The sequence below is a fragment of the Macaca mulatta genome, chromosome 20 (assembly GCF_049350105.2).
Source record: "Macaca mulatta isolate MMU2019108-1 chromosome 20, T2T-MMU8v2.0, whole genome shotgun sequence".
Lineage (NCBI taxonomy): Eukaryota > Metazoa > Chordata > Mammalia > Primates > Cercopithecidae > Macaca > Macaca mulatta.
In genome coordinates, this window is record NC_133425.1 from 18,744,220 (window position 1) to 19,015,497 (window position 271,278).

Below are 271,278 nucleotides of genomic sequence, written 5' to 3' on the forward strand. Positions count from 1 at the left end.
GAGTTTCTAAGTCTAATTCCTTGTACATTTATTAGTTGACATTCTTTAGTAAATAAGTTCATTCCCTTCTCTCTCCCTTGTCTTTTTATTTAATATCAGTATAAATTCAGGGATTCCATGTGTTATTTTCCATTTCTGTCATTATTAAATATTAATTTCCATGCTTAGATTATCCCAGATTTGGAAAGCCCAATCTGAATATTTTGACCCTGATTTTGAAGTTGGACTCCCTTCAAGCTGGTTCCTATAACATCGTGACATGCCCTGTCATTTTTTCTTTGCACTCCATACATTCTGATTAAAAAAAAAAAAAAAAAAAAGGTATACTTTGTACTTTTCCTGCCCCAGCCCTGGAATCAGCCATTTCTCCAATGGCTAACTTTTAATGAACAATGGTATTTAAGAACCAAGATTTGTCACACCTGTAATCCCAGCACTTTGGGAGGCTGAGGCAGGCAGATCATGAGGTCAAGAGATCGAGACCATCCTGGCCAACATGGTGAAACCCTGTCTCTACTAAAAATATAAAAATTAGCTGGGCATGGTGGCGGGCACCTGTAGTCCCAGCTACTTGGGAGGCTGAGGCAAGAGAATCACTTGAACCCAGAAGACAGAGGTTGCAGTGAGCTGAGCTCATGCCACTGCACTCCAACCTGGCAACAGAGTGAAACTCCATCTCAAAAAAAAAAAAAAAAAAAAAAAAAAAAAAAAAAAAAAACCAAGATCTGAGCATTAGGAGTGCCCATTCCTACTGGTATGTCATGCATCAAGAAAACAAATGCACTAGTAACAAACAGGGCATGGGAAGTTGGGTCCAGGCAACTGTGACATCAACAGAATTCAATATTAAAATTAAGTCTTATTCTCCACGTGGAGAAGACATTTATTGGTTTTAGTTGCCCATCATTGAATCATTCTTCTGGTAACAGCACCCCTTTTTTCCTTTTGGGGAATTACCTCTCCCCTCTGTGAAGAGACATAGGGAACTGTAAATTAAGGTATCCTGAACCTCTTCCCATTTCCAAAACAGAGGCACTATCTTTCTAAATCAGACAGGTGCCTGATTTAGGGATGGAGTGGGACAGGTAGGAGAATAAGGGGGTTTGACCACACATTCAGAGTTGACAAAGGCAAGTGCCCTTCAAGGTGAAACTGAACACCCCTTTGCAAGGTCTGCTGGCTTCTCATTTGGCTCAAGGCTTTATCTCACACAGCTAAAACTTCCCTGTCTTTGTAGAAAAATTCTAACACAGTAGAGCCCATCTTGAATTTCTTTCCCTAGGATTGGTTGTTCCGTTCATCCTTTCCACTTCATAGAATTCAGTTGTTTTGACAAATGTCTAGATAGCTAGCAATATATTTTCATCTCCTTCAAAATCCTCACAACAGATATGCTGCTTGTAAATCTGCAAGGGTTTTTTTTCCTGAGGAAAATCTTCTAAAACTTTTTTCATCTTGTGTCAATCCCTGCAGGGTTTCTTTATTTGCCTGATTGCTTGTTTAGTAGGGAGAAAAAAAAAAGCCTGAAATCCTAATTTTCACACCTTCAAAATGCATAAGCTCTGTCTACCTTTCATTTTTCTTTCTTCGAATGTTTTCCCCTTTAAGTCCTTGTTTTCTTTCTTCTCCAGCACATGGGTGTTAGGTAAAATGGCAGATATAGGTGAAAAGATGGAAGAGACGGAAGAGAAGGGAAGGGAAGATGAGGGAAGGGGAAAGGAAAAGACAGGAAGGGAAGGAAGGGGAAGGGAAGGAAGGGAAAGATGGAGGAAAGGAGAAAGGAAGGAGGGCAGGAGAAAGGGAGGGAGGAAGGGACGGAAGGAGACAAAAATCAAAGAAAAATTCTCACACTCCCCAATGCTTCATAATGTAAGAACACAATAAAGTATTTTGCATTTTTCAATGCCTGGGTTTTCTGAGTCACCCAATACTCTGCCATTGGACTTGTTTATATCAAAGGGAGTTAATCGTCATGTAATGCCATTGTTCTGGGGGAGAGGAAGACACAGAAAGGTAAAAATGATGAATGCCACTTGTCTCTCTAAACGAGTAACAGGGGATTTGAACTCAATATGAGCTTTGGGAATAAACGTGATAAACGTGGTTATTTCAGGGTTACAGGAGATACCAACAAGCAAAGTCTAAGGGTTTCTTTGCCTGCCCTGCCCTTATAAATCAGAACTTACAGGACAAAATGTGTGGAAGTTGAGTCTCAGGTGATGAGTTCAGCTATGTACGGAAAGAAATAAAACAGCATGAGGAGGAGAGGTTCTATAAAAGTTATCATTGGTTTTTCTGAAGTTTGGCGCTATAGATGTCCAATCAAGGGCCTTGCTTAATTTCCTACTCACTAAAGGCACTTTTAGCTCATCAAACATTTACTGAGGGTCAGGGCTATCTGGGAAGGCAAAAATAATGCAGCTCTCAAGGTTTTGCTCATAAAAAAGCAAGGGAAATGGCCACCTGTCCCCTCACCAATGTAATAGTTTACGTTTGTGTTGTGCAATGTTTATAACCAATGGTATGCTACAAACTCTTATAGGTGCACTGCCAAGTTTGGGTCCTTGTGCAAATGTTATTGTTTGGATTTTTTTTTTTTCTCTACAGCTGCAGGTACTTATTGCTAGTGATTGTTGTATGGCTTCCGTTGAGTCGCATGGGTCACGTGAGACTGCAGGAGGTGGAGTCTAGCTGAGACAAGTAAATACAAGTGTAGCAAAACATCAAGAGAGCCGCCAGAAAAGACACCATGTTTCCTATATTCTTGCTACTAATATGATACTACATCTGCAGCATGGGTATGACCTGGGAGTTTGAGGAAAGTGCAGAATCAATCTCCAGTCCTGCCTCAGACCCAGTGAATCAGAATCTTCACTTTAGCAAGGTCCTTGGTGATTTGTATGCAGTAAAAAGAGACGCGGTGGCTTCCAGGATAGAAGCCCTTTCTCAGATGGATGTATAAGAGATCTTCGTCAGGACATTAAACAGCCCAATTGACATCCAAGCCTCAGCCGAATGATTTGTAGATAAAATGTAATATTTGTATTACATTAATATATAATAATATAATTTACATTTATAGTGTATTTTGTGTAACATTAATATACAATAATATAAAAAATAATATATATAAAATATAACCTCTTCTAGTGCCATGCTACGGTTTCTAACATGGGGGAGAACAGGCACACATTCAGATAGCTGACAGTTACAGTTTACCCAACACTCCCCTTTGAGACTTGCCACAGCCCTATGAGGTAAGTGGTACAGGCTCTAGTGCCACATCCATTTTACAGGTGGAGAAACTGAGGTTCTCAGAGGTGAAGAACTGGCCCAAAGTCACATGACTCTAATGAGATCCCACTGGGACTTGAAGACTGATTGCCTGGCCCAGGAAAAGAGAATTACTTTACAGCTAACTCTGAACCAGTATAATAAAGACCAGGCTGGTTGTTTGACTGAAAAGAAATGGGGTTGGGAGGATGAGGTGGGAGGATCGCTTGAGGCCAGGAGTTCAAGACTGATCTAGGCAATATGACGAGACCCCATCTCTACAAAAAAATTAAAATACAAAAATTAGCCAGGCATGGTGGCTCATGCCTGGAGTTCCAGCTACGTGCAAGTTTGAGGTAGGAGGAATGCTTGAACCCAGGAGTTAGAGGGTGCAGTGAGGTAGGATTGTGCCACTGTGCTCTGGCCTGGGCAACAGGGCAAGACCATTATCTCTAAAGGGGAAAAATAAAAGGAAAAGAAATGTTCTTAGCAACACAGTGACCCATGCTGGTAAGAAAGCAGGATTTCTCTAATGAGGAGCTGGACAAAGCAGATAAGCTGATATAATTCAGGAAGCTTCAGATACTAGATCCTGAGTGTGGAGCTCCACGAAGAATCCACCTCCACAGTCATCACCTTCCTAGGTACCCAGGGGTGAGAAGCAGCCATCAGACCATCTCACTGAGGGCTAGAAACCGTCCAAGATAACGTGCCTCCCTCAAATCTAGGACAGGTGCCTTCTTTTCACAGTAATGGCCTTTTTTCTCCTCAGTAGGGTGACTGAACTGTTTCTTTGTCTCCAGGAAGGACAGAAAAAAAAAAGATTTAGGGGCTTCTTGCTGATATGAACCAACTTGACGGAAAACCCATTGTTCAGCCTTGTTTACTCAGCCACCTGCTAACCTGATTGTGGTCACTTAGGGAGAAGTTCCCCACAGAGAAACTGAAGAGCTTTGCTTAAAGTAATCAACAGAGACCTTGGGGGCTCCTGCAGACCTCAGGAGCACAGTTTTAGCAACTGTGCCTGGGAACCTTTTTCCTCTGGTGCTAATCACTCCTCCTGACACTGTCTATAAAACTGTGGAGCCTGATGGGCTGCAGTAAAAGGGTCCATGTGGATTCTGTCATCTGGGGCAAGACAGGGGGACTTAAGGCACTGTGTAGGTAGGTCACCATTTTGTGGTGACTTGAACACTGACTGCAAGTGTAATGTAGCTTCACCCTTTTCTTGCCTTCCTCCTGGGGCCACTAACTTCATGGGGAAGGCCAGGGTAGGAGAGCAAGAAGCAGAATTCATTCCTGGGTTGGTGCTCAATTAACTCAATATGTCACTAGCTTATTTCAGCCTATCCTCAGGGCAAATTTGAAAGCAAAAGTCCCAAGGGACGTCTTGGTGTCGATTACCTGACATCCAAGCGTTGACAAGCTATATTCAATGCATTATGGTACAAATAATAACAATAACAATAATAGGCCAGGCACAGTGGCTCACACCTATAATCCCAGCACTTTGGGAGGCCAAGGCGGGTGGATCACCTGAGGTCAAGGGTTCGAAACCAGCCTGGCCAACATGGTGAAACCCCGTCTCCACTAAAAATACAAAATTAGCCAGGCGTGGTGGCACATGCCTGTAATCCCAGCTACTCAGGAGGTTGAGACAGGAGAATCACTTGAACCTGGGAGGTAGAGTTTGCAGTGAACCAAAATTGAGCCATTGCACTCCGGCCTGGTCAACAAGAGTGAAACTCTGTCTCAAAAATAATAATAATAATAAATATATAATTTAAGAGCCCTCCTGGGCTTGCAGAATTAAGGTTGGCCAGTGTCTTTCGCATACACAGAAGAAGACAATTTGGCATCATTCTGTTCCTCCCACTCATCCCAAGATCGATTATGTCCTATGCTCATGTTTCAGAAACCAGTAGTATCAGCAAAGCAGAAACCACTCTAGATATTTCAAACAAAGGAGTGAATTATAAGGTTTGGAGATGGATGGAAGAGCAATTGGAAAAGTGGGTGGGTCTGAGGAGCAAAAAGAAGAGGTGATAACCAGAGATCAAAAACTGCTAACGGGCTGGGTGCTGTGGCTCATGCCTATAATCCCAGCACTTTGGGGGTCCAAGGCAGGATCTCTTGAGCCCAGGAGTTCAAGACCAGCCTGGGCAACATGGGGCAACCCCGTTTCTGTAAAAATAATAATAACAAATTTTTTAAAAATAAAAATAATGAATTTTTTAAAGCTGCTAATGCTCCTCGGCTGGAACCCATGAGCCTCCATCTAACATTGTGCCATTGAAGACGCTGCTGATAAATCAGCTCTGAATTTATCAGAGGGGCCACCTCCACCGGGGCTAGTTCTGCTAGGTGCGGCCTCTGCCTGGAATACTGGAATCTGGAATCACCCCATTGTTCCTGCTATAACTACAGAAATTTCCCTCAAATATCCAGAAAGAATCACGGCTGGGATTCAAGCCTGGTATTGTGATTCTACAATTCACATTCCTAATCACTACAATAGGACAAACAAACAAAAGATTTTAATGTAAGTATAACTGATAGCTTCAAAGAGCTAAGAGCAGATAATGTATTCTATAAATAAGACCAATCTGACATGGAAAAGAACCACACCTAGTTGCAACAGGGTGCAATTTCAAAGTGAGAACAGAGTATTCTAAAAAGTTCCCAAGAGAAAAAAAAAACCTCACTAAGGGATGAAATATCAGATCGGTATCATATTTCTCATTGGTAACACTGGATGCTAGAAAGCCACACAGGTGTTTTCAACTCAGAGTCTTTCTGAAAGAGCGTACTTTGTTGTTGTTGTTGGTTTGGTTTTGGTTTTGGTTTTGGTTTTGATTTTGAGATGGAGTCTCGCTCTGTCATCCAGGCTGGAGTGCAGTAGCGTGATCTCAGCTCACTGCAGCCTCCGCCTCCCAGGTTCAAGCGATTTTCCTGCCTCGGCCTCCTGAATAGCTGGGAGTACAGGCGTGCACCACCACGCCCAGCTATTTTTTGTATTTTTAGTAGAGATGGGATTTTGCCATATTGGCCAGGCTGGTCTCAAACTCCTGACCTCAGCTGATCTGCCAACCTCAGCCTCCCCAAGTGCTGGGATTACAGACATGAGTCACCACGCCTGGCCAGAAAGAGTATACTTTGGAAAAACAGACAAAATTTAACATTTTTTTCAATAATATTCTGAGAGGGGAGTAGGGAAGGTGGGAAAGGGTTGAAAAACTACCTGTTGTATACTATGTTCATTGTTTGGGTGATGGGTTCAATGGAAGCTGAAACCCCAGCATCACGTAATATGCCCACATAACAAACCTGCACATGTACCCCCTGAATCTACAATAAAAATAAATCAATACACAAATAACATTCTGAAACTAAAGTTCCAGATCATTTCAACCTAGGAAATAGCAGCAGATGGCCAAGGTAGAGAAGTGAAAACATGCTGCTGCTTCTCTTGCTCCGGATGAAAATCCTAATTAACTCTATACTTTGAAAGAATAATATGTTTCATAATGTGTTTAAAATGTCAAAGATAATTGCCAAAGAGACAGAACTAGCTTGCATTACTTCCAAACCACTGAAGAAAAAGAATGCAGCAAGAAAAACATAACCAATGTAACCAGGGGGGAAAAAAACAGGAAAGAAAAAGAACAAATTTATAAACAGGGTAAATGAACATTTCTCAAAAGAAAACATACAAATGGACAACAGGGATATGAAAAAAATTCAGTGTCACTAATCACAAGGGAAATGCAAAGCAAAACCATTATGAGATATTTCACCCCAGTTAAAATGGCTATTATCAATGAGACAAAAAATAACATGCTGGTGAGAATATGGAGAAAGGGGAACACTAGTGCATTGCTGGTGGGAATGTCAGTTAGTACAACCATTATGGAAAACAGTACAGAGATTTCTCAGAAAACGAAAAATAAATCTACCATATAATCCAGCAATCCCACTGCTGGGTATATATCCAAAAAAAGGAAATCAGTATGTAGAAGAGATACCTGCACACCCATATTTACTGTAACACTAATCATAATAGCCAGCATATGGAATCAAACTAAGTGTTCATCAACGGATGAAGAAAGAAAATGTATTATATGCCGGGCATGGTGGCTCATGCCTGTAATCCCAGCACTTTGGGAGGCCGAGATGGGAGGATCCTGAGGTCAGGAGTTCGAGATCAGCCTGACCAACATGGAGAAACCCCATCTGTACTAAAAATACAAAATTAGCCAGGGATGGTGGCGCATGCCTGTAATCCCAGCTACTCAGGAGGCTGGGGCAAGAGAATCACTTTAACCTGGGAGGTGGAGGTTGCAGTAAGCCAAGATCACGCCATTGCACTCCAGCCTGGGCAACAAGAGCAAAACTCTGTCTCAAAACAAAAAAAAAGAAAAGAAAATATAATATAATATATATACACAATGGAATATCAGTTAGCCATAAAAAGGAATGAAATTTTGTCATTTGCAGTTAACACCAATGAAACTGGAGGACGTTAAGTGAAATAAGCCAGACATAGAAAGATAAATATTGCATGTTCTCACTCATATGTAGGACCTTAAAAAGTTGATCTCATAAAAGTAGAGTAGAAGTATGGTTTCCAGAGAGTGGGGGAGGTGGGTGAGGGGTGAAGAGAGATTGGTTAATGGGTACAAAAATACAGTTAGATAGAAGGAAAAGTTCTAGAGTTCAACAGCACAGTAGGGTGACTATAGTTAACAACAATTTATTGTATATACCCAAATAGCCAGAAGAGAATATTTGAAATGCTCCCAATGCAAAGAAATGATAAATGTTTGAGGTGATGAATATCTTAATTGCCCTGATTTGATAAGTACACATTGTATGTACATATCAAAATATCACATGTACCTCATAAATATGTACAATTATTATGCATCAATTTTTAAAACATGGTAAATTGGAATTTGAAATATCAGGAGTAAATTCAAACTTATCAATAAGCACAATAAACATAAATGGGCTAAATTTCCCTAACAAAAGACAATGCCTTTCAGTTTGGAGTGCTTCTTTTAAAAAAATCCCGTGAAATACTGTAGACAAGACTATGCAATATAATAAACAATAAATAAAACAAGACAACATAGAAACATTGAAAACAAAAATGTATACCACAAAAATTCTAACAAAAAGAAAGTAGCAGATGCAAAAGAAAAGTAAAAGCAAATTTCCCTATAATCATTATCTGGTTGTCACTCCAGAGAAGTAGGCATAAAATTGGTGTGTGGGAGTTGGCAAGATAAGTCAGTTAAGCATTTAAGAGACTCATTTTTAAATTTGATATGGTGGTGGCGGTGAGTCTGTGGGTGGTGGAACACGTCCATGACCAGATCCAGACAGTAGCAACAGCCATCAATGTCTGCCACTAATCTGCTGTGGATTTTAGATCTAACGTAAAGATTGCATATGGCTCATTCTGCAGGGATGACCATAAGTGACAAGTTAAAGGTCCTCACCCTGAAAGTGGATGCATCTCTGTCTTCTGAGAAACTTAGATCACAGGACTTGAGCCATAAATAGGCATAAAACCTTCAGTCCTTTGCTTACACTGTTTTCTCTGCTTAGATGACCTCCCACTGCACTCATTTCCACCTGTCAAAATCCTCCTTATCCTTTAAGACCACCTTGTTCATGAAGCTGAACTTTACCCCTACCACCAGAGAGGTTTCCCACAGTACTCAATTTGTATCTCTCTCCAGACATTCACTGCACTCTATATTATAGATTGCTTTATATTTCTGTTTATCTCTTTATGCAAGCTCTTTAAAGATGCATTAGTCAGCTATTGCTGCATAACAAACAACTAATATTTCAGTTGTTTACAATGACAAACACTTCTGTAAACCCTTACAGATCAGTAGGATGACTGCGATTTAACTGATCTAGGCAGGGATCAGATGGGCAGATCTACTTCATGCCATGGGAAACCTGCACGTAGCTTTCAGCTGTGTGTTAAATTCAGGTCTGCCTCACGTATCTTTGCTGTGACTCTCAGACTGAAGGAGCAACCGGTATGTGGAGTGTGTTCTTCTCCTAGTGGATCAGGAGAACACAAGAACACGAACCACAGCCCAAAAAGCACATGTGAGGCATCTGTTTGCATCATATTTGATTCATGTTCCTTGGCCACAAGTCACATGGACAAACCCAACACCATGGAGTGGTGATAGAGTTTGGATATTGGTCCCCACCCAAATCTCATATTGAATTGCAATCCCTGGTGCTGAAGGTGGGGCCTGGTGGAGTTAGTTTGGGTCAGGGGGACAGATCCCTCATGATTTGGTGCTGTCTTCCTGATAGTGAGTGAGTTTTCACGAAATCTGGTCATTTAAAAGTGTGTGGCCTCTTACCCACACTCTCTCTCTTGTTCCTGCTTTCACCATGTGATGTGCCTGCTCCCCCTTCACCTTCTGCCATGAGTAAAAGCTCCCTGCGGCTTCCCCAGAAATCAAGCAGATGCCAGCTCCATGCTTGTACAGCCTGTAGAACTGTGAGCCAATTAAACTTCTTTTTTTAATAAATTATCCAGTCTCTGGATATTTTTTTATAGCAATGCAAGAACAGCCTAATATGGGTGGGAAAACATACTCGTCTATCCGGTACACTGAAAGGTCATATGGTAGAAAAATTGTGATCACTAACCAATCTAACCAGGCAATGTGGCTCAAGCCTGTAACCCCAGCACTTTGGTAGCCCAAGGCAGGAAGATTGCTTGAGCCCAGCAGTTTGAGACCAGTCTCTGCAACACAATGAGACCCTGTCTCTACAAAGAAAAAAAAAAAATGTAAGTTAGCCAGGCATGGTGGCACATGCCGTGATCCCAGCTACTCAGGAGGCTGAGATAGGAGGATCACTTGAGCCCAGAATGTTGAGGCTGCCGTGAGCCATGATTGCACCACTGCACTCCAGCCTGGGCAACAGAGTGAGACTGTCTCAAAAATAATAATAATAATAATAATAACAACCCAATCTACCATAAAAGGCAGAACAAGCCATATCACTTTCATCTCCCTATTCCTACCATTTAGTACCAGGACCAGCATAAACATCAAGCAATAATTGTTAAAATGAATTGATTAGTCATGGCATGGAGTAACATGAGAAATACACATAATGCAGTGCTTAAGAACTTGGACGTCAGAGTCACAAGGACCTGAGTTCAATGTAAAATGACAAAGCCCCTTTGAAAAGTTTGGCAGTTTCTTACAAAGTTTAACATTAGCTTACCATAAAACCCAGCAATTCCACTCCTAGGAAACTACCCAAATGAAATGAAAACATCTGACCATACAGAAACCTGCGCATGAATGTACATAGCAGAATTATTTATAGCAGCCAAGAAATAGAAATAATCCAAATGCTCATCAACTGGTAAAATGAATAAATAAAATGGGGTATACCCATACATTGGAATAGTATTCAGGAATATAAAGGAATGAACTATGTTGTTGCTGTTGTTGTTGTTGTTGTTGTTGTTGTTGTTGTTGTTGTTTTTATTGAGACGGAGTCTTACTCTGCCACCCAGGCTGGAGTTCAGTGGCATAATCTTGGCTCACTGTAACCTCTGCCTCCTGGGCTCAAGTGATTCTCCTGCCTCAGCCCCCTGAGTAGCTGGGATTACAGGTGTGTTCCCCATGCCTGGCTACTTTTTGAATTTTTAGGAGAGACAGGGTTTTCCCATGATGTCCAGGTTGGTCTTGAACTCCTGACCTCAAGTGATCCACCCACCTCAGCCTCCCAAAGTGCTGGGATTACAGGCGTGAACCACCACACCCAGGCAGGAATGAACTGTTAATATACACAGCAACATAGTTATCTCACCATAAGTAAAAGAAGCCAAATGAAAAGACTACATATTGTGTGATTATATTTATATGAAATGTCCAGAATAGGTAAATTTATAGAGACACACAGGGCCAGGCACAGTTGTCACCCGAAGCTACAGAATGGAATGAGGATTGACTGCAAATCAGCACCAGGGGTCATTTTGGACACCATGGAAAAGTTCTAAGACTGTACTGTCATGATAATTACACAAATTTTAAAATTTACTAAAAATCTTAGCTGGGCATGGTAGCCCATGTCTGTAGTCTTACCCACTCAGGAGGCTGAGGTAGGAGGATCGCCTAAGCCCAGGAGTTCAAGACTACAGTGCACTATGATTATGCCACTGTCCTCCAGCCTGGCCAACAGAGCAAGACCCTGTCTCTTTACAAAATAAAATAACTGGGCCAGGCGCGGTGGCTCACGCCTGTAATCCCAGCACTTTGGGAAGCCGAGGCTGGTGGATCACCTGAGGTTGGGAGTTCAAGACCAGCCTGACCAACGTGGAGAAACCCCATCCCTACTAAAAACACAAAAATTAGCCAGGCGTGGTGGTGCGTGCCTGTAATCCCAGCTACTTGGGAGGTTGAGGCAGGAGAATCACTTGAACCTGGGAGGCGGAGGTTGCAGTGTGCTAAGATCATGCCATTGCACTCCAGCCTGGGCAACAAGAGTGAAACTCCATCTCAAAAAAATAAAATAAAATAAGTGACTCACGCCTATTATCCCAGCACTTTGGGGGGCCAAGGGGGGTGGCTTACCTGAGGTCAGGAGTCTGAGACCAGCCTAGCCAACATGGTAAAACCCCATCTCTACTAAAAATACAAACATTAGCCAGACAAGGTGGCATGTGCCTATAGTCCCAGCTACTTGGGAGGCTGAAGCATGAGAATCGCCTGAACCCAGGAGGCGGAGGTTGCAGGGAGCCAAGATTGCACCACTTTTGTCCAGCCTGGGCGACAGAGCAAAACTCCATCTCAAATAAATAAATAAATTAAATTAAATGAAACTAAATAAATTTACTAAAAATCATTGACATGTACATCCAAATGGGTGCATTTTAATAAATTAAAGAAGAATCTGTGTTCAGAATTTGGCTCTACCACTTAGTATCCATGTGATCTGAGCAATTTATATCATGACATAACCTCTGTGAACCTCAATTTCTCCATCTGCAAAATGGAGATGAACCAGGGGCCTGTTGAAGAGTGGGTGACATAATGCAGGTTGTGTACCCAGCGCAGGGCTTGACAGGTGTCTGAGGAGTTCTTAGGGACTCTCCAGCACCCCATGCTTTTAGGGAAATCATTTCCATCCAAGTCCCTCCCATGTCCAAGGTCCAACCCTTGTTTCTATTTAAGTTGCTGGTTCCCATATTCCCTTAGGAATATGTTGTTCTCTGCCTTGTCCCCACATCCCTAGTGCAAGAATTTTTTTCTTTTTTTGAGATTAAGTCTTGCTCTTTCACCCAGGCTGGAGTGCAGTGGCATGATCTCGGCTCACTGCAACCTCTACCTCCCAGGTTCAAGCGATTCTCTTGCCTCAGCCTCCCAAGCAGCCGGCATTACAGGCATCTGCCACCACACGTAGTTAATATTTTGTATTTTTAGCAGAGATGGGGTTTCACTATGTTGGCCAGGCTGGTCTTGAGCTCCTGACCTCAGGTGATCCGCCTGCCTCAGCCTCCCAAAGTGCTGGATTACAGGCGTGAGCCAACATGCCTGGCCTCCCTGATGCAAGAATTACTCAGACTTTTTCTAGGCCAGAATAAGAGTAGGTCAACTTCGTCCAATCCACAGCTCCAGAAATTGAGGCATTTCCAGAATACTGTACAGAGATGAGAGGCCCTGACCAAACAAACACATTACCTTTCCACTTTGTCTTTCACTTTTCTTTCTTAACAACAAAAACAAAAACAAAAACAAAACCTTGACTAGACAGTTCTAAGCTAGGGCCGACAGATTCTATAAGCAAGTCCCAGAAAACATCTCAGCCTTTGCAATGAACCTTCAGGGAACATGTGGCCAGTGAGAAGGTGATTCACTTTGATGATAGCTTCCTGATGAGGGCTGGAACCAGCCGGAGGGTTGGTCAATTTATGACTTCATAGGAAACTCAATAAAAGCCATAAATAAAAGGGCATGTGGGTGTGAGCGCGCTTCACAGTGCTGAGGTCCCGTACGACAGAACACAAGACCAATAATTCTGATTTGGCTCAAGGTTTATCACCTACGCAGTGAAAGGTGCAGAACCCATATGTCCAGGCTGCTTGTCTCCCAGTGGAAACAGATTGAGCCTATGGACTAGGGGAGCCATTTCTCAGATTCCTCAGGCCTTGGATCTGTGGGTAGTGTGGGGTGAGGAATGGCTGCCTTCTCTAATAAAACAAATCTTGGTGCCTCCGAGGTTGACCCTGGATCAGGACACTTCTGGGAGTACACAAGGGATGCCTCCCCTTCCAAACTGCCTGCCCCTCCACCGTTCAATCCCAGAGCTGAGCGCTTAAAGTCTTCTAATCACTTTAGAATCGGTCTCATGTTGTGCTTTCATTCATTCATTTAATAACACTACTATTATTACCAATATTAATAAAGCTGATTCTGAGTTCACTTCCTCTCCTGAAATAATACAAACTTCAAGGCATTCTGTGATCGTGAGAGTTAAATGAGACAGAGTTGGAAAAAAAAAAAAAAAAACTTAGCACCTGCTGGGCACATAGTTTTGCTCCATAAATAGTAGGTATCGAATTTCTGAGTATCAAAACCTTTTATTGGTCATGCATCGTAGCTCACACCTATAATCCCAGGACTTTGAGAGGCCGAGGCAGGAGGATTGCTTGAAGCCAGGAGTTTGAGTCCAGCCTAGGCAATATAGTAAGACCACAGTTCTACAAAAAAAAAAAAAAAAGCAGGGTCGGGGCTGGGTGGCTCATGCCTATAATCCCAACACTTTGGCAGGCCAAGGTGGGGTGGATCATGAGGTCAGGAGTTTGAGACCAGCCTGACCAACATGGTGAAACCCCATCTCTACTAAAAATGCAAAAATCAGCCAGGTGTGGTGGCACATGCCTATAATCCCAGCTACTCAGGAGGCTGAGACAGAGGAATTGTTTAAATCCGGGAGGCGGAGGTTGCAGTGAACCAAGATCACGCCATTGCACTCTAGCCTGGGTGACAGAGAGAGACTTTGTCTCAAAAAAAAAAAAAAATTATTATTGCTTTTTTTCTGGCAGGGGTGGGGGGTGCAAAGTCTTGTTCTGTTACCCAGGCTGGAGTGCAATGGTGTGATCTCGGCTCACTGCAACCTTTGACTCCCTGGTTCAAACAATCCTCCCACCTCAGCCTCCCAAGTAGCTGAGATTACAGGCTCACGCTACCACACCCAGCTAATTTTTGTGTTTTTAGTAGAGATGGGTTTTCAACATATTGGCCAGGCTGGTCTCAAATTCCTGACCTCAGGTGATCCACCTGCCTCAGCCTCCCAAAGTGCTGGGATTACAGGTGTGAGCCACCTTGCCCAGCCTTAAAAAAACCTTTTCTCATGAAAGGATTTAAAACTCACACAGCACTGTCTATAATAACAAAATGAATAGTAACAATTATTACCATTATTTACCTATTTTGTGCCATACACTAAGTGCTCTGGGGCCTTTCAGAGAATGTAAAAATGCTAAATATATATATGTGTGTATACACACACACACACACACATACACATACAGAGAATCTATGGTCAATGCTAAGTGTCTATGTATGGCAAGATACATTAAGAAGACAGAGGTGATGGGAGGTGTTATTTTTGATAGGATGATCTGGAATGTCTCCCCAGATAAAGCAACATTTGCAGAGAGTCCTGAATGGAGTGAACAAGAGGGCCATGCACATATCTTGGAGGAAAGACATTCCAGGGCAAGGAAACAGCAAGTGCAAAGGCCACAAGGTGGGACTGAGTGTGGTGTGTTTGAAAGCCGAACTGTCACCGGTGTGCATGAGCAGAGTGCATTGAGTGTAGTGTGTTTGAAAGCTGAACTGTCACCAGTGTGCATGAGCAGAGTGCATTGAGTGTAGTGTGTTTGAAAGCTGAACTGTCACCAGTGTGCATGAGCAGAGTGAGCAAAGCAGAGCAGGGAAGTGATACCAGGCAAAGGTAAATTTCAGGAGAAATTTACAGTAAGGAGTTTGGATTTTATGCTAAATGTGTTGGAAAAACCAATGAAGAGTTTTCAGCCAAGTAACACGATCCGATTTACTCCCTTTAAAGATTGGTCAGGCACAGTGGCACATACCTGTGATCCCAGTACTTTAGGAGGCCAAGGCAGGAGAATTGTTTGAGCTCAGGAGTTCAAGATCAGCCTGACCAACATGGCAAAACCCTGTCTCCACAATAATCATAATAATAATAATAAAGTAAAAAATATATATATATATACAAAAATTAGCTGTGGTCCCAGCTACTCAGGAAGCTGAGGTGGGAGAATCATCTGAGCCCAGAAAAGTTGAGGCTACAGTGAGCCGTGATTCTGCCACTGCACTCCAGCCTGGATGACAGTGAGATCCTGTCTCAAAAAAATAAAAATAAAAAAATAAGGATCACGCAGGCTACTATGTGAAGAGTAGATTATAAAGAGGTGAAGGAGGAAGCAGGGAGAGCAGTTAAGAGACTATTGGAGTTGTGTAGGCCGGTGGGGGCAGCTGGCTTGGGGTGATGGGGCTGGGAGAAGAGTGGATGTATCCAGGCCATGCTTTAAAGCCAGTATCAGTAGAGGCAGCGAAACCGTTAGATGCAGGGTGAGTGTACAGCAGGAAGGAGGAAAAGAGTTTCAATGTGCCAATGGTGACTCCCAGCCCTTGGGGGGCGTCCTGAGAGGATGATGGCCCACTAACTGAATGTCGAAGGCAACAAGAAGTAGTTGAGGAAAGAGGTTTAGTAGTTGAGGAAAAAATAGTAAAATAAAATATTAAGAGTCAGGGCCAGTCATGGTGGCTCACGCCTGTAATCCCAGTATTTTGGGAGGCTGAGTCAGGTGAATCAGTTGAGTTGAGGAGTTCAAGACCAGCCTGGCCAACATGGCGAAAACCCGTCTCTACTAAAATTACAAAAATTAGCCGAGCATGGTGGCACACGCCTGTAATCCCAGCTACTTGGGAGGCTGAGGCAGGAGAATTGCTTGAACATGGGAGGTAGAGGTTGCAATGAGCCGAGATCACACCACTGCCTGGGTGACAAAGTGAGACTCCATCTCAAATCCCAGCACTTTGGGAGGCTGAGGCAGCTGGATCACAATGTCAGAAGATCAAGACCATCCTGGCTAACACGGTGAAACCCCGTCTCTACTAAAAATACAAAAAATTAGCTGGGCATGGTGGCGGGTGCCTGTAGTCCCAGCTACTCGGGAGGCTGAGGCAGGAGAATGGCGTGAACCCGGGAGGCAGAGCTTGCAGTGAGCTGAAAATGTGCCACTGCACTCCAGCCTGGGCAACAGAATGAGACTCCATCTCAAAAAAAAAAGAAGAAAAATTAGGAGTCAGGTAGTGAATCAAGCAGATGATAGAAAAAAAGAGAGTCAGGGTCATACCATAAGGCCAGGTGCGGTGGCTCACACCTGTAATCCCAGCACTTTGGGAGGCCGAGGTGGGCAGATCACGAGGTCAGGAGATCGAGACCATCCTGGCTAACACGGTGAAACCCCGTCTCTACTAAAAATATAAAAACTTAGCCGGGCGTGGTGGTGGGCGCCTGTAGTCCCAGCTACTCAGGAGGCTGAGGCAGGAGAGTGGCGTGAAGCCGGGAGGCAGAGCTTGAAGTGAGCCGAGATAGCGCCACTGCACTCTAGCCTGGGCGACAGAGTGAGACTCCATCTCAAAAAAAAAAAAAAAGAAAAAGAAAAGGAAAAAAGAGAGTCAGGGTCATACCATAAACCTTATCAGTCATCTATATCTCTATATGAATAATAACATCTATTAATCATGGCTTTTCAATTCACAAGAAACTTTCATCTCTACTATATTATATTGGTACATTATATAGCATATAATATAAGATATAGTCTAGAGGAAAGTTGCTTGTATATATAGCATATATTACATAGTATACTATATTATATATAGTGTATATAGTATATATATTATACACTATAGTGTATATAGTATATATAGTATATTAGTGTATATATATATCATATATATATAGTGTATATAGTATATATATATTGAGTGTAGTGTGTTTGAAAGCTGAACTGTCACCAGTGTGCATGAGCAGAGTGCATTGAGTGTAGTGTTTGTTATATGATATGTTATATGTTTGTTATATATGTTATATGTTTGTTATATGTTTGTTATATGATATGTATATCTCATATACTATAGAATACTATGTGATATATAGTATATGTTATGTACACTATAAAATACAAACACGTATAATATGTATATGTGCCATTATGCTACATAGTACATACGTTAGAGCATATATCATTGTACTATATAATGTTTATATGCTATAGTACGCATTATATTTATTATAAAATATTTAATACTTAGTATACTATACTATATTAGATAGATACGATATCATATATATATAAAATATATTGCATTAGTCTGTTTTCATGCTGCTGATAAAGACATACCTGAGATTGGGCAATTTACAAAAGAAAGAGGTTTATTACTCCCCAGTCACGTGGAACCATGGCTGGGGAGGCCTCACAAGCATGGCAGAAGATGAAAGGCATGTCTCACATGGCAGCGGACAGGAGAAGAGAGCTTGTACAGGGAAATTCCCCATTATATAACCGTCAGATCTCGTAAGACGTATTCACTATCACGAGAACAGCACAGGAAAGACCAACCCCAGGATTCAATTACCTCCCACTAGGTTCCTCCCACAACATGTGGGAATTGTGGGAGTTACAATCCAAGATAAGATTTGGGTGGGGACAAAGCCAAACCATATCATATATTATATAGTATATGTCATATATACCATATAGTGTGTATATATAATATGATATGCTATGTGATGTTCATATAGATGAGTTTCGTATATACCATTATGTGTTATATATTAACATATATAAACATATATATGATACAAATATGATGCTAAGAATTTCTAAATTATATCTAATTTAATTCTCCCCACCAAAACCACCCCACAGTGCATATTTTTTCATGGTCATCTTTCCACAGATAGGAAAATTGAGGCTCTGATAGGTCAGGGACTTTGCCCAAGGTCACAAGGCTGATGAGGAACAAAACCTGAGCTCTTCATCCACCACAAAGTAGCACCTGGATGGAGACATTCGAATGCTAGTTACACCAGTTCAGCTACTGGAATCCAGGTGTTGCTTCTGTTAAGTCTATGGAAAGAAATGCCCAATTTTGCTATGACTTTTCACTTCTGAACTATCTTGTCTGTAGTGAAAGAGATTTCCAATTTGGGTTTCTGTGCATTGATTATGTTGCAGAGTTAAACCCTCTTCCTGGGAGAAAAGAAGAAAAAAAGGAAATTATTAAAACTGAGCCTGAAAAAGAAATAACTAGCACACAGACAGCAAAGATGGAGTTGAAACCTTCAAAGATGGAAATTACATAAATAGCAGCATACATTCCTAAAATGTAGATTTCTCCTATCCAGGTTCTTCAAAAGCTCAAGATGCTTGAAGGAAAATACCTCTAAGTAGACATTGGCTCCTGATTTTCTCTCATTACCTATGCAAACTCACCCTCCTAAGCTGCACATTTCTCTTATCTTCTTCTATTCTCCATCACACAAGCTGCCTAGAGCCGATATTTCTTCATTGTTCTTCTCTCTAAATTGCACACTGTTTCCTAAAGCATTGCCCAGCACCTTTGGTTTGTCAAGATGTTGTATATTCTGTGATACTGACTAGAATAGGGAGATGGGGAGAGGGTGAGGAAGCAAATGAAAACAAGGGCCTAAGTCTTATCCCCAGAGACCAGGAAAATGAGCATTTGCTCAGATGAGCTAATAGAGGGTGGCTGCACAAATGTTAAAGGCACAAATGTTAAAGATGGTGCAATGCCTTTTACTAGGAGAATATCATAGTCTCTTGGAATTGGTTTCATTCTCTCCCACCTATGCAAATAGAGAGTTACCAGCTCCTAGAGTGAAGGAAATCAGGAGTCAACACTTATTGAGCACCTACTGTATACCAAGCACAACACTTACTGAGCACCTACTATATACCTAGTATGATACTTATTGAGCATCTACTGGGTATCAAGCACACATTTCCCTAACCCTCACAGCTACTCTCAAAGAGGGATAGTATCACTTCCTCCTATAGATGAGAGTAATAGGAGATTGTGGCCAGGCGCAATGGCTCATGCCTGTAATCTCAGCACTTTGGGAGGCTGAGGTGAGAGAATTGCTTGAGACCAGGAGTTCCACACCAGCCTGGGCAACACAGCAAGACCTCATCTGTACAAAAAAATAAATAAATAATTAGCCGGGTATGATTGCACACACTTGTTGTCCCAGATACTTGGGAGGTTGAGGTGGAGAATGCTTGAGCCTGGGAGGTCAAGACTGCAGTGAGCTATGATCAAGCCACTGCACTCCAACCTGGGTGATAGCAAGACCCCATCTTTTTGGGGAAAAAAAAACAAAAAAACAAAAAAAAAATCAGTAATAGGAGATGACTCACACTGCTATAAAGAAATATTCAAGTGATCCACTTGCCTCAAGCCTCCCAAAGTGCTGGGATTACAGGAGTATGGCACCAGACTGGCCAACATAGCAAAAACCCCTCTTTACTAAAAATACAGAAAAATTAGCCAGGCCTGGTGGCACATGCCTGTAATACCAGCTATTTGGGAGGCTGAGGCAGGAGAATTGCTTGAACCTGGAAGGCAGAGGTTGCACTGAGCTGAGACCATGCCACTGCACTCCAATATGGGCAACAGAGCAAGACTCTGTCTCACAAAAAAAAAAAAAAAGGAAAGAAAGCCTCAAGACTGGGTAATTTATAAAGGAAAGAGGTTTAATTGACTCACAGTTCTGCATGGCTGGGGATGCCTCAGGAAACTTACAGTCATGGGGGAAGGGGAAATAGGCACATCTTACATGGTGGCAGGCCAGAGAGAGTGAGCAGGAGCAGGGAAACTGCCCTATAAAATCATCATATTTCACGAGCACTCAATCAGTATCACGAGAACAGCATGGGGGAAACTGCCCCCATGATTCAATGACCTCCACTTGGTCCCTCCCTCCATACATAGGGATTATGGGGATTCCAATTTAAGATAAGATTCGGGTGGGGACACAGGGCCAACACATATTGTCATGCTACCAGGGATTTTGTCAATCTCATTTGCGCATGTCAGCCGCAAAGGGCCTAGCACCTAGGAGGTGCTCAGAAAACATTTGGTGAACTAATGAATAAGGAAGCTAAGAATCACATATGAATGGTGTATAGTATCAGTAAAGAACAAGACACTGGAATTGGGGTGACCTGGGCTGCAGCCCCAGCTTTGCTATTTACCTGTTGTGTAATCTCTAAACTTCATCCACACAATGGATATAACAATGGTACCTATCTCCTGGAGTCTGAGGGAGGATAAAGTGAGATAATACTGACAAAAGCATTTGGTAACCAAGCCCTCGATAAATGCCAGTTATCTTTATTATAGTTTCAACACATGGCCAAGACCACATTTGAATTTAATTCATAGAAGAAGAAGAAGGAGGAGGAGGAGCAGAAGAGGAAGAAGAAGAAGAGGAGGAAGAGGAAGAAGAAGAAGAAGGAGGAGGAGGAGAAGGAGGAGAAGGAGAGGTGGGGAAGATGGGGAGGGGGAGGGGGAGGTGGGGAAGGGGAGGGGGAGGGGAGGTAGGGGGGAGGGGAGGAGGTAAAGGAAGAAGAGGAGATTAGGGTGCTCTCAGGAGTAAGTATGAATGGAAAAAAAAGATCCTGGCTTGAAAGCATGTAGAAGACTTGTGAGTAGATGGAAAAAACTCAGTCAGGGCCAGACACAATGGCTCACACCTGTAGTCCCAGCACTTTGGGAGGCCAAGGCAGGTGAATTGCTTGACGCCAAGAGTTTGAGACCAGCCTGGCCAACATGACAAAACCCCGTCTATACTAAAAATACAAAAAATTTAAATTTAAATTAACTAGGTGTGGTGGCACACACCAGTAGTCTCAGCTACTCGGAAGGCTGAGGCGCGAGAATCACCTGAACCCGGTAGGAAGAGGTTGCAATGAGCTGAGATTGCACTACTGCATTCCAGCCTGAGTGACAGAGAGAGAGAGACTCTGTTCAAAAACAAAGGAATGGAAGGGAAGGGGGGAGGGGAAGGGGAGGGAAGGGGAGGGGAAGGGGAGGGAAGGGGAGGGGAGGGGAGAAGGATGGAAAGGAAGGAAGGGAAGGGAAGGGAAAAAGAAAGAAAAGAAAAGAAGGAAGGAAGTAACCCAGTTGGTGCCCAATATATTCTTACTGAATTATATCAGTCTCCATAAATGCCGCCAACTGTCTTAAATATTCCAGACTTCTCCTTTTCCTACTCCAGCTAAGTGGAGTTAGATGTGATATTCTTCCTTCCACTCTCCACTTTGGGAGTGGCTTTTCAAGTTTTGCATTCAGTCTCTTTAAGGGCACTCCACATTGATCATATCTAAAATGTCTGAATTGAATGTTCCTCAGATCCAGTGGTTCTCAAAGTGTAGTTCTCAGACCAGCAGCACCAGCATCAGCATCACCCAGGAACTTATTAGACATGCAAATCTTATTTTGGATATGGTGGCTCACACCTGTAATGCCAACACTTTGAGAGGCCAAGGCAGGTGGATTGCTTGAGCCCGGGAGTTCAAGACCAGCCTGGGCAACATAGAAAGACTCATCTCTACAGAAAATACAAAAATCAGCTAGGCATGGTGGCACATGCCTATAGTCCCAGCTACTAGGGAGGCTGAGGCAGGAGAATGGCGTGGAACTGGGAGGCAGAGCCGAGATCGCACCACTGCTCTCCAGCCTGGGCGACAGAGTAACATGCCGTCTCAAAAAAAAAAAAAAGAAAGAAAAGAAATTCTGGGGGAATGGATCCCAGTGACCTGCATTTTAACAAGCCCTCCACGTGGTTCTGAGGCATCAGAAAGTTTTCAGAACTGTAGTTCTAACAAAAAGGCAAACAGGGCAATCAAAAGCTGTTTTCTCTGCTTAGTTCCTGAGTGGTTTCCTGGTTTGTTTGTTTGTTTGTTTATTTGTTTGAGATGGAGTCTTGCTCTGTCACCCAGGCTGCAGTGCAGTGGCACGATCTCGGCTCACAGCAACCTCTGCCTCCCAGGTTCAAGTGAGTCTCCTGTCTCTGCCTCGTGAGTAGCTAGAATTACAGGCGCGTGCCACCACACCTGGCTAATTTTTTTGTAGTTTTAGTAGAGATGGGGCTTCACCATGTTGGTCAGGCTGGTCTTGAACTCCTGACCTCATGATCCACCTGCCTTGGCCTCCCAAAGTGCTGAGATTACAGGAGTGAGCCACTGCGCCTGGCCTGGTTTCCTGGTTTTGAATTGGGAAGAGTGAGATGAAAACAGGACTCCCTGGAGAACAAGCGGCTTCTCCAACAAACCGTAATGGATTTTTACATGAGAGGAGCCAGAAAACTGCTGCTCAATTAGTCAGTCAAAAAATATGGAGTACCTACTATATTTCAGGTGCTGTGCAAAGTGCTGGGGGAACCATGGTGAACAAGACATATGCATCCAGCTCTGCAGGACTGAACACCGGGTGCCAGCGGACTGCATTTCACACACATCAAACTGGCAAAGATAAAAAGTCTGACAAAACCAAATGTTGGAGAAATTGAAATTCTCACGTACTGCAGGCAAGAGTGTAAATTGGTACAACTGTTCTGCAGAGCAATTTGGTGAAATTGAGTAAAGTCGAAGATGGATAACCCCCACAGCCCAGCAATTCCACTCCTAGGTACATACGCTAGACCAGAAGAAGCTCTATCAGCTTGCACAAGGAGAAACGTACAGGAACATATATACATATTTGAGACGGAGTTTTGCTCTTGTTGCCCAGGCTGGAGTGCAGTGGTGTGATCTTAGCTTACCGCAACCTCCGCCTCCCAGGTTCAAGCGATTCTCCTGCCTCAGTCTCCCAAGTAGCTGGGATTACAGACATGTGCCACCAAACCCAGCTAATTTTGTATTTTTAGTAGAGATGGGGTTTCTCCATGTTGGTCAGGCTGGTCTCAAACTACTAACCTCAGGTGATCTACCCACCTCGGCCTCCCAAAGTGCTGGGATTACAGGCGTGAGCTACTGCGCCCGGCCTGTACAGGAGTATTTACTACAGCACTGTTTGTAATAAAAAAATAGAAACAGGTCAGGTGCGGTGGCTCAGGCCTGTAATCCCAGCAGTTTGGGAGGCCAGGGTGGGTGGATTGCTTGAGCTCAGGAGTTGGAGCCCAGCCTGAACAATATGGTGAAACCCCATCTCTACAAAAAACACAAATATTAGCCAGGCATCGTGGTGCAAGCCTTTTATAATCCCAGCTACTCAGGAAGGCTGGGGTGGGAAGATCACTTGAGCCTGGGGGATCGAGGCTGCAGTGAGCCATGATCAAACCACTGCACTCCAGCTTGGGTGACAAAGTAAGACGCTGTCTCCAAAAAAAGAAGAAAGAAGAAAAAAAAGAAAAAGAGAGAGAGAAAGAGAGAAAGAGAAAGAAAGGGACAGAGGGAGGGAGGGAGGGAGGGAGGGAAGGAAGGAAGGAAGGAAGGAAGGAAGGAAGGAAGGAAGGAAGGAAGGAAGGAAGGAAGGAAGGAAGGAAGGACGGACAGGAGGGTGAGATGGAAGGGAGAGGAGGAAAGGGGAGGGAAGGGAAGGGAAGGGGAGAAAAGAAAAGAAAAGAAAAAGAAAAGAAGAAAGAAAAGGAAGGGAAGGAAAGGAAAGGAAAGGAAAGGAAAGAAAAGAGAAGAAAAGAAAGACGACCAGCCTCAGTGGCTCATGCCTGTAATCTCAGCACTTTGGGAGGCCAAGGCGGGTGGATTACCAGAGGTCAGGAATTCAAGACCACCCTGGCCAGCATGGCAAAACCCCGTCTCTACTAAATATACGAAACTCAAGTGTGGTGGTGGCCACTGTAGTCACAGCTATTCGGGAGGCTGAGGCACAAGAATCATTTGAACCCAGGAGGTGGAGTTTGCAGTGAGCCAAGATGGCACCATTGCACTCCAGTCAGGCAAAAGAGCGAGACTCCACCTCAAGAGAAAGAAAGAAAGAGAGAAAGAGAGAAAGAGAGAAGAGAAAGAGAGAGAGAAAGAAAGGAAAGGAAAAGAAAAGAAAAGAACCTAAATGTCCATCTGCTGGAGAATAGATAGATTAATTATGATTGAGTTCTACGGTAGAATGCTAATATTAACAGATTAACACTAACAGTAGTAGAAAATAAATGAAATACAACCTGTATTAACACTAATAATTTGCAAAATCGGCCAGGCCCGGTGGCTCACACCTGTAATCCCAGCACTTTGGGAGGCCAGACCAGGGCAGATCACCTGAGGTCGGGAGTTCGAGACCAGCCTAATCAATATGGAGAAACCCCATCTCTATCAAAAATACAAAATTAGCTAGGTGTGGTGGAACATGCCTATAATCCCAACTACTCAGGAGGCTGAGGCAGGAAAATCACTTGAACCCGGGAGGCAAAGGTTGCAGTGAGCCAAGATCGCGCCATTGCACTCCAGCCTGGGCAATAAGAGTAAAACTGTCTCAAAAAATAAATAAATAAATAAAAATAAAAATAAATTGCAAAATCATAACAATTAACCAAAAAGCAAATCATGAGAACAATACATACAGTGGTAGTCTCTTTAAAGTGTTAAAATATGCAACATAATGTTACGTGTTGATAATGGATAACATATATTCAATAAGAATACAAAATAGGCATGAAATATAAGACACAACTGCAGGATAAAGGTCCCACTGGGAAGGGAGGGAGAAAGAAAGGAGCATGAGATTAAGAGGGGTCCACAGAAGGACTTGATTGTCTTTGTTATATTTTTTTTTTTAACTGAGTGATGGGTAAATGGTTATTCACTGTACTGGTCTTTATAGTTTTTTATGTGCCTGAAATAGTTCAAAATAAAATTATTTTAGGTCACTGTTCTTTTCTCTGTTTTTTTTTTCTTCTTTCTTTTAAGGAAAGCAACACTAGAGAATAAAATTATTTTAAATAAGCCACTTCAAGTAATTAATGTAAAATTACAAATGTGCAAAGCACTGCAAAGAGGGACTACAGGGTATCATAAGAGGAGATCTGATGAATTATTCTTCCTCTATCTCAACCCTGCCCTTAATCTAACTTCTTAAAAGTCTTACTATTAACCCCAGCCAATTATAAAAGTTATTTTAAGGCGGGTGTGGTAGCTCACATCTGTAATCCCAGTACTTTGGGAGGCCGAGGCAGGCAGATTGCTTGAGACCAGGAGTTCAAGCCCAGCCTGGACAACATGGAGAAACCCCGTCTCTACTAAAAATACAGAAATTAACTGGGCGTGGTTGCATGCACTTGTAATCCCAGCTACTCTGGAGACTGAGGCATGAAAATCGCTTGAACCCAGGAGGTGGAGGTTGCAATGAGCCAAGATCATGCTGCTGTACCCCAGCCTGGGTGATAGAGTGACTCTGTCTCCAAAAAAAAAAAAAATTTATTTAAAAAAAGTTATTTTTATTGTTGTTTGTCTATATTCTTTATTTCTTCTACCCAGAAGATATGCCACTTACACTTCAAAATATCTAAATGATATTTTTAAACAAGGCAATCAAAATCAGCTTACAAAAGTTTGCATAGGATATCTCAATGTTCTATATATCTAGTATATGCCTATATAATTATAGCTAAATAAGCGGAGGGGAATTCTGGGAGGATTTACATTAAGAAGTCAACAGTCATTATTTCTAGATGGTACAAGTATTGGAAACTTGTTATTTGCCTTTTTTTTTTTTTTTCCTTTTTTTGAGACGGAGTGTCACTCTGTCCCCCAGGCTGGAGTGCAGTGGCGCGATCTCGGCTCACTGCAAGCTCCGCCTCCCAAGTTCACGCCATTCTCCTGCCTCAGCCCCCCAAGTAGCTGGGATTACAGGCACCTGGTACCACGCCTGGCTAATTTTTTGTATTTTTGGTAGAGACGGGGTTCACCGTGTTAGTCAGGATGGTCTGGATCTCCTGACCTCGTGATCCACTCACCTCGGCCTCCCAAAGTGTTGGGATTACAGACGTAAGCCACCGTGCCCGGCCTTTTTTTTTTTTTTTTTTTTAGATGAAGTTTTGTTCTTGTTGCCCGGGCTGGAGGGCAATGGCCCCATCTTGGCTCACAGCAACGTCTGCCTCCCAGGTTCAAGTGATTCTCCTCCTGCCTCAGCCTCCCGAGTAGCTGGGACATGCCACCACACCCAGCTAATTATATATATACACACACACACATGTGTATATATACACATATATACAACTGTATATATATAAACACACATATATACAGTTGTTGTTGTTGCTGTTGTTGTTGTTTTAGTAGAGACAGGGTTTCTTCATGTTGGTCAGGCTGGTCTTGAACTCCCGACCTCAGGTGATCCACCCACCTCAGCCTCCCAAAGTGCTGGGATTACAGTTGTTATTTGCTTCTTATATAGCAACTTCCGTTGTTTTCATCAATTTATTTCCTTCTCCTCTTTCTTTTGGAACAGAATCACCACTTCCTGGGGGGGACCTATTTTAAATGGACCATTCCTTGATTTCATCTCCCGGGGCCATTGGCTCACTAATCTGGCCAATCAGAGCACCTCATCCCCAACCACAGGGATTGGTTCAAGGATGCACATGTGGTACACCTTCAGCCAATCAAGTCCCTCCCTGAGATTTTCCTTTCTGAACACTGGGAAGAGACTCTTCCTTTCTAGTAGGGTTGTTCAGTTGATGGAGATTAATCTGGAATTGATAGTGTCTACCTTTTCCACCATCTGGATAAGATCTATTGATGAAATAGAGACAGAGAGCAAGCAAGATGGCATTCCGCTAATAGTGTTTGAGCCCTGGATACAGCCATGCCTGATCAACCTCTGTGACATCCTTGTTCTGTGGACCAGTATATTCTCTTGAATCCTCTAAACCAGTTTGCAATTGATTTCTGACACTTTCAGCTGAATGAGTTCTGACTTCATATTTTTTTCTTTTTCTTTTTTTTTTTTTTTTTTTTTTTTGAGATGGAGTCTCGTTCTGTCCCCCAGGCTGGAGTGCAGTGGCGCGATCTCCGGCTCACTGCAAGCTCCGCCTCCTGGGTTCACGCCATTCTCCTGCCTCAGCCTCCCGAGTAGCTGGGACTACAGGCGCCCGGCTAATTTTTTGTATTTTTAGTAGAGACGGGGTTTCACCGTGGTCTCGATCTCCTGACCTCGTGATTCGCCCGCCTCGGCCTCCCAAAGTGCTGGGATTACAGGCGTGAGCCACCGCGCCCGGCTTATATTTTTTTCTTTTAGCTTGACTATTCATCGCTCATGAGTTCTGACTTTTACACTTTCATTTTGTTCCCATCTATTTTCTACGTTTTCCACAATGAGCTTGTATCACATGTAGAACATGTCTCAGACTATCTTTTTATAAGCAATAAAAGAAATGGCAGATTAGCATTTGTCTACAGAGGGCTGGCTCACAGACGCTTTTCACCTAAGGCGTAGGTTGGGCCTGCCTACTCTGGGGGACACCATGGGTTGCCTCTGGCTCCATGATTTCTCTGGTTTCTCTGAGGTCCCCAGGCCTGACTCACTGCTTCCAAACTAAAGACTTTAATCTCCCAAATCAAGAGCACTGCCAAAGACACTTTTGCTGGTTCCCTACTCCACCCCCCACCCCCACCCCCACCTCTTGGTCCCTGCTTTAAAGTGGTAATTAGCATAGAGCTGGGTGTCTTTTTCCCTGTGGAGAGAAACATTCCTGAACAGTGTGAAGTGGAGCAGAGTGTGGGTGGCCTTAACAAGGAGCTAAGGAAGCTTATGTAAGTGGCATTATTATATATGATTATATCACCGGGATAAGAGAAACTCATTCCTGTCTGGGTGTTATACCGATCATATTGTTTTAGGCTTAAGTGGAATAAAATGATGAAGAAAAGCCATGAGAGCCTCCAGCCACCCAAGGTTGTTCTTGCTCCTTCTCTCAACCCCAGAATAACATCAACACTTACTCAGCCTTACTATGTTCCAGACACTATCCTAAATTCCTTCTGTATATTAAATCCTCATTGAAATTTCATGAAGGGAGGATCATTATTATCCCCATTTTACAGATGGAAGAACTGAGTTACCACGAGATTTCATAATTTGCTCAAGATCTCATGGCTGGCAAGTGGGAGAGCCAAGGTCCCAACCCATGCCATCCAATCCCGATGTCCACATTCAAAACCTCTCACAAAAGACAACACTGAAGCTGTGCACAAAACCAAAAATCAACAAGCCAGGTCTCTCCATTTGGTCAAATACACAACAAATTTATTAATGGGTTTGGGGGGTGAAAATCAACCTAACTGGGGTTTTTGGGGTGGTTTTGGTTTTTTGGGGTTTTTTTATTTTTTTTATTTTTTGAGATGGACTCCAAAATCTGATTTTTTTTTTTTTTTTTTTTTTTTTTTTTTTGAGCTCACACCCAAGCTGGAGTACAGTGGTACAGGTTCAACTCACTGCAACCTCAACCTCCTGGGTTCAAGTGATTCTCCTGCCTCAGCATGCTAAATAGCTGAGACTACAGGCATACGCCACCATGCCCAGCTAATGTTCGTATTTTTAATAGAGATGGGGTTTCATCACATTAGACAGGCTTGTCTTAAACTCCTGACCTCAAGTGATCTGCCCACCTCGGCCTCCCAAAGTGCTGGGATTACAGGTGTGAGCCATTGCACCCAGCCTTATTTTATTTTTTATTTTCTTTTTTTGGGGGGTTGGGGCAGGGTCTTGCTTTGTCACCCAGGCTGGAGTGCAGTGGCACAATCATAGCTTATTGCTGTCTCGAACTCCTGGGCTCAAGAGATACTCCTGCCTCAGCCTCTCGAATAGCTGGGACTACAAGCATGAACCACCACACCTGGCTAATTTTGTTTGTTTGTTTGTTTGTTTGTTTGTTTGTTTGTTTGTTTTTGAGACAGAGTTTTACTCTTATTGCCCAGGCTGGACTGCAATGGTGCAATCTCGACTCACTGCAAACTCCACCTCCCGGGTTCAAGCAATTCTCCTGCCTCAGCCTCCCAAGTAGCTGAAATTACAGGCACGTGCCACCATGCCCGGCTGATTTTTGTATTTTTAGTAGAGACAGGGTTTCTCCAAGTTGGTCAGGCTGGTCTCAGACTCCTGACCTCAGGTGATCCGCCCACCTCGGCCTCCCAAAGAGATGGGGTCTTGCTGTGTTACCCAGGCTGGTCTCAAACTCTTGGCCTCAAACAATCTTCTCACCTCAGTGTTTTCTTTCTAATTAAATTGGCTTTTTGGCTCCCTTAAATCCTGAATATCAGAAATTACTCTAAACAACACTGTGCTTATAAAGGAAGAGGTTTTAAACTGGAGAGTCATAGACCAAATTCAACCCACAGATGTGTTTGCTTTGGTTGGATCCAGTGTTTATTTTCCAAACCATTTTAGATGGTGCATGCGCTCTCTAGTTTACCATAGTCCCCACCACTCTCTAATGTCCTACACTTGGCCCACATGACTCATTTACAGGGAATCTGACTGAATTAGCAGCCTCTGATACAGGGAATGGTTGATAACAAAAGGAGAAGAAAACTTTCTCCTTGGCTTCAAAAGAATAATTGGATAATCATAATAGTTAAAATATGTTGAGTATGTATGCCAGATCTTATACCAAGTGCTTTACACGCCTTGTCTCATTTGATTGTAGTAACAATTCTGTGAGAGGTTAAGTGATGCATTGCCACGAGAATGCGCCTGCCACCCACCTCCAGCTATGGGGAACATAAAAGAGCAAGGGCCCAGCTAGATTTAAAATCCATCTCACCCATCAATAATGTACAGCAGCAGAGAAACTAAGGCAGCTCATTCCTAGAAAACACAGAGGCTCTCTGACAACTGACTTTGGAAACCCCAATTTTCTTTAGACTGCACAGCATGGACACTTCCACCAACTTTCTCTCTTCTCTTCCCTTGGAGTCAGGCTTCATCACTGTCTAACTCCTTTCATGCAAGGGTTTCCCCTAACAAAATCCTTGCATGTTAGGCCGGGTGCAGTGGCTCACACCTGTAATCCCAGCACTTTGTGGGGCTGAGGCGGGTGAATCACGAGGTCAGGAGATCAAGACCATTCTGGGTAACACAATGAAACCCCATCTCTACTAAAAATACAAAAAAATTAGCCAGGCGTGGTGGCGGGCATCTGTAGTCCCAGCTACTCAGGAGGCTGAGGCAGGAGAATGGCGGGAACCCAGGAGGCGGAGCTTGCAGTGAGCTGAGATCATACCACTGCACTCCAGCCTGGGCGACAGAGCAAGACTCCATCTCAAAAAAAAATCCTTGCATATTAAGTCTCAAAGCAAGGTCTGCTTCTCAGAGGACACAGACTGACACAAGGAGATTTCCTAAGGCCTCACACCAAGCAAGGATAGAACCAGGATTGGAACTGAGGCCACAAGCCAGAACTCTGAACCACTACCTCAGACCTTTCTGGTCCATGGCTTCTTACTTTCTCAAACTTCTTGGTCCAGAACACCACAACAGCTGGAGATTTCCATCTGGATCCAAGAGTGAACCAAAGGCAAAAGGGAGAGCTTTTTGTTTTTGTTGTTTTGGCTTTATAACTGTTTTTTTTTTTAGACACAGAGTGAGTCACTGAGTGCAGTGGTGCAATCTTGGCTTGCTGCAACCTCCACCTCCCTGATTCAAGTGATCCTCCTGCCTCAGGCTCCTGAATAGCTGGGATTACAGGCATGTGCCACCACACCCGGCTAATTTTTGTATTTTTAGTAGAGGTGGGGTTTCACCATGTTAGCCAGGCTGGTCTCCAACTCCTGACCTCAGGTGATCCGCCCACCTCGGCCTCCCAAAGTGCTGGGATTACAAATGTGAGCCACCGCGCCCAGCCTGATAGCCTTATAACCTTCTATGCCAAACACTGACACCTCAAAATATCTAACAAAGACAAGCATAAAACTCAGACAAAAATGTATGTTGACAATTCTGAAGACATTTCTATTTGTATTGTACTAAAAATTTTAAAGCCAGATAGTTTTGTAAAGATTTAATTAAGTCACGTGAACTTGAAAATTGCTTAGACTTATTAACGTATGAGCACTTTCACTTATAAGCCAATTTGGTAGACACAACATATAACAGTAAGTCTACATATAAATAAACATATCTAGACATGTATACACGCACACAAACGAAGATCCAATCACTTTTACCTTGGAACTCTAGCCATGAGATAGCAATACAAGCTCGCGGGTTTTACGTGGTTACACTTTGTTTGCCCCAACAGGGAATTCAATGAAGGCTGTGAACCAAAATTTTGGGGTAAAACGGTTTCCATGCCAGTTTGATTTTTAAGTTCCAAAGAACACCGGGGTCAAACAGCACCAAAAGAGAGCATCACATGCTAACCAGGCCTGACCCTGCTTAGAACAGCAGCACAAAAGCCTGGATACATACAACACCATCCCACTTTCCCATTCAACAACAAACTCCAGATTCCAAGCAATACTGGGGACAAACTATTGCAAAAGAATATCAAGCATTTCCTCCTCAGATTATCGGGGTCAAATTGATACCAGAGGTTGAGGATGCAGCCAAGCAGGGGATCAGGTGGCATAGATGGACTCTTTCCCATTACTGTCTCCTGGCTGGCATGCCAAAATATGTTACCAGCAGAGGGTGTCCAGGTTCTTGGCAGTTTGAACAAAGACTCAGACAAAACATACAAAGCAATGAAAGAGTGAAGCAATGAAAGCACAGATTTGCCGGGTACAGTGGCTCACGCCTGTAATCCCAGCACTTTGGAAAGCCGAGGCAGGCAGATCACGAGGTCAGGAGATCAAGACCATCCTGGCTAACACAGTGAAACCCCATCACTACTAAAAATACAAAAAAAAAAAAAAAAAATTAGCCAGGCATGGTGGTGGCCACCTGTAGTCCCAGCTACTTGGGAGGCTGAGGCAGGAGAATGGCATGATGAACCCTGGAGGCGGAGCTTGCAGTGAGCCAAGATCACGCCACTGCACTCCAGCCTGGGTGACAGAGTGAGACTCCATCTCAAAAAACAAAAAAAACAAAAACAAAAACAAAAAGCAAAACATCAACAAAAAAAAGAAAGCACAGATTTATTGAAACAAAAGTACACTCCACAGAGTGGGAGTGGGCTCAAGCAAGCAGCTCAAGAGCCATGAAGGCGAGTTTTCAACCCCCAAAGCCAGGCACAATGTTCATTCCTAGATCCTAGTAGTCTCCATGGCAATCAGGAAAGTGCATCATCTGGCCAGAGCACAAGAAGGAAACACAGGTAACTGACAACCGGACATATGTCTATGATGCTCCTTCCTTATAGTCCTGCAGAAAAGTCAGCCCCTCCCCCAGGACTGGGGGAGCAACACAAGGCCATAAACAATAAAAGAGAGCACTTGACTAGGAGTCTGGGGATGCACCCAGCCTGCCCCACATAGATGAAGCTGCTAGCAGGGTGAATAGCTTTGTAGCTCATGCCCACTATCATACTATTGGATTCTTTTTTTTTTTTTTTTTTTTTTTTTTGAGGTGGAGTCTTGCTCTGTCACGCAGGCTGGAATGCAGTGGTGTGATCTCGGCTCACTGAAACCTCTCCCTCCCGGGTTCAAGCAATTCTCCTGCCTCAGCCTCCCTAGTAGCTGGGATTACAGGCATGTGCCACCACACTCAACAAATTTTTGTCTTTTTAGTAGACGCGGGGTTTCTCCATATTGGCCAAGCTGGTCTTGAACTGCTGACTTCAAGTGATCCACCTGTCTCGGCCTCCCAAAGTGCTGGGATTACAGGCATGAGCCACTGCACCTAGCCCGCTCTACGCTTTGAGGCCTGCTTTCTGTTAGCTAAAATAAAGAAAAGTCTTAGAGACATACTAGTATCGAACTGAGCTATTCTCCTTGGTGTAAGCAGATTAAAAGGGAACTGAAATGAGATTGATAGTTTCACTTTAAAATGCATCCCAGACAAGAGCTGTTCTTAACCTTGGCAGGGATACCACGTTACTGCAAGTCCCCATTATCTCTCTCCTAGCTTTTGGCTACTCAAAGTGTGGTCCAGGACCAGCAGCACTGGCATCACCTGGGAGCTAGTCAGAGACGCAGACTCCAGACGCAGACTCCAGACGCAGACTTCAGGGGCAGGAGGCTGGGTTTAACAACCCCTGCGTGAAATTCTCATGCATGGTTAAAATTGAGAACCACTGCCCTAGATTACAACAGCCTCCTAAGGGGTCCACGTGATTCTATGCTGCCCCCTAGCCTGCATCCACCAATCTACCTCCTGCATGTCTTTGAGGTAGGAGGTGGGACTCAACTCCAGAGGTGGGGCTCAGACACCAGACCAAATTGAAGACTAGCTATAAAACAGGGCCAGGGTGGGCCAGGCGCAGTGGCTCGTGCCTGTAATCCCAGCACTTTGGGAGTCCGAGGCAGGCGGATCACGAGGTCAAGAGATCGAAACCATCCTAAGACGGTGAAACCCCGTCTCCACTAAAAATACAAAAAATTAGCCAGGCACGGAGGCGGGCGCCTGTGGTCCCAGCTACTTGGGAGGCTGAGGCAGAAGACTGGCGTGAACCTGGGAGGCGGAGCTTGCAGTGAGGATGACAGAGCAAGACTCCTCTCAAAAATAAATAAATAAATAAATAATACAGAGGGCCAGCATGGAAGCAGCTTTCCAACAGTCCCACCAGTGTGGCGTGTCAGTTTACCATCACCATGGCAACACCCAGAAGTTACTGCCCCTTTCCATGGCAATGACCCGACGACCCGGAAGTTACCACCTTTTTCCTAAAAATGTCTGCATAAATCGCCTCTTTATTTGCATATCATTAAAAGTGGGTATAAATGTGACTGCAGAACTGCCTCTGAGCTGCTACTCTGGGCATACTGCCTATGGGGTAGCCCTGCTCCCCAAGGAGGAGTCCCTCTGCTGCTGCTGTGCACTGCCACTTCAATAAAAGTGTCTAGGCTGGGTGTGGTGGTGCACACCTGTAATCCCAGCACTTTGGGAGGCCGAGGCAGGTGGATCACCTGAGGTCAGGAGTTCAAGACCAACGTGATCAACATGGTGAAACCCTGTCTCTACTAAAAATAAAAATAAAAAAAATTAGCCCGGCATGGTGGTGGGTGCCTGTAATCCCAGCTACTCTGGAGGCTGAAGCGGGAGAATCGCTTGAGCCCAGGAGGCAGAGGTTGGAGTGGGCCAAGATTGCGCCATTGCACTCCAGCCCAGACGACAAGAGCAAAAACTCTGTCCCAAAAAAATAAAAGTGTTTAACATCACCACTCACCCTGGAATTATTTCCTGGGTGAAGCCAAGAACCCTCCCAGGCTAAGCCCCAACTCTGGAGCTTACCTGTCCTGCATCACCGTCTCCACACAGCAGCCAGAGTGGTCTTTCTAAAACCATAAATTTTAGCACGCTGCTTCCCTGCTTAACCTCCACAGGCTTTCACTGGATTTAAAACAAAATCCAACCTTCTTCCTTTCCCTGCAAGGATCAAGAGTTTCCCTCTCTGAAATCTACATCTTACCACCATCTTCCTTCATGCTGTGCCCCAGACACTCCAGCCTTCTATAAGTCCCTCACATTGCCCCAGGAACACTCCTGCCTCCGGGCCTTTGCAGGTATTGTTCTGTCTGCCTGGAAACCTACTCGGCCAGCATTCCCATCGTTCACTCCCTCATTGCATTGAGTCCCTACCCAAATCCTACCTCCTCAGAGGGCCACATCCCGACCACTCCCATCACAAAGATGCCCCTCTTCGTGTGACCAGCTCATCCCAGTTTGTCCAGGGCTGCCCCAGCCTTAAAACTGAATGTCCCCAGCAAACTCAGGTGGTTGTCCACCCTGCAGTCCCCTCCACTCTCCATGACATTGCCCTGCTTTGTCCCCCATCATGTAGCATCTTCATATCTGTGCTTATTCGCTCTCCTGCTCCCTCACAAGAATTGGAACTCCTCGAAGGGCAAGGAGTTCAAGATGTTCTGTTCACTGCTGTATTCCTGGCACCTAGAACAGTGCCTGGCACATAACTGGCACCTAATTCATATTATTGACAAAAATATCAAAAGAATGAGTATTGTGGCCCATTTAACCTATTGCTCATTTAACCTATTGTTCACAGTTTAGTTGTTTCTCCTGCCTGGCAGCAATGCATAAGGTTCTCTCCAGATTTAAAATTATTTCCTTGGGCTAGATTGCCAAAAACTGATTTATTGGACCAATGGGGATGCCCGTGTTTCAGGTTTTGCTACCCAGTGTCAAACTGTTTCCCAAAAGAATCAGATTTCCAATTCCCACTGCCAGGGTTCCTGCACCTATTTCATTCCGCCAAGGCCAAAGCCAGGATTCTCATTTTCAGAATCTTTATGAGGTGAAAATATAACTGTTGGTTGTTTTAATTTGCATTTCTTTGATTACTAGTTAAGCTGGCTTTTCCCATGTGCTTAGCTAATTGCATTTTCTCTTTAGTGAGTTGACTGTTCACACCCCTTTGCTTGTTTTTCTACCCAGATTTAGGGACTTGTCTTAGTGATTTGTTTGAATTCTTTGAAACATAATTATATTAGCCCTCTCCCTTCACACATTGAAGACCATTCTATGCATTTTCTGGTCTCTTGTCAACTGTGTCCCTTCCATATTTCCTTATACCTTTTTACATGTTTACACCTCATTTTGCACTTCTCCTTTCACTTATCTCTTTTAGTTATTTTGTTTGTTTGTTTGTTTGTTTGTTTTAGAAACACAAGGTCTTGTTCTGTCACCCAGGCTGGCATGGCACCATCATAGCTCACTGCAGCCTCAAACTGCTGGGCACAAGCAATCCTCCCACCTCAGCCTCCCAATAGCTGGGACTACAGGTGTGTGCCACCACATCAGGCTAATTTTTTGTTTTTATTTTTTGCAGAGACAGGGTCTCCCTGTGTTGCCCAGGGTGGTCTCAAACTCCTGGCCTCAAGTGATCCACCTGCCTCAGCCTCAAAAAGTGCTGGGATTACAGGCGTGAGCCACTGCGACTGGCCCAGATTTTTTTTCAGAGTCAGTTATTGAACAGGTGCTTAGAGAAACCCTCATGGTTGTCCATCTCATTCAGAGGAAGACATTTTCCTCAAAATTATCTATAAGGCCTTTCATGACCTCTCCCATACCCCTACCCACAGGACCTCTTTGACCTCAGTTCCTATCTTTCTGTCCCTGGATCTCCCTGCTGTGACCTTTCTGACCTCCCTGCTGGTCCTCAAACACACACACTCATTGCACTCTTTCCTCAGAGCCTTTGCACTAACGTTTCCTCTGCCTAGAAAGCTCTCTCCCCAGGTGTCTACATGGTCTCCTCCATCACTTCCTTCAGGTCCCTACTCAAAAACCACATCAATAAGTTATTCTGGGCAAGTGTGGTGGCTTGTGCCTATAATCCCAACACTTTGGGAGGCTGAGGCAGGAGGATCACTTGGGCTTAGGAGATTGAGATCAGCCTGAGCAACTTAGCAAGACCCTGTCTCTACAAAAAAAGAAAATAGCCGGGGGTGATGGCACATACCTGTAGTCCCAGCTACTCAGGAGGTTGAGGTGGGAAGTTCACTCAAGCCCACAGTTCAAGGATGCAGTGAGCTATGATTGCACCACTGCACTCCAGCCTGGGTGACAGAGTGAGACCCTGTCTCTAAAAATAAATAAATAAATAAGTTATTTCCTGGCCACCTTGTCTAAAATCTCTGTCCCTGTGGTAGACAGAATAATTCACAACTACCCCTTCCCCAAAAATGTCCACATGCTAATACCCAGAACCTGTGAATGTTACTTTACATGGTAAAAAGGAGGTTGCAGATGTGATTAAAGTAAGGATTTTGAGATGAGGAGATTATTCTAGATTATCTATATGACTCAATCTAATCACAAAGGCTCTTACAAAAGGGAGGCATGAGGGGTATTACAAAATACCCTAACCCTAACCCTAACCCTAACCCTAACCCTAACCCTAACCCCTAACCCTAACCCTAACCCTAACCCTAACCCTAACCCTAACCCTAACCCTAACCCTAATGATGTGGATCAGAATGACGCAGGGCCATGAACCAAGGAAAGCAGGAAGCCTCTAGAAACCAGAAAAGGCAAGGAAATGGTTTCTCCCCTAGAGCCTCCTGAAGAAATACAGCCCTGCTGATCCATTTTAGAGTTCTGACCTCCAGAACTATAAGATAACACATATGGGTTGTTTAAAGCCCCTAGATTCAAGCTGTAATTTGTCATAGCAGAAGAAAACTAGGAAACTAATATCCCCAACATCCCCTGATTCTCCTTCTCTGCTTTCTTTGTTTCTCCTCAGCTTTCATGGCTCTCTACGTTCCTATATTATCTATTTCTTTTTTACTTTTTCCTCCCCCAATAGAATCTCAGCTCCACGAGGGCAGGGGCTTTTGTCTGTTTTGTTTGGTGTTCTATCTCCAGTACCTTGGACAGTGCTTAGCACACATAGGTGCTCACTGTGCATGTGTTGAGTGAATGGATAAGGGAAGGAGAATGAAGGAACCTTTTGCTTCCGTTTTGTTCCAAGATGGAGTCTTGCTCATTCACCCAGGCTGGAGTGCAGTGGCGTGATCTCGGCTCATTGCAACCTCCACCTCCTGGGTTCAAGCGATCCTCCTGCCTCAGCCTCTGGAGTACCTGGGATTTCAGGCACCTGCCACCATGCTCTGCTAATTTGTTAATTAGTGGGGTGTGGTGGTACGTGCCTGTAGTCCTAGCTACTCAGGAAGCTGAGGCAGGAGGTTCACTTGAGCCCAGGAGGCAGAGGCTGTGGTGAACTATGATTGTGCCACCGTACTCCAGCCTGGGCAAGACAGTAAGACCCTGTCTTTAAAAAAGGTGATAACTAGCTGGGCGCGGTGGCTTATGCCTGTTATCCCAGAACTTTGGAAGGATGAAGTGGGAGGATCACCTGAGGTCAGGAGTTCGAGACTAGCCTGGCCAACATGCTAGTCTCTACTAAAAATACAAAAATTAGCTGGGCATGGTGGCAGGCGCCCGTAATCCCAGCTACTTGGGAGGCTGAAGCAGGAGAATCCCCTGAACCTGGGAGGCGAAGGTTGCAGTGAGCCGAGATCAGGCCATTGCACCCCAGCCTGGGCAACAAGAGTGAGAATCCCCATCTCAAAAAATAAATAAATAAAAATAAAAAATAAAAAAGGAGAGAACTGAACTAACATTTATTGAATACCTATTGTGTGCCAACCCTATGCTTCAGATATTCAATCTCACTGTAACTTTGCAACTAGTCTGCAAGGTGGGCATTATCACCACCCCCTGCTCCACTGCCCTGAACTGCCCTTCCCTGATAAGGGAAGCCAGTTTCCCTACTGGGAGTGGGGAATGGCAAACAGAAACCCTTTGGGAAAACCCCACTATGCATTTCAGTTACCTTCAAAGACATCCACCTGGGAGGCTGTCTGCTGGCTCTTCCTGCTCATTTTTCTTCTCCCTTACCTCCTTCTTTCCCTCCCACTCTCTCCTCCTTTCCTTTGTCCTCTCCTTCCCCCATCTCATCTTTTTCCAGAAAATCCTGGAGTCGCTTCTCCAGTCTGTTCAGATCCTGCCAAAGCCTTGTCTCAGAGATTTTTTAACACAGAAAAATCTGTGTTTTTCCCCCACAGGAATGGGTGATGGCAGATGGCTGCACAGATCCACTCTGAAAAAGGGAGGGCCACCTCCCACAGGCCCCACCACGTCTAGACTCCAGCTTCCTGAGACATGAATAATCAGAGGAACTCAGCAATGGAACTCCCAGAAAAATCTATCTGATAACTTCAGCATTCAAAATGTTCTTGCAGAAGATGGGGACAGAGCTCTTGACTTACCCAAATACTATGGTAGAAAGTCTAAAAGATTGGGTTCACAGGGCTAGGCATGGTGATCCACAACTGCAATCCCAACATTTTGGGACACAGAGGTGGGAGGATCACTTTACCACAGGAGTTTGAGGCCAGCTAGGCAATATAGTGAGACCCTCATCTCTACAATAAAAATCAAAAAATTAGCCAGGCATGGTTGTGTGCACCTGTAGTCCCAGCTCCTCAGGAGGCTGAGGCAGGAGAATCGCTTGAGCCTAGGATGTTGAGGCTGCAGTGAGCTATAATCACACTACTTAATCCCAGCCTGGGTGACAGAGAAAGACCCTGAGGTAGGTAGTTACGTAGGTAGGTAGGTAGATAGATAGATAGATAGATAGATAGATAGATAGATAGATAGATAGATAGATAGATAGATATACAGACAGACAGATAGATAGATAGATTAGAGAGAGAGAGAGACAGACAGACAGACAGACAGACAGACAGAGAGACTGGGTTCGCATCCTGACCCCAGCTCATAACTTCATGACTTCTGGCAAGTTGTTTAATTGCTCTGAGTCCAATTTCTTCGTCTGTAAAATGAATGTAATGATTCTTTCTTGAAAGGTCACCATAAGGATTAATAAAAACATCACTAGTGCCATGTCTTGCACACAGTAAATGCTCAATAAGTGGTAACAATAATCAGTGATCTGTCAACTCCTTGAGGTCAAGGACCATGGTTGAGAATGTCTCATTCCCAGCCTGTATTAGTCAGGGTTCTCTAGAGGGACAGAACTAATAGGATGTATGTGTATATGAAAGGGAGTGTATTAAGGAGAACTGACTCACACAATCACAAGGTCAAGTCCCACGATAGGCTGTCTGCAAGTTGGGGAGCAAGGAAGCCAATAGTGGATCAGTCCAAGTCCCAAAACCTCAAAAGTGGGGAAGCAGACAGTGCAGCCTTCAGTCTGTGGCCAAAGGTCCTAGAGCCCCTGGCAAACCACTGGTGTAAGTCCAAGAGTCCAAAAACTGAAGACTTTGAGTCTGATGTTGTGCAGGAAGCATCCAGCATGGGAGAAAGATGGAGGCCGGAAGACTCAGCAAGTCAAGTCCTTCCATGTTCGTCTGCCTGCTTTTATTCTGGCCATACTGGCAGCTGATTAGATGGTGTCCACCCAGATTGAGGGTGGGTCTGTCTCTCCCAGTCCATTGACTCAAATGTTAATCTCCTTTGGTAATACCTCACAGACACACCCAGGAACAATACTTTGCATCCTTTGATCCGATCAAGTTGACACTCAATGTTAACCATCACACAGCCCCATCCCCAGTGCTCAGAGCTTTGTGGATTCTGAATAAGTATTGGTAATATATACACATCCATCTTTTTCTTCAAATACATATAATGATGCTGAGCTCCCTCCAGACCAGTGAGAACTATGTGTTGCTTCCTAGGTGCCAGGACCGGGATGAGGGAGAGGCAAGTGAGACGTTCTCCTTGGGAGCAAAATTTAAGGGGGCACCACAAACCCAGTCATCAAGATAAATAACACTTGGATGCAGTATGTTTAAAAACAAAAAATGAATGAAAAAATTAATGCAAAATCAATGCAGAAATACCCAAGATAACCAAATATCAAAGTCTCCAAGAAGTGGTTGGTATTACTAACTTTTCCTTTGGCCCCTGGCACCAGAGTGCCAGGCATCATTGAAGTGCTTTTAAAATACAAACTCATTGTTTTTTCTTCTTCTTCTTTTAAGACAGGGTTTCACTATGTCACCCAGGTTGGCATACAGTGGCTCACTGCAGCCTCAAACTCCTGGGCTAAGTTATCCTCCCACCTCGGCCTCCTAAGGAGCTGGGACTACAGGTGCATTCCACCATGCCCACTTAAGTGTCTTTTTTTTTGGTTTTTTTTGTTGTTGTTGTTGTTGTTTTTGAGATGGAGCCTCTCACTCTGTCACCCAGGCTAGAGTGCAATGGCGTGGTCTTGGCTCACTGCCTCCTGGGTTCAAGTGATTCTCCTCCCTCAGCCTCCTGAGTAGCTGGGACTACAGGCACGTGCCACCACACCTGGCTAATTTTTGTATTTTTGGTAGAGACGGGGTTTCACTATGTTGGCCAGGCTGATCTCGAACTCCTGACCTAGTGATCCACCCTCCTCGGCCTCTCAAAGTGCTGGGATTACAGGCATGAGCCACCATGACTGGCAATTTTTTCATTTTTTTGTAGAGACGGGATCTCACTATGTTGCCCAGGCTGATCTCAAACTCCTGGCCTCAAGTGATCCTCCTACCTTAGCCTCCCAAAGTGCTGGAATCACAGGTATAAGCCACTGCACCCACCCATTCAATCCTTATAACAAGGCTGTGACACAGCCATTTTTTCAGATGAGGAAAGGGAGGCGCAGGGAAGTGAGATAATTTGTCCAAGGTCATTCGACTTACAAGTGGCAGAGCTGGACTTGAACCTAGGTAGTCTTCATTCAGAGTCCAGGTACCTAACCACTATCCTGTGGCTGTGAGTGATATATCTCTGCCCAAAGGGTCTTGTGTCATTACATCCTAGGCTCTGACCAAAGCTTTGGTGTTTGAGCAGTACCCTCATCCTTTCACTCAAATTGCAGACATGCAGGGGCCCCTGCCATGCTCCAGCCCCTAGGCTGGACTCTGCAGACAGCGAAATAGCTACAAAATAGTACCGGTTCATAGATGCACCAGTGTCTCACATGACAAGTGTAGGGCTCCTGTTGACTGCTCTCAGAGACCTGGACAAGTGGTCTGTGAGGCTAGAGGAGGACATGACTAATTCTGCTTTAGCCAGGAGGTCACTTGAAATTCAGAGGAGCTTTCAGGCTTCCCCATTCTGTGACAACTGACGCACCTTTGAGAGATGAGTAAGAGGTTGTCAGCCAGAGAAGACGAAACAGTGCTGTCCCCATTTGACAAAGACAGAAACTCAGCTCCAAGGCACACCACTTAAGTGTGCCTCGAGTGACACCGTGACGACCTCTCCGTGTTTACTTCCAGTTCATTGTGGGTGGCCAAATGGCCCTCAACTCTTCGATCAAGACCCTGAATGAACGGCATGAAATGATGCTTAAGAGCATTAAGTCGGAGAGCTCTGAACCCAATCCACACTCAGCACTTTTTAAACTGAGTGACCTGAAGCAAGCCACGTAGTCTCTCTGAACCTGTTTCTTCATCAGTAAAATAGGGATAGGGATGCTGACCCCACAGTCGTTGGGGGGATTAAATCAAATAAAGTACTTAGCACAGTTCCAGAGAAATAGAAAGCACTCAGTATGTGGTAAATACACATTTACCACAAATACACAAAAACCCATTAGTTTCCAAAATGGGTTGCAAGCCAGGCATGGTGGCTATAGTCACAGCTCTTCAGGAGGCTGAAGAGGGAGTTTGAGCCCAGAAGTTTGAGTCCAGCCTAGGCAACATAGCAAGACATCATCTCAAACAAAATTTTTTTTAAAAAGGAAAGAAAAAAAAATGGGTTGCAATGTAACCTAGGCTTCTAAAACAGTCCAGCAACTCTGACTCTTGATGAGAAAGTGAGCTTACCTGTTGGATGTAAAGAGCAGTAAGCTCATTGAGAAATTCAAGCGCAAAGATGGCATTCACATGAAAAGCTAGGGCAGCTGAGACTGCACATTAGAATCACTTGTGCGCACTCCCAGGCAGTCTGTTTTCACTGGATTGGGGGAGGCTCAACTGCATTATTTTGTAAAGTTTTCCCAGGTGATTCCATAGGCAGTCAAGGTGAGAGCACCCCAGAGAATGGAAGGGAAGCAATTACTTTGGGGCAGAGGTTCTGACAGAGGGCAGGAGCCGGTAATGACCTGGTAACAGATTTATGGATGTCCACTTGAACTAATGCTCATTCACAACACCTTCCTGCTTCATGCATTTTTTTTTCTTTTCTTTTCTTTTTTTTTTCTTTTTATTTGAGACAGAATCTTACTCTGTCGCCCAGGATGGAGTGCAGTGGCATGATCTCAGCTCCCTATAACCTCTGCCTTCCAGGTTCAAGCAATTCTTCCTGCCTCAGCCTTCCGAGTAGCTGGGATTACAGGTGCCCGCCACCACGCCCAGCTAACTTTTGTATTTTTAATAGAGACGGGGTTTCGCCATGTTGGCCAGGCTAGTCTCAAACTCCTGACCTTAGGTGATCTGCCCACCTCGTCCTCCCAAAGTGCTCGGATTACAGGCGTAAGCCACCATGCCTGGCCTGTTTTATGCATTTTCTATGTGAACATTCTATATTATCATCTTAGGCTTTTATTGTGGAGAATTTAAAACATATACTAAATAAACATATGAGTATACTGTGTCTGAGTCGTGACACAGTTGCTCAAACCATCAACTCACAGTTATTCGTGCTGTGTCCACACACGCAGACTTTGTCCAGCTCCACCAATATTCTGAAACAAACGCCAGCATGAAATCATTTTATCTCTAAGTATTTTCACGTGTGACTCTAAAAGAAAAGGAGTTTTTTGTTTTTTTTTCTTTGAGACGGAGTTTCACTCTTGTTGCCCAGACTGGAGTGCAGTGGCGAGATCTCGGCTCACTGCAACCTCTGCCTCCCAGGTTCAAGCAATTCTCCTGCCTCAGCCTCTTGAGTAGCTGGGATTACAAGCACCTACCACCATGCCTGGCTAATTTTATATTTTTAGTAGAGATGGGATTTCACCATGTTGGCCAGGCTGGTCTCGATCTCCTGACCTCAGGTGATCCACCCACCTCAGCCTCCCAAAGTGCTGGGATTACAGGCGTGAGCCACCGCGCCTGGCCAAAAGGGCTGTTTTTTTTTTAAATAAAACATCCCTACCACCTAGGAAATGAATCATTCCTTAATATCTGCAAATGTTCAAATTTCAAATTATCTCATAGATAACTTTTTAACTCTCTCAGGATTTAAATAAGGTCTGCACATTGGCATTTGGCTTCTTTGGCTTCTAAGTCTCATATGTATGTTCAATTTCAGTGCTTCTCACATGTTAATGTGCATATGAATTCCTGATGATCTGGTTAAAATGCAGATTCTAACTGAGTAGGTCTGGGACGGGGCTGGAGTTCTGTATGTCTGACACATTCCCAGCAGATGATGCTGTGATGCTGTTGCATGGACCATGCCCTAAATAGCATAACTCTACTTCACAATAATCGGAAATCTTTTTCTTTTTTTTTTTCTTTTTTTGAGATGGAGTCTTATTCTGTTGCCCAGGCTAGAGTGCAATGGTGCGATCTCAACTCACTGCAACCTCCGCCTCCCGGATTCAAATGATGATCATGCCTCAGCCTTCTGAGTAGCGGGGATTACAGGCACGCGCCACCATGCCAAGCTAATTGTGTATTTTTAGTAGAGACAGGGGTTTCTCCATGTTGACCAGGCTAGTCTGGAACGCCTGACCTCAAGTGATCTGCCTGCCTCAGCCTCCCAAAGTGCTGGGATTATAGGAGCAAGCCGCCATGCCTGGCCCACAGGAAAAGAAAATCTTTTATTTAAAAAACGAATGTTGACATCTTGTGGTGGTAGGGGGACAGCTTAGTATAAAATCCTGGAAGGCAACCTGCTGCTGGCTGGGAAGGGGCCTCACCTTCCCCTGAATTGCAGTTGCTAATCACACCTGCTATGGGTATTTAAATGTAAAAGGCAACACCTGACCCTCCAGAATTGGCACCTGACACCCTGGCCACCCGAGAGTTTATCCCTGCAGGCTCTGGCCGTCCCAAAACCAGAGGCCCCCTTGTCAAGATCCTCAGAACCTCTGGAAGTGCATTGATTTGTTCAGTTTCTGGCAGGCAGACAGAAACACACGCTGCAGAAATAAAGCAGTTACCTTTTCTCGCAGTTATAGGTTTAATTAAAAAGCCCCATGCTGCCAGATTCCAAACACCCTCCACTGATCTGCGAGACCTATTGATTGCCCAGCTCTCCCTACAAGACACAGCAGAGAGAAGACTTTATCTTCCTTTAATCAGACCTGTTTCCTTCCAATCTGGCTCCGACAGGGCTGCTGAGTTCTTGTATAGCACGCTTCGATGGCCCCACCTTCATCCAGCCCCAAATACAGTGGGTAGAGCCAGCATCAGCCACAGCGAGCTGGGATCTATGCTCGCAGCGTAGCAGGAGAGATGGCGTCGTCCTCATCATCACCGTGGCCAGCACAAATGGAACATACACCACGTGCCAGGCGCTGAGCTGATATTTCAAATACATTCTCTCGTCTTATGCATCAATATCATTCATTTGTGTCTGTATTATTACCTAATTGCCCTATTTAATGTCACCTGCACCAAGCATTTGTTGCCTTTCATATCACCTGTACTATTTTCTCCATTGCCCTTAGTATCATCTGAAACTGTTATTTACTTATCTGCCTCATTATTCATTGTCTCTGCCCCTGAACTGTAAACTCCAGAGGGGCAAGGATTTTGCCCTTCTCATTCGGTCCAGCATCCTGGCACTGAAAACGGCCCTGAGCACATCAAAAGTTCTCCATAAATGTGTGTTGAATTTGATTTGTCACATTTACTCTTGCCAGCACCCTAGGAGCTCACTGTCTTACATCGATTTTACAGTTAAGGAAACTGAGACTCAGGAAAGAAAAGGAATTTACCCAAATGCACCCACATAGGAAGCTATAGAGCAAAGACTGAAACCCATGTCTAGTCCAGGATGGTGGCTTATGCCTGTAATCCCAGCACTTTGGGAGTCTGAGGCAGAAGGATCACTTGAGCTCAGGAGTTCAAGACCAGCCTGGACAACACAGTGAGACTTCGTCTCTACAAAATAAATTTTTAAAACCCACAAAAAAAGCAGGGCACAATGGCTCACACCTGTAATCCTAGCACTTTGGGAGGCCAAGGTAGGCATATCACCTGAGGTCAGGAGTTCGAGACCAGCCTGACTAACATGGTAAAACTCCATCTCTACTAAAAATGCACAAATTAGCTGAGCGTAGTAGCACCTGCTGTAATCCCAGCTACTCAGGAGGCTGAGGCAGGAGAATTGCTTGAACCCAGGAGGTGGAGGTTGCAGTGAGCCGAGATCACTCCACTGCACTCCAGCCTGCACAACAGAGCAAGACTTTGAAAAACAAAAAAAAAAAAGGCCGGGCGCGGTGGCTCACGCCTGTAATCCCAGCACTTTGGGAGGCCGAGACGGGTGGATCACAAGGTCAGGAGATTGAGACCATCCTGGCTAACACAGTGAAACCCCATTTCTACTAAAAAAAAAAATACAAACAATTAGCCGAGCATGGTGGCGGGCGCCTGTGGTCCCAGCTACTTGGGAGGCTGAGGCAGGAGAATGGCGTGAACCCGTGAGGCGGAGCTTGAAGTAAGCCGAGATCGTGCCACTGCACTCCAGCCTGGGCCAGAGTGAGACTCCATCTCAAAAAAAAAAAAAAAAGTCACAAAAAAGAAAGAAATTCAAGTCTATATAACTCTAGCAAGGGCCAGTAACCTGGGGTCAATGAACGGGAAGAAAAAGTAGACCTCTTAATTTTACTAACATCAAACTGGAATGTAGCAATTCTTTCCATTATGAGTGTAGGCAGCAAATGGCAGTTGTGTCAACAGAACCTATAACTTTGTCACCAACAGGAATCACAGGTATTTTCAGGTCCTGTTACATTTGTTGCGAAGATGTTGGAATATCATTTACACTCATCACTGCTTTAAATTACAATCACAATAATGTTGCCAACCCACCACCAGATCCCCCTTATTTGGTGTGTTAATAAAGAAGCATGGGTATTGCTGTATCACAGTTTGGCTCTGTAATATTTTTGTAATAATTTTGTAATATTTATAACAGCTGTATTTCCATATAATCAGTTGCCTTCACAAGCCTTTGGATTTCATATTTAGAAACATTGCTCAGAGGCTGGGAGCAGTGGCTCACACCTGTAATCCCAGTGCTCTGGGAGGCCAAGGCAGGCAGATCACTTGAGGCCAGGAGTTCAAGACCAGCCTGGCCAACATGGTGAAACCCCATCTCTACTGAAAATATAAAAATTAGCTGGGTGTGGTGGTGCATGCCTACAGTCCCAGCTACTTGGGAGACTGAGGCAGGAGAAGCATCTGAACCTGGGAGGCAGAGGTTTCAGTGAGCCGATATGAAGTCACTGCACTCTAGCCTGGGTGACAGAGGGACACTCTGTCTCAAAAAAAAAAAAAAAAATGGCCAGGTGAGGTGGCTCACGCTTGTAATTCCAGCACTTTGGGAAGCCAAGGCGGGTGGACCACCTGAGGTCAGGAGTCTGAGACCTGGCCAACATGGTGAAACCCCATCTCTACTAAAAATACAAAAATTAGCTGGGCATGGTGGCAGGTGCCTGTAATCCCAGCTACTCAGGAGACTGAGGCAGGAGAATCACTTGAACCCAGGATATGGAGGTTGCAGTGAGCCAAGATCATGCCACTGCACTCCAGCCTGGGTGACAGAGTGAGACCCCATCTCAAAAAATGAAAGAAAAGAAAACAAAAGATAAAGAAAAAAGAAGAAAAAGAAACATTGCTCTGAGATTGGTAATAGGCTTCCTCAGACACCAACGGGGCCCACAGTGCAGAAAATATTTAGGACTGGGCTCTAAAGTCCATGCTCAGACCACAGGCTGCAAATAACATGTGGTTCAGACAGAAGAGAAACATGAAAATGACCACAGGCGAGTTTCCAGCTCTCCTCCCTCCAAGGGCGGGGATGCTGAGGCTCAGTATGGCGATGTGACCTGGGAGGACACACGGCAAGGTAGAACCTGGGTCTGAACTGGACGCTGAATTGTCCCATTAGCAGCCTGGCACCTTTTCAGTGGCACCATGCTGCCACCTAAGGACACAAAGCATTCCAAGCTCAGAAGTGTGTGGGCTGTAGCCCATGGTGATGGGCCACTTGGAGGCAGTTTGTGCAGTGGAGAAGGCTCTGGTTCACCAACCTGCAGTGACTCATAGTCACTTGTTCACACAAAACAGTCATTATTCGCTCACACACTGCCAGCAGGATGTAAATCAGTTCAGTCACCTTGAAAGGCAGTTGGGCAGAGCCTGGTAAAACACTGGTTTGGGTTCCTCTTTTGGCCCAGTCATTGCAACCCCAACATCCCCAATGTACACCCCAGAGCAGCGGGTCTCAACCCTGAATGCACATTTAGAAGCACCCTGGAGCTTCTAAAACTGCCCATGCTTACCCTGAACCATTCAATTAAGAATCTGGGCCGGGCGCGGTGGCTCACGCCTGTAATCCAAGCACTCTGGGAGGCCGAGGCGGGTGGATCACGAGGTCAGGAGATCGAGACCATCCTGGCTAACACGGTGAAACCCCGTCTCTACTAAAAATACAAAAAACTAGCCGGGCGTGGTGGCGGGCGCCTGTAGTCCCAGCTACCCGGGAGGCTGAGGCAGGAGAATGGCGTGAACCTGGGAGGCGGAGCTTGCAGTGAGCGGAGATCGTGCCACTGCACTCCAGCCTGGGCGACACAGCGAGACTCCGTCTCAAAAAAAAAAAAAAAAAAAATCTGGGGGAAGGCGGAGCATTGGTGTGATTGTAAAAAAAAAACCTTGCAGGTGATTCTGTCTGCAGTCCAGCTGAGAACGAGTGGCCTCGGGAAATACTTCACGATAGTACACAGAGGCCTACGCAGTGCACGCACTGAAGTGCTATTTACAATAGCAAGGCAGTAGACACAACACAAGTGCCCATCAACACAGGAATAGCTAGAGAAAACAAAAGGCCATTCATAACATAGTGAGATGCTATGCAGAAGACAGGAGGAATTAACTAGCTCTCTATGTACCAGCGACGATTGGTCTCAGAAACACGGTGTTGAGTGAAAAAAATTCAAGTTGCTATATCTTGATGTTTTCAGAACAAAACTAAAGATGCATACAAATGGATGCAGAAGTATTTGAAGGTCCTTAAGGATACTACCATGTTCATAAAAACAGCAAGGACTGGTCGAGTGTGATGGCTCACGCCTGTAATCCCGGCACTTTGGGAGGCCAAGGCAGAAGGATCACTTGAGGTCAGGAGTTCGAGACCAGCCTGGCCAACATGGTGAAACCCTCTCTCTACTAAAAATACTAAAAATTAGCCAGGCATGGTGGCACGTGCTTGTAATCCCAGCTACTCAGGAGGCTGAGGCAGGAAAATCGCTTGAACCCGGGAGGCGGAGGTTGCAGTAAGTTGGTATCATGCCACTGCACTCTAGCCTGGGAGACAGAACAAGACTCTGTCTCAAAAAAATAAAATAAAATAAAAAATAAAAGCAACAAGGGGCAGGAACTTGGCGCGATCACTAAAAGGACTTGAGTTTTCCTTTTTTTTTTTTTTTTTTTGAGATAGGATTTCACTCTGTTGCCCAGGTTGGAGTGCAGTACTGCAGTCATGGCTCACTGCAGCCTCGAACTCCTGGGCTCCAGCCATCCTTTCACCTCAGCCTCTCAAGTAGCTGGGGCTAGAGGCACACACCACTAAACCTAGACCAGTTTCGTATTTTTAAAAAAAAAGGAAAATATGTATATTTTTAATAGAAGGAATTAAAATTGATTCTAAACATTAGTATATTTAAAAATATCCCAGTGCTTTCTATGTATTATTGTACTAGGCTCAGGAGAAATGAACTGGAATGGAAGACTTCAAGAAAGATACAGTCCAGAGGAGGATAAAGACAATGCTACCAGAAGGCAGCATTTTCAGCTGGTGATGAGAAAGACCTGTGAAAGACCTAAGAAGCAGCTCCTAGGCCGGGTGCGGTGGCTCACGCCTGTAATCCCAGCACTTTGGGAGGCCAAGATGGGCAGATCACTTGAGCCCAGGAGTTTGAGACCAGCCTGTGCAACATGGCAAAACCTCCATCTCTGCAAAAAATACAAAAAATTACCTGGGCACTGTGACATGTGCCTGTAGTGCCAGCTCCTCAAGAGGCTAGGGTGGGAGGAAAACTTGAGCCCAGGAGGTTGAGGCTGCAGTGAACCATGATCATGAGGAGCAGGTAGCGGGGGAGAGAGGGAGGGAGGGAGAGGAGAAAGAAAGAGAGAGGAAGGAAGGAAGGAAGGAAGGGAGGGAGGGAGGGAGCAAGCAAGCATCTCATGCACAGGAAATAATAAGGTCAAAATCCTAGAGTGAAAAATGAGGGCAGCAGCCCTATGGCATCCTTAGGTCACTGGTCATTCCTTTTGGCTGGAGGAAATGGTGAACAGTGAGGCTGAGAAGTAGGCAGGGGCCAGGGGCCAGAGGGTTGCGGGATCTCTTGAGTCATGGTAAGGATTTTGGTCTTGATCCTCAAGGCAAGGGGACCACTGAAGTGTGTTATGCAGGGAACTGTCACCATTACATGTATCCTACTGGGTGGAGGCAAAGGGAAGGGAATAAGAGAGAGAGTAGAAGCTAAGGAGCTTCTGCGGTCACCAGGTGAAAGCAGGGGGTGGCAGTGGGAGTGGAAAGAAGTGGACAGAGCTGAGAGATGCTTTGGAGGCAAAACTGATGCAATTGGTGACAGGTTCAAAGTGAGGAGTAAGTAAGGAGTCCAAAAAGATACCCCTTCAACTAGGCACTTCTGGCCCCCAGGGGTCCAGCCAGAACTCTGGGGGTCCAAGCCCAGGTCTGCATCCCTCTAGATTGTCTCTGGTCCAGAACAAAACTCTGGCTAAAGAATGAACCTTCCACATGCCTGTAATCCAGCATGTTGGGAGGCCAAGGTGGGAGGACTGCTTGAGCTCAGTAGTGAGAGACTGGCCTGGGCAACATAGTGAGAGCCCCGTCTCTACAAAATTAAAACAAAATAGCCAGGCATGATGGCACATGCCTATAGTCTCACCTACCTGGGAGGATAAGATAGAAGGATAGCTTGAGCCTGAGAGGTCAAGGCTAGAGTGAGCCGTGATCATGCCACTGCACTCCAAGTCTGGGTGACAGAGTGAGACCCTGTCTCAGCAAAAAAAAAGAATGAGCTTTTCAGTCGGGTGCAGTGGCTCACACCTGTATTCTCCACTACTTGGGAGACTGAAGTGGAAGGATCGTTTAAGCCCAGGAGTTTGAGACCAGCCTCTGCAACACAGTGCTGAAAAACATCATCTGTTTAAAAAAAAAAAAAATTTAAAGGGATGGAGCCTTTCAGTAAGGAGGGTCATCTGAGTTTCAGCACATCTCAAAACAAAAATCAAAATGATACCCTTGGCTCACCACATCCAAGTCTCTTGTGCTCCAAAAGTCATTATCCTGTTATGGCGCCCAGTGACAATTCGTGGGAAATTGTATGGACAGCTCGCGATTGCATGTGACACCCTTGACATGGAGCATCGTGAATCAATGACTCTGAGTAACTCAAGTCTAACACTTTGACACTCCACCCCCCAGGAAAGTGCCTCCTTCTTTCCACATACACTTCTTTCTTCCCAACGAATAAATTGAGAGCTGTTTGTTTACAGGGACAAGGTTATTTTCATTCCTGATTGAAGCAGCCGCTCTGCACACCCTGTTAGTGGTGAGTCACAGTTGATTGCCTCAAGGATGGGATTGAGTGGGGGTGAAGGGCCCCGAACTCCCCAGGTATTGGTCCCAGTCACTGCCCAAGGAGTGGACTGTGTCACCCTGGGTCCTGGGGACCCACGAAGCCAGAGCTCCTCAGAACAGGACTCCCAACATAGCTCCAGAGAGTGAACCCCGATCCTTCGTTCAAGAGCCAATACTGAACGCCTGCTCCATACCAGGCACTGTTCCGGAAACCCCCGTCCTCATGCAGGAGGGAGATACACAAGAAACAGAGATATGTAGTGAGAAGATGAGGAGAAGTTCTGCAGGGCAAAAAAAGTAAAGACATGAACAGACATTCCTGGGAGGGGGTGGGAGAAGGGAGCATTGCAAATGTAAATGGTATCATCGCCAGGCGCGGTGGCTCAAGCCTGTAATCCCAGCACTTTGGGAGGCCGAGACGGGTGGATCACTAGGTCAGGAGATCGAGACCATCCTGGCTAACACGGTGAAACCCTGTCTCTACTAAAAAATACAAAAAAAAACTAGCCAGGCGAGGTGGCGGGCGCCTGTAGTCCCAGCTACTCGGGAGGCTGAGGCAGGAGAATGGCATGAACCTGGGAGGTGGAATTTGCAGTGAGCCGAGATCCAACCACTGCACTCCAGCCTGGGCAACAGAGCAAGACTCTGTCTCAAAAAAAAAGAAAATGGCGTCATCAGGGACGTCTTTTGCTGAGAAGGTCACATTTGAGAAAAGCCTCAGCCGGGTGCAGTGGTGCATGCCTGTAATCGCAGCACTTTGGGAGACTGAGGCAGGCAGATCACTTGAGGCCAGGAGTTTGAAACTAGCCTGGCCAACATGGCAAAACCCCGTCTCTACTAAAAATACAAAAATTAGCCGGGCATGGTGGCACGTGCCTGTAACTCCCGCTACTCAGGAGGCTGAGGCAGGAGGATCACTTGAACCCAAGAGGTGGAGGTTGCAGTGAGGCAGGATCACACCACTGCACTCCAGCCTGGGCAACAGAGTGAGACTCCATCTCCAAAAAAAGAAAAGAGAGAGAGAGAGAGAGAGAGAAGCCTGAAGGCAGTAAGGGAGGAAGTCGTGGGGGTGTCTGGGAAGGGCACGGAACAGAGCAAAGGCAAGTGTCCTGGGGTAGGAATGGCCAGCATTTTGGAGCCGCAGCCAGGGGACCAGTACGGCTGGGGAAGAATGAGGGAGGCGGGAGCAACAGGAGGTGAAGTCAGAGAGGCCACAGGGTAGGGCAGCAGGGGAGGGAGCGCAGAGGGCCTGGGGCCTTTTAGAACATTGAAAAAACTTTGGCTTTGACTCTGAAAGAATTTAAAAGATCAGCCTGGCAATGTGGCTCCTGCCTGTAATCCCAGCATTTTGGGAGGCCGAGGTAGGAGGATTGCTTGAGGCCAGGAGTTCAAGACCAGCCTAGGTGAGACCTCATGTCTACACATTTTTATTTTTAACTTAGCCTGGCATAGTGGCTTGTGCCTGCAGTCCCAGCTACTCAAGAGGCTGAGGCAGGAAGACACTTGAGCCTGGGAGGTCGAGGCTGCAGTGAGCTATGATCACACCACTGCACTCCAGCCTGGGTGATAGAGCAAGACCCTGTCTCAAAAAAAGAAAAGAAATCACTCCAGCTGCTATTGCTGCTGATGATAATTGTGATGACAGTGTGATGGGCTTTGCTGCTGTCATGCTGGAGTTTTGGTCTGCTTTTCCTTTTTTATGCCAGTCCAGCATCTCATCTCTTCCTCTTTTACCCTGGTGGCTCCTCTGGGAGTTCCCTATTATGAACACCGCAATAAGGGGATGGTGGCCTCCCCTTCCAGTAGGAAACCCTAAGTGGGCCGGGCGAGGTGGCTCATGCCTATAATCTCAACACTTTGGGAGGCCAAGACGGGTGGATCACTTGAGGTCAGGAGTTCAAGACCAGCCTGGCCATCATGGTGAAACCCAGTCTCTACTAAAAATTAAAAAATTAGCCAAGCATGGTGGCACGTGCCTGTAATCCCAGCTACTCAGGAGGCTGAGGCAGGAGAATCACTTGAATCCGGGAGATGGAGTGAGCTGAAATCACACCACTGCACTCCAGCCTGGGCAACAGAGACTCCGTCTTAAAAATAAAAAAATAAAATAAAATGCAAACCCTAAGTGGCCAGGTGTCCCTCCCTGCACCCCAGCCTGCAGGTCATGTGGCTTGGTTGGACCAATGAGCTGCTCTCCTCAGACTCTGCATCATGAGGGGTGATCCCAGCAGAGGGCCGCAGAAGGTCCTATCCACGCAGTGGCCATGGGGGCCTTAGGACCAGACTGCTCCTGCCAGGGGCCTTTTCTGTGACTGCTGCAGCTCAGATCTTCAGAGCCTCCTTGGCCCCCACCCATTTCCCCAGCCTGGATCCCCCAGCTTCCTGGCGGGTTTGTGGATCCCTGAAGTTTTCCAATAATTTCCCTTTTTGCTCAAGAGCAACCAAGTTTTTTGTTTGTTTGTTTTTTGTTTTTTGATTTTTGTTTTTTGTTTTTTGTTTTTTTGTGTGTGTGTGTGTTTGTTTGTTTGTTTGTTTGTGATGGAGTTTTGCTCTGTCACCTAGGCTGGAGTACAATGGTGTGATCTCGGCTTACGCAACCTCTGCCTCCCAGGTTCGAGCAATTCTCCTGCCTTAGCCTCCCGAGTAGCTAGGATTACAGGCACACCTGGCTAATTTTTGTAGTTTTAGTAGAGACGGGGTTTCACCACGTTGGCCAGGCTGGTCTCAAACTCCTGACCTAAGGTGATCCACCTGCCTTGGCCTCCCAAAGTGCTGAGATTACAGGTGTGAGCCACCATGCCTGGCCTGCAGCCAAGTTTTCTGTTGCTTGCAACCAAGAGCCACTATTGATGCAATAATGAAGTCACCCAGGCAGGTGCTAACAACAGCTCCCAAAGCTTAGATTTCTCACGCTCAGTGTGTCTGCCATACTCCTGATACTCCCTTCTCAATCGATGGCAACCCCATTCTTTAAGATGCTGAAGCCAAAAACCACAGGTCACCCATGATTTCTCTTCTCTCTCTCACCCCATCTGCACTCCTTTCAAAATACATTCAGAATTTAATAACCTTGTCACACCTCTTGCCACCACTTTAGTCCAAGCCACCGCCACACTTACCTGGATGACTATATGGTAGCCACCAAATTCACCTTCCTGCCTCTGACTCCCCAACCCTACCCCTACCTTCATCCTATTCTCAACACCACAGCCAGAGAGAGCCTGAAGAAAGCTACATCCAGTGAAGTCACTTGGGATGGTCAATTTGATGTGTCAATTTGACTGGCCCAGAATTGTGTTTGTTTGTTTGTTTGTTTGTTTGTTTGAGACAAGGTCTTGCTCTGTCGCTCAGGCTGGAGTACAGTGGCACAGTCAGTCATGGCTCACTGCAGCCTCAACCTCCCTGGGCTCAGACAATCCTTCCACCTTAGCCTCCTGAGTAGCTGGTACCACATGTGTCACCATACCAGCTAGTTATTGTATTTTTTTTTTATAGATGCAAGGTTTTGCCATGTTGCCTAGGCTGGTCTCAAACTCCTGGGCTCAAGTGATCCACCCATGTCGGCTTCCCAACGTGCTGGGATTACAAGGGTGAGCCACCATGCCTGGCCCCCAGATATTTTTGTTCAAACATGATTGTGAGTGTGTGTCTGTGAGGGTGTTCCTGAGCGAGATTCACATTTGAACTGTAGACTGAATAGAGCAAGTCGCCCTCCCTAATGTGGGTGGGCCCCATCCAATCAGCTGAAGGCCCAAATACAATAAAAAGGCAGAGTAAAAGGGAGTTTGTGCTGCCTGCCTGCTTGGGCTGGGACACTGTGTTTCCAGCCTTGAGACTTGAACTGAAACATTGGCCTTTCTTGGGTCTCAAGTCTGCTCGCATTAGCACCAGAACTTACGTCATTGGCTCTCCTGGGAACTCACAGGGTCTTTGGGCCTCACACTGGAGCTAAATCATCAGTTCTCCTGGGTCTCCTGTTTGCCAGCTGCCAATCTTGGGACTTCTCGGCCCCGATTTGCAAGCCAATTCATTATAATAAATCTCTTTAAAGAAATTAATGTAGGCCGGGCGCAGTGGTTTATGCCTGTAATCCCAGCGCTTTGGAAGGCTGAGGTGGGCGGAACACCTGAGGTCGGGAGTTCGAGACCAGCCTGGCCAACATGGTGAAACCCCCTCTCAAATACAAAAACTAGCCAGGTGTAGTGGCGGGCACCTGTAATCCCAGCTACTTGGGAGGCTGAAGCACGAGAATCGCTTGAACCCGGCAGGCAGAGGTTGCAGTAGGCCGAGATCCTGCCACTGCACTACAGCCTGGGCGAAAGAGCAAAACTCAGTGTCAAAATTAATTAATTAATTAATTAATATAGACACGTGTATATCCTGTTGGTTCCCTTTCTCTGGAGAACCCTAAGATGCCACTCCTCTGCTCAAACTCCTGCACTGGCTCCCCTCTGACCCAGAAAAAAAGCCAAAAATCCTTCTCACAACCTCCAAAGGCCCTGTGAACTCTACCCCACCCATCATTACCTCTCTGCCTTCATCCCCCAACAGTCTTCTCCCTTCTGTACTGGGCTTCAGGCACACTGGCACTCACTCTGTTTCTTGAACAGCCTATGCATGCTCTGGCCTGAGGGCCTTTGCACTGACTGTCCCCTCTGCCTGCAATTCCCCTCTCCCAGAGATCTACACGGCTGGTTGCATAATTCCTGCCAATCTTTATTCAACAGTCAGCTTCTCAATGAGCCCTTCCCAGGCCACCTTTTCTGAAATATTAATCTCCCCACTCCAACACTGAGTAGTTTAGCACGCTTTGTATTGATCTTACCTGTCTCACTTACTTCCTATCTTTTTTTTTTTTTTTTTTGAGACGGAGTTTCACTCTGTCGCCCAAGCTGGAGTGTGGTAGCTCGATCTCGGCTCACTGCAACCTCTGCCTCTCGGGTTCAAGTGATTTCCCTGCCTCAGCCTCCCAAGTAGCTAGGATTACAGGTGCCCACCACCACGCTTGGCTAATTTTTGTATTTTCAGTAGAGATGAGGTTTCACCATGTTGGCCAGGCTGATCTCAAACTCCTGACCTCAGGTGATCCACCTGCCTCAACCTCCCAAAGTGCTGGGATTACAGGTGTGAGCCACCGCGCCCAGCCAACAATAATAAATTTTAAAAAGAAAGAATATGATATGCTGCAGGTCAGAAATATCTTACTAGGAGCCAGAGCTCTAGAGGCAGAAAAGTCAGGAGTTGGCAGAAATCCCAGGGAAGACTTGAGACAGCCTCAGGAATGGGGTAGAGGAGAAGTAGAAGACAGGACATTGGGGGAAATCTTATTGAAATCAGAAGGGGCATAAAGTGCCCCAGATGACATCTGCTTTACATTCAGAAGTAAAGGAGTGAAGAATAATATTGGGAATGGGAAGCTAGTAATGGGTACTACAGACAGGTCCAGAAATCTGTAGTACTGGCTGGAGAGATAAAAGCAACCTTGACACTCAACAAAAGGCAGTACCGGTTATTCTCTGTGTGTGTGTATGCATGTGTGTGATATATATCAGCGTGTATGTATGTGTGTGCATAGATATGTGTGTATGTATGTGCATATTAGCACAGGTGCTCAAAAATATTTATTGGATGGATGGGTGGATTGGTGGATGGATGGATGAATGAACGCATGGACAGATGGGTGGGTGGATGGAAAGATGGGTGGTTGGATGAATGCGTGGATGGATGGATGGGTAGATGGATGGGTGCGTGGAGGGATGGGTGGATGGGTGAGTGGGTGGGTGAATGGAGGGTAGGTGGATGGGTAGGTGGATGGATGGAGGGTAGTTGGGTAGGTAGGTGGGTAGGTGGATGGAGAGAGGGACAGATGAGGTACACCAACTATTCCTGTCCTCCAGCCCTCAAATCAACTCTCTTTTGCCTCAAGACTGGCAACATTCCTACTTTCCTTCCTCCTCCTCCCTCCGGCGTCCTCCTCTTCCCCGTGGCAAGTAAATACTGCACCCCCAGCTCCAGTCTGGGCTTGTGCTCAGGGACCAATTTTCCAGGACATTTGCAGTCCTACCCTGCCACCTACAGGGAGGCCTATGGTACTGCAGAGAGGAGCCCTTATTTGACTTCGATTCAGGGCAGCGCCACACATCTCACCTTATTCAGAAAGAGAAAGGGCAGCGCTCAGAGTGCGTGGCAAGGAGTCGGCAAAGCCCACGGGGAACTGGGGACTGGTTTCGGCTTAGAATCTTCTTTCAAAGGATGAAAACACTGGGCTAACTCAGGTACGCCGAGCCCAGAGCTGTTAGGTAGGGAATGCAGGCACATCAGGGAGAGCGGGGGAGGGAAGGCGGAGGGAGCGACCAGGAGGCGCAAGAGACCACCCGCCTGGAAGTCGCGTCCCCACTCCCCTTCCACCCCTGACCGCCTGTGCGACCTGGAACCTCTCACTTCTCCCCTCTCTAGACCTCACTTTGTTCAAATGAAACACAGACCAGAAGATTCCTTTTATTATTTTTGGAGACGGAGTTTCACTCTTGTCCCCCAGGCTGGAATGCAGTGGCGCGATCTCAGCTCACTGCAACCTCCGCCTCCTGGGTTCAAGCGATTCTCCTGCCTCAGCCTCCCGAGGAGCTGGGACTACAGGCGCCCGCCACTACGCCCGGCTAATTTTTGTATTTTTAGTAGAGATGGGGTTTCACCATGTTGACCAGGCTGGTCTCAAACTCCTGACCTCAGGTGATCCACCCCCCTCGGCCTCCCAAAGTGCTGGGATGACAGGCATGAGCCACAGCACCAGGCCAGAAGATTCCTTTAAATCATTCACCAAGACTTTCCACTTATGTGCTGGCTTATGTCACTTCACAACAGACCTGTGAGGTGTGAGTCTAGTTAGGGTTACTATTAACAAGATAAAAATATCTGTAGGAAGGCTACAGTTGGCCTTCTGCCTCTGTGGGTTCCACATCTATGAATTCAACCAACCGAAGATTTAAAAAAAAAAAAAAAAAAAAAAATTCAGGGAGGCTGGGCACAGTGGCTCATGCCTGTAATCTCAGCACTTTAGCAGGCTGAGGCAGGAGGATCGCTTGAGGCCAGAAGTTCAAGACCAGCCTGAGCTATATAGCATGGCCCCATCTCTACAAAAAAAAAAAAATCTAAAATATATATAAATATATGTATATAAAATATATATAATATATACATATATGTATATAAATATATATATATTTTTTTTTTTTGGAGACAGAGTCTTCTCTGTCACCCAGGCTGGAGTGCAGTGGCGTGATCTGGGCTCACTGCAAGCTCCGCCTCCCGGGTTCACGCCATTCTGTTGTCTCAGCCTCCCCAGCAACTGGGACTACAGGTGCACACCGCCACGCCCGGCTAATTTTTTGTATTTTTAGTGGAGACAGGGTTTCACCGTGTTAGCCAGGATGGTCTCGATCTCCTGACCTCGTGATCCGCCCACCTACGGCCTCCCAAAGTGCCGGGATAACAGGCGTGAGCCACGGGGCCTGGCCAATATATATATATTTTTAATCGACAACGAAAACCATCTGTATTAAACACATACAGATGCCCTTTCTTATCATTATTCCCTAAACAATACAGTATAGGAACTATTTACACGGCATTGACATTGTGTTAATTTTTTTTTTTTTTTTTTTGAGACGGAGTCTCGCTCTGTCGCCCAGGCTGGAGTGCAGTGGCGCGATCTCAGCTCACTGCAAGCTCCGCCTCCCGGGTTCACGCCATTCTCCTGCCTCAGCCTCCCGAGTAGCTGGGACTACAGGCGCCCACAACCGCGCCCGGCTAATTTTTTGTATTTTTAGTAGAGACGGGGTTTCACCGTGGTCTCGATCTCCTGACCTTGTGATCCGCCCGCCTCGGCCTCCCAAAGCGATGGGATTACAGGCGTGAGCCACCGCTTTTTGAGACGGAGTCTTGCTCTGTAGCCCGGGCTGGAGTGCAGTGGCCGGATCTCAGCTCACTGCAAGCTCCGCCTCCCGGGTTTACGCCATTCTCCTGCCTCAGCCTCCTGTGTAGCTGGGACTACAGGCGCCCGCCACCTCGCCCGGCTAGTTTTTTGTATTTTTAGTAGAGACGGGGTTTCACGGTGTTAGCCAGGATGGTCTCGATCTCCTGACCTCGTGATCCGCCCGTCTCGGCCTCCCAAAGTGCTGGGATTACAGGCTTGAGCCACCGCGCCCGGCCCGTGTTAATTTTTATAAGTAATCTAGAGATAATCTAATGTATACAGGAGGGCCAGGCATGGTGGCTCACGCCTGTAATCCCAGCACTTTGGGAGGTCGATGCGGGCGGATCACTTGAGGTCAGGAGTTCAAGACCAGCCTGACCAACATGGTGAAACCCCGTCTCTACTAAAAATACAAAAAGTAGCCAGGCGTGGTGGCACACGCCTGTAGTTCCAGCTACTCAAGAGGCTGAGGCATGAGAATCGCTTGAACCTAGCCAAGGCTGAAGTTGCAGTGAGCTAAGATTGCACTACTGCACTCCAGTCTGGGTGAGAGAGTGAGACTCTGTCTCAAAAATAATAATAAACATAAATAAAGTATACAGCAGGATGTGCATAGTTAAATGAAAAGACTACATCATTTTATATCAGGACTTGAGTGTCTGTGGGGTTTGGTATCCATGGAAAGTCCTGAAACCAATCCTCCATGGATACCAAGGGACGACTCTATTTGGAAACTCTCAGAAAGAAAAAAGAATTGAATAAACTGGCCTTAGAAAACACAGGAGCCGGCAGGCATGGTGGCTCATGCTTGTAATCCTAGCACTTTGGGAGGCTGAGGTGGTCAGATCACCTGAGGTCAGGAGTTCAAGACCAGCCTAGCCAAAATGGCAAAACCCCATCTCTATTAAAAATACAAAAATGAGCTGGGCATAGTGGCACATGCCTGGAATCCCAGCTACTCAGGAGGCTGAGGCAAGAGAATCTCTTGAACCCAGGAGGTGGAGGTTGCAGTAAGCCAAGATTGTGCCCCTGCACTCCAGCCTGGGTGACAGAGCTAGACTCCGTCTCTAAAAAACAAAGAAAACACAGGAGCCTGGACAGCTGAGAATATCCCAGGCAGAAGAACCCAGGAACTCTCAGGGTTTCCATCTCCTGACCTAAACACAATTTCTACAATAAGGCTCTGACGGGCCCGGCCTGGATTATGTGGCCACCTTAGAGGTGGAATCCTGTTACAGGCAGATGTCAAATAAAGGCTGGTATCCCCAAAAAAGGGATGCTAAGCAGCCCAAAATAAGTATACAAAGTAACATATATGTTAATTAGCTTGATTTAGCCATTTCATGCTGTATACATATATCAAAATATCATATACACCATAAATATATTTAATTTTTATTTGTAATAAAAAAGTAAAATGAGTCTCTTGTAGACAGTATAATTGGATCTTGTTTTCTCAACCCATTCAACTTGTATATTTAGCTGTCCCCATTTCACAGGCAAGAAAACTGAGTCTCAGAGTTACATTATGAAATATTCTCAGGTTACATTATGAAAGCAGGAAGGCCAAAGTCTCACCACCCAATCAGGGCTGCCAGAGGCTGGAACATCTTCAGGTTACACTCATCACTGACAGCAGCTCTGTAATTCAAGGAACCATCCTAGCTCCGCCCTCTAGGCTCCACCACGATGGTGACTCAGCATCTCTGGGTCTTGGCCTATTCCTCTGCTATCTCCATGCTACTCTCTATCTCATAGTTTCTGCTGACTTGTGGCTCTTGCCACAACTCAAGTTTCTGCTGACTCATAATTCTTGTCAAATCATGGCTCCTATTCACCCATAGCTTCTGCTGACTCAAAGCTTCCTCTTGTAACTTTCCTTCTGTGTGTCTTTCTGTTTCTGCCCCCAATACTGACTTCTAATCCTTTCTGTGTGTCTCATATTCAGATTCTTCAAAAGAAAGCAACTGAATTTTTCAGTTGGTCCCCAATAGCCCTATTTGTTGGATTTTTCACCTTAGGTTCAGCGTCCGCTCCTGTCCAGTTAGCTGAATCCTGGAGTTTTAAGTGGCAAAATGGGGTTGATCAGTGTAAATAACCTCTCAGAAGGGGCAGCAATGCAGATGCAATGGGATCCTTCAAACCAAGTAGGACCAAGATTTTGAGTCAAGGTTCTCTGGTTGCAAGTGTTTCCTACCTGAGTATCCAGGTTGCCCTATCCCACAGGATCAAAATATAATCACTAACACTAACTGTCAAGCACCACTCTAACTTTACACAGGCTGTCTCAACTAATCCTGACCCCAGTCCCAGGAGGTGGCCTCTTTATTTGTGTCCATTTCACAGAAATGAAAGCTCATTTAGAAAAGGTAAATAACAGGCTCAAAGTTATACTCCTACTAAGTAAACTATCTATCAATAATTACTTTAAGTATAAATGAATCAAATTCCCCAGTTAGAAGACATAGAGTAGGTGAATAAGTTGAGAAAACAAGATCCAACTATACTCTGTCTACAAAAGACTCACTTTACTTTTTGTTACAAATAAAAATTATGAGCCAGGTGTGGTGGCTCACGCCTATAATCCCAGCACTTTGGGAGGCCGAGGCGGGTGGACCACCTGAGGTCAGGAGTTCGAGACCAGCCTGACCAACATGGATAAACCCCGTCTCTACTAAAAATACAAAATTAGCCAGGCATGGTGGTGCATGCCTGTAATCCCAGCTACTAGGGAGGCTGAGGCAGGAGAATCGCTTGAACCCGGCAGGCGGAGGTTGTAGTGAGCTGAGATCGTGCCATTGCACTCCAGCCTGGACAACAAGAGTGAAACTCTGTCTCAAAAAAACAATTATATTTATGGTGTACATGATTTTTTGATATATGTATATAGTGTGGAATGGCTAAACAAAGCTAATTAACATATATGTCACCTTGTATATGAATCATTTTTGTGGTTAGAACACTTTTATTAACTAGTCACAATAGATCTCTTGAACTTTTTCCTCCTGGCTAATTGAAATTTTGTATGTTTTGACCAATGTCTCCCTAGCCCTCTTACACACACCCTCACTATGCTTCTGGCAACCACCATTCTATTTCAATGAGTTCCACTTTTTTAGATTCCACATATAAGTGAGATCATGTGGTATTTGTCTTTCTGTGCCTGATTTATTTCACTTAACATACTGCCTTCCAGGTTCATCCATGTTGTCACCAATAACAGGATTTCCTTCTTTGTTTCCTTAATTTTATGGCAATGGGTTAAGGCTGAAGAGTATATATGCCACATTTGTGTATGTGTATCACATTTTCTTTACTCATCCACTGATGGACACTTAGGTTGATTCTATACCTTGTCTATTGTGAATAATATTGCAGTGAACATGGGAGTGCAGATACTTCTTCAACACACTGACTCCATTTCATTTATTTATTTATTTATACTTTTTTTTTTTTTTTTTGAGACAGAGTCTTGCTCTGTTGTCCAGGCTGAAATGCAGTGACACAATCTCGGCTCACGGCAACTTTCATCTTCCAGGTTCAAGTGATTCTCCTGCCTCAGCCTCCTGAGTAGCTGGGATTACAGGCGCACATCACCACACCCAGCTACGTTTTGTATTTTTAGTAGAGCTGGGGTTTTGCCATGTTGGCCAGGCTGGTCTCGAACTCTAGACCTCAGGTCATCTGCACAGCTTGGCCTCCCAAAGTGCTGAGATTATAGGTGTCAGCCACCGTGACTGGCCCTTCATTTCCTTTAAATACATAATAATAGGATGGCTGGATCATAGAGTTCTATTTTTAGTTTTTTGAGGAATCTCCGTACTGTTTTTCATAATCATTATACTAATTTACATTCCTACCAATAGCGTACAAGGGTTCCCTTTTCTTCATATCCTTGCCAACACTTGTTATCTTTTGTCTTTTTGATAATAGCCATTCTAACAGGTCTGAAGAAAACAATGAAATTGTCTCTTCATGGCCGGGTGCAGTGGCTCATGCCTGTAATCACAGCACTTTGGGAGGCTGACAGGGGTGGATCATGAGATCAAGAGATCAAGACCATCCTGGTCAACATGGTGAAACCCTGTCTCTACTAAAAATACAAAAGTTAGCTGGGCATGGTGGCACACACCTGTAGTCCCAGCTACTCTGGAGGCTGAGACAGGAGAATTGCCTGAACCCGGGAGGCGGAGGTTGCTGTGAGCCAAGATCGTGCTACTGCACTCCAGCCTGGCGACAGAGCAAGACTCCGTCTCAAAAAAAAAAAAAAAAAAAAAAAGAAAAGATATTGTCTCTTCACTCTATTGATTGTTTCCTGTGCTGTGCAAAAGCTATTTAGTTTGTTGTAATCCCATTTGTCTATTTTCACTTTTGTTGCTGTGCTTTTGTGGTCATATCCAAAGAAACCATTGCCTAGATCAATGTCTTAGAGCTTTTCCCTGTTTTAATCTAGTAGTTTTACAGTTTCTGGTCATATGTTTAAGTCTTTAACACATATTAAACTAGTTTTTGTGTATGGTGTGAGGTCTAACTTCATTCTTCTATATGTAGATATCCAGTTTTCCCAACATCATTTATTGAAGACTGTCCTTTCCCTTTTGTATGTTCTTGGCATCTTTGTCAAAAATCAATAGACTATAGATGTATGGATTTATTTCTGGACTCCCTATTCTGTCTCATTGGTCTACCTGTTTTTAATGCCATTACCATACTGTTTTGACTACTACAGCTTTGTAGTATATTTTGAAGTTAGCTAGTGTAATTCCTCCAACTTTGTTCTTTTTGCTCAAGATGCCTTCGGCTATTCAGGGTCTTTTGTGGTTCCATCCAATTTTAGGATTATTTTTTCAATTTCTGTGAAAAATGCTGTTGGACTTTTTATAGAGAATGCATTAAGTCCATAGATCACTTTGGGAAGTATAAACATTTAACACTATGAACTCCTTTTTTGTTTTGTTTTGTTTTGTTTTGTTTTGTTTTGTTTTGAGATGGAGTCTCGCTCTGCTGCCCAGGCTGGAGTGCAGTGGCATGATCTTGGCTCACTGCAAGCTCCATCTCACAAGTTCATGCCATTCTCCTGCCTCAGCCTCCAGAGTAGCTGGGACTACAGGTGCCCACCACCACCCCCAGCTAATTTTTTTGCATTTTTAGTAGAGATGGGGTTTCACCATGTTAGCCAGGATGGTCTCGATCTCCTGACCTTGTGATCTGCCTGCCTCGGCCTCCCAAAGTGCTGGGATTACAGGTGTGAGCCACTATGCCCAGCTAACGCTATTAACTCAGTACATGAACATGGAACACTTTCCCATGTGTTTGTGTGTTCTTAAATTTCTTTCATCAGTGTTTCATTGCTTTCAGTGTACAGATCTTTCACCTCCTTGGTTAAATTTATTCCTGAGTGTTTTTTTTTTTTTCAGTGACTGTAAATAGGATTGTTTTCTTGATTTCTTTTTTGGATAGTTGCAACAATAGCAAAAACAAACCACAAAGAATTGTTTTCTTGATTTCTTTTTCAGATAGTTGCAACAAAAGCAAAAACAGACCACAAAGAAACAATCAACAGAGCAAAACTCAGCCTACAGAATGGGATAAAATATTTGCAAATTGTATATCTAATATGGGATTAATATCCAAAATACATAAGTAACTCAAACAACTCAATAGCAAGAAAACAAATAACCCAATTTAAAAATGGGCAAAAGGCCTGAATAGACATTTCTCCAAAGAAGACATACAAATAGCCAATAGGTATATGAAAAGATACTCAGCATCATTAATCATCAGTAAAATGCAAATCAAAACCACAGTGAGATTATCATCTCACACCTGTTAAAATGGCTGTTGTCAGAAGGATGAATAATAACAAGTGTTGGTGAGGATGTGGAGAAAGGGGGGCCTGATATGGTTTGGATATATGTCCCTACCTAAATCTCATGTTCAATTGCAATCCCCAATGTTGGAGGTAGGGCCTGGTGGGAGGTGTTTGGATCATGGGGGCAAGTTCTCATGAATGGTTTAGCACCATCTCCCGCTTTGTACTGTAAAGTGACTGAGTTCTCACAAGACCTGGTTGTTTAAAAGGAAGAAAGCACCTCCCCTATCTCTCTCTCTCTTCCTCCTGCTCCCAGCCATGTGAAGTTCTGGCTCCCCCCTTCACCTTCCACCATGATTATAAGTGTTCTGAGGTCAAGCTGAGAACACCATTATTCCTGTACAGGCTGCAAAATCACGAGCCAATTGAACTTCTTTTTTTTATGAATTACCCCATTTCAGGAATTTCTTTATAGCAGTGCAAGAATGGACTAATGCAGAGCCCTCGTACACTGTTTGTGGGAATGTAAAGTAGTACAACCGTTATGGAAAGCAAACAACAGAATGTTTGGATGGCTCTTTTTTTTTTTTTTCTGAGACAGAGTCTCACTTTGTCACCCAGACTGTAGTGCAATGGCACAATCTCAGCTCACTGCAACCTCCATCTCCTGGGTTCAAGCTATTCTTGTTCCTCAGCCTCCTGAGTAGGTGGGATTATGGGTGTGTGCCACCACGCCCAGCTAATTTTTGTATTTTTAGTAGAGAAGAGGTTTCACCGTGTTGGCCAGGCTGCTCTCAAACTCCTAACCTCAGGTGATTCACCCGCCTCGGCCTCCCAAAGTGCTGGGATTACAGGCGTGAGCCACCACATCTGGCCCAGGATGGCTATTTTCAAAGAAGCAAAAGATAACAAATGCTGGCCAAGACATAGAGATCTTTCACTGTAGTTCTGACCAAAAAAAAGGTTATTTGTGTTTTTGTTGTTTTTGTTGTTGTTGTTGTTTTGTTTTGTTTTTTCCCTGAGCAGCCGAGGCAGAGCACACTGGGCCCCGTGCACTGTCCTGTTACCTTCACATTTTGTCTCCACTGACCCCAGGCCCAACCCCTACTAGAGCTGCAGCTGTGCCTGTGCCCAACGTCAACAGACTGAAGAGCAGAAAGAGGGAGTGGACTCTTACCCCATGGCTGGCAGACATTAAGATTTATCTCTAGGCCAGACGCGGTGGCTCACCTCTGTAATCCCAGCACTTTGGGAGACCAAGGCAGGCAGATCACCTGAGGTCAGGAATTCGAGACCAGCCTGGCCAACATGGTGAAACCCCACGTTTACTAAAAGTATTTTTTAAATTAGCCGGGTATGGTGGTGCGTGCCTGTAGTCCCAACTTTTTGGGAGGCTGAGGCAGGAGAATCGCTTGAACCTGGGAGGCGGAGGTTGTAGTGAATGGAGATCGCACTACTGTACTCCAGCCTGGGCGACAGAGCAAGACTCTGTCTCGGGTAAAAAAAAAAAAAAGATTAATCTGTAGCTTGCAAAGCCAAAGTCTCCCAACTGCCACTGAGAAGCCCCTAATTCATGAACGAGGGTCTTTAGCTTCCTTCATAGCCAGACAAGGACAGAGGAAACAGAAGACAGGAGACAGATCAACTACCCCAGAGAAGCCAGAAAACGCTCTGCCAGGGAAAATCCCACTTGTAAAAATAAGAGGATTATTTGGCTGTGAAATTTGCTTAATAATTGAATAGAAAACTTACTTTGATTCCCCCGGAAAAACCCAGACATTAAGTAATGTAAATTCCTGTTCAGCCAGGAGCCAAATAAGCAGAAAATATGAATTACTAGAATCCTCCCCAGTGCCAGACCCACATTCTATTTCTCAGGAAAGAAACAAAGGAAAACATTCTCTGACATGGGGATTTTTCTCTAACCAGCGAACAGTCAGAATAGGATGGGGAACTGCCCGCATTTTCCCATCCTCCTTCCTCTCTCTCTCTCTCTCTATACCACGGCCCCTCAGAATCACTCACAGAAGACTAATCATATCCCTTGTGTCCTTTTGTGAATCACTCGGATCCTCCAAGGGCGAGCGGAGGAGTGGCTCATGACCCGGCAGTGTCATGAATAAGTGATCAATGCCCCAGGAGGGGGAAGCCATCAAGAAGCAGAGAATGGACTGGGCAAGGTGGCTCATGCCTGTAATCCCAGCACTTTGGGAGGCTGAGGCGAGTGGATCACCTGAGGTCAAGAGTTCAAAACCAGCCTGGCCAACATGGTGAAACCCTGTCTCTACCAAAAATATAAAAATTAGCTGGACGTAGTGGCAGGCACCCGTAATCCCAGCTACTCAGGAGGCTGACGCAGGAGAATCGCTTGAATCCAGGAGGCAGAGGTTGTAGGGAGCCAAGATGGCGCCATTGGACTCCAGCCTGGGCGACAAGAGTACAACTCCATCTCAAAAAAATAAAATAAAGTAACAAAAAAAAAAAAGAGAATGGGGTCAGTTCACCCAGCTGCATGTGGAAGCAGGCCAGGGCAGGATGAGGGACAGCTTGAGCAAATTTTACCTTTCACATGGTACAAAAGTGTTTTTATTTGTTCCAAGTAAATATCCAAAAGTTCAACAAATAGTTGCAAAACATGATGTTCCCCACTCTCCTTTAAAAGTGACTGATTAAGGCCAGGCGCGGTGGCTCACACCTGTAATCCCAGCACTTTGGGAGGCTGAGGCGGGCGGATCATGAGGTCAAGAGATCGAGACCATCCTAGCCAACATGGTGAAACCCTATCTCTACTAAAAATACAAAAATTAGCTGGGCATGATGGTGTGCACCTGTAGTCCCAGCTACTTGGGAGACTGAGGCAGGAGGATCGCTTGAACCCAGGAGGCAAAAGTTGCAGTGAGCTGAGATCATGCCACTGCATTCCAAGCTGGGTGACAGAGCAAGACTCCATCTCAAAATAAAAATAAAAATAAAAATAAATAAAATAAAATAAAATAAGTGACTGATTAGCCAGGTGCAGTGACTCATGCCTATAATCTCAGCCTTTTGGGAGGCTGAGGCAGGAGGATTACTTGAGTCCAGGAATTTGAGAACAGCTTGGGCAAGATAGTGAGACCTCATCTCTACCAAAAATAAAAATAAATAAATAAAATTAGCTGGGCATGGTGGCACACGCTGTGGTTCCAGCTACACAAGAGGCTGAAGCGGGAGGATCGCTCGAGCCCAGGAGGTGGAGGCTACAGTGAGCTGTGTTCTCACCACTGCCTTCCTGCCTGGGTGACAAAGCAAGAACCTGTCTCAAAAAAAATTTTTTAATTAAAAAAACAGTGGCTGGTTATACAAGTACATGTGATTAAAGTTAGAGTTGGAGAGAGTTCCACCTGTTTGTTTGGGTTCTGATACTGATGGCAAGCTGTTAAGATTTTCTGAACATTGATTCTGTGCCAGACACTGAACTAAACACTTAGCGTGTTCACGCGTTTAATCCTTATGATAAGCCCGTGAAGCCAATGTAGTGACTAAGACAGAAGCTAGGGTTTGAATCTGCCTCCTCCACACACTAGCTGTATGATCAAGTGACTTGACTTCTCTATGCCTCAGTTTCCTCTTCTATAAAATAGGTATACAAATAGTAACCATCTTGACTGGGTGCGGTGGCTCACGCTTGTAATCCCAGCACTTTGGGAGGCTGAGGTGGGTGGATCACGAGGTCAAGAGATCGAGACCATCCTGGCTAACATGGTGAAACCCTGTCTCTACTGAAAATACAAAAATTAGCTGGTATGCGCCTGTAGTCCCAGCTACTCGGGAGGCTGAGGCAGGAGAATTGTTTGAACCTGGGAGGTAGAGGTTGCAGTGAACCCAGATTGCGCCACTGCACTCCAGCCTGGCAACAGAGTGAGACTCCACCTCAAAAAAAAAAAAAAAAAAAAAAAAAAAGTACCCATCCTGTAAAACTGCTATGAAAATTAGATGAGTTATAGGAACAATATCTGGAACACAGTATGTGCCACAGAAGTATGGCATCATCTTTATCATTATCATCATCATCATCATCACAGGCGAGATAATTGAAGCTCAAAGGAAAGAAGGCTACGCTATTTCCCCACAGTCCAGTTGACCCTCAGGATCATCCTCAAGCCCCTTCCTCCCTCACATTCTTACTCACACGGTTGCTAGGCTGCATTCTTCAAGTCCCCTCCTTTGGATGCCTTGGGAAGTGGGAACATCACCATTTCGCTCTGCTTTGGAAGCCATCGTGCTAGAAGGATAGCAGATGTGGACCTCCTCTCCCTAGGCACCTACCCACCACCCACCATACAACCTCTTCGCCTGGCACGAGGCACTCCTGGGAGCTCTCTCCTGTTTCCACTTGCCATATTGTGTGCTTTTCGAAGAGGATGCAGACAGGCAACCCCATCCCACAGCAGCCCACAACTTTAACAACAAAAGAGAACTCATCAGGCAGTGGCTTCTCAGTGTCTTTCACCACATCTGGGCACACTAATTCAGAACATATGCCACTCAGTCCCAAAGACATGACTCTTTTTTTTTTTTTCCTTTTTTTTTTTTTAACTGTGTGCCTATGCTTACCCAAAGACACTACTGTTATTATTATTATTTTTTTTTTTTTTGGAGACAGAGTCTCGCTATGTCGACCAGGCTGGACTGCAGTGGCGTGATCTCGGCTCACTGCAAGCTCCAGCTCCACCTCCTGGGTTCACGCCATTCTCCCGGCTCAGCCTCCCAAGTAGCTGGGACTACAGGCGCCTGCCACCACGCCCCGCTAATTTTTGGTATTTTTAGTAGATAGGGGTTTCACCGTGGTCTCCATCTCCTGACCTCGTGATCCTCCCACCTCGGGCTCCCAAAGTGCTGGGATTACAGGCGTGAGCCACCACGCCCGGTCTTTTTTTTTTTTTTTTTTTTTTGTCTTAAAAAAAAAAAAAAAAGACAAAGTCTCGTTCTGTCCCCCAGGCTGGAGTGCAGTGGTGCCATCTTGGCTCGCTGCCGCCTCTTTATCCCTGGGCTGAAGCGATTCTCCTGCCTCAGCCTCTTGAGTAGCTGAGATTACAGGCATGCACCACCACACCTGGCTAATTTTTGTCTTTTGGGGTTTTTAATTTTATTTATTTATTTATTTATTTATTTTTTCTTGAGACAGGGTCTCGCTCTGTCCCCCAGGCCAGAGTGCAATGGCATGATCTCAGCTCACTGCAACCTCTGCCTCCCAGGTTCAAGCGATTCTCCTGCCTCAGCCTCCCAAGTAGCTGGGATTACAGGCATGCACCACCATGCCCGGCTTTTTTTTTTTTTTTTTTTTTTTTTTTTTTTTTTTTTTTTGAGACGGAGTCTCGCTCTGCCGCCCAGGCTGGAGTGCAGTGGCCGGATCTCAGCTCACTGCAAGCTCCGCCCCCCGGGTTCCCGCCATTCTCCTGCCTCAGCCTCCCCAGTAGCTGGGACTACAGGCGCCCGCCACCTCGCCCGGCTAGTTTTTTTTTGTATTTTTTAGTAGAGACGGGGTTTCACCATGTTAGCCAGGATGGTCTCGATCTCCCGACCTCGTGATCCGCCCGTCTCGGCCTCCCAAAGTGCTGGGATTACAGGCTTGAGCCACCGCGCCCGGCCCGGCTTTTTTTTTTTTTTTTTCCGCATTTTTAGTAGAGACAGGGTTTCACTATGTTGACCAGGCTAGTCTTGAACTCCTGACCTCAGGTGATCCACCAGCCTCGGCCTCCGAAAAGGCTGGGATTACAGGCGCAAGCCACAGCACCCCACCTAATTTTTGTATTTTTAGTAGAGACACGGTTTCACCATGTTGGCCAGGCTGGTCTCAAACTCCTGACCTCAGGTGATCCACTCGCCTTGGCTTCCCAAAGTGCTGGGATTACAGGTGTGAGCCACCATGCCCAGCAAAGACTGTTCTTAGTGAAGAAAGGAGATAGGAGAAATATATCTGCTAACTGAAGATGATTTTGGTTTGCTCTATACCATTTTTCCCACTCCCACAAACCCCATTACAAGGAGGAAAAAAAAAAAAAGAAATAAAATTTTGACAGCTAGAAAGACCTTACCCAACATAAAAGCATCGTGGATGCATCTGTTTACTCTAAAACTTTCTTGAAGACCTAGTGTGTGCCAGACACTGTGCCGAGTTCAGGACTACACCTCTGCTGATAGAGCCCTTGTGATACAACAATGACTTCTTGTTCTCTGATGGTTTGCTATTCATGTGATTTGAATTAATAATAGTAATAACTCAACATTTCACTGTCCCACTGCCCCGCTGGCTCTCAAGGTTCTACGACTTCTGCAAAGTGCCCTCTCTTTAGGACTTTGTCCATGGTTTCCTTCAGCTCTTTATTTAAGACAGTCGATTTAAACTCATTGTTGGCTGGGCATGGTGGCTCAAGCCTGCAATCCAAGCACTTTGGGAGGCTGAGGCAGGCAGATCACTTGAGGTCAGGAGTTCAAGACCAACCTGGCCAATATGGTGAAACCCTGTCTCCACTAGAAATACAAAAATTAGCTGGGCATGGTGGTGGGCGTCTGTAATCCCAGTTACTTGGGAGGCTGAGGCACGAGAATCACCTGAACCTGGGAGACAGAGGTTGCAGTGAGCCGAGATTACAGCACTGCACACCAGCCTGGGTGATAGACTCCATCTCAAAAAAAAAAAAAAAAGAAGTAATTGTCTAGCCTGGCATTGTGGTGCATACTTGTAGTTCCAGCTACTCAGGAGGCTGAAGCAGGAGACTCACTTGAGCCCAGGAGGTAGAGGCTGCAGTGAGCTATGGAGCTATGGCTGCATCACTGCACTCCAGCCTGAGTGACAGAGGGAGACCCTATCTCTCTAAAAAAAAATTAAATAACTAAAGTGTTTAAAAAGTCATTGCTGGGCTGGGCACAGTGGCTCACGCCTCTAATCCCAGTACTTTGGGAGGCTAAGGCGGGTGGATCACGACGTCAGGAGTTTGAGACCAGCCTGACCAACATGATGATACCCGTCTCTACTAAAAATACAAAAATTAGCTGGGTGTGGTGGCACACGCCTGTAATCCCAGCTACTCAGGAGGCTGAGGCAGGAGAATCGCTTCAACCCCAGAGGCGGAGCTTGCAGTGAGCCAAGATCATGCCACTGCACTCCAGCCTGGACGACAGAGCGGGACTCCATCTCAAAAAAAAAAAAAAAAAAAAAAAAAAAAGGTCATTGCTAGTAAGACCAATACTTGGGCTACCACAAGGACAGTCTTTTTGCCACAAATGAGTGGAACTTTATTATTTCTTTGCATGCCGTGAGGGGTTTTGTTGACATTTTCAATTTATGGCAACACTGAAAATCAGATTCTCCTCCTTCCCCAGGGTCTGCTGTTGCTGTCTATCGTGGGTTGCTGTGGTTTGCTTGTTTGGTAAATTTTCCAAATTATTTTTGTAAAGTCTGTATTCTTTGCCAGTAAAGTTTCTGTTCTTTTTGCTTGTCAGTCAGTTGGTCTTTTGAGAGCTACCTAAAATGGCTGAAGCCAACACATGGGAAAAGAAGGGAAGGGAAGGGGAGGGGAGGGGAGAAGGCAGGCAAGAAGGCAGGCAGAAAACACTATCCTTATCTTTGCAAATTGGATCTGTTTGGGGCACTCTCTCAACGCTTAACCAGGCCATTTATACTCTGCCTTAGCCTTCACTTCCTGCTTGCACAGAGACCGAAGGCCAGCAAGAGATGAAAGCCTAGGGTCTTCTTAGGCCTTTTGTTTGTTTTTGTTTTATTTTGTTTTGTTTTGAGACAGAGTGTCTCACTCTGTCGCCCAGGCTGGAGTGCAGTGGCACAATCTCAGCTCACTGTAACCTCTGCCTCCCAGGTAAAGTGATTCTTCTGTCTCAGCCTCCCAAGTAGCTGGGATTACAGGTGTGTGCCACCACGCCCAGCTAACTTTTTTGTATTTTTAGTAAGGGCAGGATTTCACCATGTTGGTCAGGTTGATCTCGAACTCCTGACCTCAGGTGATCCAACTCCCTTGGCCTCACAAAGTTTCTTAGGCCTTTTCTGAGCATGCAACTGACTACGGGCCTGCACACAGCTTTCTTGATTTCCTCGTTTATGTGGAAGCTTCTAAAAGCCTCTACAGACACACATCTCTTTTTCCAAACTTTTCCTTCCCAGGCTGCCTGGTCTGTCTATTGCTTGTCCCAAGTGTTGTCCCCTGCCCCAGGGTATTTAGGCCAGTACCTATGTCTTTCAATGCTTTTGTCTAAAGCCACCCGGGAAGCCACCCCAGCCCTGAAAATGTCCTGGGTAAAAAGCTCAGAAGCCTTTCTGCTAGTCCTTGGGGAAGTCATCAGACAGACAGGTGAAGACCTACAACCACAATCCTTTTTTTTTTTTTTTTTTTTTTTTTTTGAGACGGAGTCACTCTGTCACCCGGGCTGGAGTTCAGTGGTGCAATCCTGGCTCACTGCAACCTCCGCCTCCCGGGTTCAAGCGATTCTCCTGCTTCAGTCTCCCGAGTAGCTGTGATTACAGGCACCCACCACCATGCCCAGCTAATTTTTTGTATTTTTAGTAGAGATGGGGTTTCACCATGTTGGCCAGGCTGGTCTCAAACTCCTGACCTCGTGATTTGCCCGCCTTGGCCTCTCAAAGTGCTGGGATTACAGGTGTGAGCCACTGCACCCAGCCTACAACCACAATTCTTTGACAGTAAATTCTGTGTACTCCCCCATGCTAGCAACCAGCTCCAAAAGTGCAGGCTGATATCCTCATGGTCCCTGCTGATCTGGAGTTGGGGGGATGTTATGTGGACAAGCAAAAATGCCATCAATCACACTCTCTTACTGCAAAGCAGAGTTTTCTTTTTTGAGATGGACTTTCGCTTTCGCCCAGGTTGGAGTGAAGTGGCGCTATCTTGGCTCACTGCAACCTCTGCCTCCCGGGTTCAAGGGATTCTCCTGCCTCAGCCTCCTGAGTAGCTGGGATTACAGGCACATGTGCCATCATGCCCGGCTAATTTTTGTATTTTTAGTAGAGTCGGGGTTTCACCATGTTGGCCAGGCTGGTCTTGAACTCCTGACCTCAGGTGATTCACCCGCCTTGGCCTCCTAAAGTGCTGGGATTACAGGCATGAGCCACCGCGCCCAGCCTCAGAGCTTTCTTTCTCCAAATCTTCCCTTGGGAGTTAAGTTTGTTTCCCTTTTAAAAAACGAGAAGGGCCGGGCGCGGTGGCTCAAGCCTGTAATCCCAGCACTTTGGGAGGCCGAGACGGGCGGATCACGAGGTCAGGAGATCGAGACCATCCTGGCTAACACGGTAAAACCCCGTCTCTACTAAAACATACAAACAAATCTAGCCAGGCGCGGTGGTGGGCGCCTGTAGTCCCAGCTACTCGGGAGGCTGAGGCAGGAGAATGGCGTGAAGCCAGGAGGCGGAGCTTGCAGTGAGCTGAGATCCGGCCACTGCACTCCAGCCTGGGCTACAGAGCAAGACTCTGTCTCAAAAAAATAAATGAATAAAAATAAAAAACGAGAAGGCTGGGTGCTGTGGCTCAAGTCTGTAATCCCAGCACTTTGGGAGGGAGGCTGAGGCTGGTGAATTGCTCTAGCTCAGGAGTTCAAGACCAGCCTGGGCAACATAGTAAAACCCTGTCTCTACAAGAAATCCAAAAATTAGCCTGGCGTGGTGGCTTGCGCCCACGATCCCACCTACTCTGAGGCTGACGTGGGAGGTCAAGGCTGCAGTGAGCTGAGATTGCACCATGGCACTCCAGTCTGAGGGATAGAGTGAGACCCCATCTCAAAACAAATGAAATATAACAAAAAGGGTCTAGACCCCAGAGTACTTCAGACCTTGATTCTGACAGTTTTTGCCACCTCATTAGTTGTGTTGGGAGCCTTGTAATTCCCTGCTCCACCATTTTGGGCCGCACAGTACCCTTAAAGTACTCCTGTCTCTGGGAAAATTCCTACATTGTGAGTCTATAGATTCCCTAGGTGGAGGTCAGGACTTGTTTTCCCCATCTCCCTTGCAGCTAGTAACCCCCTCAGTTCCTAGGAAGATTGGCTCTCCATCTCACAAATATGTTATTTTTTTAAATGGATTTTTCTGGGTTTTTTTGAGACAGAGTTTTGCTCTTATTGCCCAGGCTGGAGTGTGTACAGTGGCACCATCTCGGCTCACTGCAACCTCCGCCTCCTGGCTTCAAGCAATTCTCCTGCCTCAGCCTCCCGAGTAGCTGGGATTACAGGTGTGCGCCACCAGGTCCAGCAAATTTTTGTATTTTTAATAGAGACAGGGTTTCACCCTGTATGTTGGCCAGGTGGTCTCAAACTCCTGACCTCAGGTGATCCACCTGCCTTGGCCTCCCAAACTGCTGAGATTACAGGCATGAGCCACCGCACCTGGTCAAGATTTTTTTTTCTTTTTTTGAGACACATTATCTGTCTGTCACCCAGGCTAGAGTGCAGTGGCACAAACATGACTCACTACAGCCTTGACCCCCTAGGCTCAAGCAGTCCTACCACCTTAGCCTCCTGAGTAGCTGGGACTCATGCCACCACACCCAGCTAATTTTTTTTTTTGTAGAGACAGTTACCCAGGCTGATCTCAAACTCTGGGCTCAAGTGATGCTCCCACCTCAGCCTCCCACAGTGCTGGGATTACAGGTGTTAGCCACCACTCCCAGCTCTTAAAAACAAATTTACTCCTGACCACGAAGGTGTTCCTGTCCACTCAGGATCTTATGTTCAGTACTGGCTCAGCACAGTCTGCAGCCCTAAACATCCACTTCATAACCAACAGTGCTCAGGTCCCAAAGAATGTCTCATTTCTGCGAGTGCAGTGGCTCACGCCTGTAATCCCAGCACTTTGGGAGGCCGAGGCGGGGAGATCACCTGAGGTTGGAAGTGACATTTCACTTGGCTCTTGGGAATATCTTTGGAGAGAAAAAGGCATTCCAGGTGGGATGAACCGGGAGTGAAGGCTGAAGTGCATCATGTATGGAGCCCTCTGAGGATTCGGGATTGGCAAGTATGTCTTAGGCAACAACGGATTCGACTGAAAAGCCAAGTGAGATTCAGAGTTGAGGTCTCCCAGAGCTTGCTTTCTCCCTGGCCAGGAGCTGAAAGTGAACTTCCTAGCCTGGGGTGAAGCTGTCTTCTCAGGTGTTGGTCCAGACCTAGATTCAAACTCTGCCTTGCCCAGAGACCTGTGTGCTCTTTCACCTGTCACTTCTGACCCTGAGGTGAGACAATAGCCTCTAAGCGAGGACACTTGGCATGCACCAGTATAGATGTGTTGCTGAATGTAGAGGTACTTGGCAGTGGTTCCTTGGTCTTTTGAATGACAAATTTCTTTCAACCTCTGGTCAAAGGCTCTATGGAGTGTCTCCATAAAAATGCCTAGGTGTTAAGTTTTGCATGCATTTTCAGATAGTGCAGTATATTCCTGATACCTGCGGCTCTGAGGCTGAGAACTGCATAGGTGCTGAGATCCCTTTTACTATGACCCAAAACCATCTAGGCAGGAATGGGTGATCCAGATGCTATCACCCTCTTCCCACTCCGGGGCCTCTGCCTGGCAGCGGCAGCAGCGTGCTGGGAGGAAGCTGGGATCACCCCACAGAAATACTTGGCTCTGAGCCAAGACATCCTGCCGGCAGGAACCTAAATTGTCTTCAGACCTTCAAACCCTAGGGTCTAGTCCCACACCAAGCAGCCCTGGGTCACAAAGTCACTTACAGGATCTGAGGAACAGGGGGTAAGGCCATCTGCTTCCTTGCCATGTTGTTAAATCCATCAACCACACCACCCCTATCGTATTTCTCCCACTCCTGACCACTTCAAAGGACAGAGGATCCCCACAAAATGGTGACAACAAATGGAGCCATTTTCATATCCTAAGTGTCCAGAAAGAAATCGACTATTCACTCAATCAACATGTAAGTGACTGAGGCATCCTTACACGCCAAACTAAGTTTTCCCAAAGGCCCAGGCTTAGAACTGATTCTGGCCCTGAGTCTGGAATCACAGGGAACACACAATATGAACTATCTGCCAAAAGGGCAGACATGAAAGTAGACACGACCCTCCTCTTCTAAGCTCTCATGCGCCTCTCAGAACCTGAAGCCTAACACGTGAAATGTGGCAAATAGCCAGGCACAGTGGCGGGCGCCTGTATTCCCAAATCCACAAGAGGCTGAGTGGGGAGGACTGCTTGGGGCGAATAGCCACTGCACTCCAGCCTGGGCACCCAAGTGAAACCCTCTCTTTTTTCTTGAGACGGAGTTTTGCTCGTTACCCAGGCTGGAGTGCAATGGCACGATCTCAGCTCACTGCAACCTCCGCCTCCTGGGAGGCTGCAGGCTAGGGACCAGAGACACAATGGTTAAACAAGTCACAGCCCTGTGATCCTAGAGATTACAACCCTGGCATAAGAAAATCCTTCTGGACTCACTGTCCCCAGGCCTGTGACTATCACGTGCCAAGTACGCTTTACACAATTTCATTTTTCCCTCAACTCGGGGATGGGTTTTGCATCATTCCCATTACAGATAAGGATGTTGAGGCTACTGAGTGGAAGAGAAAACCTGAGTTCTGGTGCTGGACTTCAAAACTCATGTGAATTACTCACAGCCTCCCAAACATCAGAGGCCCCAAACACGCCTCTCAACTCACTTCTCACAAATAGGGGCCTTATCTGCCCCATCTCTAGGGCCCTTTTGTAACATTTGTAGCTATTTCCCACATATTACAAAGGTAGGCCCTCCTTTCAGGAAGTTCATCCGCGCCCCTTCCTAAGGTAGCTTCTCTCCCCGCTTGGCACACCACCTGGGTAGCCAAGGGCAGAGCAGAGACTGGGGGACACGCCCCAGTACCGGGTCAGCACCAACTACCCCGTCAGTGATCACCAGTGCCCACCACACTTCAATGGGCACCTCCAAGTGGCACCGGATCCTCTTGGAACAATTCCTAAGGCCGGGCGTGGTGGCTCACACCTGTAATCCCAGCACTTTGGGAGGCCGAGGCGGGCAGATCACTTGAGATCAGGAGTTCGAGACCAGCCTGGCCAACATGGTGAAACCCGTCTCTACTAAAAACACAAAAATTAACCAGACATGGTGGCGCACACCTATAATCTCAGCTACTCGGGAGGCTGAGGCACAAGAACTACTTGAACCTGGGAAGCGGAGGTTGCAGTGAGTCAAGATCATGCACTGCACTCCAGCCTGTGTGACAGAGCGTCTTAAAAAAAAAAAAAAAAAAAATCCCATCAAGTATTTCTTACGGTGGTCAGTGACAAAAGCAAGATCTAAAATCCTATCTACAGAATAATCCTAGCCAGGCAAAATAAACTCATTAAAAACTAACAGAAAATACTGAAATATAGGCCAGGTGTGGTGGCTCATGGCTGTAATCCCAGCACCTTGGGAGGCCGAGGTGGGCTGATCGCGTGAGGCCAAGAGTTCAAGACCAGCCTGGGCAACACGGCGCAACCCCGTCTCTATTAAAATATAAAAATTAGCCAGGTGTGACGACACACATCTGTAATTCCAGGCTTCTCAGGCGGCTGAGACAGGACAATTACTTGAACCCGGGAGGTGAAGACTGCAGTGAGCCAAGATTGCACCACTGCACTCCTCCTGAGCAACAGAGTGAGACTCTGTCTCAAAAAAAAAAAAATGAAATGTAACTAAAATATTTAGTGTCAAATACCTGGTTTTGGTAGACAGCAGGGGTGACTGTTTTCTTATGCATATTGGTTTCATAAGAACTTTTTCCCTTGGCTGTATTAGTCACTTCAGGGAATCGCATTCACCAATAAACGAAGCAACGGCATGCTGCCGCAGACGCTCCGGCTACACTGCTGTGAAGGCTCAAAACGACCAAGTGGAAGCACCAGAGTCCATGAGGCATTTTATTTGTAAATGTATGTATTACATCCCTAGAAAAAGAATCCCAGGATTTTCCCTCCTGTGTGTTTTCGTCTTGCTTCTTCATGGTCCATGATGCCAGCTGAGGTTGTCAGTACAATGAAACTATGGAGTGGAAAAAGAAAATGCTGGTAAGTTTAATAGTTCAACATAGTGCCTTCTAGTGCAGAAAAGCATCAACACTCATTAGTGGTTAAGGGTGCTTTCCTGTGGAGCACACAGGAACTGACAGTGCCACTGCTGGTGCCTCATGTAGCATATGAGCATGACTCCTGCAACCAACAGAGCCAAATCCAGAGAGCGGAGCCACACAATCACACAGCCCTGATATCTGCCTCACACAGCCCTGACTTCTGCCTACACCACGAAACAAACTTGACTGAAAACAAAGGCATCTAGGAACCCCCTTAACTTCAAATGTCACTTTCTGCTCTCAGGTAAGGAGACTTGAAAGTATTCACATCAATTTGAGTTTGAATTGTGTTTCTGCGATGCACCGTGTAACTATTACATGGAGACATGTTCATGTGTACAGTGAGTGGCTGCTTCATTAGCTACTGTGGGGATCACTGTAACAAGCATACAGTATGCAAATGTGCGGCATTAAAATCAGTTATCGTAATTACAAAGAGAAATGATTTTCGTAAGAGAATGCTGTACGTGTAATACAGCAACCATGAAGTGAGAATACATTCAACCAAGGCACCAGACGCGTAATTTGGAGGATATAAATTCTTAACCACAAAGATACACATTTACTGTGTCAGCTCATAAAGCGTTTTACCAAAATTAAATCAGGTGATAAACAGAGGACTATTACCACTTTTACAGATGAAGAAATCAAGGCTATGACTTGCCCAGATCTCATGGCTTTAAAGCAGAAAAACAAGGATTTGAACTCAGACAGGCTCTTAAGGACAAAGATTCCCAAACGAAGTTTTCCCAAAGGCCAAGGCTTAGAACTGATTCTGGCCGAGTCTGGGATCACAGGGAACACACAATATGAACTATCTGCCAAAAGGGCAGACATGAAACACAACCCTCCTCTTCCGCCAGTCTAAGCTCTCACGCGCCTCTCAGAACCTGAAGCCTAACACGTGAAATGTGGCAAACAGCCAGGCACGGTGGCGGGCGCCTGTATTCCCAAATCCATAAGGGGCGGAGTGGGGAGGACTGCTTGGGGCCAGGAAGCCAAGGCTGTAGTGTGTTATGACCACACTTGTGAATAGCCACTGCACTCCAGCCTGGGCACCGAAGTGAAACCCTGTCCCTCTCTCTTTTTTCTTGAGACAGAATTTCGCTCTTATTGCCCAGGCTGGAGTGCAGTGGCATGATCTCAGCTCACTGCAATGTCCGCCTCCTGGGTTCAAGCAATTCTCCTGCCTCAGGCTCCCGAGTAGCTGGGATCACAGGCGTGAGCCACCAGGCCTGGCTAATTTTGTATTTTAGGTAGAGACGGGGTTTCTCCATGTTGGTCAGGCTGGTCTCGAACTCCCAACCTCAGGTGATCCGCCCGCCTTGGCCTCCCAAAGTGCTAGGATCACAGGTGTGAGCCACTGCGCCTGACCAACCCTGTCTCTATTTAAAGAGAAAAAAAAGAAATACGGGTAACACTTGACGTAATTATTAGGTCAAAATGGTTGAGAGTAGACAAATTACCACTGCTTTGCTTTAAAAAGGAAAAAAACAACAAAAAAAAAAACCTCAAGTCAAACTCCACCACAGCAATTCTTAAGCATTAACTTCTTTTAATTAAGGAAAGGCCAACTTACCCAAACTGGCGGGATGGAAGCAGGTTATTCTGCCATTTTTCTAGATCTTTGAGTTGCACATCAAATCTGGGGCTGATCACTCCACACTATAAAATAACAACAACAAAAACAAAAAAAGTCTTCACTTTACCAATGAAGAGAAAAACTGAGTAACTCAAGCTGACATTGATAAACGAACAGTCCTCCAAACCAACCAAACCAGCATTCAGATGGGTACCTATTCTGTGCACAATTCTTGACATACTTTTCAAAAAATACACTTAAGTAAGACTATGCCCGCTTACGAGGCCCACCACGTGCCTAGAAGAAAAAGCAAAGACATGAAAAGAAATGGCACAAGGCAATACATGGCAGTGTCCAGCCACTGGCGTGCTCCCTGTTGGCTAGAGAACTGTCCAGAATGATCAGATTTTACATAGCCAAGAGATCAAGTCTTGACAAGAGAGACTATAGCCAACCCTTTCTTATATAGTAAGACTGAAATAAAATCGTAGGGTCTCAAATCCTGAAGCTCATAAGCTAAAAACTACAAATTATTAGAATATCTAAGGAACACGCTGCACCAGCAGCGAACTAAGAACACTGCTCCCACCAATGAAGTACCATTACATATTTCCAAGGAACAATGTCCTACATCCCCAGGCAAATTTTTCCAAATGAATGTGACAGAATGATGGAAGGCAGAAAGAGCAAAGGGCTTGCAATTATCTCATCTCGTGGCTACCAGGACACGGCAACAATGATCCTCCCAAGTACGAGCTCACCAAGGGCTGTCATCCCTCAACTACATGCCAGCCCTAAAACACTACTGAAGAAAGTCCACCAACTGATGTCCACTAACTGAAGACCCTCTGCTCACAAAATCTGCTCTAAAATCACAGGCACACTTGAAAAACACTTCCAAAAGCAGAGACTGACCCACAGAAACTGAAAATGGGCTTGTCAGAAAGGCCTAACTGCATTACCCTCAGGAAGCCTGCTTAAGTTCTCCTACTATTACCCCATCAGCTATGCTGTGACTTGACTAACAATGCCAATCTCACAGCAGATGAAAGAAATGCAGGGACAGAAATATGGGGAAACTAGTTTAGTCCAAGCAAACTGTAGTGAAAGATCTTCCCCAAAGTCTGCCGCACTCTGCATCCAAGTTTTTATGTTGATTCCAGCAGCAAAAATCCTTCTCACTGTGGTAGAATTAAAACAGCATACCCTCTCCCAACTAAGAAGAATCCTAAGAGGATGTGATCAAGCCCAGAATGTTAATCAGTCTAGTCTTTACACACTATCTTACTTCCAAGCTCAATTTCCACGCTAAGGGTAGGTCAATGTCTTGCATGAAAGTGATGGAGGGGGACATTCTCTTATAAATGGGGAGAAATGAAATTCCAAGAAACCAAAAATTGTTTACTTTGCAGAAAGTCACAGAGCAGGCCAGGCGCTGTGGATCACCTGAGGTCAGGAGTTCCAGACCAGCCTGGCCAACATGGCAAATCCCCGTCTTTACTAAAGATACAAAAATTAGCCCGGCATGGTGCCACGCACCTGTAATCCCAGCTACTAGGGAGGCTGAGGTAGGAGAATCGCTTGAACCTGGGAGACGGAGGTTGCAGTGGCCAAGATGGTGCCACTGCACTCCAGCCTGGGTGAGAGTGAGACTCCGTCTCAAAAAAAGAGCACAGAGCAGCAGGGCCTGCATGTCAACTGTTATAGGCTAGAATTTTTCAAAGTAGCACACAACAGAACAAGGGTGCCATAAATAAGTTCCATTTACAGAATGCTCTGTTCAAACTTATTTCTCGGCTGGGCCCAGTGACTCACGCCTGCAATCCTGGCACTCTGGGAGGCTGAGGTGGGAGGATCACGTGAGCCCAGAAGTTTAAGACAAATCTAAGCAACATAGCGAGATCCCACCTCTACAAAAAAGTTTTAAAAAAATTAGCAGTCACAGTGGCATGCACCAGTATTCCCAGCTACTCAGGAGGCTGAGGTGGGAGGATGGCTTGAGCTAAGGAAGCTGCAGTGAGCCAAGACGGTGCCACTGCACTTCAGCCTAGGCCAGAGCAAGAATATCTCAAAGGAAATATAAATAAAAATAAATAAATCCTACTTTGAGGTGGGGTTCTAACGGCTACATACAACTAAAACACAACATGACATACTGAAAATTACTCTTGCAAGTTCTTTAAATCTTATGGAGTCTTGCCCTGACACCCAGGCTGGAGTGCAGTGGTGCGATATCCAGCACACTATAACCTCTGCCTGCCAGGTTCAAGCAATTCTCCTGCCTCAGCCTCCCAAGTAGCTGGGATTACAGGTGCCCGCCACTGCACCTGGCTAGTTCTTGTATTTTTAGTAGAGACGAGGTTTCACCATGCTGGCCAGGCTGGTCTCAAACTCCTGACCTCGCGATCCACCTGCCTCAGCCTCCCAAAGTGCTGGGATTACGGGCGTGAGCCACCGCACCCAGCCAGTTCTTCAAATCTTTAATAAATACTTCAGCAACTCACTTTCTGGGTCTCTTTCCCCTCATCTGTTGCAGTAGACACAGGGGTGTCCAAGGGAGGGAATACAGACATGGGCTCTTAGTTTCTGTTTCTAGTTGGGCCAGTAAGGCCACTCTTCATCCCTCTTTTCCATTTATCACTAGAGACAGAAACTAAATACCATGGTTTCAGGCTGCTAAAAGTCTAAAACAAAACAACAAAATTAGGCAGGCTGGACAAGCTTGGACTAGAGGATCTGCCTCTTTGCAAATCTGAAAGCTACAAACCTGATAGGAAGCACAGTGGACACCTCAACTAGCTTAATACCTGCCCCCAAAACACACACAATCACTTAAACCACAAAATCAGTTTTACTTGGTTAAGGTGTTGACAAGTCAAACTGAAAAGCAACATAGACCCCAAAGACCTATGCCAGCAAAAACAGAAAAAGTATTAATATTGCTATTTAGAAAGCCCCATTTACTCAAAGATTCCATCCAAAAAACCCAACACATCACTGAGAGGAAGGACACAGCTTCTTGGACAAAAGGCTCAGTGGCCTTGAGCCACCCAAGTTCAAGCCAGTGAGGCGGGTAGTGTTAACATCCAATATTTAAACACCCGTACCCGTACCGCCGCTGGTTTCACCCCCCATCTCCCCTGAGACAGCTTATACCCCATACAAACACTAGGTCAACTGACATAATTCTAGCACAATCAACCCAGGAGAACAAATGAAGTTATATGTGTCAATATTTAAATCTTTTTAAAGTAACTGGATAAAGCAAGTATGGCACCACTACTCAGTATTTCCAAAGGCAATTACAACATCTAACGCCACATTACAAAATTCTTAAAGCTTTGAAATGTGTATATCACTCATTCTTACCTTGTTTAGCCTGCCTGTAAGGTTCACAACAATTTTCCCAGCTCTGTGATCATCAATGATTTCAAATTCGCCAATGTAACCTACAAAAGATAACTGACTGGATTAAATAAAAGACATCAACTTGAGAGCTACACCTCTGTGCTCCAGCCTACCCAATTCTTCAGTCTCCCATCATCACCTCAGTGACTGCTTCTCCAAGAAGTTGGGGGGAAGACAGTTGATCTGTATCAGAACTAATTTTTACAACCTAACACGTAAGATTTAGGAGACAATACCCAAAACAATCCACCTTGCAATTCTGAAAGAAATTATTTTCCCCTTGACCCTTCCTTCACTGCTTCCCACTCCCAAAGGCTACCTTGTGCCAAAGAAGTGCAATAATCCAATCTTTTCTCTCAAGGGGCTCTGAGAAGATCTCAAGAGTCCTTTCGGGTTTGTTTTTTTTTTTTTTGAGATGGAGTCTTGTGCTGTTGCCCAGGCTGGAGTGCAGTGGCCGATCTCGGCTCATTGCAGCCTCCACCTCCCGGGTTCAAGCAATTCTCCCTGCCTCAGTCTCCCGAAGAGCTGGGATTTTTTTTTTTTAGTAGAGACGAGGTTTTGCCATGTTGGACAGGCTGGTCTCGAAATGAGCTCAGGAGTCCTTTCAATGACTTGGTTTCATTTAGCTCCCAAATACCTAGCAGAGCTCCTTCTTCCAGCAGTCCTACTCTAAGTGACTCTTTAGAAGTTTCAGACTATCCCCTCCTCCACAGCCCACAAGTCAATTGCATTCGTTCTCAGGTATGACAGACATACTTCGGTCCCCCCTAATTAATTTCTACAGGACTCATTTCTTAAAGAGTCTCACATCAAAACAAAAACACAGCGGCAGCAGACTTACCATGCTTCATCATCACAGTGAGAAACCGGACGATGACTTTGGAGCACGGCCTAATAAGCACCTGGCGTTTGCCTCTCTTTTCGGCATTGTTGATGCTCTTGAGAGCATCAGCCAGGACATTCATGCGCACCATTGTGGCTGTTCAGGGAAGACAAAACAGGAGCTTTTACTGGCATTGCCAACAGCAACAGATACTCACCAACCAACACACTTCGGAAGTATCCTTTTCTTTCTGGCCCCACCTTGGCGAAGTTCTCTTAAGTCTGAGAAGGCTGCTTCTCCATTTCCCACCACCCAGGAAAATTCCTATTTACTACGGTTGTTGTAAACAGGTTATCAGGACGTCAGTCTGCACATTTTTAAATTCACTCATTCACTAACCACTCTTCTTTGAATCATGCCACACTCCAACGTCTGGAGGTAATGAAATGTGGGACAAAATCCACTTGACACAAGAAAACGACAGAACTAGCAGAAACTGCCAGCTACCGAAACGAAAACATAGGCTATAGTCGATCAGTGATTCAGAACAGAAGCAGAGTATCATCGGCAACATTTTCCAAATTGCTGAAAATCAGCAGATTCTGTACTATTAACATTGCACTTTAGAACAGTTCACTCTCACCTACCATGAACACATCAATTAAACTAAACATCCATCTTTGTACCATTTAAAATTGCGTCCAACAGCAAGTGCCACAGTGGCAAACAGAAACATTTTACACACTGTCAGACTGGACAGTATGTCCAGGCTCTTCTAATGGGCACGGACGGCACAATACACTGAAGTTCTGAAAGCCCTTAAGTATGGAGACCAAAGTGCCAATAGTAAAGAGTAAAACTTAAATCTCTCCCCTTAAGTTCAAAAGTGTCTAAAGAAAAACTCCGCGGCCCAGAAGATCCAAATTGGCACCCAGCAAACTGCCAACCCCGGCACGATGCAGCTTTTACCTGCCGGGTGGCCTCAGCCTCCCAAGCTCCCAGCGCGGCCCCAGCTACGAGAAGCTGCACCGCCCACCAGCCCCGATGCTGCCCGCCGCCCGGGGCCAAGGCGCAGCCTCAGCACTACAGGGAGATTCAGACGCTGTAGCCCGAACCGAGTTACTGCCTAGCTAGGCAGTCGAAGGTTCCGGCTCCCGCCAGCGCTGCGGCCTGCACCCCATGCACCGGGATCCCCGGAGTGCACAGTCTGGGCGCCCGGGCATGGCTCTCCTCTATGCTTGTCCAGGAACCGGCAAGGCCAGGATCCTCCGCCAAGGAGGGGTCCAGCCTCCTCGCAGGACACTGAGACCGAACCTTAGATTGCAGGATTGCGCCGATGGCAGACGGATGAAATTGGAGCTCTCAGAGAGTGCTACTCACCGGCGCGGAAAGATGGCGGAAAGGGAACGGGAGGGGAGAGCGCACGGAGTTATGGGAAGTGGGAGAACTATCGCGAGACTTTCAAAGGACCGGCAAAAACAGGGACCGCCTGGGAGGAGGAGAAGGGGAAGGGAAAGGCGGAGCCTCCTCAGGGGTTGGCAGTTGAGAGTCGATGGAATCGACCTTCCTCGGTGCGGCCTGGGAGAGGCAAAGTGAGCAGTTCATTGGAGGTTCGTCTACTTTTTTTTTTTTTTTTTTTTTTGAGACGGAATTTCGCTCCTGTAGCCCAAGCTGGAGTGCAGTGGCGTGATCTCGGCTCACTGCAACCTCCGACTCCCGGGTTCAAGTGATTTCTCCTGCCTCAGCCTCCTGAGTAGCTGGGACTACAGACGCGCGCCACCACGCCCGGCTAATTTTTGTATTTTTAATAGAGATGGGGTTTCCCCATTTTGGCGAAGATGTTCTTGATCTCCTGACCTTGCAGTCCGCCCACCTCGGCCTCCGAAGGTGCTGGGATTACAGGCGGGAGCCACCGCTTGGGCCTTAATTTTTATTTTATTTTACTTTTGATACAGAGTCTCGCTCTGTCACCCAGGCTGGAGTCCAGTGGCGCGATCTTGGCGCACTGCAGCCTCTGCCTCCCGGGTTCAAGCGATTCTCCTGCTTCAGCCTCATGAGTAGCTGGGATTACAGGCACACGCCATCACACCCGGCTAATTTTTGTATTTTTAGTAGACGGGGGTTTCACCATGTTGGCCAGGCTGGTCTCGAACTCCTGACATCAAGTGATCTGCCCACCTCAGCCTACCAAGGTGCTGGGATTACAGGCGTGAGCCACCACACCTGGCTGAAATATTTTTTTAATTAAAAAATAAGTAAAGCTCAGACAAAAGTCACCCAACAATTGTTTACTGAGCACTCTTGTACCAGACACTAGCAAGGCCCTGGGGTACGAGGTGCCCACACAGGAACCATTTAGCCAGTTCTGTCCCTGCCGGTGCTTCCAGCTTCGTCCTCTCTCATATGTCATAGTTGGCCCCTGCTCGTTCATTGCATTTCCTCTTCCCTCTAGCATGCTGCCTGGAATATGTGGTAAATAAATAAACTTAAACCTTTTATTTTTGTTCTTCTTTAAAATTTTTCATAGACAGGGTCCTGCTCTGTTGCCCAGGCTAGAGTGCAGGGGTACACTCAGCTCAATGCAACCTCAAACTCACGGACTCCAGTGAACCTCCTGCCCAGGTCTCCCAAAGTGGTGGAATTTCTTAAACAGTACCTTATAGACACGTAAGGACCACACAGGGTACTACTTCATTAATCAGATTCATAAATCCAATCATGTAAATATTACATTGGCTAAGTTAAAGAAAGTGAGACATGAAGATTCCAGCTTTTTTTATTTTTTCCCATTTTACACAAAGTAGAATAATACAGGATTAAAACTGCAAAAGTAGTTAATCAGTAGAACATGTATACACAAAAAAAATCCAGATAGGAAGACAGGCTTATTTACAATGAAAGTAAGGTAAAATTAAGGTAGTTTTCTTATGAAATATTAAAAAAAAAAAAAAAAACATATGCTACAATGGGCACCACTGTTTACAGCAATATTAAAGAGGAAAAAACACTTATTTAATAGGGACAGATATACCACAAGGTACAACATCAGTGCAATAAATTCACAAAACTATATTACAGCTAATCAGTTTAAGAATTGTTCCCAAGTCAGTCACATTTTTTGGCCCTCAGAAGTTCATTCCTACAGATTTCAACTACTCTAAATTTCTAGCTACCAACAAGTTAAGAATGATAAGAAGAAGCTTTCCAAGGAGTTACGAAATCTTTGTAGACCACAGGCCAACTATCATCACCTCAAGTCTGCTCTCACCAACAGCCCTTGTATTTTTCAGGGAGAAATCTCTAGGAAAAAAAGTCAGACACCAGTGTAGTCACTATCTCCCATGTCAAACCTAGGGGACTAAAATGGCCAGTATTACCATAAAATGAGAATTTTAAGGTTTACCTTAAAAGGCTTATTCTGGTCTCAAAAATTAGATAAGATTATCTTCTACTGAAATGAATCTTAACTAAACATATTAGACTGCTGTCCTTTTGCTGGTCTTAGAGTAAAAATCATAGACATGAGTCTTAACCTACTGTATACTATAGCTAAAGTCAGCTGAAAATCTGAAATTAAAAGTATGCTAGAAATCCTAAATGTAATCTTGTGGAAGTCTGCTATTCAAAAGCCCTTAAGGATTTACTAACTTCGAGTCTAAGTGCAAGGGGACAAAAGCTTAAGCCTGTCAGACATTCCTTTTTTTGGACAAAAAGATCAAAGCTTCCTACAAATTGCTAAGCTTTGCAGAAGGGAGAAGCCTACACGTACTAGCACATGGAATCAGTTTCATTTTATTTCATGGGGACTCTTCTCCCACCGGAAAGAAACAGAATGAGGAATGAATCTTAATTGGTCTCTTCATCAGAAGTGGTAAACTTGGTCTCTATATTCATGAAGTCAGACAGTTTTCTAAGCAGACTGTGGAAGCAGACAGAACCAGCTTCCTGTAGACACAGACCACTACATGGTATCTAAGCTAAAGCAAAGATGAACAATTATCCAGATTCACTTGAACTGTACTAAAGGGCAAGGTTCACCACTACAAAAGGAAGTTGTCTAAAAGCAAGAATTCAATTAACACTGGGTAAGAAAAATCAAAAACAAATTATACACACTAATGAGTTGTCCATGAAGCCAACTGCTAAGAATGCACTCAACTATATGCAACATGAAGACACTGCACAAAGCCTTACTTGGGGAGTCTGAATTTCTATCAACTAAGTGCAGAGTGAGGGAGAGCAAAGAGCTACTTCCGTAACATTTTAGTATCCAGATAGTACAGCAGAAACCATTCCCGGAGCAATGGGTGCGCCACTAATCACCCTGATTAAAGCAGATGAATCATTCATTTTTCTTTTCTTTTTGTTTGAGAAGTTTGTTTATCTCCCTCTTGGCCATTCCAATGTACTTCGAAATGATTCCATGCTGGTTTAGTCCAGGAAGCAATAGCAAGGAAGTCACTTAAAATAAATTTTAAAAAAGCAACATTAAGGAGGCAGCAATTAACTTGCTAAAGGTTATTATTATTATTTTTTGAGACAAATGGCTGATCTCAGCTCACTGCAACCTCCACCTCCCAGGTTCAAGCGATTCTCCTGCCTCAGCTACCCAAGTAGCCAGGATTACAGGCATGCGCCACCACGCCCGACTAATTTTGTATTTTTAGTAGAGATGGGGTTTCTCCATGTTGGTCAGGCTGGTCTCAAACTCCCGATCTCAGGTGATCCGCCCGCCTCAGCCTCCCAAAGTTCTAGGATTATAGGCATGAGCCAACCGTGCACAGCGACAACTCTTACTCTTGTTGCCCAGGCTGGAGTGCAGTGGCACAATCTCCGCTCACTGCAACCTCCACCTCCCGGGTTCAGAGATTCTCCTGCCTCACCCCGCCAAGTAGAGTAGCTGGGATTATAGGCGCCTGCCACCACACCCGGCTAATTTTTGTATTTTTAGTACACACGTGATTTTGCAATGTTGGCCAGGCGGTCTCCAACTCCTGACCTCAGGTGATCTGGGGGTGTGTGTGTGTGTGTGTGTGTGTGTGTGTGTGTGGTGCAGTGGTGTGATCTCAGCTCACTGCAACCTCCGCCTCCTGGGTTCAGGTGATTCTCATGCCTCCGCCTCCCAAGTAGCTGGGACTACAGGTGTGCACCACCACATCTGACTAATTTTTGTATTTTTAGTAGAGACAGGGTTTCCCCATATTGGCCAGTCTGGTCTCAAACTCCTGGCCTCTAGTGATCCACCCACCTCAGCCTCCCAAAATGCTGGGATTACAGGCTGAGCCACCGTGCCCAGCCAATTATTACATTTTAAAGAAGGTAGGTTCCCAGATTATTAAACTCTATAATGGGAGGAAATAACATGAAACCAATTACTTCCACTGGGCTGTATCCCCAGAAACTTCTGCTCTCATCCCCTCTTCCACCTCAGAAAATAATCATTGCGGCCGGGCGCGGTGGCTCAAGCCTGTAATCCCAGCACTTTGGGAGGCTGAAACGGGCGGATCACAAGGTCAGGAGATCGAGACCATCCTGGCTAACACGGTGAAACCCCGTCTCTACTAAAAAATACAAAAACCTAGCCGGGCGAGGTGGCAGGTGTCTGTAGTCCCAGCTACTCGGGAGGCTGAGGCAGGAGAATGGCGTGAACCCGGGAGGCGGAGCTTGCAGTGAGCTGAGATCCGGCCACTGCACTCCAGTCTGGGCGACAAAGCGAGACTCTGTCTCAAAAAAAAAAAAAAAAAAAAGAAAGAAAATAATCATTGCTTATTACTTTCTACTTTAGTTTGTGCATTACTTTCTACCTTAGTTGTTGCATTGTTTTCACTTTCTATGAGACCATAATCATCTTTCTATATTCCCACAATTCCTTTTCGGTGTCTAAAACTTAGGAAGTTGTTTATTGACGAAGTTACAGTTCAATTTCACTGGCCAGGATGTGCCTGTAGTTTTTCCTCAAAGACTTACCTATCAGGTAGGTGAGAAGCAGGTTGTGGACTTGTTGTCCCACCCAAGCAACCGCAGCAAGAGAAACGATCATGGTCATGAAGTACTAGCAATGAAAACAACAAGAATTTAATATCAAAACTTCATTATGACACCATAAATATATGTAATTTTTATTTGTCAATTAAAGAAGAGTGTGTTTCAAAGTTCAGGAAATCATTTAGCTTTTATTATCACTTTTCTTTAAAAATTCTTAGATTTAAAAACCTATTCCATTGGATCTACTTTATAGAATTTGGGTATGTTGCTTCCTAGAATTACTGCAATTCTATATGTAAATATTTTATGATATAAATTATACGATCTTTTCAGTTAATAACGTCATAGAGCAGCCTCACAACGTGAAGCTGACAGATGAGAGAACAGATGAACAGATGCTTTCCTTTTTTTTTTTTGAGACAGAGTCTCATTCTGTCACAAAGGCTGGAGTGCAGTGGTGCAAACAGCTCACTCCCCAAACACAAGCTCACTGCAGCCTCAACCTCCTGGGCTCAAGTGATCCTCAGCCTACCGTGTAGCTGGGATTATAGGCATGAGCCACGGTGCCAGGCCTATACAGATGCTTTCTAAGCATATGTCTTTTACTATTATTTCAGTAAGAAAAATGAAACAGAAGAATTTTGTTTTACTAGAATAAAAAATTAAATGCAAAAATATGATTTTTAACTTTAAAATGATTCAGTCTAATTAATACAAGTAAACAGTTATGAATGTACTTAGGAATTAACCAATGAATAAACTTCAAATAACTATTAAAACAAAAGGCAAATTGACTCAAATCTTAACATTTTACTGTACTTAAGTCAAAGCAAAAAAAGTACCATCTTAGGTTTTTCTTCCTTTAGCGTGAAGAGGCGTTTCCACCAACCCACAGCTCTGCGTCGAGTTTTTACTAGATTGCTGCAAATTTCATGGAATCTTTGCTGTTGTTCAGTGGTCCTAGAAAAAGAAATTTGCCTTTTGCTATAAACAAATTGCTACAGTTGACCAAAACACACCACCCTATTCAATTTAAGAGCTATCTTCTAAAGAAAATCCAAATAAAAACAATGTCTCACCATTATCTTACGTAGGTGAAATAGTCCTTCCATCATTAAGACACCTTTTATAGCACAGGAGTAAGTTTTTACGTAAACTGTGTAAGAGCGTATGAGAGCAAGAGTGTGTGTGTGTAATAAAGAAATGATCATCTATGGCTCTGAAGCCACATTTATTTAATGGTAGTAAAAGACTCATGACTTCTATGGGCCATAGAGAAATCAGTATAAATTTGATTTTGCTATTCCTAAATATTCTTTAGATCCTAATAAATTCTGCACTATACCTATCAGAATCCCACCAAACAGCTGTATTTGAACACTCTTTAGTAAGATACTAACTACTAGCATTTAACACATAACACCCCCAACTGGGCTTCATACATTTGATGACAAGGCAGCAATAAACAGCTCAAATCTAAATTCTTCTTCATAAATTTAGTCCTAGGGGAGGGAAAATATAATCAACAAACAACACAGCAGTAAAAATCCAACAAGAGACCCTCCAAGAAAACCTTTTATGTATATAGTTTTTCTTGGTTCTGATTTTATTTTTATTTTTTTGAATTGCCTTTGCACTGTCTTCGCTACACAGCTATAATGGCTGCTATTATTGCCCTGTGCTGAGCTGAGGGATGTGTTGCCTTTTCTTCTCTAGCCCTCATCTCTGTAAAACTGCAGTGATAGATAAAGTAGAAAATTTCTGCTGAGCCCTGGAACTTCTTTTTCACAATGAGGCGTGATTTCTTGCCCATGGTCAAGGCTAGACTGTGGCTATGCAAAAGAGCGTTCTTTCTTCCTTGTAAGATCAAAAAATAAACAAAATCTGCTCTATCAATAACTGAGTCACACCATGAAACGATCAGTGGTTATTTCCGCAAACTTTCCTCTAGGAGTTATAAATTAGCAGACTGGAATGTCATCTGGCTAATAAGGCCAAGGTCAGTGATTTATTTCCTTTGCTAACTCTGTTACATTGCACATTCAAAAACTTGCCCAAAAGAGCCAACAACATTGATTCATTACTGCAAGTGAAAAACAATTCGAAGGATAGTTCCTAACACTAATCCATTCTGCTGTTGGGGGAAACACCTTTAAATATTGTCAATTATATCATAATTTAAGCAACCTTTGAATTTGTTCTTAAAGATCCATAAGATACACATTTCAAATTCTTATGTTTACAGAATTATTTTGCAGTTTGCTATCCTCTGAGATACAAACAACCAAAGGCACAAGTAGAATACTAACCAAATAAAATAAACAGACAAGGATAGAATAGTAGCTGAGAAGAAAATATCTATTCCAACATCTATTTTGGCTGATTATTTGAATCAAAATTCAACATGCTAGAGGAAGTTAAAATACCTTTAATATGATCCTTATCCACTTAACTATATCTGAGGAGTTCATAAGCAACCATTTAAAGAATGGTATAAATAGGCCAGGCATGGTGGCTCATGCCTGTAATCCCAGCACTTTGGGAGGCCAAGGCAGGCGGATCACGAGGTCAGGAGATCGAGACCATCCTGGCTAACACGGTGAAACCCCGTGTCTACTAAAAATACAAAAAAAAAAAAAAAATTAGCCGGGTGAGGTGACGGGCGCCTGTAGTCCCGGCTACTCCGGAGGCTGAGGCAGGAGTATGGCGTGAACCCGAGAGGTGGAGCTTGCAGTGAGCCGAGACTGTGCCACTGCACTCCAGCCTGGCGACAGAGCGAGACTCCATCTCAAAAAAAAAAAAAAAAAAAAAAGCTATAAATAAAATCAGCAACCCATGTGTATACAGCTTGAACCTCTTCGGAAACACCTGGTATTCACTTTGTTAACTGCCATTCCACTGCCTCAGTGTCTCAGTATCTCAGCCTTAACACAAGATCAATCTTAAAAGTCAAAATATTTCAGAGTACTTAACAGTGCCTGCCACAGTAGACATTTAATAAATAATTGCTAAATGAATGTGAATGAAAATCTGCCAGTTTCCTTTTCTGCATTCATTCAAAAATAATTTGTGAAGTTATTATACTATGTTAAATATCAATGGAAATGCAAATATGTGTATGTACAGCTACCATAAAAGAACTATGGAGTATAGAAAATTCATAGTTTATATTCAAATCAGTTATGACATTCTTTACATAAAAGCAATATATCTAATGCTTAGGTGTCTGATGGTTAGACAATTATCTCTGCTTATTTACAGCATACTAATCACAGCCACCAAGTTCAGTAACTACACAGAAATGAGACTGCCAAATCATTATGCTACCTACCATTTATTGGAGCCAAAAATTCTAGGCGCTAGAATGGGAACAAGGTAGTCAGCCAAGCACAAAAACATAACAAAACAGGAAACGCCGGACAGAACAGATGGATCTAGATAGTAGATAATCCTGTTAAAAAAATTAATAAAGGTTAGAAAAACATAGTCATTATCATTCCTAACTAAACATGTCTAACTATTCACTGAACCCACTGCTTCTCAGAGATATTTGCTATTTTTCCTCTATTTTTCTCACAAGTGGCTTTCCAGAGGCTTTGTGACATGCTGATATCATAGCTGCAGTGGTTAAGTAAATTTCAATGGACAAAAGCTCTTTGGAGTTCTCAGTATTTTTTAAGAGATTAGGGGAGTGGGGGTAGGGGAGGGATAGCATTAGGAGAAATACCTAATGTTGATGACGGGTTGATGGTTGCAGCAAACCACCATGGCTCGTCTATATATACCTATGTAACAAACCTGCACATTCTACACATGTATCCCAGAACTGGAAGTCTGATGATAATAATAATAAAAGAGTTTAAGAGTCTGGAGGACAAAAAGTTTGCGAGTCACTGATTCACTCAAGTGCTTTAGGTTACAAAGTTTACCTAAGTACTACAAATTCTGGAAACTAGAAGTGCTTATGAGAAACACATTCTTTATGGGTTCTTTATGGGTTATATATTACAGAAGAGACTTAAGACACCCCCACAAATGGAAGCTATATATTAAAAAGCCTTTATTAATAAGAAGCACAACCCATAGTAATCTAATAGCTCACTTACAGAAACACCAAAGAAACCACACCCATGATGGCAGGTGGAAACCAGGCTCTTTCCCATCGGAGGACTTTATCAGCCATCAGCATCACTTCTCCCCATCCTTGCAGCTGTTCTTCCAGACTCGCAGTCTCTGCAGCCTAAATACCACCGACATTTAAAGTGATCATTTTACCACTCTCAACATTTTTGTGGTTCATAGACTTCAATTATTTTAAAGCTCCAAATACAAAAAATAACCTCTTAACCAAATTGCCAACTTTAAACAAGTTGGTTTCTGAAAAATTGCAATTTCAAAGATGAAAACCCAATGGGGTTTTTCTTTTTGTTTGTTTTTTGAGACAGAGTCTCACTCTGTCACCCAGGCTGGAGTGCAGTGGGGAGATCTCGGCTCACTGCAGCCTCCGCCTCCCGGATTCAAGTGATTCTCCTACCTCAGCCTCCTGAGTAGTTGGGACTACAGGCGCACACCACCACACCTGGCTAATTTTTTGTAGAGATGGGATTTCACCATGTTGGCCAGGCTGGTCTCGAACTCTCGACCTCAAATGATCCACTCACCTCGGGCTCCCAAAGTGCTGGGATTACAGGTATGAGTCACCCGGCCCGGCCTAAATGTCCTTTTAATGGTCACTTTTCTAGTCCAAGCACTGGGCTACTCTTTATATATATGATGTAACTTAATCCTTATAGACAGCCACAAGGTAGGGATAATTAGACTCATTTTGCAATTAAAGTGAGCTCAAAATGGTTTACTTTCTCAAAGTCATACAGGGAATCATGTGGCAGTGTCCAGAGTATTAATAAAATGAAATAACTTTATTTCAGATGGTTAGAATTGATCCGTTGTTTTTGTCATCTTATTGATTTAAATCCTTCTAAATCCATTAGGAAAGACTTTCTCTGAACAGCATTCAATTTCTAAAATAGCACTTTGTGTAATGGAATCACTCAGATGTTGACATTCATTGCACAATTAAGGAAAACTACTTTCGCCAAATTAAAGTGGCATTTTAGGGTCAATATATCTCCTCAATACAGTGTTTCTTACCACTTAGGATGTCATTTTGATTATACTTCAAATTTCTCTGTGACTCTGAACAGCCAAAAGTGGACCTCCAGGATGAGCTAATGTAGCAAAAGCGCTTAAAGCTGGTTTTGGTAAAGGAAGAAAAAATTAGAATAAGAAACCCAAGTGTCTCTATGTTATCAGGCTGGGTGCAGTGGCTCACACCTGTAATCTCAGCACTTGGTGGGGGTGTAGGGGTCGCTTGAGCCCAGCCTGGGCTGAGACTTTGTCTCTTTGTAAAAGTCATTCACTAGAAATCATGCAAATGACAGAACAAGGCACTTAATCTTAACAAAGACGCTTGCTATCTGTGCCACGCTGAGTACTCATGTGATCTCAATATTTCTGACTTTATATTCCATGCTTAATACTAGTGAAAGAAGAGACTACTATGTGTGGGCACTCTGCTGAGCATTTATATTTATACTTCAATTAATCTTCCCAACAACTCTTTAAAAAGGTGTTATTACTGTCCCCATTTTACCAAGGGGGAAACACACATAGGTTAACCGATTTGCATCCAAGAAATCCACGACCAAAGGCTTTGCTTTCCTTAGATTACATTGCTCTGCTGGAAAGTGAGTTGGGAAGCAGGAGCTCTAGCTCAGGATTTGTCATTTCAACACGGCTTGAGCAACTTCTTTGTGCTGCAATTAATCCTCTTAAAAGGATCCATGCTGGGAACTAACTATGCTAGAAGGAGTGTGTGTTTAAAGGAACAAAGCATGCATTTCTAAAAGCAAATATAAAATCACGCACAATCAAAACTGCCCTGAAGTCACGTCATTGGCCAGCATCTGGGCTCTTGGAAGTTCAAAAGCCCCTAGGTAAATTCTTTGGTTCCGTTTTTCGTTGCTGGTATGTGACCTGCAGTCACCAGGGAAGGGTAACAAGATATTTCTCTTGGTTTTTTTTTTTTTTTTTTTTGCCTACATGGTGCACTTAAATTCACAACAAATAAAAATTTGTCCGCCTATAAATTCACAACAAATAAAAATTTGTCCATCTCACTGCAGTTCCTTCGGATCCCTGCTTATTACTCTAAAGCTGTTTCCAGTAGTCCTGTGACCCCACCCCCGCCAGATTTCCAAATTCCAGACAAACGCCAAGACATCCCATTGTCTGTTCAGCTGAACCCCACTCCGGGTTCCCCACGGTGAGCTCGCAGCCTCCCTGTAGTTGTAAGTTGTACCAGCTCTAACAGAAATTCTCGGCAGTAGCCCTTTGACCCTCCACTGTTGCCCAAGTTTTAGGGGGAAAAGAAGGCAGGCACATCCAGGTTAAGATGAAAGACGGGGAAAGCCGAATACGGCTGGGGCCTGGGCCCCGAAAGCGCTGGACAGGCACCAGGAGGCCTTCTGCCCCCACCCGCACCCCAGGCTAGTGTCGCAGCCCCTCTGCCTCCCACTTCCTCCTTCTACTCGCGGTGAGGAATCACGCGCCCTCCTCGCCCCGTCGCGCACCGTCCCCAGGAAAGGTAAGGGGTCGACACCCAGGAGTTACCCAAGAAGCCCGAGGGCCAGGCATCGTCGCCTGCCCCGGGAGAGAAGGGCCGGGCCCGCGGCGGGTGACAGGGACGAGGCCGCGGTGTTTGAACCCACGGACGTCTGGAGGCCTCGCTCGGCTCCCGGGGGACAGGAGGCCAGGACTCACCAGCAAGTTGGTGCTGCGATTATCTCCCTCCGCCATCGTCTCCGGGATGCCGTCTCTGTGACCGCAGGGTACCTTCCAGTGAGACCTCCAACCGAGACCCGCACGGCGACCACAGCGCGAGGGAACGCCCCGCAGGCTGCTTATATCGGTCGGCCGCCCTTCCCGACAGCCCCCGCGACCCTCGCTCCTCATTGGACAGACCGAGCTCACGCCTCAAGGAAACCAGACCAACCGAAGCTCAGCGCATGGCTTGAAATCGGGGTCAAAGGAGACAGAGGCCGCGCCGGGCCGAGGGGGAGGGGACACGGAGTGCCCAATCAGCGCCCAGGGATTGCGCGACGCCCCGCCCAGGGCTGTAGGAAGCGGTTCAACGGCCGCTGCAGGGGGCGCGGTCCCTCAGTGGTTCCCCCGCTCTGGCTGCTGCGGTGTCTTTGGGCCGCTCTTTGTCCGGCTCTCGCAGCCGAGGAGTCTCACTGGAAAATGGGCTACTCGGAGAGCGATGCTGCGCCGCCTGAGGTGGAGGGCGGAGACGCCGGCCTGCGACACTTTATCTCTTCCTGGCCCCGAGGCGGCTGGGATCCGTTCCACCTCCGGCCCGGTGCCCTAAGCAGGCGCCTGAGCCGTTTAGCCCCGATTTGCGACCCGTGAGGTTTTGAGGACAAGTGAAAAGAGTTCTTTGTGTGGATTTTGCTGCAGTGTTTCTCTCCTACCCAGTAGGAATAAGGCCTGAGCTTGGGAGGAAAAACCCAGGCCTGGTTTGAGAGCGTGTGAAAATGCACCGCCTTCTAAGGGGCTTTATTATACGTGGATGTTTAACTTACTTAAACTGCAAGCCCCCTCTCCAAAAGGATTCTTTTTTTCTTTGTTTTTTGAGACGAAAGAGTCTCGCTCCGTTGCCCAGGCTGAAGTGCAGTAGCGCGATCTCTGCTCACTGCAACCTTCATCTCCCGGGTTCAAGTGATCCTCGCGTGTCAGCTTCCCGAGTAGCTGGAATTACAGGCGCCCGCCACCACGCCCGGCTAATTTTTGCATTTTAATAGAGAGGGTTTCACGATTTGGGCCAGGCTACTCTGGACCTCCTGACCTCAAGAGATCCGCCCACCTCGGCCTCCCAAAGTGCTGGGATTACAGGCGTGAGCTACTGCGCCCGGTCAAAAGGATAGTTCTTGACACGACCTTTCTTCCATTAGAGGTCATGGTAAGGAAAGATGTAAACCCTCTCACAAGCAACGGAATTCCTAGGCAGTTTAGGAACTGTGTTGAGGCACTTCTACATCTTTTCTATCCAGGATTTCAAATGCAGTAACAAAGTGCTTTGATTTTTTTTGTTTGTTTGTTCTGAGACAGAGCCTCGCTCTGTTGCCCAGGCTGTAGTGCAACAGCCACCGCGACCGGCCGATTTTTCATCTTTTGATACAAACAGAATCATGCCAAATGTCCTAATCAAATGTTTGTTTTAGGTGAATTAACTAGAGTTTTAACTTCCAACCTTTTATCCTTTTATACAGGTTTTAACTCCAATCTCTTACGGTCATCTGTATTCGGCCATTGAATTTAAATTTATTTTTTGATGTTCCTTAAGTAACCACCAGGTTCTTAAATATTCAAGGAAGTCGTAAATGTGAGTGTTTAGCTGCAGACCGCATACTGCCCCGGAGAGCGGGGCGAGGGCAGGCGCATTGTGAATTTCATGGAAGGGTGTCAATTTGCTGTAGGTCTTTCAAGGTGAAGGGGGAGTGAAGTATCTGGATCAGGGAGAAGCACTTGAAAAAGTCTTTGCAAGGAAGGCCGACTGTTCAATAAAGTGCCACTTTGGAATGTTGGGGTAAAGAAGTTGTATAGGCAAGATACAGCCAGATGACAGAGACGCTATTTGGAGAGTTTTTAAAGGTATGGAGTCTGAAGAGCAGGTTCTTCTCCATGTACTTAAAAAACAAAAGACAAAAGGGGAGGCGTGGGAGATCCCTTGAGCCCAGGAGATTGAGCTGCAGTGAGCTATGATTGCACCTACTACACTCAAGCTTGGGCGACAGAGCAAAAAACCTTTAAAAAAAAAAAAAAAGACAAAAAGATCGAGGCAATCAGCAGCCACACAGTGAACATGTTGAGCACTGGGTGTGTGATCTTGCTAGACCCACAGTAATAGCCACTTCCAAAGGAGAGGCTATGGGGTTATTAGGGTTTAAAGTGACATTTCTACTTTTGGGAAATCAGCTTTTGCTGCAGAATGCTTCTCGTTTTCACCCAAGTTTTCCATGCACAACTTAAGACTTGTTAACACCAGCTTGTGAAATGAAGGTAGGTGAAAAAAACAGAAGCAACTCAAGCAGCAGTTTCTCCACTTAGTATTTTTTGTTACTTAACAATGTATTCCCATACCTATTTCTAAATGCACAGCCCTGCTATACGGTCTCTCACTAAATTTCCGATTGGTCGAATTATTAAAAAACACCCACCCTTAACGTAGTTTTCTTTAGAGCTTTTTGTCCTACAGAGACAGGATGTGATCTTTTGAAATGCGCCAGATGACTAAGCAGTTAACACAAATCCTAACATCATCTAGCAGCAACAAATGCAATCTCCAAGATATAAAGCCAAGCTGGACATTTTCTATTTTTTTTCAGAGGTGTCACACTCCAAGGAATGCGCCTATCTGTCAATAATGATCTATGGGAATTTTGTTTTTAAATACTGCCAAAATTAAGCTTTATAAATTGGGCCCTAATACAAAGAATTTACATTGATATCATTGAAGTAAAATTTCTACTGCTTTTCAAAAATACAACAGAAGTTTGAGAGTAAAATAACTACTTTTTTGAGAATTTAGGGGTCTTTTTTGAGGTATTAGTGCTATTCAGAAAAAAAAAGGCTAGGTTTGGCTCGGCTCAGTGGTTGAGGCTTGTAATCCCAGCACTTTGGGAGGCTGAAGTGGGAGGGTAACTTGAGCCCAGGAGTTCAAGATCAGCCTGGGCAACATAGGGAGACCCTGTCGTTTTGTTTTTTCAAGCTACCCAGGTTCCAAAAGGTTCCAAGTTTTCCAAAATCTATTTTGACCAATAAATTCAGAACTTAAATGATGTATCTTTTGAGACTGAACCTTTATTTTCTGAAAAACAGGTATTTCATACAATCTTTGCCATGTTAATGCAAATATGCACAAATTAGGCATGTATTTTTGTTTTCCAAAAGATGCATTATGAACATTTTCAGGAAGCTGGTGTGATTTATTCAACTTTAAAATACAATCACAAAATTATATCCATCAGGAGGCATTACAACCTTTTGTACAGAGAAGCCACTATTTATACATTGTTACTAGGACAAGGAAGATTCAGTTCAACTCAACTTGCTCTTAGAATAAGGGTAAAAAGTAAATTAACAAGTAAGTGAAGTATGATGTTGTTGCCACTGACATTACAGGTGGAAAGATAAGGGAAATTTAAACCAGAAAAATGACACAATAAAGAGCTGAAACTTTGTCAAGAAAAGAAAAAGATATTAGCCTGTTTTCAAAGAAAAACATTCTAAAAGTCGGCAATTCAGAACACAGAATTCTAAGTTTACCATCTTCAAAAATCTACTAAATTGTATGACACTTTACATTAGCGCAGCGAACATCTTTTTCTAAGTCTAGCCAAGTTCCCATAGAAAGCAGAGTACCCTAAGTAGGTCATGTTTTACAACCCTTGAACTTATAAAGCTTTTATCATTGAGTTAGTTTTGCCCTTCTGTAAATAAGGATGGTGATACTGTTAACCAGGTCTAAAAAGCAGGAAGTGCAACAAACCCTTAGGGTTTCATTATACAGTGAATTTTCCCCTCCCCAACGTTTGGAAAAATTTGGGACACTTGCTAGTTCTTCCCTGTGGGAGGAATCTAAGACTACCCAAATATTGAAAACAAAATCTACCTTTAACCCTTGCATCAGTAATTCTACCTCCTTGGCTTATGGGGAGGAAAGTCCTAGTTTTAAATTGCTGGCATTTTACAAGCTCAACAAAATATAAAATTGAACACTGGTTTTCATACTCTACTTTTATGTAAAACAAAGATGCTTAAATGTGCTAATAGTAAAGCATTCACTGATATTTGATGTATCTGAATAGGACTAACAGGCTAATTGTAGGTGCTTTCATATGAAAATAATTGGGAGAAAAGAAGAACCAGCTCCTTTGATTTTAGTACTGCCAAAACAAGTAAGCCCCCAGAGTTAATTACAAAAATGTGGAGGAAAATAGGCCAGGAAGACTTTTCAATTTAAAGTACTGCCTATAATACCCCAGATTAAAAAGGACCTAAGATTGCACATCAAGTCTAATATTTGGCTGTACTTGCATTGCCCTGCTCGGCATTTTTAAAAATGGCTCTTTCCTTAAATTTCACACGTCAGAACAACCACAATTAAAGAAACAAAAAACAATGCAGATAACACCAAACATTGGACAATATTAAGAAAACTACTTACTAAGCTTACAGGCAAGGGTTAAGGGCAGAAGTGATGGAAGTTTTTCTCTGTATTACAAACCCTCACCCTAAACCTGGGGTTTGGGCTCTAAAAAAGTAATGTAGGGAAGCAGATCAAGAGCCTGATTATCAGTTCTCACATGGAAGTCTCAACAGATTTCAAAAGCAACTCACCACAAGTGTCAAACACAAAAGAATCTTAATCATCATCTAGCAAACTACACTAAGAACTCAATGACCAAAAATAATCAATCAACTTCAAGACACACCAAAGCAACAGTAAAAGAGAAATAACTACACAAGCTAAGCCTCCACAGCTCTGTAGAGAAATCAACTAAAAATTAGGCAATTCTAGTAAATTAAAGACAACAAAAAACTTAAGATTGAACTTCAATTTCCAAGGGTACTCTGAAGAGGTTGTTTGTAGGTTATTCTGTACCCCCTGATTCTTAAAGACAGTGGGGAAGAGGGGGGAGGGGACAGAGGAATGGAGGGAAAGGGGGAGGCAGGAGAGAGAGAAAAATAGGAGAGGGTCCCTGGTTTTCCACAGGTATTGGTATTTTGTGTTATCAAAAATGTATGACTTCATAACGACAGCACTCTAACTTTTCTCAGTCTAACTGCTGAGGTCTCTTAAAAAGTTCAAATGGCAAGTCACCTTGTAGAATGACTTAACAGAGGAAGCCAAACGATACAGACCAGGGTCTTGGTCCAGAGTGCAGTAAGGAGCAGGCTTTTGAAGTCATCTATTACATCTGCCTTACAACCAAACCCACTGTGTATGCCACATTATTCTTGGAGGGACCAGTTTAAAACAAAAGTGATAGATAATTTACCAGAGGCACATGCTTTTGAAGTAAAACTGTTTTTTGTTTTTGCTTGAGTAAGGTGCCAGGTACCTCTGAAGCCTGAAAACACAGGCAATAAAATTAACCTGTTTATCTTCTTTACCAAAGAGAGAGCAATTTCTGAATGCTATCTATAGTGCTAAACTAATGTGAACTGATTTTATCACTGCGATAAAAGTTTTTCCTTATGATGACAATAAAGAATGTTGCTGAAAGACTTTAATCTTGAGAGAGCAGAGGTAATGTGATGAATGTAATTTGCTCCCAGAGCCTCTAGAAAATAAAGCAGCATGCAAAATACAATATGGCATTATTATTCCAGCTAGGTTGTTTTGTGAAAATAAGGTTCCAAATGAATGAAGAAAACAAAATTTGATGCGCTAGGTTCCTTAACTTGCTATTGGACACATGGGTATTTCAAAAAATCCACCCTGCCTACAATACTTGCTAAAGTATCAAGAAAGCACTGATACTAAAACACGTTCTTTCATGGGTACTTAAAGATTATCGATTAATGTGGCAATCAGAATACAGAAAAGGCCCAGAGCTATGTGGAATTTTTTCCTTAATACCTCTCAAGTTTGTCTGTGAAGACTGGCAACTAAAAAGTGACCACTGTCCTAATCTCTAAAATGCAGGGAAAATGTACTCAGACAAGATTATTTTTATTTATTTATTTTTGTCACAGAGTCTCATTCTGTCGCCCAGACTGGAGTGCAGTGGCACAATCTTGGCTCACTGCAAGCTCCGCCTCCTGGGTTCACGCCATTCTCCTGCCTCAGCCTCCCAAGTAGCTGGGACTACAGGCGCCCACCACCACGCCTGGCTAATTTTTTTGTATTTTTAGTAGAGACAGGGTTTCACCGTGTTAGCCAGGATGGTTTCAATCTCCTAACCTCGTGATCCTCCCACCTCGGCCTCCCAAAGTGCTGGGATTACAGGCATGAGCCACTGTGCCCAGCCAACAATTAAGATTTTAATTGTGTTCTCTTTTGTGTTGATACTTGATTTTAAGAACCCTATTCTAGTCTGGGTTTTTATTTTGGATCAGCAATTTAGCTTACACAGTCAGTACTGAAATGCAACGCTAAATTTAAGGAAACCTTGATCATGAATTCACTATAATGTATTACTGAATGGCAAGCTATTAAAATTGTGCAAAAAGTAAAGCACTTCACAGACTAATAACTGAACTTAATAAAAGATGTTGGTGGATCTCATTTTCACTGTTTCATGTACATGTCCTAAAATGCCAAGTAAACTAAAGAACTTTTAATTTACCAAGTGTAAATTAAAAGCATCAAATGAAAAAAATGAATTTAAAAAAATTTCAGTCTACCTCCACCAGAACATCACTTTATTGTTAATCTATCATCGACAATGTAAAACTCTAATAGATACTCTATCCTGGTTTTTAAAAAGGTAAAAGATTACACTGGATTAGCTACTTTCTATGAAAGAAACTACAGCTATCACAGAAGAGGGAAAATTTGAATGACCTCCAAAAAAAATGCACACTATAAGCAAAAGGGAGCATACATTAAATCAAATGTCTGTTAGATTCATTACTTTTGAATGCACAGTGACAATTCTGGAAACTGTACATGATAGAATCACAGAAATGACTTAAACAACCAGAATTACATTTTGTGTGTGATCATCAGACCTTTAAACAATCCTTGAATTTTCCATGTTATCAGAAGTTGTTAACAGCATCGTGACGAAAGTATATGAAATATAAGGATTGAAATAAAAGTGAATTTGAAAGATGGCTAATCTACTAGATTAGGTAAAGGGGGAATGGGTAAGTGGTGGGGAGGAGTAGGAAACGATGGGGTGGTTTTTTTCCCTTCATTTCAGAAGTTCTTCCACTGTAGTGTATCTGTTACATAGCTCTCCATTTTCAGTCCATTTCTGAAATTCATATCGCATAGCCTTTAGCCTTTTTGTACTTACTGGTCAATCCAACCAGTACTGTTGCCAAGCAACAAGTGTTACACAAGAATCTGAATGCATCAAATCTTCCTTGGCTGTGATTTCTTCGCGACCCCAGTTTTCTCTGTTTCTGAGCGGGGTTTGTTTTTTTCCTGGATTGTACACACAGGGTCAGGTGGAATGGAGTTCCAAATCACTCTGTGCTCCGCGGCATCCCGATTTCTTTCTGCAGCTAACCTCCTGACACGTTTGCTGCTGTTCTGTGGCAGAAAGACAATCTCCGTGTTCAGGCGGTGAGCTTGCTTTCCTTCACCCTTGACCCTGGGGTTGCAGGCCATGGTGTTGGGCGTATCCCTGAGTGCAGCTGTCCTGCAGGATTCACTTCCTAGTGCACCGAGATTTCCTAGGTTTCCTCAGAGTAAGCCCCCAGTTGCATCACCACCGACTGTGGTGTGGCTTTGGATGCCTGAGGCTGAGTTGATTCTGGTGGATGTCTGACCTCGCTTAACCAGACTCATCTACTGACTTGCCATTCACACCCAGGCTGTCCAACCTTCATACAGCTGAGCCAAGTTATCTAGATTAGTTGCTTCCTTAATGACATAGTCAACCTGTAAAAATAGGCAGGATAGTATGTAAAGTCATTTAAAGCTTTTCAATTGTCTGCTGAATTATAATCAGCAGACAAATTATACCAAAAGTTACGTGCAAAGGATTCCCTATACTTACCCTGCTCCTGTAAGCCCCTGAATTTTCATATAAAATTTAATAACTACCAGAATAAAAAGCACAATAGCCAAGTATACTTTAAAAAGAGAGCTAAGACAGTTACAAAGATATGAAAAGCACACAATCCATTAACCTACCAGAATGTTTATGAAGTAAAAATATCCCTAACTCAGAACATCTTTCATGATTTTTGACAAACTTGACAAAACGGTTTCTTTAAAAAAAAAAAAAAAAAAAAAAAAAAAAAAAAAAAAAAAAAGGGCTGGGCGCGGTGGCTCACGCCTGTAATCCCAGCACTTTGAGAGGCCGAGGAGGGCGGATCACAAGGTCAGGAGATCGAGACCACCCTGGCAAACACAGTGAAACCCCATCTCTATTAAAAATACAAAAAATTAGCCGGGCGTGGTGGCGGGCACCTATAGTCACAGCTACTCGGCAGGCTGAGGCAGGAGAATGGCGTGAACCCGGGAGGTGGAGCTTGCAGTGAGCCGAGATTGCGCCACTGCACTCTAGCCTGGGCGACAGAGCGAGACTCCGTCTCAAAAAAAAAAAAAAAAAAAAAAATCCTTGCCCAAGAAGAGTTTAAGTCTAGGTCCTATACAAGAACGTAACAGTGTTTAAAAGAAAAAAGAAAAAAAATTCCTTGCTGATGTTAAAATTGAATTACAGATGCCAAACCATCAAACAAGATACTCAGTCTCTTAATTTTTATCCCACAGGAAAAAAATGTACATTTATAATGAAGACAACAAGAGGATACCTCTCTTGACCATATGATCTAACTTATCACCACCAAAGATGGCACAAATTGACATATGTCTCTTGATGTAAAATACTGAGAAAGAAACATCACCAATGTTGTATTCCTTCCAAAAAAATCTTGAATGAATTATGAGGAAAATATCAGACAAATATAAACAGAGGCACATTCTGTAAACCAGCTAATCTAGACAAACCAAAAATATCAAGGGAAGGGAAGAGGGAAAGGCTCAGGAACTGTTCTAGATATTAAAGCAGATCAAGAAGTAGGACAAGGATAGACAGTCCCTGACTCACAGTGGGTTCAAATGACCTTTTTTTTTTTTTTTTTTTTTTACTTCACCATGGGTTTATCAGGGTATTAAATGCATTTTAGACTTATGATGGATTTATTGGGATGTCACTCCATCATAAGGGGAGGACCATCTATCTATATGCAAAATGCATGATGATCCTTGACTAGATCCTGAAGGTGGGGGAAAGAGGGGGTTCAGAGAGGAGGAATAAGCAATAAAGAATATTTTGAGATAATTGGAGAAATCTGAATGTGGATTGAATGTTAGATAATAGTATTACATCAATGTTAAGTTTCCTGAGTTGACAATTACATAGTAGTTACAGTATTATAGTATTTTGTTCAAGAGACACATAGTGAAGTTTAGGCATGAAGTGTTAAGATGTCTGCAAAGAACCCTCAAATTGTTCAGAAAAACTGTGTGTGCACACACACACAGAACAATGAAACATGGGAAATTGTTAACTGGTGAGTCTAGGTAAAACGTTTATGGGCCTTCCTACAACTTTTCTGTAGCTTTATTCTCAAATTTATATATTCAATATTAGTAACACTGATGAAAACATTTCAGAGTAATGACTTCAGACAAATGTCCCGATACCCAAAGATGCTTTACAAATACAGGTTGAGTATCCCTTATCCAAAATGCTCGGGACCTGTAGTTTTAGATTTTGGATTCTTTGAGATTTTGGAATATATGCATGCATACAATAAGGAACTTGGGGGTGGGATGCAAGTCTATACACGGAATCCACTTATGCCTTATTATTCACATAGCCTGAAGGTAATTTTACACATTTTCAGTAATTTTGTGCATGAAACAGGTTCTGATTAGATTTGCACTACTGGGATCCATCACAAGGTCAGGCATGGAATTTTCCACTTATGGCATCATGTCAACACTCAAAATGTTTCAGATTGGGAGCATCTGATTTTCTAATTAGGGATGCTCCACTCATACTACACCTGCAACCCAAAGCATCCTTGGCATTGCATTTGAAACCTTCAACAGTTTTCTTTAAATGGAAACTAATTGTAGTCCGGTGGAGGAGGATCAGACTTATATTTGGGTTAAAACAGGGCTAGGGGAAAGGAAAGTGCTCACAAGGAAGGGTCAGAGCAAAATGGTGACTACTGGACAACGCCAGAGCTGTGTTACTCAAAATCTTCTGAATCCTGAAAACACATTTAAGTTCCTTGATGAACCACTAAGGAAATCGATGAGAGGCATCTTTATACACCTCTACTTTTCCAGCAGCATTAAAATGTGTAGCCCAAGTTTAAAACACAGTCACCTGTTCAGCAACTGACATCCTCCTATTCGGATCAACATCTCGGCCCTCTAACTTGGCTTTCACTCTCTTCCACACACTCACTGCATAGGAGTTTCTCTCTTGCACCGCTATGAAGCAACAAAAACATACGTAAGTCAAACCGTCATTTTATATAAAAATTTAAGGCATCTTTATTCTAACTAATTACCTTTCCCAGTTTTAGGGTCTCTGACTGCCTTTTTAGGACTACAAGCAACACTCTTGCCAGTTCCTGGAACGGTGCTTGGTGGAGTATCAGCTGATGTGGCAAGATTTTTCTGGATCAGCTTCCTAGCATTCTGTGACATGACATCAGGCTGAGTCTTCTGGCCAGTGTTACTCCGGACTGCTACAGAGAAAAAGTTGGTGGCTCAATTTACATGTAAACAAAACACGGAGGGGGCAGGGTGGAGCAAGCATGGGATAGGTGGTAGTGTATTTTAATACCCCAAATTAAATAATCAACTATAAATCCTTATCCTTTGACATAGCAATTGTCTTCCTAAAAATATAGCCTAAAACCAGTCAGACATTCAGGTATGAATTTGTACAATTACGTTTACTAGGTTTGGGGCATCAAAAACCATAAATATCAGCTGGGCATGGTGGCTCACGCCTGTAATCCCAGCACTTTGGGAGGCCGAGGTGGGCGGATCAGTTGAGTTCAGAAGTTTGAGACCAGCCTACCCAACATGGCAAAATCCTGTCTCTATAAAAATACAAAAATTAGCGGGGCATGGTGGCAGGTTCCTGTAATTCTAGCTACTTGGGAGGCTGAGGCAGGAGAATCTCCTGAACCCAGAAGGCGGAAGTTGCAGCGAGCTGAGATTGCGCCACTGCACTCCAACCTGGGCGACAGAGTGAGACTCATCTCAAAACAAAAACAAAAAACAAACAAAAAACAATAAAAATAAATAAAATAAAAATAAATTGGCCATTAAGTCATTTTTTAAAAGATTATTTAATGACTGAAAAATTATTAACTGGAAAAAGGCAACAACAATTGCACTTGCATAATCATCCCAATGTGTTCGTGTAGGTGTGCATATGCACAGTGAAGTAAATCAACAAATGCAGAGTGGTTTTTGCCTCTATTTGGAATGAAACTACAAATTTTTCAGTTGTATTAAGTATTTTCCTAAGTTTCTCTAACAGATACATATTTTAAAATCATAAAAAAATTTTTAGCCAAGTAGCAGGCACCTGTAATCCAAGCTATTCAGGAAGCTGAGGCAGGAGAATCGCTTAAAACTGGGGGGTGGACGTTGCAGAGAGCCACAATTGTGCCACTGCACTCCAGCCTGGGCCACAGTGAGTTTTGAGACTCCGTCTTTTTTAAAAAAAAAAAAAATTTTTTTTTTAAAGAAAACTACTCAAATGCAAAGCATTTTTAGTGTCTCACAAGTTGTTTCATTTTTTTGAGACAGAGTCTTGTTCTGTCACCCAGGCTGGAGTATAGTGACGTGATCTAGGCTCACTGCAACCTCTGCTTCCCAGGTTCAAACAATTCTCCTGTCTCAGCCTCCTGAGTAGCTGGGACTGCAAGCATCTGGCACCACACCCAGCTAATTTTTTTTGTATTTTTAGCAGAGACAAGGTTTCATCATGTTGGTCAGGTTGGTCTTGAACACCTGATCTTAGGTGATCCACCTGCCTCAGCCTCCCAAAGTGCTGGGATAAGAGGTGTGAGCCACCTCGCCCAGCCTTTTTTTTTTTTAATAGCTGTTTGTTTATTTATTTTTAAAGAGACAGGGTCTTGAACTCCTGGCCTTAGGCAATCCTCCCACCTTGGCCTTCAAGTAGCTGGGGGGATTATAGGTGTGAGCCATCATGCCTGGCTCACATGAGTATTTTTAAGGATAAGCTACAATCTGTTCAGTTTAAGATTACAGAATGACAGGCCTTAAGTGTTTAATATTAGACAGCTATGTATAATTAAACATCTTAGCATCTATGTGTAACATTATTAAGAGATCAAGACTCAGGACTCTTCTCCTACCTGCAGCAAAGGATGGCTGATAAGTAGCAGATGACGTTGGACTCGAACATTCATTTGTTGCATCGGTGACTAAGGGTGATGCAAAACTCACTAAATTATTATAGATACTGAAATACAAAATAAAATGGCTTATTTATGAAATGTTTTACCTGATAACTACTTATAAAAATATGAGCAAAACTGAAAAATTAAATCAAGAGATAAACTTACTATACCATTAGTTTTGTACTTATGTTTTATAAATTTTGACCAGAAGGCATTCTTACCTCTGACTTTGTGTTTTCAGTTCTTTCAAGGTGGGAGTGATTTCCTGGAGCATTTCAACATGTTCTTGACTTCGAACCTGACCCATAGCCTGGACTAATGTAAACAGAACTGTTTGAATGTTGTCTTGCCATGATTTATATTCACCCAAAAACTGCCTAACACTGTTCTCATAGGGAACATCTTCACCATCCGCCAGAGCAGCTTCTTCATCCTAGAATTGATAATGATTAAGAAAAATAGTTTTAGTATCAGTAATTACTCTCAAGACAGTCATCTAGTGATTAAGAAGTAGCAAGTGTTTCAAATATGAGTGTGTTTAAACTGCTTTTTTTTTTTTTTTTTTTTTTTTTTTTTTTGAGACGGAGTCTTGCTCTGTCACCCAGGCTGGAGTGCAGTGGCCGGATCTCGGCTCACTGCAAGCTCCTCCTCTCAGGTTCACGCCATTCTCCTGCCTCAGCCTCCCAAGTAGCTGGGACTACAGGCACCCGCCACTTCGCCCGGCTAGTTTTTTGTATTTTTTAGTAGAGACGGGGTTTCACGGTGTTAGCCAGGATGGTCTCGATCTCCTGACCTCGTGATCCGCCCGTCTCAGCCTCCCAAAGTGCTGGGATTACAGGCTTGAGCCACCGCGCCCGGCCTTAAACTGCTTATTATAGTTCAACTCCATTTTTATAGGAACTTCGTTTCCACCATCAAATAAAAATTCAAAGTAAAAGTAAATTCTAAAATTAAATTATTTACTGTTTGTAATAATGAAGTAATAGCCTTTTCTGGAGGCTTAGTTTTCTTACTAACTAGACTATGTACAACACTGGAGGGAAGAGACAACATTTCATTCATTTTGGAGGCGAACTGTATGGGTTTGTTGGTATAGCTAAGAAAAAGGCTGGATATCTGAATTCTCAAACTACGTTCATATCTTGGTTTTATTACAAGTTATATCACAATAAAGGAATCTATTTAAGCCTTAGTTTCTCTCTGTATGAAATTCCAACTACTACTACTAGTTTTAAAAAAATAGTTGATGAAAACACAAGTTAACTCAGTTACAAATAAATTGGAAGATGCGATGAGATAAATTGTTATTTACAAAATGTCACTGCCTTTCCTATAAATAAAACTAGTAAATTTTATAAAAGAGGGACAGGAAATGTGTGTTCATGGTATTAGTCTTACCTTAGCCATAGCTTTCAAGAGATGTTTGACATCTCCAAGCTGTCGGTTATGACCAGTGAGCACAGTCTTTATATTATCAACCAGATTCTGAATTGTTTCACAGACCGTTTCTATCTGCTGCTCTTTCTCTGTCTGAATTGCCCTCTGAGTAGACATATCCTGGGTCAACTGTTTGTGTGCTGACAAAAGCCATTCAGAGCTGCCAATAGGATGTTCAAGACCAGTGTCCTAAATAGAACAAGCATTTGTTTGACTTCGAGTATCAGCTGAAATAATGAGTCCTTTCTTCATTATCATCATCAAAAGATATTAGTAACTCAAGCTGACACAAAGAGAACCTCCATTGCTATGTCATGAATTAATTACCTACAAGTTACTTAACAATAATCTCAATAATCTCAAAAAAGATAGATGAAGATTTTTACTTTCCCTGCATAATCACACAGGTTATAAATGCTTAAAGTTTAAGACCTGAGAAATACATTTGGAACCACAAAGATGACTGGCAATCCAGGTCCCTAAATTCTAAATAACTCTTCGAGATGAAATGTGAACTTCCTAACATACAACTTTAAGCTTTCTGACCAAATATAAATGTCAAATTTGCCAACTTACTATTTCTGGCCTTCACTAACCTTTCAAGCATTCATCTTCCATAAGCCCTCTTTCTCCCGCTCTATGTTTTCAGTGCATCAGAATCATTTGCTATATACCGTCTTTCTCCTCCATTCTAAACTTTCATAGTATTTTGGTTGTAGCTCTGAGGAGCCTTTACACTTTCTCATTTTTCATATTTTTAAATATATAATATGTTTCTGGGAAGGGGGGCGGCTAAGAAAATAATTTAATCATCACTGTCCCCCCCGCCCCCATAACAACCTCTTACATACAGTATATTCTCAACAAATGTAATCTGAATGTATATATTAAATTGATTTTGATAGTATAACGCTAGCCTTAATTTAATCAAGTTTCCTTCCACCAAGACTCACCACTCTCTGTAATAAACGAAGCTCTAACTCAGACACTGAACTGTTAAACTGTGATGCAAATGAACACATCTGCTGACATCGCTTGATTAGTTCAAATAACGCCGCATCCAGGTTTAAGGCTTCTGCAGTTCTTGTTCGTAAACTTTCAAAATGAATGATATTGCTGCAGAGAAAAGTGACCTGTGAAGACAGAAATGGAACCACAAGAGGAGATGGGGGGAAGGTGGGAAAGGGAGGTGGCAATTAATAACACGAAAAAATACTACTTTCTCATTTTGAGAATTCAGGACCAGAATTAGTGCTGAAAATGTTTGGGAAATAGACCAAAACCTTATAAAGGCTGTAAATAAACGTACATTTATATTTATACTGTTAGGTCTGAGATGGCCAAAAGCACTGACGAACAATTAGGTAAATGTATCTTCTACATTACTTACTGTTTTTACACAGAATATTTACTTCACAATAAAGCTGTTATCATATTTAGCTGCAATTTGTGTTACATCCACAATTCAGAAGACACTTCTGTCAGAATGTTCCCCTTCTGCTTCTATTCTTGCCTAACTTATCTGGCAATATTAAGCTCATCTTAAAGGTATGATTAATATTGTGGTGGTTAGTTTTTTTTGTTTGTTTTTTGTTTTCTTTGAGACAGGGTCTCCCCTGTTGCCCAGGCTGAAGTACAGTGGCTTAACTATGGCTCACTGTAGCCTTAGACTCCTGGGCTCAAGCAATCCTCCCGCCTTAGTCTCCCAGGTAGCTAGTCTTCCAGCTGGGACTAGAGGTGCGTGCCACCATGCCTAGCCAAAAAAAAAAAAAAAAAAAATTTATTGGCCAGGTGTGGTGGCTCACACCCATAATCCCAGCACTTTGGGAGGCCGAGGCCAGCGGATCACCTGAGGTCAGGAGTTCGAGACCAACCTGGCCAACATGGTGAAACCCCGTCTCCACTAAAAATACAAAAAAATTAGCTGGGCGTGGTGGCAGGTGCCTGTAATCCCAGCTACTTGGGAAGCTGAGGCAAGAGAATTGCTTGAACTCTGGAGGCAGAGGTTGCAGTGGGCCAAGATCACACCACTGCACTACAGCCTGGGCAACAAGAGCAAAACTGCGTCTCAAAAAAAAAAAAAAAAAAAAAAAAATTTTTTTTGTAGAGACAGTATCTTACTATGTTGCCCAGGCTGGTTTCGAACTCCTAGCTTCAAGCCATCCGCCTGCCTCAGACTTCTGAGTAGCTAGAGCTAAAGGGACATACCACGCCCAGCTATGATACATTCTTAAATAGTTCTTAATAGGTATATACTGAAAAATTTATAGACAAAATTATGTACTATTTGGGATTTCTATTAAATACGGATGGAAAGGAGGATTAGGGAGTATGGGTGAAATAAGATAGGACTTAAGTTGAGCATTATTAAGCATTGGTGACAGGTATGAAATATGAGTATCATGTATTACTCCAATTTTGTACTTAGTCGAAAATGTCCGTAACAGTTTTTTTGGTTGTCCTCCCCCTGCCCAATCCACAGCCTCTTGACAGGGAACAAGACTTTTTTTTTTTTTTTTTTTTTTTTGGAGACAGAGTCTTGCTCTGTCACCCAGGCTGGAATTCAGTGGCACAATCTTGGATCACTGCAACCTCTGGCTCCCAGGTTCAAGCAATTCTCCTGCCTCCGCCTCCTGAGTAGCTGGGACTACAGGCACCTGCCACGACGCCCAGCTAATTTTTTTGTATTTTCAGTAGAGATGGGGTTTCCCCATACTGGTCAGGCTGGTCTTGAACTCCTGACCTTGTGATCCGCCCACCTCAATCTCCCAAAGTGCTGGGATTACAGGTGTAAGCCACGGTGCCTGGCCGACAGGGCACAAGGTCTTAAGACGTTTTTATTGTCATGTGGAAAAAATAATATTCAAAGTACCTTTCCAAATCTTTGAATTGCTTCAGTTGTATAAAAGAGAACCAGAGAATCTTAAACAAATATGAATTTAAAACCTCTTTATTTTTCAACAGAGGCTGAATTTATTTAATTAACATTTAAATGGGAGGCAGTAAAGGCCCAGGGAAATAACCGGCTGTAGGTTCAACTTAAGGCATGCCCTGAAAGGCCCATCAGTCCCTCCTCCTGGTGCTGTGAACCAAAATGTGGGCTCTCAAGCTCCCCTGATAACCCCACATATAATTTCCGGCTACTCATCTAATCCTGTAAGTGAATACAAAGATAGTGCATGTAAGTCACAATACCTGACTTGCTCTTTGGCTCTCTTTAAGGACAAGATTTCTTCTTTCAGCTATCGTTGCTTCAAAATCTTGTAGTACAGGGGCCAATGCAGGGTTGGCACCACCTGCCCACTTGAGTCGCTGTTCAATACTTGCTTCAAGTGCTGCTAGCTTCTCCTATAAAAGCCAGCAGAATCTTGGTGAATGTATATGACATTCTCTACTTCCTATCTGTGGAGTATTTTATATAACACAATAAAGATTCAAAAGAACCAGGGTGGACATATGTAATTTAGAAAACAAAGCTTTAACAATCACCTTTTGGAATTAACCTTGATTTCCCTTTGAACATTTAAGGCCAAACATGTATGGAGAAAGAGGCAACAACTGGCTTTCAGTTTATTATCTTAAAATGTACAGAAGGAAGTTTCACTTTCATTTTAAAATAAAATGATCTTTAAAAAATAAAAAATCTGCTACACCAAACTCTTTTTTTTTTTTTTTTTTTTTTCTTTTGAGACGGAGTCTCACTCTTGTCACCCAGGCTGGAGTGCAGTGGTGCAATCTCCGCTCACTGCAACCTTTGCCACCTGGGTTCAAGCGATTCTCCTGCCTCAGCCTCCCGAGTAGCTGGGACTACAGGCACCTTGTCACCGCGCCTGGCTAATTTTTGTAGTTTTAGTAGAGACGGAATTTCGCCATCTTGGCCAGGCTGGTCTTGAACTCCTGACCTCGTGATCCACCCACCTCAGCCTCCCAAAGTGCTGGGATTACAGATGTGAGCCACCACACCCGGCCACAATCTTGGCTCACGGCAACCTCTGCCTCCTGGGCTCAAGCCATCCTCCCACCTCAGCCTCCTGAGCAGCTGGGACAAGAGGTGGGTGCCACTATGCCCCAACTAATTTTTTGTATTTTTTGTAGAGACAAGGTTTTACTATGTTGCCCAGGCTGGTCTCAAACTCCTGGCCTCAAGGAATCCACCCGCCTCGGCCTCCCAAAGTGCTGGGTTCATAGGCGTGAACCACCATGCCTGGCCAAGTTTATAAAAATAATGGTAAAAATCCATCCAGATTATCATGACAAGGAAAGTTTCATGTAACAAAGTTATCTGATTATTTATTCAACATTTCAGGTGGACACATTCACATTTTCTCTCCCCAACTCCCTCTACTTTCCTGCATGTCCATGTCTCTAAAATCATTAAGAGGAAGAGTTCATTCTTGTAAGTTGAAAACACATCTTTTCTCTGACCAATACACTGTAGAGAAAGCTCATTTCAATCTTCAAATGACTGAGCTCCAAAAAAGCTTCATTACAAAACTTTAAAACATCACAGAATTATACTTGATTTTATACTGCTATTAATTTACAAAAACAGAAAAATGTCAGTTACTACTGAGTACATGAAGTATAAAGGACAGACAATATAAAGATATATATAACTTTCATTAAGGCAAGTTTCTCTTATGTAAAAAAATAAGTAGAAGGATTATGTATACAGCTTTCAATATCCAGGCAATATAATAGTTCAGAAAAATATTCTGCTGCCTTAGGCATCCCAAAATTCCATTATCTATACAACATAAGAAATGCCCATGCTTCTTAGCTACCACTATTATTAAACAAAATAGAACTACTTATATACATTTCACAAAACAAATTCAGTATTCAAAGTTTTTCTAATCACCAGTTTCCTTAATGTATCAAGGCACAGTAATTATCAAGGTCATTAAAAACCTGAGATATTTAGTACGTTTCTACTCCTGGTTCAAAATATACCTGTTACTATAAGACTCAGTTACCTTGGAGGGTAAGAAATAAAAAATAGAGGCCGGGCGCGTTAGCTCATGCCTGCAATTCCAGTACTTTGGGAGGCCAAGATGGGCAGATCACCTGAGGTCAGGAGTTTGAGACCAGCGTGGCCAACATGGTGAAACGTTGTATCTACCTAAAATTAGGGGGACATGGTGGTGCACGCCTGTAGTCCCAGCTACTTGAGAGGCTGAAGCAGGAGAATCGCTTGAACCCGGGAGGCAGAGGTTGCAGTGAGGTGAGATAGTGCCACTGCACTCCAACCTGGGCGACAAAGTGAGACTTTGTCTCCAAAAGAGAAAAAATATATATATATGTGTGTGTGTGTGTGTGTGTGTGTGTGTATAAATTAAAAGCAAAAGTGAAAAAAATTATGCTCTTCTGCCTTACAAACCAAGGACACATACAACAACAGAGCACTAACAATTGTAGCGTTGGTTATTTCTAAAAGGAAGATGCCCTGGAAGGAAGATCTGGCAAAACACACCTGAACTGTTGCAATAGAAGTTTCAATTTGGCTCAGGGTATGCAGTTTCTTTTTCATGCTGGTTAGGATAGCAGACCGTGGGGGAGGTGTGACTGACATGGCTTGTGGTCTATTGATAAGTAGATCTTCATGTTGCCACTGTTCAAAGAAAAAGAAATGTAATAAAATCAGCAGGAAAAAAGCATTTCGATAAATAAGGAAAGGGAGGTGCAACCTAGGACTGGTGGAAGAGAAAAAATCCCAGCTGCAGCCAATGGGAGGTAAGCAGGGAGAAGTAACAGAAAAGACACACTGAAAACAATCACATCCAGGTGAAAGTCTTCTTGAGGTGGAACATAGCTAATAAATTTCTTGGACCACTCACATGCAACATTTAAATAGTAATTCTGAAGATGTTAACTACAGTTAAGGAAATCAGAGCTTAAGGAAGTTAAGTACAAGTTTATATACCTAAGTCTGATTTGAATACAAATCCATCTCACCCCAAAGCCTGTGCTGTCATACATCATACATCCCCTAAGTAATTAAGGCCAAAACTAGGCTTCTAAAAACCATTTCCAAAATAAAGACAGATTTATTCCCAAAGCTGTTTATCACATGAGTAGGGCATCAAGGAAAATAAACTACTTTAGAAATAAAGACGGGAAGCACACCTACATATGAATGAATTCAACATTAAAAACTATATTTATGCCAGGCACAGTGGCTCGCACCTGTAATCCCAACACTTTGGGAGCCCAAGGCAGGCAGATCCCCTGAGGTCGGGAGTTTGAGACCAGCCTGACCAACATGGAGAAACCCCACCTCTACTAAAAATACAAAATTAGCCAGGCATGGTGGTGCATGCCTGTAATCCCAGCTAGTCGGGAGGCTGAGGCAGGAGAATCGCTTGAACCCAGGAGGTGGAGGCTGCGATGAGCCAAAATCACGCCATTGTACTCCAGTCTGGGCAACAAGAGCAAAACTCTGCCTCAAAAAAAAAAAAAAAAGCAGTATTTAATACAGATCATGCTTATCACACAGCCCTGATGGAAAGAAATTCTAAGGACACAAAACCATAGAGGATAAACGATCTCAACTATACAGAAGAGAAACAAGTATCACTGGGAAGAAACTGCCAAAATGCAATGGTGTGTTTGCACTGGGTTGGCGTAAGTTCAGGAAGTTTTAAAAAATTTTCTGTGTATTGTTTTATATTAATTTCTCCCATTTTTCAAGTTTCCTACCTTGAGGAAAAACACATTATAATGAAAAAACTTACCTGAAACATGGCAATATGCAGCTGAACTCGCTGCAGGCTTGTCTTACAAGAAGAAATACTGGTTTCCAGCCTTCGCACCAAGTCATGCTTCTTCCAGGCAGTGTCATAAGAACTTGCTAACACGGTTGCCCTGTTCATAACCAACTGAGAGAATTTCCCAATCTGGATGTTATGTTCCACCGCTTTCTTACAGAGATCATCAACAGAAACTTTGCTTTCGGCACCAAAGTCCTTTGCCTCTACTTGAGCAATGATGTCTACACCCAGAGCACTGATAAAACTGCACAGTGTGAGTCCGAGGGCTTGGTTAGGTAGTCCTATCAAGAGCTGCCTCACAAAGTCAGCCGTGAATGCCTTGATAGGTTTGGCCATTTGGTCTTCACTGAAACAAGAATTTCTGAAAAGGGTTTTCACATTGACAATCTGTACAGGCCCATTCACAGTATTCTGATCTTCAAGTGAACTTGATCCTACAAAAAGGAAAAATTTCTTATAAAGTATTTCATGAAAAAAAGTAATATGCCGTTTATTTATAGTATTTAAGGTGTCATGAATGTATAATTAAATTAAGCCTACTCTACCCTGCCCCCTTCCATAGTGCTACATAGCTAAAGCTAGCATGTTTACAGGTAGAATATTACCTGACAATGTTTTAGAAAAGGTACCACAGAGCCTGAAGAACTCCTTAATCGTCTGTAGTCTTTTTAGAAAGAAAATCTCTTCTAGCACCTGCCGGTGATTATCATCATCAAAAAAATTAACTTGAGTACTCCTGGCTTCCCTTATGATGTCAATCTTTCGCCAAGCTATAGGAATTTCCATCTTGTTCAACTATGTAAATGAAAGAAAACAAAGTTCATTTCCCCACTCTTCACACAACTGAACAACTACTTTATGGCACTTGCATTATTTTTAAATCCAAGTCCACATTTACCTTTTCAACTAATAAGCCGAAAGCAGTTTCAACTTGAGCAAACATGCCATCGAATGCTACTAAAAGCATCTGGCCAGCTGACATTTTGGGTGTTTCTTCAACTGAACCATTTCTTGGTTGGATTAATTCACCATACTGAGCATGTAGTAGTCTACAGGAAAACAAAGGGAGTTAAAACCTTCGCTGAAAAGTAATGCCTTTGGTAGGAACATAAAAAGTCAGTACATCTCACAGCTGCATGCGAACTCTAGAAAGCCTTCTGGCATTAAGAAGAAGTGTTATTAAGCCGGGTGCAGTGGCTCACGCCTGTAATCCCAGCACTTTGGGAGGCCTAGGTGGCCGGAACACCTGAGATCAGGAGTTCGAGACCAGCCTGGCCAACATGGAGAAACCCCGGCCAACATGGAGAAACCCCGTCTCTACTAAAACTACAAAAAAATCAGCCGGGTGTGGTGGTGGGCACCTGTAATCCCAGCTACTTGGGAGGCTGAGGCAGGAGAATCACTTCAACCTAGGAGGTGGAGGTTGCTGTGAGCCAAGATCGCGCCATTACACTCCAGTCTGGGCAACAAGAGCGAAACTCCATCTCAAAAAAACAGGAGTGTTATGATGATAAAATGGTATTTCATGTCAACCACAATAGGATTTCAATGATTCCAATTCATTATTAATGACTGTTATGTGATTAAATTTTATGCAAACTTGAGTGATTAGTCTCACTTTTACACACAAAATATGAAATAATGTAAAATCCCATATTGAAAATGTCAGAAATCACACCATTCTAAAGCTGGTGGACCTAGTAAATTGTCAAGTATGTTCACAATACTACTGTAAGATACGATACAACAAACTCTACTTGCTGTTTTGGGTATACTTGGTTTTTATGCACATTTTGAATGTAAGGTCTTCAGAAATTCACCCCTCACATTACCATTAAGACTTATATAGTGCTTAAGTATTCGGGCACTATATCTTACCACACACACACACACACACACACACACACAGAAATCATTCCAGATGACTGGAACTATTAAGAATTTTTAAGAGAATTAAAAATGTTAAGCTACCAGATAAATGTCTAATGGAAAAATTGCTGTAAGATGGTATGAGATTTTCCTTGAGATTACCCAAAAAAAGCTTCTCTGAAACAAGGCACAGACAGGCTGCCATAGATCCAGGCACAAAGCTTGTTACCCAAAGTACACATTTAGGTAAACATTCCTCTGTATGAGGATAAGGCGAATCCAGATAGGATATTAAGAGAGAGAAAATGAAGTCTGAAATTCAGTGCAAAACAAGATGTACAGATCTAGCATTTAACTTTTTAAATACTGCTAAAAATTATATGATAAAGCTGTTCTACAAATAATCTAAATCGCTACTTAGCTAATATTTGTTTATGCTATTAATGATTACACTTTTTCTAGCTGGGCAAGGTGGAGTACGCCTACAGTCCCAGCTACTCGGGAGGCTGAGACAGGAGAATCTCTTGAACCCAGGAGGTGGAGGCTGCAGTGAGCTGAGATCGCACCATTGCACTCCAGCCTAGCAACATAGCAAGACTCCATCTCAAAAAATATATATATATATGAATATATATTTATGAATATATATGTATATATTTCTTATTCTATGAATATAACCACTCCAAAGAAACATGAGAAATAGGAAATTTCTGAATGCAGGATAATTAACATTAAGGAATTATTGCTACTTTTTTCGTGAAATAATGACACCACAGTCAAGAAAAATAAGATCATATATATATATATACACACACACACACATACATACACACACATATATATACTTCTTGCATTATTAATATTTAAGAATTAAAAAAATATTTGCTTCAAAATAACTAGGATAGTAAATTTAAACCAGACTAACCCAGTGCAGATAATTACCAAAGGTGGTGACATGGGGTTCATTAGAAATCTATTCTCTCTACTTTCTTGTATCTTTGAAATTTCCCATGGGAGGAAACGGTGCTACAATTCATTTCTGCTCTCTCAATTATACTTTTTTTGTGAATTAGACATTGGAATGCCAAAGAGGCCCTGAATCACTAGGGACAAAGGAGCTTAGGGCTTAGCTCTGCATACAATGCATGCCTGGAGGAACTGCCCAAACTCTACAGATTTCAAAGTCAGATTGCTTTTCTGGACTAAGACGAAAAATACTATATTCAATTAGCTAAAACAAACTTATAATATTTAAACTAATTTAAAAGTATTCACCTGAAATGAGGTGTATACTCTGTTAGCTAAATAAACTGTCTCAGGTGCCTCCACAGGGTTCTACAAGATGGCTTAAAAAATATCATGTTTGCCTGTGTGTATGTACATGTATGTAACCACAAGCACTAAAAGGATATATGTATCTATGTGACTGAAGTATACACTTGCACACACGCACACACACACTAAGTGAGTGCGTATATAACTAGTGAAATCTGAGTAAGCAGTGTGGACTATATCATTGTCGGTTTCATAGTATTGCTATAGATACTAACATTGAAGGAAGGATGAAGCATGCACAATACCTGCCTGCACTTTTTTTTAAAGCAACTTCTTGTGATGTATAATCATTTCAAAATAAAAAAGTTTTAAAAAGATATGTGTATGAGCATTTATAAGTAATTATACCTGCTCTAAAAACTAAAAGTAAACTTACGGTAAAGAGCTCAGAATCCCTTTCTCTGGCTGTCCCATCTCTTTTACGAGGAAACGGCACAGCCAGCATTCACTTGCCTGGCAACATCGATGTAATGAGCATGTGTTTCTTCTTCCAGTCCCATAGCTGCATTTCTTAAGTAGGCCTGAAGAGATTCCACTAGAGTCTGCAGGGGAACGCCATCGGTGGTCTGCTCAATAAGACCGTCCAGTTCATGCAGCATACTTTCTAACGTGTATTCCCCTTTCATTAAACATCGAAGTGCTTCTGGAAATATGATTTGCCGGAAATTTGAATTCAATTCCTATAAATAAATGAGAAAAAAAATTTTAATGTTTTCTGAGTTTAGCTAAGTTACATATTTGGAGACTTAGAGCCATATATTAAGAGCAAACGTATGTAACTATGCCATCAACTCATTCATGTAAGTACATCTTTTGTTTACTTTTTATTTCTACTTTTAAAAATTTCCTTTTTAAATTGTTTTGTAGTCGTGTGAAATTTTTCAGGAACTATTTCAAATGACTTTAAAAAGTTATATAATTAAACATTCCTAGGATGATGTACCTTAAGAACAAAAAGAACTATCCTAAAGTCTGTTATATAATGTTACTAATTTTTAGGAATCATATTTCCAATAGTGATATTAGTATTGTTATTCTCTTTTTGGTTTGGTTATAAGTGGCTTCTATTTCCCTTCAAAAAAAAGTCCTATCAAGGTATAATTTGCCCATAATAAACTGCACGTTTTAAACATATAATTTGGTATACTTTGGTACTTGCATACACTCATGAAACTGTCACCACAATCAAGAAAATCAGCATACCGATTACCCTACAAGTTTCCTCCTGACTCTTTTTAATCTCTCTCACTCATACTTCTCCATATCACCTCCTCTACTTCCAGGTAAACACTGATCTGCTTTTTATCCTATTATACACTCTCCATTTATAGGGGTAGAAATGTCTAGCTTTCTTTACTCAGCATAATTATTCTGAGAGTCATACATGTGGTTGTATGTATCAAGGGGTCATTCACTTTAATTGCTAAGAAGTATTCCATTATGTGGATGTACCATATTTTATTCATCCATTTGCTTATTGATGAACTTTTGATTTGATTCCAGTTTTTGACTACTACAAATAAAGTCACTATAAAAATTCAAAAAAACGAAGAGCAACTGTAACCAAGTTACAGCTATAAACCTCACAATTATCTTTCCTTTAAATGACTGGCTGAGCAACAAAAGTGGAAGTCAAATTGTTTTCCTGGATTAAAGAGATGAGAAAGACAATATTCAGTATCTAAAACAAGCTAATATTTAAAATAAAAGTGCTCACCTGAAGTGAGGTATACACTCCATTGGCTAAGTGAACTGTCTCAGAAGCTTCCATGGGGTTCGGGATGTCTAAGTCCTGTGGCACCAGGTGGCACTGCTTCAGTAACTGAACCAAGCAGGTGACGTTTCCGCTCATACTGCAGAGTTCCTCCAAGAACCAGGCTCCATCCCGAGAAGTCAGATCAACCAGCTGTTCTCCAGCACTTGACGCTGCACCTTCCATCATCAGGTTACGCCTACAAGAGATAAATATCTGTATAGTGAAACTTAAATGTATACACAAAACAAGGTAATTGGCCAGGTCAAGGCCATGCCTGTAATTCCAGCATTTTCGGAGGCCGAGGTGGGTAGATTACTTCAGGTCAGGAGTTTGAGAGCAGCCTGACCAACATGGCAAAATCCCATCTCTACCAAAAAAATACAAAAATTAGCCAGGAGTGGTGGCACACACCTGTAGTCCCAGGTATTCAGGAGGCTGAGGTTGCAGTGAGCCGAGATCGTGTCACTGCACTCCAGCCTCGGCGTCAAGAGTGAGACCCTGTCTCAAAAAAAAAAAAAACAACGAAGATAACTAAAATCTGAAAAGCAAGCAAGCAGCTGTAACACTGGGCAAGACTAAGGAAAGCAAAAGAACATTTTAGGTTTGGGATTAAAAATAAGACACAGGAAATGGTCCAATATGAAGTTGGCTAACTCACCTTGTAAGGGTACAAAGGGCAGAAATAATAACACTTGCTAGACTCAAAGATCCTTCTTCTCCATTCTCATGAAGGAAAACTTTAATGCAACGTTCAATTTCTTTCAACTGATCTTCACAAACTGGCACAGTGACAGCTTCCTGTTTTAAGCGTTCCACTTGTCTAATAAGTCTGCTGTTGATGTCTGCTGCATACCGCTGAAGGGTCATTTCAGTGGCAGTGATGAACTGACACACTGTTGGGGGTGGCTGGGGAGCATACTGCATTTCATATCTATAAAAATAAGAAAGAGGTGCTTGTTTTAACACAACCACCCCCAACATACAAAAGAATATTGTATTTAATCCTCAAACCAACCTTGAAAAGTAGAAATCATTATTGACATTTTACAGATGCTTAAGCAATTTCCTAAGAGGACTTGTTGATGACCGTGACAGAATCAACATTTGAGTCCAGGCACTATGGCTCATACCCCTGTAATCCTAGCATTTTGGGAGGCCAAGGCAGGAGGATCGCTAGAGCTCAGGAGTTCGAGACCAGCCTGGGCAACATGGCGAAACTCCATCTCTACAAAAAAATATAAAAATTTTTCAGGCATGGTGACACACGCCCATGGTCCCAGCTACTTGGGAGGCTGAAGTGGGAGGATCACCTGAGCCCAGGGAGGTCGAGGCTGTAGAATACAACTTTGCTTCCACACCCAACAAGAAATAAAACTGGCCAGGCACAGTGGCTCACACCTGTAATCCCAGAACTTTGGGAGGCCCAAGCAGGCAGATCACATGGTCAGGAGTTCAAGACCAGCCTGGACAATTTAGTGAAACCCCATCTGTACTAAAAAGACAAAAATTAGCCGGGCATGGTGGTGGTGTAGCTCCAGCTACTTGGGAGGCTGAGGCAGAAGAATTGCTTGAACCTGGGAGACAGAGGTTGCAGTGAGCCAAGATCATGCCACTACACTCCAGCCTGGGTGACAGAACGAGACTCCGTCTCAAGGAAAAAAAAGAAAGAAAGAAAATTAAGCACTATCAACTTACTTCCTGTAGAGCTCTTGACAACGCTCTACTGTGGTGTTACAGATGAGCTCTTCCATCCAGGTCTTCCACTGTTCAATTCGATGTTTCTGAAATATGGCCTTTGGATACTGCAGAGCCACGGTTGCATAGTGATGCAGTTGTTCCAGACAGCCACGGAGCACAGAGCGCCTCTGCTGCAGGAGAGCACCAACCTCCCCCTCCAGCTGCTCGCACTGGCTAATCAAGTGGGCCTGGCCAGCATTCTGCAGAAAGGCTGTTGCTGGCACGTAACTTGGAGGACCTTTTGGTAAAAGACAATATTAATCACAGTAAAACAGTGTCAAGTCAGCTGTCACTAAAAGCAAGCACAAACCAGGACCCCACACAAAAACATGACTATAAAACTCAGAGTTTCACATGTGAATCTATAATAAGTCAACCCATACCAAGGTCCATTTGTGTGCTTATCTCTTGAAGTAAGCTTGCAAGCTGTGTTGCTTCTAAATTATTGAATGCAGCCTGATAATGTGTTATCCACTGTTCAAATTCATTCAGCTTCACCTGGATTGCTTCCTGAACAGCTCTTTGCTGAGTCTGTAGTTGGGTGTGTTCAGAATACCTAATCAGGGGGACACAAACAAAGTCAAAAGATTTACTGATGTTTTCTTCCACATACTTTCCTACCCTGGAATGTGCTCACACATGGACTGTCCGGTATGCTCCTTGTCCATCTTGAGGGCCCCCTTCGAATGTCCCTTACTTCTCTGTTTTTCCTGACCCTGTGATTCTCTCAACTATGCTCACGACATTTTAATTAAAACTACCACATCTGCCAAGTTTTGGGTTCCCTGAAGGTTAGAAACTGATGCTTGACAGATCTTTGTAATCTGAGAGCCTCACGCAATGCTTAACACTTTCATATTCAACTACCCTTTACTGAGCACTTGCTGTGTATAAGATTCTTTCAGTTAACCACCCTATTTAATACTTAACTCAGTGAGGTAGATGAAGTAGCTGCCATTGTACAAATGAGTAAGGACGCAGATACAATAATGGTAATAAGAAAACCAAAACCCAGATTTTCTGATTCAAAGTTTTGTGTTCTAACCACTACACCCACCTATCTCCCATAATTAGTCATTCAAACAATTAAGTTAAATAAAATCAAAGAGGAAAATTTCAGTGAATTTTTGTTTACTAACACTTTGAAGTTGCAGTCACTGAGACAGCTTTTATCATTTACGTGAGTTGTTACAGTAATTCTAATCCCTACTGATAATGTTTATATAAATATGAAAATTCTAATTAATGGCACATATTTAGAAGAATTCAACACTGTTTTAAACCTGTGTTGCAGAGTGTGAGAAGGATGATCCACCCCTTCAGCTCCTTCTAGAAACTCTATTTCCTCCAGTAGTTTGCCCTGCAGTTTTTCCACATCTGTCAGTTGCTCCTGCAAGCTTAGGTATTCATCTAAGCTACTGTCCAACTTGGGAAGCACAATCAGCATCTCATCTCTATTCTTAAACCAGTTCACCTGTAAAAAGATATTGCAATTAGGAAGATTCTTACAGGGCCTATTGTGAGACATGACAGCATCAGAAAAACAAAACTCTACAAAACCCCAAAGGGGTGATGCATTGCCTCCACCGTACAAAGACAACTAACGTGTTCAAGTTTACACAGGCGTAAACTGACAGGCTCAATCTCATAATACCATGTATTAAAAGTTGCCAATGTCACCCAGAACAAGATTGGCGTCCCTGGCTACCAGATGGGGAAGGGAAGCTATCCAATTAAAGAACATTTACAGTCATCACTGGTAAACATCATTTCAATAATTAAGAAATATAATTTTTTCAAATCACGAACCCACCTCTTAGGAGTGTGGAATGTAACTGTGCATGTTTGTGTGGAAGAATTACCTAATAAAAAGATAATATCAAATTGCCACATTTAACTGCCATTTCAATATTATACATTAGTCTTGCCAAAAAATTAGAGAAACAATTTGCCTCAACATTTTGATGAGCATGTTACTCTATTAATAAAAAGAAGACAAGGACTTATTCTGTCACTGGACTTCACCTTAATCTCAGCTACTCTGGAAGAAAACAGGCTGCGGGTGATCTCTCGCTCCATCTCTCTCTTGCTCTGCTTGCTCTCGGCCTGCTGGCCGCCTCCACCATAGACAGCACCAGCAAAGCCCGCCTCGCCTCCTGCCGTCCAGTCTACCAGAGGGTCGTACACAAAGGCCTCCAGCAGCGTCAGCAGGGTTTCTCTGCCACGCCGCATAATGTGTAAAACCTGTTTTCAGGAGAGTTTTTAAAATAAGGTCTGCCACAAGTTTCATCACTAAAGTGTGTTTTTTATTCCATAGGTTTTGCTTATTTAACAAGTACACTAAAAGGGAGAAGAGAAAACAGCATACCTGCTCACATGAAAGCCTAAATACACCTTCTACTCCAGTTACACCCAGTGCTGTTTCAATGTTTTGTGTCATTCGAAAAGGTACTTTCTCAGGAACTCTAAGGCTTTTACCTTGAAAAGACAAATCATTATATTTTTGCCCTTTCACCAAAAAACATTTGGCCCTCATAAATGTAAAGTTTACTTTTATTTTACCTTTTTCAAAGCAAACATTGTAATCTATGTGAACAACTTCTCCAGTCGTCATATCTATGAGAACGTTATCCAGATGTCTGTCTCCAAGGCCAATTATGTATCCAACCATAGACATGACTGCAGTAGATCTTGCATAAGACTAAAGGAAAGGAAATGGGGGCAGCAAGCGAAACATCATTAAGAAATTCCCCTCCAACATGGACGCGATACTATAACATTTACAAAGCGCCATAAACCTACCCCTTAGTTTAAAATAAATCAGCAAATAAAAAGCATTCCTCAAGGTTGCTGCATGTGGTCATGCAGGCATACAACACTGTAGACCTGATTGGTACTAAACAGCTATCAGGATGCTGGATTAAAAAAAAAACACAAACAAACAGAAAAACTTTTCTTTAGCCTTCCTAGTTTGTCTCTTTCTAAATTTTTTATTCTTTTCTTTTTTTTTTTTAAAGACAGAGTTTCGCTCTTCTTGCCCAGGCTGGAGTGCAGTGGTGCAATCTCGGCTCACTGCAACCTCCACCTCCTGGGTTCAAGTGATTCTCCTGCCTCAGCCTCCCGAGTAGCTGGGATTACAGGCACCCGCCACCATGCCTGGCTAATTTTTTTTTTTTTTTTTTTTTTTTGTATTTTTAGTTGAAACAGGCTTTCGCCATGTTGGGCAGGCTGGTCTCGAACTCTTGACCTCAGGTGATCCACCCAATTTGGCCTCCAAAAGTGCTGGGATTACAGATGTGAGCCACCATGCCCAGCCTCTTTTTTTAAATTTAAATATTGATTTAAAAATTTTTTTTTCCTTCCAACTTTTTATTTTAGGTTTAGAGGGACATGTGTAGGTCTTTACGTGGGTAAACTGCATGTCACTGGGGTTTGGTGTACACATTATTCTGTCACCCAGGTAGTGACCCAACAGGTATTTTTTCCTACCTCATCTCCCTACTGCCCTCCACCCTCAAGTAGGCCCCAGTGTATGTTGTTCCCTTCTTTGTGTCCACGTGTGTTCAATGTTTAACTCCCACTTATAAGTGAGAACATGCGGTATTCAGTTTTCTGTTCCTGTGTTAATTCACTTAGGATCTCCTTTTCATTTCATCCGTAACTCTTTCCCCATCCTGCCCTTGGACAGAGTCATGTTCATGCCTTTGTAACTGTAATATTAAACTCAAATATAGGTCTGAAACTACCAAGTCTGGAGGGACAGAGGAAGGAAGGGAAGGAGGACAAATAAGATAGGTAAGAAGGTAGCAGACAAAAGAAATACTACTGAGTATAGTCTAAAACAAAGCACATACCTGTGTAACTCTCCACCATTCATCAGGCGTTGTGCAAGATGACCAGAGCTCTTTGGCAAGAAGATTCGGTGGTGTGGCCTCCATTAACTCTTCCAATACAGCCTTCATTACATGAAGAGGCCAATCCCGACGGGATACATCCAGGCTAAGCCCAACTGTTTTCAAAGCAGGGCCAATTTTACTGTAATAAAGTTCACTAGGACGGGGTACAATTCCAGGATTCTGAGGAGTTTGGTAGGAATCTTGGGCCTTAAGAAAAAACAATTTTTTTAAAAAAGAAAAGATCAATTTTATATAAGGAAAAAGAGTGCCTTTTATATGTAAAGTAGAATTTTTAAAAATGATTTTTCAGTAGCATTCTCTCATTACTCAGCTAAATTTCATGTATTAATACAAAATAGCTAATTCTTCTGGACTATGGATCTTTCTTATACACCTTTTAATTAGGCCCATTCACTTTATTGAAAAATCAGTCTACTGTTTAATTTTCTTAAGGTTCAATTCAAAACTAAACACTCAAGTTACTTTCTTCTTTATAATACAGAATTCAGTTTTACAATTTAGTTCATAATTTATGCACATACTTCATTCTTCACACGACTTAATCAGTAATATAAAATTAACAGAAATTCAAAAACACATTACATGAGAATTTAGATAGCCCTTCTCTAATTACTATTTCGAAATTATCCTTCAATAACAATTCTGCAGTCTCCTGTGCCTAGGTTTAAAACTTGACTCCTTTCAAACTCTTGCTCTTTTCCCCTACCTACCCTAATCAGAAGCATTTTCTTTAGCTAGATGTGGGATCCTGAAGATAAAGACTGTATAAAATTTATCTCAGTATCCTAAGAGCTTAGTACTGTTCCTGGCATATATTAAGCACTCAGATACATGGCTAAAATATATTCTAAATTAAACTCCTAGTCTAAATCAAAGCATAAAATTCACAGATACAAAATAGGATGCCATGGTGATTAATTTCAAATTTAAAATTGCTTATTTACAAATATAAAATAACTGGGTTTTAAAGCAATTGTTTACAAATTTAATTTAAAAGAATGGTAAATCCAATAAAAACATTAAGCTGTAAATTATCAAGTTACTGAGTGATGAACAACCACACATTCCCCTTCTCCAAATCTGTCTAAAGTTAAGATAAACCCAATGCCATCATTTTTGCCTCTTATATAACTATTTTTGGCTGGGTGTGGTGGCTCATCCCTATAATCCCTGCACTTAAGGAGGCTGAGGTGGAAGGAATACCTGAGCCCAGGAGTTCAAAGGCGGCAATGAGCTATGATCACACCACTGCACTCTAGCCTGGACAACAAAGTAAGACCCTGTTCCTTTAAAAAACAAAACAAAACAAAAAAGCAAACAATTTTATTTTTATAAAAGGTACCTCAAGGCCAGAGGCGGTGGCTCATGCCTGTAATCCCAGCATTTTGGGAGGCCGAGGCAGGTGAATCACTTGAGGCCAGGAGTTCAAGACCAACCTGGACAACATGGCAAAATTCCATCTCTACTAAAAATACAAAAATTACCCAGTTGTGGTTGTGCACCCCCCATAGTTCCAGCTACTTGGGAGCCTGTGGCAGGAGAATTGCTTGAACCTGGGAGGCACAGGTTGCAGTGACCCAAAACCACACCACTGCACTCCAGCCTGGGCGACAGAGCAAGACTGTGTCTCAAAAAAAAAAAAAAAACAAAACAAAAAACAAACAAACAAAAAAAAAAACCTCAAAAATACTTTCCTAGGGACCTCAAATCTTTTCCTTCTTTAACCGCTTATAAACATGCAAAAATGGTCTAGTAAGCCTAGAAGCATTTCACACAATAACAGAGAATAGACTAATACACTGTGTTGATGATTTAATCAACCTTTTGTGCTTGTAAGGCAGCTTCCCGTTGTTGCCATCGTTTGTAAAGACCAAATAAGGGTGTGGCTCCATCTACCCACTGGATTAGTCCTGATCTTGTTCCTAGTGGTGTTACAGAATAGTGTCGAGCATGGAACCGGGGTGTTTCTTGGCGATTAATTGTAGCAAACATGGTATTCACAATAGATAGGAACTGCATTATTCTCTCATCCAGATGTAAGTCCTCCAGTCCTATGAAAACAAAATTAAAATAGCTAGAATAGGTGATTAAACAGGGTTGGGAGCATACCACTCCTCTTTTTCAATTAGCAATGGCAGTCAAAAACTGACAGTCCATGAGGCATGCTGAGAGCATTAAATAATTCTATTTTGGGACAAGATACTGGCAGTAGATATTAGCATTATTAGCTGTACCTCACTTGTCCTGCTTGTACAAGTTCATACACAAAGTGGGGGTGGAAAATCTTTCTGCACAGCATCCAACCACTACCCTTCAAAAGCACATAAGACATAGGGCACTGCAGGCTAATAATAACATACAGAAATTCGCCTGAAATAATCTCCTACCATATACACCCACATAAAGCATTAGTAAAACTAATACTCTTCTGAAAAATGGAGTAAGTCTTAAATCCTACCTTTGAAAAGATAAGGATAGCTCTTCCCATCTGATCCAAGAAAGAGAAGTTTCTTTGGCTTAGTTTTAGTCGGTAAGATTGTGATGGTTCCGCCCACACTATGGATTGTGACAGTGTCTCTGGCTGAGACTTCCCCAGGAAGAGCAATTTCAGTGTTAGTCATGGCAGCCAACCATGGACTGATTTCTTCAAGGCGCAAGATGTAACTTGCACGTTTCTGTGCTCTCTGTTGCAAACTTAGCATTATCTATACTCATAAGATGGGAGAAAGAAATTTACATTAGATTAGAACACTTATTTCTTCCACATTCAATCTGGCATAAAAGTAAATTTTAGGCCAGGGGTGGCAGCTCATGCCTGTAATCCCAGAACTCTGGGAGGCTGAGATAGGCAGATCACTTGAATTCAGGGGTTCAAGATCAGCCTGGGCAACATGGCAAAACCCCATCTCTACAAAGAATACAAAAATTAGTCAGGCACAGTGGCTCGTGCCTGTAGTCCCAGATACTTGGGAAGCTAGGGCAGGAGAAGAGGATCATTGAGCCCAGGAGGCAGAGGTTGCAGAGACCCAAGATTACGCCACTGCGCTCGAGCCTGAGTGACAGAGGCAGAACCTATCTCAAAAACAACAACAAAAGTAAATTTTAAAATCCATACAACTATCTGTTGTTGTAATTTCTATATTTAACTCAGTGCTGGGATCTGGGCAATCCTGGATGGGTTAACACCGGTGGCTGATGTGTACTACAGGATTCTTACTTTGTTAAGACTCTTTCTTTTCCTCTGTCCAAACAAGCAGTGAAATCACAGGAAATAGAGGGAAAACGCTGCTGTGGTCATCACCCAATTTGGGGCTTTTAGCAAACTATTAATAATTCCCCAATGTTGAGCTATGTATGCACAACACCAAAACAATCCAGTCCTTGCAATAGGTACAGCTAGCAGTCAGCTGTCAGTTAGACAAACCTTTAAAAAGTCATCTGCAAAGTTATTAATATTAAATTACAAGAAAAAATGAGGCTCAATCTACTCTTATCAAACTGGAGGAGAGGAAATCTGGTGGATTTCTAAGAAACTTAACAAAACTGAAGAAAAGACAAAGACAAGTAAGAACATTTTTAAAAGAGAAGTAACCATTTAGGTCTGACCATTTGAGGTTTGCAGAAAAGCCCCATAATACTTTCTAATAATCACAGGGAACGAACTGTATGTACAGGTGTGTTGTTACATGCAGCGAACTCAATAATATGCACCCAAATTTAAAAATTCTGGACTCCGCTTCCATGTGAAAAAATGTAAAGCAATCTTTAGCAAGCTCTGTTCATAAAAAGAAAAAAACCAATTGGAAACACCCCAAGTGCTCAATGACAAAAGAATAAACTGTGGTATTTTCACATAACAGAACATTGTTTAGCTACACAAACACACACAAAAAAATCATTGAATTATTGTAAAACTTAATCGCGATCCAATATGGTAGTAAAAAAGGTAGACATGTACATACAATATGATCTCATTCGTAGAAGTTCAAAAACGGGCAGAAACTAAACAATGTCATTTAGAAATGCATCTATAAACAAAAACTATTTTTTAAAAAGTAGATAGGGATTAATTAAAACTCAGAAAACTGGTTGTGGGTGGGGAGATATAATTAGGGAGAGAAGTAGGACTTCTATAAAGTTTAATTTCTTTAGATAATTCCTTTTTTTTGAGCTGTACTATATCTAAAAGAGAGACACAGGTATTCTTAATTTTTAAAATTATTTTTTAAAATGTACAAAATCATTTAAAATTTTTCTGTGATTATAGACACATACACACACACACACACACACACACGTGCACGCACACACAGGGTTTTACAGGGTTTCCTCCTATATCCTCTTCTGATTTTCTAACTTGATTTACTGAAAGAGAAACAAAGAAACAAGAAACTGGTCTTAGAACACAAGGAAACACAGGCCAGGAGTGGTGGCTCACAACTGTAATCCCAGCAATTTGGGAGGCCAAAGAGGGTGGACCACTCGAGACTAGCCTGGCCGACATGGTGAAACTCCATCTCTACCAAAAGTATAAAAATTAGCCAAACGTGGTACTGCATGCCTGTAATCCCAGCTACACGGGAGGCTAAGGCAGGAGAATCACTTAAACTCGGGAGGCAGAGGTTGCAGGGAGCCAAGATTGTGCCACTGCACTCCAGCCTGGGCAACAGAGTGAGACTCCATCTCAAAAAAACAAACACCCCCCCACCCACCTACACACACACAAGGAAACTCGAGTTTTGGCAAGAACACATAATAAACTTCATCCTTCATGTTAGTTTTCTTTCCTGTACTTCTAGTTATTTGCTCTGAATTTAGCACCTTGCATTTGCTAAAGTTGGCTGTACTTTTTGTTTCTACATGTATCTTTTAATAGCTTTCTCATTGCTCAAGTTCAGTAAGGAAATCAGTTAGGAGCAATAAAGGTAAGACAGAGAAAAGAGGGAGGGAGAAGGAAAAGCTGCAGCTACAAAGTAATAAGCTCCCCCAACTAATGGTGTTATTTGCTAGAAAAGATAAAGACCCAAGAGAATACAGAATTAAGAAAATCAAAACATAAAAGATAAGGATTCTCAAATATGTTCCATGCAGCATATGTGGAACTGATTCCAGAACAACTACTTATAAAAATTTATGTTGTTATAGGTGACTATTTTGTCTATTAGAAATACTGAATGCTCTTCTCATGAAAAACTACATAGGCACAAGGTTAAATTTCTTATCTTTTATGAGGCAAATAAAGCAGGCAACCAATATTTAGCTCAGGGTCACAGGCCCTTCCTTGGCTAATTTCTTCATCTGTTGTTCACTGGTGTGAGCCTTCCATACATAATGTTGTTCACTGGTGTGAGCCTTCCACACATGAAAGATTGGGCACCTTTGCCATCCATCCCCCTTTGCCCACTGATTTCCAAATTCTTAAACAGAAACACTTATTTGGCCACAGGCTGCCTTCTACAGGCTTATAAAATCTCTTACATTCCAAGTAAGGAGTCCACTTATTTAAATTTCGTATCTCATGGGAACTGTGATGTGCCATTTCAGTAGCATGCTTGGGATTATTCTCTACCTCTTTAAATGGAATCCAGCTGCTCCCAGGCTTTGCAGGGTTCGACGGTGTCTTCAGTTTTTCCAGGGCATTTTCAATGGCATCACCATAGTTATCCTGAAACCATTTTTCATGAGGTGTTTCTGCAGGAGCCGCTGTGATACTCCTCACATGCTCCAAAGCAAATACGATGGGCTTCATCAAAGCTGTATGCTTCTCCCTCATGATTGCAATTTTCTCTTCTCTGACCAAGAAGACATTTTTATTCAAAAACTTAAACGTGTACAATAAAGTTTTACACAAACATGGAACAATGTAAATATATCAACTGTTAAGTAAACAGTACCAAGGAATAAGTCTAAATAGAGCAATAACATATTCACAAAGTAAATTACTAACAAAGAATCTTTTTTTTTTGAGACAGGGTTTTGCTCTGTCGCCAGGCTGGAATGGAGTGGTGCAATCTTGGCTCACTACAACCTCCACCTCCTGGGTTCAAGCAATTCCTCTGCCTCAGCCTCCTGAGTAGCTGGGACTACACACGCATGTGCCACCACGCCCAGCTTATTTTTCGTATTTTAGTAGAGACGGGGTTTCACCATGTTGGCCAGGATGGTCTAGATCTCCTGACCTTGTGATCCGCCTGCCTCGGCCTCCCAAAGTGCCAGAATTACAGGCATGAGTCTCCGTGCCCGACCAATAACTGTTTTTCGTTTTTTTTAAAAATGCAGCTCACAAAAGAAGGCAGCTCCTCTTTTCAACGAATTAAATGATGCAGGGAAAATGCAATATCAACATGCAAAAGAATGAAGCAGTAACTCAAAATGGATCAAAGACCTAAACGTAAAATCTAAAACTACAAAACTCTTAGAAAACATAAGGGAAAGGTTTCATGACACCAGATTTGGCAATGATTCCTTGGATGTGGCACCAAAAGAACAGACAAATTAAATTGAGCTACACCAAAATTAAAACTTTTGTAAATCAAAAAATGCTATACACTATGGAGAGAATGAAAAGACAACCCACAGAATGGCCACAAATATTTGCAAACCATGGATCTGATAAGGGCTAGTTAGTAGCCAGAATACATAGAGAACTCCTACAATTCAACAATAAAAAAAAAAAAAAAAAAAAGACCCAATTAAAAAATGGGCAAAGGATTTGTAATGACATTTCTCCAAAGATATGCAAATGGCCAATAAACACATGAAAGGATGCTAAACATCACTAGTCATTAGGAAAATGCAAATCAAAACCACAATGAGATACCACTTCACATCCATCACTACAGCTATTGTCAGAAAAAAGAAAAGAAAAGTATTGTCAAAAAAAGAAAAGAAAAGAAGCCCTCATGCATGGCTAGGAGGACTGTAAAATGGTGCAGCCACTGTGGAAAAGTGTGTTGGCTCCTCAGTAAGTTAGAAGTAGAATTGCCATACAATTCAGCAAATCCACTGGATCATCCACAAAATACACGAAATTCACATAAAATAATAGAAAGCGGGGACTCAGATACTTGTACACCAATGTTCATAGCAGCATTGCTCACAGAGCTAAAATGGAGAAGCAACCCAGCTGTCCATAAACACAAGGATGGACAAAATGTGGTGTATCCATACAATATTATCCAGCCATAAAAAAAAAATGAAATTCTATCACATGTTACAACATCATAAACCTTCAGGCCATTATTCTAAGTATAAAAAGCCAAACACGAAAGGATGGATACTGTATGTATCTACTTCTATGAAGTAGCTAAAATAGGCAAATTCATAGAGATGGCAAGTAGAATAGAGGTGGCCAGGAACTGAGGTGAGAGGGAAATGAAGAGATAATCTTTAATGACTACAGAGCTTCTTGTTTAAGATAATGAATAAATTCTGGAAACAGACCGTGGTGATGGTTGTACAATATTGTGAATGTATTTAATGCCACTGAATTGTACACTTAAAAATGATTAAAATAGTAAATTTTATGTTATACTTTGACACATTAAAAGAAGAGGCGGCTTCACCATCTCAGGACAAGTGTATGGAAACATACTTGCGTAAGGTGTTGTTGTTCTGGACTCTCTTGACCTCATCTTCAAGCTGCTGAATTCGTCTCAGGACATACATGTGTTGTTGCAGCAGAACTCCCAGCCAGAGCTCATCCCAGAGCACAGTGACCCTGCGCAGTTCAGCCACGAGCATCTGAACCTGCATACACGGCACACCCAAACAGTTCATCTACAAGCCTACCCACAGCACAGCTCTTCAAACACTGGACTTCATAAGTTAAGTGTGTGCAATTTGTGCTCATTATACAATTAGAGAACCCTGACTAGTGATTGTCAATACAGATTGGCAAAAGCAACTTTGATTATTCTATAAAAAATTATTCTACAACATGTGAGTTTCTTTGTACCTGTAACACCATGGTTGGATTTGCAGAGGACAGCTTATCTACAATTTTGCTATAACAATCCTGCATCATGGCTTGGTCTTCATTTAATCCACTTTTAGGTTCATCCTTATTGCTATCCTGAGATGCAGGAGGACTTCCTCCCTCACATTCAGAAACCAGCAATTCTTCTCCTTGAATATTGCCAAGTAAAGTTGGAATTGCAGTGGAAAATTTATTTCCTGTAATGAAATAGGAGAACAAGGAATATTTTGAACATTTCTCCCATGTGCATATGCTGAGTTAGGGAAAACACTCATAATCTATTTGACTCAAGAGCACTCACTGAACTGCTTTGCCTTCCATGCATTGAATTGATTAAAGATTGTGGATATTCTGCCTTTCTATAGGTTGAGCTTTCATACTTATTAACACTACAAGCTAATGGAAGATACAAAGGAGAAAGATAGTAAGTGTTTAACAAATAATGTATTCTTCAAGCCAGAGTTCAAAACTTGGTATAATCCTTTCTTTTTTTTTTTCCTTTGGAAACAGGGTCTAGCTCTGTTGCTGAGGTTGGAGTACACTGGCACAATCTCGGCTCACTGCAACCTGTCTCCTGGGTTCAAGTGATTCTTGTGTCTCAGCCTCCCGAATAGCTGGGACTACAGGTGTGTGCTACCACACCCAGCTAATTTTTTGTATTTTTTCATAGAAACAGGGTTTCACCATGTTGTCCAGGCTGGTCTGGTCTCAAACTCCTGGCCTCAAGTGATCCACCCTCCTCAGCCTCCCAAAGTGCTGGTATTACAGGTGTGAGCCACCACACCTGGCCAAAAGTTCAGTACAATTCTTACCTACCAGTAACAGCTCAGTAAGCCTGGCAGAGTTACTCTATTTCTCCACGTCTTGGTGGATTACTGTCAAGGCTACAGGTAATGTGTAAAGCACATGTCCTGGTGTCAGATACATAGTAGTTCCTCCTTCAATAAATGCTAATTATTACTATTAAAAAACCTACAGCCAGGCGCAGTGGCTCATGTCTGTAATCCCACCACTTTGGGAGGCCGAGGTAAGTGGATCACCAGGTCAGGAGTTCAAGACCAGCCTGGCCAAGATGGTGAAACCCCTACTCTACTAAAAGTACAAAAATTAGCTGGGCGTGGTGGCACGTGCACGTAATCCCAATTACTCGGGAAGCTGAGGCAGAGAGCTGCTTAAACCTGGGAGGCAGAGATTGCAGTGAGCTGAGATGGCACCACTACACTCCAGCCTGGGCAACAGAGTGAGACTCCATCTCAAAAAAGAAAAAAGAAGAAAAAAAAAAAAAAAACCTACAAACTCTAACGACTCTGGAACATAAGGCTTAAAAACTTTGACCTAACTAAAATTACTGGCACAATAACTTATACTTAAAAGTAGCAATATTTGAATATTCCATACCTGAAGCCTGGGATTCACTACTAAGCGATATGGTACCCACTATTGCAGGATACAATATGAGATGTGGGGAATCTTGAGCCACGCGGCAGAGAAGGTTACAAATACTTTGGCGCACATACACTTCAGGGTGGTTTAAGCGTGAGAAAAGTTGCGGAATAATTCCTTCAGGAGGAGAAGAGAGAAAGATGCTTTAAAGTTATTTAAAACTATGAAGAAACTATCAGCATCGTAGATCAAACAGAGAAAACCTGATGTGTGTCAGCATTAGTACAAATTTTAAGAGTTCAGATTTCTCCCTGTGATAATAAAGAACCACACACAATCAACCAGTTCTTGATTTGCAAGTCTGGTTAAGGTTGGTTTAGATACAGGGCTGTAATCAAAGTCCAGGGAAACTCAAAAATGTTTTGGAGAAATTATCTTCTGTGAATGCCTACAAACAAGGCAGACACAGACAATTTTTACAGAGGGTATACAAAACCTTTTGAAAATTATTCACCATCCTCTCCAAAATTCATTTTGTATATAAAAAGCTCCTGCCTTTCAGCTTCCCATTTCTTGGAAAGGTGGGAGGTAAAGTCCTAGTGATGTAACAAGTAGTGCAGGGTGTCCTAGGAACTTAATCTGGCTGTTCTTTTACACATTCAAATAATAAACATAAGGAAACCACTTTTTAAAATCTTATATATCCTAATGAGAAACAATTTTTCCAGAAACATTTTATGCAGGTGTCACCTCTCCACGGTGCAGTGGGTGTTGTCTCCAAGCCGTGCTCCAGATACTGCCGAAGCTCACCAGCGTGCTTCACGAGCAACCGCAGAAGGCGCAATGTGGCCATGACGATCACATCATCAGTGCTCTGTTCCGCTCTGTGACTTAAATGCAGCCTGGGGTCGTCCTCATCTAAAGGAATCTAAGAGTGAAAGATGAGGGGAATAAATAAGAAAATAACTCAGAACACTATTTTTGTTTAGTAAGAAAAAGTTTCCAAATTAATTTTCTTAGAACACTGTGCTACATACTTGACCAGCGTTGAGTTTAAGGAAAGTAAAGTATGCACTGCAAGAGAGTTTGTACAGGCTGAATATTCTATCTACAACTTTCCTCCACACTTTAATAACTCCTTCAGTTGCACTTTCATCAAGTTCTGAAAGCCATGGGCAGCTTGATATCAACTGACGCCAGATAACATCAACCATGTCATCTTCTTCATTATCTTCACTCTCTGTTATCTGAAGGGTTATATCTTCATCCTGAAAAGAAATTGTGCACAAAATGCTATTTTAAATACAAACTGAAAAGGGAAAAAGGTATGCAATTTGACTATCATAAAAACATTCTTCTCATATATAAAATTATCCCAAATTTAGTGTTATATAAACTAAGTCAGTGTCAGTATGCTTCTCTTTATGATACATTTACTAATATGAAGCCAATGAAGAAGAATACAAGCATTTAGCAAAGATTAGACTTTTCTGGGGTTTTGTTGTACTTTAAATGCTTCCAAGTTACAATACAGTATTCTGCCTGCAGAAATTTTTTTTTCCTTGTGACAAAGTCTCACTCTGTCATCCAGGCTGGAGTGCAATGGCATGATCACAGCTCACTGCAACCTCTCTGCCTCCCAGCCTCCCAGGTTCAAGCGATTCTCATGCCTCAGCCTCCTGAGTAGCTGGGATTACAGGCGCCCACTACCACACCCTGCTGCTTTTTCGTGTTTTTAGTAGAGACAGGGTTTCACCATGTTGGCCAGGCTGGTCTCAAACTCCTGACCTCAGGTGATCTGCCTGCCTCGGCCTCTCAAAGTGCTGGAATTACAGGTGTGAGCCACCGCGCCCAGCCTATGCCTGCAAAAAATTAAGCACAATCTGCTCAAAAGTTTGAAGCTGAATGTACACAGAATACATATACTAAACCTCATTCTCTTCAGAGTACTGTGCACGTACCAGACACCAGCTTAGGCAGAGACTTAGATACGCTGCTGTTTACAGCAAGAACTGATCGATATAGCTTAGTTTGGCAAATAAAATCCATGCCTTTGAGGACTGCAACTAAATAACATAGATTGGCATTCTAAAATTGACGGAACTCTGAAGGGATAGAGTGTGAATTCTAAGATCATCTAGTCCATTTTCAACACTGGCTGCACGTTAGCATCACTTAGTAAGTTTAAACGCACACACACACACATGCACACACATGTCTCATTCAGAATAAATGGGGGTAAGTTTCATGCACTGGCATATTTTAAAAGCTCATAACCAAGGGTTAAGAACTACAATTTCTGATGAGTAAGTTAAAAAGAAATTTAATTTACCTAAAATGAACTTCACTTATTAATTTTTTCTTTTGAGACAGTCTCACTCTGTCACCCAGGCTGGAGTGCAGTGGTGCGATCTCACTGCAACCTTCAAATGGTTCTCCTGCCTCAGCCTCCCGAGTAGCTGGGATTACAGGCATGCACCACCACACCCGGCTAATTTTTGTATTTTCAGTAGAGATGAGGTTTTGCCATGGCCGGCTGGTCTCAAACTCCTGACCTCAAGTGATCCAACCACCTCGGCCTCCCAAAGTGCTGGGATTACAGGTGTGAGCCACCATGCCAGGCCAACTTCACCTACTTTTAACAGGACTCTAAGGAAATGCCTTATTTTCTCAAAAGAAGTATATTCTTCTTAGAAAAATATAACTCATTTTCATCTTAAAACGTAGAAGTTTTTGTTTACAACAACAATTGGTAAGCCCCATTCAATATTTTATCAAATATATATGATCAGTTTTCTCAAAATCAATGATTTGGAGTAGCAGTCTTGCCCCAAGCACCATGTTTTCCTTGCCTGAATCCCCGCTGGCCGACATACAGCCTGTCCAAGAATACCATATATTCTCTCTTTCTCTTCCTCAGTTATAGTGTCTGGAAGCAGATTCTGAACTTCAGATTTCTCTCTAGGCAACAGACGAACACCTTCTCCCTGACTATAAAAATGAACAAGTCATCAGTATTTTAGCTACCAAAACTTTACCATATCAGCAGACATTTAAATATCTATTTATGCAATGCATAAACTACACATTTAAACATACCTGGCATTGTCAACCACCTTTCTGCCCCACCTATAAGCCCAGCTGGCCAACGCTGCCCAAGATTTGGCTACTTCAGGTGCCTGTACTGAAGATAGGTGATACAACTGTCCCAAAATGAAGTCAGGTTCTCCAACTCCAATATGCACTGCCATAATGGACAAAAAAATAATTATAATAAAAGAACTCAACAACATTACATTCATAAATTCCTAATGACACTCCCATTAGCATTTTAGGTTTTTATCTGCAAACAATCAAAAGTTCCATAATATTACTGTACATAACTTGATAAGGCACAAATATGAATTCTGTTGTCTAAAAGGTTGGTATGTTGAAATGAATTCATTAGCTTCCCAAGTAAGATTATATTATCTCCTGTGGAAGACATCAATGTCTTTCATGACACTGAACACTGTAAAGAGTCAGGTGTCAACTGTGCTGTAGAACGTCTTGCATTATGAATCTGACTGGCTATTTCCTCATGATCAGATTCACTTTAATCATTCTGGCAAAAATAATAAATAGGTGATGAGTATACCATTTCATTCATACAGACTCATGAGGTAAACATCTTTATTCCCTTGTTAGAGGTGAAGACACTGCCTGCTATAGTGCATTTGCCAAGATGAAGATTTATAATGATGACAAGACAAATCCTTTAAGAATATCAAGACCCTATCAAAATTATTAACACCAATGTAAGTAACTAAACTCTCAGACTTCAGAACAACAAAATTAAGGTATACTCTCACGTTTCAGCAACGAAAATCATCTCCCAAATTTTCTCTCAAATTTTAAAGACAGGGGAATGGTGCCTTCCACAACAGGCACTCAAACATGGAAAGAATCAACTACCCTATCTGTAAGGTATCTTTCTGTTACTAGCACTAGCATGAGAATGGGAAACTGGAATCTTTCTATAGTTTCTGTGTTCCACCAATCAATACGAACACAGGTAACTATTTTAAATCTTTGTTGCTCCTTCTATTGTGAGGTGAAATTTTTGATACGAGGGGCAGGATTTTATTGTCAGCAAAAATATCTAAGTCCATAAAAGCAAATAGCCCGGGGGCAGAGTTCAGTGACTTCCAAAATGGCATTCAATTCTAAATATGTTTTAGTTATTTCCCAACAATAAAATAAACTCAATTTTCACAGATATATTTTTTATGGAAAAGTATAGCCAGCATAACATTATAAACTTTAAAACAGAAAAAAAAATAGCTTCTAAAATTAATATTCTAAAGCTAACAAAGAAACGCTACCTGTAGATTCACTCTCGATCCGAGGATACTCTTCTTCCATCGTATTAACAGATGGCAGTTCTATTAAAGTGAGTATGTTTTTAGACAAAGTAGAAAGACCTGTGAAGTTCTGTTGGTGCTGAGCTCTGTAAACCTGTTTCAGCTGTCCTGAAATCTCTTTCCATTCTGCCTGGATCCATTTAGCCAGTGTCAGAATTGACTTAGCAACTGCATATTCAGCTTTCGCAGACTTGCAGAAAGATATGGCACAAGAACTCAACATTTCCATTGCATGCGTTGACTGGCCTACAGAAAACCACAAAGTCAGAACTTAGAAACTTTAAAAGCAAATGATGGAGGGAGGCACTTGGGTTAGAAAACAAACAAAAATGCAAATGACTGACATTATTTCAGTGTAAAATAATCAACTTAAAAAAATAGAGACAGGACCTCACCATGTTGCCCAGGATGGTTTTAAACTCCCGGACTCAAGCAATCCTATTGCCTGAGCCTCCCAAAGTGCTGAGACTACAGACATGAGCCACTATGCCCAGCCAAAATACTAAACTTTTTTTTCTTTTGAGACAGGGTTTTGCTCTGTCACTGAGGCTGAAGTGCAGTAGCACAATCAGGGCTCACTGTAGCCTCAACTTCCCAGTCTCAAGCAATTTTCCTACCTCAGCCCCTCAAGGAGTTAGAACTACAGGCATATTCCACCACACCCCACTAATTTCTTTGAATTTCAGTATAGCTGAGGTTTCACTCTGTTGCCCAGGCTGGTGTCAAACTCCTAGGCTCAAACAATCCTCCCATCTTGGCCTCCCAAAGTGCTCGGATTGTAGGCATGAGCACCTGGCCCAAAATAGTAAAGTTAAAAAAACATGTAAAATCAGTGATCAGTGATCTCTGGAAGTATTTCTTACTGTAATACATTGCAACAAAATTCTTTTAAAACCATAGAATTATAAAGGTAAGTCAGTAACAAGCAACTTATTATTCAGGATGCAAATATTCTTCAACAGATGGAAATGATCAACTTTCCTATTACTATCTTATAACATACATACACAGTAACATTCATATACATGATTTTTATTATACTCATGTATTAACCATAATTAATTTTACTAACCTGCTGTATATAGCAATTTTGTTTTCTCAATATCAAGTTCAGGCCCCCATTTTTCATCCACTTGACCTTGGGTTGATAGTTTTTTAAAATGTTGGACTAAATCTTGTGCAGTGGTGGTCTTTCCCAGCTGAACTTCACTGCACTGTGCCAGCAGTCTTGTTGCAAGGGACACATTCCCTCGTTTTCTAGCAAATTTTGCTGCTGTTAGACCTAACTCCATAAGATGGCTTCTAATTGGGACTGTTTGTTCTGAGGAGAAAAAAATGTTTTATTAGACCCCGATTTGTCTAAACCAGACTGCATGGAAACATGGCCAAAAAATTATTCCCCAACTATCCCTCTTCCATACCACCTCCCGAAACAAAGATAATTCATCCTCAAATCCCTAGCAGCTAGCATAGTGCTTGAGATACAATGAACAGGTTTTGCTAAATTAAATGTGTACAATGAAGTCAAGTCAAGTCATTCATTTCAAGAAATTTCTTTTTCGTTTCTGAATCTTTGGCAAAAAGCCTGGGCCAACAGGTAGGGAAAGCAAGGAAGCAGGGAAGGCTAAACCATCCCCACGCACTTCTGTAAGTACCCTCTGCCCTACAACCATTCTCTTGGTTTTTTTCCTACCTTGCTGAAGAATCCTCAGTCTCTCTCTTCCATCACTCATCTATTAAAACACTGGTGCTCCCTGGACTCAGTTCTAGGCTCTCTACTCTTCCCACTGCACACTCTCCCTGGACATCATCATCTTTTCCTGTGTCTTCAATTACCACAGAAACGCTGACAACCGTTCAATCTTCACCCAGACCTGACATCTGAATCCCACCTGCCAACTGGTCACCTACACTCTATTTATTTCAAGTGGGCTTCCACTAATGTCAGTCATGCCAAATGGAGTTCATTTTCCACCACCCTCCAAACCTTTTACTCCCTTTTTCCATTTTCCCCTTCTCAAGGAAGGGCACAGGATCAGCCGGCTGCCTGTGAAAGTACTTGGCCACCATCACAGACTTTACTTTCAACCCTCATAGCCCGTTTGCTTTTTCCTTCCCCTACTGCCACCCTAGTTACCCTCTTTAGCAGAGACTTCACCCTAACTTAGGTCCCTTTGCCCCCATTCTTATACTCTTCTAGTCCATTTTCCAACTTGCAACTGAAGTGACATTACACAAAGGGTAAATCTGAACATTTAACTTCCCTGCTTATAAGCCTCTGATGACTTCTCACTGCCATTCTGACAATTCCAAACTCTGGAATTTGGCTTGTTACTGATGCCTTCCTGCATTCATTTCCAATCCCAAACTCATCCAGTGCTCCTTCTCTTCCTCCTCTCTCTTAGGTGAACTGAGTCATCTAAGAATCATTATTTTCTCTGGCCTGCACACATGCTTTTTCTAACCAAGTCAGCCTGCCTTCTTCCTCATCTTTATCTTCCTTCACTCTCGGCTTAAATGTAACTTCCCCACAAGTCTTTTTCTGATTCCTAGGATTAAATCAGGTGCGCTCGTTATTTGCTATTCCTTGTTGTGGGTTTGTTTTTTTGAGACAGGGTGTCACTCTGTCACCCAGGCTGGAGTGTAGTGGCATGATCATAGCTTGCTGCAGGCTTCATTTCCCAGGCTCATGCAATCCGCCCCACCTCAGCCTCCTAAGCAGCTGGGACTACAGGCACACGCCACCATACCCGGGTGAATTTTTTTTTTTAAGATGGAGTCTCGCTCTGTCGCCCAGGCTGGAGTGCAGTGGCGCGATCTTGGCTCACTGCAAGATCCGCCTCCCAGGTTCACGCCATTCTCCTGCCTCAGCCTCCTGAGTAGCTGGGACTACAGGTGCCCACCCCCACACCTGGCAAATTTTTTGGTATTTTTAGTAGAGATGGGGTTTCACTGTGTTACCCAGGATGGTCTCGATCTCCTGACCTCATGATCCACCCGCCTTGGCCTCTCAAAGTGCTGGGATTACAGGCGTGAGCCACCGCACCTGGCCCACAGCCAGGTGCTTTTTAAAACTCTTCTATTAGAGACAGGGTCTCGCTATGTCGGGTCGCCGTGTTTGATGTCCGTTTTCCCTGCCAGAATCTACAATCTCCTTGATCACCATTATATCCCAACGTAGAGCATAGTACCTGGTACAAAGCACATTTGATCAATACTTGCTGAATAAACAAATAAAAATGAAGAGGAATGGAGTTCTTTCTCTGAATATAACTGATGGTTACTGACTTTTCTTCTCAATTTAAAAACTTATGTGATATAAAAAAAGGACTGGCTGAGCACGGTGGCTCATGCCTGTACTCCCAGCTACTCAGGAGGCTGAGGCTTGAGAATCACTTGAACCTGGGAGGTGGAGGTTGCAGTGAGCCAAGATGGTGCCACTGCACTCCAGCCTGGGCAACAGAGTCAGACTGTCTCAAAAAAAAAAAAAAGGACTGGAAAGGAGATGAGGGTACTTGTGAAGCCATACTATACGACACACTCTGTTCTAGGACTTTTATATACCTTGTCTCACTTCTTCATCTCATACAATCCTTACAAGCATCTCAAAAGTGGGGTAATCCCCATATAATTGAAAAGGAAAGCAGTTCCGAAATTCAGTGATTTGCCCTAAGGTTCCTCAATTTGCAAACATCAGGCCAACAATCCAACCCCAGGTATGTTTGGCAGTGAAGGACCAGCTGAGTCACAGCTGCAAGGAACCACCCTGCAGCAGAAGTCCCTATATTGGCCGTTAGCTTATGTTGACATTTAACACTCAAATTTACTCAGTAACACCAACTATCACGTTTTCCACTAAAACTCTACAGCATTCTGGCAACTTCTCTATTTTAGAGCAATAAAGTAAATTGTTAGCATCCCTTTGACATATAAATATTTACACAAATAGCAATTCTCTAGCCATTCATTTGGAGTATTTAAAACCCAACATTCACAGTACATTTTATGTGACAAAGAACTTATGTTCAGAATACAAAAATAAGTCTTATGTCTTCATTAAAAGTGGGTGAAGAATTTGAACAAACATTTGAAAACTAAAATACACAGTAGCCACTATGCAAATGAAAATACACTCAACATCATTAATCATCAAGAAAATGTAAATAACACTATGAGATAATAATCACTACATATGCACCACAGTGATTAAAATTTTTTCAAGTTAAGCCACGTGACGCAACAAGGCATATTCACTCAAGAGAAACATAAATATACGTCCACTCAAAAGACTTGCACATGAATGTTGAGAGCAGGTTTATACTTAATAGCCCAACGTGAAAAAACCCCAAAATCTATCAAAGGATGAAGGGAGAAATAAACTGTGGTATATATATATAAAAGAATACTACTCAATAATAAAAAGGATTGTATTCCTGATACACGCAATATGGGTGAACCTTAAAAATATCATGCCAAAGAGAAGCCAAACACAAGAGAACATGTTATGATTTCACATACATGAAACTTTAGTAAAGACAAGTCTAATTTATAGTGACAGAAAGCAAATCAGTAACTGCTGACAGGGGCAAATGAAGAGATGACCACAAGGGAACCTTCTGGGGTAAGACGGTGTTCTGTATCTTGATCGTATTGGTGGTCACACAAGTGAAGACATGTTAGAACTCATCAAACCATACACTTAGAATGTGTAACATATACCTCCATAAAGCAAAATTAAAAAAAAAAAAACCCCACACACACCCCTTTAATTTTCTCTTAAAAAAAAAAAAAACCACTTACCTTTAATTTTCTCCAACAACCGATTCTGGTACATAGTATACCTTAACGCCTGCATCCATGGCCTTACATCATGCTGTTTACATGAACGTAAAGCTTCACTGAAGAGTGGAATAAGACAGTCCTGCCAGAGAAAAACCAAAATTACTTAACATAAAACAGGCTCTTCATATGTCTGCAGATACATAGCAAGTCTTAAGTCCAAGACTGCAATATAGTTTGGCTACTTCAGACTGATTACAGTAGTTTTATCTATTATACTATACCCTTACATCATTTATCTTCTACTTATAAGAGGCAAGCACACAGTAAGAGAAAGCCTTTTGTTTTGAAGGGAAACCTTCTTCAGAATATGAAGTCTAATTTATCAATAAAGCACATTACAAAAAAAAAAATCACAGCACATTTACTATAAAGCAGACTGCTAAATTGCAGAAAAACATTACAACTAATGCTTTATAATGAGGTTCTCAAAGATCATCATTTGTTCGGAAGCCCCCATCTCTGGCTGAACTTTACCCCATTTGGGATGAGGAGAGATCTTTGTTTGCAGCAAATCTAAAATTTACGTAATCCGCCTAAAGGAACCGTCTTTACATACACCACCTCCCACCCCAAAAATAGAAAAAAAAAATTTGAGCAATTTGCCATCCTTGAGATTATCTCAGGTTCTTCCATCTGCCCCATGTACTTCCCAAATGAAAGACTGCCTGAAAACAGCATGTTAGACTCTGGATTTACTAGCTTGTCCAACCACAAATCCTGTATCAAAAAACTCAAAAAATAAGGTCTTTGTTCTACAGTAATGGCCATTAATAGTCATAAGAATGTGCTTGTAAAAATATACAGACCTCTGTTGAAAGTCTGTTAGAAACTGTGTTCTCCAAAGCAGATGAGCAATACAGCTGCAAGGTACTTAGAACTGGCAAAGACTGTGAAACTGTTAAAGTAGAAAGTCTCAGAGGTCCAATAGAGATGCGGGATGTTTGTTTCAAATACTTTACCACATTTCTGAAACAAAATATTTACTGTTGATTAATGAAAATTACAATTCATAACCACTCAAAAAATAAAGCAATTGATAACATGCTATCAAACTGATATCCAAAGTTAGGGGGAAGTAAGAGGAGCAGCCTGCTCTATAATAAGATGGTATTAGCAAGTCATTTGCTTTTGGGGACTTTTACATTTTATTTCATTTCAACCTCAGTTTATGTTGACAAGCAGCATTCATGTATCATATGACTTCTACAACTAAAATGAAGCTATTAGCACTAGTATTTAGTAATTTAGTAACTCTCCTTCCAGCCCTCTTCACCCAATGTATGTTTATCACATGATATACACAATGTACATTTACCTCCATAAGAGTAAACTTACTCAGTTATAGACTGCCACTTCTGATCTTGTTCTATCGGGTTTAAAGCAGTTGCCAAACAAACAGAACTTCTTAACAATTGAACCTCAATGGATTTCTGAAGTTCCCTTGGATCTGGACTTAACATGTTAGGAAGCAGTTTTTTCATGTCTACAGAAGTTAAATAAAATGTCATTAAGTTAATGTGCTTTTATTATAAATTTTGATTTATATTTGGCATTATTAAAAAATAATCACCAATGAATAGCTCCTTTAATATTTAAGGCAGTTAAACACTATAAGCATTACTGAGAACTATATAAAAATCACTACTTCATATAAAATTACTGTACCTCAGATGCCTAAAAAGCAGTTGCCTTCAAAGGCTCAAAAATCAGTAAGTCGAGGCCGGGCTTGGTGGCTCACGCCTGTAATCCCAGCACTTTGGGAGGCCAAGGTGGGTGGATGACAAGGTCAGGAGTTCAAGACCAGCCTGGCCAAGATGGTGAAACCCCGTCTCTACTAAAAATACAAAAAATTATCTGGGCACAGAGGCAGGCACCTGTAATCCCAGCTACTTAGGAGGCTGAGGCAGGAGAATCATTTGAACTTGGAGGGCAGAGGTTGCAGTGAGCCGAGATCGCGCCACTGCACTCCAGCCTGGGTGACAGAGTGAGACTCTGTCTCAAAAAAAAAGAAAATCAGTAAGTCGATCTACTATTTAAGGGGACAAATCTAGACCTGCATTAGCAAATCTTGCTCAATCCAGAATATTCATTAAACTTTTTAATAACATTTTATAAAGTGCTCCATTTGTGATAAAGAACCTAATTAATGAGCCACATCAAGATGAAAGCCAAGAAAAATATTTAGCTGAAACACTACTTTGTCCTTTGTCAAACAAAACAGCTAGATAAATCTCAAAGTATTAAGGTGGCCATTTTTTTTATTTGACTTAATTTTAACTGCTTTTCATTTCCCAAATCAAACATAAATAGGGCAGCCCTAAATTTGTTGCTTCACTTGGGATTCTGCCCCCCCAAAAAATGTAAAATAACTTCCAGATTTTCCAGTAAAATAACACTAAGCCAAACATTCTGAGCAACTTGTCCATTAAAATAATTTTAAAACTATTTTCTCAAATACCTATTTTTTCTTTTGATCCTCCAGCAAGTAGATTGATATTTTCTCCTGGTAACAATTCTAATTGCTCGGTACATTCAACAAATTTTCCAGACTCAAAGCTGCTTAATGATCTGTAATTAAAAAATCGTTAGCTTGTCTTCGCAGCCATGGAACCATTAAAAAAAAACAAAAACAAAAACAGAACAAATTCTAGGAAGACAGCAAAGTACAGAGCATTTTTCTGACAAAATTCCTTCCACGAGGATGCCACTATTTTGGTTTTTATGTTGAAGATGTGACTACCATTTAATTAGTACTCAAACTGGAGTGGCAAACCAGAAAGTCACAGCTACAAGCTTTCAGTGGAGTTGACTCACCCCTGTGTCTCCTTCCTATTTTCGTGTGTTGCACCCTGTTCTCCTCAGAGCCTAACACACTGACAGTAGACCTCTGCAGGACAACTTTGACACCCAGTTCTCTCCAAGCTGCCGGTGAGCTCCCTGTGCAGCCTCACTCCTCACCTACAGCATGAGCCCTTGCAGCTCTCCCAGCATCACAGTCTTGTATCTCAGTCCTGGCTTCTTTCACTGCTGGCATCACTCTGTCTCTCCCTTTCTCACCTACTTCTCTTTTTTTCAAAGAATTCTTCTCTTTCATCTGCTTATATGAAAAATAATGACACCTCTGAAATTCTTTCCTGTAGTCCTGCAGCATCAATGCCAGGAAGACAGGCCTCATCCTCCCAGCTCTGTGTTGTTCCTTTCAGATCCCTCACCCTGTCCCCATTTTCATGACAGGGGCTCTCCAGCCAGGAGGAAGACACTGTTTCTCACTCTCTCTCTTTTCCATCTTTGCCTGTCCCTCTCACTGTGTCACTTCCCTTATAACTCAGCCTGAGGCCAGTGCTGGAAAGGCACATCAGCTGACTTATCCTGTGCCCGATTCTACCTAGATCAGTACAACCACCGGCTTCTCGGGGAGCCTTGAGTACTGGGCATGATGAACTGATGCCAACACATTCATCATTTCTGCCATTAAAAGGTCCTAAAGTCCTCTGCAGTGGCAGGTTCCCCAAGTCCCCACTATGCTCTACAATGCCCTATGCTTTCAGCTAACGACTGAGTCCTCAGAAAAACAAACAAACAAACAAAAAACACAGGCTTTAATTTCCTCTACCCCTACCCCCAATCCACCATATACTGCCCAAATTCTGTCTACTCTAACTTTGATTGCTTTCCTTGAGGCACAGAAAAGGTGAGGTCCAGTTAATCTATCAGTTCTTTCTCCCGTTTCTTCAACCTCTGCTTTCCAGTGGCTCCTTCCCCTTGACCAAAAGAACATAATCTCTCCAATATTTAAAATAAACATCTAATATTTCCCTCCAGCAACAGCTTCCTATCCTCGACTTAAAGAAAAACTCACTGACCAAATAACTTACCTCAAGCTTTTCATTTTCAAATGTCTCTACCACTCAATACTATTCAATCTAGCTTCTTCTGTCTCTCTACAAAACTCCTTTTCCTCATAATCCCTAGAGCATCTGACAAGCCTGACTACTCCCATCTAGATGTCCTATATCTAGGACACTTCCCTCCTCAATGTACCTGTGTTTTTTTGAATGGCTTCCTCTGCTATCCTTTCACAAAAATGCTAAACTAGGATTCTGATCCAGGCCTTCCTTCATCTTCACTCACTACTCTCCAGAGGCTTCTCTCTGGTTTGGTGGCTTACAAAGGCTCTAGAGTATAGAGACTGAAAAGGAAAAAGGGCCTTTTCTGTGTGCTAATGATCTGCAAATCTCTCGAGCTTAGACTTTCTCCTTAGTTCCAAATCCAATTCTTAATAGCTTACCCAAAAATCTCATCTGCACATTTCTTTAGAAATCTTAAAACATGGCTTGTTCTCTGTGTGCTCCTACTCCAGTTAATAGCATTGTTTCTTTTCCCTCTACCACTGCCCTCACAAATTAATGGTCTCCATGCTTCCACATTTGCCCCCCACCTCCAGTCTTTTCACCATAGCAGAATGAACCACCAAGTCAGATCAAAACACATCTCTGTTCAAATCCCACCTGAAATTGTCAGTCTTACTAGAATAACAGCCAAAGTTCTTTTCTCAGTTCCCAACTATTTCTCTGCCCTTGTATCCCACTGTTCAAGGCGCTCCTAACCACATAGGCCTCCCAGCTATTTCCAGAACACTCCAAGCCCATGTTCTCACATTAGGTCTGGGCCCAAAGGGCATCCTGATGGGCATGACTTGACCTTGTGTCTTCCCTCCCAAGGTCAGCTTTACCTAACTGCTTTCCTTATGGCATAGAAAAGGTGAGTGAGGTCCAATTAATCCTTCTATCAATATTCTTTATCTAATCTTTGCTTTAAAAAGTTGGAATTTGTGTCTGTTTTATGTGCTGCCTGGGTCACAGTACATGCTCAATGAAGCAATTACACATTAACCCATTTAGCAGTAGAAGGCAAGGGTATCAGACAAAGTCTAATGACCTTTATCTTCCCAGCCAAGTGTCTGCAACAGAGTGAGTGCTCAGTTTTGAATTACAGAATTCATAAAAGCACAGAGGAATGAGAGGAAAGTTTAATTTACAGATGTTCACAAACTCTGTCCTTATTAGAATAAATGTTTTTGATATAGTCAGACCTCATTTAGAAACAAAGCTATCAAATGTGATTCTTTCTAAAGCAGTATAAATTTTTCTTTATATTCACTCTGGCATAATCTTCAAATTGTATTAAGGTTTTAGAATGACAGGTTCTGAGTATTAATACCAAATGACTATCTCAGCAGTCTGTTTTCCCATTATACAAATACCTTCCTCTCCTCTGATGTCAGTTCCCTGTTGTCACTTTCATAATGGCAGTAAGTTAGAAATATAACCATTTTGTATTACTACATATGATCAATTTTAATATTTTTTTGCCATATGAAAAAATCATAGTTTTTGGAAACTCGTTTTATAATTGGAAAAAGAAAGCCTTACTTTATATAGTTGAAGTCAGCTTTCAGGTTGAGGGAAGTGCTACTGGTACTCTTTTTCAAGTCATGGATAGCGTTCTGCCATTCCTGCACAGCAGCCCAATCGGCAATTGAGATGTAGCACTCACATGCTTTATTTCCTAAATAATTTATAACCTCAGGGGAAGAGTCAGTCGGTTTGGACAGCACAGTTTTTCTGGATTCACCTGAAAGTATGTTACAAAATAAGAGAGAGATTCAGATCAATTAGAAATATTTCAAAGAGCACAGAAACCCAAAAACATAAAGTAAGATCATCAGTACAAAATATATTCCTATAACTTTTGCTTTATTTAAAAATACTGAACACTCACCATTCAGAGAATGTTTCGGGCTGGCACTGTTACGCCCAGCATTGGCTAAGGTGAGCACCGATTTGTCAAAGCTGGAAATGCAGCAATCAACACCTGTCATAGCACACAGGTGTTCCTGGTACTCCACAGAGGCCTTTTCAAACCTGAAAAGCAAATTGAAGCAGTCTTATTTATTTACTTACTTTTTTGTTGTTGTTGGTTTTTTTTTTTTTTTGAGACAGAGTTTTGCTCTTCTTGCCCAGGCTGGAGTGCAATGGCACTATCTCAGCTCACTGCAACCTCTGCCTCCCGGGTACAAGTGATTCTCCTGCCTCAGCCTCCTGAGTAGCTGGGATTACAGGCACCATCACGCCCAGCTAATTTTTTTGTATTTTTAGTAGAGACGGGGTTTCACCATGTTGGCCAGGTTGGTCTTGAACTCCCGACCTCAGGTGATCCACCCACCTCGGCCTCCCAAAATGCAGGGATTACAGGCGTAAGTCACCACGCCTGGCCTTTACTTACTTACTTATTTTTTGAGACAGAATCTTACTGTCACCCAGGCTGGAGGGCAGTGGCATGATCATGGCTCGCTGTAGCCTTGCCCTCCCAGGCTCATGCAATCCTCCAACCTCAGCCTCCCAAGTAGCTGGGAATATAGGTGCCCACCACCACACCCAGCTAAAATAAGGTTTTGCTATGTTGGCCAGGGTGGTCTCAAACTCCTGGGCTCAAGCGATCCGTTCACCTCAGTCTCCCCAAGTACTGGGAGTTTAGGCATGAGCCATCGCACCCAGCCCCAAAGGAGTCTTATTTTAAACACACATATCTCGTTTCCGCCCTATGCCTCAAAAATGGTGCAAGAATAAATTGAGCTAAAACAGTGAGTTGACTATGGTGGGGGGAGGTTTGATGTCTTCCTTACAACTATGAAAGTAAATTTAAAATTCGTTAAATTTTTTTTTTTTAATGTAAGACAGTATAAAAGAACTAGTGGAAAATATTGATAAGTAACTGATGTCAGTGTGTGGAAAGGCTTTGCAGAAGGATAAAATGCAAGAAAAGATGCACAAGTAACAGATCTAGATGCATAATGCTGAAACACAACATTAAACATTAAAAACAAATTATAAATCAAGAAATTGGATAGCATCAACAATCTTAGTATTTAATAAAATTTCACAGATTAACACAAGAAAAATTGAGAGGCCATGAAGACATGATCCATGTTTTAAAAGAATCACAAAAGGTCACTATATGGGGCAACTTCTACTATTAGTCATTAATAAATATAGAAATGTAAACTACAATAACTATTTTCACTGATGGTGGTGGCAGCATTCTTCCTTCTCAGTGACTGTCAGTATCCACAAAGGTGACGGGAAGGGGGTACTCTATTATTAAGGGTATAAACTGCAGCCATCTTTTCTGTAGAGTAACTTAGCAATAGAATATATCATAAGACTTATGGTTTGGCAGTCTTTCTTCTAGTAAATCAGTTTGTGTGGATTCCAAGAAAGTAATCAGAAATATAAGCAAAGATTTTAAGTGCTGTGGTGCATTAAGTTAGTAAAAAAATATCGGAAACAACCTTAATGTCCAACAGTAAGAAATATTAAATTATGGTATACTCATAAATACAAATCTTCATTAAAAATAACATTGTAGAATATTTAAGATGGCAATTTTTTTGTTTGTTTGTTTTGTTTTTTGGGACGGAGTTTCACTCTTGTTGCCCAGGCTGGAGAGCAGTGGGACAACCTGGGCTCACTGCAACCTCCGCCTCCCGGGTTCAACCGATTCTCCTGCCTCAGTCTCCCAAGTACCTGGGATTACAGGCATGTGCCACCACACCCCGCTAATTTTTTTTGTACTTTTAGTAGAGACGGGGTTTCACCACGTTAGGCTGGTCTCAAACTCCTGACCTCAGGTGATTCGCCCACCTCGGCCTCCCAAAGCGCTGGGATTACAGATGTGAGCCACCGCCCCCAGCCTAACATGGCAAATATTTTTTTTAAATACTGAGTGTGAAAAGGAGATCATAAAACCATGTGCCTACGTACGCTGCTGTTTTGGTGAAGAGTGGAGAAAACGACACGAAAGAAAAAAGAATTACAAAAGCATATGGATATGGAAATATGGAACTACAAAAGCACACATACCAGAAGTTACCACAAAGATATGGAAGTATGCGCAGTTCTTTTATTTTCCCAAATTTGCAAGATTTCATTAAACTAACATAAATGGATACAGAACAAGCTCCTCAACCTGGAGGAAGCAATGAGTCCGAATGTAGAGTTCAGAGGACTAATGGGCAAATACTCTGACAATAAAGGGTAATTTGTATCAGACTCTGAGGGGAAAGGAGCTCAACTAGGGATCAAGTTCAAAAGCATTTATAAAACAACTGACAGGTCTTGTTTCACAGTGTGATTTCCCACTAATTCTTAAGTAAGAAAGGCACTCAAGTATTGCTAACTAAAGAACAACTGAAGATACCTCTTGGTGAAGTGATTTATAGCAAGTTTCAATTGCTGAAAGCAAACAAAGCTGTTTTAAGATTTGGCTACAATGTCAGTGAGTAATACAAAGAATTTAAACATAAAGTAATTCTATCACCCATTTCCTTCCTTCCAACCTACCTCCCTTCAGCCTGTTGAGCCACTGAGTTAATCCACAGAAGATTTTTTCCAACAATAGATGATGACCAGACAGCAATTCCCTGTATAGCTTCAGGACAATGAAGTTCACATAGTGCTTCTACCACCATCATAATGGTTACTTCCAATTCATTCCCCTGAAAACCCATTCAGAAAAATTAAGTCATCCAATACCATCAAAACATAAATCCCTATAAAATTTACAACTGATCACAGTCTGTGCCTGCTTAAAACCAAAGGTATTTAACAATTATTTGCACAATTTTCACATTATTTAGCTCAAAATTCTTTAAAATGTTACATGTAAAATAGCCACAAAGGGTGACTAACAGAACCTTAGCAGCACATGGATGTTTGTACCCCCATCCCAAAATTACCCAAACATTTAACCTGTGACCTCTGTAGGAATAACACATGGAGTAAAAAGAAAGCAAAAATTAAATATAAATAACAGGAATTAAAGAATGACTAACTTCATGTGTTTGAATACTGCTTGACATTACCTGAATTGCTAAACATTTTGTTATTTTTGGATTCCAGTTACTTATTATAAGCCCTCTTTCAAGCCAGGAATTACCCAAGCATTTGTCATACGTTATAAAAACAATTTCTCCTGGCCAGGTGCAATGGCTCATGCCTCTAATTCCAGCACTTTGGAAGGCCAAGGTGTGCGGACCACTTGCAGTCAGGAGGAGTTCGAGATCAGCCTGGCCAATATGGTGAAACCCTGTCTCTACTAAAAATACAAAACTTAGCCGGGTATGGTGGCGGGTGCCTGTAATCCCAGGGACTGAGGCAAGAGAATCGCTTGAACCCGAGAGGCGGAGGTTGCAGTGAGCCGAGATCGCACAACTGCACTCCAGCCTGGGCGATAGAGTGAAACTGTGCCTCCAAAAAAAACAAAAGATTTCTCCCATAAACATATTTTTAGAATTACTTTTAAAGTTCTAAACTTTGCACATAAGAAATATAGTTTTAACGTGTTCTAACATGAACATTGTTTTAACATGAACAAAAACATGAACATTATTTTAACATTCTAACATTGTTTCAACATGAATAAAAAGGTAACTCTGGCAGTTGTTGCTTTTACAAAATACAGGATCAAAACCTTTGAAAATGAATCCAAGCTTTAACTTACTTTATCCATAGATTAAATCACACCAAAGGAATTAAACCATGTTTTCTTATTAACAGATGTAAAATGAATTCCAAACACATCACTTTACCTGAGATAGGTTGGTTGTTTTCATCTCTGTAAGCAAGTCAAAGCCATGTCTCACTGTCACTGCAGGCTGGCCTGCCAACAATCCTACCCTCATGATGGAGAGTCGAATCCGCGTTAGCCAGTCCTGACAAGTTTGGCGATTGGTATAGAAAAAAGTTCTAATGACCTTTATGATAAGAGAAAGAAAAGCTCAGGACTGGTTCAATTTATAGGTAAGGATGTCTCACCTATATATAAACCAAATACATAAGTCTATTGTAATTTCAGCTCTGCACATACTGCCAGCCGTGACCATTAAACTGCTATAAAACAACACTGTCTCACAGAAACCAACCTTGGGAGGTGATGTTAATGCATTAGCACATCCCTCATATGCATTATACATTAATTTCTCCAGATTTTCCAGATACTGCAGAAGAAGAACAAGCCTAAGTTGGTTGTTACCATGGCCTTCATCATTGTCTGCAGTTGTCCACTGACTAACATCTTGATCAGGGTTTAATGTGTGAGCTGCGAGACTCCGAATGATACCTGAAAGCAAAGACAACATTCTGAATTTTTAAAAATCTTAAAAGTTTCTAGAAGAAGTGTGAATTTTTTATGACAAATTCACATTTATCAAGTATCCTCTGTCTATCCATCATTTAAAAATAAAAAAATCCCAACATGAAAGATCTTTCACTTTAGGGAAAAAAAATATTTTTCCCACACGACTCCCATAAGTTTTGGGAAAAAAACATATTTCCAATGCAATTATTCAATGAAAGCTTACTCTAACAAACATACCTGAAAATTACTGACCTTTTTTTTTTTTTTTAAAAATCATATATTCTCAAATCTTTAACATAGATTTAAAAATCCATTATTTCTTAATAAAGCTTTGAAAGTATTCACATCACAAAGCTTGAGTGAGTTACCTTCAATTGTCTGGAAGGTGTCTTGAGCTCTGCCCAGTGGGGTTCTCAGCTTAGAAAGAACAGTGAATTGTGCAGCTTCCCATATGGCCCACTGCCAAAGGACAGCATCTGTCTTCAGGAGATTGCGTGGAATTGTTGACTGGTCACGCTTATCCAGTCTCTGACAGCTATAGAACAGTCTTTCTAACCAATTGTCCTTCCTGGGAAAAGTAGTTTCATATTTAAAAGACAATGACAACTTCATTTTAATAATGAAAAAAAAAATGCAAGGGAAATGGGAATAAAACTGTAATTTTCCCTACTCCAAAATAGGCAAAACCTATGAAATTGAGAAGCATTATATCCCCCCCTCTCATTTTGGGGTCTTTTATAATTAACAGGATGAGGTACAGTGTGTAAGGATGATTAGGGTAAATGGCTCATGCCAGTCAGGAATGAAACTCATTCAATGCAACTAAGCATTTCTAGAGTATCTCCACCCCCACCCCATTCCCCAAAGTGTTAATGACATCACATCAGTTAACTGTTAACCACATTTCATTACTCAATTTCAAAGCCCATTTTTGTATCTACAGATGCTATCTTCAAAGCAATTTTCCTATTGATGAAAACTAAAATAACCCATATGAGAAGAATGTTATTTGATACTCTACCACCCCCAAACATATTTTCTCTTCAAAACTGCAGGTAAAGTCAAGGGAATCTTAAAATTATGTTTCCCAGGTAAAACAGTCAAAGAAATGCCTTACCCTGTTCTATGAGAGTTCCCATACAAAATAAAACTAATAACATCAGAGAAATCTTGGGGGTGGAATGTGTTACTTGGTGCTTTACTCATGTGACTTCTTAATGCTAAAGAAATTTCTTGAATTTCTGTGTGATTGTTATTGCTGTAGACAGAAAATAAAGTTGTTGTTATGCAAAATGTTTTAGCTTAAAAGGTTAGCACATACTGTAAGCAGATTATTTACTTATTAACTCACTGGAGGTAAAAATATAGTAAAATGGAGACTTTAAAATGGATACAGAAATGCGATTACAACTTTAGATCCTTTTTTTATTCAACTCAGATAGGTAATGTGCCGACATCATAAGAGGATTTGAGGAAGGCATATCAAACATATGAACATAAAAACCCAATCATTCTGCTTATGTAATACAAAAGGATCAATTTTAGGCTCTTAAAGCTCCCAAATCAACTTGATCAAAAACAGTAAAAGATTACTGTTTACTTTTTCAAATATCTGAGCTACTAAGAAACACATTCTGGCACTATATGAGCTATTCTATACTCATTATTGTGAGCCTATAAAGCTCATTAAAAATTTTTAATTTTCTTGCAGACCTGCAAAATTGGATTATTTGACATCACTTCAATCACTGACAAGCAGGGCCATAAAAGATGTGTCATCAATGTTCTAACAGGTGATTTGTCTTCTCCTAAAGTAGACAACCACTAGAGGCTGTAAATATAACAGAACGTCTTTGCTCCAAAACAACTGTTATACCTTAGGACAACATCTAAAGGAATTGATTTCAACAGTTTTCCAAATGCTTGTCGAATACGAGTTCCACTGTGCACTAGTTGAACACGGCAAACATCAACACATCTATGAAAGAACGAAACAGACAAAGCAGGTGTGTTAACATTTCCAGGTTATTAGGGTTAGTGTCAAAAGACATGATCTTAATTCCATACCTCTGTAAAAGATCATCTGGCAAGGAAGAGGACAGAGCATGTAGGCTGCTGCATGCCTGCAGACAGATATTCACATCTTCAACGAGAGCTATTAAACATTAAAAGACAGTTACTTTCAGCTGGCCAAAAGAAATTATATCCCAGTTTGTCATAATTATCTGAATCCATTCATTCATTCAACAAAGAGTGAGTACCTACTATAGACTAGGCACCGTTCTTGTCCAGAACCCTCACTCACTGTCACATTTGGAAAAATGATACATTCAACAAAACCCACGAAATGTAACTGACTGGTCATCATACAAACCTTTTCTGAGAGAAAATGTAAAAGTATATGCAAACTATAAACATTCACATAAGCTTAAATATGTGACAATCACTTCAAAAACATTTTTCTAATACTAAGAATGAAAAAACATCAAGACTGTATATCTGTCATTAAAATGAGGATTATACATCTTCAGGTCAGGAAAAGAGCTCGATTGATGACCATCTCCCATTACCAAAGACCCTTTTAAGGATTGATAAACAAAACAGAAAAAAAAACAGAGTCTTACTGTTGGCTAAAAGGCCTTTGCAAAATTTATGGAAAGACGGAAGAGAGAATAAAGGTGCATATGTTTCGGACTTCTTCATTAAAACAGCTACTTCCAAAGCCCAAGTCATTAACAGTTTCCTGAAACACAAAATATACAGTTAATTGTACATTAAAAAAAAAAAAAAAAAAAACTTTAAAAGTCTAGTCTTCTTACACTGGTTTTCTCTTGGTTTTTCAAACATCTCAAACAATAAAAAATGAAACTATACAAATTACTTTCAAAATTGTTGTGTGCCTTTTAAGAAAACCTCCCAACGCAGCATGATAAGAGCAAAGAGGCCGGGCGCGGTGGCTCACCTGAGGTCAGGAGTTCAAGACCAGCCTGGCCAACAACATGGTGAAACCCCGTCTCTACTAAAAATACAAAAATTAGCTGGGTGTGGTGGCGGGCACCTGTAATCACGGCTACTTGGGAGGCTGAGGCAGGTGAATCACTTGAACCTGGGAGGCAGAGGGTGCAGTGAGCAAAACTCTGTCTCAAAAAAGAAAGCAAAGAATATTAAAAATCTATATATATTCTTCTATGAAACACTGGGGGATGGGGGATTGAGATTGTTCATGTATTTCTTTTCAGAAAGAACAAGAAAGCCTAGATTAATCAAACCAAATTATAAGGTGTTTGACAACAAAGAAAACGCTCTACCTCACCTCTGTAATCCACATTTTTTTATTTTTTGTAATCCACATTTCTTATTTTCAAATTATAAAGGCAAATTAATAAAGTTAGGAGTAGTTAATACTATATAATATCTGTTACCTCGTGTCCTGGTTAAGGTTATCTTTCTTAAGTAATATTCCCAGAAGATTTAATATAATTGAGAAATGTTTCTTTGTAGCCGTAGTTACAGTGCTAATCACGGCTCCATCAAACAAAGAAGGAGAGGAAGAACTGAGGCTACTAGAGATAAAGTGATCATGCCTGAAAGACAAAGCACAGATTATCTTTTCATCTTTAATCAAAGAAAGCAAGCAAGTCCAAAGTCAAATCAACATACATTTTTAAAATCTACACATTAAAAAAAATGTTTTGTGGGGTTCTTTTCTTAAGAAAAATTTGTAAATACAGTACCTGGTACAATGAGAATACAATGTGTAGAGCACAGCATACTGAATGGCAGGGAAGTGAACAGCCAGGTCACTGTGCACAATCATCAGATTCTTACTCAGAAGTGCAAAGACAGTTGGAGATAGCGCCCACATCTGCTCATGTACAAAACAAAGTAAGTTTATGGCTTCTCCAAAATAAGCACAAGCATACAGAGTTTATCCTTCAAAACAGGGGTAGACATTTTTAAATTAAAATTACAGATTGGAAGGGATCTAGCACACTAACCCTAGGACAAACACTTTTTTGTGAAGTCAGTAAAGCCTTTGCATGCAATATAGCATCTCTGTGCAATGCAGCAACTCCTCATCTATCACGACAGTAAGAAAACAGTCACAGGTCAGGTGCTGTGGCTCACATCTCTAATCCTAGCACTTTGGGAGGCCAAGGTGGGCAGATCACTTGAGCCCAGGAGTTCGAAACCAGCCTGAGCAACACAGCAGGACCCCATCTCTACTAAAATTACAAAAATTAGCTGGGCATGGTGGTGTACACTTGTAACCCCAGCTACTCGGGAGGCTGAGGCAGGAGAATCACTTGAACCTGGGAAGCAGAGGTTGTAATGACCCGAGATCATAACACTGCACTCCAGCCTAGATAACAAAGTAAGACTCTCTCTCTCAAAACAAAAAACCAGCCACATATAAACACAGGAATGACAGTAGCTATGTTCCAAGAAAACTTTCTTTTTTGAGTCAGAGTCTCTCGCTCTGTTGCCCAGGCTGGAGTGCAATGGTACAATCTCGGCTCACTACAACCTCCACCTCCGGGGTTCAAACAATTCTCCCTGCCTCAGCTTCCCAAGTAGCTGGGATTACAGGCGCCCACCACCACGCCCTGCTAACTTTTGCAATTTTTTAGTAGAGATAGGGTTTCACCATGTTGGCCAGGCTGGTCTTGAACTCCTGAGCTCAGGTGATCTGCCCACCTCGGCCTCCCAAAGTGCTGGGATTACAGGCGTGAGCCACCGTGCCCAGCCCAAAGAGAACTTTCTTTACAAAAACAGGTGCCGGTGTTGTGATGGTTGCACACTTCTGTGAATACACTAAAAATCAGTGAATTATACATTTAAAACAACAAACAAAAAACAGGTGCTGGGCAGTATTTGGCCCATGGATCATAGTTTGTTGATCTCTGGTCTAAACAAAGCCCTTTGTATGTGCTTTTTGGGGGAGTAGACTGTATTTCCTCATTTTTCCATATATTGCAAATGGCAAGGTGCCCTGTTCAATGAGGAAACAAAGGCACACCCTGCCACTCTACACCTTTTCCATCCACCTTTTTCCTTTATACTGCCAAGACACTCTATTCCACCTGACTGCCCCATCCCCACCCACTTTCTCCTTATTTCTAGAGTACAGGATATAAACATCTTTGAATCTGTAAATAATGTGAATTCCTCAAAAATCAAGCTTTCGTGTTTGAAGAAAAGTTTATTGTGACTTCAAACATAAGCTGTAACTGGTAATAAGGGAAGCAGCTATGAATTATACAAGGCAATCCAATCAAACAACATGGAGCACATGCAAGTGCAAATATCAAATTTTACCTTTTTCCTCCTAAAAACTTTATCCCCTAATTACGTCCATTACTTTCTTTCTTTCTTTTTTTTTTTTTTTTTTTTTTTTCTGAGACAGAGCCTGGCTCTGTCGCCCAGGCTGGAGTGCAGTGGTGTGATTTCAGCTCACTGCAACCTCCACCTCCTAAGTACAAGCAATTCTCCTGCCTCAGCCTCCAAAGTAGCTAGGATTACAGGTGCTCACCACCACCCCTGGCTAATTTTTCTATTTTTAGTAGAGGCAAGGTTTCACCATGTTGGCCAGGCTGGTCTCAAACTCCTGACCACAAGTGGTCAGCCCGACTTGGCCTTCCAAAGTCCTGGGTTTATAGGTGTGAGCCACCGTGCCCAGCCTACATCTATTACTTTCTATTAAAAATAATGTTTTTCGAATCTGTATTGTCCAATAGGAAAAAGAAATACACAAACCATAAACAATAAATACAAATCAAGAGCAGGGCCATGTCAAATTACTTAAAAAAAAAAAAACAGGCTGGGCATGGTGGTTCATGCCTATAATCCCAGCAGGTAGGCTGAGGCGGGTAGATCACCTGAGGTTAGGAGTTCAAGACAGGTTGGCCAACCCTGTCTCTACTAAAAATACAAAAATTAGCCCGTCGTGGTGGCAGGCATCTTTAATCTCAGCTACTAGGGAGGCCAAGGGAGGAGAATTGCTGGAAACCGGGAGGCAGAGGTTGCAGTGAGCCGAGATTGCACCACTGCACTCCAGCCCAGGCGACAACAGCACGACTCTCTCAAAAAAAAAAAAAAAAAAAAGGCTTTTTCCCCCCTAAAAGAAAGACTACAGGTTGAGTATCCCTCATTCAAAATGCTCGGAACCAGAAGTGTTTCAGACTTTGTATATTTTTGGATTTGGGAATATTTGCATATATATAAAATGAGATATCTGGGGGATGGGATCTAAGACTAAACATAAAATTCATAGCCTGAAGGTCATTTTATGCAATATTTTAAATAATTTTGTGCATACAACAGTTTGGACTCATCACATGAGGTCAGGTGAGGATTTTCCACTTGGGGCATCATACTGGCGCTCAAAAAGTTTCAAATTTTGGAGCATTTCAGATTTAGGATTTTCAGATTAGGGATGCTCACCGGTAAGTGTTATGAAAATATTCCAAAATCCGGCAGGGCATGGTGGCGCCCGCCTGTAATCCCAGCACTCTGGGAGGCCGAGGCGGGTGGGTCACCTGAGGTCAAGAGTTCACAACCAGCCTAACATGGTGAAACCCCATCTCTACTAAATACAAAAAAATTATCCAGGCGTGGTGGAGTATGCCTGTAATCCGAGCTACTTGGGAGGCTGAAACAGGAGAACTGCTTGTACCCGGGAGGCGAAGGTTGCAGTGAGCTGAGATGGTGCCATTGCACTCCAGCCTGGGCAACAACAGTGAAACTCCTGTCTCAAAAAAAGAAAAAAAAAGTATTCCAAAATCCGAAATCTAAAACACTTCCAGTCCCAAGTATTTCAGATAAGGAATATTCAACCTGTATGAATGTTCCTAGGGAAAAGAGACAGCCAAAATATAAGACCATGTATAAGAACTAACTTCAGTAGACAGAAAGAAAAAAGTGCCAGGGGAAGAAAAAAGAGACTGCATTTTAAAACCACTATACAAATTTGAGCTGTAAGAAACACTGACATTTTCTATAAGCATGCTAGAGCAAATAGGAGAAATTCATAAGACATTTTCTAGAAAACAAAAAAACTTAAGATTTATCAAGGAAAAGGAAGAATAAAAGTTAAATATAATGGCAAGAAAACGTTCCTACCAATTTTATTTATCCAGGTATGTCTTAAATATGGCTGTTTGTTACACACAGTGATTCTGCAGACATGTTGACATGATAGTGAAATACATAAATATGTAATGAGAAAAGGTTTAACTGTGGATAAAACAAAGTCGTTACAATTAAAGACTCACCCCTATTAGTGAGTTTTTGGCATTTCCGATTGTAGTCAGGGCACTGAGGTCAAATATAACTACAAATTTTGCATTGTCTACATTGAACACATGATTCTTAAAAGCCTCATGTTTTATTTCAGAACAGGCCTCAGGAAGTTGCAGACTATGTAGGAGGTTGTTTAGGGCACAAGTCATTTCTCCCAATATTAACTTATAGGCAGTCTCCAAAACAGGAATATTCTTTAAGCTGAGCACTGCTTGATAAACAGCATGGGCTACAGCAACAACCTGAAAAACAAAAAATTCAAGGAAGCAATAAATGGAAAATAAGTCCTCTAAAATTGTATGGAAAATAAATCACTATCTGTATCAGTGCTGATGATACAAATAAATTTAAAATTGATCAATTCACTGTAATACTTAATAGTTTAATTTCTTTTTTTTTTTTTTTTTTTTTTTTGAGACGGAGTCTCGCTCTGTAGCCCAGGCTGGAGTGCAGTGGCCGGATCTCAGCTCACTGCAAGCTCCGCCTCCCGGGTTCACGCCATTCTCCTGCCTCAGCCTCCCGAATAGCTGGGACTACAGGCGCCCACCACCTCGCCCGGCTAGTTTTTTGTATTTCTTAGTAGAGACGGGGTTTCACCATGTTATCCAGGATGGTCTCGATCTCCTGACCTCGTGATCCACCCGTCTCGGCCTCCCAAAGTGCTGGGATTACAGGCTTGAGCCACCGCGCCCGGCAATAGTTTAATTTCTTAAAAACCAATCAGAAAACTGACACAGATCAGTATGCTATTTAAAATCTATAAAGTTTTATCACAAATAAAGAGTACTACAAATGAAAACTGTCAATATGAAATTTCCAAAATGGCCTTTTTTTTTTTTTTTTTTTTAAATAATCAACATCAAAAGACATATGCAAACAGCAGTTTAAGACTGGTTTCTTAAATCTACCAAGAAAGTCTACGGTGGATTTCACTCAGGGGGTGGTTGAAAAGCCAGTCATTTTTGTTTACAAAATACACAGTACTTCTTAATTTATAACTTTATAAATGTGTCAGCTTGTTTTACTCTTATGAAAATTTAATAAATTTAATAACAGCAAAAGATGCATAGTCTGAAAAGAGTATCTGGCACATCATTCATCAAAGTATTCAGTATGATTATCAAGAAATATAAATTTAAAAGAACAAATACAATCACTATATTCTAAATCAAACATTTCACATTTCACTCAATTTCACTTATGTAGCCTGGTAAGCAACATTAGGTCCAACTCTTCAGTGACCCAAGTTGTCAAAGTTCATTATCAATGTATTACTCACCTCTTTTTCTTTATGATAACGCAAGAATAGTAGTTTAGATGATGGTATAAACAGTTTTTCTACAAATGATGATGGCAGTTTTGTATTTATTTGTTCAACAATCTAAAAGAATAAAATTTTTTTAAAATGAGCTTCTCAAATTACAAAAAGACATGGAGAAACCTTAAATGCACACTGCTAAGTGAAAAAAGCCAATTGAAAAGGCTACATACTATATGACTCCAACTACATGGCATTCTGGAAAAGGCAAAACGATGGAGACAGTAAAAAGATCAGCAGTTGCCATGGGCTTAAGATGGAGGGAGGGAGAAGTGGGGACCGGGAACAAGGGAGGAGTGGGTAGAACACAGAAGATTTTTAGGGAAGTGAAATTATCCTGTATGACACTGGTAATAGGGGATACATGTCATTATACATGTTAAAGTCCATAGAATACATAACACAAAGTAAACTATAAAGTTAATAATAATATATCAATATTCGCTCCTTTGTAATAAATGTACCACACTAACACAATATGTTAATGATGGGGAAACTGTTGGGATGAAGAAGGTATATGGGAACTCATTGTTTTCTGCTCAATTTTCTGTATATCTAAAAACTAAAGTCTTCTAATTTAGAAAAACATATCTAAGCTGTATTTCAAGGTCTTAATACTGTGACATTAAAGTGTTTAGACACCTAAATAGGATACACATATTTTACAGTTATCATGAGCATTTTTTCACACTAGCAAAGAGAGGTGTAACACTGGCAGAAATACTCAGCAGAATGTCATCTAGAATTTGCTTTAAAATAATCCAGTTGGAGATGAAAGGACAGCAAAGAGGCCTAGATGAAACCAGATGGGCCATTTGTTTCTAATTACAGAAGCTGAATGTTAAATATGTACAAATTTATTATACTATACTCCCTATTTTTATGTGCTTCAGAATGTCCATAATAAAAGTGGGGGGAGGATATTCATGGTTAAGAAATTAAAGGAGGCCGGCCAGGCACGGTGGCTTATGCCTGTAATCCTAGCACTTTCGGAGGCCAAAGCGGACGGATCACGAGGTCAGGAGATCAAGACCATCCTGGCTAACATGGTGAAACCCTGTCTCTACTAAAAATACAATCGTGCCACTGCACTCCAGCCTGGGCGAAAGAGCGAGACTCCGTCTCAAAAAAAAAAAAAGAAGAAGAAATTAAAGGAGGCCAGTCATGATGCCTCACATCTATAATCCCAGCACTTTAGGAGGGCAAGACAGGAGGATTACTTGAGGCCAAGAATTTGAGGCCAGCCTAGACAATGTAGTGAGACCCCTTCTCTCCAAAAAAATACAAAGGTTAGCCAGGCGTGGTGGCATGCATCCGTAGTCCCAGACAGCTTGAGCCCAGGAGTTTGAGGTTGCAGTGAGTGCTGATCGCACTGCTGCACTCCAACCAGGAATACAGCAAGATCCTGTCACAAAAAAAAAAAGATAGAGAAAAGAAAAAGAAAAAAAGAGAATCTGGGGCGTAAAGCAATGTTTCACACAAAAAAAAAAAAAAAAAAAAAGAGTAAAGCTGCACTGAGACTAGCTATCAACCACCAAAAATAAAGGCCTGGCAGAGTGGCTCATGCCTATAATCCCAGTACTTTGGGAGGCCAAGGCAGGTGGATTGCTTGAGCCCAAGAATTCAAGAATTCAAGACCAGCCTAGGCAACATGGCAAAACTCCCATCTCTACAAAATAATACAGAAAATTAGCCAGGTGTGGTGGTGCATGCCTGTAGTCCTAGCTACCTAGGGGGCTGAAGTGGGAAGATCACCTGAACCCAAGAAGTCAAGGCTGCAGTGAGCCAAAATCACGCCACTGCACTTTATCCCGTGTAACAGAGTGAGACCTTGTCTCAAAAAAAATTTAAATTAAAAATAAAAGTAAACAGACACTAAAATAAAAGCACAGATTATAAGACTGATGAATGTACTCTAAAACATAACATAATAAAGCAAAGCCCTTATTTTTTTTCTTTTATGGAGACAGGGCCTTTTTTGTCACCTTGGCTGAGTGCAGTGGCACGATCAGAGCTCACTTCAACCTCAAGCTCCTGGGCTTAATCGATCCTCCTCCCTCAGACTACCGAGTAGCTACGACTATAGGTACATGCCATTACACCAAGATAATTTTTGATTTTTTGTACTGATGGGGTCTCACTACGTTGCCCAAGCTACGCAGAATTCCTGGATGCAAGCAATCCTTCTGCTCTGGCCTCCCAAAGTGCTGGGATTACAAGCATGAGCCACCATGCCCAGCCAAAGCCCTTAATTTCTTACATATCGATTTAAGGGCCTGAATAAACCAACACATTAAAAAGGAAAAAGGAAAAATTCACATACCAGTGTGAGTAAATTCAAGACTGAGATGATATAATCGGTACCACAAGTCTGGCAATTCTCCAGTTGGTCTAATCCATATGTAATGACCATGTCACAATGTATAGTCATGCTAGGATCCAAGCTGCCGAGCAAAACACCAACACACTCATTAGCAGCTGTCAACACAGCCTCAGAAAAAAACACCTGGTTTGCAGCCGTCACACATCTCATTACTCTGTACAGAACCTGTAAATGGGGAAAACAAGCAGCTTTTTAAAAAAATTCACATACTTCCACAAAGCAAGAAAATACTTTTTATTTAATGCAATTTCAACTGAAAATTAACTGCTTGCCTGGCCAGCAGTCTCTTAATATTCTAGTTCTCAATAGTTGAATAATAATGATATCTCTAGTACAGTATGTAAACCTGATCTTGACTAAAAAATCCTCAAGTGCTATTATGACAGGAAATGGAATCTGCCATCCTCTATTTCCTATATACCCAACTTCGTTTCTCCCAATGTCACTAAATGGCTGAAGCTCAGAATCTTTATCATGAAATACACCACGACAGTAACGGTATTGACAGCATGGGAACAGCCTGCCCACACATACTACAAGCTAGCTCTTGGGCTTTTGGGAATCAATCTTTTAAAACTAAACATACAAGTCACTTTAAGCTTATTAAAGTATCTACTGATGGTCTCTTTTGAAAGATAAGCACTCTCAAGCTTACCACACAGTATCTTCAAAAATCATATTATTTCCAATACATAAACAAACAAAATCCCCCACTAAACTATAATGGCCAATAACTGTGTACTAAATTTCTAATAAAATAGGGGAGAAAACAGAGCAAATAAATGCTTAAAAAAATTTTTTTTCTATAATAATTAACAACCAATACATAAAGGATTTTAGTCTACCCAAAGTTTTCATTAAAAGCATCCTTGGAGGTTGGGCACAGTGACTCACGTCTATCATCCCAGTACTTTGAGAGGATTAGCTGAAAGGTTCACTTGAGTCCAGGAGTTTGAGACCAGCCAAGTCAACATAACAACACCTCAGCCGGGCACGGTGGCTCAAGCCTGTAATCCTAGCACTTTGGGAGGCCGAGACGGGCGGATCACGAGGTCAGGAGATCGAGACCATCCTGGATAACACGGTGAAACCCCGTCTCTACTAAAAAGTACAAAAATCTAGCCAGGCGAGGTGGCGGGCGCCTGTAGTCCCAGCTACTCGGGAGGCTGAGGCAGGAGAATGGTGTGAACCCGGGAGGCGGAGCTTGCAGTGAGCTGAGATCCGGCCACTGCACTCCAGCCTGGGCAACAGAGCAAGACTCCGTCTCAAAAAAAAAAAAAAAAAAACATAACAACACCTCATCTCTACCAAATTTTTTTTTAACTAGTTGGGCGTGGTGGCACACACCAGTAGTCCCAACTACTTGAGAGGCTGAGGTGGGAGGATCATTTAAGCCTGGGAGGTCAAGGCTGCAGTGAGCCAAGATCGTGCCACTGCACTCCAGCCTGGGCAACAGAGACCACGTCTCCAAAAAAAAATATGGGAGCGGAAAGGGAAGCATTCTTGGCCGTGCACAGTGGCTCATGTCTATAATCCCAACACTTTGGGAGGTTGAGTTGGGAAGAGTGCTTGAGGCCAAAAGTTTAAGACCAGCCTGAGAAACACTGAGACCCCATCTCAACAAAAATAAAAAATTAGCAGGCTATGGAGGGAGGATCACCTGAGTCCAGGAGACAGAGGTTGCACTGAGTCATGATGGCGCCAACCAACTTTAAAAAGAAAAAAAGCTGGGTATGGTGACACTCACTTGTAGGGCTGAGTGAGGTGGGAGGTTCACTTGGGCCCAAGAGTTCAAGATTACAATAAGCTATGATTGCACCACTACACTCCAGCCTGGGTGACAGAGTGAGGTTCCAGCTCCAAAAAAAAAAAAACAAACAAACAAAAACAAAAACAAAAAAAAACCACCATTCTACCATTCTCAAAGGCCTAAAAGATCCTCATAAATCAATATACACCTATCCTATAAATTATGTCCCTTTTATTTTATGTCTGAGTTAATGGCTTTTTGTTTCAACTCTGTAGTCTTCAAACAACCACCTTTTAGACATTAAAAATGAAGCAAAGATATTAAACCATTTTGAAACCATATTGGTTTAAAATACCAATAAGCTGGTTTCATTTATCTTTAAGTTCTGACATTTCTGCTCAAATGCACAACTTACTAAAAATTTTATGTATCTATATAATCAATATCCTATTTTATCTAGCAACGCGTTCAGTAAAAGTATATGCTCCTAAAAGCAAGTTTTATCCTAACAATAAAATTTTCGTCAGTTAGATTAAATCTTTTATGACTGCATCACACATGCTTCTCTCTCCTTATTCAAAGCAGAGTACAATGCCTGGGGTTCATTTCTCATGTCTTTCCCACTGAACCCTCACTGGATGTGCTACAAACAGTGCAGCTAATGTTTGAGGCTGCTGAAGTGTGGCAATCTAGCTACCTCATTTTTAATTTACGTTCTTTGATATCAGGCTATCAAAGAATATAAAGGTATACAAGTTTTCATGTGAGTTCCATCTTCTGCTCAGAGAAGATTACTTTCTGAGGCTTTTCCTATAGTGTGCTATTCGTAGTATGTCGAAAAACTAAAAGGAAACCCAATAATTTAAAGTAAAATTATAATAAATACTATTTAGAAACAAAAGAATAAGATTTAAAAATTCAGAATGGCCTTTTGTCATGGGAGGGTAGGGGAGTTGGATGAAAGGAGGATGAGATATAACAGGATTCCCTACTTTTCTGGCTATTTAAGAAAGCAGTCAGACAATATATAATATACATACATACATACATACATGCTAAACAAATGAAATATTAATAACAGTTCACTAGGTAAAGAGAAACATTTACAATGTAAAACAATTTTATTTTTGAATGACACTTGAAACACCCAAAACCACTTACATCTGTTACATATGCCTCAGTAATTGGAGGACCCCGAATTGGGCTGAAGCGTTCCCCAATGCTCCTCACCACAGTACTAAACACCCGGAGAAGTGCGGCCAGCTTTGGTAATGACACTGATGGAGGAGGAACATCTTCATCCACTGATTCCCCAGAGGCCACATGGCTAAGGTCCTACATGTGAATTCACAGCATTCTTGGTAAGTAGTGCATTGTTTTTAAAAAAAAAAAAAAAAAAACTCTAAAATACTTAAATCAATTCATTTTGGAATAGATTTTTAGGCTTTTATGAAGAGGAACTGTGGCCTATGAGAATATTCATGACTCTAAATACAAAAATGGGTTTTACCTAATTATTTCAAAAAGCCAACATTAAACCCAATAGACAACAAATTAAGGAAATAACTTCTTATACCAACTCAGAAAGCTGTTGGGGAAAAATAAATTCTAGTACATATGCTCTAGTTATATGACGGTATAAATGAAGACAGAAGCTTTTGCCATTCCTGAATTAGTTTTTGGCTAAAAATCTCGTTCTAGGTATTCTTTGAGCTGGGTATACTCAGCTCAACAGTAAGTCCTCCAAACCAAGAGCATGCCCATGAAGAGCAAAGGGAGGTTGTAAGACCCAGCCTACAGATGTATAACTGAGGAATTACGATATATGAAAAGGACAAGATTCGCAAAAACTGGGATACCAGAACCAATGTACATATCTACTTAAAATTAAGCACCAAAATAACAGAAGAGAATGAGATCTTAAGGATAACAAGGGGAAGCATCTCTACAAACTAGAACGTGTGGCTTCTGAAAGGTAGATCAGCTTTAAACGTGGGCTGTAAAAAAAGACGTTCTAGGTGTGGGGGCAAAGAAAAAAAAAGTGGAAGCAAAACATTTCCTTGCTTTTCTAGGAAAGAGTAAACATATCAGTACAACTAAAGGCACTGAATTCCTGTTGACGATAAGCAGCAAAGATGAAAAAAACAAGATGAGGCTAAAATCTGTATGGGAGCCTTGACTGGTTGATCTGAATAGGAAAGAAACACAAAGAGATCCAAATAAGAGATGGCACAGAGTTAAGCCAAGACAGTGGGGTCAGAAAAGCCAAGTACCAGTAACACAGGTTTCAGCAGCACTCTTAAAGTTCCTATGCTATATTCGTACAGCCACAAAAGCTGGCTGAAGCCAAGGCTTGTCCTCCAAAGTACAATTCAAGATCTCCTGTATGTATGTAACAGGAGAGTCTTTAGGGGCTTTTGGTGTTTTGTATTTTTTTATAACACAGCATCAATTTGCTTTAAGACTCTGAAGACTAGGAACAAAAAATAAAAATAAATAACATAATATGTCTTTAGAAAAATACCAGATACGAAGAGTACGTAAAGCTTTGTGAAACACGAAGCTTGCAATGTTTCTTTTAGTCTTTCCAGTAATTCTCCTGGTAACTTAAACACATCTGAAAAAAATGTTTAAAACATTGACTGGGCACGGTGGCTCACACCTATAATCCCAGCACTTTGGGAGGCTGACGCGGGTGGATCATCTCAGGTCAGGAATTTGAGACCAGCTTGGCCAACGTGGTGAAACTCCGTCCCTACTAAAAATACAAAAATTAGCTGGGCGTGGTGGTGGGTGCCTGTAATCCCAGCTACTCAGGAGGCTGAGGCAGGAGAATTGCTTGAACCCAGAAAGTGGAGGTTGCAGTGAGCCAAGATCATGCCATTGCACTCCAGCCTGGGTGACAGAGTGACACTCCGTTTCAAAAAAAAAAATTTTTTTTTTAAATATTGCAATGGGCTTGTAATTTCTGCTTAAATGTCAGGAGGTCTGAGCTATTTTAAAATAAATCTAGCACAATTTAAGATTTTTATTTTTTCTGAACCAAAATTTTAAGAAACACCTTTCTATATACTCACCTCAGCATATGCTTCCATGTCTTCTAGAAACTGACCAAGAAGAGTGGTAGAAAATGCAAGATCAGCTACCCAAAAAGGCTCCAAACTCTGCAACCACCCTTGGAATCATGTAAGAAATTGTGAAAGGGTAGGGGGGAAAAAACACCAAAAAATCCAAATTAAAAAAATATAAGATCCTTGTTCTAAGAGGTACCTGGTTTTCAAGCAGTGTACCCTAAAACATGTCCTATATCATAAAATTAAGATTGTTAAACATGCTGATCACAATTAATCAATACTTCTTTAATACCTCTTTAATTTCTGCAGAAATGACATGTAAATGTTATTTCCTTACTTTTTCAGTAAATTTCATATCTATATTGTCACCACACACGACTTAAGACTAAAATGCCACAATCTGCCATTGGCCTGGCTAATCCCAGGGCCACATCTAACCACCAAAAGTGTATACTCATCTCTTCAGTGAAAATGAAACAGACCACTACCAACTGAACATTCTATTTTCAAAAGTTTATCACACCAAGTAAGTTATGAGAAACTATGACACATGAAATAAGCTGAAATGTGCAAATGAGCCATGCTAGTCATTCATTTAACTCCAAAAAAAGGGAAACAAAACCATTTCTCATTTATGACAATTCTCCAAATTAATCCTGTATTTCCTTTTTTAAAAAAATAACCAGAAAAATAAAAAGTTACAAATAACTTGGATCTTCCATTGTCCACTTCAGGGTATTGCCACTACCAAATATTCTTACCATATATTTTCCTACCAGTACAAACTACAAATAACTTGGGTAAGTCTTGTCTGTAGTTACTCTACCCACCTACTAGTAATTTCCTCTGAAAAGATATATTCAGCTAACAAGTAATGTTCATCCACAATAAAACATTTCTCTGACTTAGTTTTCTTGCATTATTGAAGAAATGGTATTGATAGATGGTCACTGGGGGACCACTGCTCCTCCCCAACAGTATTTAAATAACTGGTATAGGCTGCAAGACTTACCAGAGACCTGCTGCGTGAGCGAAGGTTTCTGAGTATGATCTATATGCCATCCAACTAATATATCAACTGTATCCTTGATGGAAACAAAGAGAGAGGGGGCCGATCATTTTAAGGTATTACTGCCATTCACCTGTGGACCATTTCACAGTAAAAGATTCTAAAAGGAGCATCTATGTTCTACCTGACATTCTAGAAATTTAGAAAGGGGAGAGGGGCAGGAAAATAAGAAAACTACGTTTCTGACAACAATGAAATAGTTCATTTTCTTCAAATATTTTAAGGTATGAATGTCAGAAAGAAAAATGCGGCATTCAACCCTGGAACCTGAAATATCACTGATTATATCCAAAGGAGCAGAGGCATTGTTTTCCATCTGATTCCTCAGTTCCTCACACACACAACCATCCCCCTCACCCCATGATCTGAAAAGTGGAATGGGGAACTCACCCTAAAATTAGTGCTGAAAATATGAGGGTAACATCGAGCCACCAAAAGAATGCACTTAACACATTTGCAAAGCAATTCTGGTGTATCCACATTTTCAAGAATAGACTGCAGGCTGGTCATTACAAGCTTAAAAATAAAAGTTACAAACCGTGAACATTCAACAAAATAGGGAGAAAACAAGCAAATTAGGTTCATTATTTAGTAAGTGACTACATAAAAAACTGAGTATGAGACCAAGAAAAATAGATTCTGTAGTTTTAGTTTAAAAAAAAAATTGACTTGGCCGGGCAAGGTGGCTCACGCCTGTAATCCCAGCACTTGGGAGGCCAAGGCGGGCGGATCACGAGGTCAGGAGATCGAGACCATCCTGGCTAACACAGTGAAACCTCGTCTCTACTAAAAATACAAAAACAAAAAAAAAAACTAGCCGGGAGTGGTGGCGGGTGCCTGTAGTCCCAGTTACTCGGGAGGCTGAGGTAGGACAATGGCGTGAACCAGGGAGACAGAGCTTGCAGTGAGCCGAGATCATGCCACTGCACTCGTCTGGACGACAAGGTGAGGCTCCGTTTCAAAAAAAAAAAAGTTGATTTGTAATCCCAGCTACTCAGGAGGCTGAGGCACAAGAATCACTTGAACCCAGGAGGCAGAGGTTGCCGTGAGCTGAGATTGCACCACTGCACTCCAGCCTGGACAACAGAGCGAGACTCCATCTCAAATAAAATAAAATAAAATAAAATAAAATAAAATAAATTGAAAATATTTCACTCCACTAAGATGTTAGGCTAAAAACAAATACTGTTTTCTCTTCTTCAATGTTTGTTAATATTAGTCCTTTGACATCAGTTAACATTAGTCCTTAACAACACCAGTTTACAATATCCCTAAATGCTCTCTTTAAGACTCTACTTGTGATTAAATTTCAAATACAAAAAGTAAAATGGATTTGGGAAACTCTTCTATAGAGTACAACAATTACTTTCCAATCCAAAATATAAGGCAAATTTTATATAATTTATGCTTTAGTATATTAGTACTTGCTTCATATTAGAATTAAAGAAGATCAGTATGGCACCACACATTAATAACATGCAGGCTCATGTTACCATTATACATAAATCTTTTAAATAAATATATGGCAAAAATAAAATAATAAATAACTATATGGCATTCCATTGAAAGAATATTTATTTTGTGGCTGTTAAAAAACATTTTTCCCTAAAGAAGGAAAAGCTCTGCTTTACATAGCAATCTTATAAAAGAAATGCTAGAATCGGAAAATCATCATTTTAGGCTGGGTGCAGTGGCTCACACCTGTAACCCCAGCACTTTGGGAGGACGAGGCAGGTGGATCACTTGAGGTCAGGAGTTCAAGACCTGCCTGGCCAGCATGATGAAATCCGTCTTTACTAAAAATATAAAAATTAGCAGAGCACAGTGGCACATGCCTGTAATCCCAGCTACTCAGTAAGCTGAAGCAGGAGAACTGCTTGAACCTGGGAGGCAGAGGTTGCAGTGAGCTGAGATCGTGCCACTGCACTCCAGCTTGGACAACAGAGCAAGACTACATCTCAAAAAAAAAAAAAAAAGAAAGAAAAAGAAAACCATTATTTAGCAATAGCCAATGTTATAATCTATACAGGCACAGACTATCAATGCTAAAAACCATTTAAAAGACATCTTAGGGGTAATTACAGAAATTTGAATATAGAACACATATGTAATAAAATTCATTTTCTTAGGTATAATACTCCTGTTATACAGAAGAAAAACCTTATTCTTAGGAGATGCATACTAAAACATTATGAGGTGAATTGTCATCATATGTATCGTTTTCAGATGGCTCAACAAAAGTGTGTGAGAAAATAAAACTTGCAAAATATTAATAAGTGGTAAATCTAGGTGGAGTATGTATTACGAAATTATTATTGTATTTACGGGTATTTATTTTACTGATGCATCTACCTTTCTATGAATGTAAGAATTTTCACAAGAGTCAGGGAAATGTTCATAATCTAAAAACTGTATGCATGCAGAATAAGCCCAATCTGGTGGCGTTCTGTTTAGTTACAGGTAATTTTCTGAATCTTCCCTCAAATTTCTCTCAAACCTCTATAATCAAGGGGAAAAATGTTTTGCCTATAATGGAGGGCAGTAGCTTGACCATACCTCACTGTAGCCTCAAGCTCCCAGGCTCAATTGATCCTCCTGCTTCAGCCTCCAAATAGCTGGGACTACAGGTGCATGCCACCATGCCTGACTTATTTTTTTTCCTTTTTTTTTTTTTTGGTAAAGACAGGGTTTCACCATGTTGCCCAGGCTGGTCCCAAACTCCTGGACTGAAGCAATTCATCATCCTCAGCCTCCCACAGTGCCGGGGTTACAGGAGTGAGCCAATATGCCCAGTTAAAAACACATTTTTTATTTAAAAAAAAAAAAAAATCCTTATATTTTTTAAACTACATACCCAAAATAAAGCATATCAAAAACTGTTTAAAAAAAAAAAAAAACCCTAATATCAGATATTCCAAACACATCAATACCATAATTTCTAAAAACATTAGCTCAACAAAAATTTAATTACTTAAAATCTTACTCAAAACTAAATCAACAATGATCTTTTAGGCCAGGTACGGTGGCTCATGACAGTAATCCCAGCACTTTGGGAGGCCAAGGCAGGAGGATCACTTGAGGTCAGGAGTTCAAGACCAGCATGGCCAACACAATGAAACCCCATCTCTACTAAAAATACAAAAATTAGCCAGGCTAGTGGCGCGCTCCTGTAATACCAGCTACTCGGGAGGCTGAGGCAGGAGAATCGCTTGAACCTGGGAGGCAGAGGTTGCACTCAGCCAAGATCATGCCACTGCCCTCCAGCCTGGACAATAGAGCAAGATTCTGTATCAAAAAAAAGGGGGGGGGGGATGATTTTTTTAATATATTCAGATACACAAACGTGAAATAAAGCTAAGTAGAGCTAGTATTCATTTACATAATTATCTTATACCATTTGGAGTAAGAATGTGGGGCACGTTAGCAAACCAAAAGGCTCAGAAAGAAGTTGTGATATTTAGTTCTTGTCTCCCTCAACAAATGTGAAACACTCTTCTATCCAGCATTCCTAGTGCAGTTCTTGTTTTCAAATTTGCAAATCATTCTGGTCCTAAGCAATCTCAAAAAAACATTTCTAAAAACCAAAGAGGAAAAAACCTTTTTTTTTTTCTTTTTTCTGAGACAGAGTCTGGCTCTGTCAGCCAGACTGGAGTGCAATGGTGTGACCTCGGCTCATGGCAACCTCTGACTCCCTGGTTTAAGCCATTCTCCTGCCTCAGTCTCCCAAGTAGCTGGGACTACAGGCGTGCACTATCATGCCGGGCTAATTTTTGTATTTTTAGTAGAAACGGGGTTTCACCATGTTGGCCAGGATGGTTTCCACCTCTTGACCTCATGATCCGCCCGCCTAGGCCTCCCAAAGTGCTGGGATTACAGGTGTGAGCCACCGCACTCGGCCAAGGAAAAAATCTTAAAACTAACTTATTTCAAATCTAACTTCAACATGTATCCTTCACTCAAACTGAGAAAGAGGAATTTTTAAAAAATATTTCCTATCAGTAGATAATTCCTATTCCATGTTTCCCTTCTTCAAGCTCCCCTCCAAGGACATGTGTTAAGGGACAAATTTTTCCCAAGTACATCATGCATTTTTCCCCCTTCATTCTTACCTGCATTACAGATGAAAAGGCTTTCTTTTCTCCTACAGTCTCTAGTGCTTTGTAGGTGGCACATAAGTAGAGGAGTTTAACTTCATCTTTTGCAGATGAGCTAAATTTGCTAAAAATCCACTTGAAGATCTTCTCGGCCTCATAGCTCAGAGAAGCACAAAGAAGGCCAAGACAGCAAGCTCCCTCCTGTCTCAACTCCTGAAGCAATTTGCTACTGTTTATTTTAATACAAACAAAAAACACACACAAAAGGCTTAAGTTTTCTATGATGACACGAGTAACACATCTTACAAAAGAATGTCTTAAATGGTTTTTTAAATTTCTATTCAAATTACACAAAAGGTTGAAATTTTCTCCACTCTAAATACTATATTCTGTCTAGCCTGCATTGCCCCACAGTATCTGTCTGACATTACTTCCTTTTTACAAAATCAGTTATTTACAACAGTGAGGGAAGGCCCAGAAATGCTAAATTCCATCTCAAACTGTATTAAATAACTCTCAGAAAAGGGCAGCAACAAATAATTGGATAAAACACACTATATATAACTACATTCTATATAATATTCAATATGTAATGACTATAAAATAAAAAACGGTAATAGTTAAATACAGAAACTTAAAAGGATAACAGTAATGATTTACGTATAACTTTAAAAAGTAACTCTATAAAACCATCAAAAGGCACTAAGGTTTATGACGGGCTGAGGTAAACTTTGGGTACTTGCCACCACTGCAATTCTTTGGGAATCACTGTAACAAAAAATGACCACACACCTCCAGAGACTCCAACAGCCAGAGAACATATGGTTTGAATCCACTCTTACCCGAAGAAGGAAGTTCCTTTTTACCTCTATTCTCTAAGCAGTTTCAAATTCTCTAGTTTACAAAAACTAATTGTATTCATTCATGCTTGCATCAAGAATTTATGCTACTCCATAAGTCAAGACTCAGTTATTCAGTGAGACTAGCAAATTTAAAAAATTACATATTCCTGCTGGGCATGATGGCTCATGCCTGTAATCCCAACACTTTGGGAGCCTACAGTGGGTGGATCACCTCAGGTCAGGAGTTTGAGACCAGCCTGGCCAACATGGTGAAACCCTGTCTCTACTAAAAAAACAAAAATTAGCTGGCAATGGTGGTGCACGCCTGTAGTCCCAGCTACTAGGGAGGCTGAGGCAGGAGAATCGCTTGAACCTGGGAAGCGGAGGTTGCAGAGAGCCAAGATTGCACCACTGCACTCCAGCCTGGGCAACAAGGTGAGACTCTAACTCAAAAAATAAATAAATAAATAAATAAATAATTTCTTTTCAAGTGGATTTCATTTGTATTCAATGGTAATTAACACATAATTAATGCAGACAAGTATGACAAGAGGACCCACTGAAATGTCAATAGGTGTTCACAAACAAAGCCAATGGGTTTATTTTCTTGTGTATTTTAAATAATTTCTTTTTTTTTTTTTTTTTTTTTTTTGAGATGGAGTCTTGCTGTGTAGCCCAGGCTGGAGTGCAGTGGCCGGATCTCAGCTCACTGCAAGCTCCGCCTCCCGGGTTTTTACGCCATTCTCCTGCCTCAGCCTCCCAAGTAGCTGGGACTACAGGCGCCCACCACCTCGCCCGGCTAGTTTTTTGTATTTTTTAGTAGAGACGGGGTTTCACCGTGTTAGCCAGGATGGTCTCGAACTCCTGACGTCGTGATCCGCCCGTCTCGGCCTCCCAAAGTGCTGGGATTACAGGCTTGAGCCACCGCGCCCGGCCTTTTAAATAATTTCTAAAAACATATTTTAAAGTCATTTAAACTGAACCATTATTAGTTACTTACCTTTCATTAAGCACATCATGTACAGCAGCCAAGATATTATCCAATTGTTTTACTAGTACCTTTAAAAGAAAACACATTTATAAAAACTTCAAATTCCTATACTTTTAAGAACAGCATTGTGTACTTTTTTACTTGTCTTCCACTCCAAATTATAATTCAACAGTACTTTAGTTTCTTTATTATTCCCAGTCTCCAAGGAGCATGTATCAGGCATGTCATGTTTCCTTTCACACTATGAAAGAAATTCCTCCACTGGAAACACAGAGCTGTGATCATCAACCAAAAAATAAACTCAAAAAGCTTGTTTTATTTACTCTGAAATGCATTTGAAAAATTGACTGATGGATGGAGGGACAGATGGAGAGATACGCAACAAGGCAGTATTTAGGGTAAAATGTTAACAACAAAAATTAGATAATGGGTTTAACAGATTCAATGTCAAATTCTTTCAACTTGCTATATATTTGAAACTTCTCATAATAAAATTTGGAAGGAGGAGAAACCTGCTTTGAGCCAAATGTCATCTGCCTCACTAGACCACTTTCATTAATTTTCTCCTGCTCAAGTTATTTTTCTTTTTTTCAGATGGAGTTTCACTCTTGTTGCCCAGGCTGGAGCGCAATGGCGTGATCTCAGCTCACTGCAACCTCCGTCTCCTGAGTTCAAGCGATTCACCTGCCTCAGCCTCCCAAGTAACTGGAATTATAGACATGTGCCACCATGCCCAGCTAATTTTGTATGTTCAGTAGAGACAGGGTTTCACTATGTTGGGCAGGCTGGTGTCGAACTCCTGACCTCAGGTGATCCGCTTGCCTTGGCCTCTGAAAATGCTGGGATTACAGGCATGAGCCATGACACCTGGCCCATATCAAGTTCTTAATTGGAGTAAAGAAAATGAAGAAAAAATTGTAACCCTTCCTATACTTTGTTACGTTTCTATTGCTGTTTTAAGAGACAAGAACTCCCTCTGTCGCCCAGGTTGACATGCAGAGGTGTGATCTTATCTCACTGCAACCCTGAATTCCTGAGCTCAAGTGATTCTTTCACCTCAGCCAGGTGTAGTGGCACATGCCTGAAAGTCCCTACTCAGGAGACCACAGTGGGAGGATAGCTTGAATCCAGGAGTCTGAGACTGCAGTGAGTTACGATTGTGCCACTGCACTCCAGCCTGGGCAACAGAGCAAGATCTTGTCTTTACGAAGAAAAATAAATTACATATTAGAGAGCATTAAGTTCTAGATCATCATAATACAGGCTTTCCCCATTCTTTTTTTTTTTTTTTTTAAATGAGACGGAGTCTTGCTCTATCACCCAGGCTGGAGTGCAGTGGTGTGATCTCGGCTCTCAATGCAAGCTCTGCCTGCAGGGTTCACGTCATTCTCCTGCCTCAGCCTCCCGAGTAGCTGGGACTACAGGCGTCCGCCACCACGCCCAGCTAATTTTTTGTTTTTTTTTTTTTTTTAGTAGAGACGGGGTTTCACCGTGTCAGCCAGGATGGTCTCGATCTCCTGACCTCGTGATCTGCCCGCCTCGGCCTCCCAAAGGGCTGGGATTACAGGCACAAGCCACAGCGCTCATGGCCAGGCTTTCCCCATTCTTAAACTACTCAAGGTAGCATTACCTACTTTATTATGGAAACACAAAAATCCTCATATTTCCAAACATACTATACTTACCAGCTTATTTTCTGGTTGCTGAATAAATTCTTTCAACTGCTTTACAGTAGCCAGTCTTCGGTCTCTGTCGTCTTCCCGGGTGATCCTCCGAAGAAGATTCGACAGTCGAGACTCATCAGAATAAGACATCGATCTCTCTGTGAATATATAAACATTCTGTTGTCTACTGAGTATAAATAAGCAAAGGAATTTTTAAATTTAAAAATTTTTAAATTTAAAAATTATTTTAAAATTAAAAATTATTTTAATAGTAATTATTATGGTGGCTCACGCCTGTAATCCCAGCACTTTGGAAGGCGGGTACATCACCTGAGTCCAGGAGTTTGAGACCAGCCTGAGCAACATGGTGAAACCCTGTCTCCACAGACACACAAAAAATTACACAAACTAGCCAGGCAAGGTGGTGTGCACCTGTAGTCCCAGCTATTCGGAAGGCTGAGGCAGGAGAATCACATGAGCCCATGAGGTGGAGGTTGCAGTAAGCAGAGATTTGCACTCCAGCCTGGGTGACAGAGAAAGACCCTCTCTCAAAAATAAAATTACATCAAAAGTCACAGTCCCCTGGTCAATAAAAGCTCAGGGAATATAGTTCCTATCACTCTTTTGTTCATCTCTATATTCCAAACCCCGGCAGAGTGCCTGGCACATAACAGATCCTCAAAAAAATATTTGCTGAAGGAAATGAGAAATGAATAACCTTAGGCCAACGGAACACCTCATTCCAGAGGACTGGTTGACAGAGAAAAAAGAAAGGCCTTAGTAACAACTTTCTTTGGGTCCATTCCAAACTGTTTTCAACACGCAGGTAAAGAGCCAGGGTAGAGGTAAATTAAACAACTTCCAAGGGGTATGGATAAAGTCTCAATCGAGTAAAACCAGGATATAGGCTTCTTCTTATCATCTAGGTATCCCACTGGAGGAAAGCCTCTTATTCGCATTATCATCATTTCCCTAGGATGAAGTTTTGGGGAGCCATAATCACATATTTAGTTCAACAAATGTCTAATTGTTATCTACCACATGCAAGGTACGCCTCCACTAGAAAGGTAGCAAACCACAACTTTTCCCCCCTTATTTTTTAATCACAAGAACAAGCAAACAATAGTGAATACTATTAGTATATTAAAGATGCCTTTAAAAACTAGATTTTTGCTGAGCAAGGTGGCTCTTGCCTGTAATTACCTAGCACTTTGGGAGGCCAAGGTGGGCAGATCACTTGAGCCCAGGAGTTCGAGACCAGCCTGGGCAACATGGTAAAACCCCATCTCTACGAAAAACACAAAAATTAGCTGGGCATAGTGGCACATATCTGTAATCCCAGATACTCGGGAGGCTGAGGTGGGAGGATCACTTTAGCCTGGGAAGCAAAGGTTGCAGTGAAATCACACTAGTGCATTCCAGCCTGGGTGACAGAGCGAGACTCTGTCTCAAAAAAACAAAACAAAGAACTAAATTTTTGCAATATGTTTTCAACTGTGCTATTTATCATAATTAGCCAATACATATGTAAACAACAAATCACAAAGGGTCTGACAGTTTCATTTCTAAGGTATAAGAAAAAATTGATAATAAAAGAAACTACAAGGCTGGGCATGGTGGCTCACACCTGTAATCCCAGCACTTTGGGAGGCCAAGGAGGGCAGATCACGAGGTCAGCAGTTTGAGACCAGCCTGGCCAACATGATGGAACCTCGTCTCTACTAAAGATACAAAAAATTAGCCGGGCATGGTGACGCACTCCTGTAATCCTAGCTACTCGGGAGGCTGAGGCAGGAGAATCACTTTAACCCGGGAGGTGGAAGTTGCAGTGAGCTGAGATTGTGCCACTGCACTCCAGCCTGGGTGACAGGGCGAGACTCCGTCTCATAAATAAATAAATGACTACAAGGGGAACAACACACACTGGAGCCTTTTGGAGGGTGAGGGGTGGGAGGAGGGAGAGGATCAAGAGAAACAACCAATGGGTACCAGACTTAATATCTGGGTGGTAAAATAATCTATACCACAAACCCTCATGACACAAGTTTACCTATGTAACAAACCTGCACTTGCATCCTGAACTTAAAAGTTAAAAAAAAGAAAGAAACTACAATGTCTGAGAGAAGAATGGGATTTTTACAAATCCCTAGCCCAGAGTATTTCAACATGACAGATACCAAAAATGTCATCAACTTACCAGCAGGGAAATGAGGCTCTACTTACAATTCTGTCACTAGCAAACTATATGACCCTGAGCCTTTAAAGAAGAGGAATTGTATTGAATTAGCTTTAGAGTCGCTGTTTAGCTCCTATAATATCATAAGTCTAAGGCTTCAAACACTTTATTCTAATAAACAGCATAGCCTTTGAATTCATTCCACTTGTGAAAACTTACAGAAAGAAATCAGTTTTTTAAAAGTTATATACCAACAATAAAAGCTACAGGCACAAAGGTTTTCACCAAGATACACGTAGCACACACATAGTATTTAAAAAAAAAAAAAAAAAAAGGTCAAAAACTAAATGTCTGAAAAGTAATTACATCTAACAAAGCCCATAAATCAGAAATGTGAATTTCATACTCAGCTTTACTGGTAAATTTCTCTTTAAGGAAAAAAATGATCATTACCTCTAATCCTCTGAACTTTCAAGGCACTCACCTATACAGTGAGGCTACGTCATAAGGCAGAAATGGTATCAGTGTATTTAACTTTAGAAAAGTGCCCACTCTAGGCAGGGCTGGTGGCTCAAGCCTGTAATCCCAGCACTTTGGGAGACTGAGGTGGGCAGATCACTTGAGGTCAGGAGTTCAAGACCAGCCTGGCCAACACAGTGAAACCCTGTCTCCACTAAAAATGCAAAAATTAGCTGGGTGTGGTGGCAGGCACCTATAATCCCAGCTACTTGGGAGGCTGAGGCACGAGAATCACTTGAACCTGGGAGGCAGAGGTTGCAGTGAGCAGATTGCACCACTGCACTCCAGCCTGGGCAACAGAGCAAGACTCTGTCTCGAAAAAAAAAATACACTGAAAACAACAACAACAAAAAAAACCAGAGAAGTACCCACTCTGGGGGACAATGGAAGGGAGAACATCAGGAAGAATAGCTTAATGGATGCCAGGCTTAATACCTAGGTGATGGGATGATCTGTGCAGCAAACCACCATGGCACACATTTACCTATGTAACAAACCTGTACATCCTGCACATGTACCCTGAACTTAAAAGAGAGAAAAAAAAAAGACAGAGAAGTATCCACTCTATATATACATCTATATCCTCCACAGGCCCAAGAGTTCAAGGACTTGCTGTGGTAAGAGCCTACTATACACTATACATTAAAAATCCATGATAATTGGGTAAATCCTTTCTGTAAGATCTTATCCAGTCTTCTCATCTTGTTTTAAGAGAATTCTCTTTTAAAATGCATTATAACCTTTCTAGTGGGAAATTAACAGTTCACAGGAAAAGAATGTAAACAATTTTTACCTGCACAGTAGACTAATCAACTCATGCCTGCGCAAGGCGTTAGTAAGAGACATCCAGGATAAGAGGAGATACAAATCTTTGGAAGGTGTATGTGATTGGTCCCCGTCTTCCCAGTCTTACCCTGTGATTTCCTCATGTCTTTGGTGGCTAAAGCACGACTGCCATGCTGAACACTGGTGAACTCAGGGCTGGTCACATTGTTAACCCTCAGCTCTTGCCCCAACGACTTCCGACCATAAGTATTTTCCCCAGATCCTCCATTGACACTGTAGCCACCTACAAACAGCAATGTTTACGTTATTTAAATATGATTGTTGGCTTCAGTCAATTTCCTGATAGCTCAGGATCTTACCGTTCAATCTGCAGCTCAACCAGCCTTTGCTTCTCCTACCTTTTTCCTGTACTGTCTGCCTTGAAAATCATTTTGCTTTCTTTTAATACACCTTAGAAGTTAATTTTATTTTGATCCCTTCATTGGAAAATAAGCAGAGAAATGAAAACTATATTAAATCAAATTTTACACTTTGTTTAAAAACTTTCTTGAGGTTTAGAGACAGTAACCGGGAGGAATTTCAACCTTAGCTAAATATCTTTGAAAACAAAAACAAAAATAGTATTGTATCTTTTTTGTAAGAAAACTGCATTTATGAATTACGTATGGAAAAAATTTTAAATTTTAAAAATAATAAAGTGGATAAACTTCCTATGAAGTTTTCAGAAATAACACTGCATTTGTTATTTATATTTTAAACGTATTATAAGAAAGCGAGAAAGTTGGGGGTGTAGGAAGGCAGGAAGGTGAGATAGGTAGGTTCAAAAAACATGCTTGCAGCAATAAGAAAATATATATACCCTTTTCGTCATTCTGTATGTCAGCGTGGACTCTGGTATCATCGTGCCTTTGCCGAGACACAACAGCTGAATTTGAAGGTTGCAGTCCATAAGAGGAAGAACTACCTCTATCTCTGGATGAAGAATATTTTAAATTATCTGGGTCGGCTGATGCACTATCAGTTCTACAAAAAGAGAAAAGCATAAGATTAGAACTTTAAACAACATAAATAAATATTTCTTTATACAAGCCTCTCTTCTCCCAACTTTTACATTTAACCATTACTACTATATTTAGTAGAATATGTACTATATATTACATGTAAGCACTCAGCTGTCTAACAAGTCTTTCATTGGGAAGAGATTCTCAAAGGATGAAATGCCAACTTTTCAGTCTCTTCTACTGTTCTAAAGACCCATTCAGAAGTATGAATAACTACTGGGATTAGGGTGACTTTGCTGGTTTTAGCATTGAAAGTCTCCTGTCCCAGGCAAAATGGGACAATTGGTCACTCTGGTCCAGAGTTCTCCTCACATGACTTGATAATAAGAATAATTCTTTCTAAATTCTCCCCCCGGAGAGGGTTAATCAGTCAAAAAATTTCAGTCTTTCCTGTCATAAAAATAAAAAACACTGGCAGCACGTCAGGGAGGGGCAATGTCTTACCAAGTTATTTTCTAAGTACTGATTATGTTAAGGTACTGTAGTATTGAAGACCCCAATGAAGATGCCTTAATTGCAAAGAATAGCAATCAAAATTTTAAAAAGTAAAAAAGAAGACACTGTAAGGAAATAAAAGGTATCAGAAATCCAATAAAGCTATATTGGAAAGTTGTAGTTCATAATCTATTTAAAATTTAGGTACTGTTTAGAGTAATACCTGATGCTTATTAGGAAACAAGTGGGGGTACAGTCAAGGGTAAAAGCGTGTCCTCATCTAAGTATCTGCTCTATGCTTCAACTGCCTCATAAGTAAAACAGAGCTGAGCTACAAGACTTCTCATGAGTGTTATTCTTCCAGCCATTAATCATAAACTATCAAGAAAGAAGACAACAAAATAATCTGTTGTAGCACATGAAAAATCCAAGTAAGTTCTTCCCCTACTGATTTTCTCCTGGGAGGAACAACTTTGAGAAAAAGAAAAGAAAGAAAATGATGTTTACTACAAATGCTTTCTGAACCTTTTAGAACCTGAATCTTTGAAACAAGTTCAGGGCACTGGCAAGGCCAGAAACTAACCTATTCCTCTACGCTTTGCCCCTCCCTCTATGGTGTAAAAGTAACAGCAGTGTCTGTATACTGTATATATTTTGTTTAGAGTTTATTAGTCTTTCCTTGCTCCCAAAAATACTAAACATAAAACTTTGCATGGGCTCAATCAGTTGGACACCTTGATCTGCACTTACTGCAATCACTGTTAATACAGAATGCAGACAATAGGTCCAATTAAACTTGGAAATCTAACTGGTACAAGTCATGAATTCTAAAGAATCTCAATCTGAAACTTCATGAAATTCATAACCTAGCATACTAAAATGACTAAGGCTCCATAAGGAGTATCTTCTAATATTCAGAGTTCACTTGTTCATAAAGCTAAGTACTTCAAATATAAGGGAAAATAAAATCTACGGAATTTCAAGAAAAATGTATGAGAATATTTTCTGAGTATATTAAGTCTACAAGCACTAAAATATAACTCAATGGACCATAACTTTTTTAAACTAATGAAAAGACATTCCTTATATATCTAAAAATAACACATTTAACTTGCATCTATATAAATCACAGCATACCATTACTTTCTGAAAGGAGACTGAAACATAAGAGAGCTTATAACCTTTTCTGACAGGGTTTGAACTTTATATGTATGCCACAGTAAGCTCTTATTAGATGAAGGAATAAAATAAGCACATGACTAATTCGGAAACACAAAGATAACTGAAGTCTGTCAATATTTAAACATACCTTCACTTCCTGCTTTCATCATGTTTACTTATCTCCTATACTACCTTTACTATTAAGAGTTAAATATCTGTATCATTTTCTGGTGACACAGTAGTAACATAAGGCAGCAGAGAATACAAGTTAAAAAAAGATCTGGGCTCAAATCCCAGCTCCAGCACTGAAAAGTATGTGTACCTTTGCACAAATTACTTGATCTCCAAGCCTTGGTTGTCTCTTGCATAAAATGAGGATAATACATATCTAACATGCAAGGTTGTTGTGAGGCTTAAATAAGATAATGAATTTTAAAGAAATGCTTAGTTTGCAGGGTATGTTAAATAAAGAAATGCTTAGTTTGCAGGGTATGTTAAAAGTTATTATGACTATAATACAAAATAAACTCAAAGTTTCCAGTCTAAAAGATAATGTACAAACAGTTCATGAGTATATGAATATAATCAAAACAAGTTTTTACAGTCAATATAGAGCAACTTAAATACTTCACTAAGAAATCAGGTAATCTGTTGCTACCAACAAATCTGTTTCCAACTATGAAGCATCTGATTTCAAACTAAATTGTAAAAACCAGGGGCAGCTTCCCCATTGGTTAGAAATAAGGTTTCTAAATCCCATAAGTTATGAACACTGAGATTATTTTTTTCCCAAAAAAAAAAAGTGTGTTTTCAGAAATATTTAAAAAAAAAAAAAAAAACTCACTGGAATAGAGCCACTGTCTCAGAAATACCTAAAAACTCCCTAGTTGCCAAATTATTTTAATACAAATTAATCAAAACATCTCCAACCAGAACTCAGGTTGTAAGCATTCTGAACCTAAAAGCACAAAATGGTTTAGCATTTATACAAAATTTCTATTTTTATACAATCTTGACTTCTTAGGTTTCAAAAAATGTCAACGTCAGGCTGTTAGCACCAACAAGATCATCCCAGTCCAATAAATAGAAAACTGTTAAAGAACGGAAATGAGCACTTAAAATGAGGCAATCAAAGCCACAAAATAGAAACTGCAGATTTGAACTCCGAGAAGCAGACATAAATGTTAGGCTAGTTAGTTAGAAGAGCTGAAAGGGATATCATCTGCCAGAATTAGTGTCTCAATTTAGTGAAAAAAGAAAATCTATCTATTAAGTCTAAGAATCCTAGCAAGGATCCAAAAATACCTCTACAGCCCCTTTAATATTCTAAAAATATCATGGAGAGAAAAAAAGAAATGCATAAATTTCCCCAAAACGATCAAACTGAAGTTAAAGCCTGATGTACATGCCACATGAGAGGTAAGTTTCTAAAGCTCATACCTCAAAAATCGCATACTGTATAATATGGAGCCTTTGTGATGTTTTGCATCAAGTCAATCTGTAAGACAGTAGTTACAATATTAGTGAAGACAGCGGGTTAAAACATTTGTTGTTCAAACATGGAGCAAATATCATTCATGAGTTAGGTGCTTTTAGTTGAACTATGGTCCCATTAGGGTTCATACAGTAAAGCAAAAATTGAGGTGGAAAGCTACTCTGTGCCTTAGAGGATAAAGAGGCTTAATGTGGCAACCAAAAAAATTTTAGTACATAAGAGAATTTAAATGTTAACTATAACATACAAATCACATGCAAATATAGTTACCACTTATTTTAATTACCTATTCTCAATATACAGAAAAATGCCATAAATCTAGGAGGCCATTCGTTTCAAACGACCAGAATCCTCAGACCTCACATCAACAATCCACCAAGAGCTGGGGATAGTATCTCCTGACTAAATGTAGCCTTGCGGTCCAGTTGTTGTAAGTATTAGAGAGAAAAAGAGAGAGTCATCTCTGGAAAGTGTGAAGTCAGGGAATTCCCTACTAGGAAGTATTTCCATAAAGCACCCCAAAATGACTTGATGCAAACACCACACCTAGTGGTGTCACTGAAGTAAGCATCATATTAGTTCAAATTGCTTTTACCTAGGTTTATTAAGGGATTTTGCTCTCATGGTGAGATCTAATTTGTAATGGATATAAACCAGGAAATGAGATTTGCACTAAAGCCAATGAAGTAGGAATGTACTTATTCTCTAAAGTAGCAAACATAGTCTCACTGTCACAGAGCAGTTATAGGATATGCTGCTTTCCATACTAATGGTTAATACCACTTGAAAATGATTTACCCTTCAAAAATAAATTCAGGGTTATCCCCTGTAATGCCTCTTACCTGGATTCAAACATGCTTTAATGAGAAGTAAGAGAAAGGGTGAAACTATGAAGAACCCTGGGCCTTGTGTGTATCATTACATTAGAAACACTGCTCTAAATATGAGTCTATGCTAAAACATTAATTTGAGAGGCTCAGGGAATTTATTATACAAATCTCTTCTCACAGAGAACTTTAAGTTCAAATTTAATAAAACAAAACAGAACCATTCCATGTCAAAATCATGAGTATGCGTCAGTTTTGCAATACTGAAATATTAAATCCATATAATTTCTTGGTAAAACTAGCTTAGCTACCTAAGTATTAAGTGTCTATAATAACCAAATCTTAATTATCCACTTATGGGTGATTTGTTTCCTTTTTTGAGACAGGGTCTCACTCTGTAACCCAGGCTGGAGTGCATTGGCATGACCATAGCTCACTGCAGCCTCGAACTCATGGGTTCAGCCTCTCAAACAGCTGGGACCACAAGTGCACACCACTCCACTTAGCTAATTTTTTATTTTTACGTTTTTGTAGAGACAGGTGTCTCATTATGTTGCTCAGGCTGCTCTCAAATTCCTGGACTGAAGCAATCCTCCCACCTCAGCCTCCCAAAATGCTAGCTAGGATTAGAGGCGTGAGTGACCACATCTGGACTGTCACCAATTTTTAATTGTCTGTCAACTAAACAGCCAATATAGACTGATAAAATATACTTAACTATTATAAAATTGTGAAGAACTTTATCTTAACCAAGGAGAGGTCTGGTTTTTACCTGTGGATTCTGGAAGGTAACCTCTGAACTCCTGAAATGTTGTACCTAATAAGAGCATCCTGGCCAGAAGCAGTGGCTCACACCTGTAATCCCAGCACTTTGGGAGGCCAAGGCAGGAGGATCGCTTGAAGTCAGGATTTTGAGACCAGCCTGGCTAGCATGGTGAAACCTGTCTCTACTAAAAATATAAAAATTAGCCAGGCATGTTGACAGGCACCTGTAATAATCCCAGCTACTCGGGAGACTGAGGTTTCAATGAGCTGAGATCATGCCACTGCACTCCAGCCTGGGCAACAGAGAAAGACTACCTCCCCCCGAAAAAAAAGAGAGGTGGTGTGGTGGGAGGGAGGTGTCCTTGTTCATCTGGGGGCTTCAGGCCACAGCAGAGTCTAACAATGTGGCTTATGGTGGCAGCTTTGAGTCCCATGGATCAGCTTGACCTCCAGTGGGGCTGGAGACCAAGGTTAGCCACATGAGCATGCAACCATGGAACCCCAGTAAAAACTCTGGACATAAAAAATGGTGGGAGTTTCCCTGGTTGGCAATAATCCACGAGTACTGTCACACATCAGTGCCACCGGGAAGGTATCATTTTTCACAACTCTACAGGGGGAGGACAATTCGAAGCTCTAACATTTGGAACTTTCCTGAACTCTGCCCTATGCACCTCTACCCTTGGCTGATTCTAATCTGAATCCCTAAACTGCAATAAACTCTAACCGTGGGTATGAGAGCTTTCAATGAGTTCTCGTGAGTCCTCCTGGCAAATCATCCAACCCAAGAGTGGTCTTGGCCAGGCACAGTGGCTCAAGCTTGTAATCCCAGCACTTTGGGAGGCCCAGGCAGGCAGATCGCTTGAGCTCAGGAGTTTGAGACCAGACTGGCAATATGGCGATACTGTCTCTAAAAAATATAGAAAAACGGCTGGGCGCGGTGGCTCACACCTGTAATTCCAGCACTTTGGGAGGCCGAGACGGGAGGATTACGAGGTCAGGAGATCGAGACCATCCTGGCTAACATGGTGAAACCCCGTCTCTACTAAAACTACAAAAAATTAGCCAGGCATGGTGGCGGGCGCCTGTAGTCCCAGCTACTCAGGAGGCTGAGGCAGGAGAATGGCGTGAACCCGGGAGGCGGAGCTTGCAGTGAGCAGAGATTGCGCCACTGCACTCCAGCCTGGGCGACAGAGCGAAGACTCCGTCTCAAAAAAAAAAAAAAAATATATATATATATATATATATATAAATTAGCCAGGCAAGGTGGTATGCGCCCGTAGATCCAGCTACTCAGGTGGCTGAGTTAGGAGGATTGCTTGAACCTGGGAGGGAGGAGTCCAGGGCTGCAGTGAGCCTCTGCACTCTCGCCTGGGTGATAGAGAGAGGTCCTGTCTCAAAAAAAAAAAAAAAAACCAAAATAAAACAAAAAAAACACAGTGATCTTGGGAACCCCCAAACTTGCAACTAGTATTAGAAGCAAGGGTCATCTTATGGACTGGACTCCCTCTTACTGTGCACTCACATTTAAAACCATTAAATATACTGTAGCTCAAAAACAGTTGCTTGTCTGTTTGTTTGTTTTGAAACAGGGTCTCACTCTGTTGCCCAGGTTAGAGTGCAGAGGCGCAATCCAAGTTCAAGCAAACCTCCCACCTCAGCCTCCCGGGCAGCTGAGACCACAGGCTTACTCCACCATGCCCAGCTAACTTTTGTTTTTTGGGGTTTTTTTTGTCCCATTCTCTACAACATTCCCAAAATGTTGCCAAGCTGGTCTCGCACTCCTGGGCTCAAGTGATCCACTCACCTCAGCCTCCCAAAGTGTTGGGATTACAGGCATAAGCCACTGGTCCAACTTCTGCCCCATCACTCTTGGCAAAATCCATTATGACCTCCAGGTTGCTAAATCCAAGATAAAGTTCAGGCCTCAATCTGCTCATCCTTTCAGCAGCTTTCACAGGGCTGCTGAGTAGGGTTGAGCAGTTTTGCCCTGCACACCGGTGCCCTGCAGAGGAATGAGGTGAGCTGAATGAAACTCGTTTTTAAAACATTCTTGGCCAACATTGTGGCTCATGCATGTAATCCCAGCACTTTGGGAGGCTGAGGCGGACGCATCACTTGAGATCAGGAGTTCAAGATCAGCCTGGCCAATATGGCAAAATCCCGTCTCTATTAAAAACATAAAAATTAGCTGGGCATGGTGGCAGACACCTGTAATCCCAGCTACTTGGGAGGCTGAAGCAGGAGAAGCACTTGAACTCAGGAGGCGGAGGTTGCAGTGAGCCGAGACTGGGTCACTGCACTCCAACCTAGGCAACAAGAGAGAAACTCTGTCTCAAAAAAAAAAAAATTGTTTGTGCCAACTAATTGTACACCTAAATGCACCATGTTCATTTGACTTTCTCCTTGCATTTATTTATTTATTTTTAATTAGGTCTCGCTCTATGTTGCCCACATTGTAGTGCAGTCTGTGATTACAGCTCACTGCAGCCCTGAACTCCTGGGCTCAAGAGATTCTCTGGTCTGAGCCTCCCCAGTAGCTAGGACTACAGGTATGGAGTGGCTCTTTGCCTTTATTTCTAACCCAAGCCAGCTTACAACCTTAAAAAGAGACTGTTTTGCCGGGCGTGGTGACTCACGCCTGTACTCCCAGTACTTTGGGAGGCCGAGGTGGGTGGATCGTAAGGTCAGGAGTTCAAGACCAGCCTGACCAACATGGTGAAACGCTGTCTCTACTAAAAATACACAAAAAATTAGCTGTGCATGGTGGTGCGGCACCTGTAGTCCCAGCTACTTGGGAGGCTGAGGCAGGAGAATCACTTGAACTCAGGAGGTGGAGGTTATGGTGAGCCGAGATCACGTCACTGCATTCCCACCTGTGACGGTGACAGAGCAGGACTCCATCTCAAAAAAAAAGAGAGAGAGAGACCCTGCTTCAGCTATCATTTGCATCGCTTATCTTCCCCTTCTGTCAGTAAGTTTTGTCAGTAAGTCCTGGAAGTACCCTAGAAACATATCATTTGGCCTGGGAAATTGCCAAGATTGAATGGAAATATCTTACTCTATGACCTCTTTAATAGATGAAGGACAAAAAGACTGAAAATTTACAAAGCTATGCATCCCTCCCCCACCAGTTAAATGCCAAACATAGGCCAAGCACAGTGGATCACACCTGTAATCCCAGCTGTTTGGGAGCCCGAGGCAGGCAGATCACCTTAGGTCAGGAGTTCAAGATCAGCCTGGCCAAGATGGTGAAATGCAGTCTCTACTAAAAATACAAAAAAATTAGCCAGGCATGGTGATGCATGTCTGTAATCCCAGCTACTCGGGAAGCTGAGGCAGAAGAATCGCTTACCCAGAGGCGGAGGTTGCAGTGAGCTGAGAGCTCGCCACTGCACTCCAGCCTGGACAACAGAGTGAGACTCGGTCTCAAAAAATAAATAAATAAATAAATAACCCATTCCGATTAAGAATCATTAAGAGTTACATTGCGCCACTGCACTCCAGCCTGGGTGACAGAGCAAAACTCCGTCTCAAAAAAAAAAAAAAAAAAGTTACATACTGCAGAAATCTAAAGAGTCTCAAAAGCAGATTGGGACTTTATAATCAAGGTAAAGGTGAAGTGATGTTTACCAATATAAGAAATGTATGCAACCATTTTTTTCAACTCCTGAAAACAGTCAGATGATAACTGTAGTTATTCTGATAAAAGTTCCTTTAGTCAACAGGTTGAAGTACATTCCCAGGGAATAACATGTTTATAAGATTTTCTAATAATAGCATATGTTAAATCTTGTCTTTAAAAATAATCCTGGCTGGGTGCAGTGGCTCACACCTGTAATCCCAGCACTTTGGGAGGCCGAGGTGGGTGGATCACTTGAGGTTGAGAGTTTGAGATCAGTCTGACCAACATGGAGAAACCTTTCTGTCTCCACTAAAAATACAAAATTAGCCAGGCGTGGTGGTGCATGCCTGTAATCCCAGTTACTCGGGAAGCTGAGGCAGGAGAATCACTCGAACCCAGGATGCAGAGGTTGTGGTGACCCGAAATGCTGCCATTGCACTCCAGCCTGGGCAACAAGAACGAAACTCCATCTCAAAAAAACCAAAAAATAACAAAATAAAATTAAAACTAAAAAAATAAAAATAATCCTAGGCCAAGCTGGCTGCAGTAGCTCACAACTGTAATCCCAGCTACTCAGGAGGCTGAGACGGGAGGATCACTTGAGCCCAGGAGTTTGAGACCAGCCTGGGCAACACAGTGAGACTATGTCTCTAAAGAAAAAAATAATCACCATCATTCTAGGCCAGTCCAGAAAACATAGCAAGACCTCCAACTCTAAAAGAAAACGAAATAAAAAATTTTAAAGGTCAATTTAATTAGAGTCTCAAGTAATTCCAGAAGATACGGTCTCACAAATCAAACAGTTGAAAAAGGAAGATGCCTTTCAAAATAATCACACTATTTTAACTGTAGGAAAATGTATTAAATGAAGACAGCTTTTGCTAGTTGCTGAAACATACTAGTAAGAGCAGGAAACAATGCTCCCACCGTGCTCAGCAGTAGCCAGAAATTTATTGAGGTCTTTATATTTAGCCTTAAGTATAAGACAGCTAGGAAACTTCAAAATCATCACTCAAGCCACTTTAAACCCACAGTCTACACAAACCCTATCTTTTTCTTTTGTTACATTTTATACGAAACACACTTTAATCAGATTGACATAAGTGATTTAAAAGAAGTAACTTGTATAATTCCCTTTTACAAGGAAAAAAGAAACAATGTTTCTAGATATTAAGTTCCTTGAGACAGCAATCATTTATTATAGATTTACAGTACGATTTCAAATAGTACTAGAATCTTTTTTTTTTTTTTTTTTTTTGAGAGAGTGGCACAATCACAGCTCACAGTAGCCTCGACCTCCTGGGCTAAAGCAATGCTCCCACCTCAGCCTCCCAAGTAGGTGGGACTACAAACTCACGCCACAATGTTCGGCTTTTTTTTCTTTTTGAGACGGAGTATTGCTCTGTCGTCCAGGCTGGAGCGCAGTGGCATGATCTCGGTTCACTGCAACCTCTGCCTCCTGGGTTCAAGCAACTCTCCTGCCTCAGCCTCCCAAATAGCTAGGATTACATGTGCATCACCATGCCCAGGTAATTTTTATATTTTTAGTAGAGACAGGGTTTCACCAGGTTGGTCAGGCTGGTCTCAAACTCCTGATCTTGGTGATCTGCCCGCCTCGGCCTCCCAAAGTGCTGGGATTACAGGTATAAGTCACCATGCCCAGCCAATTTTTGTATTTTTTGTAGAAACCAGGTCTCGCTATGTTACCCAGGCTGATCTCCAACTCCTGGGCTCCAGTGATCCGCCCATCTTCCTGCCTTGGTCTCCCAAAGCACCACCATGCCCAGCCCAAAATCTTGTAATTGCTTAATACTGTATGTACATTCTTGCAATGATATGACATTTCCCATCTTTGTTTAGAAGATGCATGTGGTTCTTCTCCACCCCTCAAGTACTTAAAACTATCACACTGGCAGAATACAACCTTTCCATGGTTCTGGCATCCTCCCTTCTCCCATTGAAAGAAAAGAAAAGAGAAAAGAAAAATATATATACACACACCCATACACACTACACCAGAGGGAAAAAAGCAATTCATCGTTCAACTCGTGTTCTTATAAGAATCAGCTCTTAAATTCCAACTGTGTAGTAAAAGGTAAGCAAGCTATAAGCTACCTTTCAACCTACCCTTTTTCTACACATTCCATTTACATTGTTCTTGCCCTCCAACCTATGCAAGTAGTCACAAAGATGAGATTATGTTTGCTGGCTTATCATTTCAACTAGTAACAAATTCTTAAGGTGTGAGTATAAGATAAGGAGAAAAAATGATGATGCAGAGCTATGCTCTTATTATCCAACTTGAAACAGGTTTACAGCCTAATGAGAATACACTAGAAAATGCAGAAAGAGGGCAGGCGCAGTGGCTCATGCCTATAATCCCAGCACTTTGGGAGGCAGAGGTGGGTGGAACACAAAGTCAAGAGTTCAAGACCAGCCTGGCCAACATGGTGAGACCCCATCTCTACTAAAAATACAAAAAAAAAAAAAAAATTACCCAGGTGTGGTGGCACATGCCTGTAATCCAAGCTACTCAGGAGGCTGAGGCAGGAGAATCGCTTGAACCCGGGTGGCAGAGGTTGCAGTGAGCCGAGATCACGCCATTGCACTCTGGCCTGGGCAACAGAGCGAGATTCCATCTCAAAAAAAAAAAAAAGAAAGAAAATGTAGAAAGAGAGCCACTCCACCGGAGAGCAATTAATTCTAACTCCACTAATATTTTTCTAAGTATTCACTGAAACAATTTTAAAAATAATTTCCTGAACTTTAATCCTCCCAACATCTTAAAAGGCAAAAATTACCCCCTCAGAGGGACATGGCTGGTAGTGCCAATACAAAAGATCTTCGTCTTCCCATTCTTAGTCCATAGCTTTTTTCATGACACCCGCCTCTCCTAAGATAAATATCTGTGAAGGATCAACTTTTTTAGAAAATACACACACTCTAGCTGGGCGCAGTGGCTCACATCTGTAATCCCAACACTTTGGGAGGCTGAGGCAGACATATCACCTGAGGTCAGGAGTTTGAGACCAGCCCCAACATGGTGAAACTCGTCTCTACTAAAAATACAAAAATTAGCCAGGCGTGGTGCCGCACATCTGTAATCCCAGCTACATGGGAGGCTGAAACCGAAGAATCACTTGAACCCGGGAGGTGGAGGTTGCAGTGAGTCAGGATGGTGCCAACTGCACTCCAGCCTGGGCAACAAACAGAGTGAGACTCCATCTCAAAAAAAAAAAAAAAAAAACATACATTCTTAAAAATAAAGACACTTGGGAAATTTTTAGTCAATGAATTGATTACCACATACATACGACCTATTTGCTATTAAGCGTAAATTTATTTACAATTTTAGTATTTTCAAAAAAGGAACATTAAAATTCCATCAACATTTCAAATAATGACAGAATTAATCATTTTTAATAGAATTCTTACTCAGATCCTTCAAAAACAATATAAACTATCACTTAAGGTAGATTCCTTTAAATCTCACTAAAAATGCTAAATCTCAAGTTTCATAGTCCCAGTGCTGGAAAACCTGCTATATTTTTATTTTTCTTCACATTTAGACAAAGAACATATGGACAGGCAAGAAATGTAATCAACTTCTTCAGGAAAGAATCCCAGGATCTGTTTTATTTTCAATTAAATATATACGAATTCTGAGTGATACTGGTGATCATCTCTGGATCTTTTTACTTATCTAATGAGAAAAGAGTCTCATTATACAAAGAGAATACCCAAAAAGTCTAATGATTTCCTCACATGAGTAGGTTTTTCTGTAAGGTTCTGGCAAATCTGAAGAAGCCAACATAGAATCTGTCATTAATGCATTGAATCTGAACTTCCACTGTTAAAATCAATTTAGGGCCTGGAAGTAAAGTGTTAACACTTCAGACAAGAAATTCCAGGGTTTGTATCATCAGGAATATAAACCAGGGACACCCTCAAGAGGATGAAGAGCAAGAGTCATGCACTGCTTCAGAGAATTAAATACTCCAAGATGAAAGTTAAAAATTCAGCCGGGCGCGGTGGCTCAAGCCTGTAATCCCAGCACTTTGGGAGGCCGAGACGGGCGGATCACGAGGTCAGGAGATCGAGAGACGATCCCGGCTAACACGGTGAAACCCCGTCTCTACTAAAAAATACAAAAAAAACTAGCCAGGCGAGGTGGCGGGCGCCTGTAGTCCCAGCTACTCGGGAGGCTGAGGCAGGAGAACGGCGTAAACCCGGGAGGCGGAGCTTGCAGTGAGCTGAGATCCGGCCACTGCACTCCAGCCTGGGTGACAGAGCAAGACTCCGTCTCAAAAAAAAAAAAAATTCAAACACACCTATCACACATAAACATCTTTTAACATCAGGTTGAAATGCTAAAGGGAACAGAGTAAAAGTAAGTTTTTAACTAATAAATTTAAATAAGAGAGAAAACTTTAAATTCAAAGAGCTTCACTAAAAAAAAAAAGAAAATGTTAGCAAAGTCATCAAATGTGGAGGAAAAGCTATTATATGTCACTATGTAATCTAAGACATATTCATTAGCGGAGCCTTTTTTCTAGGCTATTAATATATTAGATGCCACCCAAAAACAAGGATCTAATAAATGTTAAGTTTAACAACTTCTTAAAAACCTGTAGGTTCCCAAAGATACATACGTGTATGTGCAGTGAGGCCACTGCTAAGCCTCTAATAATATTCTTGTAGACTACTATTCTCTATGATGACAAAAAGGGTAATAAAAAAAAAAAATCTAGTGTCTCCCCTTAATAAACAAAGGAAGAGCATACTTAGAAAGTTCCATAACAAAAACAATCTATAATTCTGGTACCAGAAATCCCTCTGAGGCAGGGCATGGTGGCTCACACCTGTAATCCCAGCACTTTGGGAGGCCAAGGCGGGGGGATCACTTGAGGTTGGGAGATCAAGACCATCCTGGCTAACACGGTGAAACCCTGTCTCTACTAAAAATACAAAAAATTAGTCAGGCGAGTGGCACACGCCTGTAATCCCAGCTACTCGGAGGCTGAGGCAGGAGAATCACTTGAACCCAGGAGGCAGAGGTTGCGTGAGCCTAGATAGTGCCACTGCACTCCAGCCTGGGCAACAAGAGCAAAACTCCATCTCAAAAATAAAAAAAGGAGTAAGTCCCTCTGAAAAAAGCTTTAAATAATAAACACAAAAAGTCTATAACAGGATTTTAAATAAATATGAGGTCCTACACATACTATATGAATACCAACATAATAAAAATATGAATATGAATGAATATCAACAGGAATCCCATTCGTTTTTTGAAAGGGCCTGAAAATTAATACAAAAGAAGTAATTCAGGATGTTTAGAAATCTGTTGACTCTAGGCCAGGTGCGGTGGCTCACGGCTGTAATCCCAGCACCTTGGGATTTACAAAGTGGGATTTCCTTCTCACCTAAGGTCAGGAGTTCAAGACCAGCCTGGCCAAGATGGTGATACTCCATCCCTACTAAAAATTACAAAAATTAGCCAGGCGCAGTGGCAGGTGCCTGTAATCCCAGCTACTCAGGAGGCTCAGGTAGGAGAATCGCTTGAACTCAGGCGGCAATATTTGCAGGGAGCCAAGATCTCACCACCGCACTCCAGCCTGGGCGACAGTGAGACTCTGTCTCAAAAAAAATAAAACGAAATAAACAAATCTGTTGATACTGGAATATTTGCGTTTCATTCCCCAATCAGCAGGCACGCAACTGGCAAGAAGTGTGTTTCCCCAGGCATTCTAATGGAATGCCAGAAAGCTCAACCCCGTGCTTAAATTTTTAGTGATTACATTGCTTAAATAATGTAGACAGATACAATAGACCCAAGATAAGTCAATGTGTAAAAAGACTTCAAATACGTGCACAAGGTATTTTTCAAGATGGACAAAACACATGAATCTTAAATTACCATATTTCTTTTTTTTTTTTTTTTTTTTTTGACAGAGGTTTTTTTGCTCTTGTTGCCCAGGCTGGAGTGCAATGGCACGATCTAGGCTCACGCAACCTCCGCCTCCCAGGTTCAAGCAATTCTCCTGCCTCAGCCTCCTGAATAGCTGGGACTACAGGCATGTGCCACCACGCCCAGCTAATTTTTGTATTTTTTTTAGTAGAGACGGGGTTTCACCATGTTGGCCAGGATGGTCTTGATCTCTTGACCTCATGATCCGCCCACCTCGGCTTCCCAAAGTGCTGAGATTACAGGCATGAGCCACTGCGCATGGCCAAATTACCGTCTTCTTTCTTCTGTAAAAAGATCTGGCCACTCCAGTCCATTACAATACTGTCCTTTTGAGCCTGCTCAATCAGTTTGTTTAAGCCCTGACAGGGCTGCCATAAGAGGAACGCTTTCCCCAAAAATGCATCCTACAAGAACAGTGTTGTAAACTCTGGAGTTAAGGCTAAACATAAAAATACAAACTTACAGGATCTCACTGTCATGTATTTACTTGAGGAAAGACACAAATATAGAGTGTACTATTTACTGATGCACTCAGTAGGAAAGAAGGGGATAGCAAAAGTAACAATTTTACCAGATCCACGCACATATGCAGGTTATATTTTACTGGACATGGCACACATAAAAATTCCAGATACTGCTAAGTATATGAAAAAAAACGTGAGCAGGAATGGGTGTGATAGTGGAAAAGTCACTGCATATCTGTACCTTGACTGAGGTCATGGTTACACAGGTGTATACATTTGCCAAAATTTCCTGAATTTAAGACCTATACAGGCTGGGCACGGTGGCTCACGCCTGTACTCTCAGCACTTTGGGAGGCCGAGGCGATCATCACCTGAGGTCAGGAGTTCGAGACCAGCCTGGCCAACAAGGTGAAATCTCATCTCTACTAAAAGTACAAAAACTAGCCGGGCATGGTGGCAGGCATCTGTAATCCCAGCTACTCGGGGGGGCTGAGGCAGAAGAATCACTTGAACCCGGGAGGCAGAGGTTGCAGTGAGCCAGGATCGCACCACTGCACTCCAGCCTGGGGCACAAGAGCGAGACTTCGTCTCAAAAAAAAAAAAAAAAAAAAAAAAAAAAACTATACATACATAAATTTTATCTCAAAGAAGCATCACAATAGAATTCAAAAGAGAATTCAATTTAAAAAGGAAAAGTACACTCAATTAACTAATACAAGATAGAAAAGAATAACAGTATAAAACCAAGTATCTTTGCATGAGCGAACACCACAAGAACTTAGTAAGTTATACTCTACATTAAAGAAACAAAAAACAGGCCGAGCGTGGTGGCTCACGCCTGTAATCCCAGCACTTTGGGAGGATGAGGTGGGTGGATCACGAGGTCAGGAGATCGAGACCATCCTGGCTAACACGGTGAAACCCCGTCTCTACTAAAAATACAAAAAAATAGCCGGGCGTGGTGGTGGGCGCCTGTAGTCCCAGCTACTCGGGAGGCTGAGGCAGGAGAATGGCGTGAACCCGGGAGGCAGACCTTGCAGTGAGCCGATATAGCGCCACTGCACTCCAGACTGGGCAAGAGAGACTCCGTCTCAATAAATAAATAAATAAATAAATAAATAAATAAATAACACAGAATAAGGGAGCATTTCCTATACATATGAAACCACAAAATTTCTGTACTCTCTACTATTAGGCCTCTACACAAGGGGAAGTATGTTTTATTTTATAGTTCCAAAAATAAAATGGGCTCTGAAAAACTTCAAGATAGTCAAAGATAGGTAACCAAAATGATGACAACGTGAAAAGCTAACAAACAGCTCCTGTGAATCCATTAAGGGTGGTCCAATGAAAGGAGCCTCAGGGATTTGTTTTAGGTGATTAGGATAAAGAACAAGTGTCAGGTAACAAGGGCAGAAAACCCTACCAAGAATTGTGACAATTCAATGTTCCCACCATGGACCACACTCTATTTTACAAGACACTTATATGACATTCCATACATGTGTCTAACATGAAGATTGAGCAGATAAAAAGTATCACTTTAGTGATCATCCTCAATCAACACCAGATAACAAATGAAGGGAATGAAGGGCTTTTGCTTATGGAAATTCTCACACACTGAGCTGAATATTTTTATCTTTAACTTATTTATTTATTTATTTATTTATTTATTTTTAAGACGGAGTTTCACTTGTTGCCCAGGCTGGAGTGCAATGGCCTGATCTTGGCTCACCACAACCTCTGCCTCCCGGGTTTAAGTGATTCTCCTGCCTCAGCCTCCCAAGTAGCTGGGATTACAGGCATACGCCACCATGCCCGGCTAATTTTTGTATTTTTAGTAGACACAGGGTTTTCCCATGTTGGTCAGGTTGGTCTCTCCCGACCTCAGGTGATACGCCCGCCTTGGCCTCCCCAAAGTGCTGGGATTACAGGTGTAAGCCACCGCACACAGCCTTATCTTAAATTGTTAAATATAAACATAATACTCAGGTCCTTAGCAGCCCCTTCTCTATATTGTTCCTATTACCTGCCTCCCACTGCGATCTCTCTTGCATGCGCATGCACGCACTCTCAAACACACACACACACACACACACACACACACACACACTCTTCTTTTTCTTTTAGAGTCTTGCTCTTGTTACCCAGGCTGGAGTGCAATGGCGCAATCTCAGCTCACCACAACCTCCGCCTCCCAGGTTCCAGCAATTCTCCTGCCTAAGCCTCCCGAGTAGCTGGGAATACAGGCATGCGCCACCACACCCAGCTAATTTTGTATTTTTAGTAGAGACGGGGTTTCTCCATGTTGGTCAGGCTAGTCTCGAACTCCCGACCTCAGGAGATCCACCCACCTCAGCCTCCCAAACACACACACACACACACACACACACACACACACACACACACACACACAAAACACATGAACTATGATTCAAAGCCTACAATAGGGTCCCCAACCCAGTGCTTCAGCTTCACCTCTTATTTGTATTACTCCTCATAAGTACCCAATTCCTCTACACACCGACAACTTGCACCTGGCCTTAATGTAATTTTCTTCTATTTTGGAGAGGGGAGATTCTCCCCCAAATTCACAGTCAAAATTGTACAGACCAATTCCATCACCCCACTGCTCCGTACTTAACCATATTAACTTTCCCTCCTCTGACTCTTCAGGCTTTTTGTTTTGTTTTGTTTTTGAGATACTCTCGCTCTGTCACCCAGAGTGGAGTGCAATGGCATCATCTTGGCTCACTGCAACCTCCACCTCCTGGGTTCAAGCGATTCTCCTGCCTCAGCCTCCCGAATAGCTGGGATTACAGGTGCCTACCACTGCATCCAGCTAATTTTTGTATTTTTAGTAGAGGGGGTTTCACCAAGTTGGCCAGGCTGGTCTTGAACTTCTGACCTCAGGTGATCTGCCCGCCTTGGCCTCTTTCTCCAAAAGAAAGAAAGAGAGAGAGAGAGAGAGAGAGAGAGGAAGGAAGGAAGACTGAGAATTATATCACAAAATCCACATGCTCTTTCCTTTACAAAGTCCTTATCTCCCATAATAACTTACAGTCTCCTTGAAGACAGTGGTTTTACAAGTCATAAAAATCCTGGCCATGGCCCGGTGCAGTAGCTTATGCCTGTAATCCCAGCACTTTGGGAAGCCAAGACAGGCAGATCACTTGAGGTCAGAAGTTCGAGACCAGCCTGCTCAACATGGTGAAACCCTGTCTCTACTAAAAATACAAAAATTAGCCAGGGGTAGGGGCACATGCCTGTAATCCCACCTACTCGGAAGGCTGAGGTAGGAGAATCGCTTGAACCTGAGAGGCTGAGGTTGCAGCAAACCAAGATTGCACTAGTGCATTTCAGCCTGGGCAACACAGTGAGACCCCATCTCAAAATATATATATATATCCCTAGAAGCATCAATATTTACTGAATCAGAGTATTTTATTACCTGTTATAAAAAAACAATAAAAAAGACAAAAAACCTTCTATTATACTAATTTATAAAGGAATCAAAACAAAAGGGGTTGGGGGGTCCGGGCACAGTATCTCACTCGTGTAATCCCAGCACTTTGGGAGGCCAAGGTGGGAACCTGAGGTCAGGAATTTGAGACCAGCCTGGTCAACATGGTGAAACCCTGTCTCTACTAATAATACAAAAATTAGCTGGGCCTGGTGACATGCGCCTCTAGTCCCAGCTACTCAGAAGGCTGAGGCATGTGAATCGCTTGAACCCAGGAAGTGGAGGTTGTACTGAGCCAAGATTGTGCCGCTACACTCCAGCCTGGGAGACACAGTGAAACTATGTCTTTAAAAAAAAAAAAAAAAGGCCAGGTACAGTGGCACACATCTGTAATCCCAGCACTTTGGGAGGCCGAGGTAAGTGGATCACCTGAGGTCAGGAGTTCACAACCAGCCTAACTAACATGGTGAAACCCTGCCTCTACTAAATACACATAGGTATGGTGGCACATGCCTATAATCCGAGCTCTTGGGAGGCTGAGACAGGAAAATCACTTGTACCTGGGAGGCAGAGGTTGCAGTGAGCCGAGATTGCACCACTGCATACTCCAGCCTGGGCAACAAGAGCAAAACTCCATCTCAAAAAAAAAAAAAAAGTTGGGGTGGGGGTAAGGTTCAACTTAAAGATACAATTACCAAGTGTTTCATAAGGAATGTCTTATTTCATAATGGAGTAGGAGTTTGACACCAGCATGGGCAAAATGGGGAGGCCCCATCTCTACAAAAAAATAAAAATAAAAAATTAGTGTGCCAAGCATGGTGGGTCACACCTGTAATTCCAGCACTTTGGGAGGCCAAGTAGGAAGGATCACCTGAGCCCAGGTATTCAAGACCAGCCCAGGCAACATGGCAAAACCCCGTCTCTACAAAAATAAATAAATAAATACCCCGTCTCTACAAAAATAAATAAATAAATAAAGTAGCTGGGTGTAGTGGCATGCATCTATGGTCCCAGCTATTGGGAGGCTGAGGTAGGAGGACTTCTTGAGCCTGGGAGGTGGAGGTTGCAATGAACTGAGATAGTTCCGCTGCACTCCAACCTGGGCAATAGAGTAAGACTCTGCTTCAGAAAAAGAGAGAGGAGACCAGGCGTGGTGGCTCACGCCTGTAATCCCAGCACTTTGGGAGGCCGAAGTGGGTGGATCACCTGAGGTCAGGAGTTCAAGACCAGCCTGGCCAACATGGTGAAACCCCATCTCTACTAAAAACACAAAAATGAGTCAGGCGTAGTGGCATGCGCCTGTATTCCCAGCTACTCGGGAGGCTGAGACAGGAGAATCAATTGAACCAGGAGGTGGAGGTTGCAGTGAGCTGAGATTGTACCACTGTACTCCAGCCTGGGCGATACAGTAAAACTGTCTCAAAAAAAAAAAAAAAAGAGAGAGAGGAAAAATAAATAAATTAGCCAGGTGTGGTGGTATGCACCTGTGGTCCCAGCTACTCAGGAGACTGAGGTGGGAGGATCCCGAGTCCAGGAAATCAAGGCTGCAGTGAGTAGTGACTGCACCACTGCACTCCAGCCTGGGCAACAGAGCGAGAGCATATCTCAAAAAAGAGGAAAGAAAAGAAAAAAGAAATCAAAAATATAAAAACAAACTTTACTTTAGTTTTACTTTTTATTTTTTAGTTTATTATGGGTGTTTTACTTTCCCCCACGTAAAACAGCCATACGTAATTTGTTGAAATTTTCCTTAGTGTACTTCAAAATCTGTTGAATAGAACTGGCAATCACTGAATTCTATTTAACTCTAGTTCCATTTAATATTAGACTGGTGTGAAAGTAACTGCGGTTTTGGCCAAAACCGCAATTACTTTTGCACCCACATAATAGCTATAAAATATGTAACTTCACTGAATTTTATCCTCTATGTATTTCCCTATATTATGTACCTATGGACATCAAACTTAGTACAGACTGATAAAAGGCTGAATAGACAACTACGGTTTCAAAAATCCAGCTTCTCACAACCTCAGACATACTAGTATACAGCTTTTCTAATTTCACAACACATTTCCATTTTTTGGTCTTTCACAATAGAGAAGATGTGTGTACTTTTGAATATTTTGATCTGTCTAGAATCTAGAATCTACCAAAATTGGAAGGTGTTTTTATTATACAGTTTCATCCTTTTCTTAAAGTATAGAAAGATCCTAAGTTTGAACACAGTAAGACACTCAATAGAGAACTACTACTAAACATATAAGACCAGTTACACAATTAACGTCCTAACACCCCAAGTGGAATCTACTTGTTTTCTGTTGACTTGAATGCTTTCTCTTCTTTGTTGAATTAATCAATCTATTTGACTCCAATGTCAAATTAATCAATGTCACGTTAGAATATTAAAATGTACAATTATGAATCACACATTTAATTTTAAAACATCATTCTGATCTCTATCCTGATACTAGAAGATTATCTTCCAAACTAAGGTGGAAAAAATGACAGACTTTAGCTATTGGCAATGATAGGTCATTTTTTTAGGGAAGAGGAGTAAAGAGGGCAACTTCCATAGGTCAGACATTCCTTTGTTCTAAGAAGCCACCACTCCTGTTTCTTCATATGGAAAAAACCAGAGGCGTCCAGTGGTCCCCAAAACCTTCTCAACTTTATGCTTGAGGAACCCACAGATTTCAAATAATACAACTGACTTAAGACCAGTCATTTGTTTAATTATTTAACCATTCTTTTTTTTTTTTTTTTTTTTTGAGATGGAGTCTCGCTCTGTCACCCAGGCTGGAGTGCAGTGGCCGGATTTCAGCTCACTGCAAGCTCCGCCTCCCGGGTTCACGCCATTCTCCTGCCTCAGCCTCCGGAGTAGCTGGGACTACAGGCGCCCGCCACCTCGCCCGGCTAGTTTTTTGTATTTTTTAGTAGAGACGGGGTTTCACCGGGTTAGCCAGGATGGTCTCGATCTCCTGACCTCGTGATCCGCCCGTCTCGGCCTCCCAAAGTGCTGGGATTACAGGCTTGAGCCACCGCGCCCGGCCTTTTTTTTTTTTTTTTTTTTTTTGAGAATGAGTCTTGCTCTGTTGCCCAGGCTGGAGTGCAGTGGTGTGATATCACTCACTACAACCTCCGCCTCTCGGGTTCAAGTGATTCTCCTGCCTCAGCCTCCCAAGTAACTGGGATTACAGGCATGCGCCACCACATCCCGCTAATTTTTTTTCTTTTTTTTAGTAGAGACGGGGTTTCACCATGTCAGTTGGCCAGGCTGGTCTTGAACTCCTGACCTCAGGTGATCCGCCCAACTCAGCCTCCCAAAGTGTTGGGATTACAGGTGTGAGCCACCATGCCTGGTCTTCTCTCTCTTTTTCTGAAAGAGTCTCACTTCATGCCCGGCCTGCTCAACCATTCTTTTGTTTTTGTTTTTGTTTTTGTTTTTGTTTTTTTTGAGACGGAGTCTCGCTCTGTCACCCAGGCTGGAGTGCAGTGGCCGGATCTCAGCTCACTGCAAGCTCCGCCTCCCGGGTTCCTGCCATTCTCCTGCCTCAGCCTCCCGAGTAGCTGGGAAGACAGGCGCCAGCCACCTCGCCCGGCTAGTTTTTTGTATTTTTTAGTAGAGACGGGGTTTCACCGTGTTAGCCAGGATGGTCTCGATATCCTGACCTCGTGATCCGCCCGTCTCGGCCTCCCAAAGTGCTGGGATTACAGGCTTGAGGCACCGCGCCCGGCCTCAACCATTCTTAAATGTCGGGTGTGGTGGCTCACACCTGTAATCTCAACACTTTGGGAGGCTGAGGGCGGGTGGATTGTTTGAGTTCAAGACCAGCCTAAGCTGGTGAAAACCCCATCTTTACAAAAAATACAAAAATGAGCCGGGCTGGTGGCAAGCGCCTGTAGCCCCACCTACTTGTGGGTGCTGAGGGAGGAGGTTTGAGCCTGGGAGGTCGAGACTGCAGTGAGCCAAGTATTTGTGCCACTGCATTCCAGCCTGGGTGATAAGCAAGACCCTGTCTCAAAAAAATTTACAGAAGAGTTGACTGAGAGCACAGTGAATGAAAAGGAAGACTAAAAGGCAGTGGCATATAAATGCTTACTGTTGGAGGTATGCTTCTATGGAACATGGGTATGCTCTCTTGCCATATGACATTCACATATTCAGCCACCTGGAACACTTCCTGTCAGTATGTGTGAAGTATCATGTGTGGTCAAAATTGACTCAACAGTCATTTTCCACACCAACTGGCAAACTAACACTAAAAGAAATCAACAAGTGTTGCTTTTTCAAAAGCCTAAATCAGCTGAGTGCAGTGACTTACACCTGTAATTCCAGCACTTTGAGAGGCCAAAGCAGGGGGATCACCTGAGTCAGGAGTTCAAGAACAGGTTGGCCAACATGATGAAACCCCATCTCTACTAAAAATACAAAAATTAACTGGGCACCTGTAATCCCAGCTACTCAGGAGGCTGAGGGAGGAGAATTTTTCCTTGAAACCGGGAGGCAGAGGCTGCAGTGAGTCAAGACTGCGCCACTGTACTCCAGCCTGGGAGACACAGCAAGACTCCATCTCAGGGGGAAAAAAAAAACTTAAATCAAGGAAAACAGAACCAAACCAGCAGGGACAAAATGGTACATAAGAGGCAAAAAAAAAAAAAAAAAAAATTTTAAATCAAAATTATTCAGATGAACCACAATAAACGTGCCTGCATCTGAAGTTCCATAAATCGATTACCCCTAAAATATATTTATATATATTTAAGGAGTTCTAAGCATTGGGTTAAATTCTAAACCTTCATTTAAGCAAGAAGCAAGATCAAGATCCGTTCTGTCAGTTACCTGGAGTCTGTCACCTTTCTGAATAGGGGACAGAATAACCTCAAATTTAACTAATGAAAATTTATGACTTGGCAAATATCCGAGGTATTTTTATTGACTAACAAATCAGCTATGACAATCTTAGAAACAAATCAAGTTATGCTATGGGGTATGTCCACAGTTCCCCGTTCCTTCTACAACAGAAGAAAATCAAATCTTTCCAATATCCTAACAAATTGTTACTCCCTGTAACCAAATGCATCTCACAGTATCGTCTACCAAGGCGTTACATTCTGAAACTTTGTTACAAAGCACAGCTTCAAAGAAACCTTGTAAGCTTTCTTGTAAGCTCCTCCCTTCCCCCATTGCCCCTCCCCAGAGCCAAGAAATAAAGCACTTGAAAGAAACAGCATGGATAATATTTATTAATAGCTCATGTACATATTCCATAACTACATAAGCCATTTGGCTTCATACCTGTCAGCAATGAAGTCAGGTGGCCCCAGCACGTGGCTGCAACTCTTCTCTATTTATTTAGAACTACAAACTACAATTTACACTTTTCCAAAAGCTCTAGGAGACTATTTGAGAAGGGCACTTTATTCTTCTAAAAGGTTACTAAATTCTCTTATATACTTATACTGATCACAATACTGAAAAATAATCTAAAATCCATTGTCATTCATTTACCACCTAATTTGTTAGATGCCAGAAAACAAAATCAAATTTCACACATTTCAATAAAAAGGCAAAACTAAGCATGTCAATCACAGAAAAAAATACTTAATCAACTAATTTTATTTAAAGCACTCACAAACTCTTAAGTGGTACAAGACAAGTCAACGCTATGTTTATCAAACAAAATTTTTTTTTTACGACTAAACACCTCAATTCTAGACTCAGGCACTAATTATTAAAGTCATCTAGTTATATAAACCAATTCTCAACAGACACAGTATTTGGAAAGGCATATTAAACAGACTAAGATGTGTACCACCCATTAGCCAAAGACAATTTTAATGATTTTTCTAATGAGTCTTCAAATGTTACATTCTAACGTCTTACCAAATTATTTCCAAATACTGCTGGAATTACATGTAACTATCAGGAAACAAAAGGGCTTCCCAACAACTTGTGCGATCTACATTTATTTGGCCAGTTTCTGGACAATTACAATACAATTGTGCTCCAAAGTAGGAAAGTTCCATAAATCAATTACCCCTAAAATATATTTATATACATTTAAGGAGTTCTAAGCATTGGGTTAAATCCCAAACAGACTCTGAATAGAAGCATTTATTAAGAGAGGTTAGAATAAATCAGTCCTAAATTAGGTACAACTGCCCCCCCAAATTGATCAAAAAGGCAGGAAAATTGCATCTATTTAAAAAGTTAATGTTTCTAATATATTCAAATCTAACTAAGCCCCAAAACGGTCTGAGATCAAATCCTCCATAAAAGAGGAAATTCTCTAGACTTCTAAGTGGGTGCCCAAAGAGTTCACTCAAGTGTTCAGGTATGAATTAGATTCACCAGAGTAACCGGCCTTGCACTTAAGGAAAACTTCCATCTCCCAAGACCAGAGTGGGTCGATCCCATCAACAGTCACCACAATCTCATCTCACGCTCCACTAATGAATGTCCTCCCTAAAGTCAGAGCAATGCCTTTGCTGGAGTTTTGTTTTGGTTTTCTCAATATTAACACGTGGGGGTCACAGTAAGGGACACAGGTTAGAAGGTCTCTCACGTGGCGGCTGAAAGAGTGGGGAACCGAGGAAGTGAATGAGTAACAGGGAGGGTCCTGGACTCTCGGGATCTCCCAACTCGAGGTTGGAGGAAGGCGGTAACTGGAATGCCCCCCACCCCACCCCCGCCTCTTTCTCACCTCCTGGTCCCGATCCTAGGCCAGTGCCAGCCCCGGGCAGAACAAGCAGGGGGGGGAGGCACTTAGGCCTCGCCTCCCGCGGCCTTCCTCCCCTAGCCGGGGCGGAGGAGACCCAGGAAGCCGCGCCCGGCTCCGGGGGGTGGAGGGCCTAGGCCGCGCCTCCCAGCCCCGCGGCCCTAGGCCTCGGCCCGCCCGAGGCGGAGCCCGGGAGGTCGGGGCGGGGGCCCGGGCCGGTCACCCACCTGGGTTGCCAGTCATTCCAGCTCCGCGGATACTTGGTGCCGCCGCCGCCGCCGCTGCTCAGCCGAGACCCCGGGGCTCTGCGGCTCATTACCTTCCCCGACACGACATGGCCAAGCGCCGCCGCCCAAAGAAGAGCGAGTCGCCGCCCGAACCGGCCGCCGCCGACACCCCGCTCCGGCCCGGGGCTGAGGAGGAAGCCGAGGAGGAGAAGGAGGAGTAGGAGGAGGAGGAGGAGGAGGCGGCGGAGGGCGGGGGAAGAGGACGGCCGTTCCGGGTTCCGCCTGAGCCCGCAGCGCAGGACAAGGAGGCAGGAGCGGCGCGGTGAGAGAGAGGCAGATGAAGGGGAGACGACGTCTCTTCCAGGGCCGTGCGAGGCCCACGACGCCGGGGCCCCGGAGGACGAGGACGACGAGGAGCAGGCGGTGGCGGCAGCTCCTCACGCTCACACGGCCACTGCTTCCCCGCCTCCCGGCTCCGCCCGCCGCGCCGCCGCTGTCGCACGGCATGCTGGGAGCGAGGGGCGGGGTCGGCGCCTGCCGGGCCTGGGGAGAGAGGCGGGTCCTGTCGGCGGCGGGGCGGGGCCGAGAGAGGCGGGGCCGATAGCAGGCCGCCCCGCCCCCCACGTCCCCTGGCTCGTCAACTGCGCCGAAGTTTGGGCACCGCGATGACGAATCCTGGGACAGGGGATCTCCACTACCGCGGCCACACACTTTTCTCCCAAACGCTCCCGGGAAAACACCGGACCCCTGAGGGCCGGGCAGTCAGGTGTAAACAGGCGTCCAATCCAGGACCTGCAGTGGGGGGGGGGGCTGGTACCCTGGGGTGCGCGCGCACACAGGCGTGCCCTTGAATTCACGTGCGCCAGTCTTCCCACTGTCTACGGGGCGGGGTGGAAAGTGAAAATAGTAAGATCGAGAGGAGGTTGATATCTACCTTCCCAACCTCCACCTGAAATGTGCCCATTGAGTCCTGGCACCTTTTACCATTTCTTCACAATGAAAAAAACTAAATGATGGAAGGGAAGGGAGTATCCAAGACCACCAAGCCCTGTCCTCTGCAATGTGAAATGTGCTTTGAAGCCCTCTCACCCTAAGGCTTGCCCGTCTTCTGCTGGTGAAAGAAGCTGGAGGCCCGGCGCGGTGGCTTAAGCCTGTACCCAGCACTTTGGGAGGCCGAGGTGGGCGGATCATCTGAGTTGAGGAGTTCCACACCAGCCTGGCCAACATGGGGAAAACCGGCCTCTACTAAAAATACAAAAAGTAGCCGGGCACGGTGGTGGGCGCCTGTAATCCCAGCTACTCGGGAGGCTGAAACAGGGGAATCGCTTGAACCCAGTAGGCCAAGGTTGCAGTGAGCCGAGATCAGGCCATTGCAGTCCAGCCTGGGCAACAAGAGCGAAATTCTGTCTCAAAAAAATAAAAGAAGAGAGAGCGAGAGAGAGGAAGGAAGGAAGGAAGGGAGGAAGGGAGGGAGGGAGGGAGGAAGGAAGGGAGGAAGGGAGGGAGGGAGGGAGGGAGGAAGGAAGGAAGGAAGGAAGGAAGGAAGGAAGGAGAGAGAAAGGAGGAAGGGAGGGAAGGAAGGAAGAAAGAAAGAAGGAAGGAAGGAGAGAAAGAAAAAGAAAGAAAGAAGGAAAGAAAGAAAAGAAAGAGCGGCCGGGCACAGTGGCTCACGCCTGTAATCCCAGCACTTTGGGAGGCCAAGGCGGGCAGAGCAGGAGGTCAGGAGATAGAGACCATCCTCCCTAACAACCATCTCTACTAAAAATACAAAAAAATTAGCCGGGCGTGGTGATGGGCGCCTGTAGTCCCAGCTACTCAGGAGGCTGAGGCAGGAGAAAGGCGTGAACCCGGGAGGCGCAGCTTGCAGTGAGCCGAGATCACGCCACTGCACTCTAGCCTGGGCGACACAGCGAGACTCCGAGAAAGAAAGAAAGAGAGAAAGAAAGAGAGAGAGAGAGAGACAGAGAGAGAGAGAGGAAGGAAGGAAGGAAGGAAGGAAGGAAGGAAGGAAGGAAGGAAGGAAGGAAGGAAAGAAGGAAGAAGCTGGGAGGAAGGAAGGAGCTGGGAGGGAGGAAGGAAGGAAGGAAGGAAAGAAGGAAGGAAAGAAGGAAGAAGCTGGGAGGAAGGAAGGAGCTGGGAGGAAGGAAGGAAGGAAGGAAGGAAGGAAGGAAGGAAGGAGCTGGGTAGAGGAGACATACCTGACCGTCTACCCCATGACATGCCCCATGCCCTAGGGAAAAAATTCCCTAAAGCATCTGATGCATAACGTGAATGCATACACATTTTTTAAAAGGTGGGCCAGGATGCTCCTTAAACCTGTATCTAAACCTTATCTGCATAAGGAGTCTTAACCTATCATTTTATGTTGCAAAGAAAACGTCTTTATATATCACTTGTGCAATTAAAAATTTTTACCAAAAGTACTTGAAGATTATGAGGAGTTGATACCTCCACACACACGCATATCCCCTCCACCTTGGACTCCTTATGACCACCAATCCCTCACTAAGGGAGGATCCTGCTGGTTCTAAATGATGAGGACTACAAAAAATACAAAAATTAGCCATCGTGGTAGCGCGTGCCTGTGGTCCCAGGAACTCCCGAGGGTGAGGCAGGAGAATGACTTGAGTCCAGCAGGTGGAGGCTGCAGTGACCTATGATCCTGACACTGCACTCCAGCCTGGGCTACAAAGGGAAGGAAGGGAGGGAGGGAGGCCGCACGGAGGGAGAAGAACAAGAAAAGACGGGCCACCATGCGTGGCTGACCCTGTAATCCCAGCATTTTGGGAGGCTGAGATGGGTGGATCACTTGAGGTCAGGAGACCAGCCTGGCAAACAAGGTGAAACCCCCATCTACCAAAAAAATACAAAAATTAGCCAGGCATGTTGGCAGCACGCCTGTAGTCCCAGCTACTCAGGGAAGCAGAGGCCCGAGAATTGCTTGAACCCGGGAGCCAGAGGTTGCAGTGAGCCGAGATCGTGCTACTGAACTCCAGCCTGGGTGACAGAGTAAGACTCTGTCTCAAAAAAAAAAAAAAGAAAGAAAGAAAGAAAAAAGGAAAAGAAAATCATTTGGGTGAAGTGATTCATGCCTGTAATCCCAGTGATGGGAGGCTGAGACTGGAAGATCCTTGAGCCTGGGAGTCGTAGGCCAGCCTGAGCAACATAGCAAGACCCCCATTTCTACAAAAAAATGTTAATTTTTTTTTTTTTTTTTTTTTTTTTTGGTTTCACTCTTGTTGCCCAGGCTGGAGTGCAATGGCCCGGTCTCAGCTCACTGCAACCTAGGCCTCCCAGGTTCAAGCATGTCTACTGCCTCAGCCTCCCAAGTAGCTGAGATTACAGGCACATGCCTCCACACCCGGCTAATTTTGCATAAAAATTTTAAAATTTTTAAATTAGACAAGTAAGAAATTGCTTGAGCCACTGGACACAATCTCTGGTACTACCTTTCTTTTTTTTTTTTTCTCCATCTGTGGCCTAGGCTAGAGTGCAGTGGCAAGATCTTGGCTCTGCCTCCTGAGTTCAAGCCATTCTCCTGTCTCAGCCTCCCGAGTAGCTGGTACTACAGGCGCCCACCACCACACCTGGCTAATTTTTTTTTTTTTTTTTTTGTATTTTTAGTGGAGACGGGGTTTCACCGTGTTAGCCAGGATGGTCTCGATCTCTTGACCTCCTGATCCGCCTGCCTGGGCCTCCGAAAGTGCTGGAATTACAGGCGTGAGCCTGTAAAAAGAGACGCCCGGCCCTCTTTTTCTTTATTGGTCAAAATATTATCCAACTAGGCATATGGATATGGAGCACATGCCTGTGATCCCAATTACTTGGGAGGCTGAGGTGGGAGAATCGCTTGAGCCCAGGAGTTTCAGGCTGTGGTGAGTCATAATGGTGCCTCTGCATTCCAGCCTGGGCAACAGGATGAGACCATTTTTAAGGGGGCAGAAAAAATCACTCTGGCTGTGGCAGATTTCCTTAGGATAGATTCCCAGAAGTGGAATTATTGGGAAAAGGCTATTAATGACTTTAAGTCTTTGGATACAGACTGTTAAGTTGCTTTCCAGGAAGTTTCTACCAATGATACTCTGATACTTTCTGTGTCCTCACACCACCCTTTGTCAACACTGAATGTTTTTGAGGGTTAATTATTTCTATGGGAGAAGTTAAAAAAAAAAAAAAAGACAACAAAGAAATTGCTTCAGGTGGGGCGTGGTGGCTCATGCCTGTAATCCCAGCACTTTGGGAGGCTGAGGTGAGAGAATCACCTGAGCCCCGGAGGTGGAGGTTGCAGTGAGCCTAGATCATGCCACTGCACTCCAGCCTGGGTGACAGAGCGAGACTCCATCTCGATAAAATAAATCAAATGAATCAAACGTGAGCAACTCTCGTAACTTCCAACATTTTTTTTCTTCTTCCTTTTGGTGGTTCGGCCTCTCCGGTTGCATTAGGATTTCCCTACTCCATTTCAGTCACGGGAACCAAGTTTCTGTTCCTGAAACACACCAAGCCTTTCTGGCCTCTGGATTTTTGCACTTGCTGTTCCCACTATCTGGAATGCCTTTTCCTGCATTTGTTCCCATCAGGGTTGGGACTAGCAAAGTGACAGGTGATGGAGTTGCTGAGGGTGCAAAATTTAAGGAGGCGCCTACTCCCAGAGTCATGCAAAAGCCAACTTTGCATTTGTGCAAGCCTGTGAGTGAGTCCCTCCTTGAATTTGAGGCTGTACTGTAATCCCTGCTACTCAAAATAAACAAAGAAAGAGGGGCAGGAGAACTGCTTGAACCTGGGAGGCAGAGGTTGCAGTGGGCCGAGATCCTGCTATTACACTCTAGCCTGGGCAAGAGGGCGAGAATCCGTCTCAAAAAAAAAAAAAAAAAAAAATGAGGCTGTAGGCACCACATTTGTCTCACCCTGGCCCCTGCCCTGATTTTCCTGACCTGTCTCATCTCCAGACGGGTTTGCTTTGACCCCCCTGACCAAAAAAGCTGGCCAGTGCCCTTTCCAGGTACTCTGTCACACACCCTGTTTCTTTCCTTGGTAGTACCCGGCACCATCTGCAAGTATTGGGTTTCTTTGCACATTTAGCATCTGTCCAACACTTAGGATATCAGCTTTGCAAGAGCAAAGGTCATATCTATCTCAGCCCTACCTCCTCTATACTCAGCACACAGCACAGCACCTGACCATAGGAAGCATCCAAGAAACGGGAGGAATGAAATTGAAATTATCTAAAATAAGGATCAAGATTGCTACAGAAGTATTAATCTCAGTTTTACTTATTAATAGCAAAACAAAAACAAAACACCTGGAAATTATACCAACAATAGGAAACTGATTAGGACGCAGTACAATCGGAGTTGAAATTTTCTGCAGCCATTACAAATTACATTTGTGAGGAATTTTTTTTTTTTTTTAGATGGAGTTTTGCTCTTGTTGCCCAGGCTGGAGGGCAATGTCTCCATCTCAGCTCACTGCAACCTCTGCCTCCTGGGTTCAAGCGATTCTCCTGCCTCAGCCTCTCGAGTAGCTGGGATTACAGGCATGCACCACCATGCCTGGCGAACTTTGTATTTTTAGTAGAGATGGGATTTCTCAATGTTGGTCAGTCTGGTCTCGAACTCTCAACCTCAGGCGATCCTCCCGCCTCGGCCTCCAAAGTGCTGGGATTACAGGCATGAGCCACCGCACCCGGCCAAGAATTTTTAATGAAATTGGAAAAGTATTATGTTAACATGCTAAACAAACAAACAATAAAAGCACGAGATTAAAAGATGAGGAGGCTGAAGCAGGAGAATCGCTTGAACTGGGAAGGCAGAGGTTGCAGTGAGCTGAGATTGCACCATTGCACTTCAGCCTGAGCAACAAGAGCAAAATTCCATCTAAAAAATAAATAAATTAATTAAATAAAATAAACGTGTGCTATGACCTCAACTTAGTTTTAAAAAATGTGTGTGGGAGGGGGTTGGGTACTGTGGTGCATGCCTGTAATCCCAGTCCTTTTGGGAGGCCGAGGCAGGTGGATGCCCTGAGGAGAGGAGTTCAAGAGCAGCCTGGCCAACATAGTGAAACCTTGTCTCTACTAAAAATACAAAAATTAGCCAGGCATGGCAGTGTGTGCCAGTAATCCCAGCTATTCAAAAGGCTGAGGTGGGAAGATAGCTTGATCCTGGGAAGCAGAGGTTTCAGTGAGCCGAGATCGACCACTGCACTCCAGCTTGGGGAACAGGTTGACAGTCCGACTCAAGAACAACAAAAAAGAAACACGCAAAGAGTGAAGGAAGGGCTGGGTGCGGTGGCTCACACCTGTAATCCCAGCACTTTGGGAGGCCAAGGCGGGTGGATCATGAGGTCAAGAGATTGAGACCATCCTGACCAACATGGTGAAACCCCATCTCTACTAAAAATACAAAAATTATCTGGGCATGGTGGAACACGCCTTCAGTCCCAGCTACTTGGGAGACTGAGGCAGGAGAATCTCTTGAACCCTGGAGGTGGAGGTTGCAGTGAGCCGAGGTCATGCCACTGGACTCCAGCCTGGCGACAGAGCAAGACTCTCTCCAAAAAAAAAAAAAAAAGTGAAGGAAGGAGTTCATAGAAAAAAAAGAAGATAATGGCCAGGTGCAGTGGCTCACGCCTGTAATCCTAGCAGTTTGGGAGGCCGAGGAAGGTGGATCACAAGGTCAGGAGATTGAGACCATCCTGGCTAACACAGTGAAACCCCATCTCTACTAAAAATACAAAAACAAAATTAGCCGGGCATGGTGGTGGGCGCCCGTAGTCCCAGCTACTTGGGAGGCTGAGGTGGGAGAATGGTGTGAACCCAGGAGGTGGAGCTTGCAGTGAGCTGAGATCCTGCCACTGCACTCCAGCCTGGGCAACAGAGCAAGACTCCGTCAAAAAAAAAAAGAGAAAGAAAGAAAGAGAGAGAGAGAGAAAGAAAGAAAGAAGGGAGGGAGGGAGGGAGGGAGGGAGGGATGGAGGGAGGAAGGATATATTGTATTAACCTACTATTTAAGACCTGTGGTAAATGCAATCATGGGTGATTTTTCCCCCCTGCTTCTTGCTATTTTCTAATGTAGAAGTGGTACTTGTAAAACAATTTTTTTTTTTCTGGGTCTCGCTCTGTCACCCAGTCTGTGGTGTAGTGGTGCGATCTCGGCTCACCACAACTTCTGCCTTCCGGGTTCAAGCGATTCTCCTGCCTCAACTTCCTGAGTAGCTAGTATTACAGGTGTCTGCCACCACGCCTGGCTAATTTTTGTATTTTCAGCAGAGACAGGGTTTCACCATGCTGGGCAGGTTGCTCTCAAACTCCCGACCTCAGGTGATCCACCCGCCTTGGCCTCCCAAAGTGCTGGGATTACAGGTGTGAGCCACTGCATCCGGCCTAAAACAAAAATTTAAAAAGCTAAAAGTAAGCATTCAATAAATAGGTGTTGAATGAATGAACAGAGAATGAATATCTTAGGGTGTGGCAATGACTCAGACAGACCAACTGAGTAAACTTGGGCCAAGACATCAAGTTTTAGCTCTAAAAATAGTGACCAACTCTACCTGATGTTTATTGAGCATTTATTTTTAATTTAATTTTATTTTATTTTGAGACGGAGTCTTGCTCTGTTGCCCAAGCTAGAGTGTAGTAGTATGGTCTTGGCTCACTGCAATCTGCCTCCCGGGTTCAAGCAATTATCCTGCCTCAGCCTCCCTAGTAACTGGGACTACAGGCATGTGCCACCATGCCCAGCTAATTTTTGTGTTTTTAGTAAAGACAGGATTTCGCCATGTTGGCCAGGCTGGTGTCGAACTCCTGACCTCAGGTCATCTGCCCACCTTGGCCTCCCAAAGTGCTGGGATTACAGGCATGAGCCACTGCACTCAGCCTTTATTGAGCATTTACTAATGCAAAAGCACTCAGTCAAATGGTCAATATGAGTTGTTACTTCATGGAATTCCCCCAAACCATGCTAAGGTAGGTATCAGTGTGGCATTTTTACACTTTGGGACTGTGATACCAAGAGAAGCTATCTCCCTGCCCAAGGTCACCCAGCTGGTAGCAGGCAGGGCCAGGAAGGGAATGTCACAGGCAGAGACAGAAGGGACATTTGGCCCCAACTCCACGTTCGTCAAAGGCGTCAGATTTAGACCTTTGACGTGATCGCCTAGTGAAGTTATACCCAGAGTCCCAGAGACACATGAACAGGAAGTTTGAAGTTAACAGACTGTGTCTCATTACCAGCACACACACCTGTAGAGGCTGTGCATTGCACTCATACTTCCTAATGAATTATATTATTACCTGGTGAACAGGTAATTATATCGCTTCATAGTTTGTCTCTCCTTGTGTTAAAAGTGTTCAAAACATAAAAAGGAAACAAAATATAGTACAAATTTTGAATGCTCTTTGTTATTTCTTAAATTTTTGATACACTCAGAGCCTCAGAAACTGTGAGTAATCTGACCCTGTCTTAACTCCTAAAAGACCTTCCAGTAAGGATTCGAACACAAACCAAACCAACCCAAGGGTCCTTCATCACCAGGATTTTCCTAGAAATCTTCCATACTTCCTAGAGAGACATTGTACTGACATATATTCCCTAAGTAAATAAAAGATAATTCTCTCTCTTTTGTTTTCTTTTGACCCTATATCTGGCCCAGGATTAACCCCCATTAAGCACCAAGAATTGAGGAACTTTATTCTCAACCAGGAGACTCAAGTTACATGGGTGATTTTTAAAATGCAATCTTAAAAGCAAATCCACATCATAAAGACATTAAAGCAGATTTTTCAAAAAGAAAAACAGCAGCCTTCTTGTTCCTGCTCCCAGCTAGGAAATCTTTGTCACAGGGCAGGCTCCCTCAGTAAGGGCTATTTTTATAGCGAGTTTTCTAGTTGGTGCAGGAGGAATTTGGCTGGGAAACCTCATGACACATTTGAAATCTCCACTTGGGCAGTCTCAGCTTGAGGCAGGGGCCAAAATTCTGTGAATCAGGGCACAAGACGTGCTGCCCAGTGGCTCGTGCGTTCTTTCAACAATAAAATAGGAAGCCGGTGAAGCTCATCTTAAGCTATTTGTAACTTATATATTGGAGAAAACAAGAAAATGAAATTCCCCTATGTTTGGTCCTGAGCTGCCCAAGGTCTGGCATGGTGATTTTAACGGAGCTAACTCCTTTGTGTTCCCTGATTAATCCATTATTAGGGATATATGTAAATAAAATGCAAAATTATGTAAATAAAATCTCCCAGCAGCAAGTTACTGCCCTCTATTGTTTATACAGTTGTCATTTAACATTTTTAAAATGATATCCTGTGTATGTCTTTTTTCTGTCCCTAGTAAAATATTTCTGAAGAACTGGATTGTATGGAGGTGAAATTTTTTAAAAAACAAAAAAATTTTATTTATTTATTTATTTTTTTGAGATGGAGTCTTGCTCTGTCGCCCAGGCTGGAGTGCAGTGGCACGATCTGGGCTCACTGCAAGGTCCGCCTCCCGGGTTCACACCATTCTCCTGCCTCAGCCTCCCAAGTAGCTGGGACTACAGGCGCCCACCACCACGCCCGGCTAATTTTTTTGTATTTTTAGTAGAGGCGGGGTTTCACTGTATTAGTCAGGATGGTCTCCTGACCTCGTAATCTGCCCGCCTCAGCCTCCCAAAGTGCTGGAATTACAGGCGTGAGCCACTGCACCTGGCCAATTTTTTTTTTTTTTTTTTGAGACACTCTTGTTACCCAGGCTGAAGTGCAATGGCGTGATCTCAGCTCACTGCAACCTCTGCCTCCCAGCTTCAAGTGATTCTCCTGCCTCAGCCTCCTGAGGAGCTGGGATTACAGGCATGCGCCACCACGCTTGGCTAATTTTTGTATTTTTAGTAGAGACGGGGGTTTCTCCATGTTGGTCAGGCTGGTCTCGAACTCCCAACCTCAGGTGATCTGCCTGCCTAGGCATCCCAAAGTGCTGGGATTACAGGAGTGATCCCAGCCTTAAAAAAAAAAAAAAAAAAAAAAAAAAAAAAAAATTAACATAATTTATTTATTTATTTTGAAACCACGTTATGAGACTGGCTAATTTTTGCATTTTTGGTAGAGACAGGGTTTTGCCATGTTGCCCAGGCTGATCTCAAACTCCTGGGCTCAAGCAATCCACCTACCTCAGCGTGCCAAAGTGCTGGGATTACAGGCGTGAGGCACCAAGCCTGGCCTTGGAGGCGAACTCTTTACTCTGAATGCTAATTACAAGGTTTTTCTGGCCAGAGGTATTTCATCTTCCTTTATATCTCTGGCTTTTAGTAGGAGCCCCTAGAATTGTAGCCTTCTATTTCTTCCTCATTTTTTCTTTTTTAAACAAAGAAAGTTTATATTTGTATTTTATTTAATTTGTATAAATTTATGGGGTACAAACGCAATTTCGTTACATGCATAGATTGCCTACTGGTCAAATTAGGGATTTTAGGGTCTCTATCACCTGCATAACATACATTGTACCCATTAAGTAATTTCTTATCATACATCGTATCCATTAACGAATTTCCCATTACCCACCCCCCTCCCACCCCCTCACTGTTCTGAGGAGTCTCCATTGTCTATCATTCCACCCTTTATGTCTCGGCGGGGCAAAGTGGCTCACGCCTGTAATCCCAGCACTTTGGGAGGCTGAGATCAGTGGCTCACCTGAGGTCAGGAGTTGGAGACTAGCCCGGCCAACATGGTGAAACCCAATCTCTACCAAAAATACAGTCTCAGCTCACTGCGACCTCTGCCTCCTGGGTTCAAGCGATTCTCCTGCCTCAGCCTGCCGAGTAGATGGGACTACAGGTGTGGCCCCCTGCTCCCAGCAAGTTTAACTCTTTATAAATAAAGAGTTAAAGAGACTACCAAATAAGGGAAGGATAAATATTTCACTTCAGAGCTTCTTGTTGAAATAGGATCATTTAGCTTCTTTGCGACACTGCTATCTATGTCTTCACTGAAATGATTTCTTCATCCCATACCAGGGAGGCAAATGGAGGCTTATTCCATAAAGTGTTTTGTGCTGTAATAATTTGAAGGTCACACTGCTTGGCATGGTGTTTGCACCATCCCCCAGGCATACCACCTCTCAGGGGACCCTCCCCGCTGGGCCCTGGAAGAGGCTTCTCAGATAAAGCAGGACTTGAGGTAGTTTTTAGATGAAGGGGAGCAGATGGCCGAGTATTACATCACCTCGGGTAAGGGAAACAGGGATATGAAAATAATAGGATTGTAGAAAAATAATAGTCTAATCTCCAAATTATCAACAAGCATTGGGAAAGTGTTTACTCCCAGCAAACACCAGGGTTGGAAGGGGTCTAGTAAAAGCCTGGCCATGTGCTACCCAATTTAAAAGTAGATACCATCATTTTTACCATTTTGTCAAAGTAATAATGGCCACTTACTAAGAATTTTAATTCTCTTTCTTTCTTTCCTTCTTTCTTCTTCTCTCTTTCTTTTTTCTTTTTCTTTTTTTTTCTTTTTTTCTTTTTTTTTTTTTTGACAGAGTCTAGTTCTATCACCTAGGCTGGAGTGCAATGGCACGATCTCGGCTCATTGCAACCTCCACCTCCCGGGTTCAAGCAATTATCCTGCCTCAGCCTCCCGAGTATCTGGGATTACAGGTGTCTGCTGCCACACCTGGCTAATTTTGCATTTTTAGTAGAGATGAGGTTTCACTATGTTGGTCAGGCTGGTCTTGAACTCCTGACCTTAGGTGATCCACCCACCTCAACCTTCCAAAGTACTGGAATTGCAGGCATGAGCCACTGTGCCCAGTCTCTTCCTTTTTCCTTCCTTCCTTCCTTCCTTTTTTCTTTCTCTCTCTCTCTTTCTTTCTTTCTTTCTTTCTTTCTTTCTTTCTTTCTTTCTTTCTTTCTTTCTTTCTCTCTCTCTCTTTCTTTTCTTTCTTTCTTTCTTTCGACAGGGTCTTGCTCTGTTACCCAGATTGAGTTGCAGTGGTGCAATCACAGTTCACTGCAGCTCAACCTTCTGGGCACAAGTGATCCTCTCACCTTAGCCTCCCAAGTAGCTGAGACTACAGGTGTGTTCCACCACATACATTGGGTTAGTTGGATTTTTTTTTTTTTTTTTTTACGGAGTTTCACTCTTGTTACCCAGGCTGGAGTGAAATGTCGTAATCATGGCTCACTGCAACCTCCGCCTCCTAGATTCAAGCAATTCTGCTGCCTCAGCCTTCCAAGTAGCTGGGATTACAGGCATGTGCCACCACACTGGCTACTTTTGTATTTTAGTAGAGACAGGGTTTCTCCATGTTGGCCAGGCTGGTCTCAAACTCCTGACCTCAGGTGATCCACTCACCTCAGCCTCCCAAAGAGCTGGGATTACAGGTGTGAGCCACCGTGTCCAGCCTTTTCATTTTATTTATTTATTTATTTTTGAGACGGAGTCTCACTCTGTAGCCCAGGCTGGAGTGCAGTGGCATGATTTCGGCTCACTACAACCTCCACCTACCGGGTTCAAGCGATTCTTCTGCCTCAGCCTCCTGAATAGCTCGGATTACAGGCACTTGCCACCAGGCCTGGCTAATTTTTTGTATTTTTAGTAGAGATGGGGTTTCACCATGTTGGCCAGGCTGGTCTCCATTTCCTAATCTCGTGATCCATCTGCCTTGGCCTCCCAAAATGCTGGGATTACAGGCGTGAGCCACCCCACCCGGCCAGAGATGGGGTCTTTCTGTGTTGCCCAGGCTGATCTTGAACTCCTGGTCTTAAGCAATACCCCCACCTCCCACAGAGGAGCTCGAGACCAGCCTGACCAACATGGTGAAACTCCGTCTCTACAAAAATACAAAAATTAGCCAGGCATGATGGCAGGTGCCTGTAATCCCAGCTACTCGGGAGGCTGAGGTGGGAGAATTGCCTGAACCTGGAAGACTGAGGCAGGAGAATCACTTGAACTTGGGAGGCAGAGGTTGCAGTGAGTCGAGATCGTGCTACTGCACCCCAGCCAGGGCAACAGAGCTAGACTCCGTCTCAAGAAAGAAAGAAAGAGAGAAAGAAAGAAAAGAAAAGAAAGCTATTTCCCAAGCTTTGATGTCAGTAAAAAGTATGTTGGTGCCATTTACTGAGATAAGAATGGCCTGGACAGAGGCAAATTGGGGTCAAGAGTTCTGTTTAGACCATGTTAAATCTGAGATGTGTGTGAGATTGTCAGGTGCACATGTCAAGTCAGGAGTAGGGTATATAAAAATGTGGCCTAAAGATGCAAATTTGAGAATCATTGGCCTGAAGATGATACTTTAAGGACATGTGTAGAAACAATGTCACAGAAAACTGGCTCAAGGAAAAGGAAAGTTATACATTTTTAAGTGCAATTAGACAAATTAAAAAACCTAGATTCATCCCTCTTAAAGGCCCTTAAACATCCCTAGAAGCCTCCTTCAGAATCTTGAAGTGTGAATTCTTGTTCTTGGTCTTCTAATTAATCCTGCCTTAGGGTCTCAAGGGCCATTCACAAACAAGAAGCCTTTTATCGTCACTTGTAAAAAAGAACCTGCAAGAGCTGCTGCTTCTGCTGTACTTCCATTATATCAGTGCTGTTTTCTGAGGTTTTTTTTTATTGCAATTGTGCAATATTTAAGTCACTTTATAGTTTAAATAGGTGTTTCCAGATTTGCCTTGGGAAATAATGAGTTGATGCTGTCTCTCTGGGAAAAAAGCTCTGAGGCATAGACTTTTGGAACACAACCTGCTGCCTACAAGTTAGGAATTGCCACGTATGGTTTTAGCAAGACCCAGCCCTTAACTCCAAGGAGTTTATAAGGTAATAGTAAACATAGTAACATCAGGGCTGGGTGCGGTGGCTCATGCCTATAATCCTCACACTTTGGGAGACTGAGGCAAGAGCCAGGAGTTCCATACCAGCCTGGGCAACATAGTGAGACCCTATGTCTACAAAACCATAAAAATAATAAATTAACTGGGCATGGTGGCACTCACCTATAGTCCCAGCTACTTGGGAGACTGAGGCAGAAGGATCATTTGAGCCCAAGAGTTCAAGGCTGCAGTAAGCTGTGATTGTGCCACTGCACTCCAGCCTGGGCAACAGAGCGAAGGTGGTAACACTAAATATTATAGCATCGACTGAGCATTGCTATGATCTGAATGTGTTCCCCACAGATTTCTTTCTTTCTTTTATTTTTTTTGAGAGAGTCTTGCTCTGTCACTCAGGCTGGAGTGCAGCGGCGCAATCTTGGCTCACTGCAGCCTCCACCTCCCAGGTTCAAGCAGTTCTCCTGCTTAGCCTCCCAAGTAGCTGGGATTACAGGCACACACCACCACGCCCAGCTAATTTTTGTATTTTTAGTAGATATGGTGTTTCACCATGTTGGCCAGGCTGCTCTTGAATTACTGACCTCAAGTGATCTGCCCGCCTTGGCCTCCCAAAGTGCTGAGACTACAGGCGAGAGCCACCACACCCAGCTTCCCACAAGTTTCTGTGTTGAAATCCTAACACTCGAGATGATGGTTGTAAGAAGCTGGGTGTTTGGGAGGTGATATGGTTTGGCTGTGTCCCCACCCAAATCTCATCCTGAATTGTAGCTCCCATAATTCCCATGTGTTGTAGGAGGGATCCCCGGTGGGGGATAATTGACTCATGGGGGCGGTTTCCCCCATACTACTCTTGTGGTAGTGAATAAGTCTCGAGATTTGACGATTTTATAAGGGGTTGCCCGTTTTGCTTCGCTCTCATTCTCTCTTGTCTGCCGCCATATAAGACATGCTTTTCACCTTCCGCCATGATTGTGAGACCTCCCTAGCCAGGTGGAACTGCGAGTCCATCAAACCTCTTTTTCTTTACAAATTACCCAGTCTTGGGCATGTCTTTATCAGCAATGTGAAATTGGACTAATACAGGAGGTGATCAGGTCATGAAGGCAGAGCCCTCGTGAACAAGACTAGTGTCCCTGTAAAAGAGGCACCAAGAAGCTGCCTGTGCCTTCCACTACGTAAGGACACAACAAGAAGGTGTTGTGTCATCTGTGAACCAGGAAGTGAGCCCTCCCCAGATACCGAATCTACTGATGCGTTGGTTTTGGATCTCTCAGCCTCTAGAACTATGATAAATAAATTCCTGTTGTTTAAATTCCTCCAGTTTATCTTTTTTTTTTTTTTTTTTTTTTTTTGGGATGGAGTCTCACTCTGTCACCCAGCCTGGAGTGCAATGGTGCAATTTCAGCTCACTGCAACCTCTGCTTCCCATGTTCAAGAGATTCTTTGGCCTCAGCCTCCTGAATAGCTGGGATTACAGGTGTGCACCACCACATCTGGCTAATTTTTATATTTTTAGTAGAGATATGGTTTCACTATGTTGACCAGGCTGGTCTCGAACTCCTGACCTCAGGTGATCTGCCCGCCTCCCAAAGTGTTGGGATTACAGGTGTGAGTCACCACATTTGGCCGCCATTTTGTTGCAGCAGCATCCATGGACTGAAACAAGCATCTATCCCATGCTAGGTAGGACACTTCTCAGCACTTCACAGGCAGAGCGCTAATCTTTACACATGCTTGATGGGGAGGTATTATTATTATTATTGCCATTTTACAGATTAAAATGCCAAGCTTCAGAATGATTGTGTGTATTGCTAAAGACCTGGACCCACCTTACCTTAGACTTTTCAGGAAATGTAGTTGTTCAGTAAGCCTTATTATTTACTGTGGCATGTGACTTAGTTGTCTCATTTGCTCACCCGAAGGTACAAACCCCTTCTCATTTTTTGTCTATCAACAACAGTTTCCAGCTTATAATGGGTACTCAAATATTTATTGAAGGAATAAATGAGAGACACAGATATGACTACACACACACAAAAACAACAGGCAACAAAGTGAGACCCCATCCCTATAAAAAAAATTAAAAATAGACAGCCATAGTGGCATATGCCTGTAGTCCCACCTACTCAGGAGGCTCAGGTGGGAGGACCGCTTGAGCCCCAGAGATTGAAGCTATAGTGAGCTGTGATTGCCCCACTGCACTCCAGCCTGGGTGACAGACAAAAGAGACAGAGAGAGAGAGAGAGAGAGAGAGAGAGAGAAAGAGAGAGAGAGAAGCCAAGACTCCCCCAAGTGCATTAGAGGGGAAGAATTGGATACTAAAAAAGTCCTGGGCTGGGCACCGTGGCTCACGCCTGTAATCCCAGCACTTTGGGAGGCCGAAGCGGGCGGATCACGAGGTCAGGAGATCGAGACCACCCTGGATAACATGGTGAAACCCTGTCTCTACTAAAAATACAAAAAATTAGCCAGGCGTGGTGGTGGGCGCCTGTAGTCCCAGCTACTCAGGAGGCTGAGGCAGGAGAATGGCGTGAGCCCAGGAGGTGGAGGTTGCAGTGAGCCAAGATTGCGCCACTGCACTCCAGCCTGGGCGATAGAGTGAGAATCCGTCTCAAAAAAAAAAAAAAAAAAAAAAAAAAAAAGTCCTGGGATATCATTTAATCTAGAAGTCATTACCTGACTGACTCTAGGTAAACGATGGCCTCAGGAGTATTTTGTGTAATTTCCAAATTCTGCAAAATAAAGTTGTGTTAGTTCCTGGCATTTATAAATAGAGAAATTGCAAATGGAAATCCAGATTTTATTTCATTTATTTATTTATTTTGCTTCCCTTGAAATCTGACAATTCTGGACCCATATTCCCAGAAGTTAACAAAGAAAGAGGGGCTGAGTAGAGGCCACGCTTAGCCCCATATAGGCTATTCCTTAGGCTCCTGTAGGTATTGGAATTTGCACCCTCAGGCATCAAACTTCCTTATTTTTGAAGTGAGAAAACAGAGACCCAGCATAGCAGAGTGATGTGCTCTAAGGGATCCAGGAGTCCTTACTCTCAGCCCTAACCTCTTTCCATACCCCACTGCCCAGGATACGAAAACATCCTAAAAGTCCTTATTTGTCATGACTGCACATACGCGCACATATATCAAAAGCGAGTATGGGTTTGGAGATGCTAGAGAAATGAACCAGCCATGAGTCATTTTCAAGCTAAGGAAAAAAGACTTAAGTGTATCAATGGGATTAGTACAAAAGGATCTTGTCAGTTAAAAAATTCCAAGACAGGCTGGGCACGGTGGCTCATGCCTGTAATTCCAGCACTTTGGGAGGCCGAGGTGGGCGGATCACAAGGTCAGGAATTCGAGACCAGCCTGGCTGATATGGTGAAACCCCGTCTCTACTAAAAATACAAAAATTAGCCAGGCGTGGTGGCAGGCACCTGTAGTCCCAGCTACTTGGGAGCTGAGGCAGGAGAATCGCTTGAACCTGGGAGGCAGAGGTTGCAGTGAGCCGAGATCATGCCACTGCACTCCAGCCTGGGCAAAAGAGGGAGACTCCATCTCACAAACAACAAACAAACAACAACAACAAAAGAGGACAATGACATTTCTGTTGCCTTTGGTCAGAAGGCCCATTGCAATCTGGGGTTCTTATTCTACCTGTTCAGGGAAATACGAAGTCCAGGTGAATGTGTATTCCAATTCTGACTCAGGCTTGGTTTCACTTTCTAAATTGCTCAGCAGGGATCTGATAAGATGCTGAGAAAAGAGTAAAGAGAAAAAATTGGAGGGTGGGGCGGGAGAGCCAGAAATAGCTGGTTTACGGGAGGCCTCCTGGGAGTTACCATGAAACAATGCAGTAATTAACAATATGAGGAACAGAATCTATCAGAATGTTAATTAAAGTGTTTCCTCCTCCCTTACTCACTGTCTCTAGGGCCCCCTGGAGGTGCTCATTGAATTTACTTTTCCCAGGCCATTCTCCTCTCCCCCAGACAGATAATCTGAGATGGGGTGCGGGGGTTGGGCAGGAAAACAGTCTCTGTCACCAGAGAATCAGAAAAACGAAAGCCGGCCGGGGTAGGCCGGGCGCGGTGGCTCACGCCTGTAATCCCAGCACTTTGGAAGGCCGAGGCGGGCGGATCACAAGGTCAGGAGATCGAGACCATGGTGAAACCCCGTCTCTACTAAAAGTAGAAAAAATTAGCCGGGCGCAGTGGCGGGCGCCTGTAGTCCCAGCTACTCGGGAGGCTGAGGCCGGAGAATGGCGTGAACCCGGGAGGCGGAGCTTGCAGTGAGCCGAGATTGCGCCACTGCACTCCAGCCTGGGCGACAGAGCGAGACTCCGTCTCAAAAAAAAAAAAAAAAAAAAAAAAAAAAGAAAGCCGGCCGGGCTTCATGGCTCCCGCCTACATGTAATCCCAGCACTTGGGAGGCCAAGGTAGGTGGATCGCTTGAGGTCAGGAGTTTGAGACTAGCTTGGCTAAGGTGGTGAAACCCCATCTCTACCAAAAAATACAAAAATTAGCCAGGTGTGGTGGTGGGTGCCCTGTAGTCCCAGCTATTCGGGAGGCAGGAGAATCACCTGAACCCGGGAGGTGGAGATTGCAGTGAGCCAAGATCGCGCCACTGTACTCCAGCCTGGGTGACTTCATCTCAAAAAAAAAAAAAGAAAGAAAGAAAGAAAGAAAGCAACAACCTCTGGACCGGGTTCAGTAAATCATTGATCTGTATGTCAGACAGTTTCAGACACACATCTCAGATTGAGTTTTTTGTATTCCAGGACAGGGCATTTCACATTTCAATGTGCTTAGGAGAGTCACAGGACCATGAGGAGTGGCTCATACCTGTAATCTGAGCACTCTAGGAGGCTGAGGCAGGAGGATCACTTGAGCTGAGGAGTTAGAGACCAGCCTGGGCAACAAAGCAATACTTTGTCTCTATTAAAAATAATAATAATAATAATAATAATAAGACCGGGCCCGGTGGATTACGCCTGTAATCCCAGCACTTTGGGAGGCTGAGGTGGGTGGATCATAAGGTCAGGAGTTCAAGACCAGCCTGGCCAAGATGGTGAAATCCCATCTCTACTAAAAATACAAAAAAATTAGCTGGTCGTGGTGGCGGGCACCTGTAATCCCAGCTACTTGGGAGCCTGAGGCAGAGAATTGCTTGAACCAGGAGGCAGAGGTTGCAGTGAGCCGAGATCGCACCATTGCACTCCAGCCTGGGTGACAGAGCAAGACTTTGTCTCAAAAAAAAAATAATAAATTAAAAAAAAGGAGAGTAACCCCTCCCACACCCCATCTTGTTAAAGTGCAGACTCAGATTCAGCAGCTCTGGGGCAGGGCCTGAGATTTTTTTTTTTTTTTTTTTTTTTTTTGAGACGGAGTCTCGCGCTGTGTCACCCAGGCTGGAGTGCAGTGGCGCGATCTCGGCTCACTGCAAGCTCCGCCTCCCAGGTTCACGCCATTCTCCTGCCTCAGCCTCCGAGTAGCTGGGACTACAGGCGCCCGCCACCACGCCCGGCTAGTTTTTTTTGTATTTTTAGTAGAGACGGGGTTTCACCATGTTAGCCAGGATGGTCTCGATCTCCTGACCTCATGATCCACCCGCCTCGGCCTCCCAAAGTGCTGGGATTACAGGCTTGAGCCACCGCGCCCGGCCTCTTTTTGTTTTTTTGAGGGTTTTTTTTTTTTTTTTTTTTGAGAGAGAGACAGTCTTGCTGTCTCCCAGCCAGGAGTGTACTGGCATGATCTTGGCTCACTGCAACCTCTGCCTCCCAGGTTCAAGTGATTCTCCTGCCTCAGCCTCCCGAGTAGCTGAAATTATAGGCATGCGACACCATGCCTAGCTAATTTTTGTATTTTTGGCCGGGCGCGGTGGCTCACGCCTGTAATCTCAGCACTTTAGGAAGCTGAGGCGGGCGGATCACCTGAGGTCAGGAGTTCGAGATCAGCCTGGCCAACATGGTGAAACCCCATCTCTACTAAAAATACAAAAATTAGTTGGGCGTGGTGGCAGGCGCCTGTAATCCCAGCTACTTGGGAGGCTGAGGCAAGAGAATTACTTGAACCCGGGAGGTAGAGGTTGCAGTGAGCCAAGATTGCACCATCACCCTCTATCCTGGAGGACAAGAGTGATGACTTTGTCTCAAAAGGAAAAAGAAAAAAATGCATTTTTAGTAGAGATGGAGTTTCAACATGTTTACCAGGCTGGTCTCAAACTCCTGACCTCAAGTGATCCGCCAACCTCGACCTCCCAAAATGCTAGGATTACAGGCATGAGCCCCCACGCCCGGCCTGTTTTTGTGTTTTTTGAGACAAGGTCTCATTTTATGGTTCAGTCGAGAATGCAGTGGCACGATCACAGCTCACTGTAGCCACAGGTGCGCACCACTATGCCCAGCTAATTTTTTGTATTTAGAGACAGGGGTTTCACCATGTTGCCCAGGCTAGTCTCCAACTCCTGGGCTCAAGTGATCCACCCGCATAGGCTTCCCAAAGCGCTGGGATTACAGGCGTGAGCCACTGCGCCCAGCCTAAGATTCTACATTTCTACTAGGCACCCAGGGGACGGTGACGCTGCGTGTTCTAGACCACACTGGTTCTCAGATTCTCCTGCCCACTTGAATCACCTGCGGGATGTGTAAAAACTATTGATGCCTGAGTCCTATTGCCAGATTCTGATTTAATAAGTGTGGGTGAAGCCTGAGCATTAGAATTTCTCAAAGCTGCCAAAGAAATCCTAGTGTGAAGTGCAGTCTGAGAGGCACTGCCTTAGACTAGAGCAGCCACTCTCAAACTTTTGTGTACACAAAGTTACCTGGAGAGTTTGTTACAAAAAAAAAAAAACTCACCAAGCAAAACAAACAAAAACCCCACACAGATTGCTGGGCTCCACCCTCCTGAGTTTTCTGACTCATCAGGTCTGGGTAGGGCTTGAGAATTTGGCTCAGGCTATAATGTGATGGTGTCATTACAGCTCACTGTAGCCTTGAACTCCTGGGTTCCAGTGATCCTCCCGCCTCAGTCACCCAAAGTAGCTGAGACCACAGGCGCATGCCACCATGCTCGGCTAAGTTTTTATTTTTATTTTTTTATTTTTTAGAAACCAGGTTTTGCTCGGTTGCCCGGGCTGGTCTCCAACTCTTGGTCTCAAGTGATCCTCCCACCTCCCAAACGGCTGAGATTACAGGCATGAGCAAATTTTTTTTTTTTTTTTTGAGACAGAGTCTCGCTCAGTCGCCCAGGCTAGAGTGCAGTGGCGCGATCTCAGCACACTGCAAGCTCCGCCTCCCGGGTTTACGCCATTCTCCTGCCTCAGCCTCCCGAGTAGCTGGGACTACAGGCGCGCGCCACCTCGCCCGGCTAGTTTTTTGTATTTTTTAGTAGAGACGAGGTTTCACCATGTTAGCCAGGATGGTCTCGATCTCCTGACCTCATGATCCGCCCGTCTCAGCCTCCCAAAGTGCTGGGATTCCAGGCTTGAGCCACCGCGCCCGGCCTTTTTTTTTTTTTTTTTTTTTTTTTAATTTTTAGTAGAGATGGGATTTTACCTTGTTGGCAAGGCTGATTTCTCCCACCCCAGAATTTGTATTTTTAACAAAGTGTAGCTGAATCTGCCAGTCTGGTGATCACACTTTCACAAACACTTCCTTGGGCAGGTACAATTATGTAATGCAGTGTTTGAAATGGGAGAACAATTTTTTTTTTTTTTTTTTTTTTTTTTTTTTGAGATGGAGTCTCGCTCTGTCGCCCAGGCTGGAGTGCAGTGGCCGGATCTCAGCTCACTGCAAGCTCCGCCTCCCGGGTTTACGTCATTCTCCTGCCTCAGCCTCCCGAGTAGCTGGGACTACAGGCGCCCGCCACCTGGCCCGGCTAGTTTTTTGTATTTTTTAGTAGAGACGGGGTTTCACCGCGTTAGCCAGGATGGTCTCGATCTCCTGACCTCGTGATCCGCCCGTCTCGGCCTCCCAAAGTGCTGGGATTCCAGGCTTGAGCCACCGCGCCCGGCCCAATAACAATTATTATTATTATTATTATTATTTTGGCAGGGAGGACAGGTTCTCACTCTGTTGCCCGGGTTGAGAGTACCATAGCTCACTGCAGCCTGGAACTCCTAGGCTCAAGGGATCCTCCTTCCACCTCAGCCTGCTGAGTATCTGGGACTACAGTTGCATACAACTGCGTCCTGCTAATTTTTTATTTTTCTTTCCTTTTTTTTTTTTTTTTTTTTTTGAGACAGGGTCTTGCTGTCACGCAGGCTGGAGTGCAGTGGCGTGATCTCGGCTCATGCAACCTGTGCCTCCCAGATTCAAGCAATTTTCCTGCCTCCATCTCCCGAGTAGCTGGGACCACAGGTGCACACCAGCACACCTGGCTAATTTTATTTATTTATTTATTTATTTTTATTTTTAGTAAAGACGGGATTTTACCTTGTTGGCAAGCCTAGTCTCAAATTCCTGACCTCAAGTGATTTGGCCGCTTTGGTTTCCCAAAGTACTGGGATTACAGGGGTGAACGACCGCACCCAGTTTTCCCCTGCTAATTTAAAAAAAATGTTTTTGTAGAGATGGGGCCTCACTATGTTGCTCAGGCTGGTCTTGAACACATAGGCCTCAAGCAACCCTCCCACCTCAGCCTCCTAAAGTGTTAAGTGTTGGAATTACAGTCATGAGCACACAGTGCCTAGACTATTATTATGATTTTTTTTATTGGGCAGACTCCTGAACCAAGATAGGTTCAGAGAGACTGTTTTTTGTTTTTGTTTTTTTTTAACTGTATGATATCCCTCAGTTATGGCAGTGTAACTTGTGCCACTGAATTTCCAAATTATACCTTTTTTTTTTTTTTTAACAGTGCTTCAAATACATAGAAAAATAGGTATAGGCTGGGTACAGTGGCTCATACCTGTAATCCCATCACTTTGGGAGACCAAGGCGGGAGGATCACTTGGGGCCAGGAATTCAAGACCAACCTGGGCAACATAGCAAAAACCCATCTCCAAAAAAACAAAACAAAACAAAAAAACAAAAAACAAACACACTAGTCAGGTGGGATGGTGTGTGCCTATAGTCCCAGCTACTGGAGAGGCTGAGGCGGGAGGATCACTTGAACCCAGGGGTTTGAGGCTGCAGTGAGCCATGATTACACCACTGCACTCCAGCCTCGGCAACAGAATGAGACCTTGTCTCGTGGCTGGGCACGCTTGTAATCTCAGAACTTTGGGAGGCCAAGGCAGGTGGATTACGAGGTCAGGAGATCGAGACTATCCTGCCAACATGGTGAAACCCCGTCTCTACTAAAAAAATACAAAAAATTAGCTGGGTGTGGTGGTGCGTGCCTGCAGTCCCAGCTACTCGGGAGGCGAGGCAGGGGAATCGCTTGAACCCAGGAGGTGGAGATTGCATTGAACTGAGATTGCACCACATTACAGGCCGGAGGCACTGCACCCGTGCAACTACCATTTATTAAGCACCTGCTATATGTCAGACATTCCACAAGCCTCTTTGTGTTCATTAACTCATGTATTGCAGTAGGAAGCTCTGTTATCACTGGGATTATAACTTGTCTGGAATATTTTGTTAGAAAGTTTGCAAAAATGTTTTCTAAAGCAAAACAGTCTATTCAGATAAAGCATTCCCATAGAGAAAATTATGCAGATATTAAAGAATCCTGTAGGGCTGAAAGCGTATGCAGGTCATTAAGCCTTAAAAACTTTCTGGACCTCTTAGGCTTGCCATTAAAACTCCTGGTGAGAGCTGTTTATTTAATTAGGCTGCAAACAAAGTTTCGGCAATTGCTTCTAAATGGTTTTTCCAAGCCTGGAGGGAACCCAGGCAGGATTGGTGTGTGGTAAGGCTAATTTTTGCCTGCTGGCAGTTTTTAAATATTGCTTTCTTCTGTTTTGTTACACGTAGACCGTAAATTATATAGCAAAACACCACCATATACTAGGCAAGGGACCAATTTTGTTTTCTCTCTAAAATACATGTCAAACATTGGCCATCAAAATGACTAGGTTTGCTCATTCTTTTTCTTTTTTTCTTTTTTTTTTTTTTTTTTTTTGAGACAGGGTCTTGCTCTGTCAGTCAGGCTGGAGTACAGTGGTGTGACATAGGCTCACTGCAGTCTCAACCTTCTGGGCTCAAGCAATGCTCCCACTTCAGCTTCCCAAGTAGTTGGGACTACAGGCACATGCCACCACACCTGGCTAATTTATTTTTTATTTTTATTTCTTTTTAAAATTTCTATTTATTTATTTATTTATTTATTTATTTATTTATTTATTTATTTTTCCCGAGAGAGTCTGGCTCTGTTGCCCGGGCTGGAATGCAGTGGCATGATCTCAATTCACTGCAACCTCTGCCTCTGAGGTTCAAGCGATTCTCCTGCCTCAGCCTCCCGATAGCTGGGACTATAGGCACGTGCCACCATGTCTGACTGATTTTTGTATTTTTAGTAGAGATGGAGTTTCACCATGTTGGCCAGGCTGGTCTTGAACTCCTGACCTCAGGTGATCCACCTGCCTTGGCCTCCCAAAATGCTGAGATTATAGGAACGAACCACCACATCCGACCCTAGCTAATTTTTTAGACAACTTTTTTGTAGAGATGGGATTTCGCCAGGTTGCCCATGCTGGTCTCAAACTCCTGAGATCAAGTGATACCATTTGCCTTGGCCTCTCAAAGTGATGGGATTATAGGCATGAGCCACTGCGTCAGGCTGCTTTGCTCATTTAATAAATATGTTTTAAGGTACCTATTATATGCAATGGTGAATAAAATAGACATACTCTTTACCCTCAAGGAGCTTCAGAGCTGGCATGAGAAAGAGATAACTGCAAGTAAGTCCATGTACAACCCAAAGCTGTGTTAAGAAACTTGTCTCTGTGTTGCATATGTACAATCCCAATTGTATATGTGAGAGAAAATATCTAGGATATCATTTATAGTGGAAGTCCAAGGAAAATTACATTAGCTGGGTCTTAGGGGATGAGGAAGAAGGGACTAGATGGAGATTTGGTGAGGGGGAAAAGATTATCGGCTATTACAGAAGCAAAGGTCCCTTGGCTGGGCTTGGTGGCTCACACCTGTAATCCCAGCACTTTGAGAGGTCGAGGTGGGCGGATCATGAGGTCAGGAGTTCAAGACCAGCCTGGGCAACATGGTGAAACCCCTGTCTCTACTAAAAATACAAAAATTAGCTGGGCATGGTGGTACATTCCTGTAATCTCAGCTACTAGGGAGGCTGAGGCAGGAGAATTGCTTGAACCAGGACCCTGGAGGCAGAGGTTGCACTCAGTCAAGATCGCGCCACTGCACCCCAGCCTGGGCTACAGAGTGAGACTCCATCTCAAAAAAAAAGAAAGAAAGAAAGAAAAAAAGGGTCCCTGAAGTGGGAAAGAACGTGGCAACATCTGAGAGCAGAAAGAAGAGTGAGGTGGCTCATGCCTGTAATCCCAGCACTTCGGGAGGCTGAGGCAGGCAGATCACTTGAGGGCAGGAGTTCAACACCAGCCTGGCCAATGTGGTGAAACCAACCCCGTCTCTACTAAAAATACAAAAGTTAGTCAGGTGTGGTCGTGAGCACCTGTAATCCCAGCTACTTGGGAAGCTGAGGCAGGAGAATCACTTGAACCCAGGAGGTGGAGTTTGCTGTGAGCCAAGATTGCACCACTGCACTCCAGCCTGGGCAACAGAGTGAGACTCCATAACAAAATAAAATAAAATAAAGTGAGGCAGAAGACAGGGAGTAACAGGGTTCACCGAATAAATAGAACCAACAGTTACACACAGTGGACTCTTGAACAACAAGGGTTTGAAATGAGCAGGTGTCCACTTCTATGTGGATCTGCTACCCCAATGAAGCAGCCTCAATGTCTGGGGTGACACTTGAGGTTCTTGGTCTCATGGCCATAGAGATCAAGGACATGGACACATACAAAATGTGAGGTTTAGAGCAGAAATTTAATAGGTGAAAGAAAGAGAATAGCTCCCTGCTACAGAGAGGGGTCCTGGAAAAATGGGTTGCTGAAACTCAGTGAATTGCAAGGGTTTTTATAGATGAACTAGTGGGAGGCGGTATTTGTTCTACATAGGGCACAAAAAACTGGTTAGGACCCGGTGTGTCATATGCACAGGGCTCAAATCTCTGGCAGCCCCCACCTCCATTGTTCATTATGCAGGTGGGTCCTCTGCCTGAGCTACTCCATGTTGCTTATTTCTTTCATACTGTGCATGGGCTAACAAAAAAGGGAAAGTGGAGCCCCCATGGTGGACCTGCCTGACCCCGGGTAGCCCTTTCTATCTATGCAGCTGTGACATTCCCCCGTGCAATCTTCCAGTTTCCTTATCTATGTTTGCAGCCTGATCTTCCAGCCTGCTCGTTGTTAGAATGGAAGAGATTTCTTGGGCTGTTTTTTGTTAGAAGGGAAAGTTCTGCTGAAGACTTTCTTGCCCTCATTATCTGCCTAAATAATTTCTTTCTATCTCCTGTATCACTAAGACAGTGAGACCAACACCTCTTCTTCCACCTCCTCTCAGCTTCCTCACTGTGAAGACAATGAGTTGAAGACTTTTTTCTTTTTTGAGACGGAGGCTTGCTCTGTAGCCCAGGCTGGAGTACAGTGGCACAATTTCGACTCACTGCAAGCTCCACCTCCTGGGTTCAAGCGATTCTCCTGTCTCAACCTCCCAACCCAGGAGGCGGAGATTGCAGTGAGCTGAGATCACACCGCTGCACTCCAGTCTGGGCAATAGAGTGAGACTCAGTCTCAAAAACAAGCAAAACAAAACAAAACATGCATTAATTGGCTTTAGGTTATCAGTAAGGCTTCTCTGGTCAATAGTAGTCTATTAGTAGTTAAGTTATGGGGGAGTCAAAAGTTATATAGGAGGCTGGGCATGGTGGCACACTCCTGCAATAATAGACTTTGGGAGGCTGAGGTGGGAGGATTACTCGAGTCCAAGAGGTAGAGGCTACGGTGTGCTGTGATTGTGCCACTGCACTCCAGCCTTGGTGACAGGGTAAGATTCTCTGTCTTTCTCTCTCTCAAAAAATAAAAGTTTTGGCCGGGTGCGGTGGCTCACGCCTGTAATCTCAACACTGGGAGGCCGAGGCCGGTGGATCACCTGAGGTCAGGAGTTCAAGACCAGCCTGACCAACACAGGGAAAGCCCATCTCTACTAAAAATACAAAAATTAGCTGGGCATGGTAGCGTGTGCCTGTAATCTCAACTACTTGGGAGGCTGAGGCAGGAGAATCACTTGAACTCCGGGTGGCGGAGGTTGCAGTGAGCCGAGGTCACGCCATTGCACTCCAGCCCGGGCAACAAGAATGAAACTCCATCTCAAAAAAAATAATAATAAATACATAAATTAAAAACAAACAAGTTTTACATGGATTTTCTTTCCTTTTCTTTTTTTTTTTTTTGAGACTGAGTCATCTGAGAGCCCAAAACAGACTCCTCTTGATTAAAATGGACCCTACCGGTACGGTGGCTCACGCCTGTAATCCCAGCACTTTGGGAGGCTGAGGCGGGTGGATCCCGAGGTCAGGAGTTCGAGATCAGCCTGATCAACATGGGGAAAACCCGTCTCTACTAAAATACCAAGATTAGCCGGGCGTGGTGGGGTGTGCCTGTAATCCCAGCTACTCAGGAGGCTGAAGCAGGAGAATGGCGTGAACTTGGGAGGCGGAGGTTTCAGTGAGCTGAGATTGTGTCACTGCACTCTAGTCTGGGTGACAGAGCGAGATTCCATCTAAGAAAAAAAAAAAAGATAGACTTTAAGGATAAGGAAATAAAAGTTACCTACAGGTCACGGGTTTAGGTATTGGCCGGCATGAATTCCTTCCTAAATTCCTAAATTTCTATGGCTGCAAGAAAAACCACGCTCTTGCTAAACTCCCTAACAATAGGAGCTGTCAAGGCAAATTATCATACCCCTCCTAACTTTGATTTACACCCAGATCACTATAACTCTGATTGGACAGAGGGCTGACCTTACACACATTGTCTTCTGATGAGCAACCGCAGACCTGAAGCAGTTTCAGCCAGCTTATAGAGGCCGCACACAAAATGTCTTTGTGTCCTATAGCTCACCTTTTGACATAGAGAACCAAATTCCACCTCACTTTACTGCTAAAATCCCACCCCAATGTGAACATGGGATGTATGTTACACATGTGTTTACTCATTGTGCATGTACTTAATTCCCCTCATAAATATGCATAGTCTTTTCCCCAAACCTGCTGAATATGTATGATTCTACTGTGTAATACAGGCTCTGTAAGGCATAAAACCCAATCTGCCCTTTCTCCCTTCAAAGAGAGAGCAGCTTCCACACATTCAGGAGACTATCTCTTCCTGGTTTGTGAACTGATGTCACCAAATACAACTCTCCTGTTACTTAGCCATCTTGGTGGTCTTTTGGATGACAGAGTCTAACACTTAGAAGGGTTCATGAGCAAGAGAACAGACTCCAGTCTTTTGTGGCTATTTATAGTCAACAGCTCAGCTTTGTGGCAGGCACAGGAACCGATTAAGTGAATTGAGTTTCAGACTGAGAGCAGCTCAAAATCTACTGTCCATCAGCAAGTGTGTGCAGTAATCCAGGGATAAATACATGTAATTTGCCAAAAGAGGCAGTGGGTGCTATACTTGGAATCAGTGTGAAGGTTTTAAAAATATACAGATGCTTGAATCCTACTGCAACTCATTTAAATCTGGATTTCTGAGGGTGAGGCCTAGACATCTCTACTTTTTTTTTTTTTTGAGAAGAAGTCTCGCTTTGTCACCCAGGCTTGAGTGCAGTGGCACGATCTTGGCTCCCTGTAACTTCTGCCCCCTGGGTTAAAACGATTCTCCTGCCTCAGCCTCCCGAGTAGCTAGGACTACAGGCGCGTGCCACCACGCCTGGCTAATTTTTGTATTTTTTAGTAGAGATGGGGTTTCACCATGTTAGCCAGGATGGTCTCTGTCTCCTGACCTCGTGATCCACTCGCCTTGGCCTCCCAAAATGCTGGGATTACATGCATGAACCACCACGCCCGGCATCTCTACTTTTTTTAGTCCAATTTATCTATTTTTTTTTCTTATATTTTTTGGGACTGGGGCCTGATCTGTTACCCAGGCTGGAGTGCAGTGGTGCAATCATGGCTCACTGTAGTCTCAACCTCCTGGGCTAAAGTGATCCTTCCCACTCAGACTTCCTAGTAGCTGGGACTACAGGTGCATGCCACTATGCTTGGCTAATTTTTGTATTTTTTGTAGAGATTTGTTTTGCCGTGTTGCCCAGGCTGGTCTCAAACTCCTTGGGCTCAAGCAAGCCTCCCAAAGTGCTGGAACTACAGGCATGAGCCACTTGCACCCAGCCCTATTTTTTTCTTTTGTCATTTGTGTTTTGGTGTCATATCTAAGAAGGCTTTGCTTCGCCCAAAGTTACAAAGATTTACTCCTATATTGTCTTCTATGCATCACATTTTAGCTATGACATTACGGTTCAGTTCTTGAGACAAATGTTCATTAAAAAATCCAAGTATATTACTATAAAAACTGTAACTAAGGCCGGGCGAGGTGGTCCATACCTGTAATCCCAGCACTTTGGGAGGCCAAGGCGGGTGGATCATGAGGTCAGGAGATGGAGACCATCCTGGCTAACACGGTGAAATCCCGTCTCTACTAAAAATACCAAAAATTAGCCAGGCATGGTGGCACATGCCGGTAGTCCCAGCTACTTGGGAGGCTGAGGCAGGAGAATCACTTGAACCTGGGAGATAGAAGTCGCAGTGAGCTGAGACTGTGCCACTGCACTCCAGCCTGGGTGACAGAGCGAGACTCCATCTCAAAAAAAAAAAAAAGAAAAGAAAAGAAAAAAAATTAGCCGGGCATGGTGGCGCATGCCTGTAATCCCGGCTACTCAGGAGGCTAAGGCAAGATAATTACTTGAATCCGGGAGGTGGAGGTTGCGGTGAGCCAAGTTTGTGTCATTGCACTCCAGCCCGGGCAACAAGAGCGAAACTCCATCTCAAAAAAACAAAAAAACCAAAAAAACTGTACCTAAGAAGGGTCATGTCCCTTCTCTCCAAAGGATGCATCTTGCTGGAGGGTCAAAACACACCGCATTTATCATCACTGCTAGCTGAGGCCCAGGAGGCAGTCTAGTGTACTGGTTAAGGGAGCAGATGCCATAGTCAGTTTGCCTAGATCAGGAGTTGACAGACCTTCTGTAGAGGAATGTCTTAGTCTGTTTGTATTGCTACAAAGGAATACCTGAGACTGGTAATTTGTGAAGAAAAGAGTGTATTTGGCTTATGATTCTGCTGGCTGGAAAACTGGCCATTTGGTGAGAGCCTCAGGCTTCTTCTACTCACGGTAGAAGGCAAAGGGGAGCTCCTGAGTGCAGAGATTACATGGAGAGCGAGGAAGCAAGAGAGAGATGGAGAGTGCAGGCTCTTTTTAATTTTTATTTTTACTTTTATTCTTTTTTATTGAGACAGGATCTCGGTCTGTCACCAGGATGGAGTGCAGTGGTGTGATCGTAGCTCACTGCATCCTTGAACTCCTAGGTAGCTGGGACTATTGGTGTGCCACCATGTCCAGCTAATTAAAAAAAAAAAAAAAAAAAATATATATATATATATATAGAGAGAGAGAGAGAGAGAGAGAGAGAGAGAGAGAGAGTTGGGGATCTCATTATGTTTGACCAGACTGGAGTGAGGCTCTTTTTTTTTTTTTTTTCTTTGAGATGGAGTCTAGCTCTTTCACCCAGGCTGGAGTCGGAGTGCAGTGTTGTAATCTCGGCTCACCGCAACCTCTGTTTCTTGGGTTCAAGCGATTCTCCTGCCTCAGCCTCCCAAGTAACTGGGATTACAGGCGTCTGCCACCACGTTCAGCTAATTTTTGTATTTTTAGTAGAGACAGGGTTTCACTGTGTTGGCTACCTGACCTCGAACTACTGACCTTGTGATCCGCCCACCTCGGCCTTCTAAAGTGCTGGAATTACAAGTGTGAGCCACCACTCTCGATCATGAGGCTCTCTTTAACAATTTGCTCTGTTGGGAACTAAAAGAAGGAGAACTCACTCAGTCCCCCATCCCAGGGCGTTATCTGTTCATGAAGGATCCACCCCCATGATCCAAATATCTCTTATTAGATCCCACCTTCAACATTGGGAATTAAATTTCAACATGATGTTTGGAGGGGTCGATTATTCAATTATTTCATAAAAGCAGCCCCATAAACACTGTATAAACAAATAAGCATGGCAGTCCCTGTAAAATTTTATACAGGGTGGAACTGAAAGTTCCAATCCTCTAATCATGCCTTAGTCTTTCTGGTGACCAGCCCCCATCCTGAGCTATGAGAGGCCCTCTGCCACCAGCTATCTCATTAGCATATGAGAGACACTCATATCATTCTGGACATTCCAAGAGTTTCAGTAGCTGTATGTCAGGAAATGAGCTGAAGATCAAGTAGTTCATTTTTTTCATAGACCCTTAGCACTGTATGAAGGAGTCTTGGTAACACTTCTGCTTGCTTTCGGAATGCTTGTTTTGTCTCTTTGAATGTAAGCTCCATGAGGGCCAGGACTGTGTCTGAATAGAACTCAGACCCACAACCTGCAGCAACCAGCCCAGGAAACCAATCCAGCAGGCCAGCCTGCTATTCCTCACAACTTGACTTGTTGGAAGTAGGATCACTTTCTCTAGCGACCGGTCCCAGAAACCAAACAATAACTCTTGTGATGATTGGCCCCAAATGGCCAGGACTTGATTAATAGCTGACAGCTTCTCTAATTTTTGTCTCTACTTCTAACTTAGGGCCAACCAGAAAAAGTCAAACAGGCACCCCCAGCCAATCACATAGGACATCCACTTTCAGTTAGTCCAGCTACAGCTTCCCCAGGTCAACAGTCCCCAATCAGGGAGCACCTGAAGCCTTCCCTTTCTCCACTCTAAAACTTTCCTATTTCTCTGCCCGCCTTGGCACCTTTGCCAAAACACTGGCTCCCTTGCTACAGAAAGCTCCGAATAAGTAGCTTCTGTTTGTTCTCATTTGGCTGGTCTTTGTTTATTTCCACTGCCTCCATCTGTCTCGCTTTGTTGCCCAGGCTGGAGTGCGGTGGCACAATCATAGCTCAATGAAGCCTCAACTTCCTAGGCTCAAGTGATCCTCCCGCCTCAGCCTCCCAAATAGCTGGGACCACAGGTCTTGCTGGAAAAAAGTCTCAATCCAGACCCCAAGAGAGGGTTCTTGGATCTTGCACAAGAAAGAATTCAAGGCAAGTCCGTAGAGTAAAGTGAAAGCAAGTTTATGAAGAAAGTAAAGGAATAACAGAATGGCTTGTCTATAAGCAGAGCAGCAACATGGGCTGCTTGACTGAATATACTTACAGCTACTTCTTGATTATATGCTAACCAAGAGGTGAATTATTTACGAGTTTTCCAGGAAAGGGGGGGAATTCCTGCAACTGAGGGTTCCTCCCCTTTTTAGACAACATAGGGCAACTTCTTGATGTTGCTGTGGCAATTTGTAAACTGTAATGGCACTGGTGGGAGTGTCTTTTAGCATGCTAATGCATTATAATTCGTGTATAATGAGCAGTGAGGACAACCAGAAGTCACTTTTATTGCCATCTTGGTTTTGGTTTTGGTGGGTTTTAGCCAGCTTCTTTACCGCAAACTGTTTTACCATCAAGGTCTTTATGACCTGTACCTTGTGCCGACCTCCTATCTCATCCTGTGACTAAGAATGCCTAACCTCCTTGGAAGGCAGCCCAGTATTCTCAGCCTCATTTTACCCAGCCTCTATTCAAGATGGAGTTGCTCTGGTTCAAATGTTTCTGACACAGGTGCGTGCCACCATACTCGGATGATTTTTTTATTAGACGGGATTTCACTTTGTTGCCAACGCTGGTCTTCAGTTAAGGAGTCTCCTGCCTTACCCTCCCAACGTACTAGGATTACAGGTGTGAGCTGCCATGCCCGGTTGACAGTAACTGTTTATGGTGTGAATGCACATTGTAGAGGAGGGACCAGTGTAATCACCCAACAGGTTCTTCCTGCTCACTGCCCAGAAAAGGCAGTGCACTGAGAACAGCAGATCTTGAAGCAAAGAAAGAGTTTAGGCTGGGTGTGGTGGCTCACACCTGTAATCCCAGCACTTTGGGAGGCCAAGGTGGGTGCATCACCTGAGATTAGGAGTTTGAGATCAGCCTGGCTAACATGGTGAAACCCCATCTATACTAAAAATACTAAAATTAACTAAGCATGATGGTGGGTGCCTGTAATCCCAGGTACTCAGGAGGCTGAGGCAGGAGAATTGCTTGAACCCAGGAGGCAGAGATTGCAGTGAGATGAGATCATGCCACTGCACTCTGGCCTGGGCAACAGAGCAAGACTCGATCTCAAAAAAAAAAAAAAAAAAAGTTTAATAATCACAGGGCCCGTCAAGCAGAAGGACAGGAAATAATTCTTGAATCTACCTCCCTCAGAATATGAAGGCTAGGGTTTTTCAAGGATAGTTTGACAAATGGTGGGAATAGGGACTGTGGAATGCTGATTGGTTGGGTTGATGATAAAATTATAGGGGGTCAAAGCTGTCTTCTTTCCCTGAGTCAGTTCCTGGATGGGATCACAAGACCAGTTGAACCAGTTTCTTGGTATGGGCTACTGATCTGGATGGTGCTGGCTGGTCCATCAGAGTTCAGGGTCTGAAAAATACCTGAAACTCCAATCTTAGGTTTTACAATAGTGATGCTATCAATATAGGAGCAGTTGGGGAGGTTATAAATCTTGTAGCCTCTGGCTATGTGTTTCCTGAGCCATCATTCTAACCTTGTGGCTAATTTGTTAGTTTTATAAAGTTGATGTCAGTCCCTGAGCAAGGAGGGAGTTAGGTTTGAGAAGGGACTCTTATCATGATTGCTTTAAAGTTAAACTATAGGTGGGTGTGGTGGCACATGCCTGTAATCCCACCACTTTGGGAGGCTGAGGTGGGCAGATCACCTGAGTTCAGGAGTCCGAGACCAGCCTGGCCAACATGGTGAAATCCCATCTCTACTAAAAATACAAAAATTAGCTGGGCGTGGTGCTGGGTGGCTGTAATCCTAGCTACTCAGGAGGCTGAGGCAGGAGAATTGCTTGAGCCCAGGAGGTGGAGGTTGCAGTGAGCTGAGATCGCATCACTGCACTCCAGCCTGGGGAACAGATCCATCTCAAAAATCAAATGAAATCAAATAAACTTAAACTATAAATTCCTCCCATAGTTTGCTTGCCTATCCCCAGGAATGAATAAGGACAGCTTGTGAGGTTAGAAGCAAGATGGGGCCGGGTATGGTGGCTCACGCGGTGAAACCCTGCCTCTACTAAAAATACAAAATTAGCTGGGTGTGGTGGTGGGCGCCTGTAGTCCCAGCTACTTGGGAGTCTGAGGCAGGAGAATCACTTGAACCCGGGAGGCGGATTGCAGTGAGCCGAGATTGTATGACTGCACTCCAGCCTGGTGACAGAGCTAGACTCCATCAAAAAAAAAAAAAGAAGCAGCAAGATGAAATCAGCCGTATCAGATTTCTCTCACTGTCATAATTTTTGCAAAGGTGATCTCACTGGTGCAGTCCTTCCATTGTCTCCTGCCTGGACACTCAAATCCGCATCATGCTCCCTGCTTTTATTCTCACCCATCCTCTCTCTAGAACTCCAGTTCTGCCCATGCAGTGGCTGACTCACCACCTCTACCTGGGCATCCACATGCCCTGGGAGTCAGTGGGTCCTAGACCTACTGGTCATCTCCTCCTTCCCTCCTGCAGCTCCTTGCTGGTTTCCTGACCCAGGATCCTCCCAGCAACCATCTAGAACCTGGGAATCAGCCTGCCTCCTCCTTCTCATGCTCTTGGACCTATGACCAGTCAGTAAGTCCTGTCGGTTCCACCTCCAGGTTCTCGCAAATCCATGCCTTCCTCTGCTCCTTTCCTGGGTCACGCCTTCCTTGCAGCAATAGCCCTGGACCTGGTCCAGTTGCCTTCAGTCCAGCCTCCTCCAAAGCTGCCAGGGGACATTTCATGTCACCAAACAACTCATTTCTGACCAAGAGCCTCCCTTGCCTAAGAGGCTCTCGGTCACACTCAGATAGAGTAAACTTATGAGAAGAGGCTTTCTTTCTTTATTTTTTTTGAGACAGAGTCTCAGTCTGTCACCCAGTCTGGAGTGCGGTGGCATGATCTCACCTCACTGCCACCTCCCCTTCCCAGGTTCAAGAGATTCTCATGCCTCAGCCTCCGGAGTAGCTGGGATTACAGGTACCCGCCACCATGCCCAGGTAATTTTTATATTTTTAGTAGAGATGGGGTTTCACCATGTCGGTCAGGCTGGTCTCCCAACTCCTGACCTCAAGTGATCTGCCTGAGTCGGCCTCCCAAAATGCTGGAATTACAGGCGTGAGTCACTGCACCCGGCAAAGAAGGAGCTTTTCGGAAGCCCCCAGATCTGGTCTCTGTCTGCTTTTCTACCTCTAACTCCAGATCCAGCCTGCCCAAGCAGGGTGATATCTAGCTCCCAGAACTGGAGGGCACACCCTGCTCACCCAGTTGTACTCTGCCAGGCATGCCTTTCCTCCTTCCCTCACCTACTTGGCAGACTAGCTTCTCTTCAAGCCCCAGCAAGTCTCTGTCTCTGTGATGAAGCCACTTAATCCCCCATGTACCGATGACTCTGGGCTCGTTTTTACAAGAATGAGATTTGCTTGTCATTTCCCCAACCCCTCGTGTAAATTCCTTGAAGGCAGATATATATATATATACACACGCACACACATATATATGTACACTTTTTTTTTTGAGACAGAGTCTCGCTCTGTCGCCCAGGCTGGAGTGCAGTGGCACGATCTCGGCTCACTGCAAGCTCTGCCTCCTCGGTTCACGCCATTCTCCGGCCTCGGCCTCCCGAGTAGCTGGGACTACAGGCGCCCGCCACTATGCCTGGCTAATTTTTTGTATTTATTAGTAGAGACGGGGTTTCACTGTGTTAGCCAGGATGGTCTCCATCTCCTGACCTCGTGATCCGCCCGCCTCAGCCTCCCAGAGTGCTGGGATTACAGGTGTGAACCACCGCGCCCGGCTTTTTTTTTTTTCTTTTTAAGGTAACCTTTGTCTTCTTAGAACCAAACACAATGCTTGGCACTTGGAAAATATCAACATGTAAATATTTGTTGAGCAAATAAATGTTTGCTAAAGAAATGAACTGTATCAGGGCTAGATTACCCAGTAGAGTTTAGGGCCAGTAGCAAAACAGGGGAGACCCCCAAATTATTTAGAAATAATTTGATATTTAATAGTTGGATAAAAGTATTATTGAAGCATCATAATGAGAAAATGAGAATTTTGGAGGACATCTTTACATTCCTTTCACTGCTTTTTTTTTGTTTGTTTATTTGTTTGAGGAAGGGTCTCACTCTGTCACCCAGGATGGAGTACAGTGGTGTAATCATGGTTAACTGCAGCCTCAACCTCCTAGGTTCAAGTGATCCTCCCATCTCAGACTCCCGAATAGCTGTGCACCACCATGCCCAACTGATTTTGTATTTTTTCTAGAGATGGGGCCTCACTATATTGCCCAGGCTGGTCTCAAATCCCTGAGCTCCAGTGATCCTCTCGCCTCAGCCTCCCAAGTGCTGGGATTACAAGAATGAGCCCCTGGGCCCAGCCAATTTTGTGTGTGTGTGTGTGTGTGTGTGTGTTTTTTTTCGTTTTGTAGCGACGGCATTCACTATGTTGTCAAGGATAACTCCTGGACTCAAGTGTTCTGCCAGCCTCGGGCTTCCAAAGTGCTGAGATTACAGGCATGAGCCATTGCACCTGGCCTCTTCTTGATTTATTTACCTTTATTTATTTGTATTTATTTATTTATTTGTTTCTAGATGGACTTTTGCTCTTGTTGCCCGGGCTGAAGTGCCATAGCGTGATCTCGGCTCACCACAACCTCTGCCTTCTGGATTCAAGCGATTCTCCTACTTCAGCCTCCCAAATAGCTGGGATCACAGGCATGCGCCACAACGCCTGGCTAATTTTGAATTTTTAGTAGAGACGGACGGGGATTCTCCATGTTGGTCAGGCTGGTCTGGAACTCCCGACCTCAGAGAATCTGCCCGCCTCGGCCTCCCAAAGTGCTGGGATTACAGGCATGATCACTGTGCCCAGCCTTTACCTTTATTTTTCAAGTTGAATTATACTATTGTCTTTTAAACAGCAGACTTTAAAAAGAGCAATTTTACAGAACCAGCAGGTTTACAGAAAATTGAGCAGAAAGTCCAGGAAGTTCCCAGATATTACTCCTTTCACCTCCCTTCCTTTAGTTTCCCCCATTATTAGCATCTTGCATTGGTGTGACACACTTGTTACAATTGATGAACCAATATTGATACATTATTATTAATTATAGGTAATCATTTACATTGGGGTTCACTCTTGGTGTTGTACGTTCTATATTTTCGTTTTTTTACTTTTTGTTTTTTTTGAGATGGAGTTTCACTCTTGTTGCCCAGGCTGGAGTGCGATGGCGCTATCTAGGCTCACTGCAACCTCCGCCTCCGGGGTTCAAGTTATTTTCCAGCCTCAGCCTCCTGAGTAGCTGGGATTACAGGTCTGCGCCACCACACGTGGCTAATTTTGTATTTTTAGTAGAGACAGGGTTTCCCCATGTTGGTCAGGCTGGTCTTGAACTCCCGACCTAAGGTGATCTGCCTGGCTCGGCCTCCCAAAGTGCTGGGATTGCAGGCGTGAACCACTGTGCCTGGCTGCCATTCTATGGGTTTTAACAAATATATGATATCTAATGTGTCCACAATTACATTTTTTTTCTTTTTCTTTTTCTTTTTTGAGACAGAATTTTGCTCTGTCGCCAGGCTAGAGTGCAGTGGTGCGATCTCGGCTACTGAAAACCTCCGCCTCCCGGGTTCAAGTGATTCTCCTGCCTCAGCCTCCTGAGTAGCTGGGTCTACAGGCACATGCCACCACACCTAGCCAATTTTTGTATTTTTACTAGAGATGGGGTTTCACCATATTGGCTAGGATGGTCTCGATCTCTTGACCTCATGACCCGCCCGCCTTGGCCTCCCAAAGTGCTGGGATTACAGTCGTGAGCCACTGCCCCCAGCCCCACAATTGCATTTTCATACAGAATAGTTTCATTGCCCTAAAAAAATTCTCTGTGCTTCACCTATTCATCCCACTCGTCCCCGTGCTCTTTAATTTTGTTTTTATTTTGAGTTACCTAAGAAAAAACACAGTTGGAGGATCACACTCATTTTATTCTACTATTATCCTACTATCTTATGAAAACTGTTTTTTGAGGCAGAGTCTCGCTCTGTCATCAGGCTGGAGTGCAGTTGCACGATCTCGAATCAGCTGGAACCTCCGCCTCTCGGGTTCAAGCAATTCTCCTGCCTCCGCCTCCCAAGTAGCTGGGACTACAGGCATGCGCCACCATGACCGACTAATTTTGTATTTTTAGTAGAGGTGGGGTTTCACCATGTTGGCCAGTCTGGTCTTGAACTTCTGACCTTAAACGATCCACCCACGTTGGCCTCCCAAAGTGCTGGGATTACAGCTGTGAGACGTTGCACGCGGCCTCTTACGAAAACTTTCAAACATCTAGATAGGTTGAAAAAAATGATACTGTGAATACGAGTGATATGGTTTCGATCTGTATCTCCACTCAAATCTCATGTCCACTTGTAATCCCCAGAGTTAGAGGCAGGGCCTGGTGGGAGGTGATTGGATCATGGGGGTGAGTCCTTCATGAACGGCTTAGTGTCATCCCCTTGGTGCTGTTCTTGTGATAGTGAGTGAGTTCTGTCAAGATCTGCCTGTTTAAAAGTGTGTAGCACCTTCCCTCTCTCTCTCTCTTTTTTTTTTTTTTTTTTTTTTGAGATGGAGCCTCACTCTGTCGCCCAGGCTGGAGTGCAGTGGCCGGATCTCAGCTCACTGCAAGCTCCGCCTCCCGGGTTTACGCCATTCTCCTGCCTCAGCCTCCGGAGTAGCTGGGACCACAGGCGCCCGCCACCTCGCCCGGCTAGTTTTTTGTATTTTTTAGTAGAGACGGAGTTTCACCGTGTTAGCCAGGATGGTCTCGATCTCCTGACCTTGTGATCCGCCCGTCTCAGCCTCCCAAAGTGCTGGGATTACAGGCTTGAGCCACCGCGCCTGGCTCCCTCTCTCTCTCTTGTTCTTGCTCCTGCCGTGTAAGATGTATCTGCTTCTCCTTGGCCTTCTAACATGATTATAAATTGGCCGAAGCCTTCCCAGAAGCTGAACAAATGCCAGCATCACGCTTTCTGTACAGCCTGCAGAACCATGAGCCAATTAAACCTCTTTTCTTTATACATTACCCGCTTGCAGGTATTTCTTTATAGCAGTCTGAGAACAGACTAATACAACCCGTATTCGCTCCACTTCACCATTTTTTTCTTTTCTTTTCTTTTCTTTTTGAGGCAGGGTCTTATTTTGTTGCCCAGGCTGGATTGTAGTGGCGTGATCGTGACTCACCGCAGCCTCAATCTTTTGGGCTCAAGTGATCCTCCTGCCTCAGCCTCCTGAGTACCTGGGACTACAGGTGTGCACCACCACACCTGGCTACTTTTTTTTTTTTTGTATTTTTTTGTAGAGATGGGGTTTTGCCATGTCACCCAGTCTGGTCTTGAACTCCTGAGCTCTGGTGACCTGCCTGCCTTGGCCTCCCAAAGTGTTGGGATTACAGGCATGAGCCACTGCACCTGACCTTCAACAGTTGTGAGCATTTTGCCATTTTCACTCTCTATTATTTATTTATTTTGCTTTAATTTACTTACTTTATTTTTTGAATCTTTTGAAAGTAAGTTTCAGATATTATGGATATCGATCCTTAAATGCTTCAGCTTGCTTCTCCTGGGAATAATGACATTCTCTAACACAATGTCACACCATCATCATACCTAAGGAAGTGAGCAATAATTCCCTATGTCATTTAATATCCAGTCCATTCAAATTTCCCCACCTGTATCAAAAAAAAAAAAAACCTTTCTGATTGCTTTGTTTTCTCAAGCCAGGGTGCCACTAAAATTCATCTTTGGCCTTTTTTGTTGGCACTTTAGTCTCTTTTTCACTCAGAACAGTCCTTCTGGGCCAGGCCCAGTGACTCAAGCCTGTAATCCCAGCACTTTGGGAGGCCAAGGTGGGAGGATCACCTGAGGTCAGGAGTTTGAGACCAGCCTGGCCAACATAATGAAACCCCATCTCTACTTAAAAAATACAAAAATTAGCTGGGCATGGTGGTGGGTGCCTGTAATCCCAGCTACTTGGGAGGCTGAGGCAGGAGAATCGCTTGAACCTGGGAGGCAAAGGTTGCAGTGGGCCAAGATTGCGCCATTGTACTCCAGCCTGAGTGACAGAGCGAGACTCCCTCTCAAAAAAATAAATAAATAAAGAACAACAAAAACAAAAACAATAAAACTACAACGAAATAAATAACTAAATAAAATTTCCACCATATCCAACTGAGACTAGGTTTCGCTGTGTTGGCCAGGCTGGTCTCGAACTCCTGAGCTCAGGCAATCCGTCCGCCTTGGCTTCCCAAAGTGCTGGAATTACAGGTCATGACCATTAATTTAATGTCTTAAAGAATTATAAGTTACCATGGCCTGTGACAAAGCCCTCAGGAGGTCTCGAGAACATATGCCCCAAAATGTATCATTGGAACCATTTTTAAATGTATAGTCCTGTGGCATTAGGTACATATACATTGTTGTGCAACTATCACCATTATCCGTCTCAGGAACTTTTTTCAATCCTACAGAACTGAAATCTGTATCCATGAAACCCTAACTCACTAAATCCCCATTTCTCCTCCCCCTTGCCCATGGCAACCATAATTCATTCTTTTTTTTAATTGAGACAGAGTCTCTCTGTCGCCCAGAGTCTCAGCTCACTGCAACCTCTGCCTCCCGAGTTCAAGCAGTTCTCCTGCCTCAGCCTCTCGAGTAGCTGGGGCTACAGGTGCCTGCCACCATGCCCACCTAATTTTTGTATTTTTAGCAGAGTCAGGATTTCACCATGTTGGCCAGGCTGGTCTCGAACTCCTGATCTCAAATGATCCATCTACCTCAGCTTCCCAAAGTGCTGGGATTACAGGTGTGAGCCACCACACCTGTCTATAATTATACTTTCTGAAAGGCCTTGACTTTTAGGAGAATCGGATTAGTTGAAAAATGTTCCATCCTCTGCCTTGTTAGATTGCTACCTCCTATTGTTTACTCCCTCCCTTGTCTTTACTGCAAACTGGAATTTAGCTGGAGCTTTGATTAGATTCAGGTTGTTTGGTGGCAAGGACACCTTATAGGTGATGTTGTATGAAAGGAAAGAAATCTCGGGATCCCAAACCCACTAAGTCAAAGGGAAAAGTCAAGCTGGGAACTGTGTCACACAAACTTCCTTCTCATGTTATTTCTTTTCTTTTTTTTTTTTTTTTTTCCAGGCGGAGTCTCGCTGGAGTGCAGTGGCCGGATCTCAGCTCACTGCAAGCTCCGCCTCTCGCATTCACGCCATTCTCCTGCCTCAGCCTCCCGAGTAGCTGGGACCACAGGTGCCCGCCACCTCGCCCGGCTAATTGTGTTTTCAGTAGAGACGGGGTTTTACCGTGTTAGCCAGGATGATCTCGATCTCCTAACTTCGTGATCCACCTGCCTCGGCCTCCCAAAGTGCTGAGATTACAGGTGTGAGCCACCGTGCCCGGCCACCTCCTTCTCATTTTCTTTCTTTTCTTTTCTTTTCTTTTTTTTTTTTTTTTATTATACTTTATGTTCTAGGGTACATATGCACAACATGCAGGTTTGTTACATATGTATACATGTGCCATGTTGGTGTGCTGCACCCATTAACTCGTCATTTACATTAGGTATATCTCCTTTTTTTTTTTTTTTTTTTTTTTTTTTTTTTTTTTTTTTGAGACGGAGTCTCGCTGTGTCGCCCAGGCTGGAGTGCAGTGGCCGGATCTCAGCTCACTGCAAGCTCTGCCTCCCAGGTTTTTACGCCATTCTCCTGTCTCAGCCTCCCGAGTAGCCGGGACTACAGGCGCCCGCCACCTCGCCTGGCTAGTTTTTTGTATTTTTTAGTAGAGACGGGGTTTCACCGTGTTAGCCAGGATGGTCTCGAACTCCTGACCTCGTGATCCGCCCGTCTCGGCCTCCCAAAGTGCTGGGATTACAGGCTTGAGCCACCGCGCCCGGCCTACATTAGGTATATCTCCCAATGCTATCCCTCCCCGCTCCCTCCACCCCACAATAGGTCCCGGTGTGTGATGTTCCCCTTCCTGTGTCCAAGTGATCTCATTGTTCAATTCCCACCTATGAGTGAGAACATGCGGTGTTTGGTTTTCTGTTCTTGGGATAGTTTGCTGAGAATGATGGTTTCCAGCTGCATCCATGTCCCTACAAAGGACATGAACTCATCCTTTTTAATGGCTGCCTCATTTTATTTCTAAATAAGATAGCTACAAAGATAAAACAACAACAACAACAAAAACACTACTTATCTCCCTCACAATTTCCTCACCAAGAAATTTCTGTGGGCTCCAAGATCGTTATTGTAAAACACTTCTATTGAATTTCACTCTGACAACGTAAATTGATAGCTCATCTTCACAGCTACGGGACAAAGGACAGAACTCAAAGTCATCCCTCTGTTCATCTGAGACAAATGCAGATCTGATGGTTTCCTCTACCCTACGTTTATTTTATCTTATGTAAAAATGCAGATTCACTGAGCTAGATGAATGCATAAGTGACTATTCCTACACTTGATCTTAGCCAAAAGGCCGAGAAGCGATCATAAGTGGTGGCTCACACCTGTAATCCCAGCACTTTGGGAGGCAGAGGCAGGCAGATCACTTGAGGCCAGGAGTTCAAGACCAGCCTGGCCAACGTGGTGAGACCCCGTCTCTATTAAAAATACAAAAATTAGCTGGGCATGGTGGTGCATGCTTGTAGTCCCAGTTGCTCGGGACAGGGTCTCACTGTCACCCAGGCTGGAGTGCAGTGGCACAATCTCAGCTCACTGCATCATTGCAACCTCTGCCTCCTGAGTTCAAGTGATTCTCCTGCCTAGGCCTCCAGAGTAGCTGAGATTACAGGTGTGCACTACCACACCCAGCTAATTTTTTTGTATTTTTAGTAGAGATGGGTTTCATTCACCATGTTGGCCAGGCTGGTGGTCTCAAATTCCTGACCTCAAGTGATCTGTCTGCCTTGGCCTCCTAAAGTGCTGGGATTACATGTGTAATGTAATGTAATTACACGTGGAATATGCTATAGTCAGATACCATATGATGTGTAACGAGGGCATTGCTTACCAGTGAGGACTTGGAAAATCCACATGTGGGATATTTAGTTTCTCAGTAGTTGAGCGGGGAGAATTACTTTATCTCCAGATCAGGAAAACAGAAGGAGATCTTTGATGAGATAGAAAAAAAGTGACAGAGGCTGGGCACGGTGGTTCATGCCTATAATCCCAGCACTTTGGGAGACTGAGGTGGGCAGATCACCTGAGGTCAGGAGTTCGAGACCAGTCTGACCAACATGGAGAAACCCTGTCTCTACTAAAAATACAAAAAAAAATTAGCCAGGCATGGTGATGGGTGCCTGTAATCCCAGCTACTAGGGAGGCTGAGGCAGGAGAATCACTTGAATCCAGGAGGCAGAGGTTGCTGTCAGGTGAGATCGCGCCATTGCACTCCAGCCTGGGCAATAAGAGAGAAACTCTGTCTCAAAAAAAAAAAAAAAAGTTAGCTGGGTGTGGTGGCACGCGCCTGTCATTTCAGCTACTCAGGAGGATGAGGCAGAAGGGTTGCTTGAATCTGGGAAACTGAGGCTGCAGTGAGCCAAGATTGTGCTACTGGACTCCAGCCTGGACAACGACAGAGACACTGTCTCAAAAAGCAAACAAAACAAACAAAAAGCAGGCCGGGCGCGGTGGCTCACCTCTGTAATCCCGGCTACTCAGGAGGCTGAGGCAAGAGAATCACTTGAACCTGGGAGGCAGAGGTTGCAGTGAGCCGAGATTGCGCCATTGTACTCCAGCCTGGGGAAAAAGCTAAACTCCATCTCAAAACAAACAAACAAACAACAAAAACGAGGCAGATGAGAACTGTTACGGAAAAACCAAGGGCTCTGGTCTGCGAGCGTCCCGTTTCCTGTCTTTGCATCCTGCAGATTAAAAAGGCCCTTCTGCTTCTTGTAAATTCCAAAGTCACATCGCTCAGCTCAACACAGTTGTCAGATTGCTACTGGTTGAAACGCGGACAGGATTTAAGACTTTGAAAATAGACAGAGGCCAGGCGCGGTGGCTCATGCCTGTAATCCCAGCACTTTGGGAGGCCGAGGCGGGCGGATCAGGAGGTCAGGAGATGGACACCATCCTGGTTAACACAGTGATACCCCGCCTCTACTAAAAATACAAAAATAATGAGCCGGGTGTGGTGGCGGGCACCTGTAGTCCCAGCCGTTCGGGAGGCTGAGGCAGGAGAATGTCGTGAACCCGGGAGGCAGAGCTTGCAGTGATCCGAGATCGGGCCACTGCACTCCAGCCTGGGCTAGAGTGCGAGACTCCATCTCAAAAAAAAAATATATATATATATAAAATAAATTAATTAATTTAAAAAAATGAAAATAGATAGAGATGGACACATCAGAAAGAACGGAAAGACCCAGGGACATCCTGCATCCCTGCAGATTGAAGGTATCTCATGTGTATAAATTAATACAAATATATGACTTGCTCACACAGCCAGGGTTGGGACTCAACCCCTGGGACTGCTGGGAAACTTCTCTTTTAACTTTTTCTTTTTTCGAGACAGAGTCTCGCCCTGTTGCCCAGGCTGGAATGTAGTGGTGCAATCTTGGCTCACTGCAACCTCCGCCTCCCAGGTTCAAGCAATTTGCCTGCCTCAGCCTCCTAAGTATCTGGGATTACAGGCCACCACGCCTGGCTAATTTTTGTATTTTTAGTAGAGACACGGTTTCACCATGTTGGACAGGCTGGTCTCGAACTCCTGACCTTAAATGATCAGCCCACCTCAGCCCCCCAAAAGTGCTTGGATTACAGACGTGAGCTACCGTGCTCTGCCAATTTCTGGGAACTTCTGCAGTACAATATTGCCACCTGGACTTTAGTCCCTTAGTATGTGTCTCCCTTAGTACGTGTCTGCCAGGGCAGTTTCCACACTAGAGTTAAACAATTTGTTTATTTGTGCATCTTCCCGTTCTCATCCCCACCCCCAACTCCCACTTTAGGATACAAACTCTAGGGGCTAGACATGGCGGTTTATGCCTGTAATCCCAGCACCTTGGCAGAATCACTCGAGTCCAGGAGTTTGAGACCATCCTGGACAATACAGCGAGACCTCATCTCTATAAAACATTTAAAAATTGGCCAGACATGGTGACATGCACTTGTAGTCGCAGCTGCTTGGGAGGCTGAGACGGGACGAGGCTGCACTGAGTCAAGATTGCGTCACTGCACTCCAGCCTAGGTGACAGAGCCAGCTCCCATCTCAAAAAAATTAACCAGGTATTGTGGTATGTACCTGCAATCCCAGCTACTCAGGAGCCTGAGGCCAGAGGATTGCTTGAGTCGAAAAGTTGGAGGCTGCACTGAGCTGTGATTATGCTACTGCACCCATAAGGGCAGGAATTTTTTCTTTTCTTTTTAACTGGGGTGAAATTCATATCACATAAAGTGTACAATTCAGGACATTCACAATGTCAAGCAGTCATCACCTCCGTCTAGTTCCAAAACGTCTTCATCACCCCAAAGAAGACCTCATACCCGTCAAGCAGCCATTCCCCAATCTCCCCTCCACCTCCACTGGCAACCACCAATCTGTTCTCTTTCTGTGGATTTGCCTATTCTGGACATTTCATATAAATGAAATCACCCAATTTGTGACCTTTTGTGTCTACCTTCTTTCACTTAGCATTAAAGCTTTTGTGGTTCATCTGCACTGCAGCATGTATCAGCACTTTATTTATTTATTTATTTATTTATTTTGAGATGGAGTTTTGCTCTTGTTGCTCAGGCTGGAGTGCAATGGCACGATCTTGCCTCACCACAACCTCTGCCTCCCAGGTTCAAGCAATTCTCCTGCCTCAGCCTCCCAAGTAGCTGGGATTATAGGTGTGCACCACCACGTCTGGCTAGTTTTTGTATTTTCAGTGGAGATGGAGTTTCTCCATGTTGGTCAGGCTGGTGTCAAACTCCCGACCTCAGGTGATCCACCTGCCTCGGCCTCCAAAATGCTGGGATTACAGGCATGAGCCATTGTGCCTGGCCTCTTTTTTATGGCTGAATAATATTCCCTTGCATGAATAGACCACATTTTGTTCATTTACTTATTTATTTTTTGAGATAGAGTCTTGCTCTGTTGCTCAGGCTGGAGTGCAATGGTGTGATCTTGGCTCACTGAAACCTCTGCCTCCCAGGTTCAAGTGATTCTCATGCCTCAACCTCCCAAGTAGCTGGGATTACAGGTGCGAGCCACCACACCCAGCTAAGTTTTGTAGTTTTAGTAGAGATGGGGTTTCGCCATGTTGGCCAGGTTGGTCTCCAACTCCTGACCTCAAATGGTCCTCGTGCCTTGGCCTCCCAAAGTGCTGGGATTACAGGCGTGAGCCACTGCACCCGGCTCATTTACCCATTTTTTTTTTTTTTTTGAGACGGGACAGAGTCTTGTTGCTCTGTTGCCCAGACTGGAGTGCAGTGGCATGATCTCAGTTCATTGCAACCTCCGCCTCCCTGGTTCAAACAATTCTACTGCCTCAGCCTCCCAAATAGCTAGAATTACAGATGCACGCCACCATGCCTGACTAATTTATGTTTTTTTTTTTTTTTTTTTAGTAAAGACAGAGTTTCCCCATATTGGCCAGGCTGGTCTCAAACTCCTGACCTTGTGATCTCCCTGCCTTGGTTCCCAAAGTGCTGAGATTACAGGCGTGAGCTACCGTGCCCAGCCATTCATTCATTCTTTGATGAACATTTGGATTGATGCTACCTCTTGGTGATTATGAATATGATAGGGAATCTTGTTCACTCCTTTTCCGGTCCCTAGAACTGTGCTAACCTGAAGAATGAAAGGTAGGCCAGGTGTTACTCATTTCTGTCTTCCCCAGAACACAATGAGACCCAGGGATGAAGTGGGCAGAAAGTCAACAGTCAACAGTAAAACCCAATGCGAGGGATGAAGGGAGGAAGGACCTGAATGGAAGAAAAGCTATTTTCTATCTTTTGTACTTGAAGAAGTCAATCGCAATGGCTACAGAGACGTATTTATATACCTAGATCTGAGGAAGGTTATTTATCATTGGACCACAAAGGCAAAATGATGCACTGGGATGCTGAGAGATTCACAGCAAATCATAACAAGCCAGAAATGACAGGGCGAGCACCAGGGAGAGAGGCATTGAAATCCAATTACTTCCCTGCAAAGGACTTCATTAAATTGTCCAGATTACTACAAAGGGCAAGGGTGGTAATTTATCTTTGACTGTTGATGCAATTTGGAAGAAATTAAATAGCAATTAAGTTTGTTTACTTAGGAGGAGATAGAGTGTGAACAACCCGTGGGGGCTCCCCCATCAGTCAGCCTTTGGAAAATAAAAGGGCTTTTGGCTCGGGATGGTTCCCTGGGGACCGCCCTGTTCCTTAGCGAGTTTGGCTACTTCGGCGCGCCCTCTGGTGGCCACGTTTGGAAGGTCTGGCAATTGGGCTTTGTTCCTCATCAGAGAGAATTTTTAATTCACATTTAAACTGCAAAGCCTGACTCAGCATGTGCCACTTAGGGGTGCAGGAAGAGCTATATAGATGAAGTGATTTTTAAAATTGAAATTATAACATTGATTATGATTATGATTTTATTTTATTTTATGTTTTTGAGACAGAGTTTCACCCTGTCGCCTAGGCTGGAATGCAGTGGCACAATCTTGGCTCACTGCAACCTCTGCCTCTTGAGTTAAAGCGATTCTCCTGTCTCAGCCTCCTGAGTAGCTGGGATTACAGGAACCTGCCACCATACCGGCTAATTTTTGTATTTTTAGTAGAGACAGTGTTTCGCCATGTTTGCCAGGTTGGTCTCAAACTCCTGGCCTCAAGTGATTCATCGGCCTTGGCCTCCCAAAGTGTTGGGATTACAGGCATGAGCCATGGCGCCCGGCTACTCCCAAATATCTTTAAGACCCCACAGGAAGAAACAGAAGATAACCATCTTCTGTTCATCAGAATGGAATAGCCTCTATTCATGTTTATAAGAGACCTGCTTCCATGAGCCAATCACCTCCCACCAGGTCCCACCTCTAGCAGTGGGGATTACATTTCTTTCTTTCTTTCTTTTTTTTTCTGAGACAGAGTTTTGCTCTTGTTGCCCAGGCTGGAGTGCAATGGCATGATCTTGGCTCACTGCAACCTCTGCCTCCCGAGTTCAAGTGATTCTCCTGCCTCAGCCTCCCGAGTAGCTGGAATTACAGGCATGCACCACCATGCCTGGCTAATTTTTTGTGTTTTTAGTAGAGACAGGGTTTCTCCATGTTGATCAGGCTGATCTCGAACTCCTGACCTCAGGTGATCCGCCCACCTTGGCCTCCCAAAGTGCTGGGATTACAGGCAAGAGCCACCATGCCCCGCAGGGTATTACGTTTCAACATGAGATTCGGGCAGGACATCCAAACCCTGTCAAGCAGCTTTATTCATAATTGCCAAAACTTGATATCAACCAACATGTCCTTTAGTAGGTGAGGGAAGTTTTACTTCTCATACCACACCTGACACCAAATGAGAATTTTTCCCCCTCTTGGCACCAAATATGTGGTGTCTGCTTTTTTTGAAACAGGGTCTTGCTCTGTCAACCAGGCTGGTGTGCAGTGGCATAAATGCAGCTCACTGTAGCCTTGACCTCCTGGACTCAAATGATCCTCCCACCTCAGCCTCCTAAGTAGGTGGGACTACGGGTGTGCGTCACCATGCCTGGCTATTTTTTTTGTTTTTTGTTTTTGGTTTTTGATACGGAGTCTTGCTCTGTTACCCAGGCTGGAGTGACACAATCTTGGCTTACTGCAACCTCCACCTCTCAGATTCAAGCGATTCTCCTGCCTCAGCCTCCTAAGCAGCTGGGATTACAGGTGTGAGCCACCGCACCTGGCTAATTTTTTTTTTTTTTTTGTATTTTTAGTAGAGATGGGGTTTCACTGTGTTGGCCAGGCTGGTCTCTAACTCCTGACCTCGGGTAATCCACCCGCCTTGGCCTCCCAAAGTGCTGGGATTACAGGTGTGAGACACTGTGCACGGCTTTTTTTTTTTGAGACTGAGTCTCGCTCTGTTGCCCAGGCTGGTGTGCAATGATATGATCTTGGCTCACTGCAACCTCTGCATCCCAGGTTCAAGCGATTCTCCTGTGTCAGCCTTCTGAGTACCTGGGACTACAGGCGTGTGCCACCATGCCTGGCTAATTTTTGCATTTTTAGTAGAGACAGAGTTTCACCATGTTGGCCACGATGGTCTCAAACTCATGACCTCGGGTGATCTGCCCACCTCAGCCTCCCGAAGCGCTGGGATTACAGGCATAAGCCACCACTCCCAGTTGCTTTTTTTTTTTTTTTTTTTTGAGATGGAAACTCACTCTGTCACCAGGCTGGAGTACAGTGACGTGATCTCGGTTCACTGCAACCTCCGCCTCCCGGGTTCAAGTGATTCTCCTGCCTCAGCCTCCTGAGTAACTAGGACTACAGGCACACACCCCCACGCCCAGCTAATTTTTGTATTTTTAGTAGAGACGGGGTTTCACCATGTTGGCCAGGATGGTCTCCATCTCTTGACCTTGTGATCCGCCCAACTTGTCCTCCCAAAGTGCTGGGATTACAGGTGTGAGCCACCTTGCCCAGCCTCTGGCCCTAATTTTTAAAAACTTCTTAGTAGAGATGAGATCTAGCCCTGTTGCCCAGGTTGGTCTTGAACTCCTGCGCTCAGCCAATCCATCCATCTCGGCCCCTCAAAGGGCTGGGATTATGGGTGTGAGCCACGGCACCCTGCCATTATGTGGTGTCTCTTCCAACACCACCCCTCCAATGCTGACAACAGCTTCCCAAGACAAGCTTTGTGAGTCAGATAAGGAAGTTTCAGAGAGAGCCTCCTTATGCTTCGGAAAAGAGCGTCGGAAAGACAGGGTTTAATACAATCGTTCTTCTTTGATGAACGTTTGTGTTACTTATTGAAGGAAGAGCTGTGGCAGACAATGTCGGTTGGGCCACTCAGTATTATTCAGAACCCCAGTCTAGAGTCTAGAAAACCAGATCTGCTCTTTTCCAGACTTTCTTGCATCTATAGATGGCCATAATGCCAACTTCTGCTGCTTTTGTCCTTAATCTTTTTTATTGTCTTGAACATGGATGTGATGTGTGGTGATGTGGCAGCCATCTTGTGACCATGAGGACAAAAAGTCTATGTGGTTTGAATGTCATTAGAGCTCAGAACACACCCCAAAATATGGTGCTTTGTCTTTTATACTGATCTAAAGAAGCAGCCTCAAGGTCTCTCTATGACCTTTCCTCACCTCCTTGTCTTTCTGATCCTCTTTCCTGAAGCACCAGGAGAGACTCTTTCCTTATCTAAGAACACTTTTCTCCAAAGAAATGCAATTGTCTAATACACCTTCCCTAGGAATCTCATCAAGTAACCAGAAGAGACTGGGAGCCATCACCACATCCAGACTTTTCATCTGTTCTTCTGAGGGCAGCCCTAAGGAATTAACTGGAGGACTTTATCTGCATAAAAAGCCAATATTTGTTCCTGTGCAATTCCACCCTCATCTGATACATCAAACCTGTCTGTCTCATCCAGCTTGCAAAGAGAATCACTTTCAAAATAATATCTGTCTCCAGGTCCATACATCTCTCCTATGAAGAGAGTATTTTTTGTTGTTGTTGAGACAGAGTCTTGCTTTGTTATCCAGGCTGGAGTGCAGTGGCCCGATCTCGGCTCACTGCAACCTCCGCCTCCTGGGTTCAGGTGAATCTCCTGCCTCAGCCTCTCGAGTAGCTGGGACTACAGGTATGTGCCACCACGACTGGCTAATTTCTGCATTTTTAGTAGAGACAGGGTTTCACCGTGTTGGACAGGCTAGTCTTGAACTCCTGACCTCAAATGATCTGCCCACCTCAGCCTCCCAAAGTGCTGGGATTGCAGGCATGAGCCACCATGCCCAGCCATGAAGAGAATATTTAATTTTCAACCACCCAGCCTCTCTTCGAGTCTCATAGTTTGTGTATGGCTCCTGTGTTCGTAGGCACATGAATAAATTGTGGATCCTTTTTTTCTTTATTGATCTGCTTTTGTCAATTTATTATAGAGCAAATGGGCTCGCTTCCTGATGCGCACAGAAGCCAATAACTATAGCACTGGCTTTTGAAAAAAAAAACAACAAAAAAAAGATTTTATTGCAAAATCAGCCAGCAAGGAGACAGGAGTCAGGCTAAAATCTGTCTCCTCTATTTGGGTCTGGGGCAAGTTTTAATGGACCAGAGGGAGAAGGAAAGGATTTTAAAATGTTGGCTTGGCAGTATCTGATCGGAGGACTTCAAATTTGACCATTTACAATAAGGTATGTTGAGGCAGATCCTAGCCCTGGATCTTCCAGGCCAGTGGACCCCTCACTTCTGAAATAGTCCATCATTCAGGTTTTGATCATGTCTTTGTCTTCTTGTATCTTAGGGAAAGAATGGTTTTTTCTGGGTGTTATCAGAGGTCAAAGCTTTTTCTTTTTTTGTTTTTTGAGACGGAGTCTGATTCTGTCACCCAGACTGGAGTACAGTGGCGAGATCTCGGCTCACTGCAACCTCTGCCTCTTGGGTTCCAGCAATTCTCCTGCCTCAGCCTCCCAAGTAGCTGGGATTACAGGTGCCCGCCACCACACCTGGCTAATTTTTGTATTTTTAGTAGAGACAGGGTTTCACCATGTTGGCCAGACTGGTCTCAAACTCCTGACCTCAGGTGATCTGCCCGCCTCGGCCTCCCAAAGTGCTGGGATTACAGGTGTAAGCCACCGTGCCTGGCCCAAAGCTTTTTTGAATGTGCATGCCCAGGCATATGACTTGAAGTTTTTGGCTATCTTACACCTAAGAATTAACTGGGACATTTTATTATCAACAGAGAAGGTCCAGGTTGGGCTAATCCCATGGTTACAAGTTCATTTTTAGGGAACCTTTAGAGGGTGGAGGAAAAGTTTTCTTTTGGCCCCTACAGTAACAGAGCAGAATGAGAAAGAACTTGAGCACCTGATAGCATCAATGAGCTGCCACGCCCGCCGCGAGATGCCTTACTATTAAAAACGCACTATGGTTAAGCTGGGTATTCTCTTAATTGCAAATGAAAACATTCCTAATACAAGCTTCTTAGAAGAATTTATTTATTTTATTTTTTTGAGATGAAGTCTTGCTCTTGTTGCTCAGGCTGGAGTGCAGTGGCGTGATCTTGGCTCACTGCAACCTCTGCCTCACAGGTTCAAGTGATTCTCCTGCCTCAGCCTCCCAAGTAGCTGGGACGACAGGCACGCGCCACCACGCCCGGCTAATTTTTTTGTATTTTTAGTAGAGACAGGGTTTCACCATGTTGGCCAGGATGGTCTCGATCTCCTGACTTGGTGATCTGCCTGCCTCGGCCTCCCAAAGTGCTGGGATTACAGGTGTGAGCCACCGCGCCCGGCCACTTTATTCTTATAGACATACTAGCACTCACACAGATGTCTTCTCCTCATGCGGTAACATACATGGGAAAATTCTAGAATCCTCTATGAAAACGTCTCCCAAACGTGATTAAAAATGTGAACACGGGATGGGTGTGGTGGCTTATGCTTGTAATACCAGCATTTTGGGAGCAGAAGGATTGATGGAACCCAGAAACTTGAGACCAGCCTGGGCAACAAATTAAGACCCTGTGTCTACAGAATTTTTTTCCTTTCCTCGATTTCCTGACCTTGTGATCTGCCCGCCTTGGCCTCCCAAAGTGCTGGGATTTTTTTTTAGCCCCACCCCTGATCCCTGGAGAGGCGAGACAGGCTGGAAGTTGAGTTCAATTACCAATGGCCAGTGAATTTAACCAGTTGTGCCTACATAATGGAAGCGCCATAAAAACCCCAAACTGTTTGAAGAGCTCCTGGATCAGTGAGCACGCGGAGGTGTTGCAGGGGTGCCTAGAGAGGGCATGGAAGGTCCACGCCCCTTCCCCATACCTTGGCCTATGCCTCTCTTCCTCCCGCTGCTCATTTGTACCCTTCATAACAAATCAGTAAACGTAATTCAAGTGTTTCCCTGAGCTCTGTGAGCTGTTTTAGCAAATTATCAAGCCTGAAGAGAGGGTCATGGGAACCCCCAATTTGTAGCCGCATCCGTCAGAAGCACTGGAGGCGTAGGCTTTGTAACTGGCATCTGATGTGAGGGCAGTCTTGTGGGACTGAGCCTTATCTGTGAAGTTTGACTCTACTCCAGGTAGGTAGTGTCGGAATGGAATTGAATCGTAGGTCGCCCAGCTCGTGTCAGGAGAGTTGGAAGACTGGTTGGTGATATGGTTTGGATCTATGTCCCCACCCAAATCGCATTTCGAATTGCAATTCCCACTGTTGGAGGTGGGGCCTGGTGGGAGGTGATTGGTTCATGGAGGTGGAGGCGGATTTCCCCCTTTGGTGCTTTTCTCGTGAAAGAGTTCTCAGGAGCTTGCGCGCGTGTTCTCTCTCTCTCTCTCTTTTTTTAGATGGAGTCTCATTCTGTCGCCCAGGCTGGAGTGCAGTGGCGCAATCTAGGCTCACTGCAACCTCTGCCTCCCAGGTTCAAGTGAGTCTCATGCCTCAGCCTCCTGTGTAGTTGGAATGACAGACATGCTAATTTTTGTATTTTTAGTAGAGATGGAGTTTCACCATGTTGACCAGGCTGGCCTTGAACTCCTGACCTCAGGCGATCCGCCTGCCTTGGCTTCCCAAAGTGCTGGGATTACAGGCTGAGCCACTGTGCCTGGCTTGAGATCTGGTTGTTTAAAAGTGTGTGGCACCTTCCCATTCTCTGCCTCTTCCTCTCGCTCCAGCCATGTGAGACATCTCATTTCCCTCTTGCCTTCTGCCTTGATTGTAAGTTTCCTGAGACCTCCCCAGCCATGCTTCCTGTACAACCTGAAGAATCGTAAGCCAATGAAACCTCTTTTCTTTATAAATTACCCCGTCTCAGGTATTTCTTTATAGCTAGGCGAGGATGGACTAACACAGTTGGTGTGAGGAAAAAACCCACACACACATTTGGTGTCAGAAGTGTTGTGAGAAGAACCGATCGTTTCCTTTGGTGTGTCCAGTACCCTCTCCTTTGGTCCATTTTGCAATCCCACAATGATTTTTTTCTTGAGACAGAGTTTCGCTGTTGTCACCCAGGCTGGAACGCAATGGCATGATCTCGGCTCACTGCAACCTCTGTCTCCTGGGTTCAAGAGATTCTCCTGCCTCAGCCTCTCAAGTAGCTGGGACTATAGGCACATGCTATCACTCCTGGTTAATTTTTTTGTATTCTTCGTAGAGATAGGGTTTCACTGTGTTAGCCAGGATAGTCTCCATCTCCTGAACTCATCATCCGCCCACCTTGGCCTCCCAAAGTGCTGGGATTACAGGTGTGAGCCACCAAGCCTGGCAACAATCCCACAATTCTAAGTCTTACATAGCCATGGCTACGGCATTAACATTTATTTAGAAGTTTACATTTTGCAAAGCATTTCTGTTGTAGACAATGTGTGGAATGACAGTAGGTGCGGGTAGGAGGAAGGGAAAAAGATGCAGGGCGTCCGGGGTCCCAGTATGTATCAGGACAACCTGCATTAAGGCCAAAGATGATGGGGCCAGGAATTTACTTTTTTTTTTTTTTTTTTCTGAGACAGAGTCCTGCTCTCTCACCCAGGCTGGAGTGCAGTAGCGCGATCTTGTCTCACTGCAACCTCCACCTCATGGGTTCAAGTGATTTTCCTGCTTCAACCTGCCAAATAGCTGGGATTACAGGTGCGCGCCACCAAACCCATCTAATTTTTGTATTTTTAGTAGAGACAGGGTTTCGCCATGTTGGCCAGGCTGCTCTCGAACTCCTGACCTCAAGTGATCCACCTGCCTCAGCCTCCCAAAGTGTTGGGATTACAGGCGTGAGCCACTGCGCCCGGCCCATTAATATAATTTCTTAAAAAAATATGAGTGACCCTGGCCCATGACAAAGTCCTCAGGAGGTCTTGAGAACATGTGCCTAGACCTCCGTTACTGAGAGGTTTGCTCTGAGTGCTGATGCACAAGACTTGGACGAGGCAGGGAGACGGTCAGGAGGCCAACCTTGCCTTGGCAGGGGCGGTGGTGCTGGGTAAGGTGAGCCGCTGGAGGGAAGGAGCAAAGAGGAGAGATTCCACTTTCCCTCCGGGCGGTGGTCCTTTTCTCTATAACATGGAGTTGAAGGTTCCTACTGATGTCTTAGAGAGGACGAAGGTTACATGAAGGGGCACATGGTAAGCGTTTGGCTCAGAGTAAGCTCTCCGTAAGTGACAGTTGTTGTTGTTTTCCCCCTAATAGTAAAAGGGAGCCCTTACCAAGCTTATATTCTAGTGTGAGAAACAGAACAATTGGCCGGGTGCGGTGGCTCAGGACTGTAATCCCAGCACTTTGGGAGACTGAGGCGGGTGGATCACGAGGTCAGGGCTTCGAGACCAGCCTGGCCAATATGGTGGAACCCCCGTCTCTACTACAAAACATAAAATTTAGCCGGGCGTGGTGGTGTGTGCCTGTAGTCCCAGCTACTCGGGAGGCTGAGGCAGGAGAATCGCTGGAACCGGGGAGGCAGAGCTTGCAGTGAGCCGAGATTGTGCCACTGCACTCCAGCCTGGGTAACAGAGCAAGACTCTGTCTCAAAACAAACAAACAAAACAAAACAAAACAAAACAAGCCGTAAAAATAAAGTGCTAGGATTGAGAGAGGCGATAGGGGGTGCTGTGACGACATTTGTGTCTCCCCTTGAAATAAAGCAACACATGAATTGATAATTCTGCCCGGGCCGGGTGCGGTGGCTCAAGCCTGTAATCCCAGCACTTTGGGAGGCTGAGACGGGCGGATCACGAGGTCAGGAGATCGAGACCATCCTGGCTAACACGGTGAAACCCCGTCTCTACTACAAAATACAAAAAAACTAGCCGGGCGAGGTGGCGGGCGCCTGTAGTCCCAGCTACTCGGGAGGCTGAGGCAGGAGAATGGCATAAACCTGGGAGACAGAGCTTGCAGTGAGCTGAGATCCGGCCACTGTACTCCAGCCTGGGTGACAGAGCGAGACTCCGTCTCAAAAAAAAAAAAAAAAAAAGATAATTCTGCCCGTCTTTCTGTCCTACTCACCATCCCTCTGTCTGAATTTCTTTGTATCCCTCTGTCTGCCTTCCTCCTCTTCTATTCCTTCTAACAGGAGATTTTAGTGACTGTTGCTTCCTGAAGAACTATCCTATTTCTATTCCTGTAAAATTGTCTCCTGGGAGCAGGGAGTCTCCTTTGGGAGCCTGGCTCATTCTTCTGCTCCTGGAAAAATAACTGAGGTCTCTCTGGCTCAGAATGCAGAGTCAAGCAAGGACCAGGTGCCAGGTGCAGCCAGCAGGAAGTGCTGGGTCTTCTCTCTAGGGTCACTACACAATCCCACTCGCCTCCATGCCATTCCATCTTCCATATGCGGAACAACTGGATTTCATCCATCCCTTTCCAGATCTGCAGGCTGGGACTGTGGGCTGGAAGGTGGCCTCCAGTAAGGAAGGGAAGAGGGAGGAATTGTCTCTTAGTAGAAATAACCATCATTTCCTGACACTTCCTCTGTGCCACAGGCTTAAAGATCATTTTTTAACATTTGAGTATGTATCAGTAGTATGCCTATGGAGTAAAAAAAGGGGTAATTAGTAAAAATCTCCCTTCCCTTGTCCCGAGATGTATGATGCATTTACAAACAGATACATATATATTCTTGTATTTTTCAACACCTTTTTTTTTTTGGATGGTGTCTCACTCTCTCCTGGAGGGCAGTGTCATGAGCATAGCTCACTGTAACCTTGAACTCCTGGGCTCAAGCAATCCCCCTGCCTTAGCCTCCTAAGTAGCCAGGGCTACAGTTGTATGCAACCACACCTGGATACATTTTATCTTTGTAGAGATGGGGATCTCACTATGTTGCCCAGGCTGGTCTTAAACTCCTGGACTCAAGTGACCCTCCTGCCTCAGCCTCCCAAAATGCTGGGGTTATAAGCATGAGCCACCATGCCCAGCCTCCACCTTGCTTTTTCACCTAATAATATACCTTCTGTAAACATAATTTTCTATAGATCTCCATATAGAGCTATGTAATTGCTGGAGGACAGATGTGTCAAAATTTATTTAACCTCTCTCCTGTCAATGGACATTTAGGCTGTCTCTAGGCAATTGCTGTTGCTACAGCCCTGGGACCTAAGCTCTAGTCTTATATCCCCATTTTACAGATAAGAAAACAGGCTCAGAAAGGTTGTGTCACATGGTCCAGCTCACACAGGAAATAATCTGAAACCAGGTTCCCATCCAGTGACCTTACCATTAACCACAATAAAAATAGCTTTATCAGCTGGGCATGGTGGCTCATACCTGTCATCCCAGCACTTTGGGAGGCCAAGACCGGCAAATCGCTTGAGGTCAGGAGTTTGAGACCAGCCTGGCCAACATGGCGAAACCCCGTCTCTACTAAAAATACATAAATTAGCCGGCATGGTGGCAGGTGCCTGTAATCCCAGCTACTCAGGAGGCTGAGTCAGGAGAATTGCTTGACCCCAGGAGGCGGAGGTTGCAAAGAGACAAGATTTTGCCACTGCACACCAGCCTGGGCGACAGAGCAAGACGCTGTCTCAAAATAAATAAATAATAGCTTTTATTTTGAGCCAGGAAATTACTTACCCACACACGTAATTTTCTGTTTTGGAATAGTTTTAGATCTACAGAAAGCCTTTGAGGATGAGAATGCGAGTTTTCACACGGCCCACACCGTTTCCCCTACTGTTAACATCCTACATCAATATGGTACATTTTTCACAATTAATGAACCAAGATTGATACATGACTATTAACTGAAGTCCCTACTTTATTCAGATTTCTATAGTTTGTAATGTGTTTTAACTTGTGTTTCAGGAACCGAGTAGCTCAGATTACAGGCATGCTCCACCACATTCAGCTAATTTTTAAACTTTTTTGTAGAGATGGGGTCTCAATATGTTGCTTAGGCTAGTCTCCAACTCCTGGGCTGAAGCCATTCTCCCACCTCAGCCTCCTAAAGCGCTGGGATTACAGGCATGAGCCACAGAGTCCAGCCTCCTTTTTAAAAAAATGACCTTGACAGTTTTGAGGAGTACTAACCAGGTATTCTGTAGAACGTCCCTCGGTTGAATTTGTCTGATATTTTTCTTGTGACCACAGAGGTAAAGTGCCCTTCTCATCACATCGTATGAAGGGTGCGTACTAGCCACATAGCTTAATGTTGTTGATGTTAATTAATTAATTAATTTTGAGATGGAGTCTCACTCTGTTGCCCAGGCTGGAGTGCAATAGTGCAATCTTGGCTCACTGCAACGCCCACATCCTGGGTTCAAGAGATTCTCCTGCTTCAGCCTTCTGAGTAGCTGGGATTACAGGTGCCCGCCACCATGCCCAGCTAATTTTTTTGTATTTTTAGTAGACATGGGGCTTTGCCATGTTGGCCAGGCTGGTCTCGAACTCCTGACCTCAAGTGATCCAACTGCCTTGGCCTCCCAAAGTGCTGGGATTACAGGTGTGAGCCACGGAGCCCAGCTGATGTTAACTTTGATCATTTGTCTGAGACAGTGTTTTCAGGTGTTATCTACTGTAAAGGCCATCCTGCCCTCTTCCACCACCACTTCCATACTGCACTCTTTGGAAGGATGTCACTAGAGGCA

The 271,278-nt window shown here is 43.3% G+C and overlaps 3 protein-coding genes, 4 long non-coding RNA genes, 1 other non-coding gene and 1 pseudogene across 15 annotated transcripts; 4 read left to right on the forward strand and 5 right to left on the reverse strand.

Moving 5' to 3' along the window:
* Positions 1-75,935: 75,935 nt before the first annotated feature.
* Positions 75,936-80,827, forward strand: LOC144338079 (uncharacterized). The gene is made up of 2 exons (XR_013411850.1): positions 75,936-76,499; positions 79,123-80,827. It is a non-coding gene; the product is annotated as an uncharacterized LOC144338079 (long non-coding RNA).
* Positions 79,413-86,869, reverse strand: RPS15A (ribosomal protein S15a). Of its 2 annotated transcripts, none has more exons than XM_015125708.2 (5): positions 86,842-86,869; positions 85,480-85,617; positions 84,600-84,679; positions 81,228-81,313; positions 79,413-79,560 (listed from the first exon to the last, which is right to left on the reverse strand). In XM_015125708.2, the coding sequence occupies exons 2-5, from the start codon at positions 85,610-85,612 to the stop codon at positions 79,467-79,469; spliced, it is 393 nt and encodes a 130-aa protein (XP_014981194.1). In that variant the 5' UTR covers positions 85,613-85,617; positions 86,842-86,869; the 3' UTR covers positions 79,413-79,466. The 2 variants fall into 2 exon arrangements, with proteins under 2 accessions (XP_014981194.1, XP_014981195.1); XM_015125709.3 differs by having other exon boundaries at positions 86,776-86,866.
* Positions 86,870-88,221: 1,352 nt separating this feature from the next.
* ARL6IP1 (ARL6 interacting reticulophagy regulator 1) lies at positions 88,222-98,386 on the reverse strand. 3 transcript variants are annotated; one of them, XR_013411845.1, is made up of 6 exons: positions 98,269-98,386; positions 95,553-95,686; positions 94,778-94,897; positions 92,289-92,406; positions 91,151-91,513; positions 88,222-90,535 (listed from the first exon to the last, which is right to left on the reverse strand). XR_013411845.1 is itself a non-coding variant. In XM_015125672.3 (6 exons), exons 1-6 carry the CDS (start codon positions 98,302-98,304, stop codon positions 89,804-89,806), a joined length of 612 nt encoding a protein of 203 aa, XP_014981158.3. In that variant the 5' UTR covers positions 98,305-98,386; the 3' UTR covers positions 88,222-89,803. The 3 variants fall into 3 exon arrangements, 2 of the variants coding, with proteins under 2 accessions (XP_014981158.3, XP_077842479.1); XM_015125672.3 differs by having other exon boundaries at positions 88,222-89,922; positions 91,429-91,513; XM_077986353.1 differs by lacking the exon at positions 98,269-98,386 and adding an exon at positions 98,037-98,208 and having other exon boundaries at positions 88,222-89,922; positions 91,429-91,513.
* A 226-nt stretch (positions 98,387-98,612) lies between these two features.
* LOC144338077 (uncharacterized) lies at positions 98,613-107,206 on the forward strand. The gene is made up of 2 exons (XR_013411848.1): positions 98,613-99,296; positions 106,539-107,206. It is a non-coding gene; the product is annotated as an uncharacterized LOC144338077 (long non-coding RNA).
* Positions 101,348-212,913, reverse strand: SMG1 (SMG1 nonsense mediated mRNA decay associated PI3K related kinase). Of its 4 annotated transcripts, XM_077986351.1 has the most exons (65): positions 212,458-212,913; positions 193,799-193,996; positions 190,345-190,402; positions 187,107-187,270; positions 186,375-186,530; positions 182,788-182,924; positions 181,112-181,170; positions 179,285-179,498; positions 175,566-175,691; positions 175,119-175,191; positions 174,110-174,207; positions 172,194-172,367; positions 169,223-169,447; positions 166,861-166,962; positions 165,554-165,823; positions 162,014-162,144; positions 161,702-161,863; positions 160,904-161,022; positions 160,347-160,434; positions 160,156-160,257; positions 159,397-159,537; positions 158,648-158,847; positions 158,065-158,261; positions 157,732-157,896; positions 156,485-156,639; positions 153,864-154,006; positions 153,515-153,716; positions 150,541-150,650; positions 149,418-149,565; positions 148,889-149,048; positions 148,041-148,161; positions 144,313-144,561; positions 143,202-143,486; positions 141,937-142,081; positions 141,690-141,828; positions 139,875-140,105; positions 139,588-139,765; positions 138,853-139,014; positions 137,434-137,651; positions 137,071-137,225; positions 135,046-135,268; positions 131,935-132,181; positions 131,298-131,527; positions 129,414-129,662; positions 128,122-128,260; positions 127,928-128,037; positions 127,585-127,803; positions 126,843-127,033; positions 125,943-126,115; positions 125,518-125,797; positions 124,481-124,753; positions 123,784-124,018; positions 122,520-122,746; positions 119,761-119,911; positions 119,468-119,657; positions 118,827-119,296; positions 117,566-117,703; positions 115,288-115,440; positions 113,046-113,225; positions 112,054-112,281; positions 110,877-111,088; positions 110,611-110,717; positions 108,781-108,960; positions 108,594-108,700; positions 101,348-106,126 (listed from the first exon to the last, which is right to left on the reverse strand). In XM_077986351.1, the coding sequence occupies exons 3-65, from the start codon at positions 190,356-190,358 to the stop codon at positions 106,049-106,051; spliced, it is 10,908 nt and encodes a 3,635-aa protein (XP_077842477.1). In that variant the 5' UTR covers positions 190,359-190,402; positions 193,799-193,996; positions 212,458-212,913; the 3' UTR covers positions 101,348-106,048. The 4 variants fall into 4 exon arrangements, with proteins under 4 accessions (XP_077842477.1, XP_077842476.1, XP_077842475.1 ...); XM_077986350.1 differs by lacking the exon at positions 193,799-193,996; XM_077986349.1 differs by lacking the exons at positions 190,345-190,402; positions 193,799-193,996 and having other exon boundaries at positions 108,781-108,957.
* Positions 159,712-159,815, reverse strand: LOC114674526 (small nucleolar RNA U13). Its single transcript, XR_003725676.2, has one exon. It is a non-coding gene; the product is annotated as a small nucleolar RNA U13 (small nucleolar RNA).
* LOC144338076 (uncharacterized) lies at positions 161,359-164,386 on the forward strand. The gene is made up of 3 exons (XR_013411847.1): positions 161,359-162,438; positions 163,007-163,717; positions 164,353-164,386. It is a non-coding gene; the product is annotated as an uncharacterized LOC144338076 (long non-coding RNA).
* Positions 164,472-165,273, reverse strand: LOC144338075 (uncharacterized; annotated as a pseudogene). Its single transcript, XR_013411846.1, has one exon. The product of XR_013411846.1 is annotated as an uncharacterized LOC144338075 (transcript).
* LOC144338078 (uncharacterized) lies at positions 197,284-212,896 on the forward strand. The gene is made up of 3 exons (XR_013411849.1): positions 197,284-198,057; positions 209,115-209,210; positions 211,936-212,896. It is a non-coding gene; the product is annotated as an uncharacterized LOC144338078 (long non-coding RNA).
* Positions 212,914-271,278: the final 58,365 nt, after the last annotated feature.

Excerpts from the sequence above, each read along its gene's own strand:
- SMG1 (XM_015125715.3), bottom strand. The coding sequence starts at position 212,546 with ATGAGCCGCAGAGCCCCGGGGTCTCGGCTGAGCAGCGGCGGCGGCGGC. Across the intron at positions 174,208-175,118 it reads GCTCACGCAGCAGGTCTCTG|GGTGGTTGCAGAGTTTGGAG; the intron begins GTAAGTCTTGCA and ends CATGATTCCAAG. Across the intron at positions 142,082-143,201 it reads GATCGAGAGTGAATCTACAG|TGCATATTGGAGTTGGAGAA; the intron begins GTAGCGTTTCTT and ends CCATTATGGCAG.
- ARL6IP1 (XM_015125672.3), bottom strand. The coding sequence starts at position 98,304 with ATGGCGGAGGGAGATAATCGCAGCACCAACTTGCTG. Across the intron at positions 91,514-92,288 it reads AGGAAGAAAAACCTAAGATG|TACTTCATGACCATGATCGT; the intron begins GTACTTTTTTTG and ends TTTCATTGCTAG. Across the intron at positions 89,923-91,428 it reads GCTTCTCACCTACCTGATAG|TGACTTCCTTGCTATTGCTT; the intron begins GTAAGTCTTTGA and ends ATTTATTTTAAG.
- RPS15A (XM_015125708.2), bottom strand. The coding sequence starts at position 85,612 with ATGGTGCGCATGAATGTCCTGGCTGATGCTCTCAAGAGCATCAACAAT. Across the intron at positions 84,680-85,479 it reads CACTGTGATGATGAAGCATG|GTTACATTGGCGAATTTGAA; the intron begins GTAAGTCTGCTG and ends TATCTTTTGTAG. Across the intron at positions 81,314-84,599 it reads TTACAGGCAGGCTAAACAAG|TGTGGAGTGATCAGCCCCAG; the intron begins GTAAGAATGAGT and ends GTTATTTTATAG.